At 37.8% G+C, this 279,202-nt stretch overlaps 33 protein-coding genes, 3 long non-coding RNA genes, 2 other non-coding genes and 1 pseudogene across 61 annotated transcripts in view; 18 read left to right on the top strand and 21 right to left on the bottom strand.

Annotated features, from left to right (window-relative positions):
- The window catches only part of LOC103400261 (glucan endo-1,3-beta-D-glucosidase-like), a 2,206-nt gene extending 58 nt beyond the window's left edge, over positions 1-2,148 (top strand). Inside the window, exon 1 of the mRNA XM_008338914.4 lies at positions 1-2,148. This exon is cut by the window's left edge and continues 58 nt beyond it. Coding sequence (XP_008337136.3) covers positions 1-2,016 — 2,016 coding nt within the window. The 3' untranslated portion in view covers positions 2,017-2,148.
- Positions 2,149-2,642: 494 nt separating this feature from the next.
- On the top strand, positions 2,643-6,232 carry LOC103456226 (cysteine--tRNA ligase, chloroplastic/mitochondrial). Of its 4 annotated transcripts, none has more exons than XM_008395901.4 (9): positions 2,643-3,043; positions 3,130-3,193; positions 3,503-3,664; positions 3,830-4,000; positions 4,233-4,514; positions 4,661-4,786; positions 5,105-5,308; positions 5,554-5,655; positions 5,820-6,232. In XM_008395901.4, the coding sequence occupies exons 1-9, from the start codon at positions 2,700-2,702 to the stop codon at positions 6,054-6,056; spliced, it is 1,692 nt and encodes a 563-aa protein (XP_008394123.3). In that variant the 5' UTR covers positions 2,643-2,699; the 3' UTR covers positions 6,057-6,232. The 4 variants fall into 4 exon arrangements, with proteins under 4 accessions (XP_008394123.3, XP_008394124.3, XP_028949660.2 ...); XM_008395902.4 differs by having other exon boundaries at positions 2,654-3,043; positions 3,126-3,193; XM_029093827.2 differs by having other exon boundaries at positions 2,655-3,043; positions 3,470-3,664.
- LOC103456225 (hydroxyproline O-galactosyltransferase HPGT3-like) lies at positions 6,166-10,804 on the bottom strand. Its single transcript, XM_008395900.4, has 12 exons — positions 10,362-10,804; positions 10,116-10,179; positions 9,825-9,874; positions 9,550-9,737; positions 8,972-9,032; positions 8,739-8,811; positions 8,075-8,198; positions 7,878-7,965; positions 7,722-7,772; positions 7,138-7,209; positions 6,871-6,983; positions 6,166-6,598 (listed from the first exon to the last, which is right to left on the bottom strand). Exons 1-12 carry the CDS (start codon positions 10,484-10,486, stop codon positions 6,576-6,578), a joined length of 1,032 nt encoding a protein of 343 aa, XP_008394122.1. The 5' UTR covers positions 10,487-10,804; the 3' UTR covers positions 6,166-6,575.
- An 807-nt stretch (positions 10,805-11,611) lies between these two features.
- On the bottom strand, positions 11,612-14,319 carry LOC103424763 (ER membrane protein complex subunit 7 homolog). The gene is made up of 7 exons (XM_008362859.4): positions 14,019-14,319; positions 13,871-13,917; positions 13,226-13,334; positions 12,882-12,945; positions 12,667-12,783; positions 12,463-12,571; positions 11,612-12,022 (listed from the first exon to the last, which is right to left on the bottom strand). Exons 1-7 carry the CDS (start codon positions 14,108-14,110, stop codon positions 11,931-11,933), a joined length of 630 nt encoding a protein of 209 aa, XP_008361081.3. The 5' UTR covers positions 14,111-14,319; the 3' UTR covers positions 11,612-11,930.
- An 819-nt stretch (positions 14,320-15,138) lies between these two features.
- Positions 15,139-20,772, bottom strand: LOC103424762 (uncharacterized vacuolar membrane protein YML018C-like). 2 transcript variants are annotated; one of them, XM_029094616.2, is made up of 9 exons: positions 20,148-20,550; positions 17,442-17,501; positions 17,100-17,356; positions 16,714-16,928; positions 16,465-16,535; positions 16,258-16,359; positions 15,877-15,994; positions 15,630-15,765; positions 15,139-15,420 (listed from the first exon to the last, which is right to left on the bottom strand). In XM_029094616.2, exons 3-9 carry the CDS (start codon positions 17,346-17,348, stop codon positions 15,358-15,360), a joined length of 954 nt encoding a protein of 317 aa, XP_028950449.1. In that variant the 5' UTR covers positions 17,349-17,356; positions 17,442-17,501; positions 20,148-20,550; the 3' UTR covers positions 15,139-15,357. The 2 variants fall into 2 exon arrangements, with proteins under 2 accessions (XP_028950449.1, XP_008361079.1); XM_008362857.4 differs by having other exon boundaries at positions 17,100-17,501; positions 20,148-20,772.
- Positions 20,773-39,838: 19,066 nt separating this feature from the next.
- Positions 39,839-44,605, bottom strand: LOC103456220 (synaptotagmin-5-like). The gene is made up of 13 exons (XM_070813774.1): positions 44,268-44,605; positions 44,030-44,132; positions 43,322-43,374; positions 43,104-43,224; positions 42,893-43,020; positions 42,529-42,630; positions 42,249-42,323; positions 42,029-42,108; positions 41,767-41,917; positions 41,457-41,687; positions 40,666-40,965; positions 40,347-40,460; positions 39,839-40,102 (listed from the first exon to the last, which is right to left on the bottom strand). Exons 1-13 carry the CDS (start codon positions 44,370-44,372, stop codon positions 39,956-39,958), a joined length of 1,710 nt encoding a protein of 569 aa, XP_070669875.1. The 5' UTR covers positions 44,373-44,605; the 3' UTR covers positions 39,839-39,955.
- Positions 44,606-46,509: 1,904 nt separating this feature from the next.
- SPS (probable sucrose-phosphate synthase 1) lies at positions 46,510-51,959 on the top strand. The gene is given in 13 exon segments (NM_001294100.1): positions 46,510-46,692; positions 46,811-46,903; positions 47,534-47,781; positions 47,853-47,916; positions 48,061-48,759; positions 48,893-49,009; positions 49,182-49,313; positions 49,468-49,644; positions 50,002-50,055; positions 50,138-50,200; positions 50,332-51,273; positions 51,426-51,553; positions 51,686-51,959. Coding segments are annotated over 13 exon segments (3,174 nt in total).
- Positions 51,960-56,391: 4,432 nt separating this feature from the next.
- Positions 56,392-57,725, top strand: LOC114821299 (probable glycosyltransferase At5g11130). Its single transcript, XM_029093338.2, has 2 exons — positions 56,392-56,741; positions 57,063-57,725. The coding sequence occupies exons 1-2, from the start codon at positions 56,397-56,399 to the stop codon at positions 57,723-57,725; spliced, it is 1,008 nt and encodes a 335-aa protein (XP_028949171.1). The 5' UTR covers positions 56,392-56,396.
- A 1,907-nt stretch (positions 57,726-59,632) lies between these two features.
- On the top strand, positions 59,633-60,169 carry LOC103400258 (uncharacterized). Its single transcript, XM_017322805.1, has 2 exons — positions 59,633-59,648; positions 59,841-60,169. Exons 1-2 carry the CDS (start codon positions 59,633-59,635, stop codon positions 60,167-60,169), a joined length of 345 nt encoding a protein of 114 aa, XP_017178294.1.
- Positions 60,170-62,951: 2,782 nt separating this feature from the next.
- LOC103400257 (uncharacterized) lies at positions 62,952-63,245 on the bottom strand. The gene is made up of 2 exons (XR_003769384.2): positions 63,126-63,245; positions 62,952-63,032 (listed from the first exon to the last, which is right to left on the bottom strand). It is a non-coding gene; the product is annotated as an uncharacterized lncRNA (long non-coding RNA).
- Positions 63,246-65,364: 2,119 nt separating this feature from the next.
- Positions 65,365-69,832, top strand: LOC103456218 (probable glycosyltransferase At5g25310). Its single transcript, XM_008395886.4, has 4 exons — positions 65,365-65,752; positions 65,955-66,133; positions 67,441-67,798; positions 69,085-69,832. The coding sequence occupies exons 1-4, from the start codon at positions 65,477-65,479 to the stop codon at positions 69,748-69,750; spliced, it is 1,479 nt and encodes a 492-aa protein (XP_008394108.3). The 5' UTR covers positions 65,365-65,476; the 3' UTR covers positions 69,751-69,832.
- Positions 69,833-73,119: 3,287 nt separating this feature from the next.
- Positions 73,120-81,094, bottom strand: LOC103424761 (uncharacterized). The gene is made up of 10 exons (XM_008362856.4): positions 79,437-81,094; positions 78,435-78,908; positions 78,041-78,342; positions 76,866-77,588; positions 76,510-76,788; positions 76,161-76,322; positions 75,084-76,022; positions 74,770-74,985; positions 74,027-74,287; positions 73,120-73,825 (listed from the first exon to the last, which is right to left on the bottom strand). Exons 1-10 carry the CDS (start codon positions 80,848-80,850, stop codon positions 73,475-73,477), a joined length of 5,121 nt encoding a protein of 1,706 aa, XP_008361078.3. The 5' UTR covers positions 80,851-81,094; the 3' UTR covers positions 73,120-73,474.
- A 2,114-nt stretch (positions 81,095-83,208) lies between these two features.
- Positions 83,209-86,265, top strand: LOC103415512 (protein FAR1-RELATED SEQUENCE 6-like). Of its 2 annotated transcripts, none has more exons than XM_008353838.4 (2): positions 83,209-83,362; positions 84,208-86,265. In XM_008353838.4, the coding sequence occupies exon 2, from the start codon at positions 84,208-84,210 to the stop codon at positions 86,212-86,214; it is 2,007 nt and encodes a 668-aa protein (XP_008352060.2). In that variant the 5' UTR covers positions 83,209-83,362; the 3' UTR covers positions 86,215-86,265. The 2 variants fall into 2 exon arrangements, with proteins under 2 accessions (XP_008352060.2, XP_070669874.1); XM_070813773.1 differs by having other exon boundaries at positions 83,230-83,352.
- A 229-nt stretch (positions 86,266-86,494) lies between these two features.
- LOC103415513 (vesicle-associated membrane protein 711) lies at positions 86,495-88,579 on the bottom strand. The gene is made up of 4 exons (XM_008353840.4): positions 88,109-88,579; positions 87,814-88,004; positions 87,529-87,692; positions 86,495-86,864 (listed from the first exon to the last, which is right to left on the bottom strand). Exons 1-4 carry the CDS (start codon positions 88,323-88,325, stop codon positions 86,774-86,776), a joined length of 663 nt encoding a protein of 220 aa, XP_008352062.1. The 5' UTR covers positions 88,326-88,579; the 3' UTR covers positions 86,495-86,773.
- A 6,420-nt stretch (positions 88,580-94,999) lies between these two features.
- On the bottom strand, positions 95,000-96,884 carry LOC103456213 (protein ECERIFERUM 16). Its single transcript, XM_008395879.3, has 2 exons — positions 96,654-96,884; positions 95,000-96,334 (listed from the first exon to the last, which is right to left on the bottom strand). The coding sequence occupies exon 2, from the start codon at positions 96,322-96,324 to the stop codon at positions 95,152-95,154; it is 1,173 nt and encodes a 390-aa protein (XP_008394101.3). The 5' UTR covers positions 96,325-96,334; positions 96,654-96,884; the 3' UTR covers positions 95,000-95,151.
- A 5,250-nt stretch (positions 96,885-102,134) lies between these two features.
- On the top strand, positions 102,135-103,292 carry LOC139192196 (uncharacterized). The gene is made up of 2 exons (XR_011576140.1): positions 102,135-102,631; positions 102,744-103,292. It is a non-coding gene; the product is annotated as an uncharacterized lncRNA (long non-coding RNA).
- On the top strand, positions 102,170-102,322 carry MIR396F (microRNA MIR396f). The gene has a single exon (NR_120950.1). It is a non-coding gene; the product is annotated as a microRNA MIR396f (primary transcript).
- Positions 103,293-106,897: 3,605 nt separating the features above from the next.
- LOC103456215 (PX domain-containing protein EREL1) lies at positions 106,898-112,955 on the top strand. 7 transcript variants are annotated; one of them, XM_008395881.4, is made up of 10 exons: positions 106,898-107,405; positions 108,026-108,136; positions 108,735-108,833; positions 109,017-109,103; positions 109,291-109,399; positions 109,521-110,305; positions 111,059-111,223; positions 111,342-111,584; positions 111,921-112,118; positions 112,483-112,955. In XM_008395881.4, the coding sequence occupies exons 1-10, from the start codon at positions 107,316-107,318 to the stop codon at positions 112,696-112,698; spliced, it is 2,103 nt and encodes a 700-aa protein (XP_008394103.3). In that variant the 5' UTR covers positions 106,898-107,315; the 3' UTR covers positions 112,699-112,955. The 7 variants fall into 7 exon arrangements, with proteins under 7 accessions (XP_008394103.3, XP_070669871.1, XP_017178740.3 ...); XM_070813770.1 differs by having other exon boundaries at positions 106,901-107,405; positions 109,602-110,305; XM_017323251.3 differs by having other exon boundaries at positions 106,901-107,405; positions 108,026-108,179; positions 108,743-108,833.
- A 602-nt stretch (positions 112,956-113,557) lies between these two features.
- LOC103456217 (adenine phosphoribosyltransferase 5-like) lies at positions 113,558-117,788 on the bottom strand. 3 transcript variants are annotated; one of them, XM_008395884.4, is made up of 7 exons: positions 117,192-117,788; positions 116,942-117,052; positions 115,506-115,598; positions 114,822-114,971; positions 114,650-114,708; positions 114,083-114,155; positions 113,558-113,803 (listed from the first exon to the last, which is right to left on the bottom strand). In XM_008395884.4, exons 1-6 carry the CDS (start codon positions 117,280-117,282, stop codon positions 114,084-114,086), a joined length of 576 nt encoding a protein of 191 aa, XP_008394106.1. In that variant the 5' UTR covers positions 117,283-117,788; the 3' UTR covers positions 113,558-113,803; position 114,083. The 3 variants fall into 3 exon arrangements, 2 of the variants coding, with proteins under 2 accessions (XP_008394106.1, XP_008394107.1); XR_001785653.3 differs by lacking the exon at positions 114,650-114,708; XM_008395885.4 differs by lacking the exon at positions 115,506-115,598 and having other exon boundaries at positions 117,192-117,568.
- Positions 117,789-126,382: 8,594 nt separating this feature from the next.
- On the top strand, positions 126,383-130,121 carry LOC103456211 (uncharacterized). Its single transcript, XM_008395877.4, has 2 exons — positions 126,383-127,147; positions 127,681-130,121. The coding sequence occupies exons 1-2, from the start codon at positions 127,082-127,084 to the stop codon at positions 129,934-129,936; spliced, it is 2,322 nt and encodes a 773-aa protein (XP_008394099.3). The 5' UTR covers positions 126,383-127,081; the 3' UTR covers positions 129,937-130,121.
- A 958-nt stretch (positions 130,122-131,079) lies between these two features.
- Positions 131,080-135,145, bottom strand: LOC103456212 (protein KINASE OF THE OUTER CHLOROPLAST MEMBRANE 1). The gene is made up of 5 exons (XM_008395878.4): positions 135,005-135,145; positions 133,809-134,182; positions 133,619-133,710; positions 133,050-133,523; positions 131,080-132,257 (listed from the first exon to the last, which is right to left on the bottom strand). Exons 2-5 carry the CDS (start codon positions 134,172-134,174, stop codon positions 131,294-131,296), a joined length of 1,896 nt encoding a protein of 631 aa, XP_008394100.3. The 5' UTR covers positions 134,175-134,182; positions 135,005-135,145; the 3' UTR covers positions 131,080-131,293.
- A 2,969-nt stretch (positions 135,146-138,114) lies between these two features.
- Positions 138,115-139,879, bottom strand: LOC108169624 (ATP synthase subunit b', chloroplastic). Its single transcript, XM_017323233.3, has one exon. It carries the CDS (start codon positions 138,900-138,902, stop codon positions 138,252-138,254), a length of 651 nt encoding a protein of 216 aa, XP_017178722.1. The 5' UTR covers positions 138,903-139,879; the 3' UTR covers positions 138,115-138,251.
- LOC103400255 (uncharacterized) lies at positions 138,115-141,896 on the bottom strand. Its single transcript, XM_017323232.3, has 5 exons — positions 141,396-141,896; positions 140,746-140,845; positions 140,452-140,551; positions 140,131-140,222; positions 138,115-139,943 (listed from the first exon to the last, which is right to left on the bottom strand). The coding sequence occupies exons 1-5, from the start codon at positions 141,598-141,600 to the stop codon at positions 139,583-139,585; spliced, it is 858 nt and encodes a 285-aa protein (XP_017178721.3). The 5' UTR covers positions 141,601-141,896; the 3' UTR covers positions 138,115-139,582.
- A 1,563-nt stretch (positions 141,897-143,459) lies between these two features.
- On the top strand, positions 143,460-144,460 carry LOC103400256 (probable pectate lyase 1; annotated as a pseudogene).
- Positions 144,461-146,854: 2,394 nt separating this feature from the next.
- LOC103456210 (UDP-N-acetylglucosamine transporter UGNT1) lies at positions 146,855-150,814 on the bottom strand. The gene is made up of 10 exons (XM_008395876.4): positions 150,469-150,814; positions 150,040-150,116; positions 149,625-149,789; positions 149,391-149,524; positions 148,974-149,104; positions 148,831-148,875; positions 148,611-148,708; positions 147,830-147,937; positions 147,439-147,495; positions 146,855-147,349 (listed from the first exon to the last, which is right to left on the bottom strand). The coding sequence occupies exons 1-10, from the start codon at positions 150,629-150,631 to the stop codon at positions 147,275-147,277; spliced, it is 1,053 nt and encodes a 350-aa protein (XP_008394098.1). The 5' UTR covers positions 150,632-150,814; the 3' UTR covers positions 146,855-147,274.
- Positions 150,815-158,893: 8,079 nt separating this feature from the next.
- TRNAR-CCG (transfer RNA arginine (anticodon CCG)) lies at positions 158,894-158,966 on the bottom strand. Its single transcript has one exon. It is a non-coding gene; the product is annotated as a tRNA-Arg (tRNA).
- A 5,749-nt stretch (positions 158,967-164,715) lies between these two features.
- Positions 164,716-167,263, top strand: LOC139192032 (uncharacterized). The gene is made up of 4 exons (XR_011575808.1): positions 164,716-165,071; positions 165,155-165,276; positions 166,039-166,097; positions 167,077-167,263. It is a non-coding gene; the product is annotated as an uncharacterized lncRNA (long non-coding RNA).
- A 1,159-nt stretch (positions 167,264-168,422) lies between these two features.
- On the top strand, positions 168,423-171,076 carry LOC103431347 (putative clathrin assembly protein At2g25430). The gene is made up of 2 exons (XM_008369494.4): positions 168,423-168,748; positions 168,837-171,076. The coding sequence occupies exon 2, from the start codon at positions 168,883-168,885 to the stop codon at positions 170,869-170,871; it is 1,989 nt and encodes a 662-aa protein (XP_008367716.3). The 5' UTR covers positions 168,423-168,748; positions 168,837-168,882; the 3' UTR covers positions 170,872-171,076.
- A 4,432-nt stretch (positions 171,077-175,508) lies between these two features.
- On the bottom strand, positions 175,509-180,757 carry LOC139192195 (UPF0481 protein At3g47200-like). 2 transcript variants are annotated; one of them, XM_070813769.1, is made up of 2 exons: positions 180,637-180,757; positions 175,509-177,213 (listed from the first exon to the last, which is right to left on the bottom strand). In XM_070813769.1, the coding sequence occupies exon 2, from the start codon at positions 177,207-177,209 to the stop codon at positions 175,803-175,805; it is 1,407 nt and encodes a 468-aa protein (XP_070669870.1). In that variant the 5' UTR covers positions 177,210-177,213; positions 180,637-180,757; the 3' UTR covers positions 175,509-175,802. The 2 variants fall into 2 exon arrangements, with proteins under 2 accessions (XP_070669870.1, XP_070669869.1); XM_070813768.1 differs by having other exon boundaries at positions 175,509-177,257; positions 180,637-180,752.
- A 3,392-nt stretch (positions 180,758-184,149) lies between these two features.
- On the bottom strand, positions 184,150-185,587 carry LOC139192194 (UPF0481 protein At3g47200-like). The gene has a single exon (XM_070813767.1). It carries the CDS (start codon positions 185,436-185,438, stop codon positions 184,326-184,328), a length of 1,113 nt encoding a protein of 370 aa, XP_070669868.1. The 5' UTR covers positions 185,439-185,587; the 3' UTR covers positions 184,150-184,325.
- Positions 185,588-198,017: 12,430 nt separating this feature from the next.
- On the bottom strand, positions 198,018-199,380 carry LOC103445651 (glycosyltransferase BC10). The gene has a single exon (XM_008384669.4). It carries the CDS (start codon positions 199,255-199,257, stop codon positions 198,133-198,135), a length of 1,125 nt encoding a protein of 374 aa, XP_008382891.3. The 5' UTR covers positions 199,258-199,380; the 3' UTR covers positions 198,018-198,132.
- A 14,603-nt stretch (positions 199,381-213,983) lies between these two features.
- Positions 213,984-216,238, top strand: LOC103456208 (uncharacterized). The gene is made up of 4 exons (XM_008395873.4): positions 213,984-214,428; positions 214,553-214,667; positions 214,858-214,972; positions 215,126-216,238. The coding sequence occupies exons 1-4, from the start codon at positions 214,328-214,330 to the stop codon at positions 216,022-216,024; spliced, it is 1,230 nt and encodes a 409-aa protein (XP_008394095.1). The 5' UTR covers positions 213,984-214,327; the 3' UTR covers positions 216,025-216,238.
- A 768-nt stretch (positions 216,239-217,006) lies between these two features.
- On the bottom strand, positions 217,007-220,246 carry LOC103456209 (uncharacterized). The gene is made up of 4 exons (XM_008395874.4): positions 219,638-220,246; positions 219,283-219,438; positions 218,311-218,757; positions 217,007-218,039 (listed from the first exon to the last, which is right to left on the bottom strand). Exons 1-4 carry the CDS (start codon positions 219,965-219,967, stop codon positions 217,110-217,112), a joined length of 1,863 nt encoding a protein of 620 aa, XP_008394096.1. The 5' UTR covers positions 219,968-220,246; the 3' UTR covers positions 217,007-217,109.
- An 8,866-nt stretch (positions 220,247-229,112) lies between these two features.
- LOC103456197 (G-type lectin S-receptor-like serine/threonine-protein kinase SD2-5) lies at positions 229,113-232,883 on the top strand. Its single transcript, XM_008395854.4, has one exon. The coding sequence runs from the start codon at positions 230,244-230,246 to the stop codon at positions 232,689-232,691; it is 2,448 nt and encodes an 815-aa protein (XP_008394076.3). The 5' UTR covers positions 229,113-230,243; the 3' UTR covers positions 232,692-232,883.
- Positions 232,878-236,600, top strand: LOC103456198 (putative L-ascorbate peroxidase 6). 3 transcript variants are annotated; one of them, XM_008395855.4, is made up of 10 exons: positions 232,878-233,399; positions 233,498-233,600; positions 233,679-233,806; positions 234,097-234,167; positions 234,328-234,370; positions 234,453-234,549; positions 234,783-234,866; positions 235,095-235,210; positions 235,663-235,720; positions 236,236-236,600. In XM_008395855.4, the coding sequence occupies exons 1-10, from the start codon at positions 233,231-233,233 to the stop codon at positions 236,336-236,338; spliced, it is 972 nt and encodes a 323-aa protein (XP_008394077.1). In that variant the 5' UTR covers positions 232,878-233,230; the 3' UTR covers positions 236,339-236,600. The 3 variants fall into 3 exon arrangements, with proteins under 3 accessions (XP_008394077.1, XP_008394079.1, XP_008394078.1); XM_008395857.4 differs by having other exon boundaries at positions 233,098-233,399; positions 236,185-236,600; XM_008395856.4 differs by having other exon boundaries at positions 233,107-233,399; positions 233,691-233,806.
- Positions 236,601-248,791: 12,191 nt separating this feature from the next.
- On the top strand, positions 248,792-253,194 carry LOC103456199 (protein WVD2-like 5). Of its 4 annotated transcripts, none has more exons than XM_008395858.4 (9): positions 248,792-249,395; positions 249,918-250,194; positions 250,277-250,522; positions 250,654-250,697; positions 250,886-250,957; positions 251,070-251,166; positions 251,266-251,337; positions 251,419-251,529; positions 252,289-253,194. In XM_008395858.4, the coding sequence occupies exons 2-9, from the start codon at positions 249,928-249,930 to the stop codon at positions 252,757-252,759; spliced, it is 1,380 nt and encodes a 459-aa protein (XP_008394080.2). In that variant the 5' UTR covers positions 248,792-249,395; positions 249,918-249,927; the 3' UTR covers positions 252,760-253,194. The 4 variants fall into 4 exon arrangements, with proteins under 4 accessions (XP_008394080.2, XP_008394082.2, XP_070669144.1 ...); XM_008395860.4 differs by having other exon boundaries at positions 248,931-249,395; positions 250,657-250,697; XM_070813043.1 differs by having other exon boundaries at positions 249,004-249,355; positions 250,657-250,697.
- A 2,360-nt stretch (positions 253,195-255,554) lies between these two features.
- LOC103456202 (EIN3-binding F-box protein 1-like) lies at positions 255,555-259,656 on the bottom strand. Its single transcript, XM_008395861.4, has 2 exons — positions 258,954-259,656; positions 255,555-258,298 (listed from the first exon to the last, which is right to left on the bottom strand). Exons 1-2 carry the CDS (start codon positions 258,976-258,978, stop codon positions 256,383-256,385), a joined length of 1,941 nt encoding a protein of 646 aa, XP_008394083.2. The 5' UTR covers positions 258,979-259,656; the 3' UTR covers positions 255,555-256,382.
- Positions 259,657-268,730: 9,074 nt separating this feature from the next.
- Positions 268,731-271,984, bottom strand: LOC103456203 (uncharacterized). Of its 4 annotated transcripts, none has more exons than XM_008395865.4 (5): positions 271,598-271,984; positions 269,807-270,060; positions 269,300-269,387; positions 268,952-269,018; positions 268,731-268,869 (listed from the first exon to the last, which is right to left on the bottom strand). In XM_008395865.4, exons 1-5 carry the CDS (start codon positions 271,651-271,653, stop codon positions 268,816-268,818), a joined length of 519 nt encoding a protein of 172 aa, XP_008394087.1. In that variant the 5' UTR covers positions 271,654-271,984; the 3' UTR covers positions 268,731-268,815. The 4 variants fall into 4 exon arrangements, with proteins under 4 accessions (XP_008394087.1, XP_008394089.1, XP_008394085.2 ...); XM_008395867.4 differs by having other exon boundaries at positions 269,807-270,065; positions 271,598-271,980; XM_008395863.4 differs by having other exon boundaries at positions 269,807-270,065; positions 271,718-271,960.
- Positions 271,985-273,603: 1,619 nt separating this feature from the next.
- Positions 273,604-278,053, bottom strand: LOC103456204 (phospholipase D alpha 1-like). 2 transcript variants are annotated; one of them, XM_008395868.4, is made up of 5 exons: positions 278,001-278,053; positions 277,432-277,568; positions 276,354-276,410; positions 274,387-276,241; positions 273,604-274,173 (listed from the first exon to the last, which is right to left on the bottom strand). In XM_008395868.4, the coding sequence occupies exons 2-5, from the start codon at positions 277,519-277,521 to the stop codon at positions 273,743-273,745; spliced, it is 2,433 nt and encodes an 810-aa protein (XP_008394090.2). In that variant the 5' UTR covers positions 277,522-277,568; positions 278,001-278,053; the 3' UTR covers positions 273,604-273,742. The 2 variants fall into 2 exon arrangements, with proteins under 2 accessions (XP_008394090.2, XP_028950871.1); XM_029095038.2 differs by having other exon boundaries at positions 274,054-274,190; positions 278,001-278,052.
- Positions 278,054-279,202: the final 1,149 nt, after the last annotated feature.

Below are 279,202 nucleotides of genomic sequence, written 5' to 3'. Positions count from 1 at the left end.
TTTTCCGCTTTGATTCCGCAGGCCTCCCCCGCCCCATTCCTCTTCCCGGAAGCTCAATCCACCGTCCTCCCCGACCCTTCAACCTTCTTCGCCCCAAAACTTCTCTCTACTCCACTCCCCACCAACTCTTTCTTCCAAAACTTTGTCCTCAACAATGGCGACCAACCCGAGTACATCCATCCCTACACCATCAAATCATCCAACTCCTCCCTATCTATCACATATCCGTCTTTCTCCTACACATCTACCGTCATATCCACAGCCCCATTCGAACCCGACCTCACCATATCTGCCTCGAAAACCACCACTGGAAAAGCTCCAAACAACGACCACCATGTAATCTCTGACTTCAATGATCTCAGTGTGACATTGGACTTTCCCTCATCCAACCTCCGCTTCTTCCTTGTCCGCGGCAGCCCCTTTCTTACCTGTTTTCTTTATCGCCCCTCTGCGCTTACTATATCAACTGCTCATACAATTGTCTCATCATCATCAGCTAGTAGCTCAAAAACAAAGTTCATCATCAAGCTCGACAACAATCAGACATGGCTAATATACACATCCATTCCAACTGATTTATCTGACAGCGGATCATCCACACTAAATTTTAAAGCTTTTTCCGGGATTATTCGATTTGCTGTAATACCGGATCCTGACCCAAAATCAGAGGCAATTCTCGATCACTTCAGTTCTTGTTACCCAGTTTCTGGTGCAGCTGTGCTCCAAAACACCAATACTTTGACATATAAATGGGAAAAGGAAGGTGGAGATTTGCTTATGCTTGCTCATCCTCTCCATATTAAGCTTCTGTCCAATGCTACTGTTTTGCAAGATTTTAGATATAAAAGCATTGACGGCGATTTAGTTGGTGTTGTTGGCGGTTCGTGGATGTTAGCATCGAAGCCTATTCCAGTCACTTGGAATTCTGTAAGGGGTGTCCAAAAAGATTCGTTCCCCGAAATCATATCTGCACTTCGTCGAGATGTTGACGCTCTTAGTTCAGCAGAAGCTTCTACTACATCTTCATATTTTTACGGGAAATTGGTTGCTAGAGCAGCAAGGCTGGCTGTGATAGCCGAGGAGGTAGCTTGTCCTGATGTGACCCCGGCGATCAGGACATTCTTGGCGGAGAAAATAGAGCCATGGTTGGATGGCAGCTTTAGTGGCAACGGATTTTTGCATGATAAAAAATGGGGTGGACTTGTTACCAAGCAAGGATTAACTGATCAGGGTGCCGATTTCGGGTTTGGCGTTTATGCTGATCACCATTACCATCTGGGGTACTTTATATATGGAATTTCCGTGTTAGCAAAGATTGATCCTCCATGGAGGCAGAAGTACAAGTCTCAAGCTTACTCGCTCGTGGAGGATTTTCTCAACAAGGATGAACGATCGAATCCAAATTACCCGCGTCTGAGATCCTTTGATCTCTATAAATTGCACTCGTGGGCAGGTGGGTTGACAGAATTCGCAGACGGGAGGAATCAAGAGAGCACGAGCGAGGCGGTCAATGCTTACTACGCAGCTGCTTTGATGGGAAAAGCCTATAAAGATGCGCAACTTGAGGCCACCGGATCGCTACTCACTGCCTTGGAAATACAGGCAGCTCAGATGTGGTGGCACGTAAGAGAGGGCGGAGAGAATCGAATTTACCAGGAAGCTTTCGCAAAGGAAAATCGAGTAGTGGGGGTTTTATGGGCGACCAAGAGAGACACCGGACTTTGGTTCGCTACCGCGGAGGCGAGAGAAATTAGACTCGGAATTCAAATGCTGCCCGTTTTGCCAATCACCGAGGTGTTGTTCTCCGATGCAGGGTATGCCAACGAGCTCGTGAGTTGGGCATTGCCAGCGCTCAATAAAACAGAAGTCACGGAAGGATGGAAGGGATTTGTGCATGCGTTACAAGGGATTTACGACACACAAGGCGCTTTGAAGAAGATTAGGAGCTTGAATAGTTTCGACGACGGAAACTCCCGGAGTAATCTTTTGTGGTGGATTTACAGTCAGTCACAGTAGGTGATCAGCTTTGCTGCATGACATTTTTTCCTGAGGTTAATTTTAGTATGTTTTTTGGGTTTTAGCTAGATTCAAGTTCTTTGTGTAACAAAATTGAATCAATTACAACTCATTGTTTATTTTCTTTTCGTACTTGCTGTCGTATTTTAACACGAGAATTGCAATGTTGTTCATTGTTGTTTCATCTGATTGCTGGAGATCATTTAAGAAGGCATACCAAATGGTATTAGACTAAAAGACAAATAAGTTAGCCATAATAATTAGATACGGAATCCAACTCGTCCATGAGTCGAATGTAAAAGCTTTCACTTGGAAGTATTAAAGTATAGGTAAACTGTAGTACTAGCTGCAAGTGATGTAAAGAAAAGACCATGTTACATGTATCAAAGATGTCAAACATACATATAAATAACCAGCTATTTGTCATTTGATACTAAGATTTAATAATATTTTTTATTCATATGTAAGTGAAAAATGTTAGACTTCGTCGTCGTCGTGAAAACAATAAATTAGCCTATTATTTGAGAAAATATAAAATGGAGGCAGAGCCATTGAAACGTGGAAGCCCAAAGACAGAAAACTCCAAGGGCCCAAACAAACTGGCCCGCTTTGTGTAGATAAAGCGCCAACACAGCGCCTCTCTCTCTCTCGCTCACGGGAACGTTCACTGACGGAGAGCAAAGATGAGCACTCTGCTCAGGTTCTACAGACCCTTGTTCCCATACTCGACTCGGAAGATTCAACTCGGAACGCAGCGTTTCCACAGCTTATTGAAGCCCAATAGGAGAATTCGCTGCGTGGCTACTTCCAGCCACTCTCAGCCGTCTATTGTAGGCGGCGGCGGCAGTAAACCGGAGAGTCCAGAATCGTCGGAGCTATGGCTTCACAACACAATGAGCAGGAAGAAGGAGCTTTTCAGGCCCAAAATTGAAGGGAAGGTGGGCATGTATGTGTGCGGAGTCACAGCCTATGATCTCAGCCACATCGGCCATGCGCGCGTCTACGTCACATTCGATGTTCTCTACAGGTCCATTTCTATATAATTAGTTCAATTTCTCGATTTGCGTCTATTTAAATGCTGATTTTAGTGACATTGTTTTGGGAAATAGGCAGATATCTTAGGCATTTGGGATATCAAGTCACATACGTTCGGAATTTCACAGATGTTGATGACAAAGTAAGTTTCTTTTCCCAAATTTGAATATTTCCAGTTACGAAAGATTCGGGCTTTGGTTATGGGTGTGAATTTTGAATAGTTTGTTTGGAATTTAAACTTTTCGACTGATACTACCTTTGGTATGTTTATGCATCCTGTTCAATTTGTTTGGTGTTCTTGGATGCCAATTGTGAGTTTGTTTGGTGTTTCTTAAATGTATTGACGCGGCGTGATTATTTTATGTTACGGAAGTTGGATGCCCAGTACCGATTACTTTCCACATTGGTATTATTACAGGATAGCTGAGAATGCACTTTTCAAATTCTGTAGATAATTGCTAGAGCAAATGAGTTGAGGGAGGATCCTATCAGCTTGAGCAGGCGCTACTGCGAGGAGTTCAATCAAGATATGACCTGTCTGCATTGCCTGCCTCCTTCGGTGGAACCACGAGTGTCCGATCACATGCCACAGATCCTTGATATGATAAAGCAGGTATTTTTTTCCACCTGTGCTTCAGAATCTATTAAAAGTGTCACGTTAGGCTTTTAGCACCTTGGTGGAGTTGTTATAAACTTATAATTGTATTTGTATGCGTTATTAATTTTCAAAACAGGGTTCTCTTTCTCTTACCCATTTCTTGATTTGCTTCCTGAGCAGATTATTGAAAATGGATATGGGTACAGTGTTGATGGGGATGTTTACTTTAGTGTTGACAAGTTCCCAGATTATGGGCGTCTATCTGGGCGAAAGTTAGAAGATAATCGAGCTGGTGAGCGGGTTGCTATTGATTCAAGGAAAAAACATCCTGGTGACTTTGCCATGTGGAAGGTAGTGTCTGTAAACTCACTGAAAATGATGATAATGTATGAGCTTGCCATATCAGAGATGGCATCTTTATCATTTTATTTACATCGACAAAGCTGCCTTGTTCTTAGAAGTTTCATGTTCTTACTATAAAGCATTCATTTGCTTGTTCACACATATACACATACTGTTGTAAAATATGTTAATATTACGACTGGGAAGGAATTAATCAGGTGAGGATTCTGAATGTTTGCAGTCTGCAAAGGAAGGAGAACCCTTCTGGGACAGTCCATGGGGCCCTGGTAGACCCGGCTGGCATATCGAGTGCAGTGCAATGAGTGCTGCTTATCTGGGTTACTCTTTCGACATACATGGTGGAGGGATGGACCTTGTGTTTCCCCACCATGAAAATGAAATTGCACAGAGTTGTGCTGCATGTAACCACAGTAACATAAGCTACTGGATACACAATGGTTTTGTCACCATTGACTCAGAGAAAATGTCCAAATCCCTTGGAAACTTCTTCACAATTCGGCAGGTAAAAGGCATTCCATACTGTTTACATTGGTCAGAACATTTTTTTTCTCTGAGAATTTTTGCCCCAACTTTTATACGGATCAGTACTCTAGCTTTACGAATCAGTCATTCTGATTACGTTTCTAATATATATTATTCTTCTTCCAGGTTATAGACCTCTACCATCCATTGGCTTTGCGACTTTTCTTGTTAGGGACCCACTATCAGTCTCCGATCAACTACTCTGATGCGCTGCTTGAAAGTGCTTCAGACCGGATTTTCTACATTTATCAGGTACCCTAGCATCCCACTTGTCTGGGTGAAGGATAGAAGAAACCTCTCTTTCTCTTTCCCTTTGTCCAACCCAAAATCGAATGCAGATTGAAACACCTGAACTTTGTAGATCACAGTTGATGTTTTGTCAGGTTCAATCTGCAGTGCTTCTTCAGATGTAGTTGCATATTTGCAATAATATGTTTTAGATGCCAACAGGATTTCGAAGGATGCTTAGAACTTTTTACCTATACAGATATTTTTAAATTTGATGTTTACTTATCATCGATTAATATGTTGATTTCATTTTGTTTTGATCAAATTTACTTTTCGTTGCAGGCATTACATGATTGTGAAAGTGCTCTGAGCCAGAATAATGGGGTAACCCTGAAAGATACCATCCCTCCTGATACACTGAACAGCATCAATAACTTCTATAACATTTTCGTAACGTCAATGTCAGATGATCTTCACACTCCTGTTGTTTTGGCTGCACTATCAGACCCATTAAAAACTATCAATGATCTGCTACATACTCGTAAGGTATGGATGATACACCCGTTAACTTGCGATTGAAATTGATTGAATGTGAAACTTTTTTATGTTTAGGATGCCGGTTTTGTTTTTGATACAAATAATTTAGGGTTAGTTTAGTACTACATACCAAATGAGGATTCAAAGCTTATTGAACCCGAGCTCCTATTTCTCACTAATGAGATAGATTTATACCCTGTTTTGCTACTTCTTTCTCAAATTTCTGGATCTTTGTAATTTATAAATTCATACAGGGGAAGAGGCAAGAACTGCGGATGGAGTCGCTGGCAGCTTTGGGAAAGATAATTAAGAATGTTTTGAGCATTTTAGGACTGATGCCTGCAAGCTACCCGGAGGTACAGAAGTCGTCGGTGCCACAAGAAATCTAGACAGGGTTCTGTGACAAGTCCTGTACTCCGATGCTTCTATGAGTTCCTTGGGCTTATCGCAGAACACCTATCTTTTCTTTTGAATACGGTTTTTTTCTTTCTACAACGCGTGAACTATTTTTATGCTACAGATTCTGCAGGAGCTGAAGGATAAAGCCTTGAAGCGTGCAAAGTTAACCGAAGATCAAGTATTGCAAAAAATCGAGGAAAGAAATGCAGCGAGGAAGAACAAAGAGTATGAAAGATCAGATACAATTAGAAAAGATTTAGCTGCCGTGGGGATTGCTCTTATGGACAGCCCAGATGGAACGACGTGGAGACCTGCCGTACCTCTTGCAATTCAAGAGCAGCAGGTTGCAACTACTTGAAACAGATCCTGCTGTCAGCACTGTCATAATTCTTTAGTATCATACCATGTAGAATTAGGGCATATACAATTTTCTCTCCTATGCAATTCTGAAAAAAATAGGCTTTCACTTTCCGAATGTGAATTGTACGATTGAGCATTCATTCAACAAAGTTTTCGCCGCGAGGCGGTTCCCAATTTTTATAGCTTTATCAACGTTGTGAATTTCAAGTACAAATTCAAGAACGGTGAAGCTATAATATTATTCACTGAGTAAAGAACGCATAAAGTTCATCCTACAAGGTGTCCATGCTATCACTCACATTCAACAGCTATTTCCCACTGCAGTGGGCAGTTTAAAAATTCCAGCCGATCTTCACACATAAAACGAATGATTCTGCACGTCCTCTGCGACCCTCGCAGCACCCTCAGTTGAACATAAGTATGAACATGATGATTCAAACACCCTTCTCATGGTCAAGTAAAAATTGCATGTCCAGATCAGGTTTGTCTTCTACCGAAAGATTTATATCCGCTTTGATCAAGCCAAAGAACACACCTTATCTGGAAAGTTGGAAGAGTTAAATGGCAATTGTCAACACGAGATGCATCCATCAAGTCAAGGGGACGATTTAAGCATATACTTTAATATCAATCTAAAGTGTCCTTTGCTTTATCTTTTAATATTTTCTTTCAAGCTAGTAGACTGAAAGCCATCCATACTTTTATTATTTCCCCACAATCTATTTAAAACTAAAACTGAGGCAAGTTCAGGCAAGATAGGTGATATTTTTGTACAAAAAATAAAAAGAAACCAGCGGATGGAGTAAATTTACCTTGTCTAATGCTACCGCAGCAAAGGCGGTTGTCATCTATATAAGTGGCTTGGATACCCATCATCCATGAACCCACTGATACATCATCATGAGCATAAGTCTTCAATGATGCACTGCATACGAAAGGAAACAGAAATAAATCGCAGGATAATGAAATGCATAAATAAGTCCAACAAACTCACTCTCCCAAGCCACGTTGCAATAGAACCTAAGCATACTTGATAACATTGAGAGCCCTTTCCCCCGGCTATAGCACTGAGAACAAACCTGTTTATGTTTATATACTGAGCTAAGTTCTTGGATAGTATAATGAGGGAACCACCTGCATGTCGGAAGTACCTGAAAGGGAGAGAAATGGTAAGAATGATAAACCAAATCTACCAGTACATAGAACTGTCAAATTTAAACGAAAATCTTCTTAGCCTGTCAGTATATTGTACACGTTTACCAGATAAATACAGAATTGTCAAACTTGTCAATGTCTTTTAATATTAAGCATAACTCGCTCTTGGACAGTTATATTTCTTTCACATGTCAGCATTAAAACAGTGAAACTGAGAATGTTTTATCCTGGACTAACAGTCCAGCCATGACATAATTCTACAAAAGATCACAGACAAAAACAATCTCTCTCTAGATATGCAGAGGCTCTAGTACGAAGTGAATCTTAGGCCATCGGATTTCTTTCCATTGTAACGATTAAAAAAAACTCAAATGACCTCCGTGTGTTGGCGCTTTACTAGAGCCAAATCGTGGGTGTGTGCGCACATATCTGGATCAAGTAATCAACACATAACCAAGTATTAAATACCCACTAGATGATGTTTTCTTCCATAGGTTCGTTCACTTACGATTTCTGATCCCCAAATTTCCACCAGTCAGGTTCATACCAAGACTTTCCCCTGCAGATCAAAACACTTGTATAACCTTACAGACCACAAGATCTACATATATAATTGGAATACAATATCAAGCTGCACGAAGGCATAGGATGGTAAAGTATATACTCTTCAGAAATCACATCTCCTGACTTCATGCATCCGATATAAGCACCATCTTGAGCACGACGATGTTCAAGAAGTCCAATTAGCCCCTCTGTGGTTGGTCAAGAAAAGATATTTTAAATGATGTATGAAAAGTTCTGATGAATAAGTTGATTCTAGTCTTGAATGTTCTCATAAGTTTATCAGAATAGAAGTTCTACCAAGATCAAGATTGATATTGTCATCAACTTTGACATAAAACTCAGCATCCCAATTCTGAACCGCAGTACTGAAGAAGAACTTTGCTTTCTTGGGCATCTCTTCCTGAGCCTCCTCATGACCTTCCTAATATGATAATGTTACAGTTTCAAACTATGCCTTTCTCTTGTCAATAAAATCCAAGTTATCAAATATATAAGAGGAATCCTACAATTATAATTAGATGCTGAACTTTTAGTTATTACGCATTAACAAACATTCAACGTAATAAGCCACTTAGTACTACAGTCTAGTGATATTCTTCTTCACTTATAAGTGAGAGGTGTTAGGTTCGATTCTCGCCAAAGGCGAATTTGAACCACATTATTGCTAGCCCATTGCGAGGCTAAGCCCACCCCCCTCCCCCTTAGTGTGGATAATATCGTTTGTTCAAAAAACAAAAATATTCAACGTAATACAATAAAAGCCTAATCACAACATATGGACATAACTTCCACTATGCATCCAATAAACTGACTTCCAAAAATTTAGCTAAAGAATTTCCCCGCATACATTTAATTGGCATCACAAGTTATGTACCATAATATCACAATTGTGTGGCTACTACAGTCTTGTTAAAAGATTGAACAGATATGTTTTTAGTAACCCTGAGATTGTATTGCTTACAAGAATTAAGAAATCCTTTGTCGAACCACTTTCCTTATCAATATTCCGATCTAAGCTATCACCCCGATTGGCACTGCAAGTTAAAAGCACAAAGATTATGTGAAGAGTGTGCCCATAACTACCACAGGTACAACACTTTAGTATAGTGACTCTACCAAGCAAATAAATGAACAATAAGAATCAGGAAAGCATAGTATTACTATTAACATTGAGATTAAAGTGAGAGGAAAAACCTCCGACCAATTACAAAGCGTATAACTACTCCTCTTTCTTCTAGCTTCCTCAAAGCATCACCTGCCAAGGCCAATAGGAATGTCCAATAGTTGTTAGTGAACAAGTTTAATTTTTCCTTAAAATGACCGCAGTAATCACGAATCCACATTATCCACCACCTCAGCTACATACACGCAGGTGTTGTTGAACACTGGGTGTTTACCATGGTAAATTCAATTCAGTTAACCTGCAATTGCTGCCTGATATAACCCAATAACTACACCAAAATGATTGTCTTAGTATGCATATCTAACAGCTTTAACTTGATTCGTACCGTACAACTTATTCTAGCCTCCGTTAGTCAAAACAGGCCATGGGAGTGCCTGAATGAGCACTATGGGATTATGACAAATACCTTGACTTTCACAAAGGGACTATTTTAATAGGATGAAACTTAAAACTCAAACCAGAGGAGTCTTAAGTAAAAAGATTGAGAATCAACACTTAATCTGAATTCAAGCGATGCCAGCATAAAGTTTAATCAGAGAAGGAACACATGGTAAATCTATATAAATTGCCATCAGAAATTCCAACTGACCTTTAGGCATCCAAGACCCTCTAAACATATTTCGGTTTAAATGACTACCAAATCCAGTATAAACTCCAACAACAGCAAGCAATCGGCCAGAAGAAGACGCCTTTTGTTGCAAGTGGTTCTTGAGGTACCCTTGACTCTTGGCCAGTGTCAAGTCCATCTCAGCTTCCACAATCCTCCTCTCCAGGTCCCTATAAATCAGTACCATTATTTCCGACACTAAAACTAGGCACAACTCAAATAAACCGAATAAAGAGAAATGAAAAGTAGGAGCATACTTGCATCCAAGCACTGCTAACTTGTCTTCTACCGTAAGAACCTTTGGTCTCTGAAATATTACAGAAGTAATATTGAATTAAAGACAAAATTCACCAATTTTCGCAATTTTTCATCTCGCCCGGTTGGATTAACTTGGGGATCAAAATTGAAAAATGCAAAACTTTTAGACTAAAGTTTGAAACAAAAGAGCAGCGTGCTCCACTCTACACCCAAGTTCGAATCCCGCTCCCATAGTTTATATCAAATAACTACAAAATATCGCTCGAATAAAAATATTTCTGAAATCAAACCTGGCCCAAGTTCTTCTTTAGAAGATTAGAAAGCACTGTTCTGTTCTCCGCATCCTGCCACAACCTGCATTTCCCAAACAACAAGTCATCAACTTTGATAATTAATTACCATTAACTCTTAACACGATATCGAACCACTAAATCGTATCAGATCAAACAGAAAGCTCAGGAATTTGAATTCGAATAGTAAATTTTGAAAAATCAAAGCTGAAAGAGTCCGTTTTTGGAAACAATTTTGAAACGCACCGGCCGGCGACGTAGAGCCAAGCGACGCAGGAGAAGAATGCCATGAGAATGGATGGCTTGGAGGTCTGCAGGGGCTTCGATCGCCATCGCCGATCTGATTTCGTCGTCGTCGGCAAACCCTCCATCTCCGATTCCGAATCAGCAGAGAGGAGACCGCGAAAAGACCAGAGCAATGATTTGGGCGAGATATTGGAGGTGCAGATTTATGAGAATGATTCGGACAGGGATTTATGAAAATGACGTATCAGATTATATGCAGAATTTGGAAGGCATCTAAATACTGAAATCTAAATTTTGAAATTTCGGAGAGATAGAGAGAGAGAGCTTTGGTTGGAAATTTGGAGCGGTTACTTTTTAGGGCCGACGACTTAGGTCTGGGCGTCTGAGTGGTCCAGTTCAGTTTAATGTTGGGCCTCCAAGTTTTATGAGTCTTCATTTTTTACAAGAAAATTCTAAATTTTTTTTAATGTATAATATATTCTACGCTTTATATTAAGTGGAGGAGGGAGGTTTAAACCCGAAACGCAACGGTTTGAAGAGAAAAGTTTTAACCACTAAGGCAATTCATCATTTGCTATATTCTAAATTATTTAATTTACATGGAAATTGATCCAGACTTTGGATGGCAGGTACAGTGACACTGTCTTGAATTCACATATCATATTGCGCTGGTGAAGTGCTCAACACATGCAAGCCGGACAATAAGCGGTGGTTTTTGTGGCAAAAAATAAGCAAAGCGTAAGAACCGAACCTACGGGAGGGAGGTGTAGTCAAACTAAGATTTTAAAGGATTTTGAAAGTGATAGATTTTATAGAATTTAAGAGGATTAAAGACTCATACAAAATTTATATGGATTTTAAAGAATTTAAATGGATTGTGGTGGAAGGATTTGAAATTGTGAGGTTGGATTCTTTTTAGTCTTGGTTATATATACTTTTTGCTCTCAAATCTCACAAAACCCACAACTTATTGAAATCCTCTAAAATCTTAATTTTTTTAATACACTTAGATTTGGATGGATTTTAAAATCCTTTAAAATCTTTTAATTGACTACATTAAGATTTTAAAATCTTCTAAAATCCGAGTTTCACCTCTATTTTGAGTAAACAAGCCCTGATATTTCAGGAATGAGAATAATGCGCAAGGATTTCTATTTTATTTATGGTAAGTAAACACGTCATAAAAGTAACGAGAATAATGTCTGGTAAGTAAACACGTCATAAAATTAAAAATAATGTGATACTGGACATCTGCCAAACATTATTCTCATTGAATTGCAAGTGGAGTAAGCAATAATTAATAACACCGTTAACTACGACCGGCTGGTTTGTCCGCAGCACAAGACTGAATCGTCAAAACGTTTTATAGAATCAAAGACGACGCTAAAGCATCAAATACAGAAACAAAAATGTCTTACGAACGATCATAGCCAAAAGAGAAAAAAAGTCGGACCAATTCGTAATATTTCTTGGAATTTCTTTCGTAACCATAAAGATAGTCTCCCAGCTTCTGAACAGGAAAATATAAGTCCTCCATTGCAGAGAGGGTTCCTACTTCTCCATCTTTCTCTAACTCCTCGCGGCACCAGGTAACAAACTTGCCAGCGATGGAACCCCTTGGTTTCTCATTTCTTCTTGTGTTCGCCTCATTTCTTCGGGATCTGTGGTCAATATAAAGGATACTTATGGAGGAACTCTTACAAACGTATACACTACCAAAGTATACTACCGTAAACAGGCATGATAAGACAAAAAAAGGGGATGAATATGAAGGGCATGTGTAATATCAACACAGATGGCATTCATTGGTATCATTGGACGAGATGAAACCACAAGCGATCCACATACAGAAGTAAACAATCAGAAGTTAAAAGGTAACAATCAAGTACTTTTTAATTATGTACAGTCATCTAACGAGTAATAAGTCAAAATTTGAGTAAGGTAAGAAAATATGTTTTAGCTATATGCCCTAGCTCTCAGAACAGAAGTCAGGCATGCGAGTCCCTATGGATTATATTGATGAAAGTAAACTCTAAAGAAAATCAGAGCCTTAATCCCGTGGACGGAATTTAAAAAGCTATACCAAGCATAGATCACTTACCCATGTTCTCCACTAATTTCGGCATAAGAAACACGACAATTAGCATAAATCCAACCATCAGTCCCATGGGACTCTTTACAAGAGTCATTATGGAGAAGGGTTCTCTTATCTGCAATGAAACAAACATGACATGAGGTGAAAAATTCATAACAATACAGAAATGTGGTGAAACATATAAAGAAGAATGAGAAAAATGAAACCAACCTCGTAATACTGTTCCTCTCTCAATGGCTCCAAAACAAACTCATTCAGTGGCCTCCTATTCTCAGTCAGTGCTGCCTGAACCTTGCCTGGGTTTCTAGCACTAACATCAACTCGGACCTTAACATTTTTACAAAAATGAAAACATGGGGATATCAGATTTGTGATACTTTCATTTCAAGAGGTATAAAAGAGGCACTTATATAGAAGAGTCTCACCGGAGAAAAGAAATAGCCTATCGCAGACACTTCAATCAAATGAGTCCCCGCAGGCACATTATGGCTTTAAGAACACATGTTAAGGAAAGATGGTATACATAATAATAAATATATCATGTCTTGATTTTCTCTTAGGGGATAAAATATCATACACATTTGGGAGCAGCCTCTCCATAAATGGGGATAAGGCTAGCCGACATTCACCTCTCCCAGACCCTGCGTAAAGCGGGAGCCTTGTGCACTGGGCAAATGAATGGAATGGATAAAATATCATACACATATACACAAGGCACATACAAAGACAGCATCAGAAATATACTTATCAAGATAACCAAATAGGATACAATGAAAAAAATCCATCAGGCCTCAGAAAGGTAACATTTTGACCACCATTTAGTATGACTTTGATATTTGATATCTTTCCATAAGGTGCAAACCCTTTCACCCCGAGACCTGCATACAAAATTTGTGAGTTATACACACCAGAATGAAACGTACAACAACTTTTTGCTTGGAAGAAATTAGAGTTCAATATCGGTAAGTTAAGTGTAGAGCGTAATTCAGACTACTAACCCTCCTAGAACTAACACAAATTTAGCTAGCAGTCCACACTGGAACCACTCATCCAAAATCAGGGTAAAAATCCTTAACCTCACAAACTACCTGAACCGATCAAATTAACACGAAACCAGTCCTATTCCACAAGCCCTAATCAGTTTACATCTATCTCCTCATCCCAATACAACAACAAAGCAATCAAATTTAAGACATTTCACAGCCTAACCCTTCCTTTCGAATTCGGAATCAAATTTAAGACTTTTCACAAACTACCCGAACCGATCAAATTAATTTAACTAACAATTTGTTTCAATTAACACGAAATTTTCACCAAAACTGCACGCTAAATCACAAGTTTTCAAACTTTTCTGTAAAACAAAAGGGTAAAGAAATACAATCAACAGGAAGGTAAATTCAATTGAAAGACTTACTGGGTGGGATCTTTACTCGGCCATGAATGGTGTATCCGTCGGCAGAGCTGCAACAGATAATTTAATTAGAAATTTGAAGAAAATTAATTTCGAAATCGTCGATGCATCGTATTTAGTTTGGGTAAAGAGAAGAACTTTTCAATCGTACTCGGTAGAAATTGCGAGTGACGAAGAGATGAGCGAAAAGCACAGTAGGAAAAGCACGAGAACCACCGGATTGGATCTCCAGCTCCGCGCCATAACGAAACACTGAGAGAGCGTTTGCGAGAGTTTCAGAGTGTTTGTGTGAAATGTGCGAGAGAGAGACAGAGAGAGAGTTGAGAGGGATCTGGTGTTACGGAATTTGCTAAATTGTTGTGCCGGCGAAATCAGGTCCGTACTTGTTTACTCTGATTGAATCCGTAGTGTGCAGTGCGTTCTTCTACATCGCAGCAATGACAACACGCCACGTGTTGATCATTCGAAATCCAACTTTTTTATTATTCTGTTTTTACTCAATGTAGGTGACATTGCAAAAAATTGTACACGAAATTTTTTTTTTTCGTAAGTACCCGAAATATTAAGCATAGTGTGAATTATTCACAAAAAATTGTGGCTCTGTCACTTAAAAATTTAACAATATCACTTAGTTGTACAAAATAAGACAGGAGAAAGACTTATACGTGACAAATGAGATGAGTAAAGATAATATCCAGCATCCAACAATTTACTCACTAATAAAGTTTTACTCGCCTAAGTCGCCTCATTATAGAAAACTAATGTTAGATACTATTGTCAAGTTTTCTTGTAATGTGCTTATCAATTTGGAGTTGATAGATCCATTATGATAATGATCGATTAATTCATGTAAAACTTTTTAGTAACTCAAACACAGAGTCAACAAACCTAGATTATGACCTTGGGCTTGTTTTTCAATTTTTCTTGCATTCAACTTGATATATTGAAGATGTAATTACTTGTTTTGTTCTTAAAAGAGTCAATCATGACCTTAGAAGAGCTTTAAAATCAAGCCTTTCGTTAACCGTTCACTTGTCAACAAGTGTTTCAAATTCGGATTGGCCATTCTTCACCCGTTAGCAAACGTTTTGTTAACGGGTCCACCCACTAGCAAACGCTTTGTTAACAGGTCCACCCGCTTACAAAATGATTTGTTGATGGTGACCCGTTAACAAAGCGATCTGTAGTCAACACAACACGAATACAGAAAGAAAGAAAGAAAGAAGGGGAAAATAAAAGAAAAAAAAAAAACCAACCAACCATTGGCAGAGTGCGTGAAATGAGATTTTACTTTGATGGTGAAAAAACAAGTATGATGAAAACAATTATATTCAGTGCCTTCTCTCCCTCTCCACAAACCAACCGACCCACATTGAAGACAAACTTTCCTACTCGTAAACTCAACAACTTGAAGTCCGATCAGAACGGAAGAGAGAAAAAGGCTCCATAAAAGAATCAGGATTCCCAACAAATCAGTCTTCGATAAAATGCTATAATCCCAACTTCTTCGAGCACCAATCCGAAAGGTTAGCTATTACAAATCCTGCAAATACCTGCAGAAGCAACAAAAAGGGTTCATAGATGCAACAGGACATAAGTTCGAATACGTATATTGCTAGTGAGAGATCATTGTCTCCAAAGGTGAGTGTGAAATGCTGAAACCAAGCGCCTTCCGGAAAGAAGTTTAACAAAGGTACTTCACTAGTAACTACGGATGCTAAATAATTCAAAAATATAATGCTTATTCATGAAAGCATCATACCTGAACAGAACCAAGTATGTAAACTGCTGAATAATGACGGCCATGGATGAACATGTCAGCAACCATAGCAAGGGGAATGGTGAGCGACATGCCCAAGGTGGCAACGAGTGGAGTTGTCCACACAACACATAGTGCCCTGTCAGAAGTTTTTACTTATTGGTCAAATAGAAAAGCGGAAGATTAAAACAAGAAGTCTGTGAAAACGCAAGTGTGAATCGCAGATTGAAAATTGATTGTTTAAACATACCAGAAGTAGTCAGAGAGTACACTTCCAATAAAGCCGTTGGCAATAACAACTTCTTCCAATTTAGCAGAGTGAGGAATCATAAACTTGGGCTCAATGCCCAATGCTGTCAACGGCCAAACTGGAAAATAAAAGAAAAATTAGAGAAAGTAATGATTCAATCAAAGAAGTGATGGATTGCCCGTCACTTTCATGTTTCCACCAAGCTAGCATTGTGCCTTGCTTGATTTCTGGAAATCAGAGTCTGATTCAATCAAAGAAGTGATGGATTGCCCGTCACTTTCATGTTTCCACCAAGCTAGCATTGTGCCTTGCTTGATTTCTGGAAATCAGAGTCCGAAGGAGAAAAACTGAAAGGAATCATTCATACTTAGCAACACTTACTAAGCCACCATAACAATACAAGTGTAAACAATCCAATATACCCAAACAACTTTTGCACGTCAACCCTTTCTCCTCCTTCACCCGCAAACTTTTTAAGAAGAACTGTAGCATTGAGAATAAAATGAATGTTAATATTATTGTCAAAAAAATCCATGAAAAATTTGTGCCAAGGAGTAAATGAAAAAATGAAAAAGGATATCTCCCAACCAGTGAATAGACCATATGACATGGCTGAGAGAAGACCAAACATATCTCCAACAAGAGAGCGTTTCCCGTTGCTGAACAAAAATATTAACTGTCAATCCCAAAACATGCATTACAAAGAGCAATTTGATATTATATAATGGCATTGTTATGTAAAAAGAGATCTTTTTTCTTCCATAAAAAAAGAGACAAATATAATGTAAGTTATGACAAATTTGACGTAGACAACAGAGATTGACTGATTATACGTACGCGGCACTCAGTTGTGACTCATCCGTAGCCCATGTTTTGCCCAGAGTTGTCATAGCTACACCAGCCATGCTAACAAAGACAGCGACCACCTTTGCTACATTTAAAGAATCTTCGCCCAAGAATGCACCTACAAAAAGAGTAAAGAGTCCTGACGTCGAGGATAATACTGTTGTACTTGCAACACTTGTACGCGCAAGAGCAGCATTTGAAAAATACTGAAACAACAAAAAATAATCAATAAGAATCTTCTTTACGTCCTTCACAATAATTTTGAATTATCAATTCAAAGAAACATATCTCATTTGTTAAACACGTCTCGGACTCAACAGCACCTAAAAATCAATGGAAAATATTCTTGAACAAAGTAGCTTTAGGAAGTTCCTTACCTCCGTAATAAACCAGAGAGGGGCAATGTAAAACCCATAAGTAGCAATTTGCCTCGTAGTAACCTCTTTATCATGTTTCAGCACATTTAAATCATCTTTGTATTTAGAAACCAAAGGCTGTTCTTCTGCATGAGGTGAAAGGTCTGCATCACTGTCTTTTCTGGTCAAGGACCCATGAATTTCCAATTCAAAGTCTTTCACTCCATTGAGTTTTAGAGTAGAACTAAATCCAGCAGAAAACTCATTCATGCTGCTTTCTGCATTTTTATCACTTTTAGAGGAGCGGCGTTTTAGAAAATTACACAACCAATCCTTAATGAATGCTATTGGGATGTAAACTACCATAAGAGAAGCTCCGAGATATGTTACTACAAATGGCTGCTTATAGTCCGTAAATATACCCTGCAGAAGTCACAATATTGGTCAGCTAGAACCAAACTGTGCACAGCATTATCAAATATATAGGTTAAGACAATGCGCCATATCAAAGAACTGAATCAAAGAATTTCTATAACGTGTGACAAATTTTCAGCTTAAAATCCGACCATTCAGGGGAAAGGTTTCAGTTGAAGCAATTAGATAACACTCACAATCATCTGCTAAAAGGGTTCAATTCAGCGTAGCTTTTCAGAAGCAGCCCGAATTTTGAGCTGCATTGATAGGTGCATTATTTCCTATATTTTTACGTCAATTATCCCTAGGTTTTGTTAAGAAATTGATTTTAAAAGAGCCTTATTACTTTGCTTAATTTCAGCTACTCTGCGCACTTGGAACGTTTTTGGGGATAATTTGACTTTCTGGAGGAATTTTGATGTAAGGCCAATTGGAGGAGAAAGCTAAGAAGCTGAAGATCGTTGTGTCCAGCTTTCATATTTTTCCATGGAGCCAAACACTCCAGTTTTGTAAATCATTCCCGCAGAAGTTGCATTCCTGTCAGAACTATGCAGCTGTGGGAGAATGAAAAATTGGAGGCTTTCCTGATTTTTCCTAGTGACGTGCAATTTATGCTTGGAAAGCTTAAGACATAGAGCTACAATTTTCCTATTTTTCCAGAATTTTCCAGAAGCGGAATCAACCCCAAATCTGGCATGCAACACAGGTTATGTGTTTCCCAGAAGGATAATTTCCTAGTTGGCGTCATTAATTTTTTAGGAATTTGTTTTGTTTTAGGAGAGTTTCTACCAGATCTTTTAGGGTTTTTTCTAGTATATATAAGGCGTCATAAGCTCTCTCTATATGACTGCAACCACATACCACACCATTCACCATCACCGCAATTCGCGAAGAAGAGTACGTGCCTTGCCATGGATTCCTGGTTCTATCTTTCTTTTATTTTTATTTATATGTGTAAGTTGTAACTAAGTTATTTTCTAAAGTTATGATGAAGCCATGACATGAATATTTGAGAAGTACTTTGTTAATTGCTAATTGATTCTATGTCATTGTATGTTCTTAATCTTTAGGCATATTTCATTCTAGATTCAGATTTCTAATGATTGATCACCCTTAGAAATTTTGCATCTAGATACTTAGACAAATCAATAAGGTTTACTGAAATTATGATTAAGAAGAGTAGATAAACTAGCGAGGATAACCAATATCAAGCTAGTCCTACTTGGTTGACATAGTTCTTCTATGGAATTTTTGTGTTTAATTGTATGTTTAACCAATAGGATTTAGTTATCATGTAGAGATACACAAGTTGATGGCTGACCACAGGTTACTTTAGAAAGAACAACCTTTAACATTGGCATGGTAATGGGATAGTAGTTTGCTGTAGGAAAAGTAAGTACGATTGTTGTTGGTGGATTCATAACTTTTTTTTTAGTACATCGATATTTTTACACTAAGGGGAGGGGGAGTTCGGCTAAGCCACACAATGGGCAACCTAATTTGGTATCGAATTCACCATCCACGAGATTCGAACCTAAAACCTCTCACTTCCAAGTGAAAATGAGTACCACCAAACCGTAGTACTAAGTGGTAGGTGGATTCATAACTTAGACTTCACTGTTTCTCAAATTATTTTTCTGTTGTGTGTTTATTTTAATTAATTTTCTTTTACTTTAATTGTTAATTTTAGTCTTAATCAATTATTCAATTCAATCTATCCTTTATTTATTTGATTAAGTCTAGCGTGATTAGTCAGCTGAATTAGTACTAAAGAAATCCCTATGGAATCGACCTCGTATTTGCATATCTTACTACAATTGATTCATGCGCTTGTGAGTTTAATTTGGTTTAAATTAATCTAGTATTTAGGTTAGTTTAAATGCACATCAAGCATCACTTATTTGGCCACCACATGAACACCAAGCTCAATTCAGTAACTAAAAAACAAACTTTGGCTTACTAACTAATCAATCAAAACTTTCATTACTAAGATAGAGATGAGGGCATGGAGACGCAAAAGCAGTTGAACATAGAATGTTCGGATTCAACTCAGTGTCAACCAACTAAGCCGAGGCACAACACTCAAAAAAGGTTCAATCTTGGTGTGCATTTCGCGTCCTTCAGTCCCTAAGGCACCACAGATAACTGCGCTTATGCACTTGAATGCTATTTCTATTCTGTTCCAGAATATGCTATATTTAACATTTCTAACGGCTGTCCTCCAACAAAACCTTTTCTTTTCGCTATGCTGGTTAAACCCAGAACCATTAGTTATACCCCATGGTTGCAAAGAATCAACAGGACGAAAACGAAGGAAAAGAACAACCTTTACTTACTAATGTTTTGATCCCTACTAACTCGTGAACAACAAATAAACTAATATCTTCACTACGTTTCCTCTATGGGTGAAGCACTACGACGTCGTCTTAAACAAGTTCAAGCTAACATTCAATCTTCTAATAAAGTTTATCACTTGGGTACAAATCCTTAACAAATTCCAATCATTTCCAACCCAAATAACTCACAAAACCCATCAGCAAAAGTCAAATCAGATGCAAAATGCATTACCATGAATCAAATTTGACCCAAAACTCTAAAATTAAATTACTAAATTGCATATTTTCAAATTTGGAAAGAGTAGAAGAAAGGACAAACCTGGGTAACTTCTGCAGAGGTGACCCAAATGACAACAACAGCAGCAATTAGGAACAACCCAGCTCTGTACCTCCACCCCATCATAAGCCCAGCAAAACCCAGATGGAAAAATCAGAGGAATTTCAAAGATCTGATTGGTTGGTTGGTCCTCCTCCTTAGATCTTTGATATTTTGGCCTGTCACCGACCTATAAGCATTGAGAATTTGAGATCTTGGGTGCTGGGTGACAGGGTGTCCCTAACTCCAATATCTGGCGTGCATTTAGGTGAGGAGGAGAGAGAAAGGCCCGGTTGGAGCGGGGCTGCTCGTTTTCTTGCAACAAAATGAAGAAATCCGGAAACTTTAGGAAGAAAGAGAAGGGAGATGGAAATTAACTAAAATAGAAATAAACTGAAAACGTTTCGGTTGTTATTATTTAAAACCCTCTCCGTTATATGTCCCGTTCTAAATTCAATTTTAATTAACTCCAATTTTTCATAATAATTAATTAAAACTTAATTGGGTATTTTTGATAACTAAAAGATTTATACTACGTTTGCAACATGTATGTTAAAAAATGAAATTAGAAAGCTATAAAAGAACATTTATAAAATAATAAGGTTTCTTTTCCAATAATATTAACGTTATTATAATTATTTTAAAGTTGTTCATTGGTTGAGAATTTCATGCTCTTTAACTCAATTTCCTTCTCTTTCTTTCTCATTTTCTCATGTCCAATCAAAAATAAACTTGAAAGCTATGGAGGACCCTCGTGCTTTTAGGGTCTGTACGGTAAACTGGTTGAATAGGTTATAATCAAGTACAATGGATTTAAGTCAAGTTCTTTATTTATTATGTCAAAATGTGAAATAAACATATCATATATGAGGGGTTATGAATCATTTGGGTTATCTAACATATCTTTGTACATAGATTACAAATTTTATCTCACGTGTCCCTACTAATCTAATATTATTCATAATGCCTTATCTCATTTAACCTATTAAACGGGCCTTATGGCATATTCCTAATTCCCATAGGATAGCTTCAACTAAAAGAATCTGATTTTTTCAACACAAATGGAAACAAATTAAATATATGGGCAGGACTCCATATAAAATGAAAACGAAAGATACTGAGCAACAAAATCATGTAAATAAAATAATAGCAACACTTTTTAAAATTTTGTAGGTAGAAAAGACAGGTTGCATGACAAAATAAAATGGCATTTAAAGAGAGAATGTTGGCATTTATAGAGAGAATGCGACATTTTTAATAATGTTGCAGGCAGGAGAGAATATGAATATAAAATAGTACACAAATATATTCTTCTTACCAATAATTTCAACGTGTACACAAATTTATCATGCATTTTTTACCTAGAAGATAAGTTACCAACTAAAGTAAATTCCTCTTCACTTATATTAGCAATAACAGTAAAACATCAACAAAATGTCATTCCTATATGGTCGTTGACCTTAAAAACTACAAAGCTTATGCAGCGCGCATGCCGAGTAACTAATGAGCTAACTACGTCCTTTAGTTGTATGAGGACGTGCCAACTCGTCGGCCGAGGAGTAAAATATGTTGATGTTGCGTTGGATGCGTTGATGACTTCTCGATCTTTCGATTGCGGCTGAGGAAGGAACACTCCCGGCCTTCGGATTCTAGAGCCTGAAGACAAGACTGCTAGTTCTGCGAAGTTCACAAATTGTCGCCGCCGAATTCGATCATATTGATTATATTCGTTAAAGTATAAGCACGTCAAATCGACACCAGACTATATGGGCACAAGTACTCAAAACAAATGTGCGTCTTGATAGTGAAAGTGGTTCGGCCATAAGAATGCTGAACTCTAAAGCTTACTTGTGAGTATCCAATCATAAAACAACTCGGCATTCAATGTGTCGAGCCCTAGTAAACTATAACAACTTGCCTCGTTGAACATGCTAATGAGATGACCTCTGCCAATAAAGACCCGAAAGTTTTTCTCAACCGAGACTTGGATAGATAACCAGTCGACCTCGACGCAATGTTGTTTATCCAAACTGAAGGTGTTTCGCAGTCGGCTGGTTCTACGGTGATATTGTTGTTTATCCAAACTAAAGGTATCACCGGTTGCCTTCACATTGATGTTTATCAAAACTGAAGATGTGTCGACGGAAAAGGAAATAAAAATCTCAAGATTGTTGAAAGGTTTCGCGAAAGTGAGGGTTTGCACATGGCAGTTTGTGTGTTGAATTGGATATACCTTAATGATGTCATCATCTCTCTATTTATACTAGTCAACCTACTTCCAATCAAATCACAACCATACTCGGATTAGAACTCATTCCCCCGATCCAACCTTATCTCGCCCAGTCCTACTCCTACTAGGACTTTGAACTCAACCCCCTTATTAGGCCGCATTCAATCCCAAACTCCAACATCCTTATCTTGTCGAAACTTTTTCTCGTATCAGGATTCAACTACCCATGGATTCCTAATGGGACACGGGCGACCTTGGCTATGTGGCCCATCAACCGGATGACCCCCATCGACTCCTAAGTACGGCCTCTGGGCCGAGAACAACTCTAAACTCGGCCCAAACCGATATTTTGGGTCCAAACAATGGTATGATATGAATTAACAGTAAAGGTAGTTGCTGTCAAATTTGACAACAATTTCAAATCTATTTTTAGTGATAAATAAATATTTTTGTCGTTATTATTTTTTTAATACATATTACAATATTAAAAGTTAAAATGTAATAATAATAATTCAAATTTGACATATGGCTTGGTGAACAAAATTAAAAAAAAATCAAAGTGTCACATAAGCATTCAAATTTAAATTTTATGTTTACAATTTGACATCTATTTTGGAGATGGTCTTATGTATTGTTGGCTATCAAAATGAAAACACAAGGTTATACGGTTTTGTTTCCCAATTATTCTAATTTGTTCCTACGGAACCAAGGTCGAAAAGCTTGAAAAAAATTAGTCATTCACAATCATTGGTGAAAATTTCCTCATTAAACTATAGTTCGTTTGGAATTTTTTTTAAAATGACTAAAAATGTTTTTGTAAAAGTATTGTTGGAACCAATCATTAGTAAAAAACGCAAGTGAATCCTTAAAAGCACTTGAAGTGCTTCCATGAAGCATATTAGGCCATCTCCAACCGATGGCTGGCCATATGACTCGTTTTAGCCCTCTGGTCCTCAAAGATCCTTCAAGATATTAATATTTTAATGAACAGTACATGACCATATTTGCCTCCATCTCCAACCGAGGGCTAAAGGGCTCATTTTAACCCTGTAAAAAAAAACCGTCTCCAACCGAGGGCCAAAAAGCCATAAGGTCAAACATAATTTATTTTTAAAAATGTTGTTTAAGTTTCATGTTGTATAATTTGTATGTTGATTAATGTTATTTACTGTTGTTTCATATTGTTTAATGTTGTTTCATGTTACTTAATTTAATTTAATGTTGTATAATGGCTTAGGAAGTTATAGGAAAAAAAATATAATTTAAAAAAATATGAAACAAATTTTGTGAAATAGAAGTTATAGGAAAAAAAAAGAATTTAAAATAAAATACAATAAATTTTGTGAAATAGAAGTTATAGGAAAAAATGGAATTTAAAAAAAAATATGAAACAAATTTTGTAAAATAAAAGTTATAGGAAAAAATAGAAGTTATATGAAAAATTTTGTATATAGAAAATAATAATAAAACTGTAAAAAAAAAATTCAAATGCAACAGCTAGTCAGCTAGCCGTTGCATTTGAATTTTTTCTTAAGAATTTATGTTGGTTATAACCAACAGTAATACATTTATACTAAGTAATAGAATGTATTCTTGTCGGTTATAATCGACAGAAAATCCGACACATTTAAAAAAAATCTAGCCAGCTGGAAGTGCCCAACCCTCTAGCCCTTTGGCCCTTTTCGATTCCGTGGGGCCCTCTTAGATTCCACAGCCCTCTGGCCTAGCCTTCGGTTGGAGACGGTTTTCGGGCTATTTTCGACCCTCTGGCCCTTTGGACCATTCGGTTGAAGATGGCCTTAAGTGCTTTTGAAACCCAAAAATATTTTCTTTAAAAGCATTTTCAGTTATTTTAAAAGTACTTTCAAACAATTCCTTACGAGTTAATAACCTTTTTTAGAAATCGAATAAATTCGATCTAATATACATAAAAGGATGAATACAATAGTAGTTACGGTAGCTTTTGCGGTAAGAAATGCCTTAAAAAATCAGTAACGTGTGGCACTTTGAGTTCCTTGCCTTCCAACCCATAGCAAGTCAACTTACCGAGCTTTTGAAATTTTGAAATCTATTTGAATCATTTCGTTACCTATATTCTAGCGAATTACAAGATTGAATGAATTGGGAATTAAGATACTAAAACATGAAGTGAAATGCAACAGAACAAAAGAAGATATCGAAAATTATTTCCCACGAATTCAATGTCTTAATAGTTTGCTCATCCTTAATTGGGCTGGAGTTAACACTTTAAATTTTTGGGCCTAAGCATCTTTAGCCAAGTTTGATTTAAATTGTCCTAAACCTTGAGGTTTTCTTTCCTTCTCGGTGGGATTCTAATTAAATGTGAGCACCCAAAGAATCGTCATGCACTCATTTCATATGAATTTTTTATTGACAAAAGTCAAAGAAAATTATTTCAATATTAGACCTTGAACATATAATAGTTCCGAATATAATTTCTTAAGAAAAAAAAAAATGAAAGATTTTTGTTGTCTGTAATACGTCATTCTAAAAAGTATATAATTTTTTAGAAAATTAATAAAAAGGCCCTTATAAAATATTTTTTTAATTAAAAACTCTTAGACAACTTTCTTTATGGACAACAACGCTTGCGCAGATTGGGATCGTATGAGATCAAAGCTAGCACAGGGGACTGGAAGGTGGAGAGCACCCAACATTGACGTATCGCTGGAAAAATAACGCAAAATTCGATGGCAGGTGGGAGACCGTGAGGTGAAATTTTTACAGAGAGAGATAGGACGGGTGGTTATGGGGCGATTCATAGTGGTTGGAGTGTTGGCTTTGGAAGTTGGATATTATACAGATAATGTAAATCAACTGAATCTTTTCCTAATGATGCAGAAACAGAACTACATCCATTATGTTTTGCATCACCATTACACACAACCTCTGGAAATCTTTTCAAACGAGAACTTGATACTTCAGGTGCTTCAGTAACCTTTCTGTCTACTAAGAATCCTTCTCCTTCATCATCAATGTATGCATCGGCAGGAAGTTCGAGATGAAAGTTCTTCTGAAATTTCTTGCATTTGGATTCCAACAAATCAGAGTCTCCTGAACGGCCTTCAGATTTTCGATCGTTAAATCGTTGACCAAGAATCCATGACTTGGGTTAGTACCTCACTAAAAATACACTTATACAACGAGATTTTCGATCGTTAAATCGTTGATCAAGAATCCACTATTAAATCTTTGATCAAGAATTCAATAACCGAGATCTGAACTCTATACAATGATTTTCTACTACGGTACAAAATCCAACTTCAAGGTGATGAACCCCACAAAACCTTTGCAACAACAGAGGCAGCCTCTGCATCAGAAACAGAGGCCTCCCTCACTCTCCTCAATATTTCCATCTTAAACCCTCTTCTCTCACTCTGCTCCTCCAACCCCTGCCCAACCTCCACCTGCACTGCGAACCCCGCTACGCACCTCGAAAAAGGAAACTTCCCCTCTCCTTCCTCCATTTTTGTCTCCAACCTCTGTAAATTCATGAGCTTCTCGATCAAGTCCTCCCCAAGCATCAATTCGATCACTTCCTCCCTCCCCAGAAACGCAATTTCAAGAACGCAGTTCATCGCCGCCGCTCGAATCGCCATGTCATCCGCCCCCAGGAGGCTGATAATTCTTGGGATTTCTCCATTGATGTCATCCACCAAAGGGGTTCTGATGATTTTCACCAGCCAAGTGAGAACTTGAATCGAACCGCTCGAACCCATTTGAATTAAAGCTCCAACGATCGGACCCATTAAAACCAATCCAACAAAAACATCTTTGTTGAATTGAACCAGAGCGAGAACAGCGAGAGCAGCCCGGTCTCGAACCCGATTTGAAAAACTTGAATCACAAGTAATAAATTCAAGAATTGAAAATACCTTTGCTCTCAGAATTAGTTCTTGGTAATCTTTATCGAATCCCTGGTTCAATCTGTTCTCTAAAATCACCAATGCCTTAACTTTCCAATCGTCCTCCGAATCCTCCTCCATCGTTTTCACGAAACCCCAGACGTTCTTCTGATCGATGTGCGCCTGAACCTCCGCTTCCACGGCGTACCCAATTTGGGAAATCTTGTAATTGGTGACTTGGCGGTGGAGGAGGGACCGGAGGCCGTAGCCCTGCAGCTTTTGGAGCTTTTCGAGAAGGGTTTTGAGGTTGCTGAGCAGCTGGTTGAGGGTGAAGAGACTTGGCTCGCTGGAGATGATGGGGTCGGCCTTGGTTCCGAGCTCGAGAAGTGCCTCAATGGCGGCGTTGATGTCGTAGTTGTTGTATATGATTGAAATAGGGTTGCTCTGTAGGTCTTTGGAAGCTTTCTTCAGAGATTCTAGTAGCGGATGAACGTGGTGGTTGTCTTGCTCCTCCGTGGCCTCGGCCATGGTTTGGTTTGCTTGGGTTTGAAGTTCTGTGAGCTACAGGTGTTTGTGAAAAAGCCTAAACTACCAGTCCATGAAGGGCAGGAGCCGACCAACCGTTCAAACCACACATACGGTACTTTCATTAAATGTTGAGTGGAATTAATTACTGCTTATTTCCGTGATTATTTTTCAGTAAAACCAATCTGGCGGTCCCCGGTGTAGGTTGTAATTAAAATGGAGTTTTAATTGAATGGAACTTAAAATATATAAATAAAAAATAAAAAGAGAAAAGTAGTATGCGGAAGAGAGTGAAGGAAAAATAAAAACAAAATTTTTTTTTTGCGAAATTAATTTAATGCTCATATTTTTAATTTATTGATATATTTCTTTCAATTATGCATGAAAGAATATAATAATATTTTTCTTGATTTTTTGGTTGATAAAAAAGTTCTATTAACATATAATATAAATTATATGAAAATGATTGAAACGTGAAGATAAAAGCTTTGTAAGGATTCTAGAGATCCTCTAATCATATCCGTTCATTGTACATCGTGCGATCATAAATCATTGTAAATTTTTTTATTTTAAATTGAATATAAACAATATCTGACAAAAACTAGTTACACGATGTACGATGAACGGATGTGACTAGAGGATCTTCGGGATTCTCACAAAGAGGATTCGACGAGGATCCTCTTTCTCAGCAAATTCAATCCACATGTGACAGCCCGTCCCTGATTTTAAGAGTTTTAAAGTTTTAATAAAGGATTTTACAAAAATGCCATTTGAGGCATGCGCATTATTCGAGGTTAATCATTATGTCGTGTCATCTAAGATTTGTTTTCTTGACATATCCTCATAGTACTCGTCGCTAAGGACACGTGGGCGCAGACGGTGCGTGATTTGGAGTTATATCGAAGAATTTATTAACGTTTGAAATTTGGGCATTTTAGGAATTATAATTTAGTAAAATCTGGAATTTCTTTTATGAAAGTGGACGGCCCAGATTTAATGAAGAAATAAATGGATGGCTGGGATGAGAAGAAAGAAGGTTTGTGTGTGTGTGCGCGTAAGAAGAAGAAGAAGAAGAGATTGGGCAAAACTGCCCAACCAGAGGAAGAGAGAGCAAGAGCTCCGGGAGAGAAAGGAGAGAGTGCTGGCGAATGGGGAAAAGAGAGAGAGGAGACCGGCCCATCGGAACAGAGAAAGGAGGAAAGGAGAGAGGGCGAGAAGCGGAGAAAAATGGGTCTTCACCCGCAACCAGTTTCGACCCGCGACACCCACACCCAAATTCCGACGATTTTCACCGGAATTCTCACAAATTGGATCAAGGTAGCACTTCCAATCAACACCTAGGCCTTCCCTCTTCATGTTTCACCCAAAAAATCATGAAATTTGATGGTGAATTGGTGAAGAACGCACCCGGGGGTGCCGCGACTTTCTTGTTCAAATTCTTCAAATCTTGAAATGTTTTCTTTCAATTACTAACACCTTTAGAATTCCCTTAGGACCTAGAACAAAGCCCAAGCATTGGTTGGGACGACGGAGTTGATTTGAAGACGAATTGGAACTCACCCAATTCTAGGGTTCCGCAAGGATTTTGGTGAAATTGAAGTGTTTCCAGGCCAAATTGGCCTTGGCCTCAGGTATAAAGTTTACTCTACTCATTGAGATCTTCAATTCTGTATTTGTTTGAGAATTTTTGGAAATAGTTGGATTTTCCGGCAAGCCGGGACGACCGACCACCACCCGCGGCGGCCCGTGCGGTGGCGCGTGGCCAATGTCATTCTTAGCATGTGTTTAAGGTTCTAGGTTCAGTTTTGATAATTGATGGACGTAAATTGAGTAATTGAACCTAAGTTCGTTACGATTCGTGGTTAGGCCAAAATGTGAATCGACGATCCAACCGTCGGATTGTCACCAAACTTTGATACGTTGTAATACGTAATATTTGAGGATTATAGGAACGTACGGATCGGGAATCCGATTTACGGATCTTTCGGAATTGGAGTTGTAAGTTCATAAAATAGAATGTTAACCGTCACTTGGTTCTGGAAATTGACGGAGATCTGACCGTTGGATGGTAATGAAATTTTAGGATGTTGTCCTAGAGGTATATTGTGGACTTCTGGAAGTTATGGATTTGAAATTTGTGTTGCAGATCTTCCGGATCAAACTACGTAGTGACGTGTTTTATATAAGTTATATATTCTATCGATATGATTTCTGAGGTTGGATTTGATTATTATTCTAGGCGCCGATCGTCATGACGCCTTGATGTGTTGTGCTAGGGAGTTGTTGGGTGAACTCCAGGTGAGTGGGCAGTATTTCTGTTTATACCTATATACTATTGATATTTTTTCCTGAAATTGAGTTTAAATGAAAGTACATTTTAAAATGTCATGCATGCATATTATGAGATATATGAATTGATAATTGATGCATATATATATATATATATATATATATATATATATATATATATATATATATATATATGTGTGTGTGTGAATTGGTTATGTGGATGCACATGTGAGTATCAGGTGAGTTTTATGTTATTCATGTGAATCATTGATGATATGAATTGTGTTGAGAGCTCATAACCTGCACCTCTGGTGTTAGTGCTTATATTATTCACCGCACCGCACGCTCACCTTGGATCCAAGTAGGTGCATGTTGTACAAACCATGAGAGGGTTCCGACATGCTAGTCGTACAGACCACTAGAGGTGGTTCCGACTGGTAGGTGACCTTAGATTATGTGCACAGATGATTGATGAGAGAAGCACTAGAGCGTATTATTACACCATTCTTGTCGTATAGACTACTTCAGGTAGTTCCGACTTATGTGCAGAGTAGCGCCGTACAGGTCACCGTGGTGACTCCAGTTGGATTGGATATTGAGCTATTGAATTAACCGTACAGGACCAATTGCATGGTCTCCGATTGATTCCTTATTTCACCTGTTATATTGATGCATCCATATTCTGTTTTTGACATTATGACATGGCATACTTTCTGGTTTTGATAAAGATTGATGATTTGAGATATTTGAACGTATATGCTATTATGTTATTTTCTGGGAAAGTATATAGGTTTTACAGCGAGGGGTTAGAAATGTTTTAAATAAAATGTTTTCGAAAAACTTTGTTTTACTGACCCACTCAATTTTGTTTTGCGCCCCTCCAGGTTTTAGATAGCAGAGCTTTGGTGGCCATGAGGAATCCAACGGTGTTCTGACAGAATTCACAAAAGTAGGACTCACCCTCGGGTGTTTCATCTTAGTAATTGTATTTTTTTTAAAGCTTCCAAACTGTGTAAATGGTTACGTCACTCTCACGTGACGGCCATCATGCTCTCCTTCTGGACGGGGTGTGTCAGTTGGTATCAGAGCCTAGGTTGCAATTCTGGACATCTTGAGAATTTCCTAGTGTCTTCTGTCAGAACTATACCGCCTCGTAGCGAGCCACGTAGTTCGGATGAGCCTAATTTCCCTGATATAGTAGTTTGGGGGGAAACTATTACCATTGTGATTCAGTCTATTATCTACATGAACCTTTTGAGACTGGTTATAAGTTAAATTTGAATCACTTTAGGGAAATGAAGAACCTAAGGGAGCAGATCGATGACTTAATCATTTGGGAAAAGGCGTTTCGGATTATGCAAAGTCAAGGGAATCTTCCTTCCGACAGGTGGGTCGAGATGACTACCTAGTTTCTGAGTGTTGAATCTGCATTCTGATGGAGATAGGAATGTTATTTGATGTTATCGGAAGAACAGCTGTTTGGAAGTCGTTTAAAGAATTGTTTAAGGAAAAGTTCATTCCTCCAGCATATTATTGTAGAGAGTTTATAGACTTGCCTTGTTTCAATTCGGATGTTGTTGCTAATCCGGTCGAGGTGTTATGTCGTTTTTGGCTGGATAATAAGAATAAGTGGCGTTCTTTGCTGACCACTATTCATTGTACTTTTTACCAGGAGTTTACGAGATGTTGTTGAGCATTGAGGACTCTGAGAACATGATCAGCGAGAGTAAAGAGGAATAAGAAAAGAATGAGAATCAGAAGAAAGACGATAAAGTTAAATATCCGTCATATCAAAGACCTCGGAAGACTCAGAGCTTCAAAAGAAGTGAAACTAGAGCTAATTTTCCCAGCTGAGGTTTTAGTGCCACTGGACAGAGGCGAAGTGATAGATTTACTAGTGATCCCAGATCTCAGAGACAAGGTGACTCTTGGTAGAGGAAATGTATCTTTGTACCGTAGGTACAATATTAGGCACTTTGGAAAGTGTGGGAAGTTATGAATGTGTTCATGTGGTTAGATGAGACATAGAGGTATGAATTGTCCCTAAGATCAGTTGTTACCCAGCAGTCTTCCTTGACATATTACTTGGAAAATTGATGAGTAAATCGTACAGGTCACTATAGGTGACTCCGACTTATGTGCTAACATGGATGGTCGAGCTGTAGACTCAGCCGTACAGGTCATTCTAGCTGACTTCGGCTGATATAATTCTTATTATTGACGATGTTGCCAAAGGAAGTAGTGAATGAGCACGATCGAGGCGTATATATGTATTTTCCCTGTGAGGAGTAAAATGATAATATTGCACCCTTAAGAATTGCTGCTTACTTATCGAGATGACAGTGAGTTATCGTTATTACGGGCTGCAGACCGTAATACCCATAACTTGTTTGTTGGATTCGTTAAGCAAGTAAACAGGTAGGTCATTCTATGTCGGTTATGACTATTCAGGGTGTCCAGTGATGGTGGAAGAAGTAGTTATGCCAGCGAATCGTATCTCGTTAGACATTGTGGATTTCGATGTGATTTTAAGCACAGATTGGTTACATTATAATCGTGCCAATATGGATTGCTACAGGAAATCAGTTACTTTCCATTGTATTGGATTATCAGAGGTTACTTTTGTGATTGAGCAAAGTGGAGCGAGGCATGCCGTTATTTCTGTTGTGAGAGCAAAGAGATTGTTATCAAAAGGTTGCCAAGGATACCTAGCTCATGTGGTGTTGTAGGATCGTACTCTTAGTATTGTGGATGACGTACGAGTGGTAGACATTTTCCTAATGTGTTTCCATAATGATTTACATGGATTGCCACCAGACAGAGATGTGGTGTTCACTATTGAATTGTCTCCAAGTACAGACTTTATGCTATAGATTGGTTCCTACAGAGTTAAAGGAATTGAAAATTCAGTCACAGGAATTGGTTGATAAAGGTTTCAGTCAACCTAGTACGTTACTTTGGAAAACCCTAACTTTGTTTATAAGGAAGAAAGACGGGACCTTAAGAATATGTATGGATATTAGTGAAGGAAATTTTGTGAAAAACATGTTCATTTAAGCAACATCTATAGCATGCAATTAACAATTAAAAGGCGGAATCATGCTTGTATGCACTTAAAAATAAAACATTAACCATGAAATTCAAAGCCTAGTAGATTGGTGAACCAAGACTCAACTCAAATCAAAGTGAGTTGAGAAATTTATACCTTTGTAGATTCCTCTTTGCATAAGCAAAGGCTAATCACGCAAGGAGAGGGCATTCATTCCTTACTTCTTAGATCCATGGATTTGGATGGAAGAATATGTTTCTCCAAGTTCTCAAAATAGAGAACCTCTAAGTATCCACACCAAGGTAAGATGTGAAAAAGAGATGAGTGACCTTGGAGGAGAAAGATTACTAGCTAATCCCTCTAAGGGTGGCCGGCCTCTTTAGAGAGAAAGGAGAGCTTGTGTTCTCTTCTTTTCTCCAAAAGAAATCCTAAATGAATTTTGGCTATAAAGTCATATTTATACCTTTATTCATTGGAGTGACAAACTTGTAATTAAGTCCAAAACCCACTCCTTTAACAAAGTGGCCGGCCATAGGGTTTCATTGGGCTTTTAAGGCCTTTGTGAATTATTTGTCATTAAGTTGTCATACAACTTAAGTCAATGAGCTTGACGTTCGAAGCCCATTGGGCCTTGAGGCCCAAAACTAACCCGTGGTCTTTTAACGAACTTTATTCGTTTGATTAATTAACATATTAATTAATCATTGCCATATATAATTAAATCATTTAATTATCATTACTCATCTTCGTTGTTTCTTCAATCTCTGCCTTACACGGTGTACGATCCATTAGGTTCCTTTTAGCGAGGCAGTGGGCGATTAGAACTCTTTCAAATCGATTGTGAATTGAAACTTACTTTCAATTCTCCCTTTAGTGATTATACACGTTTAGGGCTTCCACAAACCATGAGTGACACCTAGCAGTATGTCATGGTTACCCAAGCTAATCAGAAGAGGTGGAGAACTTATTCAGTTTAGGATTACAATGCAATACGGTCTTTCTCTAATACAATACTCTTGACCAAATTGTTTGGTTTGATAGTTTATTCATGTCGACTATCCAATGTGATTCGTTTACTTATATGATTACCTTGAATGTGATTTGGAACGATTTCCTAAATCTCATTCATACTCTGGCCAGAGATTCTTAATCATATCATAGAGTATTCTCCCTCAAACGGTTTGAAGGTTAGAGATCCCTTGTTGCGCATTTACTTGCCTCCATGGCTAAGTGGCTTAACCCCAACTATGCCGTGGACACCCTCGGACGGGGTGACTTTGACATAGTCAAAGATCAAGGACCTAACCACAAGACAACTATGATGCCTCAGGTCAAATGACTACTTTGCATTATCCCAACCATGAGTTCTCATATGACTTGAGTATGAGAACTCATCGTATCATGTTCAGTGGACTCATTCGTTATTGAGCACCTACATGCTTGTCTTGGTGTCAATCACACCAATGACTCGAGACTAGTCACTCTCCCTAAGAGAAGACATAGCATGTACTGATCTTAACGGATTGTCAATGCCCAATTGGCAATCCTATAATCAGGAACGTTTAGGATATGTATACGAAAGAGAATGGTCTCATGAATCTAACTTGTTTAAATTACATTCTCCTAATTACATATTCCTTGGACTTATCGTTTAAGCATATAACATTTATATGAGACGGCTTAAACAATAATCTTTGCCCTTGATATTAAACTAGATTAGTTTAACATGTGAAATGTCCGTAAAGTATCATCATATGATTGGTTTTAGGGCACATTTCCAACAATTAGGTAATTGAATCGGGTAAGGAGTAAGAACTGTTATCCATTGCCGCGCATTGATGATTGTTTGATCAGCTTAGAGGTGCCTATGTGTTTTCAAGGAAAGAGTTGAGGTCTGGTATACTCTTAAGTGAAAGTAAAGCATACTAGTCATTTTGAGTTGGTGTTAAAATGTTTGAGGGAACATTGGTTGTATGCTAAGTTTAGCAAATGTTAATTTTGGACGAATCAAGTGGCATTTTTGGGACATGTGATATCTACACAAGGTATTCAAGTAGATCCTTAATGAGTGACAACTGGGGAGAATTGGGAACAACCTCGAACTGTCACTGAGGTACTGAGTTTTCTTGGTCTAGCAGACTACTATAGACGTTTGTAAAGGATTTTTCAGTCATTGCTTTGCCATTGACGGGATCGACTAGAAAAGAGGTTAGGTTTGAGTGGATGAAAATTGTGAACAAAGTTTCAGCAACTGAAGCATTATCTCACTCATACACCTGTTTTAGCACTCCCAGATGATAAAGGTAATTATGAGGTCTACAGTGATGCATCCTTGAATGGGTTAGGATGTGTGTTGATGCAACATGATAGAGTGATTGCTACACTTCACGACAATTGAAACCTCATGAGATGAATTACCCTACTCATGATTTAGAATTAGCAACTATCATCTTTGCTTTGAAGATTTGAAGACATTGTCTTTATGGGAAGAAAAGTGCAAGATTTTTACGAATCAAAAGAGTATCCAATATCTGTTTATTCAGAGGTATCTTAATCTTAGGCAACGAAGGTGGATTGAGTTGCTTAGTGATTATGATTGCACGACCAGGGTGATCGTTCAAATGTTGTGGCCAATGCTTTTAGTAGGAAGACCCCAGCGAGAATTAATGCTTGGTACGATTGCCATGTTCATCTTCTTGTGGATTTGAGATCTACTGGAGTAAAGTTGGGAATGGAAGATCGAAAAGAAAACGTACTTGCTAATTTTCAAGTTAGGCCTATTTGGTAGGTCGTACTCGAGACTCAAGCGTTTGACGAAGAAATTCAAGAATTTATTTAAAGCAAGGAATAATGGGAAAAAGAAAGACCTCAGAGTTAGAGAATCAGATGGCAAGCTTATGCAAGAGAACAAGGTGTTTATACCTAATGTTATGGAATTAAAGGAAGCAATTTTGGAATTTGTGTACTGTTCAACTTATACAATGCATCCTGGAGGTACTAAGATGTATTATACCATTCGATCATTTTACTATTGGTCAGGTATGAAAAGAGAAATGTTTGTATATATAAATAGATGTAACATCTGTCAGCAGGTTAAAACGGAAAGAAAGAAGTCTTTTGGATTGATGTAGTTACTTCCCGTTCCGCAGCGGAAATGAGAAAATATTAATATAGATTATGTGTGCAAGTTTCCTCGTTCACGAGATGGTTATGATGAAATTGAGGTGATAATTGATTGGCTTACTAAATCAGCGCAGTATTCTTCAATGAAAGAGCAGTAACCTTTCCAGAAGTGCAACAATTATTTATCTGTCTTATGGAAAAGAGATTTGGGCTTACGGATCTGTTGAACTTCTTAGGTATGTTGGTCCTTTCAGTTTGTTCCCTAGAGCAACGTCATAAGGCCGTGGAAAGATGTGTCTTGTGTTTCGAAATTGTTAGAATTGTGGACGGATGGTATTCAAGGCCCTGAGTTAGTGGATGAGACTACTCGGAATATTCAGGTAATTAAGTCTAACCTGGAAGTGAGCCAGGATCGACTGAAGAGCTTAGCAGACAAACATGCCACTGACCGGACGTATAATGCAGGAGATTGGATGCTTTTGAAATTATCACCTTTGACTATTGAATGAATCGGTGACTATTGAAGGAATCGGTGAAACGAAATGGAAGACAAGTTAAATCCTAAGTACATCAGGCCGTCTTTGACTATTGAAGGAATCGGTGAAATACTTTCAAGTTTGAGTACCTTCGGGATTGGATAATGTGTATAGTGTAGTTCATGTTTTGATGCTCCATTACAAAGTAGCAGATTCGTTGTGTATGATTCCGGTTCAGCCCTTAGAGATTAATCCAGATTTGACTTATAATGATGAACCCATGATTATTTTGGAATAGAAAGAGGAAGTCCTGAGAAATAAAACAGTGTACTTGGTAAAAGTTTTATGGAGGAATCATTCAGCAGAAGAAACTACTTGGGAGACAAAAGATCGAATGAGAGGGATGTGTTCCAGGTTGTTTTATGGATATCGATGGATTGTAAAGATTGTGTAAATTTCGAGGACGAAATTTTTTAAGGTGGGTAGATTGTGACAGCCCGTCCCTGATTTTAAGAGTTTTAAAGTTTTAATAAAGGATTTTACAAAAATGCCCTTTGAGGCACTTGCATTATTCGAGGTTAATCATTATGTCGTGCCATCTAAGATTTATTTTCTTGACATATCCTCGTAGTAATCGTCGCTATGGACGCGTGGGCGCATACGGTACGTGATTTGGAGTTATATCGAAGAATTTATTAACGTTTGAAATTTGGGCATTTTAGGAATTATAATTTAGTAAAATTTGGAATTTCTTTTATGAAAGTGGACGGCCCAGATTTAATGAAGAAATAAATGGATGGCTGGGATGAGAAGAAAGAAGGTTTGTGTGTGTGTGTGTGTAAGAACAAGAAGAAGAATAAGAGATTGGGCAAAACTGCCCAACCAGAGGAAGAGAGAGCAGGAGCTCTGGGAGAGAAAGGAGAGAGTGCTGGCGAATAGGGAGAAGAGAGAGAGGAGACCGGCCAATCGGAACAGAGAAAGGAGGAAATGAGAGAGGGCGAGAAGCGGAGGAGAGAAGGAAGAAAAATGGGTCTTCACCCGCGACCCGTTTCGACCCGCGACACCCACACCCAAATTCGGACGATTTTCACGGGAATTCTCACAAATTGGATCAAGGTACCACTTCCAATCAACACCTAGGCCTTCCCTTTTCATGTTTCACCCTAAAAATCATGAAATTTGATGGTGAATTGGTGAAGAACGCACATGTGGATGCCGCGACTTTCTTGTTCAAATTCTTCAAATCTTGAAATATTTTCTTTCAATTACTAACACCTTTAGAATTCCCTTAGGACCTAGAACAAAGCCAAGCATTGGTTGGGACGACGGAGTTGATTTGAAGACGAATTGGAACTCACCCAATTCTAGGGTTCCGCACGGATTTTGGTGAAATTGAAGTGTTTCCAGGCCAAATTGGCCTTGGCCTCAGGTATAAAGTTTACTCTACTCATTGAGATCTTCAATTCTGTATTTTTTGAGAATTTTTGGAAATAGTTAGATTTTCCGGCGAGCCGGGACGGCCGACCGCCACCCGCGGCGGCGCGTGGCCAATGGCCCGCCAATGTCATTCTTAGCATGTGTTTAAGGTTCTAGGTTCAGTTTTGATAGTTGATGGACGTAAATTGAGTAATTGAACCTAAGTTGGTTAGGCCAAAAGGTGAATCGATGATCCAACCGTCGGATCATCACCAAACTTTGATATGTTGTAATACGTAATATTTGAGGATTATAGGAACTTACGGATTGGAAATCCGATTTACGGATCTTTCGGAATTGGAGTTGTAAGTTCATAAAATAGAATGTTAGCCGTCACTTGGTTCTGGAAATTGACGGAGATCCGACCGTTGGATGGTAATGAAATTTTAGGATGTTGTCCTAGAGGTATATTGTGGACCTCTGGAAGTTATGGATTTGAAATCTGAGTTGCAGATCTTCCGGATCAAACTACGTAGTGATGTGTTTTATATAAGTTATATATTCTATCGATATGATTTCTGAGGTTGGATTTGATTATTGTTCTAGGCGCCGATCATCATGACGCCTTGATGTGTTGTGCTAGGGAGTTGTTGGGTGAACTCCAGGTGAGTGGGCAGTATTTCTGTTTATACCTATATACTATTGATATTTTTCCTATAAATTGAGTTTAAATGAAAGTACGTTTTAAAATGTCATGCATGCATATTATGAGATATATGAATTGATAATTGACGCATATATATATATATGTGAATTGGTGTTGTGGACGCACATGTGAGTATCAGGTAAGTTTTATGTTATTTATGTGAATCATTGATGATATGAATTGTGTTGAGAGCTCATAACCTGCACCCCTGGTGTTAGTGCTTATATTATTCACCACACCGCACGCTCACCTTGGATCCAAGTAGGTGCATGTCGTACAGACCATGAGAGGGTTCCGACATGCTAGTCGTACAGACCACTAGAGGTGATTCCGACTAGTAGGTGACCTTAGATTATGTGCACAGATGATTGATGAGAGAAGCACTAGAGCGTATTATTACACCATTCTTGTCGTACAGACTACTTCAGGTAGTTCCGACTTATGTGCAGAGTAGCGCCGTACAGGTCACCGTGGTGACTCCGGTTGGATTGGATATTGAGCTATTGAATTAACCGTACAGGACCAACTGCAGGGTCTCCGATTGATTCCTTATTTCACCTGTTATATTGATGCATCCATATTCTGTTTTTGACATTATGACATGGCATACTTTCTGGTTTTGATAAAGATTGATGATTTGATATATTTGAAGGTATATGCTATTATGTTATTTTCTGGGAAAGTATAAAGGTTTTACAGCGAGGGGTTAGAAATGTTTTAAATGAAATGTTTTCAAAAAACTTTGTTTTACTGACCCACTCAATTTTGTTTTGCGCCCATCCAGGTTCTAGATAGCAGAGCTTTGGTGGCCACGAGGAATCCAACGGTATTCTGACAGAATTCACAAAAGTATGACTCACCCTCGGGTGTTTCATTTTAGTAATTGTATTTTTTAAAGCTTCCGAACTGTGTAAATGGTTACGTCACTCTCACGTGACTGCCAGCATGCCCTCCTTCGGAACGGGGTGTGTCACCACATGCCAGCAACTAGAGAGAGACTCTGGTGCAATAGGTGTATAATTGTATATGCTCCATGGGTCTCTCTCTTTTACATGGAATGACAATAATAGACACAGAGATGCACACTATGTTGCACATGAGGTTTTCCCCATCAACTATGCCTTACAAGAAAACCAAGTGCTTGACCCAAGGGTCAATGGTATGTGTTTGCTATGCGTTCATAATTTGTCTACTATCAATTATTTTGGTTATTTAGTGAAAAAAATTTAGAGTAAATTGTACAAATGGTCCCTCAACTTTAATCAAATTGGAGCAATGGTCCCTCAACTAAAAATCCATTATCATTGGTCCCTCAACTTATCAAAATGTGTAGCTATAGTCATTTTCATCAATTTTGTCAAAATTTTGTCAAAATAAGCTATGTTGGAATGACAATTTATATAATTAGGGTCCCTCAACTCATCAAAGTGTATAATTATGGTTCTTTTCGTCAACTATGTCAAAAAATTTGTCAAAACGAGTTATATTGTAAGGACCATTGCTACAATTGGATTAAAGTTAAAGGATCATTTCTCCACTTGAATTAAAGTTCAGGGACCAATGGTAATGGATTTTTAGTTGAGGGACCATAGCTGCACGTTTTGATAAGTTGAGGGACCAAAGGTAATGGATTTTTAGTTGAGGGACCATTGCTCCAATTGAGTTAAAGTTAAGGGACCATAACTACAATTTACTAAAAAATTTATTACCTAAGAACCAAAATAACAAAATTACCCTCAATTTAGTAAACAATTGGCCAAAATAATTGACAGAAATATGATTCTAACATTATTAATAAAAAATGTGGTGGATATAATATGATTGATAAATATGCTACAAGTAAAATGAATGCAATTTATATAGCTAACTAATTTTTCTGTGCATTTACAATAGAAAGAACAAAGCCATTAAGTTATTAACAATTCGACATGTTAACAAATTAAATTGTAAATAATCTGAACTACATGTGATTTGTAAGATTTTCTTTTAGGTTTGACAGATAACTTAAATCTAATTTATATGTTAAAATAATGAATAATTTATTTGCTTTTTCTTATACTTTTTTGTGTAATATTCATGTGAAAAATATCACAACTTCAACTCAATAAAAAACAATGTAGGATGATACAAATCACGTATCACGGACTTTATGTTGTGCAACCCACTTGAGGTTCAAATAAATCCTTCCAGATTTAGCAATGTCTAGCTGATAACAGTCTTGATATTCCCCTTCCATCAACACCCTGGTTAGTGTCATGATGACTCTTCCAATTCTATCCTGCAAAAATAGAAGTTTTTTTTTTCTTTTCAATGTGAGCTTTACCCTGCATCGTGTTATTATTACTAGTCTGCTCGTGTTTATGAGACTTGTATATTTATTGATATTATGCTCTAAAGTATGAAATCAGCGTCAACCATGCTATGATATATATATAGATGAGTAGCACTACATGACGATGTTACGATCATGTCTTATGCATCACACAGGTAAACACAATTAAACTAGTATGGAGAAACATCACCTTTCCAAAAGTGTCATGGTCCCAAACTTCAACCATTAACATTTCATGCAATGCATCCTCCACCATGAAATCAAATGTTTGATTCCAAACTGGATTCAAATTGTTAGTTATAACCTGAAAAAGCATAAGACAATGATAAATTGAAATTAAGAAACAATTTTGAATTAGAGGTTATTGACGGACTCTGTGGCGATTTCGGCACTTCTCTCTGCCCTCTAAATGAATATTTTCTAAGTTTTTTATACTCACATAAAAAGAAGTGTGAAAATCACGACCCAAATAATACAAAGTGAAATAAATTTGGGAACTGAAATCTCACCCTAGTTTTGGCTTTGGCTTCAGATTTCTTCATAATAAGAACAACAAAAGGGTCGGCCTTCCCCATAAAATCAACAACTGGTAAGTCTTCTGCAGATATCACTGTGACGGATAGCACTCCTCTCACAAACACATCCTTCTTCTTCTGGGCAGCTGCTTTTCTCATTTTTTCTAAGTTATCTGCTCCACTGGGTTCAATCTTAAGAGCCTTTTCCAAAGAGGTCAACGCAAAGTCGTGGTCGAACGGGCCTACGATGTTACCGTCTGTACCAAAAGGACAGTATAACAGCTCCAAGTGCACCTAAGGCAAAGAACATATGTGCATTTTAGATTTATAAACTCTACTAACCCTAAACCCTAAACTCTAAACTGAATGCCGGTTTCCACTAAGTCGAGTAATTGGCTGGTTCCAGACACCGATCTAAAATACTTTTCACATAGTCGATATTACCAAACTTTGACCAAATATCGAATATCAGATGATTACTGTAGATTGGTTATCGGTACCAACCAATCTCTTCATTTTTCGTATGCAGATTCACTAATTATCAGTGGTTTGGAATTGCTGAACACCCCTAAAATGTACATTTTTTTTTTTATAGGGGAGTCATTAGCTAATAGCCAATATCAGTTACTAATCCACAATATCTGCTACATTGTCGATTTGCCAAATTTTTGACCAAATATCAACTAAGTATTGACAATATTGTAACATGTGTTGGGGATGAGTACTCAGTACTGAACAATCTTTTTCCATTATTGTATGCGTTTGAAAGTAAATCCAATTCTAACCTGACCCCTGTATTTAGCATCTCTCTGGATCTCCAAATCCTTCACCAACTTTAACCACAGATCCTTCACTTTACCAGGCTCAAGCTGACTCAGTTGCACTTGAGCACAGCCAATGAGCTCTGCAGCCTGAAGTCCTTCGTCGTCAAAGACTCTTATTGTCAAGTTTTGAGTCGATGTATCTTCAACAATGAACTCAAAGTGCTCATTCCAGATTGGATTCAAATCGTTGTCCTGTAGTATATGATAAATATTTTTACATATTCAGATAAGGGAAAATCATACATACTTTAGAGAAACATGAGCTGCTTACAATGACTTTGCTGGTTTTCATTCTGTCACGAAGTGGACGTATGAATATCACAGCAAAAGGATCTGATTTTCCAACAAGGTCCTTGTTTGTCAACTCCTTAGCTTCCACAAGCTTCACATCTAACATTCCGACTGGCTTCAACTCCAAGGCACTGTCACATAAACAAAATTTTAGCCGAGGAATATAAACTAGCAGATGGAATCTGAAACTTTATGAATGAGAAATATGTTCAAGAAAAAATCTACAGTTTGAATTAATATACCTATAATCTCCGGGTATTATCGGTATAATATTACGTACTGGCCAAGTTATACAATCTTCAATAGCATCTCGTATCGTTTCCTGAAATAAAATGACAATTTCATTACATAGCAACGTCAGCATGCCACAATTTTTCATGCAGAATGTAGAAATCACGGGGGCCATTAAGGTTCTGATAGTAAGAGAAACTAGGATACACAAAGGAAAAAACTTGCTCAAACCTCAATAGCATCAGAAACGCCGGGAATAGATGATATATCACCACCAGAAATTTTAAACACAAAATCCAGCTTTTTCTGCAGGCATAGGCACAAGAAATATGATATCAAACGATAATACATGAACATAATGTTATAATAAAACTTATAAATTGTCAGTATATGCTTTTCAGTTCTAAATATGCATGACATCAAACTATAGTACAGAAACTTCGGTTCCTAAAAGTAAAAGTATGCCGCCTCAAGAAATTTTACAAAGCAATAGCAGTAACTTATCACACACCTTTTCTCTTAAGGAATAACAAACAGCTCCAAAACAAGGGAAGTCGCCGACTAGGGGTTTGAAGATTAACCTGAAAACCCCAGTGAATCCAATATTTTTCACCTATATGAACAGTTCGAAAAAAAAAAAGATGATAAGGCATACTTCAACTTCTAAGACATGTCATGAAACCTTCAACTTCTCAAACATGTCATGAAACCCTATGTTTCATTTACCGAACAAACAAACCTAGATTTCACTAAAGAAAACTACACAAGAAACATTACTATATTCTATTATACAAGCAATATTAGGGAGGGGAGATATCAGGAACAGGGTGAATACTCTTAATTACTTCTTGAGCTATAAATTTGATGAGCATTACCTGTACAGGTAGTGCAAGACCAACCCTGGTTTTAATATCAAGCACAATGTTTGGATTACCATCCCACTGAACCTCCAACTCCATAGTGATTCCTCCCGCCTCACTTTCACCTTCAACGATTGAAACTCCTAAAGGGTACCAACTACATGTATAAGCATCAACAGCAAAATCTAGTCGGCGAATAAGACCATCTTGTAAGCATGAACCCTACCTGTGAATTGTGGAGCCACTGTGCCAAGGGTGAGTTTAGAGAATTTGAGTGAAGACAAGACCATTGGCCTGTATTGTTCGAGTATCGGTTCTACATTGCTCCTTATCAGCTCTGATGCTGCCTACTCCATCAAAGTGCACCCAAACGAAGGAAGATTTTGACTATTAAAGAGGTGAAACAAAAAGTGTGCGTAAAAAAGAGCAGAAAAGAAAAATTACTTCATCAACGTATGGCCAAATCTTCTCAAGATGGTGGTTAAGCCAATTCAACTGTAATTCACAAGGATATTCTTGTTAGCATATTAAAATCTCATGATAGTTTGAGTTCTAATGATCATTTAATATGATATTAGAACTTAGGTTACAAGAGGTCCTTGTTCAAAATCTTTTTTTTTTCTTCGTGAAATTGCGATATATATTCTCGATTGCTCTAATTTATAACTTAAAAAGAGGTGGATTCAACTTTGATGCAAGAGAACATGCACAGAACCCTAGCTAACTGATCTAATCTACATCTGCTTCGAAGTCTTGTTTCTCGTTAATTTGTAGGACATAGAGTAAAAATGCACCTATGTCTTTTCGTGCCCAACCCTGTCTTTCACCCACCTACCACCCATTCGTATTGAAGGACATACCATACCACTGAATATATAGCAATTTCTTTCATACAAGCGATACCGAAAGAGGAGAACTGAACACCCAACCTAGACTGGATGAGTAAATGAACCAATTAAGCTTGCACATTGAAACTAATATGCTCGAAAGAAACTTACCTTACAAAAACCAACTTAGAATTATTACCGAAGGATTAACCTATTTTAAATTTTGGAAATATGAGACATGTGGTTCATGAGTCAGGACATGCAAACCCAAAAGGCAAACATGAAGAGAAACACAGAAGTTAGGGTTTGCGAAATAAACTCAACTTCTGGCGCTTTGTGAAGACAAGCCAAGATGGATAATACTGAGGTGGAAGAAGCTTTCTGGAATCTTGCACTGTCATCCTTGCAAACGCAGCCACTGTCTTGGCCTAATAAAATAATAATCCACATTAACAAAAAAATTAACATATAAACAAAAATTAAAACCAAACAAACATGCATAAATAACAAAGACATTTTATCAAAAACAATAATAACAACGATTTGATTGTGATTTAGTTTACCAAATCAGAACGAAATTTGGATCGAATTCTCTCTGCCCGAGCGAAAGCCACGATCAACCCAATGCCGATGGCAATGCCGATTATCAATCCAAAGAAGAACTCCATGATTTTCCTTTCTATTTCAGAGATTATGACGATGGAGCTTCTTCGGATTCAGAGAAGGGCCTTCTAAGAACGGAGTGATTAATTTGGTCCAACATGATTGGATTGGATTGGAAGTTGAATGATCAGAATTTTAATAATTGAGTGATTAGTTTGATCTGGAAAGAAGGGAGTGATATGGTGTTTTCAATTTTTTTTTCCACTTCTATTTTTTTTTTTTTGGCCCCAAAAAATGAACACTCGTCTAATAACCGCATCTTTTGCATTAACATCAATTAAGGTGTCAATTCATTTTCTAAATTTCGGAGCAAAAAAACAGATAAATTCATTTCCCAAATTCTCAATTCAAATTCTTTTTAGTATTGAAAAACAACTATATATTCGTACTACTTAAATAAAGATTTTGGTTAAGTCACACAATAAGTATGCACTAATAAATTCCTATCAAACTCTTCAACTGCATGAGTCTAAACAAAGAGACATTTTTCAGTGTACCCGAAACATGAGACGAAACACAACATATCATTATACTGTATGATAACATGTGGTGTTCCGTCTCATGTATTGGGTACACCGAAAAATCTCTCATAAGTTCTTAACTAAGGACCTCCCACTTACACGTGGGAAATAATCTTAATAAATTCCTATCAAACTCTTCAACTGCATGAGTCTAAACAATGAGAGATTTTTCAGTGTGCCTGAAAAATCTCTTATAAGTTCCTAAATAAGAACCTCCCACTTACACGTGGGAAATAATCTAAATTTTAAAGTCAAATGGTATTATTCACTTCTAAATGAGATATCTTAAATCTAATTTTTAACAAAAATGAATTTGAACCATATTATTTACTCCTAAATGAAGTGCAGCGCCATGCTATCAAGAACGATGTGAAAAAGTCATTTTAATTGCCAGCACAGGCTACCGGCCAAGGACGAATAATCTTTTTGTTGAAACTTTTGGAACGTCAATCTCCTTTTTGTTATTCGTCCTAAACGTGTAATATTAATCAGGACACTTGGCGTAACATGCATGCATGCACGTACGTTACACAACAGGCAGCACCCTACTTTTTTGTTTTCCTTTTCAAAGGAACTCGTATCAAATCTTCCTGACCATCTTGCGACTGATCTTAATTTAGTCATAGAATTTATTCCTGTTTTCTTGTTTACATATTTATATATGCACCGTCCTGATGTCGAAGTGAATTCCAGAATTATATACTCTTAATATTTAAGAAATATTAATTAGTAAGTACTATACTTTAATAATATTTATCTTTATTTTTTAATAATAAATCTTATATTTAATTCTCATTAAAAACAAATTCAAACCAAATTATATTCTTGTATTAGAAAAAAACGCTTCTAAACAAGGTCGTCTTAGTACAAAGCAAGGTGTGAAGTGAACTAATTATAGGTACAAGTACCTAAAAAACACCAATCGATTAATTTATTCACTAATTAAAGTTACAAGTTCTATTAATAATAATTGGACACGTGTTATAGCTCTACGTTAACCTCTTCACACAAATTCAATTTAGTTTAACTCTAATCGATTCGAAATCAGGTGAACATCTTGAATTAGGATGTGTCACATATGTAGCTATGACAGGTGTCAGGTTAATTGTTTAATTTGTAGTATAGTGATGAGTGTATATCAAACAAGCTCTAATACGAGATGAGGTCACATAAGTAAATTCACTTACAAATTTTCAAGAGAAATGTTAAGAAAGATTTCTCAAAAATCGATATTTTATGGACTTTATGTCGCTTTATATTTTTAACATAATATTTTATAAAATTATGAGATTTAATATATATATATAGAGGGATAGCCTAGTAAATTCATGAAGTGTCCTGCTGGAGAAAAGTCAGGTACCAAATTTCAAAAAGAAGTTATAAATAAAAACCTTTTCTCTTTCCGTCCAGAGAAATCGCGTACTCGCGTAAAAATTCTCCGTTCTCTCTCTAAAATTCTCTCTGCTCCGTCATTGTCTGCAAATCACCATAACCGTCTCTCTCACACACACACACACTCTCTCTCTCTCTCTCTCGCTCTATAATCTCCATATCTGTATATATAAAGCTGTGAGCAGAGCACTCTGTTTCAGGCTCTGTGTAGCCGATCAAGACCGTTGCAATGGCGGGAAACGACTGGGTGAACAGTTACTTGGAGGCGATCCTTGACGTCGGTCCGGGCCTTGACGACGCCAAATCGTCGCTTCTCCTCCGTGAACGCGGCCGTTTCAGTCCGACTCGTTACTTCGTCGAAGAGGTGATCACTCGCTACGATGAGACCGATCTCCACCGCTCCTGGGTTCGGGTACGATTTCTATTCACAACGCCATTTCGATTGTTGATTCGATTCGGATTTTTTGAAAGTCTCGATTTTCCGTAATTTTATTGATTAATTTTTGCTAATTCGGTGGTTTTGATTTCAGGCTGCGGCGACGGCGAGGAGTCCGGAGGAGAGGAATACCAGGTTGGAGAATATGTGCTGGCGGATTTGGAATTTGGCTCGCAAAAAGAAGCAGGTTCTTTTATATAATTTTTTTTCTTTGAAAATAATTTGACTTTTTCTGTTGTTGATTTCATTGTATTCAGCTGCTAAATGCTTCAATTGTGTGTTTGTTTGTTTGTTTTTTCATTCGTAACTGAGCAAATGAAAATAAAAATGGTTAAAAATATTAAAAGTAGGACGAAAATCGGATTTTGCTGATTACATTGAATGAATTTTGTTCACAGTTAGGATTTTGCCTTATTGGAACGAGAAGATTTCGACCCTCATCCCTTTGTTTTTGTTTCTTAATTCTCCCTTGATTCATTTATTTTTTTAATACAAGCGATATTACTTTTAATTACACAAGGGGAGTGGGGAGGGTTTGAAACCAAGACACGAGTTTGAGGATGAAGGCCCTAACCACTAGGGCAATCGACCGGTTTGCCTCCTTTGATTCATGTTAGAAAAGAAAATAGGAGTGGAAGTCATTTCCTGTTGCTAATTATTGTTCCATTTATTGAAGGGAAGACTTGTGTTTGTGAAAAAGAATAAGTGATTACTAACAGGAAGTGATTTTATTTTATTATTTACTTTGAGGAGGGAGGTGGTTTAAGTTTTTGGCTTTAAAATGTTCGTGTTTTCTTTGCTAATTGTAATTGATCAGATTGAGGGAGAAGAAGCTCAGCGTATGGCCAGACATCGTCTTGAAAGGGAACGAGGCAGGAGAGAAGCGACTGAGGATATGTCAGAAGACTTGTCTGAGGGAGAGAAAGGAGACACGGTCGGTGACATTTCAGCTCATGGTGGTGATAGCACTAGAGGAGGAAGAATGAAAAGAATCAATTCTACTGATGCAGTGGAGAACTGGACTAGTCAACAAAAAGAACAGAAATTCTACATGGTGTTAATAAGGCATGAGCAGAACTTTTTTATGCATTTAAACTTTTAAACGTTGATTTCATCAACAAGAATTCTTCATGCAGCCTTCATGGCCTGATCCGTGGCGAGAACATGGAGCTTGGTCGTGATTCTGATACTGGTGGCCAGGTAACTTTTGGGAATATAAATTGTTATTTACAATATTGATCTTGACTTGGATCCAGTCGATGACTATTGAAATCATTTATAAACTGGAATTAAAAAGCTTCCTTATTACTTGCTTTGGAGTATAAAGGTTTTCATCATTATCAGGTCAAGTATGTAGTAGAACTTGCCAGGGCCTTAGGTTCAATGCCTGGAGTTTATCGGGTTGATTTGCTAACAAGACAAGTGGCAGCTCCAGATGTGGATTGGAGTTATGGGGAACCAACTGAAATGCTGAATCCATTAAACACTGAGAATTCAAAGGAGGAGCTTGGGGAGAGTAGTGGAGCTTATATAGTCCGGATACCATTTGGCCCAAGGGATAAATATGTTCCAAAAGAACTCCTTTGGCCTCACATACCTGAGTTTGTTGATGGTGCACTTACCCACATTCTACAGATGTCTAAAGCTCTGGGAGAGCAAATTGGAGGTGGGCAACCAGTTTGGCCCGTTGCAATTCATGGACATTATGCAGATGCAGGTGATTCTGCTGCTCTTTTATCTGGTGCCTTGAATGTCCCAATGGTATTTACTGGTCACTCACTTGGACGAGATAAGCTTGAACAACTTTTGAAACAAGGACGTCAATCAAGAGAAGAAATAAATACAACGTACAAAATAATGAGACGGATAGAAGCAGAGGAGTTAACCCTAGATGCCTCTGAGATTGTTATCACAAGCACTAGACAGGAGATAGAATCACAATGGCGCTTGTATGATGGCTTTGATCCAATACTAGAACGCAAACTAAGAGCAAGAATCAAAAGGGGTGTAAGCTGTTACGGCAGGTTTATGCCTCGCATGGTTGTAAGTATCTCATATTTTTCTCTTCATAGTATTTTTATCAAACTTTTGGCCTTTTTTCCTCTAAAAGGACAAATATTAAGTGATAGAAATGTTATTCTTACTAACTATCAGTTCCCCCCTGTTTTTTTGTTAGGTAATACCTCCAGGAATGGAGTTTCATCATATCATTCCACATGATGGCGACGGGGATGGTGAAGGGGAAAGACATGATGATAGTTCTACTTCTCCTGACCCTCCAATTTGGTCGGAGGTTATAACTTTTCTTTCTTCTCATATCCTCCTTGCTTGGATTTTAAAAATTATAGATTTATGATGCTCCTTTTCTGTATGGTTGTTCATAACAAATAATCGATTGAGATACTTGTTTTTCTTGCAGTATATATTTGGTTATAATGTTAAAACTAATGATTTTGTATCGGCAGATCATGCGTTTCTTTACCAATCCGCGGAAGCCTATGATACTTGCCCTTGCCAGGGCAGACCCTAAAAAGAATATTACGACCTTAGTCAAAGCATTTGGAGAGTGTCGCCCACTGAGGGAACTTGCTAACCTTGTATGTTCAAATTCCTTAACTGCACCTTCTTACCGGTTATTTCATAAGTCTGCTGACAACAAGTATATGAGGCTTCCTTTGTTCACGTTTTGTAAATAAAAAATTGTGCTTTATATATGTATTATTCAGATACTTATATATTCTGTCATTACAGACATTGATAATGGGAAACCGTGATGACATTGATGAAATGTCCAGCACAAATGCATCTGTGCTTCTTTCCATTCTTAAGCTGATTGACAGATACGATCTTTACGGTCATGTGGCATATCCGAAACACCACAAGCAGTCTGATGTTCCTGACATTTACCGTCTGGCAGCAAAGACAAAGGTACTTTTATCTTTTATTAGCAGTGTTACAACTAGATTAACCACCTAAAAGGTGCATGCAGTTTACTTGTAGGTATATAATTTTCCCTGAGCTTCTGGATATTTATGCATAGTCAGGATCACAGTTGTACAAAATTTGGCTAGGCATGCTTCTAGAGATCACTTCTTTGAGTTATAAACTAATAAATTATACTGAGTGCATAAGAGGGAGGGGAATGCATTGCATACTGAAAATCTTGGTTATAAACTTATAAATTATAATGAGTTTTTGTTGTATGGCATAAATGTCACAGGATAAGGACTTTGCGGTTTCAATAATTTTACATGATATACAGTAATGTTGTTGATTTCTTGGCAGGGTGTTTTCATCAATCCAGCTTTCATCGAGCCATTTGGACTTACTTTAATTGAGGTACATGTCTCTACATTATCAAAGGAATACATTTCAGATGTTAATTTATATAAAACCCAACAGAAGATTCTTTGTTGAATAGGCAGCAGCTCATGGCTTACCTATTGTTGCCACACAAAATGGGGGTCCTGTTGATATTCATCGGGTATGTCTACCTGGAAAACATTCCTATTCCATTGAAAGATTTTCTAATTTTCTTTTGGAGCTGTGTTGAGTTAAGTTATCGATACTTTTATCAATACTAAATACCGAGTTTGGACAACTGAATTGTGACAGGTTCTTGACAATGGTCTACTAGTTGACCCCCATGATCAGCAGTCAATAGCGGATGCCCTTCTGAAGCTTGTTTCGGACAAGCAACTTTGGGCAAGATGCAGGCAGAATGGACTGAAAAACATTCACCTTTTCTCATGGCCAGAGCATTGTAAGACATACTTAACTCGCATAACCAGTTGCAAACCAAGGCAGCCACAGTGGCAAAGAAATGAAGCTGACTTTGACAATTCACAACCCGATTCACCTAGTGATTCTTTGAGGGATATACAAGATATATCTTTGAACTTGAAACTCTCACTGGATGGCGACAAAACTGAAGGGAGTGCTGCTCTTGATAATGCTTTAGAGACTGAAGACCATGCTGCTGGAGGGAAGATTAAGGAGCAAAATGCGGTTTTGACATTGTCAAAAGGTGTTTGTGAAAAGGCTGGTTCCACAGAGAAAGCAGACAACAGTTCTGGGGCTGGTAAATTTCCAGCATTCAGGAAAAGGAAGTATGTTTATGTAATTGCTGTGGATTGTGATACAACCTCAGAGTTTACTGAAATCATTGAGAAGGTTACTGAGGCAACAGAGAAGGACAAAGATGCAGGACCTATCGGATTTATACTATCAACAGCATTGGGCATATCTGAGATACATACTCTTTTGGTCTCAGGAGGTTTGAGTCCTTCACAGTTTGATGCTTTTATCTGTAACAGCGGTGGTGAGCTCTACTATCCATCTTCAAGTTCTGAGGATAGTCCTTCTGGGCTTCCCTTTGTTGTGGACATAGATTACCGTTCACACATTGAATACCGCTGGGGAGCAGAAGGTTTGAGAAAGACGTTGGTTCGTTGGGTCGCTAATTTCAACGAAAAGAAAGGAAGCGAAACTGTTACAGAAGATGTATCAGCGTCAACTAACCATTGCTATGCGTATAAAGTGAAAGATCCAGCACTGGTAATATCTCTTGTGTGTGTCTCTGTAATGAAATTCATTTTTATACTTTTTTGGTATTTGGTGTTGCAAATTGCATATGACTACATTAATACTTTTGGAGGTCACTGCTTCAGAAGAACTGCTTTATTTTTGGCGTTTTTATGTCATGACAGATTCCCCCTGTTAAGGAACTCCGGAGACTCATGAGAATTCAGGCTCTCCGTTGCCACGTTATATATTCCCAAAATGGCACCAGGCTAAATGTTATCCCTGTGTTGGCTTCTAGATCACAAGCTCTCAGGTATAAATGCATCCCTGAGAACCCGTGAGATCCTATTTTTCTTTTGTATTGTACACTGCCAAGTCTTTTTAAGGATTAAATAGCATCTATAGTGTCTTCGTCTTCTTCGTATGACTGACATTTAGTCTCCAGGTACCTGTATGTCCGTTGGGGCTTGAACTTGTCAACTGCTGTTGTCTTCGTGGGAGAAAGTGGTGACACGGATTATGAAGGCTTGCTTGGTGGGCTACACAAAACTGTGATACTGAAGGGAGTTAGCAGTGGCGCTCGTAAGCTTCATGCCAACAGAAACTATCCTTTAGAACATATCTTTCCAGACGACAGTCCCAATATGGCTCAAAGTGAAGGATGCTCCCAAAATGACATAAGAGCATCATTGGTGAAACTAGGGATTCTTAAGCGGTAGAAAACCCCGAATCATGCACTCTTGTGTCCGATTCCATCTTCTCTATAGCTTTCCTTTTTGAACTGCAAATCAAACATCCCTCGAAAATTCTTATCGATGGTACTTGTATTGTCGTTGGCATTTTTACTCTAGCAATTCGGATGCTGGTTTTCAGCGCAAACCTTCCTTTGCTACAATGTGAACCGCTTATTCAATTTTCTAGTTTTGTTCAACATAAGAGGAAGTTGTGCTGTTATCTGGCTTTGTTAAGCATATATAAACATGTTGATGTTGGATTTCCTTGGTTACTAAAATGTTTGTGTGTAGACGTCTCTGCATATCTTTTGAATATATGTTCCCACAATTCATCTCTTGTTGGTTTCTTTGCACAGAGATGTCATGTTGGCTTGACGGTATTTCAAATCATTTCTTGCATTGCGCTACGTGATTTTATAAATACGTAATTGGCTTGAAATAATATGGTATTGTAAGTGCATGTGAGTTTTCTCATCATGAATGCCTAGTGTGCAGAGCAATTCAGCCGTTTGATTATTCTAGTACAGGCTCTATTTTTAGGCTTGGGCCAGCAAACTATGTTTCCTTTTATTCCCTTAATCCCTATTGATCTTGTCGAGTTCGTTGCAGATATGGCCACGCGGTTTGGCTGTTCGCATGGTCATATCTTGGATTTCAATCACTCCATTTTTTTTTCTTTTCTTTTTTGGGAAAGCTCTATCACTCCATTCTTTGACATTACTTTAAAAAAGATAATACTTGTTCAAAATCTCAACAAAGATAAAAATCGATGTATCTAGAACACAGTCATATAATTTTTATATTTTTTGTCAAACAATAGATTTTGTTAGATTAATTGTTAGATTAGCTTACAATGGGTTGAATCCAAACCGTCATGCAGGAGCTTAACTCATTTCTACCACTGTAGTAAAGGGTCATTTGCCAGTCACATAATATTATTGTTTCACCTAAATTATAACATGCGTATTTGTTTTTTTATATAACGATATATTGACACTAAGAAGTATGAGAAATACATTGATGTCGAACTCGCCATTTACGATATTCGAACTTTAATACATATACTAAAATGAAACATATCAATCCCGTCAACCACTCATATTATAATGTATACAGAAACATATCAACAAAAGGGAATCATTCTTCTATTAATAATTATCCCAAGTTGAGGAAAAATATGTAGAAAAAATCATATTAATTATCCTACATGTGAAACCAAGCTAATTACCAAGATTTTAGTCATTGCCTATAGGACTCACTGTCTTTCACTCAACTTCCACTTCTTTCTTCTCCTCCTCATTCCACCATTGCTGTCCTACCAAAACCTAATGACTTAACTCAAATTTTCCTTCTCTTTTCTCATTTTCTTTCAAAAGAGAACATTATTTAAGGGCGGGCAGTGTGTACGGCCAGATTGTTTGGCCATGGCTGGCTCTGGTTACACCAGCACTTGTTTGCTATACCCTTCTCTTTTTCTCATCATCTTCTTCTCTTTCATGAACCACCATTTCCACTATTTCCCAATTCCTCACAACTCCACAGTTTCAAACCACAAACGGGTCTCCGGCAGGTACTGCAACAATGATCTCCAAAATGCCAGCAGAAATAGTACTGCTCTTGATCATGCGCCTACTGTAAGTTGGACAACCTATATATATATATTCAGAAAGCTAGCCAGTGATCACATTCCTTGTGTGTGTGTCTGTCGGTTTTTCTCTAATACGGGATAAATCTTCCGATATGTAAGTAGCAGGTCGTTCGCTGTGTGATTCTGCTATTCCGCAATTATCCAGCAAGATATTTATATGCATTGAGAGAATTTCTGAAACATATATATATGTGTGATTCTATTCCACTGGTCTAACAAAAAAATAAAGATCTACGGAAAGTATATAAGATCAATATACATTGATAATTTTGTTTTTCACTTAGAAAATGTAGTGAGATCGTTTATATGACATGGTTTTAGTCTTTGTTGAGTCTCTTGGCCAAAAAATGAAAGGAAACAAATAAAGGAAAATGGTGGGTTTTGCAATTTTGTTTTGTGTTTACATACAGATGCAAGTGAAGAAGAACCAGTTTGAGAAAATAGAAGATGGGATGGCAAGAGCAAGAGACGCGATACGAGAAGCTGCTCGATCAAGAAGCTATACGTCATACAAGAAGGAGAATTTTGTTCCAAGAGGATCGGTTTACATCAACCCTTATTCCTTTCATCAGTTAAGATTTTCTCCTTCTCTTTTGTTAGACTTGGTCTTTGGGTTTAACCACTTTGGGTAAAATTATAGCCTCCTAATCAGTTGCTATAAAAATGCTTCATTTGTTTTTTTTCCCCCCTAAAATGTTCCACTAGCCAAGGAACTACGGAAAATTGAACGAAAACCCTAAGTAAGAATCTACTAGCAATCTGAAAATCCATTAGGAATTGAGAAAATTTCAAAGTTTGATGTTTGAATGATAATAAAATAAAAAACCTAGCACCATGAAGTTAAGGATGTTTTTATAATAATGTATTACAACTCTACTTGCTAGGAAACCTAACATAACGCGGAAATAACAAAATACCAAAAGTATCCTTGAATCTTTGAATGTTGGCAGGTATAGTAAACGAAGGAATTCAATTGGCTAAAAATGCCCTTATGTCACTGCTATGTGGTGAGTTCAACTCGTAATACCGTTCCCTCTGAAGCGATTGGTCACATGCCTAACTCAGTCAGTTGAGCCTATAAATTGCAATGCATAAGCCTTGCCCTCGGTTTTATACATATTAGCCGTTCCTTTGATCCGTTAACCATCTGTTCTAAATTCAAAAACATTAAGCTTGTTCCCATTTAATTCATAAAAATTGAAAATACCCATTCTGGGCTTATAAATTGCAGATGCACCGGTTACTTGGTTAATTTTGGAGTTTATGTTCTATAAATTAATAGGTTAAAAAAGTAAGATGAGAGTCATCACTTTTCGGGTTTTCCCTAGGTGTGCCATTGTTAGGGTGTGCAGAAACGTAGCATGGGTGATGTAGTGGTGCACCATAGGCATTAACTGAATGAGCTTTGCCTCTTTTGTGCTTACACAGTTCTGGCGCAATTTCTCACAGACTGAAATCTTGACCTATTTTGTATAAGGAATAAATGTTTTGGATTTACAAATGTTGTACTTAGATGTGGACTTATGAGCTGCAATTTTTCATCTGTCACAACCTTAAATTCTTCGGCCTAGTTCTGATCGACTTGTGTACTGTATAGGATTCTGATTTACAGAGGTCCCCCATTCTGCTAGGCCTTTAAGAATAGTCTTTTGCAGTGCATGCCTGCATGTGACATTGCATGCAGAAACATAAGCATGCATAATTTGCAGTTGCAGACTCTCCATGGATTCTAGGGCACGGGCACCAAAGTGGCAAAATGCTTTTCTAAATTTGCCTTGTTTTCGAATTGTTAATTACGTAGTAGGTCGATCCTTCTTCAAGGATAGTTGGCATTACATTCTGAAATTCCAAAGAATAATCGAACCACTTTTTAAATGTAAGATTCCATATCATTCAGGGGAGTGGATCTTGTAAGCCTTATATGTATATTCTTATCTCTATAACACGAGGTTTTTTGGGAGCTCACTGGCTTCGGGTTTCATCGGAACTCTGAAGTTAAGCGAGTTCGCATAAGAGCAATCCCATGATGAGTGATCCACTGGGAAGTTCTCGTGTGAGTTCCCAGAAACAAAACCGTGAGGGCGTGGTCGGGGCCCAAAACGGACAATATCGTGCTACAGTAGAATCGAGTTCAGGATGTGGTGGGGGCCCGGACTAGGATGCGACATTAAACTCATAAGTTAAATAACATAATTTTTTTTTCTTTCTATAATGTGGTTAACCACATTTTTTTTTTTTAAATATGGGCATGTCATTGATATTTTTGAAACCAAACACTTGTTGATATGTCACCAATAAACTTGACTGCAAGTGCTGTTCACTTCAAGTCACCGCACTGTAGAATGATTGAAATTATAAATATCTACAATTGATTCAAATCCATGCGTGTACGTTCACAATTACAAAAGTTTATTGAAATTCAAGCAGTAAACTAACTACATCGGTTTTTCACTTAGAATGAGTTTAAAATCTAGGATCTTGGGCGTAGCCAAAAACCCTAGGCACCAAAAGGTGATCTTACACCATAAGGTAATCAATTTTGTTAAATGGGATTAGAAATGATATTATTCACCATATATATGGACAAGCCTAGGGTTTGTGTGTGCAATATTGAAGCTTTTTTCGAATTGATGCGTATAGTTTTTCTTGCAGTTATATCAGGTGCTACATATAGTGTAATGTTTATTATTTACTTAGACTCTTAAGCATATATCATCAATTAATATCTATAATTGATTCGTTATCGTTTTGTGTATGTTAGGAGCCACATAGAGATGGAGAAAAGATTTCGAATTTGGTCGTACAAGGAAGGAGAGCCACCACTCTTCCACCAAGGGCCAATGAACGACATTTACTCCATTGAAGGCCAGTTCATGGATGAATTTGAGTTGAGTGGGAATAGCCCATTTGTGGCGAAAGACCCTGACGAGGCCATCGCGTTTTTTCTTCCCATCAGTGTTGTCAACATTGTGAGATACGTCTACAGGCCTTACACCAGCTACTCTCGTGTCCGGCTCCAGAACATTGTCGAGGACTACATCAGAATCATATCGAAGATATATCCATACTGGAATAGAAGCAATGGAGCTGACCATTTTCTGGTCTCTTGTCATGATTGGGTATGCCACTCTTTCTTTCCACCTTTTCATTTTGATTTAATAGTGATACCACCAAAACTTTAATTGTGATTCAGATTTCATCTCATATCTCTTAACCCTAATCAATAAAACTATTTGTACCATATTTACTGATGATTGCATCTACCCAAAAGGAAAAACTCAATTATGTACGTGAGTTTCACATGATTCTTGTACATGTACCGCTGTGATTAATGATCAGTAAATTTGGTAAATGTAATATCACTCAAACGTGAATACTAACACATTTGAATTTGAAGACTTTGTTAGTTAACGATACTCATAATTCGATTGCATTTTCAGGCACCTGATATTTCGGCTGGACACCCTAAAATTTTGAAGAACTTAATTAGAGTACTCTGCAATGCGAATTGTTCAGAAGGTTTCCAACCAGTCCGAGATGTCCCCCTCCCCGAAATCAAAATCCCGTTTGGAAAGTTAGGTTCTCCCCTCCTTACCCATCCCCCTAAGAACCGTTCAATCTTTGCTTTCTTTGCCGGTGGTGATCATGGAGACGTAAGAAGGGTACTATTCAAGCACTGGAAAAACAAAGACAAGGAAATCCAAGTCCATGACTACCTCCCCAAAACCTCAAACTACACACATCTAATGGCGCAGACCAAGTTTTGCATGTGCCCTAGCGGGTATGAAGTTGCAAGCCCTAGAGTGGTTGAGGCCATATATGCAGGCTGTGTCCCAGTGATCATTTCTGATTCCTATGCGTTGCCGTTCAGTGATGTGCTTGATTGGTCTAAGTTTTCGGTTCATGTTCCGGTGGCAAGGATACCAGAACTGAAGGCAATTTTGCAATCAGTTTCTGAGCATGAATATGTGAGAAAGCAAAAGAGGGTCATGCAAGTGCAGCGCCATTTTGTGATCAATAGACCTGCTAAGCCATTTGATATGTTGCATATGGTGATGCATTCAGTGTGGCTCCGGAGGCTTAATCTGAGGCTGGTGAAGTGATGCCAATTAAGTTGGGGTTTTGTACAATTATGCTAGAATTTGTACAATTGTGTTTTTGAGTAAATAAAATTTTTACTATCTCACAAACAACTGCGCTGTATTAGTTATTTAATTTTTTTTAGAGAATATTAGTTATTTAATTAGCAACGTGGAAAAAATTGAAAAGTTATTGCAACACGGTATGTGCAGTTGTACGTTTTAGGTCATGTACCTTCAATTGATTACTATACTTTCGATGATTATATTTCACTATGGGCTCTCATATTATGGGCTCTCATATTTTGTAGGTAAAGTGTGACCTAGATATAAGTTTAATCTCGTCGAAGTTAAAAGTTATAAAATTATATATTTGACTTGAAATTTGTCGGTGAACTCCATGCATGTTCATATTTCTCATATTTTTAGAGAGGGTAATCAAGTTGTTGATTGTTTGGCCAATTATGGTGTTGATCAACCCGGTGTCCATTGGTGGGATTCATGCCCACATTGTGCTGCAGCTACTTATTCTCACAACCTTTCTAAGCTTCCTTGTTATAGGTTTTGTTAAAAGAGGTTTTGAATTGTTGTTATGAATTCTTTAATGGTTTGGGTTTGGTCTCATGTCTCCCCTGACATATTGTATTTTTCTTGTTTATCAATAAATTCTCCTCAAAGTCTCTTCCCATGGTAGCAATGCTGGAGTGGGACGGACTTTGTGGCCAAATTAAAAAAAAAAAAATTATGGAAGGATTGAATAAATGAGGTTTTTTTTTTCCCACGTAAGCCCTTCATCATAAGGTTAGACTTTAGAAAAAAAACTTAATACTCTAGAAATTCAATGACTTAATTTGTAATGAATAAAGGGCACCAAAAACAAAAACAAAAAAAACAAAAAAAAAAACTTGCATGAAATATGGCCCAAACGGAAAACCCAGGACCAAATCCTATTATCAAGCTATCTGTAAACAATGAGGAATCCTATTCAATTAGGTTGTCCCTAAACAAAGAGGAATCCCGTACTCTTTCCTACACTATAAAATCGAACCATTCATCAAGTAGGTTGAATAAAAGCAACCCTTTTGCTCGTCCTTTGTATCAATAAATCAGAGTTCTCTAATCTGAAACGTTATACTACAAAGTTTCTTGCCTTTTCGTCAGCCTTCAGCCATATACATACTATGTCCTCTGGAAACTATGCACCGGAGAAACGACCCACACTAATAGAATAGCTACTCATCTCATTCTTCGCCGTCTTCATATGTTTTTTAATCTTGACCATACCCCTTGAATTTTTAGCTTCGGTGGAAGATCCCAAATTTAGCGTCACGGATGCCTCTCTGACCGAGTTCAACTACACAACTGCCACCCACAACACTGTACTACAACCTTAACCTCGGCATCATAATCATAAACCCTGACAAACGGGCTACCGTAGACTACCTTGGCATCCAAGTAACTGCACAGTACCAAGAGCAATGGCGTAGCCACCAACAAGGCTAAGGTGGGTTGTGGTCCAGGGAGGTTTTTTGTAAGAGTAGTACTATCCATGCACTCATTTTTAATACTCACACACCCCTCTCAATTTTCTGTTGTTCGACAAAAAATTAATAAAGCTATGTTGGAGGTAAAAATGGGTTTGTGAATAGAATTATTCTTTTGTAAACTTATGCTTATAGCCTACTCAATTTTAATACGTATTATTATTTAATGTATATTTAGAGGATAGGTAGTAAATAATACGTTTTATGCTAAAAATTATAAATTAGTTCCATCTCGAGTCTCCCTTTATCCTATTCTCTAAAGAAAAAGATCATTTACTCTACGTAATTTAGCTTTTATGCTTCTTACTCAAGAAAATAATTTTTTTTTTTAAATCCACAATTAAATCTCTATCTCCACAATTCCTTACTTTCTATTGCGATTTTCCAATGAATGTTACATTTGGTATGTTCTTAATGACTTTATTGACTTATTCTTCATTTAATTAGTAGGTTAATTATTTATATAGTCCTTGAATTTATCGGTTAGGGTTATGATTTTAAGAATAGTTTATATTATATTGTTGTTTTTTTATAATGATTATTATATAATTTTATGCAAAAAATAAATATTATGATTTTATATTACTATTTTCAGCTAGTCCACCTAAGAAAAAAAATCCTAGCTCCGCCCTTGACCAAGAGACGACATTTTCTGTTTCGACTTTGAGCAGCTCGATAGTACCGTTTCATCAGGGCCACAAGAACACCACCATCTTACAGAATACAGTCATTCGGGGGCAGCAATATTTGGTGGGGTTCGGGGAACGTGATCGGCTTTCCAAGTTTAAATCCGAGACTGCTGCCGGCGTGTTTAGTATTCACTTGCAGCTTGCTATTCAGGCCAAATTATTTAAGTTCTTCCTTGGTGAGAGACCCTACACTACAAATTTGGACTGCACGTTGATGGTTCCTTTGATGACATGATCTTCTTCAATGGAAACATCTGTTGGTCGTGGTAATTTCAACGCTATAAAATGCTTCGATTTGTCCTCTTGATAGCCCATACAAATGTAATTTTTATTCTATTTCTTCTTGTTTAATTTTTTCGTGGATAAGGAGAGTTTTATTTTCTGATGCATGGATGATCAGGGTTTTGTCATATATTGTGGGGTAATGCTAATATTACCATATTATTATGTTTAGACTCTCTTTGAGATTTTGGGGCTTTGTGTGAAATATATAAATGGGGCCTTCTTAAGATTGTCTTTCAAAATATTTTAACAATATATTGATGCTAGAAATCAATAACTAAAACAAACTTTAAAACTCACGCTAATTATTAGTTTCAAATATTATTATATACATAAGAAAGCTACAAAAATAAGTACCATTGCTAAATGATCAACAATTAGTTCAATCTTAAAAAATCAAATGAATAAAACCTTAAAAAGGTACAATATTGAAGTTTCACTTAAAATGGTTCTTCATGCATTCTTTGCTGCAAAATCATAAATTAAATTGTAGTTGTAGATGTCACATCCCGGTTTGGGCCCCCACCACATCCCGGGCTCGATTCCGCAGTAGCACGATATTGTCCGCTTTGGGCCCTGACCACGTCCTCACGGTTTTGTTTCTGGGAACTCACACGAGAACTTCCTAATGGGTCACCTATCATGGGATTGCTCTCGCGCGAACTCGCTTAACTTCAGAGTTCCGATGGAACACGAAGCCAGTGAGCTCCCAAAAAACCTCGTGCTAGGTAGAGATGAGAATATACATATAAGGCTTACAGGATCCTCACTCATGTGCGATATGGGATCTTACAATCCACCCCCCTTAGGGGCCCGACGTCCTCATCAACACACTCACACCAAATGGCAAAGTGGCTCTGATATCAAATTGTCACATCCTGGCCCAGAATCCACCCCCCTTAGGCGTTCGACGTCTTTGTCGGCACACTCGCACCGAACGACAAAGTGGCTCTGATACCAAATTGTCACATCCCAGCTTAGGATTCACCCCCTTAGGGGCCCGACGTCCTCGTCGGCACACTCACACCAAACGGCAGAGTGGCCCAACTCACACCGAACGGCAGAGTGGCTCTGATACCAAATTGTCACATCCCGGCCCGGGCCCCCACCACATCCCAGGCTCGACTCCGCCGTAGCACGATATTGTCCGCTTTGAGCCCCGACCACGTCCTCACGGTTTTGTTTCTGGGACCTCACACGAGAATTTCTCAGTGGGTCACCCATCATGATATTGCTCTCGCACGAACTCGTTTAACTTCGGAGTTCCGATGAAACCCGAAGCCAGTGAGCTCCCAAAAGGCCTCGTGCTAGGTAGAGATAAGAATATACATATAAGGCTTACATGATCCTCACCCCTAGACGATGTGAGATTTTACAGTAGATCCCACATAAGTTTTTTTTTTCGTGTTCAACTATGTAATTTTTTTCCGATCATATTCAAATACAATGTTGCTATATATATTTTAGATAACAAAATTTGTTTAGAGACCCCTTAAAATATTTTAGGGAAAACTTGATATAAGTCCCCTTTTTTTAGCCAATTGTATCAATAGTCAAATTTATTAAAATAAGTCCAATTCCTTAAATTTAATTATTTAATTATCAATAATTATCTATTCAATGATAATATTTATTATAAAAATCAAATTTCTTCATAATTATCTCTTTGATTTCTTTTTATTTTTATTTTTTGTTCTTCCTCTTGCTTTAAATCTCATTTATAGATTTTATTTTTAATTTTTATAATCACCCTATATCATATGTTAATTATTTTTATCTATCTATATAATAGATTCTTTTTTATAATCAACGTGTCACAAATTAATGTGTCTTGCTTGTAGGTATATTATGTTTTTCCCTACCTTTTAGTTAGGTTTCATATCTCGCTTACATGTATAATATATATTCATATATTTGTTGCTTGAGTTAAGGTAGAATGTTGTAGATAATTTATGTTAGTATATTAGTTTTTTTTTTTTGTAAGATATTAATTAGATTTTTTGGAGTTGAAAAATGCATAATATTAAAAGATTTTAATTGATTTTTAATATTTAAAAAAAATATAAAATGAGTATAACTCGGCTTTTTATATTAGCACCCTACAAAATATTGAATGCACCCCATATTAAAATTTAATATTAAATGACTTATTTACCCCACTATGCAATTACAATTTTGACTTTATTAGGTTAAGAAAAAATTCTAAGTACATCACAAATCACTTTTAGCGTATTATTTATCTTCTCAACTATCAAAACTCTCCCACCCTCTATTGTTGAACAAAATTACAAACATGTTGATTGAGAAAAAAAAATTTTGACGAATGGAACATGAAATGTTTCGGAAGCTTCACATGAGGTAAGACTTCATATTTTTTATGTTGATTGAAAAAAAGTTGTCTAAAATGTTTTTCGATAAAACAAGTTTTGTGGGGAACTTTTTAGGAGTTCTTCCTAGATTTATGTTGCAATTGATTTACTCTGAAGGATTACAAATTAACATGACAAAAAGTGAGTATTTGTATTACGACATAGATCACTAAGTATGTATCAAAGCGGTACAAGCAGAGCAAACATATGATATTTCTCGGAAAAACACCGGCACCAAAATCTCAATGTCAGGAGGGTGGTTGGCTTCCCATCCAGCAATAAATTGGTAATAACAATAGAGATAGAGCCTAAAACTTGAAGTCCCTCTTCTTGTTTTTCCCTTCCTTGTCTTGCTTACGTTTCCTCTTCTTCTCGTTCTCTGCGACCATGTCACTGAAATCTTCCTTCTGACTTCGCATCTTCTCCTCCTCCCTTGCTTCTTCGTACCTGTTAAATGCGACACACTAGTTATAAGCTATCTGCTGCTGCTAAGGTACATTGTTAAAGTAAAATTCAATTTTTTTCATGTCTCGGACTTACTTTGCAGGCAAAACGGTCTCTATATCATCCAATTCTTCAGGTTGTATAGTGACCTCCACTTTATCTGCTTTCTGACCTCTAAGCAGCTCAACCTAAGAGAACAATGACAAATCGATCAATAATACACAATGAAGCCATTGCTGATGTTACCCTACTTAACAAAGGTAGACTTCTATTGATGCAAACTATACTAAGATGATTTCAAAATATAAGGTGTATATTGAGAATGTGGGATGTGGGGGTATTATGGGAAAGTATGTGGGGGTATATTCAGATAATTTTTAAGTGAAAAAGCAAATGTGAGGTGTATTAACTATGTAGGGTTTAGTCAACAATTTGGGATGTTAATATAATAAGCCTAAAAGAAATAAAAACATGTAATTAGATAACTTGACTCATTCTTAAAAGTCATTTATGGTTTTGGACCTATATCTAAAAGCCCCTAAATTTTAGACCCTGTTAGGCTGATCGCTCCCCACCAAAATCGCTCCGGATTATGCCATGATTTTTATACCATACTTATTCTTTCACGCTCCGTTCTCCACTCCATCTCCTTTCTCCTCCCTTTCACACACAATCCCCTCCCTCCTTCCACTCTGCAATCTCCAATTTTTTGAAATTTTATTTGGTTTTTTGTTGACCGTATTTTTTCCCTTTTCACTGTTATAAAATGAAAGTTCTAGGAAGGTAATAGGTTGACTGAGAGGGAGGGGAAATAGGTTCCAACTTAAAAAATTCAATGTAAATCCAAATTCAATTTTGAAATTAAACTCGATTAATGCACTTAAATAGATAAATAAACTATGCACAACGGATGTAAGATTTAACGACTAGGCAAAGTCCACAACTGAGAAAATTATCGAGCTTCCAATTCAGGAAAAACACTAAGAGAATCAAATACAAAAAAGATTTACAAAACTCGTCAACTAGACATACATACTAGTAGGCATTATTGTGCACGCTTTGACGCTCAATCTCTCTTCAGTCTTGAGTGGAAGTGACGTGACAATAACGTGATTGTCAATCACCTTCTTCCCGAACTTGGCAAGATACTAACACGATCATACATAATGTATGTATGATGAAATAATATTTGAAATCAACCAATTACGAAAATCACAAGATACATTTTAATTGATTTCAAATGAAAGTGAATGAAAAATCAGTAAATAAAAAAAATAAAAATTTCTCAATGAAACACAAGAATAACAAACTGATTTTTCTGGGAAAAAAAAAAGGCTCTCTCTTCACTCAGGGCTGCTAAAAACGTTTGCTCTCAAATGATGTTTGATGCAGAAAAAACAACCAAAACCCTTATCCAATGCATGCGGCTCATGGGCAACAAAAACAATGAAGCAAGATATGATTTGTTTCCTTCTAATGCGCTGCTAGTTTTGCCGACTAATATCACTCGTGCATGCAAGCGCGGTATGCGGCAGCATCCCCAGAAAGATCTCTAAAAACCTTATTTATAATTTTATATACAACAACTAGAAGACTTCAAACTAACCTTAAATTCCAAAGAATTTAGATGGCTTGAATAGAAAACAAACGATTTGAATTTTAATTAAGTAAAACGTGCAAACTTGCATGATTCATGCCAAAGCCTAGCTGCATGACCCCAACTTTTATTTTCTAACTAAATATTTGGCATTGTTTACATCTTATAGTATTCTATGTGTAAATATGTTAAGTGAATTAACAAATGAAAAACAAGTTACCATATAAGAAAGTACTAATTACAAAATCTCACTAGACTAAATTATACTTACACTAGCAGAGCAATTTAGATAAAACAGGTTCATCGATCATCATCACTGTTGTTATTTAGAGAAAAATTGACACGTGACAACATATTATTGCACCACAAAATAATATCATGTGATAGTAAAACCGTTCTATATACGTTGTTCTCCATCCTTTTCTCAGAGGGAACCATTGATCTAGTGGGTCCCACAATGTAGGCTCAATCCATCAACGGTCTTTTCTCACACTTGCTGATTTGGGAAGGAAAGTAGAAGCAAAATCATTAACTGCACAAAGTTGGAAATTTGGAGGGAAAAATTAGTTGTGAAGCGCTCGAACCATCCATAACTTGTAGACTTCTAGTCAAGTGCACGGTCAACCCGCCAGCACATGATCGGCTTCTCTCTCTTTACCGTCGAGGGCTAAATCCGTAAAATTCCACGCTCGTACACTTCACGTTCTTTCACTTCCTCTCCTTCAAATATTCAAAGAGCCACAAACAGAAAGAGAGAAAGAAAGCGCGAGAAAATATCAATATTTTCCCGGAAAAAAAAAATCTTGGCAACCAAACAGTCCATTCAATTCCTGTAGAGAGAGAAATTGAGATGGGGAGCTTCCATGCGAAGTACTCCTCTGCGTCCGTACTGCTTTGTTTCTGCATTTCGTCGATCATCACCGTCGTGGTGATCTGCGGCCACCATTTCGATTCTCCGGTGATAATATCCGACTCCAAACAAGATCGGTACAGTCCTGTATGGATTCCGGTGGTTCAGCTCCGAAGCAAGCTCAAGGGAGCGTATCATCGCCTCGCCATCTCGGATGATCCATCCAGTACTATTCAACGATTTCACAGCAACGACTTCGTAAATCAGACGTCACTAGTAAGTTTCGTCAATTTATCGTCCAGTCAAGAATTTGAAACGCCATTGAATCAGATTTTTCTCCTAACTTTTGCATTTTAATTTTCTGTAGTTTTTAGCTAGCTCATTTTTCTGCTTCTGACATTAAAACTGTTATTTCTGAAACTTTGAAATCGGTAATTTAATTTAATTTTTTGTTACTTTCTGAAACGATCGATCACAGAGACACAAAATCCCCAAACGGAAAGCGAGCGGAGAGCAAAAGCTGGAGCAGGGACTCGCCCGAGCGCGAGCTTCAATTCGCAGAGCAGCTTCGAGTCCGAACAGTTCGTCAACACCAAACGACGACGTACTATTTCCCGGTGGATCAGTCGTGTATCGTAATCCCGGCGCGTTTTATCAGTAAGCTAGCCTAAGCCGCCTTCTTAATTCGTTTCATAATTTCCTTTTCCGATCAAATTAGTAATTAAAATAAAAAGAAAAAACTGAACATCTCTGGAAAATTGATCGTCGTATTAATTAAATATAAAGCTGTTAAACTGCATGCTTTGCTTGAAAGGCACCGTTTGGGTAGCTATAGGGTGCGGCATAGGGGTGTGGAGTGCGCACTCATTTGTGTTCTGCATCGTCACATACTCACTCGCCCGTATACTCGATTGCTGCTGAAAAAGAGGGGAGTCATGAACCGGACAGAAATTTTTCTGGGTTCCGTGTTCCCCACAAATAAAGGATTAACACTTGTTAATCCTTTATTTGTTCTGCGAAGCCGAAACGTATTAACGAAGGTAATTTTTTGCCAGGTGTTGGATGATGATTAGTTATGATCACGTGTTAATCCTTTATTTGTGGGGAACACCAGCTCACCTAGTGTTCTCGGAACCTAGAAAAATTTCTCCAGGACTAGGCGAGTATACATGCGAGCCCTCCTTTAAAATTTATTCATTTGCTAATGGGTAATGTTAGGAAAACTAAATTTAGAAACTAAATTTGAAAACCAAATGATGTGTCACCAATAGAAATAAGTACGTTTATCAATGTTTGAGTAATAAATCAATCATCAATTTCTATATTATTTAGTTTTCAAAACTTTATTTACAAACTTAGTCTCCCTAGTCTCTTTGCTAATTCATTTGGAGAAATTTAACTCTTCCATCCAATCAAATTTGGTTGACTTTATCTTCATATATGTAATTTATAGTTGGTGTACTATTTTTAGTACAAGTTAGTGTACTATTAGAGAAATCAACTTATTCAATTTTGGTTACAAAGTGTTGCGGAATTTAGTATATTATGTGAATAAATATAGTCTAAAGCGTGATGTACACGTTCACATCAGTTAGTAACTTAGTATCTTGAAAGTTGATCTAAAAAGTTCGTGTCTCTAACATTAATTTACTCGTAAAAATTATTAACATCTATAAGTTATAATTTGTGTAATCGATAAAAGCATTTATGATTATGCCATGATTCATAATTAGGAGTAGGATTTAAATAATTTTGATGTTACATGTGCCGTCAATGATTCCGCAATACATGTAGCATTATGACTTCTAAACTATGGTTTAATTAAGTACCCAATTTAAATTACGGAAGTTAATAGCTTAAGCTACCTTCACATCATGTGCATTCATGGAATCATGGAAGAATGTGAATTGACGCATCTACCCTTCAAAGTTTTTTGTATTTCAACGCATGCATTTGGACTGCAGGAGCTACACTGAAATGGAGAAAAAATTCAAAGTGTACGTGTACTCGGAGGGGGACCCACCGATGACCCACGACGGCCCATGCAAGGACATATATTCCATCGAAGGGCGGTTCATACACGAAATGGAGAATGGGGCAGCGGGCAGGAGGTTCAAGACCGAGAACCCGCAGAGGGCGCATGTTTACTTCATGCCCTTTAGCGTGACTTGGATGGTGAAATACCTATACAAGCCCTTAACCTACGACCTCACCCCTCTGAGGAACTTTGTGTCCGATTATGTAAGGATGGTTTCTGTGAGGCACCCCTTTTGGAATAGGACTCTTGGGGCGGACCACTTCATGCTCGCCTGTCATGATTGGGTTAGTCTCTCTCTCTCTCTCTCTCTCTCTCTCTCTCTCTCTCTCTCTCTCTCTCTCTCTCTCTCTCTCTCTCTCATGCCTTTAATTGATTTGTTTTGCTTCTGTGATATGCTTTGGCGATGAGAACTTTCTTGGCATGCTTGGATATATAGTTATGGGGTAGGAAGGATGTAAATGACGTTTTGGTTTGAAGTTTCTGTGGCTGCAACTTGAGGCATGGGGAAGTATAAAAGTGGAATGGTCATCTAATTAGTAGTGTCTGCAATGGGGCTGAAAAGTCTTGGGACCTTAAGGAAGTTTCTAAATTTGAGCAATATAGATATCATCACACAAAGGAGAAAAAGAAGCAAAAAAGGTCCTATTTGGCATGGGCCCTTCCATATTATCTTTAAACTTACTGAAAATAAATTAACCAAAATTGTTTGAAACTAAGAAAAAAGAAATCGGTATACCGCTCTCATATTATCATAAATAATTTTTTTGAGAAAGACCATAATTAGTAATTACGTAGTGAAGAATATTATATTTATAGATTCAACGCCATTGCTTAATTTTTTTCTCAATATTGCTTTTATAAAAAAAAGAATTGTTGGTAAATTTTCTAGTTGATAATAAGGGTGATGCTAGGAAAGCATCTTTTTAATTTATATTTTGTAAAGCATATAAAGTGGCTGTTGATGGGTGTATTTCAATTTTAATGATTTAAAGAATTTTTAAAAAGTTGACCAACCATCAACAATCACATCTTGTGGTTTACAAAGTGTGGTTTAAAATGATAGTATCTCTAACATTACTCAATTAAAAATTGTCAATTGATATCTAAAATAGTCCTTATCATTATTAGAAATTGCGCCAATGAGAAGACAAAGTGCATGAGGACTACCTTAGGAGGACAATTTACATATAACGGGTTCACAGACAACTGTGGTGTCTTGGTCTAATAATGAATTTTTATGTGGAGTGAAACTTACACATAGTAATGCATTATTGGACCAAAACATCATGTTGCTGGTGAAATGGCTTCATATAAGTCTATCTCTTATCTTAGAGTCATAGTTTTTTCCATTTTGATTTTGATGTTGATGATTGATATGCAAAGTTATGTAACAAATAAAAACTGAAACATTTTATTAATTGGGTCAAGATAAAAAATGAAATCAAACCAAAGATAAAAAAACTTGGAGGGGGAAGGGAGGCATAAAGTATTTGCTAGTTTTCATGATAAAGTGAATTGCTTTTTATTTTACAAGAGATTAAATGAAAATTTTCCCACTAAATATTCTCAGGCACCCCGTGCGTCAGAAGGAAACCCACTTCTCTTCAACACATCAATCCGAGTCCTCTGCAACGCCAACACCTCCGAAGGCTTCAACCCTCAAAAGGACGTTTCCCTCCCTGAAATCCACCTCTACGGCGGCACAGTCTCCTCCAAGCTCATCTCACCGCCACCGCCCAACACCCTGCGTCCCTACCTTGCCTTCTTCGCCGGCGGCCTGCACGGCCCGATAAGGCCCATCCTCCTGGCTCACTGGAAAAACCGCGACAAAGACCTTCAAATTCATGAATACCTCCCCAAAGGCCTAGACTACGACTCTATGGTGCTCAAGTCCAAGTTTTGCCTGTGCCCTAGCGGGTATGAAGTGGCCAGCCCTAGAATTGTTGAGGCCATTTATGCCGAGTGCGTGCCGGTGATTCTATCGGAGCACTATGCGCTTCCGTTTAGCGACGTGCTGAGGTGGGAGGCGTTTTCGGTTAAGGTTGAGGTTTCGGAGATTTCGCGGCTGAAGGAGGTGCTGATGGGTGTTCCGGAGGAGAAGTATAGGAGGCTGGTGGAGAATTTGAGGGTTGTGAGGAAACATTTTGAGTTGAACCAACCGGCTAAGAGGTTTGATGTATTTCATATGATACTGCACTCCATTTGGCTTAGGAGAATTAACCTTAGAATTGCCTAGATAATTATCTTCTTTTGTTTGTAGTTAATTTATACATACAGAAATGAGTGCAACTTTTAATCAGTATTACTAGCTACCATCACATCGTACATCTCATCTGATCTCGTAAAATTGAGCTTCGTACTCACCTCACAAACCCGACGCTCTATATATCAGCCTCTAAGCATTTTATTACTCTTTCCTTCTCACTCTCAGTACACAATGCATCCCCGTCGATGTGTCGAATAAAATACTTGGATATATGGAAACAACATTCCTTAGTTAATTAGTCTCCATTAACAATTACAACGTGATAAGTTTACAAATAAAAGACAGAATTCAAGTGCACAGGGCATACGAAACTATGGAACTACATTTATCAACCACAATATTGCGGATTACTTTTCTAGTTGAAGTCAGTCTCAACCACTTTTAGCAAACCAGTTGTCGGTAAAGACGGTTAGTAAATGTGGTACAAATAGCAGCACTTGCTTGTCATTCAAGAATAGTGCTGGTATGCATTTACTGAAAGGCATAACCTTCTTGGGCACTAGCAGAAGCATGGAAACTTACATATACTGGATGTCAGTGAAAGTGCACACAGTATCAAACATGAGCCTCGGGCCAATCCTTGCACTCTATAGTCACGATTGAATACCCTTTTTCCTTACAACTCTCAGTCCAAACCACTGTCTTCCTACTCTCCTCCTCACATTATCTAACCCCAACAGTGTCCTTTGCCAGCTTGCCGGCCCCAAAGTAAGGTCCATTAAAGTCCCTCACAGAAAGCAGGAGCTGGTGCAACCTGCGCTCCACATTAGTACGCATGGTGCCTTGATGAATATTGTAATTATTATCTCCTCCTCCCATAAGCCCAGAGGTCTTCACTTCTTGTTGAAATTTGGGTTCTTTTCCGAACGGGCTGAGGGCAGTGGTGGCACGGAGGACGGCGATGAGGTGGACTTCAGTGGTGGCAAGGTGGTGGGGGCCATCGATTGTGGTGTCAGTTGATTGATCAGAGACTTGAGCAACACATGCCAGGCGGGCATTGTGGCTCCAGGCATGGCCTTTTACTATGTTGCACTGGAGATCCGCCAGTGCGAGGTCTCCGATAACAGACCCGGCGGTCTGCATGTCCCGGTCATTTCAATGGTGGTGCGCTCGCTAGGGTTTACAATGGTGTGTTCAATGTTGGAATCCCATATCGATGGGTGCAAAAGAAAATAATGGGTTTAAATATGATTGCTCCACTCTAACTAATATCAAAACTTTTTGTGATAAAACCCCACATAACGGATTAGGCAGATAATAAAGTTGGAAACAATATCGGTCTTGTTAAAGTGTGGCCCGCCAATCCAAAAAACCAACTTTCAATAGCTAGGGTTTGCGGGTTCGAACAAATTAGGGCTGTTGTTGGCATATCGCTTGGCCGACACGTTGCGAAGTCAAATGAGATTTATCAAGTTATCTTTGTTTTCCTTATTTCTTCTTCCAAGTTCATGCATATAGACTTAGTTAATTTCGACGTAGTTTCCTACGGTCTTCGATCCCTTTTTGCACATGGGAACCCTCAAACAACTGACTCACGTCAAAAAAATCATGTTGCAAAAATAACTCATTTTTTTCTTTTGATAAATCATTAGCGCATGTATAACTAGTATTATCCAGGAATAAGCTAGTTTAAAGTTTATCAATAACTAGCTTATTCCTGGATAATACTAGTTATACATGCGCTAATGATTTATCTCAACTAGATGTAACACGTAATTTGACAGTTATTTATAAGTCTTTGAATATATGATGTTTACATGCAGTCGGCGCAAATATAGTTGACACACGTAACCAAATTATGTGGCAAGAATCTCTCATTTCCGTTTTTGATAAACTCCAAGCTACCTCTTTTTCGGATAATATCACATTTGCCATCTATTATCCCAACTATTATCCGTCGTTTGTTTAATATGTATTTCTTTTCATCTAGCATCAACCCTAAGGCCTATGGTTTAAACATAATACTATACATTTGCGAATATGATATCCATAAATCAAATTTGCAGAAAATGTAGAATTGTAGATAGTTGTAAAATGTGGTGAAGAATATTTGCATTTGTGCCGTAATTACTAATTATATAGTTAATAACCCCTATAACTAAAGCACTTTTAACCAAAGTTTGGCTCGTTTGGTATAGTACTTTTAAAATGATTGAAAAAGCTTTTAAAAAAAATATTTTTGAGTTTCAAAAGTACTTAAAGTGATTCTTAGAAGAAGCATCGTTATGTTTTGCTTCCAGAAGCAAAGTGTTTTTTTTTTTTTTTTTTTTTTCAGGATTCACTTCCATTTTTACTAAGAATGGGTTCTAAAAATATTTTCACCAAATACGTTCAGTCATTTTAAAAACACTTCAAAACGAGTAATTAAACAGCTGTAATTAACCAAATTTTGCAATTAAGGTAACCTAATTTTCCAATTAAGGTAACCTAATTTATCTACCTTTTGATCATTGTGGCAAACTTGTCTTACTATTTGTCTATCTTTCAAACCTGTTTCCTAACCCTCACAGTACGCTAGCAATTTAGTCAAAATAATGCAATTCGAAACCATAGCCGCTGATTACTGACGTTTAGATGGAATACTAAGTCTCAAAGAATTTAAGATATAAATTAGTTACGAATAAACTACAATATATGAGAGAGAGAAAGAGACTTGTTGAGTGACTTCATTCGAAAATAGCCTAAAAGCGCTTCTAGATCATAAAAGAAATTACTTCAGAAGCATTGAAACACTTTTGACAATTTCTGGAAGAGTAATAATATTTGGATCAGTTCATCCTATTCGGTCATCGGTTATCTTGCGGTCAGAAATTAGTTTGAATTTTTTTATTTAAAATTGAAACACAAACAATATCTAATGAAAACTGACTGCATGATGTACGATAAATGGCTAAGATGAATTGATCCCTAAGATCCTCACAAAGGATTTAACTTCAAGTTCCATCAGTTTTGTTCAACTCCGAAAAGAGAAAGAAACTAATAAGAGGAATGTTTACCCAAAAAAATGAAAAAGGGAAACTAAGAGGAAAAAATAAACAAGGAAGAGGTGAAAGGGAAGAAATGAAAATAAGAGGTAGGAAGGGAGAACATAGGAAGAGATCAACAACGTATAAATCCACATGCATTAGAAAATGATCGCCAATGTAATTAGTAAATGTATCAGAAAGTGATCAACAACGTAATCAGTAAATGTGTTTGTCACTATTCTAGCAAAAACGCTTGCAAAGAGATCGATAAACCAGTTGATTTGCCTAAACAGAACTGCACCACATCCATACAGAGAGAGAGAGAGAGAGAGAGAGAGAGAGAGAGAGAGAGAGAGAGAGAGAGAGAGAGAAAGAGCTTGGGAAAATAAATTGAACACCGGAATATCAAAAAAATTAAGGTAAATAAAAAGCCTATAATTGACTTCAAAGGGAGCAAAATGGGGGTAAATGAGGGAGTATTGGCATTTGCAACTGTATTGGATTCTCTTCCTCACTTTTACTTACTTAAACCCTAAACCTAACCTTTATCATCTTATTCCTTCTTTTTTTTTTCCCTTTTTCTTTCTCTTTTCAACTCGGTTCCAACAGTTCAAACAGCCTAAATGTCATAAAACCGACTCCAAAAATAGCAGTTTCACCCGATCCCACTGGGCCAACCAATGCCAACATTGGCACAAAAGAGAGCTACGAGTCTAGAACCCAGGCATCTACGAATGGTTGAACCAGGGTCCAACATTACCATTCACATGCCCATTGCTGTGGATTCCGACACCATTTGGGATGAGCGAAGGAGGCATTCCAACGGCCATCTGGGGTGGCGTCGAAGGATACAAGCCATGATTGTGTTGGAGGGCGTGAGGGCTCACAAGAGGACTGCTGGATGGACTGCCTTTACGCTGCTGCTGCTGAAGGGTATGGATCTGCCTGAGGCCTTCTTCATGGATGCCTGAAAGTGTTTCCAACTCCTTCATTGATAGAGCTTCCAAACCCGCCCCATACAAAGGAGCATGTCGGGACATTTCTTCCTTAAGTGAAGCATAGAGGGTGTGAATATCTTGCTGCATGAGATAAGGAGACGCATTAATCAAACAAGTCTGGTATTATCCCGAACAGAAGATAAACCAAATATGAAACTTAATAAGCACCGAAGCTAGCTGCTTCTGGTGATCTACAAATAATTAGGAGAAGGGAATATTACGGTGATCATGAAAAAGTAAAAGAAAGGAAACAGAAAGCATTGGCTATTTTGAGGCAAAAACCTGGCAGGCCTGCAATTTTGATTCCATCTCATAAATATACGCCTCATACCGAGCAACCTGCTCTTCTTTCTCCCGTTTCTCTCCTTCTGTTTGCCCCACTGTTTGTGTCAATCGCCGTACTTCATCTTCGAGAGACTGTCGAATTTCCTCTCGGGTTACATTCTCTGTGGCATACCGTTTAAGTTCTTCATCAAATCTTTTACGTGCACCTTCAGCGTTCTTCAACCTTTCAGCAAGAGCATTTTTCTCTTTCACCAATTTCTGTCACATTCATCCATTGCAGTTAGAAAAGGGTATGTCTTGGTAGAAAAGCAAAGACAAAAACATCAAACAAAGAAATTATCATAAACAATGGTCAATCCAAACATCATCAAATAATTACGCCTCCTAATATTTTCTGTGAGTTCAAAATGAATGAATACTCGCAAGACTTTGGCATGAAAATCATTTAAACATGCAGCTTCCATAGACGAAATCCCTATTGCACAATCCAAAATCACAATTCATAACAAGATGTCAACTCAAATGACATGCAGACTAAAAATGAGCCCATAACATAATAAAAACAAATATATGTTAAAAATTAAAAGCTAAACCCAACTTCTGAAGCATCAAATAACCTGACATGAGAAAGAGAAAGCCTTTTGAGAAACTATTAATTATTAAATACAGAAGAACACCAGCTTGGATAAAAGGCTGTGAGGTCATTTGAGATGACAATACAAAAAAAGCAAATTTGATACCTTCAATTCATCACGTTTTCGGGACTTCAATTGAGAGAGTTGTGTCTCTGCATCATGAAGGCGATCCTGAAGCACTTTCCTCTCTGTAGCGAGCCTTCTGATTTCATCATCTCGCTCAGAGCGGTGCCACTCAAGCTGACTCTCAACTTCTTGTATTTGTTCGGATAGTTCCTTCTTTTCTCGAGCAAAGCAATCAATCTCAGCCTTCATTTCAGACTGCCACATCATGACATGCATCAATTCTAATATTCTCCGGAAAAGAATAAACAAGATGCAATAATCATAGCCATACCACCAGTTAAGACAACAAGTACCTTAAGACGAGTATTAGTGGCCTCAGATTCACTCAGTTTTTGCAATATAACAGCTTTTTCTTTAACCATAGTAGCATTTTCGGCTTTCTTTTCTTCACGCATGCGAATTATTTCATCTTCACTAGCACATAACTGGTGCCACAGAGCAGCACGATCAACATTTGCAAGTTCAGCAACCTCCCGCATCATACTCAAAACTGGTCTGATAATTTCTTGTTCTTCAGAAGCCAGCGTCACCAAGATATCCAAATCTAGATCAACTTCATGGTTACTATCTGTAGTGCTAGTGGCTAGATCTACAAGTCTCTTTAGCATTCTCCCTCGATAAGTCTCATCAGCATACCATTTAAATAATAATGTATACAGCATCTTCACAAATCCCTTAACACAAGGATCTCTAGAGAGGGCCAATGTCTCAGCAAGACCAAGAACTGAAGTAAAATCGTCTCGTTGGATTCTCAGCTGTTCATTGGCATCTCCCTCTGCTGCAACATCGGTCTGCTGAAAATTATCCCCAATAAATTTAGCATCAAGATTCAATCTTTGAGCAAGGCGCCTTTCCAAAACCATGGCCACAGAATGAGCCACAATGGCACCACGAGCTACAGCTCTCTCAAATGTTTGAGAGGCTTCAACTGCCAAACAAGGTATGGATAACATCTCGATCAAGATGTAAATGTCAGAAAAGAGACGACTCGAGCGGAAAGCCTGCTCATCCACCGGATGAAACCGTTCAGAAATCGGTCCATGTTCACCAAACAAGAAAAGACCAGAATTCAATGTCGAGCAAGTGTCACCAAATTCATCATCACAATCAATATCTCTAAGTATGGTTTCAGCAACATCTCCCCAGCTATTTACAGTTCTACTCAAAAATTCAAGAACACAAGGAGAAATGTCGACACCCAAATTCTTTAGCCTAACACGGACAGATCTGACCTACAACAGAGAACAAAGAAGGTTACGCATCCAAAGAGAAGGGAATGCAAAAGTAAATACAATAATATAAGTGGATTTTTTTTTCCTTAGAATATGTAATTAATTAATTATTCAATCAAGAATACGTTATACACATACGGCTTCGGGGAGGTGTTGGCACTGGGATGCAGCTTTAAATATAAAATCTATGGTTGCAACAAGAGGCTCATCATTTGAATCCCGCAAAAACTCAAAAGATTGAGATAAAACTCGTTCCCACACTTCACTGCCACAGTCCAGTTGACTCAGAGCACCAAAAACCTGAGAATTACGACAAAGATAACTTAAAAGAAGAACAATGTAGCAATAGACTTGTGCAAAGCTGCACATGCTAGCTAGATCGCTTTCCATAATATATGTAAGATGCTTTGTATTAAATAGATGAAAAAAAAAACACATCTGGGGAAAGCAAAATATCTTTGAACGACAATAAGTAAATAAATCTTACAGGTGTCCGCAAAGCAGGTTCTGCATCTGGCTTTTGAAGTCGTTCTATAAGTGCAAAAGCAGCAAGTGGATGCTCTGAGTGCTCAACCAACTTGGGCACCAAAGCAACAAGATCGGACTGCAAATGCTTTGGCGCTTTATCCAGTACAAGAGCGATCTTTTGTGCAGACTGAGGCCGACGTCTTGGTTCAGGACAGCATTGTGGAACAGCTCCATCTAGAGCTCTCAACGAGTTTACAATCAATCCTAAGAGCTCCTCTGATTGCTCTGGCCACTTGGTCTGAAATTCAATTTGTTAAAACAGGTCAGTACTATCACTTAAGCTGCATATCAAATACTAGGAACAATGTAATGTACCTTTGAGCGAAGGGTGACATTTTCTGACACCCCGGCAGATGTTTCTGGAGGACAAATTGGTTTTCCAGGAAGAGTTTTTCTAGGTACACCAATCCCAGTCACATCAGAGCTTTGAACAGCCGAAGTGCTGCTGCTAGTTTCATCAGAGCCAGTATCCAATCTTTCACATGCAGGACAATCCGAAGATTCTGTAGCTCCATTTTCTCTATCAGGTTGCAACGGACAAGCAGCTCCGCTTCCATCTGGAGACTTTGAGTTTGCATCAGACAAGTCGCCATATGAAGTCCCTTCTGTAGGTTGGCAACACTCAACCATAATGTCCAAAAGTAAATCAATGATAGCCTGCTGTAGAACTTTGACTCCCATCAGCAAATTCATCAAACTAGGGGAAGATTCATCATTCTTTATGACCTTCATCCCATCACTGCTACCAGAAAGCTTGGTCGGAAGAAGCAGCCGTTTTACTTTAGCAGGGTCATCAAGATAAACACGGAGCCCAGTCAGAAAACCAGCAATAGCACCAGCATCCATCAGAAGTTTTTCTCGTAAAGTGACCTGTGGCTGTGAAGGATTATCTCCGTATGTGAGGTGAAATCCAGCTCTAGAAAGTAGGTTTCTAAAGATATCTTCTTCATCACCACCAATTCCTTCACTGTCTTCAGAATCAACAAGCTCATCAGGATCTGTTGTCAAAGCATCCTGATCATCCTCCGAAGCAAAAACCTGACAGGCAAAATGCATAACAATAGGCAACCACCATAAAAGAGTAGAAGGGGAAGACCATTCTTAGTCAAATTGCATTGCTACAGTAGCGAGCTAAAAGATAGTGAGACGTATAAACTGACTGCTTAAGTTAAATGAAAATTTTATTGCTCAAGGCAGAGACATTAACAAGGTTAAAACAAATGTACCCCTGTTCTAAATTAAATGTTACACCGACAGATGAAGCAGGCAAACTAACATCAACCATCCCATGATAACAACATAAATATCTCTCAAACCATTTTAGAGAAGAAGTGTAAAAATTAAAGAACCACAAAAACCTTCCCAGAAAATTTAAAAAATGGGTATCAGCAGCACTTAAGAATCAACAAACTTGAACATCAGACAGACAGTATAAATACAACCATGATTAGCAGGCTGTGTATAACTGAAATACGCGTGTAAACACTAACCTCTAGATCTGAAAACTCAAACCAAGGACAGCAGTCCAATATTTCGCAGACAAAAACAACAGTATCACGAACAAGAAACCCTGCATCTGCTTCCAACATATCCGACACCTTCATGAATTGCAAAACAGAATTGTTCCAAGTCTTTGTACATATAGATGACTCCTTCCACACAGTTTTAGCAGGGTTCTTTTGATTCACAACAGCCATCCTGTATCTAACCCAAAAGTTTTTATCCAGATCACAACCAACAGACTGGTCACTCTCCAAATAAATACATATGGTGTCAAAGGACTCATATACACCTGCATCAAGGAAAACAAATGTCGGTAAAATTAAGAAATGCAAACAAATGAGACCACCTTTTTAGTGGAGAATATGTGTGACTGCTGCTTACCAATTCGAAGTTCACATCCACCAGCTTGGAAGAATTTGCTAAAGATTTTTCGGGTCTCCATTATTTCCTTAAAAGACAGGAAATTCTCCACCTTCCATGTGAAGGAACTTCTTTTTCCGTTCTTATCAATCTGTGAACCAGCATTGCTTGACTCAGTATCCTGATCAGTAAACTCTTGCATTATTGATGTCTCTTTCAATATAAGGACCTCCGCTGAGAATACAACAGTGTCCTGAACAAGAAACCCTGAATCTTGATCAAAGAGACTAGTAAGCGTCACAAATTCACGCCAGCCCCAATCCTTTGCTGCTTTGGAGTAGCGATTCTGAGACTCCTTCGTGACAGACTTCTCCTCCATCCTCTGGTTAACAACAGACAAACGATGGCTCACAAAACAACTCCAGTCACTAGAAGTGTTCCGTGCATCAGTAACTTCCAGAAACACTGAAAGGTGGCATGGTGGTTGAGACTGCCCTGATACCACCAAAAATATGGAAAAATTTCATCAGTTCACTCTCTGACGCACAAGCTGGATAGGTTTTATGTTGTCTAACACATTAACAAAATTTTATCATTCCACCATATGGCATTTCAAACCTTTCATGACATACACAATCCTAAGAACAAAATAAGTATGCCTCAGCATAGCTCAAGTAACATCGAACATAACGATCAGAGTAGCAGAGTATAAACAATATATGCTGGCTTATGCTATCTTAGATAGCATTAATACATACCATATTTGCAGTGGCCCATGATGCCATTTAACTACAGATGCAGCTCCATACGTTCAAGTGGTGGGATAATAGGGAAGGACATGTAAAATCATTTTCAAATAGGATGATAAAGGTACTACTAGTCCTCAAATATCTGTATGAGAATGTATCACATGGTTTCATAGCTTTGCAACACATTAATCCACAAAAAGAAAGAGTTATTGATTGTTACAACCAATTATTGAGAATAAAACAAAGAATTCTCTTGTGCAATAACGAAGCATACCTCGGGGATAAACAATGAGCCGACAGTCCCGATTTCCAATCTGAAACCTCCTGCTCTTGATGCAAAGACCCGTTATCTTCCTCTTCTTTAAAAGATCCTTCAACCTAGTGAAGTTTTCAATCCTCCAATTGAATTTCCCCATGTGACCATCCAACTTCCTTGCCCCACTACCACTCCTCCCCGTAATTAATCCTCCATTCTTCGAAAAGCTACTAAATTCCTTTATCACATGAAACGATGTACTAAACACCGCAGTATCATCCAATAAAAACCCCGACTCAGTCCCAACAAAATCCGACATCTTCATATAATCATTCCACCCCAAACTAGTGTTATCCCCACTTTTATTATCAGCAGCAAACCTCCCATACGAGTCCCTATGCATGTGATTAGTCCCAGGCTTCTGGTTCAACACCGACATTCGAAACAAACACCAACAACTCCTATCAGACAACACAACCGTCTTGTCCGTGTCCTTGCTCTCCAAACACATTGACAAATACTCCACGCCGTTCACCGAGCTCTGATACACACTAATCCTCAAATTACACTCTCCAGCAGGAAACACCGGGCTCATTATCTTCTGAGTCTTAATCATCTCCTTAAACAAACTAAAGTTTTGAACTTTCCAAGTGAACTTGCCACTCAACACATCGGAAACCGGTCCGGCCACCGCAGAACCCGACATCATCGAGCCGGCGGACGATTGGAGCTCATTGTTATTGTTATTACTATCTCGCGTAAAATTAACGGACTCATTCAATATCAAGATATCGGCGGTAATCAAAACGGAGTCGGTATTGAACAAATAACCTAATTTCGAATCAAAGACAGTAGAAGAAGGCGTAAAATCGCACCAACCGTGAGATTTCTTCTTGCTCGAGAACCGATGCCAAGAATCGCGATGAATGGTCTTAGAATCGTCGGCGAGGTTGACGATGGCGAGCCGATAACTCGCGAAGCAGTCCCATTTGGACGACGAGGTGCCCCGCGGGTCCATGATTTGGAGGTATATCGAGATGTACCCCGGCAGCGCCTGTGAGTCACCCTTAGGGTATATTAGCAACCGGCAATCGTATCCCCCTACCTCGAAGTACTTGCTCCACAGTGCCCTAGCCTTGATTCTCGGAAAATTCTGGACCGTCCATCGGCAGACCGTCGAGTACTCGCCCCGCCGATCGACGGTCACGCTCTCCTGTGCCCCGCCGCCGTCCCTGGACGGCGTGGACGCCACGGAAAGGTCCTCCGGCGCCGCCGCCGGTATCGACGGAAGCTTTTCGGAGGCTCCCGAATTCAGCGATGAGGTGGCGGGCTGCGAATGGTCCGCCGAAATGGATGCGACGGAGGAGGACGACGACGACGACGACGAAGATACCGCCTCGGACGATGATGAGCTCTGCTGCTGCTGCTTCATTAGGGGTTTCCTTTCGTTTCGTTCGCGTTTCTCTCTCTCGAGCCTCTCCTCACTCTCTGGTTTTCGTATTTAATTTTTGTATTTATTTATTTTTATTTTTGATCAATTTTAGGGAGGAGGAGAGGATGTTGTTTGTGGTTAAGCCTCGAGAGGGTAAACAAAGAAGAGGAAGAAGAGAGGGCACTTTGGACACTAAGCGGCGCATCGTAGTTAACCTGCGCCGTCCCTCTGCTTCCCCTTTCGTTTTGAGAATTTTAACGCAAATTTTTTGATATTGTTCATTTTAACGAAAAATTATATTTTAATTTTAAAAAATTAATCATGATATTATTCATTTTATTTTTTATTTTATTATTATTATTGTTAAATTTAAAATTTTCAAATCTTGTTTATCAGTTTGTTTTTTTATATTTTTTTTTTCCTAATTTTTTGCGTCCCTGAGGTTTGTCTAGTTGTGATCTGACGTCCAGGTTTTATTTCGCTACGTTGGAAGGCCGTTGATCTGGTGGCTATTTGCACGTGCGATGGGGCCCACGTGGGTCATGGGGCCAATCGGGGGATATGACTGCACGTGCTTCGGGAAGATCCGCCGGTGCCCAGGGCTGTGTTTTCTTTTCCAGCTAGGGCCACGTCATAGTTCGAATACTTTTGGACCAGTAACATACTATTACTCATGGATTTTGCCTTTTTTTTTGAGCTTTTTTTTCACTACTTGAGAATTTGGTATGACGACCTTTTATGTTTATTTATTATCGAAAATGTTATTTTCAATCCAAATAAATATCATGAAAAACTCAGCCCTAAAAAGATTCTTGCAAACCATATCTAAAAATAGTATTATAAAGTATCACTAATTGTAAATTAATGAGTAGAGATTAAAGCACTCATAATTCACCGAGAACCACGCGACTATATAAATCAATAAAATTGTTAAAATTTGTGTTACAAGAGACAAAAAATAAAATTTGTTAACAAAACTAAAAACAAATCCTCGTATGTACTTTTTTGTTTGATTATATTGAACTAAAATGTTAAGCATAAAAAGGTTAAAAAGACCTTCCATATTTTTTTAGTCAAATAAAAAATGACCTTCCATCGTCCCATGTCTTTCGTCACACACTGATGTCTGTTGTCTACTCTCCTCATCTCCGACCAGTGCATATGGTGAAAGTGTTGGACAGGCGTAAAAAGAAATTTTCCCCTTCATAATTTGTATTGTATTTATGAATTTTGTTACGTTCTAATCTCGATATATTATACACTAAGGATCAATACTTGACCATCATATGAACCGATTGAAAATCAAACCAAAACTAAAATGACTTAATCAAGCAAAACTATTTGTTCAATTTCGATTTTGATGGTTTAAAAACATAACCAAATAAGATATAAATTAATATTTTTATTTATTTATGTTGGGTATATTCAAAGCCCAATTATAAGTCAACTATTAACCTAAAGGCTAAGTAAACCCAACTTTAGGCCCAAATATGTTGAAAGTCTTATTCCTTATATTTTTTTTTCACCTTTTCTCCAATTTATAGGTTAAAAAATATATATTAACAAAAAATAAAACCAAACAGAACCGAATTGAACCAAATCAAATAATAATTTTAATTTAGATTTCAGTTTTAGCAAAAAACCGAATCGAATCGAATGAAAAGCTAAAAATTGACAAATTTCAAGTGGGAAAATGAAAATATACAAAAGCATACAAATTTTGAAATGAATAAAAAAGCCCTAGTTGCGTTAAAAAAGGACATGGATCCTCTCCGGATCCATGCATCTTAATCCTAGGGATCCACCAATTCGGGTCATTGAAATTTGATCCAATGACTACAAACATAGAGCCACTTTAAAAGTTATAATGATTTTAGCCGTTTGATCAAATTTCAATGATTCAGATTAGTGGATCCCTACGATTAGAATGCATGGATCCATAGAGGATCCATAGAGGATCCATGTCCTTAAAAAAAGCCCTAGGGAGAGATAAATAATATAAAATAATACTAGGTAGATTAAATTTTAGATCAAATATGCTAATTATGTGATATGTCACCAATATGAATTGATTTCTTTAGTATTACTCAATAGTATAAGAGAATATTTTTGCTCATCATTATAAATTATCGTGTATGCTCACCAAATCTATACCTAATCATCTGCCACATGTTCTTTCACTTAACATTGATTTTTTTTTTTAAATTGAAAAAATAACATTTAATACGAAAGTTAATTAGAGGTACGTAAAATGACATGTAACAAATTATTAGGTGTATAATAAGCATAAACCATAAATATGTGGTGAGCAAAAATGCCCTCACAGTATAATAGTATTTCAGCCACGTGTCAGCGCACAGGGTCGATAGATTTGTGAAAGCTCTGTAATCCCAAGTGTGACTCGCACATTTCCTTCACCAGCATCTAACTCGGAGCCCTGACTCAGCCCCAATTCCTCCGAGTCTCTGACAGTTGATTTCCCGCCTCGCCGAGTCCGACCCGGTAAACCACTGTAAGATCGCCTAAATTCTCACTCTATTACTCTAATTTTCTGTGTGTTTAGCATTTAGCCATGATATTAAGTGGATCGTTTAGACCTTGGACTTGGATTATTATAACTGTTTGGATGCCGAGAAAAGTTGGGAACGTGAAAGAAAGTTAAATTGTGTGTTTAATCTGTATGTTAGGGTTAGATTAGGCAAATTCAACGGCAAAGAGCGGCTTTCAAGTTCTTTAGTTCTTAATTTTGGGGTTGTCGATTGTGCATTTGTCTGTGAAATTGTGAGTTTGTAAAGATTTTTGTTTTTTTATAGGAAAACTATAATTTGCTCGAAGTGTGATATTTCAGCACTGCCTACAAAAAATTACACGTTTTGATACAATCACCGTCTCGATGGTTAGATGGTGAGTGTATATGTATTCACATAATTACATCTGGCCGTCGAGATGGTGATTGCATTAAATAGTCAAATCTGATATTTTCACTCTTTTACAGTTTTGATTTTACTACTGAGTTTACAAAAATGGATGTTTTAAGATTTTTGTGTTGTATGCAAATATATTATAGTTTCTATGGTGGCCTTTTGGCAACTGGGTAGTGTTACTTTTCAATGATTCCGTCGTGCCTTAGCTTGAAAAGGGAGGAGGGTTGTGTTAGGCACGACCCGATCCTAACAGAACCCTCCTCCCTTTTGTTATTGTATCACATTTGTGTTAGACATGGATCCCGAAAACAAAAAATTTATCACATTTTTGTTGTTGTATAGGCAGCTGGGCGCTCTGCCGGTATTTGACGAAGATTTTTCTTTTGGTTTAATGGTGCCTAAAAAGGTTATGCTTTTATGATTGTGATTTCAGATGGAAGAAGTTTCTCTCAACACCGAGCCAGTCTTTGACGAAGGGGATGACTATGAATTGGAGGGAGATTTTACCGAGCATGATCATGGAACTGGGGAAACAAACAGAAAAAGGGACCCCCGAGAACCTACGGTGGGTTTGGAGTTCGATTCATTTGATGAAGCATATGATTTTTACAACCTCTATGGTAAAGAACAGGGCTTTGGCATCAGAGTAAGCAATTCATGGTTCAGATCAAAGAAAAAAGAGCGGTATCGAGCAAAGCTAAGCTGCAGCAGTGCAGGTTTCAAGAAAAAGAGTGAAGCCAATAATCCAAGACCCGAAACAAGAACTGGTTGTCCTGCAATGGTCGTTATCAGGCTGGTGGACTCCAAAAGGTGGAGAATAGTCGAATTAGAGCTTGAACACAATCATCAGGTGAGTCCACAAATCAAAAGGTTTTACAAGTCGCATAAGAAAATGATTCTTGCTGCCAAAAGTGCTCAACCGCCCCCAGAGCCCGTTACAGAAGTTCATACTATCAAGCTGTATCGAACACCTGTTTTGGACGTTGGGTGCAGTGGATACTCAAATTTTAGTGAAACTGAAGGTTTGAATTCGATCGATCCCTCTAAACACTTGGAACTTAAAGAAGGAGACACTCATGCAGTTTATAACTACTTTTGTCGAATGAAACTGACGAACCCTAATTTCTATTATTTAATGGATCTTGACGACGATGGACGCCTGAGGAATGTGTTTTGGGCTGATGCCAGGTCCAGGGCCGCATATGGCTACTTCTGCGACACGGTTGCAATAGATACAACGTGCTTGGTAAACAAATACGAAATCCCCCTGATTTCATTTGTTGGCGTAAATCACCATGGACAGTCGGTTTTGTTGGGCTGCGGCTTCCTTGGGCAAGAGTTGGAGGAAAATTTTGTTTGGATGCTCAGGGCATGGCTCAAATGCATGCTAGGGCGCCCTCCACAAGTTTTCATTACTGATCAATGCAAGCCCTTGCAAAGTGCAGTGTCTGAGGTTATCCCTAACGCTCGCCACTGCTATTGTTTGTGGTATATCATGCAGAGAGTTCCAGAGAAATTGGGAGGACTGAGGGGATACGACGAAATCAAGAGACAATTGCACAAAGCAGTCTATAATTCCTTGAAGATAGCTGAGTTTGAAACTTCGTGGGCAGAAATGATCAAGCGGCACGAACTAGGGGATAATAGATGGCTTCAGATATTGTACGATGATCGGCAGATGTGGGTTCCGGTGTACTTGAAAGACACATTTCTTGCAGGAATGATCCCTATCCGAGAACAGGAGAGCTCGACTGCATTTTTTGATGGTTATGTGCATAAGCATACGTCTTTCAAGGAATTTGTCGATAAGTACGATCTAGCTCTACATCGGAAGCGCATGAAAGAGGTGGCGGCGGATGTGGAGTCGAGAAGTTCAAGCTTTGAACTAAGAACGAGATGTAATTTCGAGGAACAGCTACGTAATGTGTATACGAAGGAAATTTTCAGGAGGTTCCAGTTGGAGGTTGAGGGCATGTACGCCTGCTTCAACACAAGACAGGTGAATGTGACTGGGTCTATACTAACGTACATAGTCAAGGAACGGGTTGAAGTAGAAGGAAACGAAAAGGAAGTCCGATGCTACGAGGTTTTGTACGAATCAACACAAGTTGATATACGATGCATCTGCAGTTTGTTCAACTACAAAGGTTATCTATGCAGGCATGCATTGAACGTTCTTAACTACAACGGCGTGGAAGAAGTCCCGTCGCGCTATATTCTGCCACGGTGGAGTAAAGATTTCAAGTGCAGGTATCTTCTCCATCACAGCTCGAGTGATATTGACGTGTATGACCCAGTGTACTGGCATAATCATCTATATAAACTTGCCCTTCCCGTTGCGGAAGAAGGGGCACAATCGGAAGAAAATTATAAGACCACCTTACTAGCATTGGAGGAGTTATTGAACAAGTTTCATATTGTGGAGGATAACCAAGTGTAACAAAGAACGGTATATAATAGTACTGTATACAAATATCCTCTTGAAAGATGACTCTGCTGCTTCTTTTGAACCGCATTCATACTCACTCCTACACACACAAACTTGGGCAATAACCAGAGCAGTTAGGGAGTCTTTCTAGTGCCTGCGGGAATCGACATTTTGTAGTGTATATAATGTGCAAAATAGGGAAAACCCATGAGTCTCACAAAGTTATGTTTTGCTGATGAACGCGAACTAAGCTCTTCGGTCTATTAATCAAATTCACAGTACAAGAAACAACTAGATAATATACGACCAGCCATAAATATAATAAACTCATCACGCTATGTTTTCAAGAAACATACAACCTAGAGGCCAAAAGATAAAAAAAGAAAATACAACCTGAACCAGTTCAAAACTCCCACAGGCTACACACACAAATGAGCGATTTGAAATCACATAAACACAAGAATCTGACAACTTACGTCCGTGGAAGTTTAAATAGAAGAATCCCATGCACCCAGCAGAGGAAGAAAACAAAGCAAAAGCACGTTCCAATCTCACTTGTTTGTCATGCTCACTACTTCAAACAGGAGGGTAGTGCGAGGCCATGGCAAACGAAAGCCAGCACAACATAAATTACTACTAGCACAAGGAATATCAATGCAACCCTGCAAGATTCAAAGCACTTGGTAAGTGGGGGTAGACAAATAATGCATGTACATGATTAAAATTACATGAATGAAAAATACTCTTGCCATAAAATTTACGATAAACTGAGGTTTGAATATGTAGTCAAATTGACTTGACAGTCAAGCAATCTAATATGCCAGGGTATCTGATATAAAACATTACCATTACACAAAAGTATAAAACGCTCTTGCCACACAATATAACACAAGCTGTGGTATCTATACATAGCTGAATTGACAGTCTAGTCTAGCAACATAACATTCCATACTGACAGACATAAAAACATCACTGTTGCATAAAACACTCGTGCCAGACAATCTAGCACAAACTGTGGGTTGAATACGTAGTTGAATTGACGGCTATGTAGTTGAATTGACAGTCTAGCAACGTAACATGCCGGACACACTAGCTTTGTAACTTTACCATTACATAAAACACTCTTGCCAGATAATCAAACACAAACTGTGGTTTGAATACGTAGATGAATTGACAGTTTAGTAATGTGACCGTCTGACATGAAAACATAACCCATTGCATAAAGTACATACAACTCTTTAAATCATAAGATGAAAAGAACAGAAAAATTGATAATTTCGACGTTTCTGTAGCTATTGAATTGAGCTTTGAGTTTAGAAAACATACGTGAGCTTAACATTTTTCCACCACACACTGGTTCTGAAACGGCGAGCTTGCTTTCTGAACCGGAAGGTATTGTCTTGCATATTAGCAGTTTTATCAACCAGCAACTCCAAGCGATCCCCTCTATCCAAAACTTTGTCAATGTTCTCAATCATCACATTTCGCACCTACAAATCCGAAAACTCAATAAGAAATCAAACCACAATCGATAAGAAAAAGAATGAACAACTGGATCCACATTCCACGATTAAACTTGGTCAATTGGTGACAAAATTGACATCCTTCTACCTGGCTCATTTCGCCTTTGAGTCGATTGATCCTATCGGCATTAGGATCATTGGAGTAATACTCCATCTGCTGGCTCAAAACCCTAGAAAACTCATCGTTCATGCCGTAAGCCTGAGCCGAATGAACAGCGCGGCCGTAGGTCCTCACGAATCTCTGATGGATGTCCTCCAGAAAAGCGAAGGGCATTCTCCCTGCACCAATAATCGAACACAATAAAAATAAAAAATAAAATTGAAAATTGGGGGAGGGAAAGTGTGCGAAATTATGAATTGGGTCAAACAAAACGACGACGTACGGGCGGCGGTCTCGTCGGCCATACAGAGGACGGTGAGGCCATCGGTGCGCTTGACGTGGAAGATGTAGCGATCTTGAGAGTAGGAGACGTGGGTGTCGCTGTCGCCGGGGATCTTCTCGAGGATTTGTCTGGAGATTGTGCTCGCGTTCGTCGCCGTGCCGCTGAACTCCGCTAGCACAACCGATCCCCGTGCTACCAGCGCGTACAGTATCGCCATCTCCCCGCCACCACAACCACCGCCAAGGTCAGCTCAAATCTTTCTCTCTCTCTCTCTAAGAAATTACGGTAAGCTACCGACGGCGACCGACTCTCTCTTTCTTCTTTCTTCTCAGTAAGATAACCTCAAATCAGCCATTTTTGGTGTTCAAAAATGGAAAATTGAAAGGTTTCACTCTCTCGCTTTCTCTCTCTATCGCTCTGTTAACTCGCTTTTATTTTTTATTTTTTATTTTTTGGCTGAATTTGCTGAAATTGTGGACTATTGAATTCGGAATAATAAAAGGAAAATACAGCCAATGACATGTGGACTATTGATTGATTGAAGTATAAATCAACGGTATAAAGTCATCCGAAAAATATTTGCTAAACATAGTAGTTGTAGTTTCCATTCTTACGTGGATAATAGAGTACCGTTGATTGCAGTGAGTTGTACAATATATAGAAGGTTCTCGCACGACCTCACGATGAGGAAAAAAACTTTTGTAATGTCACTCAGCACAATTGAGTGGGAAAACAAACTCCGCACAAGTTTTTTTTTTTTTTTTTTTTTCACAATGAGATAAAAAATGTGTATTTGCTCAAATTTCACATTATTGATTATCGCTAAGTGAGTGATTTTAATCAACATAATTTTTAAAGTTCATACTCATTTAATGATAATTAATGGAGCGAGCACAAATTCTCATACTATATAAGATTTCGTGTGATAATCATGACTCATGCTAATAACACTTTCCAATGACCAAATCACTTATGAAAACAGTTAACATAAAAATTAAAGTTCTTATTTGTTAGAAAAAGTAGTTTTTATGCATTACCGAGTGATTTTCCACAAAACAAATCGAACTTTTTTATTTAACATTTTGATTTCTTTATACTAAAAACACTTATATCCAAAATGACAATGTTGCTTCCAAATTAGGATTGAGAGCCTCGTATGAATCAATAGTGGTTCAGTTAAGATGGAGATCAGTCTAGTCCAAAATTTAAGTGAATAAATTCTTATTGTTAATTCTTGTGAAGTTCATCCATTTAGTGAAAATTAGCTCATTCGCTCAACAAAAAATTGAGGCACACCACATTAACGACTCTTAAGATAAAGTTTGCCACTTGGTTACACATAATACAAGAAAAAATGAAAATTGTATCCCAAAATTCATGCTTGCCCTATAAGAGATGTTGGTCTTTATTTAGAAAATGATTGTTTCCCACTCTCAACCAATGTACTATTTATCCTTTAAACAACAAAGCAAAACAAATTAATCATATTCATTAAACAACAACAAAAAAAAATATTTATATTGATATATTTTTAGTATAATATCCCAAAATGGGAAAATATGTGAGAAAAGTTAAGTTTGAAGGCGTATGGGCGGCCAGCTCATGGAATGGACGGCCTCAATTCAAGCAGAAAGGCGGGTTTTTGGATGGTCCCATGCTTTTGGTGGTGTGATGTGCCGGCCTTTATATTTCAGATTTGCTTCTCAACTTACCAGTGCATGCCCCATCCAAAAGGTCCTTAGATATATTTATGGAAGATGATTTTTTTTTTTTTTTCTGTTTGAAATTGGGTTTGGTAGCTTTTATGTGTTATCTGTCTTATGATCGACATGTATATAAAAAAGTAAATAAATAGTTGATTAAACCCCCATCGGAGGCACTGGCGGATGCATTATGACCCCAAACTTTAGTGAACATCTATGGACATCTTAGGTGCTGACCCTTCGAACTTTGGTAAATGTCTATGAATGACTTGGGTGTTGCCCCTTTAAAGATTGAAGTTGTCATTCATATATGCTCTTCAACTGCTTGATAAAATGAATTAGAGAGGTGTTGCCCCTTTACATTATAGTCCTAATATTATTTACCTCTGACTTGTTTGTTGGTTGTGATTACAATTGTCGGCAAAAAAAAAAGGAACCAAGTAAAAAACTATCCAAAAATGCAAAGTAAATGAAATGGTGATCTCAGAGAATAACAAAGCATCATCATTCTTGGACAAACATATTATTGGATGCAATGATATCAAACATTGTTAGTGTGTTCAAGATAAGTGTGTTTCTTTGTTAAACATTCATATAGAAGCAACCTTGGAACATGTTAGTTACCCATGCAAATGAGGCATTAACAGGTGTGCAGTATGCTTTTCCAAATGACTTCAGGTCTACCAAGACTCGATAAAATGACGATATGCATACTATTTATGTTTTAAAAATTTTGAACCGTAAATGTAACAACCCAACCCCGAAATATCTATTTTCGGGAGATAATATTGTTGATAGGCCCAAAATAAAATCATAGTAAAATTATTTTCATTAATTACATTCCATGATGTCAATAATGTAAATTTTTACAAGCTATCCATATTTTCTTAAATGTCAAAACAAATCTTTAAATTAACAATTTAATTCAGTATTCTCAATCACAAATCTCCAAAATAATTACCTTCACCTCACATGTGAACCATAACCCTTATTCAAAAACAATTTCATATTCTATTCAATGCCATTTCCATCTTTTAGATTAAAACTCCATCTAACATCAACCTTTCAAATTATTAGGCTCATTCATTTTTATGGCTGCATCTAACGTCTCGTTAGACTGCCTACGTACCCTAAACAGGGATCAAGTCATTCATAGTTCACATCTCAAATCCTATTTCATAATCTTCACAATTTAAAGTGACTAACACTTCATGAATTAAGTCCAAACAATGGATCCACAACAAACGTATTATAAATATGGACTCAGAACATTGTAATTAGCTTAAAAAGAGCAATATCGTCGTCTTAGCCACGCACCGCCAACTCGCCGCCCCGACTCGCCGAAAAATTCAACTATTTTTAAAAATTCTCAAAAATTACAGAAATGAAGATCTCAAAGAGTAGAGCAAACTTTATACCTGTGGCCAAATCCAATTAGGCCTAAAAAGTCTCCAATTTACCTCAAATCCGCTGGAAACCCTAAAACTTGGGTGTTCTCGATTCGACTCCATAGCAGCTCCAACGCCCCCAAACTTGTTTGGGCTTTGTTCCTGGGTTCTAAAGGAGTATATTAGTGGTGATAATTACACCAATTCGTTTCAAGTTTGATAGATTTCGAACAAGAAGGGTCGGGGCACCCATGGGTGTGTTCTTCCAATTTCAAGGCCAAATTTCATTATTTTTGGGGTGTAATAGGGAGAGGTAAGGATGTGGAGGGGTTTCCAAGGGGTTGTTTGACCCAATTTGCTGGAAAAATGGTTGAAATCCCGTCGAAAAACATGTGTGGCGCCAAACCAGGTCGGGTCACCCACGTCCGGGTCCCGATCCCCCGCGTCTCCCTTCCCTCATTTTTTCCTCCCCCCATCCCCCTCTCTATTGGTCACCTCCTCCTTTATCTTCTTTCCTTTCAATCTCAGCCATCCAATAGTTATTTTACATTCATCACAGCCACACACGTGGCACAACATATTGCTCCAGATTTCTAGAGTCTTCTTAATAAAATTGAATTTACCAAAATATCCTTGACTTTAAACGTCAATAACTTCTTCATTATAACTTCGTTTCACGAATGGTTTGCGCCTACGCGTTCGTGAGATCGAGCTCTATTCAATAATATAAATTGTGACCTCGAAAGTTCTACGAATTTTAAATAATTACTTTTCAAACTTCAAACTTCGTAACTAGTTTAATTTAATGTTAAACTCAAATAACTTAATATAAATTCTCAAAGACTAAGATAAAAATTTCAATCATGAAATACTTAAAATTTCCAGAAACAAAATTATAAAATTTCCCAATTTTATTTCCATTGCCATAAATTGATTTATTTTCGATTTCTCCACATATCCATAATTATGAATGTATAATTCATATATTTAAAATTTCAGGGTATTACAGTAAAATTGCTTCCAAATTCCTTAAAAAGTTTAACTTAATGCTCAGGAAAAATATTTTGTGAAAATAAAAAATTTGCATTTTTGTCAAAAAACATAGGTGTTAGGCGGGCTCGATGCAAGCAAACGAGGCGAACTCAGCTCATGCGGAACAAGGCAAACCATGGCACACAAAACAAGGCTGGCTTCGTTCACATAAAACACGACGAGCTTCTGGCATGCAAAATAAGACGAGCTCCCTGCACGAAAAACAAGACGAGCTTCATCGCACAAATCGATTATAATTCGTATTTAAACCTTATAATCAACAATTTAAAACGTAAATTTAAAGATATTTGAACCATTTTTTGGGTAATTTTTCTTTTATCTAAATCTAAACTATATATTAATAAAACCATTTTTGTCAACCAAAAGAGGGTGAAAGACTATTTGATAAAATAAAATTTTGTCATTTTTTGTTTAATCCTCATCTACAGGTGATTTTAATATCTCTAAAATTAAAAAATATACACTAAATATACATTTTAGCATCTCTATTATTTTCCCTTATTTTTTTTACTTTTCAGCTTTAAATATTCTACTAAATATACACTTGTTGCTCAATAAATCGAAAATCCGCTTCAAAATACATTACACAGATTTCCTTAATCCTCAAGGAAAATATTTCGAGAAAATAAAAAACTTGCATTTTTTACAAAAAAAGTGGATTAACACTTACAGTTTTCAATCAGTTTTGCAAATTCGTACATAAATCACCATTCAATCTATTTATTTTCACCTTCGGCTCACTGTGAAGTTTTAAAAATTAAGGTGAAACTTTACATTTGAGATTATTGAGTGTAAAGTCCCATTTGACTATGTTCTGGGCCTCACTAAATATACTTTTGTTGCTCAATAAATCGTAAAACTGCTTCTAAATTCCTTAAAAAGTTTAACTTAATGCTTAGGAAAAATATTTTGCGCAAATTAAAAATTTGCATTTTTGTCAAAAAAACATAGATGTTAGGGGGGCTCAATGCAAGCAAATGAGGCGAACTCACCTTACGCGGAACGAGGTGAACCATGGCACGCAAAACAAGGTTGGCTTCGTTCACATAAAACAGGATGAGATTCTGGCATGCAAAACGAGGTGAGCTCCCTGCATGAAAAACGAGATGAACTTTGTCGCATAAATCGATGTCAGCCTTGTGCACAGAAAACGAGACTGGCTTCGTGCATGTAAAACGATGCGAGCTCCATGAAGGGAAAAAGGTGCGGGCTTCTGGCATGCAAAACAATGTAGACACCTCACGTGCAGAACGAGGTGAACAGGGGCAAACAAGACGAGGCAGGCTCCGCACACGTAAAACGAGGTGAACTCTCTAGTGCTTAGAAAACGAGTTGAGCTCCACACATGGAAAAATATATTTTAAAGAACATGAATACGATAGTTTGTTGTTGTGGTAAAAGAAATAAAAGAAAAATGTACAAATATTATTCAAATTCTTGACGGTGCATGCATAACTTTCTGGCACCCCAAGAATTTGAATCATTTTTGTTAATTTTTCTTTTATTTATCTTACCACCACAAACTATCATATCCATATTCTTCAAAATATATTTTTCCATGCAAAATCTATTGTAATTCGTATTTAAACACTTGTAATCAACGATTTAAAATCTAAATTTAAAGATATTTGAACCCTTTTTTTTGGTAATTTTTCTTTTATCTAAATCTAAACTACATATTAATAAAACCCTTTTTGTCAACCAAAAAGAAGGTGAAAGACTATTTGACAAAATAAAATTGTGTCATTTTTAGTTTAAGCCTCATCCACATGTGATTTTAACATCTCTAATTTTTAGAAAGAAATTTTTTTAAAATATACACTAAATATACATTTTAGCATCTCTATTATTTTCCCTTATTTTTTTACTTTTCAGCCTAAATATTCTACTAAATATACACTTGTCGCTCAATAAATCGTAAATCCGCTTCAAAATACATTATACATATTTCCTTAATGCTCAAGGAAAATATTTTGAGAAAATAAAAAATTTATTTTTTTACAAAAAGGTGGATTAACACTCATGGTTTTCAATCGGTTTTGCAAATTAGTACATAAATCACCGTTCAATCTATTTGTTTTCACCTTCGGATCAGTGTGAAGTTTTGAAATTAAGGTGAGACTTTACGTTTGAGATTATTGAGTGTAGAGTCCCATTTGACCATGTTCTGAGCCTCACTACTATATTTTTTCACTTATTTTTTTTTAGTTTTCGGCTTAAATATTCTATTAAATGTAAATTTGTTGCTCAATAAACCGTAAAATGAGACGGGATACGTAGCACAAAAATATACAAAATACAAAAATGATTCAAATTATTGCAAGTGCCACAAAGTCACGCTGGACTTTCTAGCTGCCACAAAGTGAGCGTGACTTTCCAAGTGGCAATAACTGTTGTTTCTTATATGTCTACGTTTTTCATTCTTAGCTCATTCTTTTCATTTACACAAGAAAAAACTACCCTAGAAGTATTGACTCGGGAAATCATGGGGAGAAGTACGTTTTAATGATACAAGTGAAAGTCTAAACTTCTTTAAGCTACAAGGAGGGGATTCAAACTCGAGCGCAAGAGGAGGCGTACTGACGTGTCAATTGGGCTAAGTTACGTCTGCTATGTTAATGTCGCAGCTAAATAAAGGTTAAACGAATAGTTTTTTCTGAAAAAGGAAAGCATCTTTCTTGTGGTGCAAGCCTGCAAGGGTAGTAACCGTACGGTATGGTAGTAAGAAGAAGGCTCAACCAGCCAGATTTTGAAAGTTCATATGGTATGGTAACCGAACCAATACCTATAAATTGAAAAATTGGAACAAAACAGGAGTTTTGAAACAAAAGGATAATGTAAAACGATTGGAACAACCATGTATAAGGTTACATACTGTGTATTTCTAGGTGAAAAGAAATCAAATTGTATCCAACCAAGAATCAAAATCATCCACTTCTTTAGACTTTGTTCCGGAAATAGACGATGATTGAGAATCATGGACAGCCCTTTGTTCTTGAGGTTGAGACAGACCGCCTTGGTTAATCAGTATCGATGTTTCATTTATCAACTCATCAAGCTCATCATCAATGGTAGCAGATGAATCCGGGACTTTTCTTCGAGGTTGAATCGGCATCAGGGAAGCGTCTACTTGTACAGAAAAAGTAGTACGAGACTCGAAAGCAGTTGAATCATTTATCTTGGTCTCACCAAATGAATCAAGAAGCAGATCCAGTTCCAGTTCCGCCTCTGCAGTTGATGGCTCAAATGATTTTACGCTGATTTGTGTTTCTGACTCTGGTAATTTGTGTTCATACTCCGATTTGCCAAGTTTAGGATCAGTAGGAGAATCAGATATCCTAATCTCAATATCATGGTCAGGAACCTGGACCTCCTCCGAAAAATCACTGCAGGGTGATTCTTCAGGCAATCTTCGGGCTGCTTCCTCACCACATGTTGCTTGCTCCGCATACAGCTCCGGTGGCAATAGATCCGCTTCAATGAAAAGCCTCTGCGGTAAGTCTATCTTTTCCAATTGTTCTGCAAGAGAATGCAAATTCAAGGAGAGAAATGACACCTCATGAGGTGCAGCAGTATTCTTATCCTCCACAACAAAATTATCATCTCCAATCCGTGATAGAACGCTCTCCCCCCTGACCGAAAGCATAGTTTCTATCCCCTTATTCCATTCCCCGAGCAGATCATTCTCCAAACCAGGAAATGTATCTGAATACGCGAATGACTGAGACTGAGACCGCGCCTCATCTATCAGATGACAAAAGTCTGCACCCTTACTCTTCGGAATAACTACATCAGGGGCTCGATTCGAACCATCAGCTGCTGGAACTGGATCTTCTGAACCTAAATCTAACTCTTCCTCGTAACGATCCCAATTTGATGGGAGGGCAGACGCACCCTTAGTAGGGTGAGTTTTCTCTTGAACTTGCTTTCCCAACGGATTCTTGGCGGTTCCAGCCTCATTTCCCTTGCCGCCCCCAACGGCTGCGGATTTTGCTTTCGGATTTGGATGATACTTTTTACTATGGTGCTCGGAGTGTGCCCTCTTTGATTTTGCTAAAGCCTTGGCGTCCATTGCCAGATAACTGATTTACATTTACCAGAGCCAAAAATATGAACTAATGTGAGGTTGTATTGCTATCATCTAACATATCACGTCCGCAATTTCGACGCGAACACTAACGGAATTGGCTAAAAGGACCGATGCTCCACATTAAATCGAATTCAGATAACAAGTGTCGCGGATTTTTAATTTAAGGACCAAAGCTCCAATTCGGTCTTAGTTTAGGACTATTTCTCCAATTCTTGCATGATAAATTCTTAATAAATTAGGAAAGATAATAACAAATTCTTATTTTTAAATGCGTGAAATTGGATGTTATGGAATCTGGAAAGTTTAAATACCTGGAGAGTAGACGAGCCGCAGTCGACAGAGCACGTAAAGGAGCGGTTTGTAGGTTTTGGGCCGCCGGAAGAGGTTGTACTGACACGGAGGGGGAGCCTAAAGTGAGAAGGTCAAGGCGGAGAACCGCGAGATCGTTGGTAGGTTCTACCCACAGAGAGCTTTCGCAGAGAGAGAGAGAGAGAGCGATGAGGAAGACGTAAGAGAAGGGCTTTTTCCTTTCTTTCTGATTTGATGCCACATGGGCTTTTGGGTAACAAGTAGAAAAAGGGTTTGCACATCGCGTGGGCTTCAAAAAACAGAAGGTAGTGGGCTTGTTCAATATTTGGGAAGAGAACAATATAAGATACTCTAGTCGGTCCGATTCAGTTTGGACCGGATCTAAAAGCCATGAACCGGATTTTTTTTTTTGTTGTTAAACGATAGATTTTGTTAGATTATATGTTAGATTGGCCACCGATGAAATTCGAACTCACGATGTCGTGCAAGGGCTCAACACGTTTCCACTACTGTGATAAAAGGTCACTTGCGCATGAGCCGGAATTTGATTTGGTATTTTCCGTTTGATTTTTTTTGTTTTTAAAGACTTGGCTCTTCAATGATTGAGAAGGAACTCCTCTTTAAAAACGTCGTGATTTTTTTTTTCAAAATTTCATGTTTATGATCGAAATCGTTCATATTATAAATCACTATATAAAGATTATCTCTACAAAAAATCAATTAAAATTAAGATTGTATAGTCATCGAACTGTATAAGAACATATGAACGGATTCGGCAAAAGAATTACGAATCATCTATCTATTTGTTATAATTGGTTTGCTAAACGATCTTAGTTTTAATTGCTTTTTTGCAAAGATGATATTCACAAAGTGATTTATAATATGAACGATTCGGTCATAAACACGAAGTTCTGTAAATAGGCACATATGTATAATAGGATTTCAATTTTGGTCACGTATTATATAATGACATATGATGTATGGTCTTGTGTTGTGATGTTGCCTTTGAGCTTGATGCGAAAGGGGTGCGGATATGAACAACTGACCTGAGCAATTGTCAAGGAATCTTTCTTTTCATGTTATATACCTTTCAATATGCATTTCTTCCTCCTCCCTAATAAAGACTTCCGCGGTTCTACTTTATTTTTAACCCAAAACAAACATCACTTGGCCCAGAAGGTACAGAGGTTGGGCAGGCTTACCTCACAAACATTGGATTGGGATAATAAAAATACTAATCCTTGCTAAATTCATGCAAATTACATACAACACCCACCACAATCCCCAAACGCATTTCAACTTTTACCGCATTTGCTGGGATTACTTGCCGCGCTGCAAAAAGTGACGTTAAATTTACCTATTTGTTGGGAATCAAACTCAAAGCAGTAGTCCCCAGCCCCCGACAATTTTTTCCAATCCCATGTGAACCGAACGATCCAAATCGCAGCAAGACCACATTACTGTCAATTATTGGCATAAGAATATCCCGATCCCAAACAAAATACAAGGAAATCAAACGCCAAATTCCAAAAGTCCTTTCCCATATCTTTATCACCCCACAAGCTGGAACCCATTTCATTGATGATGATGATGTATCCCACTCCAGTGGCTTTCAAATACCATAACTTGGAGTAATTTTTCTGCAGCACCCCAAAATAGTTCTTGCTTATACTTGTTTCATAACCCGAAAGCTTTTGTTCGTAGTCTCTTGTTCGAGGATCTGTGTCAGGCCTTGAGATCCATACTAGTGCGATTGTATTGCTTTTTTTTCGTTTAGGGTTCGGTCTTGTTTTCGTTGCCAATTGCTTTTTGGTTGAATGCTCTAATTCTGACATAATATCAGGATGAGCTATTCACGTGTTGGGCTAAGCGGTCACGCTCGTTCCAACGTCAGTCAATGTACATTGTTCGTATTGGGTTTTTTACACTAACACATAAGCACGTTGAAATTGCCAGAATGGAGCTTATGGAGTTAGAGTACTTTGTTGAGCTTCAAACCTTTAAAATAGACCTTTTCCGGGGAAGATTTTGCAGAGGTCATATGATTTGTTACCAGAAAAGCATTGTACATGTAACATGCATCACTGATTCATGTAATGTCATTGCCATGAAAAATTGTCGTGTTAAAAGTGATTGCGGTGAAAATAGGCACAAGAAATCAGTTATCGGCCTTGGCATTTTCATTTCATGCAAATCAATCATCTCAGAGACGATACTAGTGGATTAACGAAGAAACAAATTATTTGACTTCTCAGCCCTCCACCCCCCACAAACATACAAAATATCTCCGCTGTATATTATCATCCATTTTCACTTCTCTTCCACTCATCCATTTTCACTCTCTTCCACTCAATCAGTTTCTCAAACAGCAACCTTGCAATCTGCCTTTAAATAGAGTGCAATCCCTCCCCTTCAATGAGGCACCCCAAGTTCCCATAACCCTAAAAAAACCACTCCAACCATGCCTTCTACCAAGCAGCTCTCAGCAACCCTCCTCATCTTCTCAATCCTTTTCTACTCATCCACATTCTCCATTGCTTGCGGCACATGCAAGCCTGCTCTAGCGCCCGCGCCTATGGCTGAAACCTGTCCTAAAGACACACTGAAGCTAGGGGCTTGTGTGGACCTTCTAGGACTTGTCAACCTCCAAATCGGAAGCCCGCCTACAAGTGGTTGCTGTGCGTTGCTTGAAGGGTTGTCCGATTTGGAGGCTGCTATTTGCCTCTGCACTGTGATCAAGGCCAATGCGCTAGGGCTCAACATGGAAGTGCCAGTAGCTTTGAGCTTGCTTGTTAGTGCCTGCCAGAAAACAGTCCCTCCTGGCTTCAAATGTGAATGAGATTTGGGAGCTAATCACAAGCTCTTTGATGTGTGGAGTACAATATTGTTCATGTGTGATGATAATGTTGCTAGTGTTGGTTTTTTATACTCTTTCTTTTGCCATGGTTGTTCCTATTTGCAGGCAAGCATGTTTGCCTGTATGAATAATTATGAAAAGTTGTTGTTGATGTAATTTGGTGCTATGAATTAATGTATTTAGCTCATGATTTAAATCTCATGGCATGTTATTTTATAAACTAATTAGTTTATATTTTTTACGGTTTAGATTAATTAGTTCAGTAGCTGAGCATTACTTACATTGGGAAGCTACTTTTATTGTTGATTTTAGAGCATTACTTACATCGGGAAGCTACTTTTATTGTCAATGTCTTAGTTTCTAACTTTTTATGGGCATCCATTTTCCAAATTTAGTTGGGAGCTAAGATTTCAAGTTAGGAGTGGCCTCTCACAACTGTACAGAATACACTGCAACGCTGCCAATAATGGCAGCTCTACAACACGATCGCGAATCCCGCTCACAAGCTTGCGAATCCATCTCTCAGCCATCGTCTCATCCATCATCTGAAATCCAACTATTGATCCTTCTTCTTCTCTCTGCTTGTCTCTCTCACAGTCGTGCTCTCTCTCTCTCTCTCTCTCCCTCCCTCTCTCCCTCCCCCCATCTCTATGGTTCTTTCCCTCTGTCAATTGTTCTTGCAAATTTAAATTTAATTCATTGCATCAATTTTGTGATTTAATGGCCTTTGATTGCACGTTTTAGTTTTTAATTGGAGGCTTGTTCTGGACATTGGGGTAGACATCTATCTATTTTAGCCACTACTTTGATACTCTAGATTTTTGGTCTTATTTTGATGTTTCTTTGCTAGGTGACGATGGTGGTGATTTTTCAGTTCCACTCCATTTCATTGGTACGTTTCGATCAGTTGGGAGCCGTGTTAATTGACAAGGAAAACAACCTAATAGAAAGGCTAACGAGAATGAAAATTGCACATGGATTGAAGCAAAATTCAAGCTTGTCAACGACCACTAGCACCATGTGAAAAAAAATTAAACTCCGGGAGAATCAGCTCTCTCGCCTACTCTCTCTCTCTCCCTCTAGTTGGTGCCTGATACCCTGAAAAAAAATTTGGAAATCAGAAGGATAACTCTAGTTTTTTCTCGTGAAAAAAAAAATGTCAGGATAAGGCCCGAACCATTCTAATCCCTTCATGATTCTGCCCCTGTTTGCCCTATAGGCTTCTCTTTATAGTTACTGTTTTCTTATAAGAAAAAAATAACTATTATAAATTACGGGTCGAATTAGAATGCAAAGAGAAGAACACAATATGTGAGGTACTGAAAATTTGATTAGAAAGAAAGCTCAACACAATATCTTTCCCAGATCTCAACAAAATAATTGGCGTGAAAAAAAAAATGTCAGGATAAGGCCCGAACCATTATGGTCCCTTCATGACTCTGCCCTTGTTTGCCCCATAGGCTTCTCTTTATAGTTACTGTTTTCTTATAAATAAAAAATTATTATAAATTACGGGTCGAATTAGAATGCAAAGAGAAGAACACAATATGTGAGGTACTGAAAATTTGATTAGAAAGAAATCTCAACACAATATCTTTCCCAGATCTCAACAAAATAATTGGACATCAAGATTGATTCCAATACTATTTGTAACCAATATAAAAAAAAAAAAATCTAATTTGGCTACAAATGACTCAACACATATATCTTTCCTCAGAAGCTTTTCTTCTCGGATTTCTTTTTTGTAAAATTTTCTTTTCAGGATTTTAAATTACTCCCTTGAGCCTGTTAAAAAAGAAAAACATTCACAATGTTAATCACACTCCACAGCCACAAATCATATATATGATTAATCATGTTTAAAATGATTATTCTTTATGATAATTATTCCTTTTTAGTACATAAATGCATGAATAACATGTTTATATTATCTAGCATAATTTTGTCGATGATGATTTTTGGCACTCCTAAATCACATTCAAATAGCCTCATGGTATCTCATGTATACTGGGTGAAATTGCCACAATCGGCCCCGGTTGTAGTTCTTGTTTACCTTAATTTGTTTTAAACTTTCAGGTTTTAGACAAACCAGTAATATGCTACATGACGAGATCCATGGGAAGCATTCTCGAAAGAACTCTTAAGATGTATCGTGATTCATGTGGAATGCATGATCAAACCATGCACCTATCCATATCTTCATGAATTTATGAACTAATCGGTGTGAATAATGAGTTTGTTACCAAATTGATCAACCAAAAGCGAAATCCACCTTTTGTGGAAATTTTGCATGAAATGAGGAAAAAATGGATATTGCATTGCTAAAGTTTTAGGTATGCCACTTTCGTGCATCCTTTTCTAGCTGATGGCACATAGAAATAGAGTTATGGAGAGAGATCTGGTATTGAAAACTCAGCCTGCAAAACTGATCTCAAAAACTTCATCCAAAAGCGCTTTCACCCTAACCCCTGCTTTTGATTTAAGCAATGGGTAAAATGGCAATGCCAAGTGGTGGGTCCAAATTGTGTGCTGGTGCTGATGTGCTGAAATTTGATTGGTTGATCATCAGAAGATGCTGACCATCTTGTTCTATAAATAACCTCCCAATTCATCAAATCTCCTACAAGCCTCATCAGTTTCTTTCCCCTTTTAAAATAATCAGTGCACATACAGATGATCCTCCCTGTAATTTTCCACGGCTTTCTTGAACTGTGCAGTTTCCAGAAGAATTAAACTGGCAGAAATTTTTCATGCAGATACAAAAACAGTTCAAGAAAGCTGTGAAAAACCACCGGCAGGATCTGAGTTGTTCATAAAAAGATTCTGATTGTCTCCTTCAAGCTTCTATGCCCTCCCATGGCTACTGGTTTTCTTCTGCAGTACTTTTGCAGGAATATCCTCATTCCAGCTCTATATAACACATACGCTTTTGTGTTTATGATGTGTTTTAGCCTTTTTCTCTCTTTATGTATCTTTATAGGGTTGTGATTTCCGCACTCACTTTTTCTCCTATTGTACTCTTTCATGTTTTTATTATAGGGTTTGGATTGAATAAGTCCACGGAGAATCAAGGAAAAGAATGAAGGTGTACCGAAGGAGAAAACGCGAGTGTGAAATTGCAAGGTTGTCAAAAGTTCTCTACAAAGTTTATGTCTTTTTCTTCTTCTTAGGGTTGGTAATAAATTTCATGAAGATTCATGACTAAAAGCTTGCAATTCTTGTATTTTTTCTACAGATTAAACCCGCAAATTCTTGACAAGAAAGACTTGCACATGAATCGTAGGCTGATCGACAACACAATTAAAGGTCAACAGTCTTGAATTCGATGGCCGTACACTCATATTAATCAGTGTATTATAGTACCAAAATAGGCGGTTGAGTCATTTACAAAGTGTATTTCCCTAGCTTGATTCCTCTTGAAGAAACAAGGCACCTATGTCTATGTGATTGCAATATTCATCAAGGCAGACTATAGGCACTGAATGATCAGCTTCAAGCTTGTCATGTTCTCCTATAGGGGCTATGGGAAAAATATAAGTCCTTTTCCATATAAGAAGGTCAATATTATTAATAGGCCGGTTTAGGGCAGATACTAGGCCTGGTTTTAGGCTGTTAGGTCTGTAGCTCTACCCAGGCATCCACTTTTTGTCATGTTTGAATTTCTTTTCTGAACGCAGGTTCATGCTCTTTACGGATTCTTGTCTGTGATGCATCATTGTAAAACATTGAAAGTTAAAGTATAAATGAATGAGAATAATAACACCTTCCTTTTTTGTCTAGATAATTTACTTTTGCGAATAACACTTTTGATTTAAACTATAAATCCTGACATTCAAGAGTGAAGTTTGCTAGTCGTAACTTGATTTTATATAAATTATGTCTAAAGAGAAGTGTTATCCATTTGGGTCTAAAACCAAGTTACGACTCAAAAACTTCCCACTCGGGCATTAGGGTTTAGAATTTAGAGTTTAGGGTAAAACAATAAAGGCTACGGAACCATGATTCCTGGATGTCAATCCCAAGCACACTTCTCTCACGGTGCAAGGAATGCGTGTGAGTTAGGTTTTGCATAGACAGCCGAACACACTGCATAAGGGTGTGAAGTCCTTTTGCTGAAGCTCAGGAGACATGGGGTCTTTTCTTGCCTCCTCTTCTTTTTAGAGATTAGTAATGAGTCTATCATGACTCAAGCCACCTCATATTTACTTTTGATTTATACGAGTACGAAGAATTGTGCAAGATCAGTCTGTTTAGTGATATTTGATCTCTACTTAGTTGAAAATTGTATCATTTTTGACAATTACTTTTTATTAGAATGAGTATGAAATTTTTTGCTTGACTAGTCTGTTAGTAACACTAAATTAATCTCCGCTTAGTTGAAAATTTTCTCATATTCGACAATTACTTTGGAATAACATGTGTATGAAATTTTTTCGATGACTGGTCTACCTAGTGACATTAGATCTCTACCTTGTTAAAGAATATTGTCACAGATTCGACTCACATGATGGTAAACGATGTGAAAAATTCAAAATTTCCATCAAAACCATTCAATTCATTATTGATCTACCCAAAATAGCCAAACCTCTGAGATTTTTTTTGGATCTTGTGTAAAAATCTTATTTTGGGAAAGAAAGGTGAGCCACATGATAAAGACTTAAAGAGTGAAAGGGCGGTCTCTTTTTGCCATCTATAGTTGACAAGAAAGGGTAAGCATGCACAATATTTTGGGATTTTTTATTTGTCACTTTGACAACGTTATTTTCACTTGTATTGTTGTACTTTAAAATTTGTTCTTTCATAAAAAATAGAAATTTTGATTAGGGCATTAATACTAATTATCTCACAATTATTTGCATAATAAAATGTTCTAAACAAAACAACTCTTACCTTACAAGAGATTGGTTCAACTAATGGTTAACAAGAGAGACTTGGCATGCTTAAGGGAACCCACTTAATTATTTAGGAAACTTTAAGAGATTTGGAAATGCAACAAACAAGAGATTAATTAATAGCTCACAAAAACTTTATGAGATTTGGTGATGCAAAAATCATATTAAGTGGTTTGCTTTTTCGTCGTTTAGTGCCTCATACTGGATTGGATAATTACTATACTTCGTGTATATTAAAAGAATAAATGAAGAAATTTTGTTCAACTTGAAGGTAAAAGACGGATAGCACATTAAGAAAACGTATCCTTTCTAATCTCCACAAAATGGTATGGTAATAAGAGCTAAGTTTCCTTCATGTCTAATCCCTTCTCATCTCCTAGAAAAAAAATCATTCATCTCTATCACATATACTTTGAGGACGTGCTTACTTATTGTATAAGTAATGAGAATGTCATCCCTGATTGTTCAAGTATGAGATAAACGAGCCTCTTAGTGAACATAATATTCAAGTTTGAGAATGATATCGATACATGAACAATTAGGTATGATTCTCATTCACGGCTTCTCCTATTTTACATAAGTAATGTCTTCCATGTTAAGTCAATTTCTTTTAATCTGTTGCTAATGAAAACCATGGACTTCTAATTTGTTGTTTAATAGAGCCATTTTCTTCACCAAACTATACCGCAAGAATGGACAAGCCTATGGCAACTATTTAAGCCCATTTCAATATAAAACTAGCCAAACCACAAAAACCAAAAACCTGTATATTGGATTTTGTTGGTTCGAAACACTATCAACTCCGGTCGGTTGGGTTGATGAGTTGAACTCCAACCCAAAGGTCCAAACTAGTTTTAATCTTAAACGATTCACAAAAGAGCAATTTGCAAATATGTACGCTTATAAGAAGATAATTGCTACATAAGAAACCGTAGTTTCGTGATCTAAAACAAGTCACCCCTAATATCAACTACTTAGGGGTGAAAATACGGGTCTTTGGGCCCGTGGATCCAGAACTTATTAATCGGCTTTATGTAAAAGCATCCAGTTTTTATTTTTGATTTTTAAAATGGTCCAAGTTGGACCCGGCTTGTTAAAAACAAGTCCATATTTTTTATGCGTGGGCAACCCGACCAGATCGTTAAGGGTTGTCATGACACTTGTTATTTTATTAGTAGTCCACAATGAAACCCATGATCCATAATTCCATATCTATCAAACGCTAAGAAATAAAACAACGATCAAACTTCTTCAAACAAAGAGTCATAAGAGTCCCTTAAGAACATTTGGTGCTATTGATTTTGTTAGATGTAATTTTTTCGTAACAAAAATATTTAGAGATTATTTTATACTTTGTTTTGTTATACGACATATGATTGAAAACAGATATGTTCCACTAATAAAAGTACATAAAATCGAACCGACTCAGACTCATTTAAAAAGAAAAAATTTGTGTGTATCCAACCAAAATGAACCCGGCTCAACTCGCGCCCACCCCTAGAACTGCTTGTTGGTTTTAGCAATATTAATATTCTTAATGCCGAAAGCTTCAAGTTCAGAATCTCCCCTTAATCAAAATAATACTCCGCAAAACTCTAGGCTTTAGCTAGACCTAGCAATGCGGTCGTGGTTTTACAGGTGCATATTCTGTCGTTTTGGTCCAAAGTGAAAATTAGCTCAATTTAAACACGAAACAACACGACTCGCAAATTTTAACTATTAACACAACACGACTTGTTTCCTTCCTTTTTAAACGCAATAATAATGGGTTGAACTTGTTATCAACACGATCATCAATGCTCATTCCCAAACACTAGACTTTTTGTGCATGTGTTCGACCTAGTTTGGGAGTGAGGTGCTTAAAAAAAAAGCACCTATGAAAAAAAGCTGTGAGGGTTTTAGGTGTTTGGTAAACTAAAAAAAAAGGGCTTATTTTGGAAGCTGCTGTGAGAATAAGCTGAAATCAAAGGAAAAAGCTGAAGCTACTATTTGCAGCTTTGGAAAAATGGCTTTTTTTCAAAGCACACGGAGCTACAGTGCTCCTTTAACGAAAAGACCCACTATCAGACTGCTTTTTTTTTCCAAAAGCACTTTTACAAAAAAGTTTACCAAACGCTCTGCTGATTTATTTCACAGCCGCTTATTCTCACAGCACAGCCACTTATTCTCACAGCAGCTTTTTTTCAAAGCACAGCAATACCAAACCAGCCATTCGTTTCGTGTTATCAAGGTGTGCAGAATTTCGCCAACTCTAGCGTAACGATCCAAATGGGCCACTAGCAATTATGGGCCATGAGGCCCATGATGACAAACCTTTATGCCGAAGCAAATGGTCCAAAATAGGCATCCGATGCTTTCTCTGTCCCCGCCGTGAAGCTCAATGCAACTGCAAACGGAGACAGTTAGGTAAGACTGTTAATATTACCCCAAAAAAAGCAATTAATTTTTTTTTTTCCAGAAAATAATTAAAATTAAATTAAATTAAAAGAAAAAAGGAGGAGTGCGTGGGATCGGTGGAAACGAATACTGACAGACTCGGAGAAAAGAGAGAGAAGACTTGGCGATTGAGAATTTTTGCTACACAGCTGCAAAGGCGACACGCAACGCAACGGCCGCCCTCCGCCGGCTCTGGTTAGCCACATAGTCCATTCACCTGCTAACGTGCGCCATCGCTTTTGGAGTGACGACGAAGCAGAACAATGGAGGCTCTGCGGACGCCACCTGTCCGTTGTGTTTTGTGAATGAGTATTGACTCTCCTCGGCTGGTTCGTCTGATCCGATAGCCAAAACGCTAGCTTCCTCTCTCTGGCCGTTCGCCATTTGTTGAGGGAGAGTGGGCGATGATCGATTTCGATTCTTAGAGAGAGAAACAGATAGGGAGTTTTAGAGAGAGAGAATTATAGGAAGATCGGAAAATGCAGAGACGGAGTCCTCCGAGGCACAGACACGATGGGACTTCGCCGCTGCCGCTTGGGATGGATTGGAGTCCTGCTCCTCGGAAATGGGTTCGTCTGCTTCCGCTCTTTCTCTCAATTCCAATTATTTCAAGTTACTAACTTTGGAAATTGTGTAATTGAAGATCGTTACTTTCTCATTTAAGCTTGTATTTATTATTAGTTCGATTGTGATTTTCGTATAATCCATCAGATAATCAGTTATGGAGTTTAGATTCACTTCCTAGGGTTTAGCTCAGTTTCAGCATGCACTCACATTAACTGTTTTTACTCTTTAATTATCTCTTGTTAATTGCAACTTGTACCTTATAAAATCACGATTTTACTTCGTCAGCAAGTAATTTCATTTTTTTCGCGATTGGCTTAAGATGATCGTATAACCACTAGGAATGATAACAATATAATCTGCAAACAGAAGTTGAGACGGATCTACTCTTCAATCACCATGTTACCGAAAGAAGAAAATGCGTTTTCGTATTAGCAACCTCTTCAATGAAATGAACAAATTTGACCTTTTTTATCAACAATTTGCATTTTTGTTCTCATTTGCGGATAAGCTCGTTGCATTGTTCTTTCCTGCCACAGTGGCTTATATAAATATATTGCCAATCATTGTTACAAATACTCACTGGGTATCTGTCTAATCCAAAAGGCTGACATTCCTATTGCAGAATGGACGGGACACAGTTTGGCCACATGATCCTCGCACAGGATGGAGTTATTGTGTCACTATTCCTTCGTGGGTTGTCCTTCCAAAGTCAAGAAATTCCGATCCCGTAGTGGTACTCAAATTGAACGACTCTCCAGTGTTTATCTATTCCCTGGGTTAGATGTCGTTTTATATTATCTTTTAGGACTAAGTACAATTAGGAAATCTGTATCCATGGTTGAACTTTTCATGTGTGAATCTTTCAGTATCTCCTATCAAATAGGTTATTGGAGCGTTATGGTCTTTAGGGTTCTGCAATGTTATTGGTTGCTATTATGGTCAGTTTGGTGAAAAGAATGTTAAAGGTGATCCTGTAGGTGCCTTGTCGTTTCTTGTGGGATATAGCAAGTCTTCCTTATATTACAGTAAAATGTTTCCGACTATGCAATTTAATCACGTGGTAATCTATGATTGTGACAAACTTGATGTCATTCGATTATAATATAGATATTCTGTGTGGCAGTCAAGATTAAGATTTCTATTTGGATAAATCCAACATTTTTTTCTGTTGGATTTGTGTAACATATAGATAATAGATTGATCATAGCTTTTGGTGAAATAAACATTTATACTACCTACATGCGCAATGGTTATTTCAAGCTCAATTGTATTTCGCATTTGTTCACTACCAGTCTTTTGCATGGGTTCTATTATAACATTTTAAGGGACAGTTCTACAGGGTTGAGGTTGGTGTACAATCACCAGAAGGTATTACAACTACAAATGGAGTGTTAAGAAGATTTAATGATTTTCTGAAGTTATTTAGTGATGTAAGTACTGACTTTGGATTGTCTGTAAAATAGGTATTTACTTTATGTTAGTATGGTAATTCATATGAAACGACAACCTGGTTGTTTTCTAAGCACTACTTTAGGAAACGCACTGTTGATTTTCCCTTTGTTAAACTAATCAAAGGACATTCTTAATATTTGTTTATTGGCTGTTACTTGTAGCTTAAAAAGGCATTTCCCAAGAAAAATCTCCCACCAACTCCACCCAAGGGACTTTTGCGGATGAAGAGCCGGGAACTGTTGGAAGAGGTAGGTAACATGAGTGTCGTTCAATGGAGGACAACAAACTCACACTAGTGTAGTTCATATTCTTAACAAGGGGGGATTACTCTTAACTGGAAAGTGTAATATACAATTTCAACCTTCAAATGTGCGTGTACTCGTACACATCTAAAGGGGTGATTAATATTCTTAAGAAGTTTCAGTTTTGTTGCAGAGAAGGTGTTCGTTGGAGGCTTGGATGACAAAGCTGCTATCGGATATTGATATATCAAGAAGCGTTGCAGTGGCGTCCTTTCTTGAACTAGAGTCTGCAGCTAGGTCTTGTATGTGACTATCTTGTGCATGAGTGCTGTGACACATCCCCTTTTTTTTTTTATTCTGTGTTAACACAGATTCCTTTTATAGAGTTTTAATGTATTCGTTCCTTGTCATAATACATTTCAGCGTTCCAAGATGCAAGCCAAAACACTTCAGACGCGAGTTCGCTTCAATCACCTTCCTATTCTACCTTACCTGCCATTGTAGGGAGTTCATCAATCACACCAGATTACGGAAGTGATACTGCTTATGAGACATCTGAGCTAGGAACACCAAGGCTAGGAAGGAATGACAGTTCTGACATTGGTCTCGAAGATCTGGTATTGGATGAAGATTTAACAAGCCCAATAGAAAAGCTTGTGAAGTATGGCATGACCAATATTGATGAGGGACTATTCATGGGACACACAATACTAGAGGAGTTGGAAGGCCTTCCTAAGCATAAAGTGAATGCTAGACATGTCAATAATGTTGTAGGGAAGGATACATATAATGGAAATGCTTCTAAATCTTCAATTCTAGCTCGTAATGGAATGGAACTTTTCTCTGAGCCAGAGCGTAGTAAAGTATTCAACCATGCTCGCAAGCTCTCAAATGAAAGTGTGGGAAGTGATGCCAGTTCTCTAAGAGGTAGTGAAATGTCCAACTCTGGTGTTCCAAACTCATCTGGTGATGGATCTCTTGACCATCTTGGAGGTGCTGAGGTTTCAAGCATTATGGAAATGCTGGGCAACACAGAGTTACAACCTTCAGTTGGCACTCAAATAGTTCTCCCATTAGATCCGCGAAACAAATTGAACAGGGTTCTCTTGACCATGCAGCGAAGACTAGTCACAGCAAAAACAGACATGGAAGATCTTATATCTAGACTCAATCAAGAAATAGCAGTGAAAGATTACCTTGCAACAAAGGTATGTCAAATTAAGTTGATCATGCTCTTCATGATTTCAATTGCTAGAATTATATTTGTTTGGGATGGAGAACTTCTTGATTGTATCAAATTGGGTTATTTGTAACATGACATTTTTAAAGGACACAAATAAGTACATTTTCAATTTAAGGATATCTAATAGGAGAAATAAGCCATTATAAATAACCTGGAAGAAATGTTTGTCCCGTGCCAAGACCACTTGGAAGCTTGTCATAAATTCTTGTCCCAAACTTTTCACTATGAAATAAATATCCAGTAATTTTGCAGTGACATAGTGTCTAACATATTTCATATATAGATTACCTCGCCTCCAGGGCCAAACCCTTACAGTTGCATTTCCGAGGCTTAATTGACAAAAATATTTGTTTTCCCCCTCAATGAAAAAGAAAATCCATGAAATTTAAATTGTATACTTAGTTTTTATGCTTGCTTTACATAGACCTAATTATGAATTGCTGCACAAATAAATTGTTGATAAAAACTACTTTACAAAGACCCAATTATAAACTGTTAAAAAAAATTATTGCTCAAATAGTTTGAGAAGATTAATTGGGATATATTATGCATTGTAAATCCAATTGATTTCGATGGAAGAAGGATGAACACAATAGCTGTGACACTTACGAAGTTATAGATTTTGATAAAATCCAGTTACAGTCTGTCGGCTGAAAGAATTGGTACACCATTTGATTTCACAGAGGGAGTTCATAGACTAATTGATTGGGTCCTACAGGTCAAGGATTTGGAAGTTGAACTTGAAACTACTAGACAGAAGAGTAAAGAGAACCTGCAGCAAGCTATTTTAACTGAGAGGGAAAGGTTTACCAAAATGCAGTGGGACATGGAGGAACTCCGGCGGAAGTCATTGGAGATGGAGTTGAAGTTGAAGTCGGAACAGGTTATTGTTCTGGAAGTTTGTCTTTTCTACTTTTATGTCTTTTCATTTTTTTGGGGTCAGTCTGTGGCCATCTTTTTTATGATCTGGATAGTTATACGATATATTCAAATGCTACCAGGACAAGAAGTCATGTGCAGAGTCAACAAAAGATTCATCTGGTCGAGAGAAAGAGATATTGCCGCAGGAGGTGGATCCTTACAAGGAGCAGCTTGAGAATTTATCAAAGCGATATGAAGAGCTAGAAGCAAAATCTAAAGCAGATATTAAAGTTCTTGTTAAAGAAGTTAAATCCTTGCGCAATTCTCAAGCAGGACTGAAGCATGAACTTAGTAAATCACAGACGGAGAAATCTGAAGCTGAGGTATTTTGTCACTCGTCCAATAGTATTGTTGCATTCTAACTTTTTCAAACTAGTTCTTCTTAGGTTGTTGGGTTAAATTGGTTCTGCTTTCTGTTATTGATCCACATAATTGGCGTCCGTCCTTTTGATTATTACTTCACTTATATTCCGCAATACCCTGGAAGCTTTATGTTTTGGTCCTAAGACAGATGCATTGATAGAACAATATGGCACATTTTCATCTTGCTTTCAGAAACAAATTAAAAATTGAATTGATATGTAGCTGACGAGCCAGAGAGTAATCTATTAGTTAGGTTTGATGTTTTTCTTGTTTTCATTTATTTTTCTATTTTTCAGAAGCTCCGCCAACAGGAAAAACAAATGAGCAAGCTTGCAGAGACTGCTAGAAAAAAATTGTTGCATGAATGCAACGTTCTTCATCAGCAGCTTCAAGAATGCAATATCAATTTTCCTGTTGATGATTCTTCAATTCTACCAGAGGCTTCAGAATTGTTGGATGCTTCAGACAACCGTATCAGTCTCTTACTTTCAGAGGTACTTTCTACTTATTTCCCAAGTTTCTTTTGTTTGCCGACTTTTATTTTCTGGCATATGGTCACATTACAACACTTCCAAATTTGGCGCATCTTCAATATTAAAATTAAATTTGTTTGTATGAGAAACATAATGTGCTGCACGTTTATATGTTTCTTGCTTCAACGATCAGTTGTAAACATTTGTTACGTATGGATGGCAGCATATTAACCGTTAAATTATACTTTTCCTAAATGGTTCTATATTTGACGTAGTGAAATTCCATTTGAGTTTGAAGTAACTTTAAAGCATACTGATTTTTGGCTTAAGCATTGTTCCCATTCTCATAAACCATGTCTGAAGTAACTTTGCAATAATTGATCAGGCACAACTCTTAGCTCAAGACAGTGTAGCTACTAGTGAAGTTGACAACCTCGATGATGATACGAGGACAACAGACAATGAGTTAAGGAAGATTCTGGCAGAAATTTTTTCAGAAAATGCTAGATTACGGAAACAGGTGAACTGTCTCATACGTCGTGCTCACAAAACGGATGTCCAATCTATGAAAGACGAAGTCCCTGAAGACGAACTTCACTGACGAGTAAGTAGGAAGGTGTAAGGATGAATATTGTAAATTTTGTCCTTCAAAAGAAAAAAAAAGAAGGAATAATTTGGCCACTCGCATCGTCTGTTGTTTCATGTATTTCTTGTTACACGACAATTCAAGCTTGTGGTTACACATATACGAGTCTCAAGAAAGTTTGTGCAATCTCTGGTTTACAGGAATGTTGTATTATTTTTTTCTGCGATGGCACCAATAAACGAAAGAGATGAATGGAAATTATTAGTGACAAACGTGTTTCTCTTCTGTTTTGGCTTAGAAATTTGAAAGTAGCTCTGCTCTTTTCCATTGTATGCACGTATAAGCGAATCATAATTTTGTCAAACTTTTCGGACGCCAGTCTGCTGGCCGTTTCAGCTATAAACATTAACCCTACGATGTTGCTGCTTGTCCTTCGGTACTGCTGCCTTTTGCAATCGTAGTTGCAGCTTTCCTTTCATTTTCCTTGGTTAAAAATTGACATTCTAGGTTGTGACGTAAATTCTTCATTGATTTGTTTAAATATCCGACTTTAGGTATTTCATGACACAAGTGAACGAATTAGGGAGATGATTTCGACGCTCCAAAGATCACTTCCCGCACTCACTCTCAAGCGTGAGGAGTGCGGAAATGAAGTGCAAGCATGTACAACCAGCCTGCAGTAATGAGCTTTCCTTTTTCTAATACAACGGAAAGAGGATTTTGAACACAAGCTCAGGTGCATGGATAAATGCTCTTAACCACATGAGCAAAGCTGCTTTCGATTTCTTTGGTTGGCATGCATTCGAGCAAGAGAAACCAAAATATGTCTTGGAGCCTCTTGCTTGGCAAAATAAATGAGCATTAGAGATTTAAATTGAATAATTTGCCATAATGCAGCAACGAAGTTTCCATTTTAAGAATAAATCAATCTCTCGAAAACAACATTCGTCCATGAATTTTGTTCGAAATGGCTAATGTTACATAGTAATCTACACGAGACGGAGACAAGGGAATGGCGAGCATTGTGCAGCGGAACTCGGTCACCCTAAACATTCACGGCCATTTGCCCAAGTGAAGCGTCATTGTTTCTGCAGTCAGCCCAAGCAGAACTCCAACAGAACTGCATGAATGAAAAGAATTTAATATCTAACTTGGGAGAACTTGTAGGAGACCAGCACACTTGATGACCTAGCGAATACTTGTCTGAACCGTTAGACCAACATATCGCTCTTGATCTAACAGTTCAGACAGTGTTTTGCGGTCAAATTTCCCACGTCAAAAGGGCTTGCTTCAGATCACAATCGAAGGCGAGACTCATTATATGCCACAGACGGGAAAACACAGGGACAACGAAATTTGAATCGAAATAAAGGAGAATGGTGGGAAGTATTAGTACTACCTCAACAGCAGTTATCTAACTGGCGTGGCTCCACAAGGATGTAGAGTGGCTTTCCATTAAGCCTGCACTGTCCCTGAAATGTCACAATCATCATTCATCAAGAGCAGCTCAACTGCATTGCACTTGAGATATCAAAAGACTTACGAGTAGCATGCACTCAATACACAACAATGCTTTCGAATTTGAATATCCCTGAAGTTTTAGGTCAAATTATGATGCCCGTCCCTAGAGTTTGGTACCCGTAGGTTCATCTTTCGCAATTTTAGATTTTAGTCTGAATTTTTAGGTCAAATTATGATGTTGGTCCCTAGAGTTTGGTACCTGTAGTTTCGTCTTTCGCAATTTTAGTACCCTATTTATCAATGGTTGCAACCCAAGGACGATAATCTACCTTGACATTAGCCACTCACGTAGGTCACTCGTTGAAAAATTGCAGCAATGACAAATGACTGGCCTAAAATCGCGAAAATTGAAACCAGAGGTACCAAAGTGGAACTTCCGCCAAACTACACGGACTAGAATCGTAGTTTAGCCCAACTTTTAAGTTAATAAATGCTTAAACATTACCTTAACCTCAGGCAACCCAATAACGCATCCACATTCGACCACTTCCGCCCCAACACGTTCTAGAAACACAGAAATTTGTTTTGGGATGATGTGAATTTCAAGTAGGGTACTCAAGCAGTATAAGGAAGAAGATGAACAAGAAATAACAAACGCCTCAACAGCAACCACTCACCTAAAAGTCTTATTGCTGCTGATAAGGTCCCACCGGTAGCTATTAGATCATCAATTACCAATGCACGTTCACCGGGCTGAGCAGCACCAACGTGCATTTCTAAGCAGTCGGTTCCATACTCGAGCTCATACGCTTCTGAAATTACTTCTCCTGGATAAGCAGCATTGTTAAGTGAAGATTAGCGTACAGCGAAAATGAAAAATGCAAGGCACAAAATAGACGCTACATCAACAACCAAGACCTCACTTCCAAACATCCCAATGTTGGAGTAAATTTTGCCTAAAACCGGTTATCTATCACGTGACGAGAGAGAGAGAGACAGGTTGTATATTGTGGTAAAAAAGAAAAAGAGCCAACAGCAACGTCGCCCTAGTAAAAAAGGCCTTATCCTAAATGAAACTAAGCACTAAACAATAGATAAAAAGCATTTTACCAGACATTAAAACTAGGGCTAATTGTAAAAATTAGCGCGCTGACTGCTTAAACGATGGGGGGCAATACTTTAACAGCCAAATCCAGTAGACCTTTCAAAGGCTCAAGGGACACTAGCTTTATATTATAACTACTTCAAAAGTTGATTAAGGAGGACTGAGTGCATGATTAAAAAGGTAATTAGCTCCTGGACATTAAAAAAAAAAAAAAAAAAAAACCTAAGCAAATCGAGCTAATTAAAGTTGAGCGTACCGGGCAACTTTCTAGGTTTACGTAAAGGGACAAACTTGGCACCAATTGCTAGAGCAACTGAAGGACCAAACATGAACCCTCTGGCTTCCACTCCTGCAGATTAGTCATAAAGACAAGAAGTATGAAAAGCAGACCACGTAAGAATTAATTATATAATAAAATTTATAATTAGGGTTGTCGTTATCATGCTACTATTTGGTAAACTATATCACCAACTTGAAGAAAACAGTGATTGATTAAGGCCAATAATTGGGACGGTCCAACGTTCAAAACACCCTTCTTTTTAGCAATGACTGTTCATCTGTCATGAGGACAGCAAAATGTTGATGAACATCCACTCGGAGTTAACCATCCACATCAATAGCTAGCTTTCTTCACTTACGTAAAGTGCCGACAGGAAAGCAAAGGTCTCAAGGAGCAAAAAGATTGATCTGTGAGAAATTAGTGCTTATCCTTTAACTCGGGAAACTTTCTCTTGCAGTAATGACCGATACAAGAATGCTATCCTTACCACATTTGGACCGCCTCTCAAATAGAGGTGGGACCTACCTCTATTGGAGAGGCGGTAGGAACGTGGTAAGTGTAGCATTAATCGAAACCAAAATGATGATATCCGAAAGATTAACTTTTTGTGGAATAGTAATGGTATCAGGTTGGTAATTAACATGATGGTCACACAATCAGCAGCAACAGAAATTTCTCAATTGTTTGAGAATGCAGTTGAGGTTAATAGTTTTATTAATCAAAATATACGAACAAAATCGTAGAATTTCACAAAAAAAAAAAAAAAAAAATCCTTAAAAATCATAAAGAATGCATCGACAAAATTGTTCGTGAATTGGTCAATGAATCTTCTATGTGTCCAAGCAACCCGAAAAATGCAGCCGTGTAGAAGAATGCAATCAGCTTAAGCAAATTATACAGAAAAATGAAGAAATCTGCTCTGTTTTGAGCTTGTGATCCCACTGCATTAGCCGTAGATATAATTATTGAGGGGAATAAATTCGGAAAACCATTCCACATTAACAAAAGTGGTCAAATTAGAAAATCATTAATCTGTAAAAGTGCATAAAAACAAAATAGGAAAAATTATAAACTAATTTGGCTAAGATTAATGATGTATGAAACCAAAAAACAAGCCTCTCAAAGATATGGAAAATCTTCAAAGGCATCAGCAAGGATTGCAAATCCAGAAATTTATTTCTCAAAACAATCGAAGTGGGGAAAAACCAGTAAAACCCAAGAGCCAAAAGACAAAGTTGCAGACAGCAACTCATAAATTAACTAATTAAGCCCACATTTTAATATTCACAACATTAACAAACCTTAAAAAATACTTCAAAAATTTGTACATATATACAGATGTATTATATATATATATTGAGAGAGAGAGAGAGAGAGAGAGAGAGAGAGAAGGAGTGAGAGGGGGAGAGTACCGGCGACAACAGAGATGTCCATGTCTCTGTAGCGATCAACAAAAATGTCGACAACATGCTTGAAGGCCTTGTGATCAAGCAACAATGTTGTTATGTCTTGAAACATTATCCCTGCATACATACATAATAAATAATAAACAAATAACCACACAAATCATCAAACTTCACAAAAAAACACTGACAATCTAATTAAAAAAAACAACAAATTAAAAAAATAACCCAACAAAATAAACAACTAAAAAAATGGAACCTGGTTTCGGAAAGTGAGGCACAACCCTGATGGCTTCTGATATGGCTTGGAGCCTTGGGTCTCCTTTCAGTCCATTTTCTGCTGCAAACATTCTCTCTCTCTCTCTCTCTCTCTCTCTCTCTCCCTCTGGTTTTTCTCTCTTTCTCTCTCTACAAATACTCGAAAGGAATGGATTCTGCTCTCTGGGTTATGAAAATTTATGGGTTGAAATATATGTCAAATGGGTTTTGGGTTTTTGGGTTTTGGGATTTTCCCTCCTAAAATCTGAACAGCAAAGCTCAAATCTTTGTTCTTTCTTCTCTCTCTCTCTCTCTCTCTCTCGGTGCGTGTTTGGAGTAATTGCTGGCTAGTGGTTCTTTGTTTTCTTCATTTATTATGCTGGCCAAACCACAGCACTTTGGAAGATACGTAGGGGAAGTTTGATGGTGACGCGGTTTAATTGCACGTGTACTGCACGCTGCACGCTGCACGCCTTTTGCTGTACCGATGCACCCTCCAATCCGACGGCCACGATCCTCCTCAAATCCCACCCTCCTCGATCAATCCAGCGTAACAGTAAAATAACACCACCGGCAACGCACACTGTAACTTTGCCCCGTTTTTCCCTGCATGCACTTTTGTGTATAACGAGGTAGAGGGCATCATCGTCATTCCACATTAATTGACGGCTAACTATTGGCAGAGAATCCAGCCGCAGGAGATTTTGCAGATTTTGGAGGTGGTCCCTAGGTGGTCCTGCACGCCCATCCCCTTTAACACATGCTTACCTGGCTTGGCCCAATCTTATTCCGCCCTACACGTGGCATGATCATCCGAGATACACACTAGATCAGCGACGCATTAGTTTGTCGTTTCCTTCTATTGACCATATATTGTTACTTTATTTCCGTGGGCCCTGGTAGTGGATACGATGAGGTCACGGCTCTCAACTAGTGGAAACCATGCCCAACGCTCCATAGGGCGCGTGCTAGACAAACTCCCGTGAAAAACTGTTGTTCTAACATGTGACTGTTGTTCTAACTTGTGAAAGAAACGCATTAGGGACGCAAGTGGGGAGCAACACATGGAAGGAGATTGACCCCACGAATTCAAATCAACGGACAGGATCGCTGTTCATGTGCACGCGAGTGTACCTTCTATACAACATGATAACATGATCATTTAGATCTCCCATTTTCATCCACGGACCACTCTATATAGCCTACACAAACTCTCTCCCTCCCAAAGTGTCTCAAAACTCAAATCTCTCCTTTTTTTTCTTTTTTTTTTTTAATTTCCTTGCATTGACTTCATAATTTTACATTTTATAATGACTAGACATTTTTTTAATATATCTCTCCTATAAGATGTATTGAGAATATAAATGTTAAGAACATCTCCAAGTAAGGAATACAAAAGTTTCCACCAACAATAATAGTTAAAAAAAAAAGGCAACATTAGTGTTTTTAAACCTAAATATTAGTGGCATAATGCGATTGACAGCAAAAGCGGTTGCTATCTAATTTGACATCAACTTTAAATCTAGTTAAAGTGATTATTTTTTTTTTGTTTTAAAAATACTTATTATTATTATGAAAAGTAATTAGTGCAATCTCTGAAATAATAGCTTACATTTGTCATATCGGGTGAAGACAAAATTTTTTTTTTTTATTTTTAAAAGTGCTATATAAGCGTTCAAATTTAAATTTTATATTTAAAATTTAACATCTCATTTAGAGATGCTCTAAGGAAACTCTCCATGAACTCTCTGTCATCTCAAGTTTTTGTCACAATGTTTTATAATGTTGACACGAGAATTGACGTTAAATTGTGAGATAGCAGAGAGTCCACAAAAAGTTCCACTTTGAGAAGTCTTCTTAGCATTTCTCTTAATGAGAAAATAAATACACATGTTATAATTTTTTTTTAAACAAACGATATTATCTACACTAAAAAGAAGATGATGAACTTAGCTTCACAATGGACTAGTAATAATATGATTTAAATTATAATTGAATTGAATAATTACATTACATAACAATGGTATGGATACACTTTTAAGTTCATTCCCATTTCAGACCAATTTCACATGTTTTCCTCCCTCATTACATCTTTATGTTGTCTCCTCGTACGGTGCTTTTGGATGGTGGAGATCCACCGCCGTAGTCTGAGATCACATCATGGCCGTCAAAATCAAATATCGGCCTAGGGTATGATGCAAGATCTTAGGCTTTTCTGGTTTACACGTAAAGTCAAATGCAAGGGTAAAAGAGTAAAGTGAAGAAGAAGGTCCACACACTCCTAACCTATGGACTTGACGACTCTAATTTCCCCATGCACCAATCGTTTATGTTTTGGTGTTCAATTGCACCCGGTCTTCCACAAACATGACGTGGATCATGTTAAATGTGAGTTCCAGATGCATACAACTTTGATATATATTGTTGGCAAATCGTCTACCAATGAAGTTTTATAATCTGTTGTTATGTAACATCGTATCGTATCTGCTTTTTTTCTTCGTTTCAAATAACTACGAGTTTGATCTGGTTCCATATTTCTTTGTTGGTTTTGCAAGGTATACTTGTTTCAATTCTAACTCTTGAACTAGAGGAAGGACCTACCCACCGATTTTGAGAGCGGTTTACAATTCTAAATTGCCAGTTGACAAAGGAAGACCACACTTGTTGGAGAGTTTTTCCTGATTTAAAGAAATTAAGATCGATTCTCCCCTCCTCATTTGAAGCTACAAAAATCCTTAGTCCAAGAGTTTTTTAAAACATTATTGATGTAAAAAAATGTGAATTAAAGATCTCACTAAATTTAACATTTTCATGGCTCGATGGATTATTTGATAAGCCAAGGATTTTTGTTTTTTTTTTTTGTATTTCAGAATAAGATTAACCAACATGTTAATTAATCGATTACGATAAATTGAATCATAAATGATATGCATGGCTACTTTTTTGTGATATACATAATTACTCACTCTGTAATAATGATTGTTAACAACATAGTCCTCACTTGAAGCTACGAAAATCCTTAGTCCAAGAGTTTTATAAAACGTTATTGATGGAAAAAAAATGTGAATTAAAGATCCTCTATATTAAACTTTTAAATTTCTAGATAGATAATTTAATAAGTCAATGATAAATTTTTCACGTGTTTTAGAATACGGTTAATCAACATATTAACTAATCGATTATCATAACTGAATTAGAAATGATATGCACAACTACTTTTTTAGTGATATAAATAGGGGTAAATTACACAGTAGCCCCTCAGGTATTGAGGTTATTACAACCTCATACAACAACTTTAAAACATTTCACTTTCATACCTCATGTACTATTTTATTTCAAAACAACACCTCCGTTAGATTTTCCATCCAATTGACTGTTAAATGCTGACGTGGCTGCCACATTTGTGCTGATGTGGCTGCCACATGGCAAAAAAATAAATTTGTATACATTAACAATATTATAATATTAACCCTAAAAAAAAAAAAAAAAAAAAAAAACCAGAAAACCCGAACCCAGATCCCCTTCCCCACAACCCCACATCTCACCCCCACCCCCTTACCCATCTCTTCCTTCCCGTCAGTCTGTCCCCACCCCCTTACCCATCTCTCCCACTCTTCTTCTTCCTCCACACCAACCCCAACACACTCCCTGACACCCTTTTTTCAATTCCTTCATTCCCTCTCCTTCTCTAGGGTTTGAACTTCGAATTCCACCCATCTCCCCACCTCTTCCCCCGCCACCCTCTGCCTCCATGCGTCTCCTTCCCCCAAAATCCATATCCCCCTCCACCTCTCCCGCCTCAAAGCCCCCACCTTTAATCACTTATCTGCTTTTTTTCCACTATTTTTCTTAGAAACCCCTGCAACCCAAATACCTGCAACCCACTACCTGCAAAACCACAACCCGCAACCCACTACCTGCAAAACCACAACCCACAACCCACAACCTGCAACCGTCGCCCGGGGGGGGGTCGCGAGCTTATCATCGACGGGAAGGGCAGAGGTGCCTAGATGGGTCGTCGCGGGGGGGGGGTGTTCACAGCAGGTGGGTCATCGTGGGGGGGGGGGGTCACAGCAGGTGGGTCATCGTGGGGGGGGGTCACGGCAGGTGGGTCGTTGCGCCGGGGGGGGGGTGGGTCACGGCAGATGGGTCGTCGCGCGGGGGGGGGGGGGTTTTCATAGCAAGTGGGTCGTCGCGAGGGGGGAAAGGCAAGTGGGTCTTCGGCGGGAGGGGGAGGGGTTTGGTTTCTTCTTCTTCTGGGGGAGTTACAGATAGGTGGGGGAAATGAAGGGGATTGGGTTCGGGTTTTTCTTTTTTTTTATTTTTTTATTTTTTTAAATATGGTTAATATTATAATATTATTAATGTATAAAAAATTATTATTTAGGCCATGTGGCAGCCACATCAATACAAATGTGGCAGCCACGTCAGCATTTAACAGTCCATTGGATGGAAAATCTAACGGAGGTGTTGTTTTGAAATAAAATAGTACATGAAGTATGAAAGTGAAATGTTTTAAAGTTGTTGTATGAGGTTGTAATAACCTCAATACCTGAGGGGCTACTGTGTAATTTACCCTATAAATAGTTACACACTCCGTAAGAACTAACACATTTAAGAGTACTTATTAACAAACCACAACATAATCATTTACATATCTTTTCTTTAAAAAACAAAGAATTGAGTAAGTAGCAAAATCTTTCTTTGGATTTCAAGAATCATAGTTCTCGGACCTCTATTCCAAATTTTGTGGCTGAGAATCTTCACATTAAATGAGATCCTTTTTGGATTGGGGACCTACAAACGTTGCGCATGATTTAGTTTATAATTAATTAATTAACAACTCGTGGACAAAGAACCATGAGGTTATAATGATGAAGCTTATCTCATGGCGTCACATCGTCTGAATACCTAACCGCAACCAAATCTTCAACCTTAATTATAGTAAATAATCTAGTAGATCAAGATCCTCACCAGCTGCGTGTTTCACTTCTAGGGATATAATAATTCAACAAATCACATAATCCGTACTATTAAAAATTGATCAAACGGTTGAAGTTATTATAATTTTTAAAGTAGACCCATGTTTGTAATCACTTGATCAATTTTCAACGTCACGGATTCCTGATTTAGTGAATTACGAGGAAGGGATCCGGAGAAAATCTCTTTCCTATAAAACACATTACTTGTTTGTTTGTTTGTTTGTATGAAATTAAAGCCTCTTTTGGTGTTTATGATTGAACTAGAATGAATACTTAAAAGGAAAATTATAATTAAACACTCGTGTTGAGCCATTATTTTCGTTTGATTTATTTAATTTGATAGTCAGTAATCAAGAGGCGTGTGTTAAAAAAACACCTCTCTACGTTAAAATGATAAATAAAAAAAATTGTGTCCAGCTACATATGGTAAAGGATGAATTACTTACGAAAAATTTGTGTCCAACTGTATTCCTTCATGTGTTTCTTTTTGGCTTTTTGAAAGTTTAGAGGAGATTAGTTATTCTAGGCCATACCCATAATATTGAGGTGGATGAACTTACGCATAACATCTAACTGACATCTGCCACTAATATGGATTTACGTAAAATTTACAGATTGCGCACTAATAAGGATTGCTGACAACGAGACTCAAACTTTAAAGGACCGACACACAAAATAGGAACCTTACCAACTAAACCAACCCTTGTTGCCATTCATGTGTTTCGTCCCCTCCTAATTCCTTCAATATGCAAAAAGCATTCACTTTTAACTTGAGTATATCCTCGAACACAATAAATTATCGAATCTAATTTAATCCTAGATACGAAATGAGACCTATATGATCATCCACTAAGCAGATTCAAAAATTAATAATCAGCTACTTGAGTAAGTCACATCACACACCTAGTCCTAGACTCATAGCTAACAAAAAACAATGATCGTTTCTTGTTTAGATATCACATCAAACAAATCCCTTTTCGTTTGTTTATAATTATCCTTTCCTTCTGCGGCAACGAAATATATGGGTTTGTCCACAGCATCTTAATATATTCTTTTTTACTTTTTTCGCTACATCTTTGAGTACGTTTTAGGAAAAGGTGTCTATTTTATTAGGGAATAGTTTAATCTTTATTAACTATTGAGGACTGAGGACAAAAAAGGGAGATTAGCTCGTGGATTTGTTAATTATTAGTGTGATTTATCCATTTAGCTCGATCTCCATGTACGAAGTGGAAGATTTGTGGGTTTGGGTTTGTTGATACATGTGATCACCCTTCACCAATCAAGTGTGTTTTGGAGCTTCTACTTGCCTCCTAAATTATTAGCCATCTTGATTACGACAATGAGAGATTAAGAAAGTCATTTGCCCTTGGAAAAGTTGAGGACATGAAGTTTGGACAAGTCTCCTATCAAATTAAATGAGTCTTTAATGCTTTGCTCTAATATTATTCTTCAAGAGATTTTTGGGGTCTACGAATTGTCCAACGTAATTCTAGACTTATTATTGGTGATGGTTTTCATTTTTAATAGTAAATTATTATCCTCTTTGTACTTGATTTTGGATAAACAAATCTCTAGTTTCAAGCAAAAATAGCCCTTAAACTAATGAGCTCCTAACTAAAATTAAGAAAAGGATTAAAAATAAATAAATAAACTCCAGTCATGTTCTGTATCCACAGAGATTCATCTTAAGAGATCCTAAATACAGGGAGTGAGAAATGAGCTTCTAGTGGCTCTCTATAACTGATGCTTACTGTTTCAATATTATTTTAAATAATTAATTAATTTCTATTGGCTAATTATTGTCTCATGGTCATTATGGCTCTAAAGTAGGGTGGTATGGTTGGAGTACAACTTACAGAGGTCATAGAATAACTTTTTGATAGATTAATTAAAACTTTGATGTATAAAATAGAGGGCATAACTGGAGATTTTCTAACTATCTCACCTACAAGATATTCAAAGTTTTGAGGAGTTTATAATATATTTTTTATCCGAACAACAAAAACATATTAAATACATATATAAATGTGGGTTCAAACCGCCACCACATTTGTCGAAGTTATTGTAGACATCGAAATTTCGGTAAATAAATGTTGACCGATAAATCAAAGTTTCAACGCTCATGTATTACATAAATTTTAGTGTCTAAACAAAAAGTCGAAATAAGTTGGAAAAATCATCAAACAGGACACGTGTCAACGCCTAGCAGAAACGACTTATTTCATCTAGGATATTATATTCAAAATTAGGCTTTGGAAAATTCTATAAATAGAAGTCAATTTCATTCATTTGAGGGGACCAAAATCATTAGGCAAAATTCTTGAAGCTCTGAAGCTCTCAAGCATCCAGGTTCCCGAAGAATCAAGAAAGCTCTCTTCGTTCTTCGTTCATCGTTCATCATCCGTTCATCTTAAGATCAAGCCCCAACGGCCCTTTGGATCAACAACGTCGACAAATCCACACATCCAACCGTTATTTAAGATCAAGCCTCAACGGCCCTTGAAGAAACACTCATCCTCAAGATCAAGCCCCAACGGCTCCTTGAATATTCGCTCAAATCCACCTTCAAAGATCAAGCCCACGGCCCTTGAAGAAACTTCCAACAGTTCATTCAAAATCAAGCTTCGACGGCCCTTGGATCAATGAAATATCCACAAATCAACACCTTACGGAGATCGAATCAGAGGATCAAATTTGAGAGAGATTGTAACCCAAAACCATCAAATACAAATATTATTTTGTACACGTTGTTCTTGTCTCTTTCGTTTTAGGAAATTTTCGTGTTCACAGTTATCCCTTCATAGACATTCTCGTAAATAAAATACATATTTGATATATATATAAAGAACAAATCTTACACACATGAGTGAGTGCATGTAGAGAGTCTAGTATAACATAGGTAGGTTTAAAACAAAAAATGATTTCAGCAAATGGCCCAATGGTAAGGGCGTGGCCTGCGGCTCCCAAATAAACAAAAAAATGTGGGACTCAGGTTTGATGCTTCGAGCTAGTGAGTGTGCTTGACAGTGGCAGGGTGAAATTCCTCATAGCCTCTTTGGGGCCAGAAGATTGGATAATTATGACTTGACACCAACTGTCCTCTTTATATATATATATATATATATATATATATATATATAAACTTTTGGCCTAATCGGATAAATGGTCATCGTGGTCATAAGGTATTCGGATGATAGCCCCTGTGGTAAAAAAATTTGGATTTAAACCTATGTGGTCACAGTCTGTTAGGATTTAAACCATTGTGGTCTAAGTCTGTTAGGATTTATGCCCTTCTGTCATTCCTCCATTAGGTTTAGGTTGGCAAAATTGGATAAATGGTCCACGTGGTCATAACGTATTCGAAAGATAGTCTTTGTGGTAAAAAAAAAATTAGATTTAAACCTTTGTGGTCTAAGTTTGTTAGGATTTATACCCGAAACTAGAAGTTCTGTCATTTCTCCGCTAAGCTTATAGGTGGAGCAGAGTTTCTCTGAGGAGACGCGACAGAACGAGGTGGAACTAATAAATCACATTATTCATTAAAATTCAAGATCTAATAAATCAAATAATTCAAAATGCCTTTATAAAATTAACGAGTTTTTGATTTCCGAATATCCAACAAATTAATTAATTCTTTACTAGCCTCTTGCCACACGCATACACGTGTGACAATTGACATTTTTATATATCTTTTATTTAAATAATTAATTTACATATTTTAAAAAAATTATTTAAAAAAAGAAGAAGAAGAAATGAATTTAAAACGTGAAACCACCCACTAATGTGGGAGGTTTTGTTTTTTTTTTTTTTATAATTTTAAATATTAAATTCATTCAAAATAAAAATATGGTTAAATACTTTAGCTTCTTTTGGTTCAATTGTAATTTATGAAATTCTTAAAGGACAATTTATGGTATTTTGAATGTTTCACCATTTTAGGGTGCTAACTTTATATATATAGATATATATCTTTTATTTAAATAATTAATTTACATATTTTTTTTAAAAAAGAAGAAATGAATTAAAAATTATTTAAATCCGATTTTTTTCTACCACAGGGGCTATCTTCCAAATTCTTTATGACCACGGGGACCATTTATCCGATTTGGCCAACCTAAACCTAATGGAGGAATGACAGAAGGGTTTAAATCCTAACAGACTGTGACCATAGGGGTTTAAATCAGATTTTTTTTACCACAGGAACTATCATCCGAATACCTTATGACCACATGGACCATTTATCCGATTAGGCCTAAACTTTTTAGTGACCCTTGAATCAATAGCATAGATTAGGGGAGCATTAGACAAGCCGGGCCAAATCGGGCTGAGGCTTTGAACCTTAACTCAAGCCTTACCCATCAACCTAACAGGCCCAATGGATTAGACCTAGATTAAAGGTTGGGCCGGGATTTGACTCTTCAAGCCTCTTTATCCAATCTTTTAATTAAGTCGGTATTCCATCCAAAACCTTTTCGCTTTATATGTCATGCGACTCGTGCACATCACTCATGGTTCCAATTCATCACACGCGTCACGCCGTCGCGCTTCCACGACCTATCCATTTGGGGGGACCACACACGGACTACCGCTCCTATTGCCAAATGGCGGGCAACCACAGGGTCCAACACGACGTCGCTTACACGTAAGATTGACTCTATCTATCCAAAAGCCCCCCAAGAGTCGGCGATGCTAAAGTAGAAGGATGGTGACCTTGGTCTCATATGCTATCGTGCGCCCATGGCCTTCTGTTTCGCTCTGCAGAAGCTTCACCCCCATCTTCTTCTTCCTTCTTAGATTCTCCGATCGATTTTTTTGTCTGAAATTTTGAATTATCGAGTTCTGAGGAGATCGGAAATGGTTCCAACGGTGATGGCGGAGCCCTGATGTGCTCGGCAGTTGAATATCCATGGCCTTCTCTGCCGCCGCCGCTCGCTCCAATCTCCGGACCTCCTCTTCTCAACCCTACTGCAAGGTACTTTCTCTCTCTCTCTCTCTCTCTCTCTCTCTCTCTCTCTAGGTTTGAATAACTGCTGCATCTTGTGTTTGGTTTCCGAGAAAATAGAAGAAGGTAGGGAAATTAGGGGGAGAATACTGTGTAAGCTGACTAGTCGTATGCTGTTAATTAGATACAAATACAATGAATGTGATAATATAGGGTTTATAAGTTGTGTTTCAGATATTATTTTTAGGGCATTGAGGTGAAATATGTTGAAATCTGGTAGCATTTTGCAGAATTGTAAGATTGCAGGGATTGATGTTAATGTGGATAAAGTCGAATTATTTAGGATTTTATGTGATTTTGTCGCTTGGGTCTAATTTTGCTTTGGGATTTGTTGCATTGCCATGCTGTTTGATTTCGATTTTGGCCATTTCATTGTACATGATTTTTCGTCCAACCGATAATAACAATCATTTACGAATTTTGATTGTAAATGATGCTTGTAATTTTGGCTTTGGTTTCTAATCGAACAAGTATTTACATATATGGGTACAACATTTCTGCAGTTGTGCTCGCTTAGATTTAGCACAAAGCAGAACAAAGTAGCTTTTAGAGCTACCACGGAAGGGAAAGGCTCTTCCTTGAGGGTTGTTCGATCAGTCTTGAATAACAGGAAGTCGAGCATTAGTGACAATGGAGCTTCTGAACCTGCAAGGATTCTTCTCGAGAGGTTGTTTGCACAGACACAGAAACTGGAAGAGCAGATGAACAGAAATTCTCGTCATCCTCAGGATGTCCAGCTAGGATTTAACCTTGAAATCCTTGAGTCTGATCTTCACGCTGCATTGGCAGCACTGAAGAAGAAGGAAGAAGATTTGCAGGATGCCGAAAGAAAAGTTTTCTTTGAGCACTGTGCATTGCACCGCACAAAGGAGGAGCTGGAGCAACGGGAGAAAGAAATTGCTGCAGCTTCTTGCAGGTATGAAAAAATAGGGGAGGAATTGAAGCAGGCTAATCTTCGCCTATCTTCTCAGGCCTGGCATATAGAGGACCTAAAGCTTCGGCTTAGAGAGAGAGATCAGGAAAATGCGGCTGCACAGTCGGCACTTTCTTTGAAAGAAGAGGAATTGGAACAAATGAGAAATGAATTGCTGAAAAAGAGTGAAGAAGCTGCTAAGTCCAAGTCTGAACTTGAATCCAAGGCTCACCTGCTGAATGAAGCCAATGAAGTTGTCAAAAAACAAGAAGTTGAGATTCAAGGACTCCGGAAATCTCTGCAGGAGAAAGAAGCAGAATTGGAAGTTTTTCAAATGCAGAGGAAGAATGAAGCGGAGAAACTAAAAGTTGCGGAGGACAAATTGGAGAAGCGGACAATGGAGTGGTTATTGGCACAGGAAGAACTTAATAAATTATCAGAGGAAGCATCCAGACACGCACGAGAAACTAATGAAACTTTAGAGGATTTCAGAAGAGTGAAGAAGGTTCTTGCTGACGTGAGGTCAGAGTTGGTTTCATCTCAGAAATCTCTGGCATCTTCTAGACAGAAAATGGAAGATCAAGGGAAGCTTTTGGAAAACCAATGGGAAGAACTTGAAGAACAGAAGGGAAGCATTACGTCTTACTTAACAACTCTGAAAGATGCCCAAATAGAATTACAGAGTGAAAGATCAAAGCTTAGGGTTGCAGAGGCTCAAAAGAATGCACTTGAACGTGACTTATCCATGGAAAAGGAGCTTATGGAAGATTTACAGGAGCTGTTGAAGAAAGAGAGGTACTCTTTGCATCAGGCTATCAATGGGATTTCTTCTCTCCAAAATAAGCTAGACAAGAAAAACGCTGAATTTGGGAAAATGCGCAATCTTCTGCAGGATAAGGAGTCGGAAATGGTGCAGGCTAAGATCGCAATTCAGCATTTGAAATCTGAGCGGGATACCTTACAGGTTATTTTGGATGAGAAGGATTCGGAACTTTTGAATGCAAGGAATAAGCTTGAGGAAGTAAATAATGAAGTTGCAGAGCTCAAGATGCTACTGAACAGTAAAGAGGACCAGCTTATTCAAGCAACTACTCTGCTCAAGGAGAAAGACGAACATGTAAACATGATGCAAAATGAGTTGAACGATACGAAGCTCAAATATTCAGAAGCTGAAACTGTGGTAGAACGGATTGTGGAACTCACTAACAAGTTGGTTATATCCATCAAGGATGATGAGTCGCTTGATGACATGAGCCACGAGTTACTGCCGCAACTATGGGAGAAACCAGCTGATGGTTTCGGGTTGCAAATAAAACATCTTCAAACTGAGCTTGAATCAGCAAGGGACAGCTTAAGAATAAAAGAAATGGAAGTTCTAGCTTCTCAGAGGGACCTCACGCTCAAAGACGAGGAGCTTAAGATGGTTATCGGGAGACTCGAAACAAAAGAAAAAGAAGTAAAGCAATTGAAAGAAGAGGCAGAAGACGCTAATGATCTGAGAAAGCTATATGCATTGGCGCAAGAGAGACTGGGGGAGAAGACCATTGGAGACTTGGCAATCGAGAAGCTTCAACTTGAGGCAGCCCAACTAGAAGTTGAAGCTGCGACCGGTGCACTCCACAAACTTACAGAAATGAGTGGGGAACTTTTACGAAATGCCAGCCTGAGCATTGAGGCCGATGGAAGTATATTCTTTCCAAATGGTTACGATCCTAGCATAAGCATGGTGGAGAACAATGAATGTTTAACTGAGGTGACAGCGGAAGTTGCCCGGATTTCGGCTTTGACTGATAAGCTTGTGAAAGAGGCTGGTGTTGTAAGTGCAGGGCCTGCTGCAGGTCAGTAGGGGTAATTTATGAGCTGGTGAGCTTATATCGTGTACAGATATGCCACTGATCTATTTTCCTAGATTTGGTGCAGTAATCGTCTGCAGCACTCACCATAAGGCATCTAATATGCAGATGCCAAACCAATATAAACGTTGTACAATGTGTGATTCATAAATGATTAATGGTGTTTTTAGTTCGTTAATGTTGTGTACTTTAATCTTTTTATCTGTTTTCACATCCTTTCGTTGGACACCGCTTGGCTTCTTTCAACTGCAGTTTGACATATGCAGGAGAACAACCTACAAAACATGGCTACACTGTCACGTTATGTCCCATGCCAAAGAAACAAGGATATATGGCAAAGAATCTTACAAATGTCGCAGGAACGATATCGTGGCGGTATATATGTGCCATGTAAGTCCTTTCTCCTCGTTAGACCAGGGTGTAACTAAGTTTGGATAAAAATAATGTACTTATAAGATAAAAGATCAACAGATATTCCTATTTTCTTTGTTTATATTCGATTCCGTTGTGCCACAACTTGATTTTCTTGTACTTGAAGTTAGTTTCACATGGAAATTTCGTGGAGAACATTAAAAGAGTGAGACCTAAGATAATTGAAAGTCTCATGGTTACATGTGCTTTATGTTTTGTTTCTCAATTAATGAGTGAAGAGAACAAAGAGTGACATGCGTGTTAAAGTAAAACTCTCATTGCAAGCAAAAACCACATGCCAAGCATCTATTAGATAGGCAATGCACTTTTGGACACATAACAAACGGAATTGGATTCTCTCTTGAGCACAAGCTCAGGAGCCTCATGCCCAGCGCACGTGGACCGTTGGATTTTGATACAGCGGCTACAAACAGGAGCAGAAGGTTCCTTTAAAAGTTATAATAATTGTAGCCGTTAGATCAAACTCCAATAACCCACGTGCGCTAGTCAGCAGGTTCCTGAGCTTGTGCTCAGGAGAGGATCCAATTCCCATAACAAACACCTTGAGACGGTGATGCCACTAAAGCCACCCAAAGCTACGTCCCAATTGCAAGAAAGAATCTCTCAGGCGCGATTGTCAGGTTGTCCTTCACCAGTTTCCCGGAAATAATCTCCATAAAATTATGGATATAAGCTTCCAAGATAATATTAAAATACAGTAGAGATGATCAACACAAATTAGTTTAACATATATACATTTATATATACATAGAGAGCGAATATGTTTGCCCCTAAATTCGACAGTGGTCCGGTTTGTAACGCTGTTCTCCAGCTTAAGTTAAACAGTAAAATGCCCTAGTGATACCCAACAAACTAGTTGCAGCATATATGTATGGTTGAACTTAAAATTAGTTCTGGGCAGATGAACTGTGCATGAAACTACCGAGCAGGACCGGTGGTAACACCTTCTCTGAAAAGGATATTTTTCATATTAGGAGGAATCCACGCCGGGTTTCCAGAATTCTGACCATCGGTATGCTGAATCTCATTCGGAGTAGCACCGCTCTGTTGCTTCTTCACCCTGGACCCCCCCGCCTTTGTTCCAACAAAAATGCCTAGCTTCATGGCTGTAAATATGCCCAATGCAACCAGAAGTGGCCTCACTGCCCAATGAAAATCCTCAAGATGTTGGTACTTCTTCACTATTCCTGGACATGTATCAAACGTAACCAATTCCACTTCAGCAGGATCAGCTACAAAGGTTGAGTTCTCTTCCCCAAAGGTCAGCATTCCCGGGAACTTGACAACAAGGCACCCATTTGGTAGGATCCACGTTATTTTCCCGGTGGCCCATGTCCCTTTCCTCTTACGGGGCCATTCAAATCGAGGGCTCAATACATTAGCTTTCAGCTTGACAAACTGACCCACACAGTAGGACTCTGCCATCTGAAACTCTGAAGAATTTCCCTTCCAGAGAGTTTCCAACCCTATAAATCCAACAGCTACATTACCATCACGATTGATGGAATGAAGAATACCTACTGGTGAGTGTTTCTTGTCTTCTTTCTTCAAGCGTACCCAATCACCAGCTGCCAAGCCAAAAGTGACCCGCTCCAGAGTCGAAACATGAACCCTCAGTGGGTCATGGATGCCATGGACTCTCACCAAATCAAACCCATGTTGATCTGCATCATGTTCGACACCCACTACTGTGCCTTCTGGAATATGCATGTTTTCAGGCTTGCAGCAGTTTGGTGGCTTTCTGGAACGCACCGTGTCACCCACTTGCAGTTGATCCTTTGAAAGGAACCACTCAGTGTAGCCAATGCTACTCGATTTTTCCTTGATTGTTCTTATCCCAAGACCCGTCCAGTCTCCATCACTGGAGATTGTACTCTGCAAGCTGCTAGTGTGGTAGCAGTTAATATCAAATATGTAAAAGTGGCGAACAGAACTTTTCTTTATGCAATGGTTTCTTCAAAACACAACTAAGCAGAGATAACCCGACATGCAACTTCTCATATCAATTATGGAAAATGAAATGTTGACTTCAGTCGGAAAATATCATTGTAAAATGTTTTTATTTTCTATCCAATTTTTACTTCCTATACAACTACAGTAAGTAGTTCATAAGGTAAAATTGCTTCCACAACCACGTAATAATCACATGATAATTACTTAAATTAAGCAATAATATCTATCGGAGAATAGGATTCCAGATCAGGCATATGACCAAAAAAAAAATGCAATTAATATATTGGAGATTTCACCCCTAATATCACCGAGGCCATTTGATAAAACCCCACACCTGACGCTAGATGATTAAGTGGGGACAATATCGGTGATATTGGTGGTGGACCATGCTGGGCTTATAAAGTTTTCAATATCAAAAAGCTTGCATAGTTTAATCTGACTTGCCACAAGAACCATCAAGATTTTGTTTGTACTTTGTAAAATGCAAGCGTATTCTCTAGATGACGATGCTGTTTATGGTGGACCTAAAAGATTGCTTATACTGAGAAAAGGGGTCTAAGTTTACAGAAGTATTGATCCTACACTAGACATAATGAAGTGACCTGCTTCCTATGCATTAATTCTTATTTGGGTTAGTAAGAAGAATGACATTATTATATGAAAAGAACTCCTCTTCTCAAAGACTCAGAACAAAATTATAAACATAGTAGAGGAACCATACCTTTTGAATAAAGTCAATATGTTCGTTATTAAAGGGCGACTCCTCAAATCGTACTCAAAGCAACCAAGAAGAATATTCTCTATTGCAGGAGGAAGGCCACTTGGTATGTCTGGTTTTTCTTGCTTTCCAACAACTAAATAAGATATTTCATCAACAGATTTTCCGCCCCAAGGACGGACACCGGTCAACATTTCCACAATGCTGCACCCAAAACCCCACGAGTCGGTCTCAAAAGATATTGGACCTCTTACTTCTGGTTGCCATTGTTCAGGTGCCATGTAGTTTGGGGTTCCAATCCTCCGAGTCATATCTGAGCTTATCAATGGTACGCCAAGCAATAGATAAGGAATACCAAAATCACCAAGAATTGCTTGGTCCTTTTCATTCAGAAGAACATTAGAAGGTTTAAGATTAAGAACCAAGATGCCTTTGGAGTGTAGTTCAAGAATCCCCGCAGCCAAACCAATCCCATACCTGTAACCAATAGCACAAGTAAAAATCGAGCACCAAAATCTTTGGGAAATAATAAACTTAAGCATTGCTAATGGTCTAATCAGGACCCAACTAACCTCAAAACATCAGGAAGTGAGAGCTTCCCTCCTCTGAGTTGTGCCATTTTGTCACCAACGGATCCCTCATATAATCTCATGATGATGCATATCTGAGTGCACAAACCCAAATTGCTTTTAGCAAGCTAGAAATCATACAGGCAGGACCGAAATCTCCTTATAGTGCATGAAATACATAAAAGTGTCTCACCTTTCCACTGATGATTGAAGTTCCATATAGCCAACAAACACCGCCAACTCCTTGACATTTGTGAAAAATATCAGCCAGTTTATCCAACACAGCCCTCATGTTGTCTTCTTTGATTGAATGGAACATCTTGATAGCCACCTCATGATACTCATCATAATCTTCTGTTGACTGATGATGGGTTGCTAACCAAACATCACCAAAGGGTCCCCTCCCAATTCTGTGTCTAAGTTTCAATTTTACAGGTTCAATCCAAGGACTTGTCTGTTCTGAAAAGGCTCCAATAGTTCTCAGGCCATCAGAATCACGATCTAAAAGCTCGTACTCAAATGAAGCTGACGGTTGGTTAGCAACAACTTGTTTAGCCATTTCTCGACCTGAAGACAATGCAAAATATTGCATGGACGCCACCATCACAAAAAAAAATTAACACAAAATCATATAAATACATAAATACACAAAAACTCCTATGATCTTCTCATCGCAAGACAGCAGATAGTTTTTGTAAACAGAGCTATGCCACTGATTCACTGAACCAAGGGCGAAGTAGCACACTCAGATATTGCAAACTAAAAGCGTATGTTAATCAAATTATTTGGGACTATATCAGGTCCCCTTCCTTCTTTCTTCATCTAGCCTACATCGATAGAGGACTCATGCTCAAAGGGACTACAAGTGAACCGACTGCGAACGAAAATACACGCAATAGTTGCACATACAAAGCAATTCAAACGCTGAAGAAATCAATGGAAATGGGATGCATAAAAAATATGATCACAGACGTTGTATTTAGGATTTTCTTAACCAGAAAACCCAGAGAGCTAAAATCCTCACACTTCATAACTAAGCATTAATCAGTTGTCTTCCTTCATCTGTTCTTTTGACCCAAAAAAGCATCAAACTTTATCTCCCTTCAGATTCTTCAATTTTCCCAGAAACCAGACCGACTCTGTTTGGTTACTGGGAAAATTTAACTCCACCGATTCACCTTTCACAATTTTTTGGTAACCCATTAACGCAAAAGTTAATTGGGTTCCACCGATTTGATCATTCCCATGACAAACTAATCAAACAAGAGCCATATAGCACAATGAAAAAATTTCAACGGAACAAACAGAGACTAAAAGCTAAAAAGAATACCATAAATCCAAAAAAGGAAAAAGAAAAAGAAGAATTAATGGAGATTAATAAATACTCACTGAAACTTGGTGATGAGCTCCGATGAGTTTGATATTTCGACGAATTTAGAGTGAACTTTACATACGTAACACACCACTCAGTCTGAGAGAGAGAGGTCTGGAATCTGAGAGAGCTTCAGAGAGAATGAAAGAGAGAGGGAGGAGAGAGAGAGAGAGAGAGAGAGAGTAATAATAGTATATACAACAAACGAAATGAGAACTAGTTCAAGTCCTAGTTGGGCTAGAATCGGTGAAGCTGCTGGGCCCCCTCTTAATTCTCTTTCATTATCCTTTTCCTTTTTCTTTGCCTTTTTCTTTTCCCGTTCGATTATAAGTAATATTCCAAACAAACGATATAAAGAGCAATGCATCGTTGCTCACGAAATCAATTTACATATAACGAGTTTATTGTCAGATGATATTTTAATTTAGAGTAAAAAAAATTTACACGTAAAACTAAATTATTAAACTAAAATAATAAAGTAGCAGGAAACCAATTCCATGTAAGTACTTTGCTCAAAGATTTGTCTTTAATAATCCAAACTATTATATAACCTGATTTATATGAATTAGATTGATAAGTAAGTAAAAAACTATATTTTCACAATTAAATTTTAACAATTGCGATTGTGCCTTTTGCTGCACGCAAAAGAAGTTTTGACCAATCTTGTTATTCAATCAATCAATCTTGAGCTTGCGGGAAAGAAGCTGAGGAGGAGTTTAAGAAGCAACTAATCACGTTCAATTATTGGATGTTGAATTCAAAAACAAGATGACGGCAAGAAAATAAAAGATACAAAATATAAAAAACGAGGAAGAATTGTTGTTAGTTGGATTGTTTCGTTTGGACACACCTGTCCCGCTTGTATTTTAATAAACGGTGGTGATGACTGATGGGTAAGTTAGTTGTGAGACAAGGGTAAAACCTTTGGAAGTGACAATAATGGTGAAAATGTTACTTTCATTTCCTTCTTCCATGCCTTAATATAATTTGATTAAATAAATACGAAAATATTTTATATTTTTGTAAATGTAATTTACCCATTTGTCTATTTGACTAGCAACCATACATATGTATACATGTGGCATACGTGTAACTGTATTATTGTTTAGGGTTTACGTGCAAAACAAGATGGTTAAAACTTGTTGGTGTTGTGATTGAACACAACTGTGTGATGTTGTTGGGTAAATCTGTCACATTACACATGCGTGATTCCAAGGGTATTTATTTTTTTTAATTTTTTTAAAAAGAAGACAATTGGTAGCAATTCAAGGTTATTCACCTATTACATGGGTCGGGAAGACTCACAGAGGTATTTCAGCCTTCTCCTGGTCACAAGTCTGGCTTCCACACCAGCAGCGGAATAATTAATGTTTGTCACTTGATGCAACTCGGGTTCAATATTACTACTTTAATCTAAGTCTACATTAAAGGAATAGATGAAATTTGTATCACGACTAGTGACCTGAGGAAGAATACTATATCTATCAGAGCAATTCATCGCTTGTCATGGCAATAAATATATTTCTAGGCTCATTGTGAGCCTTATTTATGTTCAATAAATAAGATTTTGACATGTGCACAGCCGCACATTGGTGAATAGATAAAGGGAAAGCTGATTCTGCAAGTCTGCAAATCACATGCAGCAATATAATCCAAAGGTACATATTGCTCTTGTACGAGATCTCCTCTTGTACCGAAGCCCTGTTCCTTTGGGCCCAGAAAATGTTGAAACCTACAGTGATGCATCTTTGCTTTATTTTGGGCCGAACGAATAACATTTTTTTCATGTTGAAACCTATGGTATTCACAGGCATCGGGATACCAAAAATTTTATGATGGTCCAATGTAAAGGATATTCCGAATCTTTTTAAAAAAATTTAGGGCTTGTTTGGTATCTTATTTGAAATTTTTTATAATTTCTTAAAACATTTTTTAAGAATTTTTCTTGAAAACAATTTTCTTTAAAACTCAAAAACTTGTTTGGTATGCGATTTAAAATTTTTAAATCTTACAACTTAAATTGGACAAAAAGATCCATAAAAAGGGGGTTGAGAGAGAGAGAGAGGAGAGAGGAGGAAAGAAAGTGAGAGATGATTGGAGGAAGGAGAAAGAAGTGGGAAGATCGGAGGAGATAGAGAGGAAGAGGAGTGAGAAAAAGAACAAGAGAATGAAGAAAGTGGATTAGAGGAGAGACGAAAAATGTAAAAAACAAAAAAAAAAAAAAAAGAGAAGGGGGAGAGAGAAAGAAGAAAAGAGAGATATATTTGGAGTGAGATGGGAGGAGAAAGAGAAAAGAAATGGGTGAGTAAAACTTTAAAAACTCATTTTTTGTGTTTTTAGATAATAAACTATATTTTTTAGTTAGTCTTGAGTTCAGTTTTTGAAAATAGTCTTACCAAACAAGTTTTTAATGCTTAAAACTTGAAAATTGTTTTTGAGTTTAAAAAGTTGAATTTAAGTAGAATACCAAACAGACTCTTAGATTCTTAAATTTTTGTTTTTATCAATGGTTTAATGATAAAATGCCCTAAGTGCCCGGTCTTCTAGAGCATCATAAAAAATCACTTTGAAACAATTTCAATTAGCGTATAGGTAAACAAAACTACCACTAATTTCTTGAAAGCCCATTTTACTTCTTACATATCTTTCTAATTTTCGACCGTCATATCGGAATGAATTGAAGAAGATCAACGGATAGAAATTAACAAATGATGTGTGATAAATAATTTAGGGTGTGTAGATAGCACACCCCTTTCTTGAAATGGACAATGGGAAAGGTGCAAGGAGTAGAGCTGACGGGTGAGTAACGTGTAAGAACATGCCCTTGGGAGGGAAACAACAGGCTACTAATATCCGGCAGGCTGAGGAGCAAAAGGAGGAATCCGCCCGATAAAAAAAATTTCAGGTAGCAAAACATTCTCTAGAATTTCTCTTTGATTCGAACACACAGCTGACAGTTCTATCACTCACCGCTCTATTCTGCTCACCTAACACATCCAACCCGATCTACTTACATGAATCGGGTTCACGGCCACCGAAAATCCTCTCCAACACTGTACAAATCCCATGAATCCTTTCTTCCCTCGGTTATTCAAATTACACATCCACAAAATATTAAACCAGAACAAGAAAAAACACAGTAATTTCATTCAATTAACATACAAATATTATTATTACAATTATATAATCATAGACACAGCAATCCGATTTCCCATTTGCCCCCATTCCAATTCACACCTTACGCGAAAAACAAACCCAAGAAACTCAGAGAGGAAGGACCTTCTTTACAATCTGGTCACTGAGATTGGCAATCTGTGAGTCAAGCGCCTTCATGGTCTCCTCCTTCTGCTCCTCCAACTTCGCCAACGCCTCCTGCAGCTCCGCCTCCACCTTTTTCCTCCCCTCCGCCAACTTCTGCTCCACCTCCCCCTGCGTCTCCTTCTTCATCTTCGTCAGCGCCGCCGATATCTCCGCCCTCGCCGCCCTCATGATGGCGATGCCTTGCTCCTCAAGCTGCTTCACCTCCTCCGACGTGTCCTTCACGCTCCCCAGCTTCTCCCTGATGGCCGCGTCCCTCTCGTCCATGAAGTTCCCCAGTGGGCTGTAGTAGAGCTTGTCCAGCGCCACCATCAGCAGCAGGAACTGCACCATCTGGATGGGGAGGGTCAGGTCGAAGTCGAACAGGGCCGCCTTCTCGAATTCCTCCGCCAGGGAAGGTGGCGCCAATGCGAGCGAGGCGGCGGCGATGGCGGAGAGGGAGGAGGATAGGGATACCAATTGGGGCTTTGTGAGCTTTGGGAGGTTTGCTGGCATTTTGGGGATGGAGATTTGGAGTGGGATTCTGGGTTTTGGGTTTGGGGTAGAAGGGGAGGAGGAGATGGGGACTTTGGAGGAAGCCATGATCATGTTGGCCATGGCGGAGGACTTTGCTGGTTCCTGTGCTGTTCTCTGGATTTTGGGATTTTGAGAATTCTTTGGGATTTTTGGATTTGGGGATTTGAGGGGTTGTGAATTTGTGAGGGTAAATCTTTGGGGAGGGCTATCTCAATTCCTTGCCACACATTTACGAGGATTTTATGGATTCAAAAGGGGGAAGGAGTTTGTGGTGAGTGATGAGTGGCACTGTGACAGTCCTACATGAGGACCCAAAAAGTTGGCACCTTGGACACAAATATGAAATAGCCCATCATCCAAACCTGGTCCAGGCCCAAGTAGGTTTTGAATCCCAAGTATGGAGAAATTGGAGTCAGTGTGGAATTCAACAGTGGCGTCATTGTAAGTCAAATCACACTTATATATGGGAAAGCAAAAACACATAGCAATGCGTGATTGATTTTAAGTTGTGTAACTACGGCATCCCTGGTGCAGGTAAGTTTCTCTCGTCACGAAGCTTTGAAAAGAAAATCCCTCCTATATGTACATTGACTTGGCTCCAAAACCTTTACAGCTACACTTTTCAGGTGATGAGAATGGGAGCAGTAGAAAATGAAATTTATATAAGCGGGCAAATGACTGTAGAGTGTAAGGCCTAATGTAATTTTAATCATACTATCTAATCAATTTAGGCCCGTAGGGATAGAAACCATACTGTAGCGCTAATCTGTTCTCCAAGTATCCCTTCGACTAGACCGTTTATCGCGTTTCTCGAAACAAAGCACAAATATCTTCCTAAACCCAAGCAACAACCCACTGGCTATGCTTGGCGCCCAAGTTCTTTTAGATGTTGTTCCTACAGCTGACAGTTTGGAGTATGGAAACCATTCTCCCAATAAGAAGGGCAGCCTGCTCTCATTGTGTTCGATAGAAACTTCGTCATCGCAATGCGGGTACTTTGGATTCTTGATGTGATCAGAATCATAACATACCTCGTCATTCTGTTCTACGTCTTTGCCATTCTCTTCTTTCTCAATGTCAGTCGGGTCTTCCTCTTGAAAGCTCAATGATCGCAACATTGACCTGCACATATTGAATTGACAAGTACACAACACGATTGAAAAATAAAAGACCAGCAGAGAAACGCGGTTAAGAAGCAGGGCCTGGCAACGATGGTTCCTATTATCTGTGTAGGGAACTGCGGTATTTTCTTTTTTTTTTTGTGCTAAAAATTCTTATAAAAGAGAAATGGCAATAGGGAGAGCCTCACGTTGTGTTTTGTTTTAAAGCAAGGAACCCTTTCTTTGACGATTGGCTCTTTGTCATGCTGTAGTTGATTGAAACATGCCGGACAAAATGCAGCTGCACATACCAAACAACACCAGTTGACATACATGAAGACAACACAATGTTATCAGACTCTTAAGTAAAAGACATGCAGACATGGGGGAGGACGCGGGATAGAGGAAGTGAACTTGGAGTGGCAAAATCCAATTAAACAACCCAAATTACCAACGATCAATTTCAAGGACACCAAACCAAGCATAATAGTAGCCAACTGGATAAACGATAAATTTGATCTGCCGCATACCTGATCACCGTCTTTGATGCCATAAAGTTTGATATGATCAGTTTCAACAAGTAGCTTCTGATTATCGTAGCACAAGCAGAAATGACCCCACACATGTGGCCTCCATGAACCATATTTAAACAAGGAACATCGTTAATGATACGAATACGGTTGTGTAATGAAATTACCAACTCAAAAGTATAAAAACTGCTAAGCTTCACATCTGAATGCTAACAAAGATAAATTTCTGTGATTATATGGTTTTGCAGCTTTTGCTTCTCATCCAAAATATTTAAATGGATAAAGTGAACATACCATGAAATTTTTCCTGGTCCCTTCTGTGGCATGTGACTGAAAACGGCCTCGACTGCCTGCTTTAATTCCAAAATAGTGGCTGTCATGGAAACTTGAATATCTGTGAAAGGGAAGATCTTAGTTCATGCAACTCGCCGGAAAAAAAAAACAAGGAAAGAAAGAAAAACATCTCGATTCATGCAATTCTCAACCAGAAAAACAAATAAAGGAACCTTAAGAACAATGTACATATAATGAATTAGATATGAAGAAATCAAATCAAATCAAATGAAATCAATCATATATTGGCCCTGAAATTTTGTGGGGCGCAAATTTGTCTTTCAAAACCAAAGGAACCTTAAGAACAATGTACATAAAATGACCTCCTACATTCTTAAAATTTTCTCAGCAACCAAGCAGGCAGCAACGGGATTAACCATCGTGACAGAGAATTACAGACGTGCCTAGAAAATGAAATTAGAAATTAATAGGCGCAATGCACAACAGCAACGGGAAAATTTCAAATTCCTTCCCAGGATTAGAATCAAATTGTAATTCATAAGAGAAAATACAAAAAAATTAGTCAGTTTTCCAAAACTTTCTCAGCAACCGAACAAGCCACCAACAATGCACCATAGATTTTCAGAAACGAGAAGAGAGAGAGAGAGTACCGAAGCAAGAGCCATCCAATTTGAGAACGGAGAGCCGGAGAGGCTCCTGAGGAAGCGCGGAGTACGACAAGCTCTTGCGGGAGAAGCCATCGACGAGTAGCAACGGCACAAACGGCAGAGAATTGGAGCGGCGAGGCCGTTCGATCGACGACCGCCCAACTGGGATAAAATCATCATCGTCAATTCTCAGCGTGCTATACGACATAATAGCTCTACGAATTTCTCCCGGACAAACCCCTCAACCATCGCCTTATACACACAAAAAAAAGGAGCTCCAAATTCACCAAAAAATGACTCAAAAGTTATAAGAAAAATAAAGAGGGATTAGATTCTTAGGGAAGAAGAACACGCATTGTAAGATTAGGGTTTCGGAGCTTTTGTCGGAGGCAATTCCAGACAGAGAGAGAGAGAGAGGAAGGAGAGGGAAAGTGAGCGAGAGGGAAAGGGAGAGGGAGATATTTCCCCCTTTATTTTTTCTTTTTGTTTTCCCTTTTTTTTTGTAACAACCAATACAGCTTAGACAACCAATACCTACAGTTTGGTATGTGGGACGGGACGGGACGGGACGGAATGGGACGAGCCGTTCCGTCCCACATTTGGTGCACCTAAAAACTGTGGAACGGGTTGTCCCATGGGACGAAATTTGACTGATTTTTCGTTCCACCTCTTCCCCCTGGAACGACTCGTTCCACATCCGTGGAACACGAATTTATAACATTTTATGACAAAATTTCTCCTTATCTTTTTCAATATTTACATCATCTGTTCCGTCCCGTCCCATCCTGTTATGTCTCGTCCCGTCCCGTTCCGTCCCGTCTGCGTACCAAACGGTACCTAAATGATCAAAAGATAATCCAACGGTCATTCTCTGCTACTAGAATTTGAGGTACACGAGTTTGGTTCCGTAACAACTTTTGTTAAGAGTAAGAATTACATGGAAAAAACCATACTTTTTCTCAGAATTGGTATTATGTGTTGTGCCTTAACAGAAACACGAGCTCCAGCCATTCAATACTATGGTCTGGTGGTATTTCTTTTCATTTAGAAGTAAGAGACGTTAGGTTCGAATTTTATGAATGTTGAATTCGATACCAAATTAGGCTGGCCATTGTGTGCCTTTGCCAAACTCCCCCTCCCTTAGTGTAACAATATCGATATACTAATGTTTGTACCATACTTAGGGTCTCCGCATTTATATCTTGTATAAATACTCGGGTAACTCAAATGTAATTATGCAATAAATGAAGGGGTAAATATGTAATAAGTGAGGAGCCCTTGTTCTATAAAATGACCCATCACTCTCCTTATTGGAGGAGGCCAATTTTTAGGCCAATTGCTAGGCCAATTGCTAGTCCATAAGCCTCACATCCCCTCTCATATTCAGAGCAAAGCTCTCACCCTCTCAATCCTCTCACAAATAGAGAAATACAATATCAGTGTGGACATAGCCCAAACATTGGGGTGAACCACAATACATCTTGTGTTATTTACATTTCTTGCAGATTTACGGTCAGATTTACGTTGTTCCAAGACCTCCGGTTTTGTGCATCAACATTTGACGCCGTTTGTGGGAATCGATACAAAAAGTTGTGTCGGTTCTCTTTCATTTTTTCACCTCCACCGTGAATCTACAAAAACCCCCACCAAAACACAGCAGATCTCAGCAGGCTGTTCCCATAGCTGCTCCAAAATCATAGACAAAAAATCAAAATAACAAAAATCTTCAAATATGGTTCTGCTTCACCTCCCAAGAACCCATATATCCCTCTCCACCCATCTCTCTCTTTTCCTCGAAGCCCGCCACCGGTACTGTTCCGAAGCTAAAGAGAAAGGCAAATGCGAAGGCTAAGCCCAAGGAAGTAGGTGTTTCGACCAAGCCCAAACCCACCATCGGGATTATGAAGCTGATTCCGATCTCTCCAGCTCGCATAACCACCTCTCCCTCCCCCCCCTCTCTCTCTCTATACCTTCATTTGTGTGTGCGTCTTTAATTTCTCTCTACTCCCACATTCCTTCATCCTTACAGAGAGAGTCAAAGAGAGAGAGAGAGAGAGAGGAATTGCAATGGTAGTGTTTGACAGTAAGAAGAAATGGGTCGGTGCGTTCGTGACGGTGCTTCTCGTGTGTTGCTTCGCAGCTGCCATGGTCTCCATGGTCTCCGAGATCTTTCGCAACAGCAATGAAGGAACAAAGGAGTTGCAGAGCTCGAGCAACTCGTCAATGGCGGCCATAGTGGCTGAGGATGATGAAGGATTCAATAAACATGCAGTTGAAGACCTAGAAGAGATTGCTTCCATGGTTGACATGAGTATCCGTAACAGCACGGAGAAGAGGAAACTGGGCTACTTCTCATGTGGACCTGGCAATCCAATCGATGACTGTTGGCGCTGTGATCCCAACTGGCATAAAAACCGCAAGCGTCTTGCAGACTGTGGCATTCGTTTTGGGAGAAATGCCATTAGTGGCCGCGATGGATATGCTTCTATGTTGTCACCGACCCTAATGATGATGATCTTGTTAACCCCAAACCTGGTACTCTTCGCCATGCTGTCATCCAGACCAAGCCTCTCTGGATTGTGTTCAAGCAAGACATGGTGATACAGTTGAAGCATGAGCTCATCATGAACAGCTTTAAGACCATTGATGGTCGCGGAGTCAATGTTCACATTGCTAATGGAGGATGCATCACAATCCAATTTGTTATAAATATTATCATCCACGGCTTGCACATCTATGATTGCAAGCCCACTGGCAATGCTTTGGTGAAGAGCTCGCCTATTCACTTTGGGTGGCGGACAATGGCTGATTGAGATGTTGTCTCCATCTTCAGGTCAAGCCATATTTGGGTTTTCGAATGCCTTGCTGTGATTCTTCTTTACATCAAGTATAGGAAGGACCATGAACAGTGCTCTTACTTCAAAGTTGTAGGGCGTGGCCTGCAAGGACTTCCTGCTGAAGCATGTATAGGCTCAAAAACGGTTATCCAGACGAAAAGAGAAAAGAGAAAAGAGAAAAAAAGATGTCTGCCACCTGCTAAAAAAAAGAAAAATGAGGAAGAGTCATAGCTTATTATATATGCTCAAAAAATGGAGCAGGGCCAGGGAGGAGGGATGAGTCAGAGAGGGGTGAATTTTATTGAAGCGGGGAGATCAAGAAAAGCAAGTGCTGTCACTTTAGAGAAAAGGAATACAAAAAGCAAAAGCAAGGAGCGGGGAGATTAAGAAAAGCAAAAGATAAGCTTCCTATTAATTCTATCACGATTCCTTTTGTCTGCCAGGTGGAGAGGCAGAAAGAAAAGCAGAAAGTAAAAGCAGAAAGCAAAAGAAGATAAAATGAAGCAGACATAATTGCAGTGGTGATGACATGCAGAAAAGGGAATTATGGACGTGATCCATTGAGCAGAGGATCGGATTTATTTTTGAATGATGTAATTTATTTTTTGTATCTTTTGGAGATATCTGTATAACCCCATCAGAGGGTAATAAAAAAAATTAAAAAAAGGCAAGCCCAAAATAATGGGCTGGAATGTTATGTGGAAGGCGAAGGCCCATATGCCCAAAAAAGTCAGACCCTCTATTATCATTAATCAGGTGATCAAAAGTACGTTCAGTACTACAAAAAATTATTCGGCAGCCTGCCTTTATTATCACCAACCAGGTGATCAAAAGTACGCCCAGTACTAAAAAATTATTCGGCAGCCTGCCCTTATTATCACCAACCAGGTGATCAAAAGTACGCCCAGTACTCCAAAATTATTCGGCAGCCTGCCGTTATTATCACCAACCAGGTGATCAAAAGTACGTCCAGTACTTCAAAATTATACATGAGCATTACTCATATCAATCGTACATAAACATTCATGAGCATCACTCTTTTCAAATTATACATAAACATTCATGAGCATCATTCATGTCAACATTCATGAGCATCACTCATGTCAACATCCATGAGCATCCCTCTTGTCAATCAGCTTCAAAAGCTTCATTTACAGAGCTCTAGCGTCAAAAACTTCATTTACAGAGCTTTAACTTCAAAAGCTTCATTTACAAAAGCTCTAGCTTCAAAAGCTTCATTTATAAAAACTCCAGCTTCGAAAGCTTCATTTACAGAGCTCTAGCTTCAAAGTTTCACTTGCAAAGCTTCACCTACAAAGCTTCAGTGCAGAGTATACAAATACCGCCTCCGAACAACCGCCACTTCGGCCCATACATGGATTCAATTTGAAGTCTCCAGCCAATAGACTCTATTGACTGAAGACTTGGGGGACTACACTATGTACCATATATTGGGCCTCATAAAAAAATACTTGAGGGACTTAGCCCATTATTTTTTGTATTGAGAAGCGAGCCCTTATTTTATAAAATGGACTCCCTCACCATTATTATAGAGCATCGCCGCCTGCTGAGCAATTGCCTCGCCGCGAGCATCAACTCTTAGCCTATCACTTATGTATTGAGGAACGAGCCTTTATTTTATAAAAGGGACTCCCTCACCATCATTAGAGAGCATCGCCGCCTACTGAGCAACCGCCTCGCCGTGAGCATCAACTTTTAGCCCAACACTTATGTATTGAGGAGCAAGCCCTTATTCTATAAAAAGGACTCCCTGACCATCATTAGAGAGCATCACCGCATGCTGAGCAACCGCCTCGCCGCGAGTATCAACTCTTAGCCCATCACTTATGTATTGAGGAGCAAACCCTTATTCTATAAAATGAACTCCCTCACAATCATTAGAGAGCATTGCCGCCTATTGAGCAACCGCCTTGCCGCGAGCATCAACTCTTACCCCATCACTTATGTATTGAAGAGCGAGCCATTGTTCTATAAAAGGGACTTCCTCACCTTCAATGCCACAAGTCGAGCCAACCAAGGCAACATAAGCCACAAGCCGAGCAACCTTGCAACATGTGCTACTTCTAGTTGAGCATCATTTCAGATTGGGCACTGCCTCATATCGAGCATCAGTTCAAGACGACATCTAATTACTTCGGCCCACACATGGACTGAATTTCAAGTCTCCAGCCAAAAAACTCTTGACTGAAGACTTGAGGGACCACTGTTTGTACCATACTTAAGACTTTCGTATTTAGATCTCGTATAAATACTCGGATGACTCAAATGTAATTATACAATAAATGAATGGGCAAATATGTAATAAGTGAGGAGCTCTTGTTCTATAAAAAGACCTCTCACTCTCCTCATTAGGAGATGCCAATTCTTAGGCCAATTGCTAGGCCATAAGCCACACATCCCCTCTCATATTCAGAGCAAAGCTCTCACCCTCTCAATCATCTCACAAATAGAGAAATACAATATCAGTGTAAACGTAGCCCAAACATTGGGGTGAACCACGATATATCTTGTGTTATTTACATTTCTTGCATATTCACGGTTGGATTTACGTTGTCCAAAACCTCAAGTTTTGCGCATCAACAACTAAAAAAAAAAAACACGAGCTTGCATACACGCACAACTAATATAGTTCCAACAAAAAACCTACGATCAACAGTATATATGAAACTACATTTTGCGTTTACCGTCGCTTCAAAATTTGAGCATATGTGACCGAAATATTGGAAGAAGGGAAAATATTCATGGTATACAATGACAAAGCCCAAACAAACTAAATCAGCAAGCAGCTGCCAATGCCAAATTGTGCAGGCGTTGTTTCCAACACCTGCTGGTTGGTATGGAAGAATACGTACACTCCGTTTCCAGTTAACAGTTAAATCCACCACTGAGCGGATGTCTCCGGTCTTAATACTGCACATCTCACTCCAAGAGCCTCGTAATCGCAAATTCAAATTTGGTGGTGGTGTAAACAAGGGCAGCAACTAATCGTCTTCAGGTGAGAGAACTAGACATTTGTTGAATATGTTACTTCCCTATGAGCTTATAGTAGGCATACAACCCAGAGCCAAGGAAACCGAGAGATTGACCGATAACATTCAACTGCCAAATAAAAAAGTTAAAACGCGTCAATTTCTAAATCAAATAGTGAAAGAGTGATTTTATTAGAGCAGAGAATAGTTTGCACTTACAATATCAAATGGAAGGCCGCCGAATAGCATCCAGCCAAGTCCAACAGTAAAAAAATCCTATAGCAGTTTAGTGACCAGAAAATGTAAGAGATGTGAAATGTTATGTTAATGAAGATATCTGTTCAATATCAGAGTCGCATATATAAACAATGTACCTTTATTCATTTATTTTCTGAATTAAAGTAACTTTCATATCCATTTGATCCATTTACGACATTAAGAAAGCTCAATCAAATGAGCCATAACATAGCTACCTCAATCGCTTTACGTTTTCAAATTTCAAATTATTCACACGCATAAAAGTATGGCCACACCACCTGGAGAAATTCATAGAGGCTGCTAACTTATGTTGTCAATACATCTAAGAGACAGAACTATAGGCTACACAAACCTTCAAGTTACCGCAAATTGTCTGCGTAAGAGCTGAATTCAGAGTTGTGTTAAGGAATATGCTGTAATTCAAGAAGAAGGCTAGTATACAGGAACAAAGCAAGACCGCCTGCCAAAAGGAGGAAGAAAAATAGGAAACAACAGTGGATCTCAATCAAAACCACAGGAGTTACTTGGAAGTTGTATTTAAGTAATGCAAGAAGAATAGGCTTATTATACTTGAGTAATTGATGTCAATTGAATTCTATGAAATGCCAAAAAACCCATAGGGAAGATGTAAAATGCTACATGGAGAAAACTTTGAAACTCATTCCGGATGTTCTCAAAACTTAAACTAACATGACGCAACAATTGCAAGTCCAAACACGTCACTTCCACCATATATCAACCATATAACACTAATTCATGTAGGCCACACAGACAGCTGGTGGCGAAAACAAATCAATGAAGTTCTACATGAAACATGGAAGATTTGTCTTGAGTTATCAAATAACAACATGAAATCAAAAATCGCATTAGAACAATATCATAATCATGAAACCCACGAACCAAACTGCAGGTAAAATTACTTTAAAGAAAAATGGAAAATATCAATAAACTAAACCACCTTTCGACAACGATGCAATAAAAGGGAATAACTGTACCAATCAATAACATATTTAAATAAGTATAACTTATAGCTTATAAGCTACCAAGACACAAAGCCATGCAAAAAAAATATTTTGGACTATTAAGTGTGTATATGCATTAGCAGAGAAGAGTGGCATTGGTAAAGAATTTACCATAAAACCAGGTGAAAGAAGATAAGGAAACTCGATTGTTGCCTTCAAGTCACCACTAATAAAAGTCAAAAACAGCAAAATCGGTCCGCATGTGAATCCTATCATAGAGAAACAATACCATATGTGTCACAGCTTGATTCAATTAAATGAAAATATTTTTTTTTCCACAAGTTAAAAAAACCCGAAAGGGCACAAGTTGAGTCGGGATGTTTTAGCATACCGTTACACCACATGAGGCCAAAACTATTAAGGCCACTGGATTTCCCTGACAAAAAGAAACCAACCGTCAATATCTTAGAAACCTGTCAACCAGCAAAGTGGAATCCACTGGTTTTCTCCAAAGATAAAATGTTAAAGTATTACCAATACGGGCTATGGTTGCAAGATATACTGCTGTTGTGATGTTGGATAAGAAAACAACACCATAGCCATAGGCATCAAATGACAAATCCCGAGATCCAGCAACAAATGCACCAAGAACAATCAGGCCGACACTGATAACAACCTTAAAATATTCAGTTAAATGAGAAAATCAGGTAGATGGCCAACAAAGTAAACACATAATGTAGAACCATTCTTCATCACATTCGCTCATGGGATAATACAAAACTCTCTCACTTGACCAATTCATGAACACAAACAAAAGTGCCAACAGGTCTGCGTTCAGAACTTTCATCCAATCAAAATGTATATAATTCTTTACATATATTTAGAAGAGCAGATTCTATACATATTATCATCAGCATATACAGAATAAGTTACATACAAGGGGTCACTTACCTTCGAACAATGGGAGCTGTATATCTCTGCCCAGCCAAAACATACTCCATAACCATTGTAAATACCACGGTAGTTCTTCTGAGGGTGGTGTACATGGGAACATTTACTCCACGGACAGACTCCATGGTGGCTAGCTTTCAAGGAGAAATAAATGAATGCGCAAACATTAATCACAAATACAAGAAAGCTACTGATCAATAGTTACCGATCAACACTAGATTACAAAATGCGTACCATGTACAGCAAATAAGCTCCTGCAAGAGGAAGGGTTTTCTTCAATGTTTTTAATGGTACAAGTGTTGTGGTGCTGTCGTCAGAAATAATCAAAGATTCACCTACTGTGAAAGAAATCATCTTCCAGCGTCTCAAGGTGTAGAGAAAACCACATGAACATATCATCTGCAGTAGAAACCATAAAAAAGGAAAATGTCTTATTTTTTATCATTAGATATTCAATATGCAGGGCAAACCATGAAGTTATGCACGAAAAGCATTCAAAACAAAGCCAACAACACCATGAGGTTAGACTGTGTCTTAATTTTGATTAAAGAAATGAACTTTACACAAGAACAGCACAAGAAAGCAGGCAGCATACTTAAATTCCGACCAAAAGACGAAAGATTAATGTAGGATACGTTTGGGAAAATACCTGAAAAAGTGTGATAACGTTTGCACTTGGAAATTTATAAGACGAGAGAGCTGCCTTGTTGAACATCACCAACATCACTACAAACAAAATGCGAACAATTAACTAAGTTCACATTCTTTAAAAATTTCACACCATTTGGGATTGCAAATAACTTGTAACCATAAGTGCTTCTGCTAGAAGTGCTTTTATTATAAACACTTTAAAAAAATTTATTTAAGTTTTTCTACCGAACGCTTTTAGCCAATCCCAACTAGGAATGCAAAAAACCCAAATTCATATCAAAACATTCTCGCCCATTAAAGCTTCCAATCTCCTTCAAATATTTTGATATCCAATTTCAATTTCTTTGAAAGTTTGAAACTTTAATTTATGGGAATCAAAAGCTTTGAAAATTGCAGCATAACAGGATTAAAGGGGCGTATAATTTACCTGCACAAGCCATGTACGAGATTGCAGCGTAGGCTCCACGTCTGGTCATGGCGGATCCTCTGAAGAGTTTCTCATCGTCGCCAGCTCCGATGAGTCTCTCTCTCTCCTGGTCCCTCGGAGGATCCGACACCGGCAATATCGAATTCTTGACCGAACCCGACATCTCTAATCTCCCTGTCGGAGTCTGTGTCTGTGATCAGAGAGAGTTCAACGTTAGGGAAAGGAATGGGACAAGAATTCAATTCAAATGGGAGAGTTGAGCCTCGTCTGGGGCGGGTTCGAATTGGGCAGGTCAATTGGTCCCTACACAGCGGGTCAATTGGGCTTAGCGTTTTTTAATTTATTTGGTCAAGGGAGTTTTGCTAACGGATAAATATCAACGATCAATGATAATTTTATATATATTAATAAATAACAAATGCTAATAAATAAATAACAGAGTATTAACAATGTGAAATAATATTGAACAGAAAAATTAAAGATCGATGTTTGTGTACCACAATATCCTTAAAACATATATTTTGTCTCTACTCTGTACTTGTACTTGTAGTTCTACAGACATCCGCCTCACCAAAATTCAACGATCTAAGTTAGAATTCCAGCACCAGAAAACTGACTTCTGGCGAATTTCTATGTGGTTCTCTAAGTAACAAGGTTTAGGATTGTAGAAGAAGAATTTGATGTTTCTGTATTCTAAATGTCATGCAGATGAATGTATATATAATTGGTTTATACCTGTTCGCAACAGGTATAAAAATGGGGTGCGTCTGTTGGAAGTCATCTTTCACAGTGGGGTGCTTTGCTTTGTGTTCTTTCATCTCAACATACTTCATATGAAAAGATGAGTATGTTGATGAAAAAATTAATTACTTAATTAAATTCAAAATTAATTAAAAATAATTAATTAAATCCGAAAATAACTAATTAAATAATTTAATTATTAGAGCTCAACCCCATCTTATAAAGTGAAGAACCCTTTTGTAATAACTAATGTTAAATAATGAAATTCCTAATTAAAATTTCTAACAACAAGGTTGACCTGGCAAATGCTGCTTTCTACAACAGCTACTATTCAATTTTCATGGGAAGTTTCTTGAAGTCGTCACCTGACTTACGACGGTGCCGTCCTAGTGAAATGTTCATATCATTGGGAAAATCAATATTCAGTAATTTGGATGGGCATAGTACCTATAATTTTTTCGACAAAAAAAAAGGAGCACCTATAATTTAGTGAATTTTTTCTTTAATTTATAAGTTCAATTTTTTAAAGTCGACTTCACAGAGAGTAAATACAGTATTAATTCATGATGCTGGTTCATTGTGTGACTTAGCTCATATCTTATATTATTGTTGATTTTGAAATTTTAATTTTCTTGTGATGAATAATTTTTAGCTATACACAATTGTGACTCACTTGTGTTTATTTTTTTCGCTGTGCAATACAATTAGTATATAACTTTTTTTTCAAATTTTTTTTATTATTAAGGAGAGGGAGAGTTCGAAAATATGACAATAATCTAGGAAAAGGAATTATGAACCCGAGACGTATGGGTGAACCAAACATTCTATTTACTATGATCTAAAATATCGATATTATCCTTATATTTCCATCGAAATTTCCGTGTTTTTGGACTACCGATATTTCCGATATCATCGATATGTTGGACTTTGATAGGAACTCTATGTGGTACTAAGTCACTCATGTATCTTACCATGCAATGTATAAACTATAAAATATTGTACTAATTCATTATATATAAATGATTATGGTGTGTTTAAACTTCTTTCATTAATTATTACATATTTTCTATACTCATAATGTTTGCCTGCTCGCTATATAATCAACTTAAATCAGTTAAATCCATCATGCAATGCATTTCCTTCCAATTTTTTGTGATAAACTAATAGATAATTGACTAAATAAACATCATGCAAAGTTTCAATAAAAATTTCCAAGTTTTTCTTATAATTTCCATGGTTTTTATTCAATTTTTATCGATATTGATAATATCCCGATATTTCCATCGAAATTTCCGTGTTTTTGGACTACCGATATTTCCGATATCATCGATATTTTAGACCTTGACTATGATATTGGCTTACATGCTAGACATATTCTCTGTCACGCAACTCTAATTGCAATATAAACAACAATGAAGTTTAAGCATCTTTAGGGGCAACTTCAAACCTCTAAGGGTGTGTTTGTTTCACCTTAAGTGAGAGTGGACTAGCTAGGACTATTATCTCATGTTTGTTATGTTTGGGGACTAAGTTAAATGAGACTAGCCTTCACTCGCTTGGACTCAGGGCTTCGTTAGGTTGTCAAATTAGTCCCCTGCTGAACCATGGGATTTCTAAGGACCTCACTAAGCGCCTCCTTCTTCGCTTCCTTGACTGAGCTTTGTTTCCTTCATTCTCTTCATAATCCCAGTCAGTATGTAAATCTCGCCACAAATTCAAACCCCAAAACCTTGATTTCACCGATTTCCCCCAAAAAATCATCTTCTTATTTTCCACCGAATCCCCATCAAACCCGCCCAAATTCACATCAATCCATAAGCTTCAGTTTCCCTCTAGGGTTTTCAGAGCTCTGTAATTGCAGAGATAGAAAGTGGGTAGTCGTCAAAATGCTAGGTGGGTTGTACGGAGACCTTACTCTGCCCTCTTCGACGAAGAAATAGAAGTCATACAATAGCACGGTGTGGTTGAGCAACACAAAAATGGCACCGCAGCCCCTCTGGAAGCCGCGTCGATTTTGCCCTGCCGCAAACGATTTAATTGCAGAGCACTATTTCGTATAGAAAAGGGCTATGCCCTTTTATTTTTGTTTTCGATATTTCCAAGATGGAGAAGGATCTGGATATTTTCAAGATGGATATTAAAGACTCTTTATTTTTATTTTTTTAGTTTGATATTAAAAGACTTGGAATCAACAAGATTAATTTTCATAAAAATATGGAATCAATAATATTAATCTTCATAACAGTTTTAATTAGAAAGAAATTAAAATAAACATTAATTTAGTCATTCTCAGAGCAAACACCAAATTGAGAATAATATTTTTTTCATTATCCTACTTTTAGTTCGATACTGCACCAAACGCTTCACTAATTTAGTCCAACTTAGTCTAGTCTAAGCCAATCCAGCTTCGTCCCTAAAGCTAGTCCAGTCCGAGATAGTCCGGTACAACAAACGCACCCTAATAGTATTGTTGAACACAATACTTCAAAGAAAGATAAGGTTTAAACCCTTTTCACAAGTCTTGAAAAGTTTTAAGTGTAAGGATAACTAAGATTATGCGTAAGTTACTTAACCCCAAATGATGTCTAAAAGAAAAACAAGGTTTTTTTCTTAGTGCCCCAACTTCCCCTCATTGAAATGACATTTTTTTGACTCTTTGCAAGATATAATTAAACTTGATCATTAGCAAACGAATCTAATTACAAAGTACAAGTTCAAACGACAAAACTAATTATTAATCGATGGGCTTCAACTTAAAGTTAAAGAGAAAAATCAAACAAAATTCCAAGCAATTATCTCATAGATTCTATGTGTTGAGTTCTAATAAACAGATAATGTCGTTATTTGAAAATTAATTTTATGCAACTGTAACAAAAAATTTGTTGATATTTTCATATTTTGAGTTCAGCTATCATGGTTTTATGTTCTAGTAAAAGAGAAATGTTTATTTATCCAACTATCAATAGTAAACATTAATTACATTAATTTTGTATATAAATGTGCGACCAAATTCACTGGCAATACAATCTGACACATAATTCATTGAGGAATCATAGGAGTAGGAACCTTGGACTCTTGACAGTTTGATTGAAATGAACAGAGTTAGTTGGCTTGTTTGCTACTACACGAATCTTCGAGGAAACCAAGTTGGTGGTAGCGATCCTTATGTCCTCATCCTACATAGATCTTTGATTAGTTAGATTGAACGTCATGAAAAGGACATGATCAAAATATAAGTACTTTGAACAGAGAGTTATGGGTCTCTATAATTGAGAAGAGTGGCAGATTTAGAGAGGAAATATATGGGGGCGGCTGCCCCCACTCAACAAATTGTGGTTCCATTGTTCTTCCCAAATGCTAAGGTGGGGGCAAAATGTTCGTTAAATTTTCTCCACAAAACAAGCAATTGTTAGTTGAGTAATGTGTGTTTGCATCTTGTCTTAGCAAGAAAAACAAATTATGGGGACATATTTAGAATATCAAACTGCGTTAGGCTAAATTTATTTTACGTATAAATCTATCAGAAAACTCGATGATGACTTTCACATTCTCATTCTTTCATACTTAGTAACTTTCACGTTCTTACTCAATAGTAGTCTCTGTCCCTAAATTTTTTGAATCTTCTGCTACTTCAAGGACATTTTTGTCCACAATGGAAGCACCTTGGATGTCCCTTAATTAGGTGATATTGTTGTGTGCGATAGTTTTTGGTGCCTATATATGAGGGGACCTCCAAAAAAGATAAGAACATGAATAATAGTGAAAACTGCTCCCACTTTTACTTGCCTTCAAAGTTCAAACTTCAAAGGCATATATGAATGTGATGTGCATGTGGGTTCTTAACATTATTTTTGTAAGGGTTGAACCAGACAGACTTTGCAAATAACATGCGATCGAGGTAAGTGACTGCTTTCTGGTTGTTTGATTAAGCAACCCTAAACTCACGTTTAGCATACTAAAGCACGTTTGGCTTCTTCGGGGTAAGCTAAGGTTCGTGAATATTTGAATATCTAGGTCTTCAAATCCATAATTTTTGGTCCCCTGTTCTGGTGGAGTATGTTGGCCCCGTCTAGGTGTAGGAAATCTAGGTCAAATTAATTAAACTTTGGCCTAATTAGTAATTACGAAACAAAGTCCGGCCATCTGGGGTGTGGCACTCCACCGCTTCGCCTAGCAGCACGACACTTGCATTGCTCTCTGGGATGTTGTACATATAGTCTATTACTAATACTACAATTTAGTGGTATTTCTAACTACTTATAAGCAGTAGTGAAATATCTAAAATTCGACTCTTATGAAACTATGAATAGTGAGTTTGTTATCTAATTAATGAATTAATCATTATCTGATTTCTATATCTTCTACGTATATATATGCCTTAGGTTCTTTTAGATGAGATTTTGGTCCAATTAAATAAAGGTTAGGATGGACTTGCATAAAAAGTTAACCTGTAATTAACAAGACGTGTCTTGTTAAGAAGTGTTCTTGAAAAAAACCTTTGTTTATCAAACGCCATTTGTATTAGAACGTATACAAATTATCATGGACTTTTATAATCCATTAACACTTTTTAGTAAAACGTCGCTTTAGAAAATCAGAATAACTGACTATTTGGAGACAGATTAAACGAGACCATGCATAGAGGTTCAATCCAGTTAGCTAGTGGATGCGCTTTTGATCACCTTCATCATGCAGTAATATAAATTCATCTATTGATCACACTAATTGAGTAGGTCGAATTTGCATGCAAAGGCAGTAGTATCACTACTACTGATCCATTGGCCAGCAGCTGCAAAAGAAACATGAACTAAACAGCTCAGTTCACATGATTTGCGTTCCACCAAGAGCACATGGGCGCAATCCAGACAAGACCGACACGACTCGTCGTTTAGGTTGGCTTCAAAATGTGTGGGTCGAACCGACGAACCACACGAGCCATGCCGGCCTGCACTGCCCCATGCTTCCCCTCGCGTGAACTTCATAAGGGCTATGTACCTTTAGTTCCAAGCAAACAAACCACTACCACCACGTACGTACGTCATTGCCTCCTGCAATGCAAAACCCTACATTTCACTTGTGTTATTGGATTTTGGAGCCAACATATACCAAAAATCTGTTGATCTCGATTAATATTCTTTCAGTTCCCACATTATTATATCATTTATATTTAAGGTTTACATGTAAAACTCCGACAAAGAGAATCCTTATTTTTTTAATAGATGAAGCTATATACAGCTAGAGGATCTTTGTACTTAGTAGTTAATAAAATAATTTGAATGATTAACAAGGTCAAGGGGATTGTTTGAATCATTCACGCATGCATCAACATGTGTTTGATGGTTTTTTTCCCGACATGCATATGTATAAGTTATCAAAAAGTATTAACTAATTAAACTCATGTGCATGAACTATTTAAAAAGAGTTTTTGTTGTTGTTGTTGTTGTTGTTGTTGTTGTTGTCAAATGTAGATTTGGTTAGATTAGCCACCAATGGGGTTTGAACCTACGCCGTCATATAATGATTCAACTCATTTCCACCACTGTGGTAAAAGACTACTTGCGAACTATTTAAAAAGAGTTGCCACTGGCCAATGTTTGTTCGTCTGTTGGACTTGAGTGCCCAAAAGGGTTCACTTGCTTGGTGAATTGCCATAACTCGCATATGTTTTACTGTCATCTTTTATGTTACGAGTCACTTTTTTAATCACTTGATATGTTTGATGTTTATAGATGACTTATGATATTTTTATGAAAATTACTATTGATCTGTAATATGATTAAAATTTTGTAAATATGTCTTGAATAATATTTTAGAAAATTAGCTGTTTAATCATGACATTTGTACATTATAATTACGTTAATCAAATATGGGTTCACAATGAGGTATACAATGTACCCATGGCACAGACACACAAGTTTTGTTGATTTTGTAATATTGAAAAACGTCTCAAGTTCGAATTCATCATTGCCAAAGTTTAAACCTTGAAAAAAAAAAAGGAAATTAAGTTTGGATTTTTGGGACTAGCCCATCAACCAAAAATCCATTTCATAAAGTTGTGGCCCGTTATCACAGCCCTCGTGAACCAACTGATGATTAATAAGCCCATCTCCAAATCCAAAGCCACGCGAAAGCTTCTTCCATGGAGATTTTCTCAAGCAACACAAACGTCCTTAACCAACTATAGTGTCTACAAAGTCATCAGCCTAAATTCCTAATACTAATTTTACCATTCCAACATCATCAAATATAATTTGTGAAGATAAAGACCAAATAAACATTGGTAGTTTGCAGTTGCGTTCACATTACAAATTCAATTCTCTCTTCTAACTTATTTTTAGATTGTAGACGCATAAGTAATCAAATTGGTTAGAACCTAGAGCGGATACTCTTATGCATATGAGTTTATATCTCATCCTGCAATTTAGATTAGTTTAAGTAGAACATCACTCGGATAAAAGAGAGCATTGGTTAAACCTTTCAAGACAAACGTGTAGAACACAATCATGGACATCCATTTCTTGTAGGAGGAAGGCACTTGCTGCATTCCATCATCATCAAGGTTCTCATAATCTTCTGCATTTTCAACAACAGAAAAAGTTTTACATACAACGGCTTTTTTACACAACACTCCTGATCCCGCGTTCAAATTAAAAGAGCACTCTGTATACTCGTTGCATGCAAAGATTTATCAAGTTGTGCTTAATCTGTTCATTGTTTTGTTAAACATATTGTTGAAGTCTCCAGTGTTGGCTACTCTGAGGAACGTAACAGGAAGCGTGTTAGGATGATCGAGGGAATCTCACTTGGAAGTGCAGCTGCTGTGATGATACATAACATTGTCCAACTCCGTGCATTATAAAAGTCTCGAGACGTGTCGCAAAACAAAATACTTACAGCAACATGTGATACCAAGACCAGAACAAACTATATTGACTAAGCAGGTCAGATCGTTGAGTCGAAGCTCCGATAGCTTACATTTTCTTGCTATTCATTGGATCCACAGGCTCCTTCCTCTCTTCTCGATCCGCTGTATGGGATGTGAACAAAATCATCTTCGTCCCTATTTTCCTCATCTATTGCAGACATCAAGGTTTCTAAAAACAATTCAAGAATTATTACAACCACAACTTTGGGAGCAACATATGATTAGATTAGGGCCTACAACAATAAAGAAATGAGCTGAGGGAGGCTCACCAGTGGAAGGTTTAGTTTTCTTGAAAAAGACATATATTGGCCTTTTTCTGCCGAGCCTAATCCTTGGCCTCATATAATCAACGATTTCTCCGAGAGAATTATCAAAATGGAACAAGTATCTGCGGTCAAGGGAACCCGTTCATAAGAGACAAGCGATGAACACAAATGAAATCGAGTGTGTTTTTCTTGATGTATGTAAATCTCATACAATGATATTGAGCGTATGAAAATCACTTAGAAGGTAAAAATGTTTGCTTTCTGTGCATGTATCTTCTTCTTGTTTTTCATTTTTTTCCCCCATAATTTCAAAACATATATCAAAGCACAATAAAAAAATGAGGAATTTATTACACGGTAACAATAAAAATAAATCGAGTGTTTTGAGCATAGTAAAAACAAACATTCAAATCCGGAAGTGATACTACGTAATGTCTGTACTCTGTACCAATAAAAAACATCCAAAAAAGTAAGAAGAAATAAAAAAAACAAACGATCACGGTGGGACTCGAACCCACAATCTCCCGCTCCGGAGGCGAGCGCCTTATCCATTAGGCCACGCGACCTTCTTATCAATCGTTCCACTTCTGTATTTATATAGAAACAACAACCAAAAGTAAAATGCTGAATAAAGAACTCGTTTTGATTTTGGAGTTTAAGAAATAAAATCCCTGTATAATATTCCTTTTCTTCCACCTTTTGGTTGGTATATTTGGATTTGGATCCTCTCCTCAGGGTCCGAATCCTCTTGAGGATCATTGTATTTTGATCTAATGACTACAAACAAGAAGCTCTTTTAAAATTTATAATAATTGTAGTCGTTATATCAAAATCCAACAACCTGTGTATTGGATTATGATGATTTAGACCCCTACTCATGAGAGGATCCAAATCTGGTATTTAAGCTAAAGCCTTTCCTTTTGAATGGAACCTTTAATTGGACGTTTGTCATAGCTTTATAAAATAAATAAAAAAGTACTTAAAATAAAACTCTAATTGTTAGACGTCTAGTAATTTTCAAGAAAAAGAAAGACCACTAAATTTGCTTTTATTATTTTTCTTATTATAACAAAAGCACAATCAAGATTTCGAGAATAAAAAACATTTAACTAACCAGAAAAGAAAGTTAGTTGTCCACCAATATCAACTTTTATTTATTAATTAACCGAGACGCCACATTTGCGATTAACTCAATATATTTAATATTACCCTATAATTCTCATTTTAATACTTTAATTATCAGCAAAACATAAACATAACTTTTGTTTTTAAGAAACATAAAAGCAACATTTTTTTTTTTAACATATGATATTATTTACACAAAAGAATAGAGGGTGATAATTCTCTTTACTTATAAATGAGAAGTCTTAGATTCGAGTTTCACCAAAATCGAATTTGAATATAAAAGCAATTTAAACCTTAAGTCATAACAAAATCGTAAACGAAATATTAATTTGGATTAGTGAGTAAAAAATGGAAATATAAGGTAAATGAGGGAATATATTTAGAGGAAACTTGATATAGATCCAATTTTGTGGGCCACAATTGGAAACAATCCACTTATGTGAAATAGGTCCGGTGACTAGGATTACACATTTGCATTGTTACATTTTCACACCAACATACCCTTAAGATTATAAATTATTATATATGTAAATGCACATAATCACTTATGTTTATACTATATTTAGGACCTCGTATTTAGATTTTTTACAAATACTTGAGAGACTTAAATGTAATTATGTGATAAAGGAATTGGCAAATATGTAATAAGTGAAGAGTCCTTATTCTATAAAAGGACCCATCACCCTCACAATTAGGGGAGGCCATTTCCTAGGCCAATTCCTAGGCCCTCTCACCCCCTCTCAAAGCTCTCACTCTCAGAGCTCTCTCTCCCTCATATAAATACATAATCAGTGTGGACGTAGCCTAAACTTGGGGTGAACCACGATACATCTTGTGTCATTTACTTTCATGCACATTCACAGTCGGATTTACATTGTTCCAAGACCTCCCGTTTTGTGCATCAACATTTGGCGCCGTCTGTGGGAATTGACATGAAAAGTTAAGTCGGTTTTCTCTCAATTTTTCACCTCTGCCATGAATCTACAAAACCCACACAGAGACACAGACACAGAACCCCCTCTCTCTCTCTCCACTTTCTCGCTCCTAGGATTTTGTTTCTTGCTTTAGTCAAACAAAGATGCAGGACCCTCTAAGCATGTCCCTGGACGACCTCATCAAGACCAGCAAGAAATCCAGATCTGGTAACACCCGAGGTCGCGGCGGCCGGGGCCCTCTGGACCCGGACCCGCCCGCAGCTTGCCCAATCGCCCTGCGCTATACGTGGCTGCGCCCAAGGCGCCGGAGACTGCGTGGCAACACGACATGTATAAGAATCTTGGGGCGGCGGCTTACGCGGTTCCAGCTAGAAGAGCCTCGGCTATCGAAACTAGAACCAAGCTCTACATCTCCAATCTTGATTATGGCATTTCCAACGAGGACATTAAGGAATTGGAACCAAGCTCTACATCTTCAAATTTTGGTCTCCACTCTCCAGCAACCGAGCCAGTGAGCGACAGAGATGGCTGCGGTGCTGGCCTGCTGCAGGACGAATTTCTTGAGCTTTCGCCAAAGTGAAAATGGACCCAAAGCCGAACCGGATATTCATCGCCGGAATGGATTTCGTCGGCCAGCGCCTGGGGCGAAAGCTCAAGAACCACGGATGAGAGGTATCTCAAATTCGAGATTTGGGGAATTGGGAATTAGGGATTTGAATTTATAATGCGATGTTCTCCAGCTCCTGCTCTCCTTGCGTTTTGAGCGTAGAGGCACCGGTCCACAAGTACGCCGCTCAGAGATCCACCACCAAAGGCAACGCCTTCGTTATCCATGGTGGCAGCGAAGGAATCTTCCACCCCCGGACTACGCCTACGCCCACGTCAGCAGGCTGACCCACCGTCACCAGACTGACCCACCTTGACCAAAGCCCACGTCAGCAGCTCTCTGCTCTTCGAGTACAGCTTCACCCCCACCACAACTGAGCGGCCGTCGCAGCTCTCCACCTCTGCATGTCCTCCGCCACAGCCTTTTTGCACCATTTTCAAGCAGTGCAATGTCCGTTTGCCCAAACGGGGTCGTTTTGTTCTTGTCGGTCAGTTTCCAGCAGCTTTATGGTTCCGTTGCCGGTGCTAGGAATATGGAAATGATGATGTGGGTTTTGGTTGTGGTGGCTATGTTGTGTGTTTGCAATGGTGTGGAAGGTCTTGGTGTGAATTGGGGAACGATGGCAACCCACAAGTTGCCGCCGGAGATGGTGGTTCAGATGCTAAGAGACAGTGAGATTCAGAAGGTGAAGCTTTTAGATACAGAGGAGTCAATCATAAGTGCCTTGGCTGGCAGTGGTCTTGAGGTTATGATTGCTCAGACCGACACCGACGGCTAGGAAAGCCATGGGGAAATAGAGAACTTGAGTGCCATCTGCACTCTGTAAAGTAAAAGCAAAAGCTAAAAGAGAAAGATTATACTTTTGCTTTTGTCGACGGATGCATTTTCCTTTTTTTTTTTTAAATCCAGAGAAAAGCAAATGAGCGATGTCAGAAAGGCTGTCCAAAGCAGCTGTCATTTTAGAGAAAAGAGAAAGCAAAAGCAAGGAATAAACACCCCACCATAATGATGTAATTTATTTTATCTTTCGGAGATATCTGTATAAACCCCATCAGAGGGTAATATGTATAAACCCCATCAGATGGTAAAAAAAAATCAGCAAGCCCAAAATAAATGGGCTGGAATATTGTGTGGAGGGCAAAGACCTATAAGCCCAAAATAGCACCAACCAGGTGACCAAAAGTACGCCCAGTACTCCAAAATTATTCGGCAACCTCCCTCTATTATCATCAACCAGGTGACCAAAAGTACGCCCAGTACTCCAAAATTATTCGGCAACCTGCCGCTATTACCACCAACCAGGTGATGAAATGTACAACCCGTACTCTAATATCATTTGGCAACTAGCCATTCATGCCACCGACCAGGTGATGAAATGTACAACCCGTACTCTCCTTCATGCCACCAACCAGGTGATCAAAAGTACGCCCAGTACTCCAAATTATATATGAGCATTACTCATGTCATTTATACATAAACATTCATGAGCATCACTCATGACAATCACACATAAACATTCATGACCATCATTCATGTCAACATTCATGAGCATCACTTATGTTAACATTCATGAGCATCACTCATGACAACATCTATGAGCATTACTCATGTCAATCAACATAAACATTCATGAGCATCACTCATATCAATTAGCTTCAAAAGCTTCATTTACAAAGCTCTAGCTTCAAAGTTTCACCTGCAAAGCTTCACCTACAAAGCTTCAGTGCAGGGTATACAAATACCTCTTCGGAACAACCGTCACTTCGGCTCATACATGGATTCAATTTGAAGTCTCCAGCCAACAGACTCTATTGACCGAAAACTTGGGGGACTACACTATACACCATATATTGGGCCTCAACTGGGTCTCATGAAAAATACTTGGGGAACTTAGCCCATTATTTATGTAATGAGGAACGAGCCATTATTCTATAAAAGGGACTCCCTCACTTTCATTAGAAAGCACCCATCACTTATGTATTGAGGAGCGAGCCCTTATTATATAAAATGGACTCCTTCACTACCATTAGAGAGCATCACCGCTTACTGAGCAACGCCTATCCGCGAGCATCAACTCTAGCCCATCATTTATGTATTGAGGAGCGAGCCATTATTCTATAAAAGGGACTCATTCATCTTCATTAGAGAGCAACGCCGCCTGAGCAACCGCCTCGCCGCGAGCATCACTCATAACCCATCACTTATGTATTGAGGAGCGAGCCCTTATTCTATAAAAGGGGCTCCCTCACCACCATTAGAGAGCATCGCCACCTACTGAGCAACCGCCTCGCCGTGAGCATCAACTCTAGCCCATCATTTATGTATTGAGGAGCAAACCCTTATTATATAAAAGGGACTCTCTCACCTTCAACGCCACAAGCCGAGCCAACCAAGGCAACATAAGCCACAAGCCGAGCAGTCTCGCAACATGTGATAGTCGAGCATCATTTCAGATTGAGCACCGCCTTACATCGAACATCAGTTCAAGACAACATCTAGTTACTTCGGCCCACACATGGACTGAATTTCAAGTCTTCAGCCAAAATACTTTCTTGACTGAAGATTTGGGGGACTACTGTTTATACCATATTTAAGGCCTCGTATTTAGATCTCGTACAAATACTCGAGGGACTTAAATGTAATTATGTGATAAAGGAAGTGGTAAATATGTAATAAATGATGAGTCCTTATTCTATAAAATGACCCCTCACCCTCACAATTAGAGGAGACCATTTCCTAGGCCCTCTCACCCCCTCTCAAAACTCTCACTCTCAGAGCTCTCTCTCCCTCAGATAAATACATAATCAGTGTGGACGTAGCCCAAACCTTGGGATGAACAACGATACATCTTGTGTGCATTTACTTTCATGCAGATTCACAGTTGGATTTACGTTGTTCCAATGCCTCCGGTTTTGTGTATCAACAACTTAACTTTAGGATTAATAGTTGGACTGATTCCTTAATTATAGTATTTGAACTAATCCGTTAATAACTTAAAACTCTTTCATAAGAATTATAGGTTGGGTGATTTTGGGGTGATTATGAGGGATGAGAAAATGATCCGAATGCCACACTTGGTTTCATTGGTGTTTATCTACCTGCATTATAGGATTTTTTTTTATATAGGAAACTTCATTTTAATTCTTAGCAAAGATGACTATAGACTAAAAACATAGTAAGATCAAAATCTTATTTTAGTCAATTAACACATTAATCACCTCATTTATTAATTATATTTTGATGTTTTAATTATTTATCTTTTTTCTTTCTAATTTTAATGTATTAATTATATTTCATTATAATTCTAATTTTTATTTCATTTATCATAATATATTTTGTTGTAAACATTAGATAAACTAAATTTTGTTATACAATATATTTCAATGTACTTTGTCTTCTTCATTAGGTACATTAAATTCATAATAGTACATTTTGATGCATACATTTAGGTGCACACATTTAGTTACACACATTTTGGTACATACATTTTAATACAAACATTTAGGTACATTAATTAAATATAATACATTTCGGTATTAAATTTTGGTACATTAATTCAATATAATACATTTTGATACTAACATTTCGATATTAATGTCACAGCCCGTTCCAAAATATTACATTCGTGGCTGTGAATGGACGAAATTGCCCTTAAGAAATACTAAGTATGTGAAGCTCAAGTTGATAATTATCTAGGTTCCTAAGTTTTGAAAATAAAATGGAATTTAATAAGGATGGAACTTAGATTTTTAGGTTAAAATTTTGTGGTTTAGAGTTGGGGATTGGAAAAGGACCACGTGGGATCCCCATTCCTTATTTCCCTCCCCATTTCCCGTATACTGTCCTTCATACTCTCTTTCTCTTCCTCAGACCTCACTCTCTCTCTCTCACCCTCTCGAACACACGGGCAACCATCAAAACCACCTAAAACTATTACCAACGCCGGATTTAAAACCACCATTGCACTCCTGAGGACTCCACGATCACGTAGGTACCAGTTTAAGGTAAGTTTCACTTCGAAAACCCTAGTTTCTAAAGTTGCCGTGAATGTGTACTGTTCATGAGCTTTGAATTGGTTGATTTTTAGGACAATCCAAGCTCATAGTGAGCTTAGTGAGGTCCCAAGGAAGCTCGGAGTGCTTCGTTGGAAGGATTTGGACGTCGGGATCACGAGGGTTAAGTTTGGCCGGTTTTGCTTGGATTTTTCCGGTGAGATTTAGTTGTTTTTGAAGCTTAAAAGTAGTATATTGTGATTCTACATGTTGAGGGCTTTAAATTGATATATTATACGAAGAAAATGGTTGAGAAACGAAGGAGAACGAAGCATTTGAAAATTCCCCAGTTTTCCGGCCACCGGAAAAACCAGTCCGGCGAACCCGCGAGGAAGAAGGTGCGCGTGGGCGCGCGTGGACCCGTGCCTTCCTTGGCGCGTGGGGGCGCGTGCTACAGTAAAAAATTATTTTAAAAATATGTCGACGTCCGTGACGTCGAGTAGATCACTGTGGTATATTCATATACCCAAATTGAGCACCTTATGAGAAAGTTATTAAGGATTGTTGGTTAGGTGTTCGAATAACGTTTTATAGTTTTCGCATTAGGTGAAAATGTGAATTGATGATCCGACCGTTGGATCGTTACCAAACTTTAATACGTTGCAATACGTAATGTTTGAGGATTATTGGAACTTACGGATTGGGAATCCGAGTTACGGATCTTCCGGAATTGGAGTTGTAAGTTCATAAAATAAAATGTTAACCGTCACTTAGTTTTGGAAATTGACGGAGATCCGACCGTTGGATGGTAATGAAATTTTAGGATGTTATCCTAGAGATATATTGTGGACCTCTGGAAGTTATGGATTTAAAATCTGAGTGGTGGATCTTCCGGATTGAACTACGTAGTGACGTATTTTATATAAGTTATATATTCTATCGATATGAATTCTGAGGTTGGAATTGATTATTGTTTTAGGCGCCGATCGTCATGACGCCTTGGCGTATTGTGCTAGGGAGTTGTAGGGCGAACTCCAGGTGAGTGGGCAGTTTTGTTTTCCGTATATATATATACTTGACGTTTTCCCAGAAATTGAAATTGAATGAAAAGTATATTGAAATGTGAATTGAGATGCCATGCATAAAAGTATATGAAAAGTATATAGAAATGTGAGAGTGGGCAGTTTTGTTTTCCGTATATATATATACTTGACGTTTTCCCAGAAATTGAAATTGAATGAAAAGTATATTGAAATGTGAATTGAGATGCCATGCATAAAAGTATATGAAAAGTATATAGAAATGTGAATCGAATTGCCATGCATGAAATGATATGAAAAGTATGAAATTGAGATATGATGCATATGAATGAATGGTGCGGCGGACGCACAGGTGAGTATCAGGTGAGTATTTAAATACTGATATGATGATGTTAATGTATATTGAGCTCAAATCCTGCACCATGGTTTAGTGCTTATAGTATTCACCGCATCGCACGCTCGCCTTGGATCCAAGTAGATGCTGGTCACACAGTCCACGCGGAGTGGGTGCGACGGGCCAGTCGAAGAGTGTTAGTGAGATTTCGACTGGTGGGTGACCTTAGATTATGTGCACAGATGATTGATGAGAAAGCACTAGAGCGTAACTTGTGTGCAGAAGGCCGGACAGGTCACAGAGGTGACTCCGGCAGAGTGAGAGTGATAGATTTTGAGCTCTAGGTTCAACCGTACATGGCTATTAGAGGGCCTCCGGTTGATTACTTTCTTGCACCTGATATGATTATTGTTGATGCATCCATACTTAACTGTTGAATTAGACATGGCATGGCATGATTGATAAAGAAAAATGTTGAGATAGTAAAAATGAAGTTTGAGAATATATATGTATATTTATATTTTACATTTCTGGGAAAGTATACAGGTTTTACGGAGAGGGGTTACAACGTTTTGAGAAATGTTTGGATTTGGAAAAGAATTGTTTTACTGACCCACTCAATTTTGGTTTTGCGCCCCTCCAGGTTCAGGAATCACAAAGGTGTGGTGACTACGAGGAATTCGACGGTGTTCTGACAGATTGGACAAAATTAGGACTCACCTTCGGGTGTATCAACTTATAAATTGTATCTTAAAGCTTACGTACTGTGCAAATGGTCACGTCACTCTCACGTGACGGCCAGCATGCCCTCCTTCGGGACGGGGTGTGTCAATTAACATTTAGGTACCCTAATTGAGCCTTTCAAGTTTGAAGAATGCAAAATAAAACTAATAAATTTAAAAAATAAATTGGTCAAAAAATAAATTTAAATATGTATATTAATGAATTTAAATATTTAATGGGAGACATTGAATAAAAAACACATTAATTATTTTGAATTAAGGATACATCAATGGACTATAATCAATATGTAATCTAACATCAGGTTTTTATCAAATTTCAATCTTCTTGAAGGACTAAAGTTAAAAACCCCTCCTTTACTTATTTATTTATTTTTATCAATCTACCATATTATATACTCTATGTATTATAGATTAATAGTAATTTATCTACCTATATCACATGTTTATGATAATTTATCTCAAATTAAATGTTTATTAACTTGTACCAGAGGTTTTTGCTCATAGTTTGTAGAGTATATATACTTTCTAGCTATAAAGTATTTGCCTTCCTCCATCATAGGTATACATGAAGGTAGACAATACTTTAATTTATTTACCTATATAATAGGTTTTTGTTTATAATCTACCTCACATGTTTTTCTTCTTTATAATATACCTATATTATAGATCCTTAATTATATCAATATCACAGGTTCCTTACCTCCCACAATTTTTAATTTTTGATAAACTTATCATATTTGTAGTATATGAATTTTTAAAATATTTGTTATTAGGAAGTGGGTAGATAAAGCCTTATAAAAATTTAAATCGATTTTTATTTTTACTTTAAAGGACAAAATGGGTATAATACCAAATTCAATAAAACTGGACTTGATTTGAAACAGTCGATTTTTTTGGACTGGAATACAAGTTTACGGAAAGGGATCAGGATCCCCTCCATCAAATTCACCCAATCAATGAATTTGATTCCTTAAAATTTGATCTAAATGCTACAAATAAAGAACCTCTTTAAAAATTATAATAACATAAACTGTTAGATCAAATTTCAAAAATTCAAATTAGATGACTGAATGAATTTGGTGAAGAGATCCGGAGAGAATTATTTTCCTAATTTTACGTATTTTTTAAGGTAAATATTTATTAGTTTACTTTAGGACGTCTCTATCAAGTAGGTATCTCCGTAACCCGTACGCTCAGTCGCGCCTCCTTTTACTAAAATAGGTCGTGCTCCACCCCGTCCGAACCCATTCATACAAACACGCTCACACGTGTCATAATTCTTTCAGACACGCCGCCCGACACTACCGCCAGTCTCTCCCAGGTTCCCATCTAGATCCCAGATCTCAGATATAATCGACGGCTTCCCGCCCTCCACGTCATTGACTCCAATCCACTATTTAAATTCAACTTTTTATCCTTCTCTCCGTTGTTCCAGACACACAGAGAGCAAACAAATCCAACCAAAAAAACACGAGAAATTTGATTGGTCGTCGGCTGCTCCGAGATCTGACTCGCCGGACTGTCCACGCCGCAGATCTAGAGACTCCGACGTCGACGGTAAATAACCAAAATGTACGCCCCTTTCTATTTTTAGAAACTCAACCTTCCTCCAGATTAATTCAACCAAGTGAACCGTTTCGTCATTTCCATTGAATCTCAGCCCGCGTGGTATATTAAATCGGAAGCGAATCAGATCGACGGCGGGGATGGCGCCGAGCACGATCCGGAAAGCAATCGGAGCCGTCAAGGATCAGACGAGCATCGGCATCGCCAAGGTCGCCAGCAACCTGGCCCCGGACCTCGAGGTCGCGATCGTCAAAGCGACGTCGCACGAGGACGAGCCGGCCAGCGAGAAGCACGTCCGCGAGATACTGATGCTGACGTCATCGTCCAGGGGTTACGTCCTCGCGTGCGTGTCGGCGGTGTCGAAGCGTCTGGGGAAGACGCGCGACTGGATCGTGGCGCTCAAGGCGTTGATGCTGGTCCACCGCCTCCTGAACGACGGCGACCCGGTGCTTGGGGACGAGATCGTGTACGCGACTCGGAGGGGGACCCGCCTCCTGAACCTATCGGATTTCAGGGACGAGGCGCACTCGAGCTCGTGGGACCACTCTGCCTTTGTGAGGACTTATGCTCTGTACTTGGATCAGAGGCTCGAGCTGATGCTGTTCGAGAGGAAGAGCGGCGGCGGCGGCGGCGGCGGCGGTCTTGGTGCGGGAGATCGACAGAGCTCTGGTGGTTCGTATGGCGGGTCTTCGAATTTCAGGTCTCCGCCGCCGAGAAATTACGAGTATGAGTACGGAGGAGAGCGAGATCGCGATTATGAAAATGGAGGAGGGATGAGGAGGTCGAGGTCGTACGGCGATATGAATGACTCGGTGAGTCGAAACGGGCGAGATGAAAAGAGAATTGTGAGCGTGACCCCATTGAGGGATATGAAGCCGGAGCGAATTTTCGTGAAAATGGGTCATTTGCAGAGGCTGTTGGATCGGTTCTTGGCGACCCGGCCCACCGGGTTGGCTAAGAACAGTCGGTTGGTTCTGGTGGCGGTTTACCCGGTGGTGAAGGAGAGCTTTCAGCTGTATGCTGACGTTTGTGAGGTTTTGGCGGTTTTGCTTGATAAGTTTTTTGATATGGAGTATCCGGATTGCGTTAAGGCTTTTGATGCTTATGCAAGTACGGCGAAGCAGATTGATGAGCTGGTTGGGTTCTATGGTTGGTGTAAGGATTTGGGTTTGGCGCGGTCGTCGGAGTATCCGGAGGTGCAAAGGATTGGGAGCAAGTTGCTGGAGACATTGGAGGAGTTTGTGAGGGACAGGTCCAAGGGAACCAAGAGTCCAGAGAGGAAGGTGGAGCCTGCTCCTGTGGCTCCAGTTGAGGAGGAGCTCCAACCCAATATGAATGAGATTAAGGCTCTGCCCGCGCCGGAGAGTTTCACTCCACCACCGCCACCTGAGGCTGTGGTGAAGGCGGAGGTGAAGCAGGAAGTGGTAGGGGATTTGGTGGATTTGAGGGATAATGGGGTTTCAGCCGATGCACAGGGTAATCAGTTGGCTTTGGCCCTGTTTGCCGGTCCTGGTGGTGGTGGAAGTGCTAATGGATCCTGGGAAGCTTTCCCATCAGACGGGCAGCCCCAAGTCACCTCGGCTTGGCAGACTCCAGCTGCAGAACCCGGGAAGGCGGATTGGGAACTGGCGTTGGTGGAAACAGCAAGTAATTTATCTAGGCAGAAGCAAAATCTTGGTGGTGGGATGGATCCATTGTTGTTGGACGGCATGTATGATCAGGGCATTGTGAGGCAGCATGTGAGTGCTGCCCAATTGACTGGTGGTAGTGCCAGTAGTGTAGCATTGCCTGGGCCGGGCAAGAGCGCAACGCAGGTGTTAGCTCTTCCCGCCCCAGACGGGACAGTCCAGGCGGTGAATGAGGACCCATTCGCTGCATCATTAACCGTTCCGCCACCATCCTATGTGCAAATGGCAGATCTGGAGAAGAAGCAGCATTTGCTTATGCAGGAGCAGCAACTGTGGAATCAGTATGCCAAGGAAGGAATGCAGGGGCAAGGCAGCTTACAGAAAATCAGCGGGACCGGATACTACGGAGCAGCTCCTATGGCAATGCAACCCTACGGAATGCCTCCGGTGAATGGAATGGGGATGCCCCCACCGGCCGGGTACTACTACGCTCCTTACTGAATTTTGTGATCCTCATTTGCCTGCCTATAAAATGACTCCTCTTTGTTAATTCCGTATGCTATTTTCTAGCTTTCTTTAATATCTTGCTTGAATGTACTAAACCTGTTGTGCATTGATGGTGGGGGAAGAGTGGGACTGAAATTATGAGATCATTTGTTGGCGGGGACTTTGAATGCTCGGATATACATAAAATCGATTTGTGATCTTTTTTTTGTTTTGTAATATTAGATTTTCTGGACTTTTTTTAGTTTATTTTATTTTATTTATTTTTTTACCATGAACAAGATATCTTTGATATTTGTTTTGATAACAAAATTTAATTCAATCGATTTGATAACTGTATGTATATGATGCAAGGCATGTTTGGTCATCTATTTAATATCACAAGGCTATAGTTAGTTGTTTGATTCTTAAGTTGCTTGGATCGGTGGCATGTTACGGTCCTTTTTAGGGTTGCGAGTTATGTTTTCTCGGACAGACAAATCACAGTTTGACAGGTGTGCGTAAGCGTTTCCTTGTGATTATGATAGGTTAGTTTTGCCTATGTGTCGGTTTATAATTAGCTTGTAAGGAGCAAAGAAATACTCGTATGTATATAGATGAACAAAACACAAAATATGTGTACTTAATAGTCGCTTGTTTTCCTGGAGCGACACCGCTCCTCCAAACTGAACCGTGTCCACTCCTACTTAGGTTGATTACAGTTTTGGTTTGTATGCTTTTTCATGTTATTTCCAACTATTTTTAACGCGGATCCAAATTTGGACATAGTTGGACTTATAATCTAAAGACAAAAGAGAGTTCCAGATTATAAGGATGATTAAGTCGTGGATAAGCAAGACCTGCGACATATACGATAGACGGAAGTCCAAACAAGCTTGGAGGTTAACAAAAGAAAGCAACGAGAATTAACTGAAAACGACCTCCCATGCCACTTTTGACGACTCTTTTATTCAAGTACGTACTAAGAGACAGAAATACAAAAATGTCATAAACCCATGGCTTAAATTTTCTTTTGTTAAGTGACCCCATAAAATATATTGAAATTGAATTTTACGTTGGAAAAATAAAAGGTGAACTTTGCATATACTTATAAGCAGTTGGGTTATTCACCAAATTGTCTATTAATTTTACGGTGAATTCTTAACTTCAAAACAAGCAACCAAGGGCAGAGGTACAATATGGCTAGGGTGGGCTATATGGCCTAGGGTGAGTTCCGCCATTGTAAATGCCCATTCTTTGCTGTTAAATTGACTGTTTCATGCCATTGACATTACGTAATGTTTGTAATATTCTCTCTACTTGTAAGTATAAAATTTCAAGTTAGACTTAAATTTACAAATTTATTATGTGGTTCAATCCAAATCTTGTTACGTAATTAAAAGAATGTTGAGAAAAATAAGGATGTGACATGCATTAACACAATTAATCATACTTATCAAGCGTTGCATGCTTTGCTTTTTATTCTTCTAGTTGTAGACAATGGTGAGTAAAAAGAACAATATTGTCTTCTTTAGGATTGTGGACAACAACTGTCAATTGGAAGGGAGCCCACTGGTTCCCTTCCTCCTCTATGATATGAGGATCCACCACCATCACCGCCAATTCTTCGTGAATCAGGCACCAAGTAATATGTGACTCATGACCCACCTCCCACACATACACATACAGTCTCTTTCAAAAAGTTTGTGCTTTTTCGACTTTTAACCTTTCACTTTTGTTTTTGTTTGATAAACGCTACTCTCCAACTTTTTATGCCTAATTGACATTTGGTATACTCTTATTGATTGGATTCTACCTGAACCTTCTAGCCAATCCCACTATGCAAAGTTGGCATGGTTTATCAAAGCAAATGTTATTCTCACTCTCAGTTTGCCACTATAGTACTTGTAGATTATAAATAGGGGATCAGAGCGTAATTGTATGACATGGATATTGGGACTCAATAGACGAGTTTGATCGCAAAAACGGCGCATGTGGTGTGATTGAATTGAACACGAACCTTCTAGCTAATCCTACCATGCAAACCAATTATTCGCCCTCTTTGTTCGTCATTATGCGTTACAAAATAAAAGTATTTGAGAATTAAAGTGTAAAATGAAAATCTCATCTCATCGATAAAGTATCTCTTCTGGAAGCAGAAGACAAAAGAGTCCGTATCGTATTGGTAGTGTCGGTGGGGAGAAATTTGACCATTGACAACTGGCTTTGGTCATTCCTTTGACATTTCACGAAGTTGGCACCCATTAATTCTTCAATGAAGGTGGTGTGATTAAACATAAAGGAAAACTAATAAAAAAGCTTGAAAACTTTGAGTTTTAATGATAAGGACAAAATAAAGGGTAAAGTGAATAGTACTAGGATTGACTTTTTCGTGTAAAAATGTGGTTTTTCGTTAAAGTGAACAGTACCAGATGCTTTTCGTTAAAGTTCTCTAAACATAAACAACCAATGGGTCGGTGGGTGGGTCCAACAAGCTGCGCTTGCATAATTGCATGTGTGTATTGCTTATTAGTTTTATATACAATTGTAGGGGCTTATTAGGAAATAAGTACAAATTAGTTGAACTAATTAATTAACTAACTCAATTTTCATTAATTACAAACCCAACTGCAACCTAAAAAATAATTAGTTTTACCTAAAATGGTTGGCCAATCCAAATCAACACCGAGAGGTCAACTGCAGGAGAGCTCTAGAGAGTCCTACTGTCTAACAATGTATATTTGTGTATTACTTATACACAACGATATGGATTGGAGTAAATCACACAATAACTCAGCTTGATCAATTAGTATCGGATTTGTAATTTATGAGAATTAAAAACTTCATATTTCTCACTTATACAAGTAAATTGGAAGACCATAAACTATAGAACTAATGAAATACATTGCCTTCCAAGTAAATCATATCGACCTGTTAATTTTTTTTCAAAATTTTCAGCGTAGATTTATCAGTTAAATTCAACAATATATGTTTTGCATGTTTTAGTAGAGCGAGAACGTTAGTTGGTTAAATAGTTATTTGTTATGAGTGAGGAAATCGAAAAGGATCGAATCCGCGCTAATGTGCATAAGCATAATTGTTTTGTCACTGCAGTAAAACACCATCTGCATATGTTATGCATCTATGCATTCTAGAATTTTCACTTTCTGCATCTTGGGCGGCTGAAGATGAAGATAGGTCATTAAACTCTTGGCAGTAGGGAGTGGAGGACCACATGAATGATATAAACCCTAATTTCTGATCTCTGCAGTATTATTTGAACCATTATTTCTGCAGTTGAACCAACTCTGCCCGTGATCTGATAGCTTAGCTGATTGTGATTTTGCAGTTTGGCATTGTTCAACTCTGGGGTCCAAATGGGCCCAAATTTCTCTATGAGGCTCATAAGTATCATTGTTTGGATAATTGGAGTTTCACTCTTAATTTACTTGACAACGAAAAGTAATCAAAATTTTATGTTTATGCACGGTTTCTAAATTTTTTAATGTAAGGCAACTCTTTACATTGCCATATGTTTCTCTCACGTGATGTGAGAGAGACAATAAAAAGATATATATGCGGTTACAAGGACAAATTTTGTCTGCATAGAGTTGGCTTCCAACCCGAAATGCATGTGAAATCCATAGTACAGTATAGTTGGGAGTTACTCATGTAAGATAAATATGATCTATAGAAGCCGATGAAAAAGCCATGAAGCCATGATCTTCAAAGTTGACCTTCTCATCTCTCTGCCAGATTCCCAATGCTCAAGCAACAATATATTTTAGTTCAATAATGAGCGGTCAAATTCTATGAGAGCATATGTCATTTTCATATAGACAAATAATTCTTACGATTCTCCTATTTGAATCATTGTACGAAACTAACATTATTTCCAAATTATGTGGGCTACAAATAATGTGGTTCAAATTCGCAGTCGATGAGAATGAAACTTTAGACTTCTCACTTAACGTTACATGTAAAGAGAAATATCACTAGATCGTATTACTAAGTGGCATAAAGTTTGTAATTCAAGAGAGAACATAGACATTAGAAACAAAATAAATATTACGGGCCCTTATATTTTGAAGACCTTTAAAGAGACTTTGCTTTGGGCCTAGCTAGTGGATCTCCTATGAATTTTCTATAGTATAAATCAAAAGTTCAAATTTAAGTTACATATTTGAATAAGACCCGTTAGGTCTAATTAGGTTAAATGATTTAATTGCTCTCTAAATGTATAACTTTTGATGTGCACTAGAGAAAGCATCTCCACTTCTATAATCGTGTACATACTTTACAACGATGAACAAATTTAGATCCACACGCTTGCGGATCCACTACTCCTAAAAGAATTTGGATCCAACGTACCAAAACAAATTTAGATCCATTGCTCTCTATATTTACATTTCTTTTCTTAGTTCATGTGGTTGGATGACAAATAACACTTTACCGTAATGATAAAAAAACAATTATGCTCATAGACTCTAGTACGGGTTCGATCTCCACTGACTTTTTTCTTTACAACTGATTGTCTAACCCGCCAACGTTATCTTTATACTAAAGTAGAAAATGATTAGCATTATTTTCAAGAAAAAAAGGAAAATCTTTGTAAGAGAACATACGGTACATACGAAAGCTTTCGTATTACATACTGATGAGAAAGGTTGTCTATATATATAGTTGTGTCTTTTACAATGGGCCTAGCTACATGCATATGAAATTCTAACAACTCTTTCGACATAGTACTTTATAGATGAGAAATTAGGCACAAATCATAAAACAAACCGTACAGCTCTTATTAGCAAGAGGCCTTACAAATGTCTACAACACAAACATGCATGAATCTCACTATGGAACAACGAGACGAAAAAATAAAACAAGCAAATACTACGTAAAGGATAAGGAGAAAACTGCGAATTAATGAGACTTATTGTTGATATACTTAACTAATTAATGACAGAGATGATAGTACACACTGTTTGTATGATAGTGAGTACGATGAGAAAACCAGCTGCAAAGACAGAAATCATTGCCCAAGGTGTGTTGAAATACTTTTGTTTCAAGCTTGCCTTCGATTTGTTCCACGGCTTTCGACAGTAGTCGTTCAGGTCCTTAGAAAGAGCAGCAAAGTAGTAGTCTTTGTGGTTCCAAGAAACCCCAGTGCAAAGCTTGTTAATCAGACAAGAAACCTTATTGTTGTCGCCAAGCGTATTCACTACAATTCCATCCTCAACAAGGAGATCAACATCCGTTGGGGTGTTTACAAAACCATCCATGATGCAAAGATAATCACTTATGTGATTCTCCATGCAATGGCATTGTTCAAATGCAAGGAGATTTCTGAGTGTAAGCTCTGTGTAATCGTTTATTTCTACTTGTGGAATTTCCAGAATACCTTGATTATTGAATTGTATATCAAACAAATTTTTGCTTGATCTTCTGACCTGAAACTTGACTCCAGCCTGGTGTAGTTTCTTAGCGCATGGTGTATTTAGAGGCCTCTCCGTTTGTGGCTTCTTAGTTGATAGAAATCCTCTTATACGATCACAGAAGTGTTTAACCTTTGTTTGTGAGCTCTTCAAAGGTTGTTGCGTTGGTAGATGTAAAGTTCTTATCAAATCAACAAAGTGTTTTACTTCCAAACTACCTTTCATCAAACTAGAAGAAATTATATCCTCCAATCGGCCTTCATTCCCCTGTAAACGCACCGTCTCGTGGAAGAAGTCGAAAGAGAGCTTTATTATTGAAGGCAGCGGCTCATCTTTTTCCCATTTTGATTTGACATGTGCGAAAAGATCTTCAAGAATGAAAAATGGCACCTGATTTTCAAGTAAAATCATGTCAGGCGCTATATTTTGCAACATCCATGGTTTTTTGAATATCCAGTCATTATCATCCCGCAAATCTTTGAAAGAGTACCTCAATAAGAGCTCAATGATGAAGGCGGCATCAACTAAAATGATACTTACAAATACATCACTCTTAAACTCACTGGCTTCTCCTTCATAACAACCACGCAGTCTTTCTTCTTGGGCCATTATTTTCTTCACATAAACCTCCAAGTCTACCCTAGTCTGATATAGAAAATGTTGTAGGTACCTCTGTTTGTGTTCTTCCATGTATAACAAGTCTTTGTTTTCATGGTGGAGTGGGCCTATTGAGACTACTTGCGGTGTGTAGGCCTTCTTCATCACGCACCGTAGTCGCGCAGGAACTTTGTTGATACAACAGTGACGGGACAGGGGTGACAGGCTATTCAAGTGATTTACCATCGAATTCACTGCTGAGCTGATGGCCTTTTCTATGTCATCTGGAGCTCGAGTGCTGCTATATTTCACTTTCTTCAAGGCCATTGTTCTGATTTTAATAGATGAGGATGAATTGATGAGGACTATAGATCACTGGCACATAATCAAAAAAATATTTCATTCAATATGTTGACGTGAGTCTCTATTCGAATAGGAATGTAATTATTGATTGGAGATTTTATTGTATTTCCTAATCAGTAGTTAGTCTAGGATTCGATTACTCTTCTTGTACCGCAAGAGATGCGGCTTCGATATCTATGTTTCCTCCGAGAGGGAGATGAATAACAAGACAGAAGTTAAAATTCTAATACACATGTCACATAATATTACGATTTAATAGTATTTTTTTCACTGATAAGTGACATGTATTAGGTTCAATTTTCGCCAAAAGAAAATTTGAACCACATTATTGCTAGTATATTGTGAAGTTTCTCGCTTTCCCAACCCCTTAGTGTAGATAATATTATTCGTTAAAAAACTAAAAAATAAAAACAAAGAAACCCTAACGTGTGTGTGTGTGTGTATATGTATGTATGTATATTTATTTATTTATTTTTATAAAAAACCACAAAATCAATCTCATGGAAAGTGACTAACCCAAACAATATGAAGGGTTGATAATACTTTCAATTTTTTGATGACTGGCCAAAGCCCAACCACGGTAGGCAAAGTCTATATACCCTTAGGGTGCGTTTGTTGCACAGGACTATCTCGGACTGGACTAACTTCAGGGACTAAGCTTGACTGGCTTGGCTTAGACTAAGCAGGACTAAAAATAGTGAAGTGTTTGGTATGGCGCCGGACTAATAAGGCAGACATGAAAAAATTTTAAATTTTATATTATAAAATGTTATTTTGTAGTTATTTTAAATTTAAAAAACCTAATTAAATTGCTTCTCTATTCCCTATCCAAGAAGGACCCAGATGCTACGTCTACCAATTCAATTACCAGCAATTTTTTTTAATTTCCTATCGCAGCAACTCTCCAACACCAACAATAAAGAAATACCCAGATGTTCTATCCCAATTCAATTGTTTATCTATTAAAGCGATTCAATTGCTTCCCTACCGCAGCAACTCACTAGTATGCGACAACAGATTTTTGAAGACCCAATCGACCTAGAAATAACCAGGCCCGAAAGAGAGAGACCCAGAAATACCCAGTTTTGTAAGCTGCCACACACCCAGCACCATCAACAACGCTTCCCAGAAGAAAAAAAATGGCATTGTAACCGCCGTTTCCCACCAGCGGAGGAAAGGCTGCACCGCAAGAGTGGTGGGAATCAATTTTGGGGGCTGCAGAGGAATGGCTGCATCACATGGATTTGTGATGAGAGAGAGAGACGCATGCGGAGAAAGGGTGGGCTGAGGTCGTCGGTTCGTTTCTTTGTTAGTCCTGCTTAATACCAAGTGAAACGGTGGGACTAGATATTGAGGTTTAGTGAAGTGCGGGGCGCCTCGTAGTCGAGGCGAGTCCCATTAACTCTAATCCAAGACCATGTCAAACATGGGACTGTAGTCCAGTCCAGTCCAGTCCCTCCTAAGGAGGTGAAACAAACGCCCCCTTAGTACGCTATTGTGGCATCCTGATCTATCATGAGCCACTACGTGTTTTAATTTTTTTACATGATGATGCATGACCTATTATGAGCCACTACGTAATTGGAAAGAGTATGGTTTTTTGATATTTTGGCAACAACAAAAAGAAATAAGACAACCCAATAAAACTAACAATTTTCAACAATGAAAAAAAAAAACTAACAATCATTAAGTTGTCCCTCTATACAATTATTAGAAATTATTTAAAATCCTTGCATAATAGCGAAGGTTCAAACTCCTTCATTGACAAACTAATTTTTAACTTAACGATAGTATCGCTCAACTAAAAAAATTAAAAAATCATGTCTCCACCGGCAAAACTTTTATGTCTCTACGGGCAAAACTTTTATATCTTACGTCTCAACACAAGTCTCAAAATAATAATAATAATAATTGATTTAACAAACCAAGCTGACGTGACAGTCGCCGTGGGATTGTGACTTAACCCTTTAATTCATCACCGACTGCTCAATTGAATATGAATTCTACATGTGGAAGTACATCAATATATCTAATGACAAACTTCTAAAACACGCTAGGTATTAGTTGGACGGCTAGCTAGGATTTAACGTTTAGGCTGCTAAGCAAGGTTTAGATGGGCGCCTCGACAGCCGAAGCAGATTTAAATATATGTGTTAAATTTTAAGACTTTTTATGTTGATTTTGTAACATTTAGTCAGCCAATTTATTTTAATCATTGTTGCCTTTATTTTTCATTAAAATGAATTGGGCCTTGTTTTTTATTAATAAAAAAAAGAGTTTATTCCCTAGTTTTTAAGGAAACGCCACCTAAGTTACTAACCAGAAGGGGTATGATATCCACACACCTTATTTTACTTTTCACACACCTTTTTAATTTTCGACCGTCGGATAGGATGAATTGAAGAAAATCAATGGACATAAATCATCAAGGGGTGTGTGAGAAGTAAAATGGGGTGTGGATAGCACACCCCAACCAGAAAACCCTAACTCCAATTATCCAAGCTAAGCCGCCCCCATTTGGTTCTATGCAATTTCAAATCCATCTCTCTCTCTCTCCCCAGCCAAGTCGTCCCTCTTATTTACCTTGCAATTGCAGATCCACTCTCTCGTCCCACATCCTTACTCTTTAATTGCAGATCGATGTCTATTTCTCTCATCCCAGCCAAATCGTCCCACTTCGTTTTCTTTGCAATTGCAGATTGACATTGTTGGGATGGTCACCCAGTTGTCCAACCTCATTACCATAGTGGAAGAATGACATTGCTATCGACTTACCATCAAAGCTGCCTAGCCTGCCAAGCGCTCGTCTAGGCACCGCCTAATACACTTTTCGATTTCTTCAACAATTTTGGTTTAATTGCAGCGGTGAACCACCGTCCAATCCCTAGACAGCCGTGTAAGCCGCTTTTTAGAACACGGTCTAAATATAAGTAGTTCATTCCTATATATATGCGGAGTCTTTTGGTAACAATATCCAATTGTTAAGGTTCATCAAGCACGATACAATTCATATAGTAGACGTAAGTGATTAATTGAAAACAATATCAGTGCATTGTTATACTTAATATTGGACTCTTATAAAACTTAAACACATGCGTAGTCAAACAATTCAACTAAAAGACATTAAGAAGAAAGCTGCAACATTCCCTTAACCGGTAAATGTGAAACTAAAAGCTTCAAAATAATGGATATGTGCAAACATAGCAATGGAGAAGAAACAAGCCAGATGAAAGATTATAAATTGAAAAGTAAGTTGATATTGGTACTAAAAATAAGTCTAACTCGTTCTTAAGTAAAAAAATTTCTTTGATAATAAGTGCGTGATAATTTTTTAAAATATCAATAACAATACTTTTCATCAACAATGAAAATAAATGAAGTGAATTCGCACCTGCTTTGTAAACAAGGAGACAAGCAAGTTTGTACGGTCAATCTGTCTCTTGTAGGTCACTAAGAAATCTCAAGACATATTACTTGCTCTCTTCTGGTAGATGAAAATAAATTTCTGTTAACAAACAGAGTGATGGGCTGGCTATATATAAGCATTTTTATTCAATATGTTTTTAAATTGGCCAAATAAAATTAATGTCATGACCCCACGTAGTTACCTATCCTTATCTTTCCTTGACTATAAACACACAAGGGGTATATTATATACTAGTGCTCCAATAATGTAGTGACGGGGACAGTTTGACAAAACGTGGATTTGGAAGAGTCTCGATATTGTGCTAGCCAAATTTGTCCCACTTACTGCGAGAAGTGTTTAAACGACTCAAAGATGGAAGAAGAAAAGCAATTCCTTCACTTATAGCGCAATACTAATGAGAGAAGTGTTTAACGTACTACCGATAGTGTCGGATTAATTTAATCAAACCATAAACAGTCAACCAGTTCTCAAATTGTGTTCAAATTGAAGGAATGTGATATTCATTACAAGTAACCAATCCGTGAGGTTTTTTAGTGGTTGGAAAACTATACGCGTGTTGGAAGATCCTTGGTTTTGGGTTGTGAACAATTCATAACAAAGTGACATCACCAATGTTACGTCACCTGGCAATAATGATCTCTTCACGTGGAGATAGAGGAACTGAGGGACAGGAGGCCAATAATTGTAGAACGGAGGCATACTATTCAAAGATTAGAATTAACAAACATGAGTATTCAAGGAAAGAAAAAGTATATGTAGAAATCACTTCATAGAAGGTATGAAAAGTACTGAGCTTCTATTCAAAATGAGGTGAAATCCGCATCTCCTCCTATGGTAGATGAAAAATAGATTAACTTTTTTTAAAAGTTGTGCTACATTTACTATCTATTTATACTATTATTTATATCATCTCTCTAATAGATGTAAGGTCTACCAACACATGTGCATGTCCACCCGTTTAAGACGCAGATAAGGATGATTACTATTTACAATTTATTTTTTTATTTATATTTTTAACCTTATTATTCATGTGTCATTATCGCTTTATATTTTCAATGAGATTTACAACCACTTTCATCGCGCCACGTGTCATTATCCATAAATAATATACACTCATATTTTTGTTAAGATTCTCAATCATTCATGTAGACTACGTGTCCATATCCAATATTTTGATTTTCTCATATTTCTCAATTTTGAGTTTGCATGACCAATTGTGCATAAATTTTCTCCCACGTGTTGCACCCTCATCTCATGTCATGTGACAAGGTCACGAGTAACAAACACCCAAGCCTGAAGTAAAGCAATATCTTTCCCCATAGACCAATTTGACTTCTAACTCATATTTTTGTGCTAACAAAAGGATATGGGAAGCAGAAAACCAATATAGGAGATTGTATTAAAACTAAATATTGTATTGTGTGGAATGAAAAAGATAGCTGTGTTATAAATATGCAAAAGTTAGAGGGATAACCTTTGCTAGGGACATAAGCGAAAGATGATGCAAAATATCACACTGTTTAGTTTCGTAACTATGACACAAAAGAAATGCAGGTAAAAGGAGGAAGGTGTTATAAATAGGCAAAAGTTAGAGAGATAACCTTTGTTAGGGATATGAGCGAAGCGAGTGCAAAATATCACATTGTTTAGTCTCGTAACTATAACACAAAAGAATTGCAGGTAAAAGGAGGAATAAAGAGATACTGATATTATTGCTTTCAGTTATTTTATTTCCTTTGGTTGTATGTATTGTGATCACACAGAATGCTCTTTATATAGAGCAACATCCGTGATAACCAAACAAGCATAATGATTACACTTTTGAAAAGCACAACACAATTACTATTATCATACTATTCTCAATTCTACCTTACTGTGGGCATTCTTCCCAAGTCTACACTTTTTGACAAGCATAATGTTTTCTGCCACTGTACTAAAGCGTCATCTACATATGTTATACAACTATGCATTATAGAATTTTCACTTTCTGCATCCTGGGCGGCTGAAGATGAAGATAGGTCATTAAACTCTTGGCAATGAGGGAGTGGAGGACCACATGAATGATATAAACCCTAATTTCTGCACTTTGCAGTATTATTTGTACCATTATTTCTGCAGTTGAACCAACTCTGCCCGTGATCTGATAGCTTAGCTGATTGTGATTTTGCAGTTTGGCATTGTTCAACTCTGGGGGCCAAATGGGCCCAAATTTCTCTATGAGGCTCATAAGTATCATTGTTTGGATAAGTTGAGTTTCACTCTTAAATTAATTGACAACGAAAAGTAATCAAAATTTTATAAGTTTACGTACGATTTCTAATTTTTTTAATGTGAGGCAACTCTTTACATTGCCATATGTTTCTCTCACGTGATGTGAGAGAGACAATAAAAAGATATATATGCGGTTACAAGGACAAATTTTCTATGCATAGATTTGGCTTCCAACCTGTAATGCATGTGAAATCCCAATGCTCATGCAACTATAGATTTTAGTTCAATAATGAGCGGTCAAATTATGTGAGAGCATATGTCACTTTCCTATAGACAAATAATTCCTACGATTCTTCTATTTGAATCATTGTACAAAACCAACATTGTCTCCAAATTATGTGGGCTATTAATAATGTGGTTCAAATTCGCATTTGGTGAGAATGAAATTTTAGACTTCTCACTTAAAGTTACAGGTAAAGAAAAATATCAATAGATCATATTACGAAGTGGCACAAAGTTTGGAATTCAAGAGAGAACATAGACATTAGAAACAAAATAAATATTACGAGCCCTTATATTCTGAAGACCTTTAAAGAGACTTTGGTTTGGGCCTAGTGGATCTCCTATGAATTTTCTCTAGTGTACATCAAAAGTTCACATTTAAATTACAAATCTAAATCAGATCTCTTGGGTTTAATTAGGCTAAATGATTTAACTACTCTTCAGATGTATAACTTTTGATGTGCATTAGAGAAAGCATCTCCACTTCTATAATCTTGTACATACTTTACGTCGATGAACAAATTTAGATCCACACGCTTGCGGATCCACTAGTCCTAAAAGAATTTGGATCCAACGTACCAAAACAAATTTAGATCCACTACTCCCTATATTTATCTTTCTTTATTAGTTCTTGTGGTTGGATGACAAATAACACTTTACTGTAATGATGAAAAATAATTATACTGATAGACTGGTACAAGTTCGATGTCCATCGACTTTTTTCTCTTAACAACTAATTGTCTAACCCGTCAACGTTATCTTTATACTAAAGTAGAAAATGATAGCATTATTTTCAAGAAAAAGAGGAAAATCTTCCTAAGAGAACATCCGGTACAAACAAAAGCTTTCGTATTACATACTGATGAGAAAGTTTGTCTATATATATATATAGTTGTGTCTTTTGCAAAGGGCGTAGCTACCTGCATGTGACATTCCAACTCTTTTGACATAATACTTTATAGATGAGAAATTAAGCACAAATCATAAAACAAACCGTACAGCTCTTATTAGCAAGAGGTTTTACAAATGTCTACAACACAAACATGCATGAATCTCACTATGGAACAACGAGACGAAAAAATAAAACAAGCAAATTAAATACTACGTAAAGGATGAGGAGAAAACGGCGAATTAAGGAGACTTATTGTTTATATACTTAACTAATTAATGACAGAGATGATAGTACACACTGTTTGTATGACAATGAGTACGATGAGAAAACCAGCTGCAAAGACAGAAATCATTGCCCAGGGTGTGTTGAAATACTTTTGTTTCAAGCTTGCCTTGGATTTGTTCCACGGCTTTCCACAGTAGTTGTTCAGCTCCTTGGAAAGATCAGCAAAGTAGCAGTTTTCGTTGTTCCAAGAAACCCCAACGCAAAGTTTGTTAATCAGAATAGAAACCTTATTGTTGTCGCCGAGCGTATTCACGAAAATTCCATTCTCAACAAGGAAATCTACATCCATTGGGGTGTTTACAAAACCATCCATGATGCGAAGATAATCACTTATGTGATTGTCCATGCAATGGCATTGTTCGAATACAAGGAGATTTCTGAGTGTAAGCTCCGAGTAATCGTGTATTTCTACTTGTGGAATTTCCAGAATACCTTTATTAATATTGAATGATATATCAAACAAATTTTTGCTTGAACTGACCTGAAACTTGACTCCAGCCTGGTGTAGTTTCTTAGCGCATGGTGTATTTAGAGTACTTTCGAGTGGCTTTTCAGTTTGTGACCTCGTCAAAGACGGTAGATGTAAAGCTCTTATCAAATCAACAAAGTGTTTTACTTCCAATCTAGAAGAAATTATGTTCTTCAAGTTGTCTTCATTCCCCTGTAAATGCACCGTCTTCTGGAAGAACATGTAAGAAAGCTCTACTAGTGAAGGCAGTTCCTCAGCATTATCCCAGTTAGAACTGACATCGGCGAACAGATATTCAAGAATGAAAAATGGCAGCTGATTTTCAAGTAAAATCATGTCAGGCGCTATATTTTGCAACATCCATGGTTTTGTGAATATCCAGTCATTATCATCCTCCAAACGCTGGGAAAAGTTCCTCAATAAGAGCTCAATGATGAAGGCGGCATCAACTAAAATGATACTTACAAATACATCACTCTTAAACTCACCGGCTTCTCCATCATAACAACCACGCAGTCTTGGTTCTTGAACCATTATTTTCTTCACATAAACCTCCAAGTCTTCCTTGGTCTCTACCCTAATCCGATGTAGAAAATGTTGTAGGTACCTCTGTTTGTGTTCTTCCATGTATAACAAGTCTTTGTCTTCATGGTGGAGTGGGCCTATTGAGACTGCTTGCGGTGTGTAGGCCTTCTTCCTCACGCACCGTAGTCGCTCAGGAACTTTGCTGATACAACAGTGACGGGACAGGGGTGACAGGCCATTCAACCGCTTTGTCGTCGAATTCACTACTGAGATGCAGGCCTTTTCTATGTCATCTGGAGCTTGACTGCTGCTATATTTCACTTTCTTCTTGACCATTGTTCTGATTTTAATAGATGAGGATTATAGATCACTGGCACCAGAATAAAAAAATATTTCATTCAATATGTTGACGTGAGTCCCTATCCGAATGGGAATGTAAAATATAAAATATTGATTGGAGATTTGTTGTGCAACGAAAGCGGATTGACTGCGGTACCGTCGGTAAAGATGATACGGGAAAATTAAAGCAAAGATAAACAGAGAAAATAACAACACAAGAAATTTAACATGGTTCGGCAACTTGCCTATGTATACAAGAAATTTTTAGTTGTGACAGGAATATAAATGGTATATCACGTGTTCTAATAGGAGTTGTGAGAAATTTTATTTTTTAAGTTATTAACTTTTTAGCACATATATCCCATCATTTGTATAGTGACACATGGTGTACCACCTAGTATACTAGTCAAATTGAAAAATCTCTCTAACTATGATGAGTAGATTTTATATTATATATTTTACCCTATTCTTAGTATATTTTGGTTAATATTTTGGAAGAATTTTGATATTTTGAATTGCATTTTTAATATAGGACTTTCGACTTTCTCTGGAGTAAAACAGGACCAAATGGATGAATTTTGGAGTAATTCTAGTTGGAGGAGTACGTGTGTCTCTTGGCGTATTTGTATCAAAATTTGGGATTTTCTACCAAGTGGTTATTTTATGGCGATAAAATAAAGGAACAATGTGCAGTTCTGGAAAATAACGTTTTTGGGCTTAAATTGCATTTTTGGAGCCCAAGATGACTTCAGATGGTTTCGTGGCCTTCTGGAGATGTGTTCGGAACGTCATGATCTTTAAAACAAGCGTCTTGGGCCGGATTTGGAGGAGATCTGAGGCTAAAATGTGGCTGGACAAGTACTTGGCAGATTCTCCTAGTTTAATTAGGGTCTTATTTTCTAAGATATTTTATTATTTTTCTTAGTTTCCTAATTGGAATAAGAGACCTATGTTTTAGGGTTTGTGGATGGCTCAGCAAATATATTGCTTTGCCATTCTCACTTTTTTTCTACGCTATCTTTTATGCAACTTTGGAGACAGAGAGAATTGTTAGAGTTCTTGAAGATTTTCTACTTTACGGTGTTTTCAATCCTTTTCTTACTAATATTTTATATGATTTCAATTATGAATATGCATAACTAATTTCTTTTGCTAGGGTGAAGCCTTGAGCCCATGAATATGTGATTTTTATTTAATTGCTTATGATTGATTGCATGCATACTTTGAATTATTAATCACCGGGATTAAAACTATCTAATTGTCTTAATGCTTGATCACCATTAGGATCTTTAGAAAAGTAATTTGATGCAATTTTGGTCGGAAGGCTCCCTGAAATTGACGCTGGCTTCTTGTGATAAATAATTGTAATTTCACTTAGGATGAACACCACGTCTTAAGGATTGCATGGTTTTTCAAAGGGTTTTCATAAAGCATAATGAGTCTTTCATGTTCATATTTGATCCGAACGTCCGGACAGGTTGTATGTTAGATATACGTTCTATGTTGGAGGTTCCAAGTAGAATATAAATTAGAAAAACATAACCTTCAAAGTGTCATGTGTAGATCATAAGTAATTGGTAAAAGTTCATAGGTTGCTATGTGATGGTGGAACCCTAGTGCTTTCTTAATTTGATTTCTCCAAGACTGTGTCCTTCTCTTTCATCTTTAATATTGCAAATTAGTTTACTTTTATTAATTAAATTCGTTTTTAATTTAAGTAGGTTATAAAATCAATCATCTCAATTTATCCTTTGCAATAGTTAATTGGAATTTGGTTTGTTTCGAATTATTTAATAATACATGTGGAGAACGATCTTGCAAGATCCATTTATACTACAATAACCTTATAATTCTTGCAAGTATTATATAAGTTTTTAGCTCGTTCATATGTGTAGTAAAATCCCTATCAATGTACTCGGGAGGGAGATCTCACTTTCTACTAACAAGGTAACAAGTGGAATACAAGAGGAACACTTTTTAACTCTCAACCTCACTTCCCATTAAAATCCCAAATACACCCTTGTTGGTTTTGCTCACAAATTAGAGTACAAAACCAAACCCTCACTTACTCAAGTAAAACCTTATTTCTTGAAACAAACCAAAAAAACTAGAGAAGCCAAAAAAATGCTTTGCTTCTTTATTATTGCTTTGCTTTGAATATGATTATGGGATATTAGGTACTATGATGGAGGAGCATATTTATAGGCTTTAAGAATGAATCACCACTACAATTTTTTCTCAACCAAGCACCATTATTTGTGGCCTAACTTATGGCCTAATTTTCCCACTTAATACAATATTAAAAATTGAAGTGTGCTTGCCTCATCATTGTGAGAGATTTTTCAGTGTGACCAATATATGGTGTGATACACGACGTGTCATTATACAAATTGTGAGATATGTATTTAAAAAGTTAATAACTTAAAAAATAAAAGCAAAGATAAACAAAGAAAATAACAACACAAGAAATTTAGCGTGGTTCGGCAATTTGCCTACATCCACAGGGGAGGGAGATCTCACTTTTCACTAACAAGGTAACAAGTGGAATACAAGAGGAACACTCTTTAACTCTCAACCTCACTTCCCAATAAAATCCCAAATACACCCTTGTTGATTTTACTCACAAATTAGAGTACAAAACCAAACCACTCACTTACTCAAGTAAAACCTTATTTCTTGAAACAAACCAAGAAAACTAGAAAAGCCAAAAAAATGCTTTGCTTCTTTATTGTTGCTTTGCTTCGAATATGATTTTGGGATATTAGGTACTTTGATGGATGAGCCTATTTATAGGCTTTAAGGAGGAAACACCACCACAATTTTTTTCCCAGCCAAGCACCATTATTTGTGGCCTAACTTATGGCCTAATTTTCCCACTTAATACAATATTAAAAATTGAAGTGTGCTTGCCTCGTCATTGCGAGAGATTTTTCAGTGTGACCAGTATATGGAGTGATACATGACGTATCATTATATAAATGGTGAAATATGTATTTAAAAAGTTAATAACTTAAAAAATAAAAGCAAAGATAAAATCACAAAGCATAATGAGTCTTTGATGTTCAGATTTGATACGAACGTCCAGATAGGTTGTATGTTAGATATACGTTCTATGTTTGAGGTTCCAAGTAGAATATAAATTAGGAAAACCTAACCTTCAAAGTATCATGTGTAGATCATAAGTAATTGGTAAAAGTTCATAGGATTGCTATGTGATGGTGGAACCCTAGTGCTTTCTTAATTTGATTTCTCCAAGACTGCGTCCTTCTCTTTCATCTTTAATATTGCAGATTAGTTTACTTTTATTAATTAAATTCGTTTTTAATTTAAGTAGGTTATAAAATCAATCATCTCAATTTATACTTTGCAATAGTTAATTGGAATTTGGTTTGTTTCGAATTATTTAATAATCCATGTGGAGAACGACATTGCGAGATCCGTTTATACTACAATAACCTTGTAATTCTTGCAAGTATTATAGAAGTTTTTAGCCCGTTCATATGTGTAGTAAAATCTCTATCAACGTACACAGGAGGGAGATCTCACTTTCTACTAACAAGGTAACAAGTGGAATACAAGAGGAACACTTTTTAACTCTCAACCTCACTTCCCAATAAAATCCCAAATACACCCTTGTTGGTTTTGCTCACAAATTAGAGTACAAAACCAAACCACTCACTTAGTCAAGTAAAACCTTATTTCTTGAAACAAACCAAGAAAACTAGAGAAGCCAAAAAAATGCTTTGCTTCTTTATTATTGCTTTGCTTCGAATATGATTTTGGGATATTAGGTACTACGGTGGAGGAGCATATTTATAGGTTTTAAGAATGAATCACCATCACAATTTTTTCCCAGCCAAGCACCATTATTTGTGGCCTAACTTATGGCCTAATTTTTCCACTTAATACAATACTAAAAATTGAAGTGTGCTTGCCTCATCATTGTGAGAGATTTTTCAGTGTGACCAATATATGGTGTGATACACGACGTGTCATTACACAAATGGTAAGATATGTATTTAAAAAGTTAATAACTTAAAAAATAAAAGCAAAGATAAACAAAGAAAATAACAACACAAGAAATTTAGTGTGGTTCGGCAATTTGCCTACGTCCACCGGAGGGAGATCACACTTTTCACTAACAAGTTAACAAGTGGAATACAAGAGGAACACTCTTTAACTCTCAACCTCACTTCCCAATAAAATCCCAAATACACCCTTGTTGATTTTACTCACAAATTAGAGTACAAAACCAAACCACTCACTTACTCAAGTAAAACCTTATTTCTTGAAACAAACCAAGAAAACTAGAAAAGCCAAAAAAATGCTTTGCTTCTTTATTGTTGCTTTGCTTCGAATATGATTTTGGGATATTAGGTACTTTGATGGATGAGCCTATTTATAGGCTTTAAGAAGGAATTGCCACCACAATTTTTTCCCAGCCAAGCACCATTATTTGTGGCCTAACTTATTATGGCCTAATTTTCCCACTTAATACAATATTAAAAATTGAAGTGTGATTGCCTCATCATTGCGAGAGATTTTTCAGTGTGACCAGTATATGAAGTGATACACGATGTGTGACACACCCCGATCCTGAAATCAGGGAGTGCTGGCCGCCACGTGAGCGTGACGTAACCATAAGTGCGATACGAAAGCAAAGAAAATAAGAAATACGAAGGAATAAAGCCAACTACTAGCAGTAAAAAAATAACTAGCGTGCTAGAGCGAGTTATAAAGTAAAACACATAATTCAGAGCAGGTGCAGTCAAGTAGGACTATAAGTAAATTACAACACCAGCAGGTGAGTCCTACATGCAGGGTGTCTGTCAGAATGCCGAAGAGAACCTCGTGAGCCGCCAACTGCTATCTAGCACCTGGAGGGGCGCAAAAACAAAATTGAGTGGGTCAGTAAAACCAAAGCTTTCCAAAACATTTATTTAAAACATTTCTAACCACTCACTGTAAAACCTGTATACTTTCCCAGAAAAATAGTATATACACATATATATATCATCAAAAGCTCACTCACAATCCTTCACTGCTTTTCAGAAAGAATATGCCATTCCATGCCAAAATATAATATGAATGCATCAATATAAATCAGGTGAAATAATAAATCAACCGGAGACCCTACAATGGTCCTGTACGGCTGATTCTAAAGCTCGAAATCCCATCCAGCCGGAGTCACCAACTGTGACATGTACGGCCCTACAGGAGTCATCAACAGTGACCTGTACGGCACTGCACTGCACATAAGTCGGAACTACCTATAGTAGTCTGTACGACTAAGATGGTGAAATAATACACTCTAGTGCTTCTCTCATCAATGATCTGTGCATATAATCGAAAGTTACCCACTAGTCGGAACCACCTATAGTGGTCTGTACGACTAGCATGTCGAAACTCTCACATGGTCTGTACGACGTGCACCTACTTGGATCCAACGTGAGCGTGCGGTGTGGTGAATAATATGAGCACTAACATCAAGGGTGCAGATTATGAGTTCTCAACACAATTCACATTATCGATGATTCACATGATTACCATAACACTCACCTGATACTCACTTGTGCGTCCACAGCACCGATTCACACATATATATGCATTAACATCAATTCATAATATTCATAATATGCATGCATGGCAATTGAAACGTACTTTCATATAAATTCAATTTCTGGGAGAATTAATAGTATATAGGTAATACGAAAAACAAAACTGCCCACTCATTGGTAAGTCGATGGGTAGTAACCCCCGTGACGTCCCTGGATGCGCTCATCTTCGGGATAGGTGTCACCTATATGCAAAACAACTATAAAAACGTTAATTAATGTACATAACTGATAATTCGGAATAACTTCTCATACGGTGCTCAATTTGGGTATATGAATATACCACATCGACCTACTCGACGTCATGGACATCGAGAAATTTTTAGAAATTTTTTTTGATGTGGCACACGCCCCCACGCGCCGGGAAGGGCACGGGTTCACGCGCCCCCCACACGCGTCTCCTACCTTGGGCTCGCCGGACTGGTTTTTCCGGCGGCTAGAATCTGGAAATTTTTTAAACGCCTTGTTCTCCTTCGTTTCTCAACCGTTTTCTTCGTATTTTATATCAATTTGAAGCCCTCAACATGTAGAATCACGATAGACTAGTTTCAAGGTCTAAAATCCACTAGATTTTACCTGAGGAAGCACGATAATCCGGCCAAATTTGAAAGACTCCGTTCTCTTTCCTCCGACGTCCAAATGTTACCAACGAAGTACCCCGAAGCTCGTGAGGATATCCTTAAGCTCACTGTGAGCTTGAAATTCCCTGAAATGTAAGATTTCACGTGTGCAGGAACAGTGCACATTTTCGGGGTTAGGGTTTCACGACGATTCTGAGGGTTTTAGGTTCTAAAAATCACATATACGAACTCACAAGCTTCCTAGGAGTTCAAATCTTACCTTAGAGCCTTCGATCCATGAAGAAATGGGAGGTTCTTAGCTTGTCCGTACGTGCACAGTGCACGTGAAGCAGGAAAATCGAGAGGAGAGAGAGGGAGAGACATGGGGAAGGGAGAATGAAGGATGGACTGTGTGTGTGTGGTCCAACATACCCCATCACCATCCATTTTCTTTTTTCCTAATTCCCTAACCACACAAAACAATCCAACATTTTAATCCCACTTAATAATTTTATAAAAACTTCAGAAATAAATGTAATTAGTCCCAAAAGATATGTCACACACACATACCTTAATACCCGTCAGGGTAATTCCGTCATTTCACGTCCCCGATATAAAAATCCAGGGACGGGCTATGACAACGTGTCATTATACAAATGGTGAGATATATATTTTAAAAGTTAATAACTTAAAAATAAAAACAAAGATAAACAGAGAAAATAACAACACAAGAAATTTATTGAGCTTTTATTCAAAATAAAGTGAAATTCGTATTTGCTCTTATGGTAGATGAAAAGTAGATCAATTTTTTTTTTTTTAAAGTAGTGCTACACTTATCATTTATTTCTATTATTATTTATATCATCTCTTGAACAGATGTAGGATCCACCAACATATATGCATGTCCACCCGTTTAAGACGAAGGTAAGGGTGATTATTATTAACAATTTTATTTTATTTTATATATTTTTTACCTTATCATTCACGTGTCATTATTGCTTTATATTTTCAATGAGATTTACAACTATTATCGTCGCGCTACGTGTCATTATCCATAATAATATATGCTCAAATTTTTGTTAAGATTCTCGACCATTTATGTAGGCTACGTGTCCTTATCCAATCTTTTGATTTTCTCATATTTCTCAATTGTGAGTTTGGTTGACCAATTGTGCATAAATGTTTTCCCACATGTTGCACCCTCATCTCATGTCATGTGACAAGGTCACGAGTAACAAGCACCCAAGCCTGAAGTAAAGTAATGTCTTTCCCAATCAACCAATTTGATTTCTAACCTTTTTTTTTTTTTTTTATGCGCTAACAAATGGATATGGGAAGCAGAAAACCAATATAGGAGATTGTATTAATGGCGCGTTTACTAATCTGTAATCAAATTGGGAGGAATTGAATTGAGGAGGAATTGGATTAAGGAGGAAATGAAATGAGGCGGAATCAGAATTGGATTCCTGTTGAAGTTGTTTACTAAAACTGTCTGGAATCGGAATAGAATTTCATAAAGCTGTTTACTAATTCAGCAGAATCGAAATATAAACCAGTACGATTACTAAAATGCCCTTGTTCCAAGTAATGTAAATACTAAATTGTCATTGTTGAAAATAAATGATTTTTATGCTATAATTATTGAAAATTAAGTTTATTTATATAAAATTAAATTTATCTTTACAAACTTGACTTTTCTTCCTCCCATCCTCTTATCCCCATCTTTCCTGCACCTTATTCCAGAACACCCCCAGGCGACCTCATATGCCTCTCCGTTTCCTCTCATCCCCATCTTTTCTTCACATTCTTCCAGAGCACCCCTAGTCGATCTCCCATGCCTCTCCGTTTCCTCTCATCCCCATCTTTTCTTCGACTTCTAGAGCACCCCCAGTCTCCCACACCTCTTCGTTTCATCCTTGCTGCCTTCTTCTTTCCCAGCCCGCACAGCCCTTCCCACCACCCATCATACTCACAGGTCCTCCACGCTCCCCAATCCTCCATATCCTCTTCTTCCCCAGCCCCCACAACCTCCCATATTCACAGATCCTCCCACTGCCTCCCATGTTCACATGTCCGCCCACCACCCATGCGACCTCCCAATTTGGGTGGATTTGCAGAAGACGAATTGAGAGGGTAATTTAGGAACAAAAGTTTGATTCCTGGAGGACAGCAATACAAGGAATTCAATTACCACTTGTTGCTAGAGAATCCGACTCCGGGAAATTCCGGACTGTGATTCCGGAATTCAACTGGGTCCCACACGATTTTTTATTCCTCTCACGTTAGTAAACACCGGTGTAAGCCGTAATCGGAATTCAATTCCATTTCTTGATTCCCATTATCCTTACGTAAACGCGCCCTAAAACTAATATTGGATTGTATTGTGCAGAATGAAAAAGTTGGTTGGGTATTTTTAGGAATTTTATTTGATTATTTTTTGGATTTTTAAGACTTTTTACTTCTAGATTAATCCTGGCTGAAAATGAAACGATTGTCAGCCTAGGAAAGCGAGAGGGTGGCTCAGGTGGGTGCCAGTGGGGTGGGGTTCGGCCTTCTGCTGCGTGACGTCATACTGCCACCAGGCACAGGGCTCGGCAGTTTTTGTCTGGCAACCCAACGGGTTGCTGCTCTTGGCCCAACAGCCTTCCACTTTTTGGTTCGGTGGAGTTGAATTTGTTGCGTTGATGGCAATTCAACCCAAATGCCCAAGCACAAAAAGGCCTTGTTGACCTGCGCTAAAGAAGATATATACATGTGGTTACATGGCCAATTTCTCATGCTTAGGGTTGGCTGGGTAAAATCGGACCCATAAAAGCTGATGAAGAAGCTATAGAGCCATCATCTTCAAAGTTGACTTTTTACTCTCTGCCAGATTCTAAGTGCTTAACTAACCATAATTTTAGTTCACTAATGAGTGATCAATTCTCTGAGAGCATATGCCACCTTTTATAGACAAATAATCCCTATGATTCTCCTATTAGAATCAAATTATGAAACCAACATTGTCTTCAAATTTTAATACAAGTGAGTAATTTAGAATCAATTCTCAGTTTCAGCCATATAAATCTAGGACGTCCAAACATTTTTCAATAAGATTTTTATAAACCAATTTGGACTCAAACATTGAGCCAAAATACACCCTCACTTATGCTCATATTCTAACAACCTATGCATGCCTAGGCGATTGTTTCTAGCATTTGTGTCCTTTTTTATACAAGCCACATTGGAAGAGGGAGATATTGAACCTAGAACATCAAGTACATCAATACTGCTCTTAACTACTTCAGTTAAAGGCCCTCTACATCATTCTTCTTGACTGTATGCATGAGATGAGATAAAGGCAAATCTTTGTGATTCAACCAATTAATAAATTGGACACTTTTTGCAAATGGTGGATTGCCCCGGTGAATAGGGCATTCTCTTCAATCCACCTCGGGTTCAAATCCTCCCCATCCCTTTTGTCTAGCTTAGAGTAGTAACATCTCTTGTAAAATAGATAAATAAATAAATTGGACACTCCTTATCCCCAATAGAAAGAAAGAGGACACATTGGGGGTTAGATTTGGGTCTAATCACAAAGCCCAATATACGAAAAGGTTTCCATTTATGCATTGTTGGGTTGGGCTAAACTTCCTTGGTTAGATAGTCAAAAGTGATGATTATTCAACATTGAATGGTGGGCCGCTGGCACAAATTTGAAGCAGCAAATCGAAGCCCGAGACTTGTATTCAAATTAATTTCCCTCACAAGAAAAAAAAAAAAGAAGAAGAAAAAAGGTGACAAAACGAACATCAATGTACTAGTGTATATAGGCTCGTAACATTTCTGTATCTTCAGCACTTATGAAAGCAGCTTATGCTACATACTGGAATTGCTATCATTTTGTTTGTGGTCCCACGCTGACTGTGGGGTTGACCCATCAAATGATTAAGAGTATCTATCTTCTTAGATTTTCTGTATGTAATTTTCATATTTTTATTATCGTTTGTATAAAAAGAGAATGAGTTGTAGATCCTAAATAAGATGTCAAATTTAAAAGGTGTTTTTGAATGAGCAGGATTGTCTCGTCTTTGAGCTTTAGTTTGTTATATTGGGTCTCGTCTTTGTAAATCTATTGAAAACAAATGTGGGTATAGTTTATGAAGTGTTCTTAAGTTAAGATTGTGTTTAACTTTCTTACAGTAATGACATAATTCCTAAGGCAATAAAGCTATTCTATAATGCATTTCAACGATTAAAATTGCTGAGTCATCATTTGAAGATCATTTGTTGAAAATCATCCACATTCAAAGTATTTGGTCATCTAAATTGTGGAAATTTTAATTAATTCAATAAAGTTAAGCAAAAAAATTGGCAAATATGGCAGGTGGATATTTCATAATCTAAGGGGGGTGTATTCAATTGGGATTTTGAGCGATTTTAATTCTTTTAATGAATCTAGAGGTATTCAATCAGAATTTTAAGTGATTCTCTGAAATTCAAGGTGTATTCAATTAGAATTTTAAGATAGTTTATTAAAATCCTTAGAAATCCGGGTGTATTCAATTAGGATTTTAAAGAAGTTTATAACATTCTAGGTGTATTCAATTAGAAATTGATTTTAAAGAATTTGAGAAAGTTGAGGAATTAGAGGGAATTGGAGAGATTTTGTAGTGTATTTTAAGCATCCACAAATCTTACCTCTTCTCATGAGATTTCGAGGGAATTGAATCAAAATTTTATATGGAATCTCTACAAATCAATTAAACTCCATAAAAATCCATGGATTTATAAATTCATTAAAATCTCTCAAATTCTCAATTGAATACACCCCTATAATTTATGGGTTTGTTGATGGAATGTTCTCTTCTTCGTCAATATTAAAAATTTGAGTGTTTCCACGTTTTGTATCAATATATTGACACAATGCATTTTTTTTTCTCAAATATGAATTACCCCATTAGATTAGTGTACTGAAAAATTGTTAATCGCGCATAACGCGTTGTGGTTAAAAAAGAATTTTTCTCACTCGCGAAAGCGTGTGTTAGCAACGAAGCAATCAATGCCGCTATATAGCATTCAAAATTCTACAGGTGTTTTCTGCTGCAAATTGCATTTACATTTTTACAACAATCGCATTTGTGAGTGTACGAGGAGGATCCCACAATTGACAATTCCTTACCTTAGCCAAATATTTAATTAAAAGTTGATTATTCTTCTGAACAGCCAATTAATTGTTAGACACTTTTGGTAGAAAATCCCACCCTTTAGTAAATCCAGGTAATTCCCCTCTTAATTTACTAGCTACCTGTCCCTAACTACCCCAATTCATTTTCTAGCTGACAACGTGACACATCGCTTTTTATTGGGCTATCAAATGAATCGTGTTTATCAAAAAATAATCATTTTCGGATTCTTTTCCATGTTTATAATATCCTGTCAATTATCTTATTGAATTGTATTGTGTCAAACACGTTATTTATTAATTTATTAAATTATGTTGTGTGAAACGCATTATCTTAATAAGTTCTTATATATTGATCCGATAACTGTTATGCAATAAATTTGGCATGCCTAACTTTCCGTTTTGGTCATATCCTATAGCAAATGGCACGCATGCACAATCGAAAAAGTTGGCCAAGAATTATCCGACAGCGTGGCTGGCAGAACGGGGCGTTCAAACACATTCTAAATCTCCTCGTTCTGTCACACACACACGTGGCATGTTGCAACAAAGTAGTGTATGTCACCTATCTTGTCACGATTCACGAAAGCAAAACCGAGCCAAAATTTGAGTAATTTCACTAAAGGACAAAGGATATTTTGGGACTTAAAGGGCAATACCTTGATTGTTTATCCACCATGCCAAACAAAACTCACTGAAGATGCTTGTAAGGAATCTATAAAGTTTAAAAAGCTAAAAAAAAAGGTGAAGGTATCCCTTTGATTTCACGAAACACATTATTTCACTTTGAAAAATCAATTAAAACAGAAAAGTTTTAACGAATGTCACTGTTTATTTTAATAAAAAATTATATTTTTATATTAAAAAATTATATCTAATACTATTTACTTTATCTTTAATTTTATTATTATCGTTAAAATTCAAAATTTCTAAATACTTAATTTTCCTTTAAAACAACCCAAAATAAATTATAAAAATACTTAAAAAGGAAAATTATATAGAATTACTCCTCAAACAACCCACCGGGTTTGTCCCGATTTCGTTTTCTTAATAATTTATCTGTAAATTACAAAAAAAAAAAAAAAAAAAGGAAAATATCACAACGGATGACATTCATCCTAATCTTTGAAGATGACGTCACTGGCCATACTCATCAACGACCCGATCGCATCCGGCGGGAACTTCCTCGCGAACAGAAACGGGTCCCGCCGTTCCCTCACCGTCAAAACAGTGTCGTTCCAGCTCTCCTCCTCGTCGCCGTACCTCGGCCTGTCGTTCCTCAGCGATTGTATCAACTCGGGCCCCACCTCGGAGGCGTTGTACGTGCGGGGGTGGCCGTCGAACCTCCCCCGCCAGTCCACGTGCGTCAGCGTGGCAGGCACTAGCCCGCCGGGGTCTCGCATGTTGAGGAGGGTAGGAAAGTAATTTTCCTCGGGGTAACACGTGTACCAACGCTCGCACGGTAGCTTGAACTTGGACCAAAGCCGGTGGTCGCCCACCACCATCCTCGCGTGCTTCCGCTTTAGAATCCAAAACTGGGACCCGATCCGAAACTCCTCCAGCTTCACCTGCGGCAACATCGCGTCCGCCCCACGCGCTGCCCATCTATCGTACGCCCCGATCTCGTTATCCAGAACCTCGATGAAACTCTTCTTCGATCGGGCGAGCGTCCGGTACGTGAAGTTGAAGGAGTGGAGGGGGATGCACGAGGGAGAAATGAGCGCAAACATGGCGTTCGTTTTGTCGCCGAGAAGCGCGTGGGCGAGCAAGCGGCGCGCGGCCGAAATGAGCGTGGAGGTGAACCGCTGGGCAGGTTTGGAGGGGATAACGCGGTGCGCGAACACGCCGGAGAACGGCGGGTCGTAGGGGAATCGCGGGTCGGCGTGGACGTAAATGGAGAAATGGGTTTTGGGGATTTTGTTGAAGAAGAGCTCCCAGAGAGGGGAGAAGGGGAGAGGGGTGGTGGTGAGGAAGAGGAAGGCGATTTTGGGGCGGGCGGATCGTGGGGGGCGCGAGTTGACCCGAGCGGCGAGGCGGAAGAGAGCGTCTTCATCTAAAGGGAGGGACTTTGGCGGTGAAATTGGGTTAAAGTCTGTTAGGGGTTTGGAGGGTTTTGTGATTTGGGAGGGGGAAATGGTGGCGGTGGTTTTTGTGGCCGTTGGGCTGTTGATGGTGAAGATTACGGTGAGAGGGAGACACAGAAGAACGGCGCAGATGAGAGATAAAGGCGTTGGGGAGAGCATGGTGAATGGTTTTCGTTTAGAGAGAGAAAGAGAGAGGAAAGAGGACAGAGAGACAGTGACTGGTGGGATTTTTAGTAAAATGGAGAGTGAGATTCGGTGGAAGAAGAAGAAGAAGAAACGGCGGAGATGAGATTGATGACAACCCAAAAGCGTTAATTTATTTTATTTTCTTAATAATTTATTTTATTAATTTTTTGTTTGGAGGGAATTAAGGGGATTTAATACTAAATGACGCGATTTATGTGTGAAACCTGATTACACTCGAATTAAACCTGAAGAGATTCCTTACAATCCTTAATCCTCGATATTTTTTTTATTAATTTGAAAGCGTGCATGACATAGTAATCATAATAAAGTATGCATGGTGGGGGTATTTGTGTTTCGGTGATGAAGAATGGATAATACACATAAATAAAAATTATTTATATTAAAACATATAGTGGAACAGGTCGTATTTTACTACATTAAAAATAAAGGAAAACTAATGAAAAGGGTTTGAGAACTTTGAGTTTTAACGATAAGGACAAAATAAAGGGTAAAGTGAATAGTACCATGATTGACTTTTTAGTGTAAAAATGTGGTTTTTCATTAAAGTGAACAGTACCAGAAGCTTTTCGTTAAAGTTCCCTAAAAATAATTCATAGTGATTTAGGATGAATTTGAAACCAATTTTTTATCAAGCGAATCACATTGTGGCTGTCAGAAAAAAACTGAATTACTCTACGAGTTATTTTAGGGAAATTTTATTTGAACTCATTAAACTTTTTTCTACATCCAACTTAAATTTTGAATGTGAATTGTTATTTTTATTCTACTGTATAATTACTACTAACTACAAAATAAAATTAACAATAAACTAAAATGTATCAATAAACCCACATCTAAAAATCAAATCCTACCATCATGGAATCTTTATCCTACGTTCATTCCAACTAAAACCTAAGACGCTTTCCTAGAGAAAAACAATCTCTTTTTGAACGATGGATGGTGATTTAGAAGTTTTGAATCCTCCAACTAAAGTATGAATCAATTTTTGCAAGTTTTTTTTTTTCCTCGTTTGATTTCAATTTTTATTAGGATTTAGGAACAAAATCAGCACATTTTCTAAAGCATAATTACTAGCAGAAACATATACATACGTTTAAAATTTTAAAGTCTAGCAACTTGTGCGAATGTCACGCTTTATTCTCCTTTCATTTGTGAAGGGTGGAGGCTATACTTTGCTTGTAGTTTTGATGGCAATGCATAGCAGCACTATAGCTATTGTTCTTGAATTTAAAGTTGTTGAGATGCTTCTATCCGGTGAAACAAATGTATGTAGTCTCCAAAATCGTCCCCTTCTTTCTCTTGTTTCAATCAATATTGGTTTTCATAATTTAATTCGGTTGTTTGGATGTCGAAAATATTTTGATTTCATTAAAATATAGAAACGTGAGGTTCAAGTAGGTTCATAGCATGGAAAAATATGCCTTCAAATTTAGAGTTTATTTTTTTATCTTGATTATGATAATTAAAACATAATCTTGTTTTGATTATGAAATTATTAGGTACCCTTATCATCATTTAATGGGAAGAAACTGTGCCTCTACTTCTCTGCAAATTGGTGTAGGCCTTGCAATTACCCCTCAGCATTGCAAGAACATGACTTTATGAAATGCTTAGAGTGGAAGGCAAAAAGTTTAAGACAATCTTTGTCTCTTTTCGGTTGTGATCAGGTAAAAAATGAACACTTCAAGTGCATGCCATGGCTGGCATTGAACGGATGCTATTTTTCATAAAAGATTGAGTAACATCTACCGCATAGAATGAGTTGTAGAATGTTGATTTTGGGTCTTTATTTTTTAAATGGTTGTAAAGATAAATTTATATATTGAATTTGGTTTGTGATGGTAGTTTAGGTAGTAAGTTGGGTTTAAAGAGATATTGAAAATTTAATTAAAAGTAATGTTGGTTTAGAAAGTTAGTTAGATGTATAAAGAACCTATATGGGTTCAAATAAAATTTTTCGTCTTTTTTTCTCCGAAAGGAAGTTGTTTGTACCATACTCGACCAATCCCGAAACTACTGAGCACCAATCAACGTCATACCGTCAAGGACCCAACCTCAAACCAGGAGGCCAATCACAGCGTGACACGTGTCGACATCAGAAGCCAATCATAGCGCGACACGTGTCAACATCATAAGCCAATCACAACACGACACGTGTTAATGTCAGAATGAAACTAGAAACTCTCTTCTATAAATAGAGATCATTCTCTCACAATATTTCCTAATGTCATTAGTACTAAATCATTCACTAGTACTCACTAAAGGAGAGTTTGAACCTATGTACTTGTGTAAACTCTTCACAATTAATGAGAACTCATCTACTATGTGGACGTAACCAATCTGGGTGAACCACGTACATCTTGTGTTTGCTTCCCTATCTCTATCCATTTACTTACTTATCCACACTAGTGACCGGAGCAATCTAGCGAAGGTCACAAACTTAACACTTATTGTGGTACCAAAGTCCTCGCTGATTTTGTGCATCAACATTTGGTGTCGTCTGTGGGAACGACACTTATTCCCACTCTCTTCAGCTTTGTCAAACTGGTTTCCACCATTCGTACACTCTCTTTTGACCAGGCTTCCCTTTCCAACATGGGGAGCGAAGGAAGCCACAACACACAGAATGACACCCCTCTTGCACTTAGTGCGAAGCAACGAAAGAAGGAATGAAAGAGGGTTGCTCTTCAAGCTAAAGTCGATGAGCTAGAAGCTCAGAACAACAAGATAACAATAAAGAATGAGGTCCTCCATGAGCAGTATGAGAAGCTCTTTGAGATGCTCCACGAAACTAGGCGTACTCAAACACGCTAGTTTGTTACCCCTATGGACATCAACCATCATCTGGGTGCCCTCCAACACGAAGGGTCACCACCCTTCGACATGGGTATCCCTGATGAGGAGCGAGCTAATCATCAAAACATTGATCAACATGAGACTTCTCTCAACCCAGATGCTTTGACCCGAAGTAGAAGAACTGGAGGAAGACACATCCTTGCAGAAGGGTTGGAATGATCGAAAGTCGTTTATCGTGACTACCAAGACTTCCTAAAGCAACGTCGAGAGAATGCCCTCCACATATGCTCGAAGATCAATGACTCAAGGGTTTCTGAAAGACTCGGTCCCCTCCCACAACCTAGGCCAGCTGCCAATTTAGGGAAGGAACAACAGGTCCTAGAGGAATATGAAGGTACGGGGGACTCTAAGGTATTCCGACAAACTCGCCCTAGAAGTCAGTATGGCGAGTCCAAGAAAAAACCACACGCCCATACTCAAACTTTGCTACTTCCAAGAGGCGATGAAGACTGACGAAAGAAAATTCCAGTGGTACATAACTCTACTCATGACCCCCTTGTCCTACAGCTCCTTGAGGAAGTAAACAAGTTGAAGGCCGAACGTCAGGCCGAGATACCTGACTGGAACTAACCCAGGCCTGACCCCTCTCACAAGAAGGATAATCGACACCTCCCTTTAAGCGAAGACAAAACAAAAGCTTGGTTTACAACTCTATACTGGAATGGAGGACCCAATTGAACACCTTAACCTCTTTGAGTCCACCATGGTATATCAGATGCACACCGACGAAGAGCGATGTCTTTTCTTCCCCTCCATCCTCTCTGGCGGAGCTTTAAACTGGTATTGTCATCTTCCACCTGAGACAGTAGACTCATTTGAGGAATTGAGGAAACTGTTTGTTTCTCTACACATCTTACAGACCGATCACTTGCATTCTGCAGATAACTTGTACACTATTCACCAGAAGCCAGACGAGTCACTACGAGAGTATGCCGGTCGCTTCAGCCATGAGTATTCTCGCTGCATTGAGGCATATGACAAGACCGCCCTCAAGGCCTTCACGGCAGGCCTACATGATTGTTTCTTCAAGTACATGATCAATGCTAACACTTGGAAGACTTACTCTGAGGTGATGGCACAGACTTACAACCACGCATCCGTCGAAGCAAGGACATACCAATGGAACCCCCATATGGTTAACCCTTATCAACAAATGGGAAGTGGAAGTCAAGTTTTACCAAGTGAGGAGATATTGGCCATTCAGACACCCATTGTATCATCTCCTGCCTCATTTAGCTATTCGCTAAGTCACCAAACGTATCTGTCTCTTGGTAAGAGGAAGGATTTTTACTCTCAGCAAGCCCATTACAACAAGAGGGATAAAAGTTCGTATCAAGACAACTAGGGTAAACATATGGTCGACTATTATGACTATGGGGCCAAGCCTTACTCTTTCAAAGTGGGGGATTAGGTACTAAAGGAAATGCTATTATAAGAAGACATACACAAGCCATTCGACAAATATTTAAAGAAGAGGGAATTCAGATAACTTCTTCTGAGTCTTTTGCGTTCATAGCACTGGAACACTTGGGCTACGCTGACCTACCCTTATACTCTAACTCAAAGCTTCAACATGCGTACTTTGACACAAAGTATGTGATACTAAGTGTTACAACCAACATGGTTCATATATCAAAAGCATGGATCCCTTCATGCATAGTAAAACATTCATAAGCATCACTCATATCAATCAACATAAACATTATACATTCCAACACATTCATATATAAACATCATACATTCCAACACATTCATACATAAGCATCATACATTCCAACACATCCATACATAAGCCAACTATGCTTCGAAAAGGTTCAACGTACTTTGTGTCTTCGACACTTGCTACAATGTACCTCGACACCTTACCTTTATTCTCACCAACCAGGTGATGAAATGTGAAGAAAGAACGCATCTTTATGCCACCAACCAGGTGATGAAATGTACAACCAGTACTCTAATATCATTTGACAACTTGCCATTCATGCTACCAACCAAGTGAAGAAGGAACTCATCTTCATGCCACCAACTAGGTGATGAAATGTACAACCCGTACTCTAATATCATTTGGTAACTTGCCACTCATGCCACCAACCAGGTGAATAAGGAACTCATCTTCATGCCACCAACCAGGTGATGAAATGTACAACACGTACTCTAATATCATTTGACAACTTGCCACTCATGCCACCAATCAGGTGAAGAAGGAACTCATCTTCATGCCACAAACCAAGTGATGAAATGTACAACCCATACTTTCCTTCATGCCACCAACCAGGTGATGAAATGTACAACCAGTACTCTAATATCATTTGACAACTTGCCACTCATGCCACCAACCAGGTGAAGAAGGAACTCATCTTCATGCCACAAACCAGGTGATGAAATGTACAACCCGTACTCTCATTCATGCCACCAACCAGGTGATGAAATGTACAACCCGTACTTTAATATCATTTGGCAACTTGCCATTCATGCCACCAACCAGGTGAAAAAGGAACTCATCCTCGTGCCACCAACCAGGTGATGAAAGGTGATGAAGGAACTCACTTTTGTACCACCAACCAAGTGATGATAGCAACCCGCCATTCATTCCACCTACCAGAAAACGAGTGGTACAACTTGTACATATGAACTCCTAGCATTCAGAAATCATCAAAAACCCTCAAGCTTGACAACTCAACTAGGGGAGCACTTATGCCCAACAAGAGTTATAGTCACCAACAAAGTCTTATTGCAAGCCAACAACAACTTCAGTGCATGGCATACGAAGATCAAGCTATTCATCCATTTTACATCTGCTTCAGACATTTCCCCTTTGTAACAGTGCAAAAACTACAACTCGTAGAAAGCTTCACACTCTTGATCAAGACAATGTGAATCAAAACCAATTTATGATGTCAACAAAAGCTTCATCAAAGGAGTTCAACCACAATTTTCAAAAGCTTCACACACTCTTGATCAAGACAGTGTGAAGCAAAACCAATTTATGGTGCCAACAAGAGCTTCATCAATGGAGGACAACCACAATTCTTAAAAGCTTCACACTCTTGATCAAGACAGTGTGAAGCAAAACCAATTTATGGTGCCAACAAGAGCTTCATCAAATGAGTTCAACCACAATTCTCAAAAGCTTCACACACTCTTGATCAAGACAATGTGAAGTAAAACCAATTTATAGTGCCAACAAGAGCTTCATCAATGGAGGGCAACCACAATTCTCAAAAGCTTCACACACACTCTTGATCAAGACAGTGTGAAGCAAAACCAATTTATGATGCCAATAAGAACTTCATCAATGGAGGGCAACCACAATTCTCAAAAGCTTCACACACTCTTGATCAAGACAGTGTGAATCAAAACCAATTTATGGTGCCAACAAAAGCTTCATCAAAGGAGTTCAACCACAATTCTCAAAAGCTTCACACACTCTTAATCAAGATAGTGTTAAGCAAAACCAATTTATGGTGCAAACAAGAGCTTTACCAATTATTCAACTTGGCAGGTTCGAGCAAATAGGCGTTGGGCCATATTAGACATAGAACCTGCACACTAAACACTGAGAGCCAGAGAATCTTTAACAGCAAACTCATCTGACTGTTTGGAAAATAGTCTGTTATCTTTGGGAGTGAGAATGTTCCTGGCCACCACTGCAGCGATCATATCATTCTTCATTACAGAGTCTTTAACAGTAAGAGGACCAATAGGGGATAAGAAGGATGAGCGCCATATGTTGTCTTGAGAAGGCATGACTGCCTCTTCATCAAAGTTCAAGTCAAAACGACTGTCGGATGGGCCAAACATTCTTAGAAATGATAAAGGAGAAATAAAGTGTAATAAATCTCTGAAGTAAGGGGAAAATTCCTACAAGCAATAACTCTCTGAATGTACTTCTTGAACACAATTGGTGCCTTTATAAAAGAAAGGGCAACATGGTCGTTGGTTTAAAAATCGAAGAGGCATCACTCTCCAGATTCCGAAGAGGCACCACTTTCCACACACAACATCAGCTCATCGGGTACCACATATAACTTTGCCAAAGATCTCTGACAAAGTTTAGACACATAAATTTTGAAGGTCCAGCTACCATACTATTACCCACAAGGGTAAAGGAACAGCACCACTGCTTGATAACTAGAAAGTCCCAATGTGTGTCAACCTCCGTGCTCCGTGGCAAGGCAGATTGTTTACTCAAAAATCGAAAAGGTACCACCTTCCGAATCTCGAGAGCTAGACTCCCAACATGATTGCTTTCTCAAAAATTGAAGAGACACTGCTCTTCGATTCTCGAGAGCCAGACTCCCAACAAGATTACGTGTTCAAAAATCGAAGAGGCACCGCCCTTCGAATCTCGAGAGCTAGACTCCCAACATGATTACTTTCTAAAAAATTAAAGAGACACTGCTCTTCGAATCTCAAGAGTCATACTCCCAACAAGATTGCTTTCTCAAAAATCGAAGAGGCACCGTTCTCTAAATCTCCAGAGCCAGATCCCTGGCAGGATTGCTTGTTCGAAAACCGAAGAGGCACCACTCTCCGAACTTCGAGCCAGATTTCCTTGGATAAAGTTTGTCTGCAATCTTCACACGCAACATTAGATTTCCAGATACTACAGTCCACTTTTTTAAAGTGCTATGACAAAGTTAAAATACGTGAAGCTTGCAGCTCCCACTACATTACTATGACAAAGAAGGGTAAAGGAATAACATTACTACTTGTTGTTAGGGAGACTCCTATATGTGTCGACCTCCATCCTCTACAGCCAGGCAGACCTGCAAATAAAAAAAAATGCTCAACTTTTCTTCACATCCGAGAGGGCACTATCAGTAGAGTCTCTCGAAATACTCAGCTTCTTTCCTTCTGATAATACCTCTGCAAACAAGCCACACCAGAGCAAGAGTATCTCATATCATCAAGGTTAAAAGCAAGAGTATCCCATATCATGATTTTTCCATGTCTTTTCCTTTGGCCTTGTTCTTACCTACAAGACAAGGAGAAAGAGAGCAATAAGTCAGCACTTGGAATCAAGCTTCCAGTCAGGAACTGACTGCCTGGAACCCTTTGCCTGATTACTTACCTGGCATTGCTCTCGAGTACTCATCTTCAACATTTTATGCTTCCAGAGAAGATACCACATCTGCCTGAGAAACAGATAGGGCAAGTGAGAATGATACAATAAAGCATGTTGAGACAAGCGTAACAGAACACGTGTCGATACATCCACTACTTTGTCAACAGCAAAAGTATCCCATATCATCAGGGTCGAACGTACTCTAGATTTGATGGACTTGTTTTGACCTTCAAATTCTTGAGTCGGCCTTATACTCTAGAAGGAAACCAGAAAACCCTCCAGCCCAGTTCAAGAATAAGCATGTGGAAAGTTACTTCTTCAAAAGCAAAAGTATCTCATATCATATCTTCTCCATTTGCTTCTCCTTATCCTTGTTGTTATTTACGACACAAGGGTAATGAGAACAATCAACCGGCAGTCGAAGTCGAACCTCCGATCCAGGTTGCTTGCTTGGAAGTCTGATTGCTTACCTTGTTTGTTACCTCATTCGGCAAATCTCCTAGCTTGGCGATTTGGGAGACTCCTACTATAGGGTTTGTATCGCACTTGACCCAGCCCGAAACTACAAGTAAGCTTCAAGTGAAATTGATACATTACCTTGTGCATCTTTACAGGTTAAAGATACCACCCCTGGATGGAAGAAAAGTACTTCCAGAGAAGATGCCACATCTACATATGAGACAGATAAGGTAAGTGAAAATGATACCACACTTCAGTACTTAGAAGTTTCGTGATTACTCAATAGCTTGGATCTTGCAAGTCCCCAACCGAATAGCTTCCCTCACTTGGGAACTTAGGGAAGCACTGTTTTACCATACTTGACCAATCCTGAAACTAATGAGCACCGATCAACGTTATACTGTCAAGCACCCAGAAGAGTTTCCCTCCAACCAGGAGGCCAATCACAGCACGACATGTGTTGACATCAGAAGCCAATCATAGCGCGACACGTGTCAACATCATAAGCCAATCACAACACGACACGTGTCAATGTCAGAATGAAACTAGAAACTATCTTCTATAAATAGAGATTATTCTCTCACAATATTTCCTAATGTCATTTGTACTAAATCATTCACCAGTACTCATTAAAAGGAGAGCTTGAATCTATGTACTTGTGTAAACCCTTCACAATTAATGAGAACTCCTCTACTTCGTGGACGTAACCAATCTGGGTGAACCACGTACATCTTGTAGTTGCTTCCCTGTCCCTGTCCATTTACTTACTTATCCACACTAGTGACTAGAGCAATCTAGTGAAGGTCACAAATTTAACACTTTATGTTTTACCAAAGTCCTCACTGATTTTGCGTATCAACAGAAGTAAATTGCCATAACGAAGTGAACAAGTAGTCATTTTAATGCCAAAAGTTTGTCTAAAAAACCAGAGCCGTTGGATTGGGACGATGACGGAGGGTGTTCGAAGGCTTGGATCACAGAAGTGGTCAGTTTTAATGGAGGGATATTTCTTGGATGAAGGCAGATTGTCTGCCCTCTCATTACCATGCCCTTCCCATCCTCTTATACATTGTGCGGTCACGGTTAAGCTACGTCAACATTTTATATTGATTTTTTATAGAGATAATAAACATCTTGATGTAGCTTAACCGCACAAATAAGAGGGGATGTGAAATGCATGGTTAAGGGAGGGTAGACAATCTGCCTCCGTCTAGGATATGTGGTAGATGCACACATGGGCAGCATGCAAGTGATGTGGACCCCCTCTTGTAAGTGGGAGAGGTTATGATCACTTGGCCCCCATATTGATTTTCGGTGGTGGGGACTTGGATGACAAAAAAAACACACAAATATCAAAGTTTTGATATTTTTTTAAGGAAAACTAATGAAAATAATTTGAAAACTTTGAGTTTTAACGATAAGGACAAAATAAAGGGTAAAGTGAATAGTATCATGATTGACTTTTTAGTATAAAAATATAATTTTTCGTTAAAGTAAATAGTACCAGAAACTTTTTGTTAAAATCCTTTTTTTTCTAAGCATTGAAGCCACACTCAAACCTGTAAGAAGCTCTTTGAAAGAACAACTTTATATTTGACGCACACCAAAAGTTATATATATATTTTTTAAATAAAAATAATTGGTAACAAGTTAGGTTATTTATTATTTTTTGTCATAGCCCGTCCCGGAGATGTACATTATTTTATTCTCGATGATGTGAAAAGATGGAATTACCCTTGAGCGTTGATGGCATGGTGTGACTAAGTTTTGGTTTAAGGACCAATTTGATGAATCCCTAGTATGTTGGACCCAATTGCAAGTAAGGAAAATATTGGTTTGATTGGTGGATATGCAAATAGGACCACACACACATCCACATCACCTTCTCTCTCTCACTCCCGCACTCTCTCTCGGTTTCACTCTCTCTCTCTCATTCGAACTCGTACGGACAAACACCCAAAACCCTTGAAACTTCACGGATCGTGGTCAAAGTTGGCACCATTGTGTTCGTGAAGCTCATACGAGTCGATTGGTACTCATTTCAGGTAATGATACCTTCGAAAACCCTAGTTTTTCCTAACCCCCGATTTGTGCACTATTCATGCACATGTAATTATGGATGTTTTTGGGAATTTGAAGCTTGTAAGAAGCTTAGTGAGGTCCCAAGGAAGCTCAGAGTGCTTTGTTTGAAGGTTATGGACGTTGGGATCGTGTGGACGAAGTTTGGCTGGTTTTTCTTGGAATTCTCCGGTGAGATCCCGTGACTTTTATAACTTTAAATTAGTATGATTGTGTTCTACAAGTTAAGAGCTTCATTTTGATATAAATTGCATGAAAAATGGTGCAAAAACAAGTGAGAAATAGGCAGTTGCAAGTCTGCCCAGAATCCGGCGCCGGTGACACTGTTTCGGCGTCTGGAGGTTAAAGATGATGCGCGTGAGACCGTGCTCTCCTCGGCGCGTGAGGGCGCGTGAGCCACAAAAAAATTTATCTAAAAATATCACGATGTTCGTGAGGTTGTGTAGGTTACGTTGGTATATTCAAATACCAAAATTGAGCTTTGTATGAGAAGTTATTAGCTAGTTTTGTCTATGTGCTTAAAATAACATTTTTATAGTTAATTCGCATATAGGTGAGACTTATCCCGAAGACGAGCGTATCCATGGGCGACTTGAGGGCTACGACCTTTCGACATATCAGTGAGTCGACTTTTGTTTTCAGTATATATTTATATACTTGATATATTTCCCAGGGATGCATTTTATGGAAAATATGCTTTGAAATAATATTCCAAATGCTTTTATATTCTGTATATACATTTCATGATTGCATATATATAAATGTGGTGCTGTGGAGGCACAGGTAAGTTTAGGTAGTTTATGTTTGGTATGTGAATCATCGATGATATGATATGTGATTGAGTAATGTTGAGCTCATAAAACTGCACCTAAGGTGATTGTGATTTATCCAGAGATATGAAGTACATGCCTGTTTATTTACGTCACCTCCCGCACTATATGCTCATATTGGATCCAACTTAAGTGCACAGTCTTGTTGTACATACCTTATTTATGGTTCCGACTCGTAGGTGACTAGCGATTTATTGCCCGGCTATTATGAGAGAGTAAAATTGAGCATAATTATATTACACGAAATCTTGTCGTACAGACCTCTTTTTAGTGGTTCCGACTTATGTGCAGTATATTGCCGTATATGTCATTGTAGCGACTCCGGCTAGATTGACTTTTGAGCTATGAATTCAGCCGTACAGACTACCACAAGGGTTCCGGCTAACATACCATATTTATGTGAATTTATTCTTACCTGAATTGCTTACTCTGTTGTATCTTGGCATGGCATACATTTTAATAATTAAGTGAAGCATGAATTGAATTGATATGATTTTATATCTATATATTATGCATATTATATATTGATTATAGGAAAAATTATACATGTTTTATAGCGAGGGGTTAGTATATTGATAAATGAAATGGTTTTGTAAACATTTGTTTTTGCCCACTCACGTTTTCTGTTTTGCGCCCTTCCATGTTTTAAGTAAGCTTGCTGTTGGTGGCTTGAGGACGTCGGCAGTTCTGACTTATCTAAATAATAGTAGGACATTCCTGGTATTGTATAACTAGTACTTGTCCTACTGTACTGCACCTAAACTTTTATGCTCTCAATAGGAGTGTTTACGTTTGTAACTAACTTTTATCACTCTCTGTTTAGTAGTGCACTCTAGTAATTTGGTTTTTGATTATTTGTATAATTCTTATCATTATTGCTTCCGCACTGTGCACATGGCTACGTCAGTCTCACGTGATGGCCATCATGCCTTGATCTCGGTCGGGGTGTGTCATTTTTAGGCTCGTAGGGTTTATAAAGAATTTGACCTAACATGTGGCGTACACCAAAATATATATTTGTATGTGTGTGTGTATATATATATATATATATATATTTTTTTTTTTTTTTAAATAACAACTGGTTGCAAGCTACGGATATCCATTTCTTCCGTATCCGAAAAAATGATGGAGAACTTCACTCTGCCCGTGATTGCAATTGTAAGAAGAATTGAATTTCACACCAAAGCTTGGTTTTGTGTCAACAATTTGATTTTGATATTGAGATGATATGATATTCGAGCTCAAAACTTTTGGTTTTAAGTAAAATATTATTAATTCACGCGACAAGTTATGCTAATATTAAGTTTATAACTCCTATAAAAACATGGTTATAATTAGTATAAATACTTTTGTCCGTACGCAATTATTATGCATATTATTTTAGTCTTGTTTTCTAGAAATAATATAATTTATATTAAATATATCTAAACTACAAAGATTCGAATACAGAATCTTAAATATAAAGACGAATCCTTTTAACCAACTGAGCTATAAAATATTTGCTGAATCCAGTATTCTTCTAAGCCTTGCAAGATTGTATTACACATTTACAACTATTTTTTGAGTTATTTTTCTTTTCCTACTACGTTGGCCCTCCCGAGTGGCCATATTGAGGAGGCTTTGGTGAGAAGGTAGGTTCTTTAGTAGGCGTTTGGATGCATCAAACGACTTATATTCACGTTTTTTTTTATATAACAATCGGTTGTAATAACACTTTTTTTTTTAACAACCGTAATTGTCTACACAAAAGGAGCGGAGAATGGGCTAAACCTCATGGATTATCAATAATGTAGTTCAAATTTTCTTTTGATGGGAATCGAATCTAAGACCTTTACTTACCAGTGAAGAGAAATATCATTAGACAATTGAGTGACATAATAACCCTTTCTTAAAAACCTATAAAATCAACCTCATTTGCAAACAGAAAAAATTGTATAAAACTAAGTGCGGTGCTGTGATTGTCCTAGCAGTTAAGCCAATTTTTTTTTAAGGAAAACTAATGAAAAGGGCTTGAAAACTTTGAGTTTTAATGATAAGGACAAAATAAAGGGTAAAGTGAATAGTACCATGATTGACTTTTTAGTGTAAAAATGTGATTTTTCGTTAAAGTTGAGAGTATCAGATGCTTTTAAATTAAAGTTCCATTTTTTTTAAGGAAAACTAATGAAAATGGCTTGAAAACTTTGAGTTTTAATGATAAGGACAAAATAAAGGGTAAAGTGAATAGTACCATGATTGACTTTTTAGTGTAAAAATGTGGTTTTTCGTTAAAGTGAACAGTACTGGATGCTTTTCGTTAAAGTTCCTTTTTTTTTAATCTTATTACGTCATAAAACCCGATAATATATAAAAGTTTCACTGGCCCATGTTGTGTGGGATTTGGGTCTCCCGTTGTTTTTCCCTGGGCAGCTTTGCGGTTGTTCTGTTGCGGGCCATTTTGTTTTTGGGCTCGTTGGTCATCTAATTTGTTCGGTCCTTATGCTTTTTTTTTTTCGTTATTTTGTTTGATTAGATTTTCGATTAGTTACCGATAGGTTTGAACTCACACAGTCATGTAAAGGTACAATTCTTTTTCACTACTATGATAAATGGCCACTTGATGTTCGGTCCTTTGCTTTAGGTGGTGATTGTTGGAAGCAAAGTGCAATTACAATTGAAGAAAGAAAAAAATAATAATAATGACCCTATAATGCTCAAGTCGTTGGACTCGTTACGTGCAGTGAGAGACATGAAGCGGTATACTAAGGTGATAGTGTGTCGAAATTTATTTTCCATTTTCACTTAGGTGGTCGTGTCTCATAACACATCATACGTTGTCATTTATTTTGTCTGATATACCAAATAGAAGAAATGGATGCAAAACACATGTACCACTCTTACTAATTAGTCTAATCTCTATCAACACACGTTATAACATGTTTTAATATTTTTTCACAAAGTATCGAGGACATAATCACGTCACAATGTAAGTTGACTGTCTTTTCTATTTTCTTGTTCCACCTTGAAAGATTGAACTTTTTAATTTTGTTTCAATTCATTTTTATTGGGTAAAGTAACAAGATTTAAATTCATGATGAGTTGTTAGCGACTAGAGAGAGTAGAGTAGAGTAGGTTTTTCGGAATTGGATTGGAAAGGAAGGAAGCAACAGTGTGAGGTTGGGGTTGCTTAATTAAAGGTGACGACCGACACTGACAAATACTTATCAGAAACTCTCAACTCATGAATGGATACACCCAGGCACAGACACAGACATGAGAGAGAGAGAGAGAGAGAGAGAGAGGGAGAGGGACACCTGGGGTGAGGGGAAGCAGGCATGTGGATGAGTGGGGGACACACGCAAAACCCCCCACCTCCTTCAATTCAATTTCAAACCCCAAGCCTACCCCCCCTTTGAAATTATTGAGTCTACAGAAAAACCCCAACCAAAAATAATAAAAAAAGCAATACAAACAAAACTCTCTCACCTCTCTCTCTCTCTCTCTCTCTCTCTCTCTCTCACACTCTTCTTTCGCTCTCCTCTACTTGAAGTCTTGGTGGAACTGCATTTTGGGTCAGTCAGTGTCCTTGAAAAGGAGAAGTCTTTGAGGGAAAGTTCAGAGTCTAGCAAGAAAAGTCACAACCAGAAGCTGCCTCAAGTTCCCAACTTCCCACAGAAGCTGCTTGACTTTTGCTTCTCTCTTAAGTCTAAACCCAACTCTTTCCTTCTCTCTCTAGAATTGGTTAGAGAGGATGCCAAGATCAGGGCTAAGACCATATGAATGTGTGAGAAGAGCTTGGCACAGTGAGAGGCACCAACCCATGAGAGGTTCTCTTATCAAAGAAATCTTCAGGTTCCCCCAACTCTCAATTTGTGCATGTCTGATTTTTTGGAATTTTTTTTTATTTTCTTTTCTGTGGGGGTTTGAAATGTTTAACTTAACCAGTAATCACTTATAAGTGCTTGTGCTTAAGTAGGGTTGTGAACGAGATCCATAGCTTAGCTACTAAGAAGAACAAAGAATGGCAAGAGAAGCTCCCAATTGTTGTTCTCAAAGCTGAAGAAATTATGTATTCCAAAGCCAATTCTGAGGTAATCTTTTTCGCTTTTTACTTTTTAATCTAAATACTAATTAGGTTGAGATTAAAAGTTAAATTTTTTCTTTATTTCTACTTTCTGCATTTTCTGAGTAGGAGAAACAGAGCTGTGATGTATACTACTGGATTTTTACTTATTTGGTTCCTTTAAAGTGTTGTGCTTTGCAATTTATGTTGTTTTATAGGCAGAATACATGGACCTTAAAACCCTTTGGGACAGAACAAATGATGCCATTAACACGATAATTCGGCGTGATGAGACTACTGAAACTGGAGAGTTTCTTCAGCCTTGTATTGAAGGTATCTACAACAAATTTGGATTGCATAATTTCTTGATATTGTTTAGTATTTGTTTCCGGATGTGCATATGTAGTTCTCCACTTAATATACTGTTAGTTTCCATTGTGCATAAACATGTGTGTTGACCTCTCAATTTTTTGTAAAACAACCCAGCTGCTCTCAATTTGGGGTGCATACCGAGAAGAGCTACGAGGAGTCAACGGAATACTAACCCAAGGTGTTATCTGATGCCCATGACTTCGCATGTCCCTAGCATTTCTCCTAGTGTGGTAGAGGATGCTAATATAAAAGATTACACGTCCAATTCGCAGTATAGGCCACATTGTTCAAATTTTGTGAACCCCAAAACTACTAATTCAACCCCTCTTGTTTTTGAACCTAGATGCCCTGTTGCCCAATATAATGACTGCAATACTATGAAGTTCACGGTTGCCTCCGAAAATGTTCCTCCTTCGGGTTATGACCAATGCTTCTCTAGGGAAAATCTGGCAACATCTAATTTTCCTAAATACCCTCTGTACTATGGAAATCTTCCTCAGTTCAAAGAACTGAAACCAGGTTTTGTTGTCCTTCCCAAACCAGTTTCCGACCCTTTAGAACCTGCCAAGATAGGAGTTATCCCAAACCTGCTCTGTAATGGAGATAAATCAAATAATAACACACAAACAGAAAGAAGGGACTACCATGAGAACCCATGTTTGATTGGCTGTGATTTGTCTCTGCGGTTAGGCCCGCTCTCTAGTCAACTCCCAAGTGGTGTGAACAGTCGGCCCCAGGAGGGCAAAGATGTTGGCGTTGAGCAGCGGTCGAAGTGTAGTGATCAGTCACTGCAATTTGATAAACAGTTTTCTCTCATTCCTAAGGGTAGTGAGTATGGACCAACAGACGCATGGGGTAGGTTGAGTTTTGAGGGCGAAGATATATACGTCCAAGCAGCAATGAGAAAGCGGAAGGCAGCTTTCAATCACCCAACAGAGGATTCAAAATTTTGTAGGCAGCCGGAGCTTCCTTTCAGCCACTTTAATGGAAGCATGAGGAATGGAGGTTCGTAGACTAACTGTTGCTTTAGTAAAGTTAGTTTTTCATTATATTGACATTGGCTTAGCGAATATGTTTTGCCAAAAGCTTCGTTATGCAATCTCGATGTACTTCCTAGTTCCTAGATTGGTAATGAACTGACTACATGAGTGAATGGACTTCTGATCTGCAATGTACAATTACTGGTATGCCATACATGTTGCTTTTGAGAATATAGAACTTTATGTACCGTACGGTGTTATAACATCACGAAGCTCTGGTGTTGTGAGTTAGAGATCCATTGGAATGTTCTGGATATGCACTTGTTGCATGAAACAGTTGTCTCACATTTAGTAGTTTAGACAGACATTCCATTGGTCCTTAGTTTTGGGGCTGAAAAGCTCGTCAATCCAAATTAGTTTTGGGGCTGAAAAGCTCGTCAATCCAAATGAATCTTTCTTCTTTGTTATGTGCCGCTTACATGATGTAGCAAATGTGAGACCCATGCAACCGGTGCAAGGACGTTTTTCCCGTTCGGGTTGTGTTTGGGGATGAGGTATGGGATCTATGTGAAAGGGAGGACACTCCCCCTCAAACCTTAACTTTTAATCTTTGATTCATTAGTCATTACAGATAAGGGTATGGACCCACCTTCTGATTTTGAGTAAGAAAAAATAAGGGATGGGGATCTTGTTTGTGTGCGTGAGTGGGGGACAAGAAATTTGTCTCTTTAATACTTGTATTATTTCAAGTAATTATTCTTTGTTTGCAATTGTCACTTTGTACAAGTGGTGGCTAATCTTTGTGTCCCCTCCCCCCCCCCCCCCCTCTCCTCTTCAGTCATTCGGTGGGGTCAACATATGCAGTTCTTTCTTTGTTTCAGCATATTGGCATATTCTCTAAGGACGCGAGGGTGACAGTATCTTAAGTTTATCACGTCCTATCATGTGTTTTAAATGAATTAGTTTATAATACCGTCATCTTGGCTTCCCAATTGTATGTAAGTTCTTCTCAAGGTTATGCCACAAAGTGGAATCTCATTGAAATTTCTACCTAGTCACAATAGTATCACAAAATGCTAAGGAATCAAACCCTTCTATACAATTCAGCTACTTGATTTCTAGTCTTCACCTGATGAGAGAGAGTAAGTGGAAGAAGTAGCAGAGGTCGACAAAGAAGAGGAGGAGGAGGAGGGGCAGGAGGTGTAGTGGAACTCGATCTGCAAACGCCGGTGAAGAGGTAAAATAGGAACTGCACTCTTTTCCTCTTCCTCCTCAAGCTCCTTAAGTGGTATGGCAGCAAGAAATCTTTTAATGAACTGTCTACAACACTCTTTTCCACTGCATATTACTTCTAATCTTTCCTCTGAATCATCCTCTGCTTTCTCTGTTTTCCCATGCATGATGCTCGAATCGTCGAATTTTAGTATGTATGCCTGGTTACACCCCTCAAAGAGCCTCTCACCCAAAGAGTCAATGATATAGTATGCATCAGCTTCAACCTTCAGCACGAAAAAATGGTCGTTCCAACTTACTATGTATATCCTCGGTTCGTAAAACTCTCTGTTTTTATCTATCTCATTCCATATGTCGTCGAACGACATGAGTCCCTTCAAGCTCTCGAACTTCTCCGGGCTGAAGAATCCGATAAAGGATTTCTCAGGCGAGACACCAACAGGTCTAAGATCAGCTTCCAAAACCGTTTCAAGGTCGAAGTGTTTGTTGGGAAATAGGTTTATGTAGGTCTCGTTGCTGCAGAGTTTTTGCCACTCTGAGGAACCTTGTGTGATGAGGCTGTCGAATTTGGATCTTGTAGGCATTGAGTGTTGGTGCGAATGCAGCCAGTGCGCAATGACCGCAACAAGGGCTGTGCAGGCACTCTCTCCGGCGGCCTTTTCACTCCGTTGATCAAAGGACGCAAAGAACGCATTGGTTTTGAGCTTTGCTTGCCCATCTCTGCTTTCTACTTCCCTTTCTTCCCAGCAATTTGTGGTGCATTTTCCATGCTCATGATCTGATTGTGAAGAATATTCAGCAGTACAATTTGATATCTGTATAAAAGTAAACCCAAATGAGCCTTTTGTCTTATTAGTAATAATCATTGAAAAGGCTGGAAGTGTATTCTGAAAACCATAAGTGCTTTTCAGGACGTTAGGCGAAAAAAATCTAGAAGTGCTTATGAGTCGTAGACGTGATTTTTTGAGAAGTGCACTGGTCTTTTGAGCAAAAGAACTTGACGTTCTTCTAATAAAAACACTTATAACAAAAGTGTTTATGAGCAAAAACGCCTCCTACAAAAACAATTCGAAATGGACTTAATACCTTTATAGAATCACTGAGATTGTTGTCAACGGAAATTGGCACTGCATTGTCCCTACTAGTCTTCTCAACAAAGGGCTCCACTTTTCTCCTAGGTGGTCTTCCATTCAACCACTTCCTCTTCCTCGAGAGCCAACTCTTCTGCCCCGAGTCAGACTGAGTCTCATGACTCGGGAACGACCCCGACTCTCCCTTTGAACTCAAATCTGCATTGACACCACCGTTAACGAGTCCATTCCCCAGTGACCCTTCTGAGTCAGACAAGAATGACTCGTCCCGGTCACTCATGCCCCGGTCCTCACGACTCTTCCTCTCATCGCTTGACTTCCTAAAGCTCCTGAAGTAGCTTACTCTTCGAACCAACTTGCCCTTGTCTGACTTGGTCGAGTCTTGACCGAGTGCTTCCGAGTCATACAAGTTTCTCACCTCAGCAAAGCTTATTAGACAAACCTGCGGGCACCATCAAACATTGAAAGTCCATAAGCTTACATTATTTGTTTGTAAGGATAATACTTGCATTCTTCCGAATACGTATTTTAGCTGTATAATTTAAAATCGAAACCTTCCGTCAATATACGTTTTTCCGCAAGTAAGTGGATATGTGCATCCCCTATGTGTTATCCTCATATGCCGTTTATCTGGTGTTATGTGATGTTACCAATAGTGAAACGGAAAGATGAAGAAAAAAATAATAATTCTGGTTATTAATATTACCCAATTAAGAGCAGATGATGTAATAAACTGGCCTTGCCTTAAATGGGATTTAAAACAGCTAATTAAGCATAGCTTTTATGTTCCAATAAAAGCGGCTGATCCCATTCATTTACGCTTAAGAAATGCAACTTTGTTTGTCTTGGTAAAATTAGACATGACTAAATAACTGAAGACACCATTAATCGTGTCTGTAAATTTGCAATTAATTAACTTTGAGTACCAAAAAAAAATAACTGAGAAAACAAAAAAAAGTTAATTTACCAAAAGGGTAGCTTCGCTGGGAGTCGTCCCCTCCATTTTCAAAGCAACAGAGAGCTTCCTCGGAATCTGAGACTCCATTGTCGATGCCAATTCTGCTAGGTTCAACGAAACGGTCCCGAAAACCGCCATATTACTCTTTTGCTCCGCACTCTCTCCCTGAAAATCACAAACGCAAAAGAATAATCAATTTCAAATATTCAACAACCAGAAGCAGAACCAAATCCGCTTGAGCGGATGTGCTCAACCTGTACACCCTGTACAGCCGAATTCGAATAGTTTAAAGTAGAACATCGCTTATATAAAGAAAACAAACACAAACCCATTAATGCTACATGATCAAAGATTAGAAACTTACGTGTAACAGGGTAAAAGTCAAATCCCAGGGACTAAAGTTCCCACCTTGCTTCGACCCAAAATTACAGAGGCTCTGGAATTCATCATCCCATTCAATGACTTGACGAGTCAAAAATCTCTGGCTGGTGTAGTTTTTCGGCTGCCTGGAAGATCTTCTTCCATAGAATGGAACCAAAACTCCAGGCCCTCCAGGCTTAGACCCTTTCCATTTCACCTCAATCACACCAACACTCTCTTTCTCCTTCTCAAAATTAAACCCTTGCAGCTTCAGCTGGCTCACCTTCACGTGAAACCTCTTTGTTCCGCCTGACGGCCACGGCGACCACTTCATCTTGTGCCGGTAATTATGATACGCTGATTCAACCAGACGTCAATCGAATCCACAACCTGATGACCTTTGGTCGTATGCCTTAGAAAGCCAACAAGTTACAAGGCGACCGGCGACCGATTCAGCTTCTTCAATGAATTCATGTGATGAAAGGTACGAATATTTATGAATTGAGTTGTAAAGGAAATTAAAGAAATGGGAGTCTTTCTTTATAGGGTCACAACGACAGCTGTGGTTTTCTATAAGCCTTCTGCATGGCCGAGTCTCTCAAGAGATCCCCATACGACTCCCAACCCCCCGCGTTTTAAACGACTCCGTGTGAGCGACCCAATTGGCCCACTTCACACGTTTTCGGATCCCACGTGAGTGTCACGTGAATATACGACTTGGATTATCTGGCATGTCATTGTTGTGACAGGTGTGCGGTGGGAGGCAGGGGATCGGAGCTTTGGGATTGGGGAGGGGTTTTGTCGTCATCCGGGGTGCTCGGGTGGTGACACGTCAACAAAGGACAGGTAATACCGCACGTGGGATTTGTTGTTGGGATTAAGTTACATGGAGGGAGGGATTTGGACGAATGAACAAGGCGTGTGTAAATGGGGGCCAATCGCATTGCGTAGTGGATGATCTTCCAATAAGAAACGTTGTTAATTTCTTCATATATTGCCACGTTTACTTGGATCTACGATGCTGTAGATCATTTTGAGGAGAAAATTACGTGCAATTTTATAAAAATTATAAGGCGATAATCGGACAATTGTAGTCTAAAATTCGCAATTACATTGCGTAGGAAAGATTAAGATAAGTTTTGAGTTATATTTCGTCTAACACAAAAGATGTAATTTATGTACTATGGTATGGAAATCTGAGTCTATAATATTACTTAAAAAAACATGACTATTTTCTTTTTTTTGATAAAATGATGTATAATGCTATATACGGAGGAGAAGATATGAACTTGATTGTAAGAAACTAGACCATTATCTTGACCAACTAGCGTAACTTTTGCAATTACATCACGATCTTTTATTCATGTAGATTATTTCTTATATTCATTTGAAATCTTGACCATTTTCGTGATCAGCTAATGTAACCTTTGAAATACTAGATCATTTCTTGGACCTATTCTTTCCTTTCTTGTCATCTATTTCAAATTATTTGAGCTTTTAGATCGGATGTCATGCACTGAGTGTATGATAATCTAAGCATAGAACTAGAAAAACATAAACAAATTAGAGAAAGGTTAGCTCCAGCCTCCAATTTTGTTGTTGTAGTACACATCATTTTGCACGAGAGTTTGTCTTGTTCGGGGGATTTGGTTAATTAGAGGTTAGCTGTCCTAAAACATTGGGAAGCCTCCAAGAGATAAAAGTTAAGCTTCCTATATAATCCTGTTAAGTACTTAATATTAGTGCACGAGTAGCTTTCGGTCCTTTAGTTTAATTAATATTAGATGTCTACATGCCACCTATGTGAGATTAACTTCTTAATTTGGCCTAATTGAATACGACAGACAAGGTTTTAGGACTTTTTGGGGTGGAAGTAGAAAGAATGAGAGGGAGTCGATCGCATCATATACAATATCATACCTAAATTTATACAGGTGTTGTGTTATAGTCATAATCTATCTGATTTTTATTGGTTGTATCACAATTTACATATGTAACTGATTGTATCGATTTTTTGTACTTTTCTTTTCAATATAGTTCGATTATCCTATCTCTCGTTTTAAGGAAAACCCGCAAAATATTGAACAAAGAAGATGTAAGAAAAATCCTAAAACTAATGTTGGGCCGTCATAAGGCCTTACCTATATAGAAAGTAGGCTTAGGATTGGCTTGATGGGAAATATGGCCCTCCCATATCTTTTGTGCTATAGAAATGGAGGGCTTGGATTTAATTGTGACCGGGTCATGCGCACACGATCCGCACAATCCATATGTGCAGCAGAGAAAATCTACAGATTCATTTCGGTTGCTTTGCCTTGCTTCCCCAAGTCCATATCTTTTTGAAGGACATTGGTAATCCACATTTGGAAATAAGAAAGTGTTATTCGCACATTTATTTATTTTTATTTTACATATATTTTTGTTAATTTTTTACCATTAGTTTTCTTTAATTTATTCAATCCGACAATAAGAAAAAAGGGTCTGAGAAGTAAAAATGGGTGTGCAAGGCAACACACCGTTGAAAATATTATAAGATGGATTCAAATTTCACTTGGGGCAATTCTTGAGTCATGTAAAGTCTCACATTGTAAATCAGACGAAATTCAGTCCCGCTTATATTTAACGGTTTAACTACTAATTGCAATGATGTCTATTACATAAAATTACATACTTATTGAACTGTACACATAGTTAAGCATAAGATAATTTGAATGTTGATCAACAAGTGAGTCGATGGACCAACTATGAAACCTTTCCATTTAGTTCACCCATATTCTACAAATGAGAAGAGTAGCAAAATATGGCCACTAGAGAGGAGAAAGCTTTAGATGTAACCGTCTAATTGATTGCATAGTTCCTTATATGATGAACGTTGTATAAATTAAAGAAACATGAACCGACAATAAGTATTTTTTAAGTAACATACTTTAGATGTAACATCTAAAGTATGTTACTCAAATGCGCATTGTCTTTCTAAAATATATATATGCAATTGAGTGTATATAAAATTTATCGACTAAGTGGGTAAGCAACATGAACCAAGGCAAGCGAAGGTTCAACTACACATTTTTCTGCTTAGTTGAAATTAAAAAGGCTTTCATATTATTAATGGTATCTAATTCATATTTTATTTGCAAAGAATTTGAAAGTATCCATGCATGTTTTTCAAAATTTGCAAGTTACCTTTAACTTTAAGACAGTGGTTGAATAAGGTACATATTTCTTCGCAACTGGTAGTGAAAACCCCTTTTCGTGCCTAACACCACGATCTAGGTTCATATATTATCAATATCACTTTAAAAAATCATCTGTATTTTCTCCTTAAACTTTTTCTTACCTATAAATTAATAACAATTTGCTTGACTTCCTTCTCTTAATTATGAGTTTTATAATTATATTTTTACACGACTAGGACTAATGCGCATATGGTGTTTAATTAATTAATATGTTACAATATGAATAGACAATAAGTATTTTTTAAGTACAATATTAATAGTTAAATCATGTGTTACAACATAAATAAAATGATGCGTTTCGTTGATATGTAATGTTTTTTTCTCCTTTCCATATGACAGACGCTTTTTAGAGTTCTTGCACGATCACTGTGTATCCTATTATTAAAAGGCAATGAAGTATAATTCATGACTCATTAAGCTTCTATAAGAATTCGATCATTCCAAAATATACTATTCAGATGTTGAGATCTTCAAGCTCGAGAAAATAAAGATATGCAAAAGCCATAGTTGCTGCACCAAGATTTGTGGTTGGTAGTTGTGTTCAAGTACTATTGGTTGATACATATCATTTATTGATTAATTCATTATAATATATATGATATATGATTTAGCATGTTTGTAGTGTTTATTAAGATCTGGAAAATGCTGAGACATGAATTTAAATAATTTAAATTTTGAATGAATCGAGATTATTTTCGTTTGAATGAATGTAACGCGAGGTCATAATTAACTTTAACAATATTAACAATAACAATCAAGTCTTATCTCACTAAGTAGAGTTGACTATATAAATCTTAGAACACAACTGTATTTGGTTTTGCGTGAATTCCAAGTAGTACTCTATATATTTTCTTATAGTCTTTTTCAAAGTCTTCCTAAGCCTTATTCTACCCCTTTTGCCCTAAGCCTCCGTTACATAGTCACATTTTCTAACTAGAGCATTTGTAGGTATTCAGTTTACGTGTCCAAACCATCTTAACCGATTTTATACTTTATCTCATATATACTTGTTCTTAATCATATCATTTCTCGTTAACCCACACATCGCATAGCTCTAAATTGATCAAATTAGTTTCCAACCAAAAGGCTAAAGGAATCGGGCTAAAACAATCATGCTAAATTTAGCCTAAAAGTAATAATGTGAAGGATAATAAAATATAAATCTGCATAATTAGAAAAATTAACCCTAAAATAGTCTTTAAAATAGGCTTATTATATTAACATCCCATAAATTGTTGAATAAACTCCACATACTTAATACACCCCACATTTAGTTTTTCAATGAAAAATTATCTTAATACACCTCATATACTTCCCCATAATACTCTCACACCTCACATTCTCAATATACACCTTACATTTTCTACATGCACCCCATATTTTCTATACACTCTACATTTGTCAAAGATTATAAAACTTTTAATGTGGACAAAAAATGCCAATTGGAATTTTGACAAAAGATGCCGCCTAAGATTTAAAGTATATGTGGGTTGTTTTCAATTCCACCATTAAAACCCATGTCGTCTGTTTTTAATATTTGGTGGTAATTTTAGGTGTTTAATTCTTCATGTAATCTCTGTGATCTCTAAAAGATGAATACGAACATAGAAACTTGAATAACACAGCAAAAACAAGATTAAATAATTATCGATGTCGTCAAAATCACTAAAACAATAAAAAATATGAAGTCTTAATTACCTCATGTAAAGCTTCCGAAACATTGATTTCGTGTTTCATTCGTCAAAAATATTTTTTCTCAATCAACATATTTGTAGTTTCATTGGTTAGGATTTTGTTCAACAATAGAGGGTCGGAGGGATTTTGATAGTTGAAGAAGATAAATAATACGTTAAAATTGATTTGTGGTGTATTTAGAAATTTTTTATTTTTTTTTAACCTAATAAGGTCAAAATTGTCATTACATAGTAGGGTAAATAAGTCATTCAATATGAGGTGTATTCAATATTTTATGAGGTGTTAATATAAAAGCTCTTAAAATATTAGTTTTAGAAATCTTAAACATATTAAAGGATTACGTTTCCATGACTGGAGATGGCCTGAGACTACCTTAGCAAATGGGAATCGGTGACAACTGACAACTCGGAGCTGTATGTGATATGAGTCCATGTGATAATTCCATCATATGGTGATTGTTGTCCCTCTCATTAAATGTTGTAAAATCTTATCCAAATATTTGGTCCTGAGGATAAATGTTTAGAAACAAAAAGAAAAAAAAAAAAACTCGTGGGTTAATCTTTAATTATTTTTATTATTATTTTGTGTTCAGTTTGGGAGTAAATAAAATAATTAGGCTAACGATCTATCTCAACGCTCAATTTTTAGCCTTGTATACTCTTTTTGTGTTGAAAGAAGAAAAATTGTAAAATATTGAGTTGAAAGTGCTGAAATCGTTGTTCGAAATTTTATTATGTAAATTGTTTTGACCGTGATAGTTGTATAATAGTGAGATATCAAAAGAAGGAACATAAAATCCCAATGCGAGTACCTTTTCAAAGAATGCCTCGATGGAATGAATAGTCATGAGTTTAATTACCAAGAAAGTTCTTGGAATAGGGTTTCGTTCCTTAGTATCTGTGGTTTAACTTTTATCAATTACCAAGAAAGGTCTTGGAATGGGTTTCGTTCCTTAAGGGTGCGTTTGGTATGCGAGATGGGATGGGACGGAACGGAACGGGACGAGACGTTCCATCCCACGTTTGATGCGCCTAAAACGAGTGAAACACGTTGTTCCACGGGACAAGTTTTGGATGATTTTTCATTCCGCCTCCCTCCCCCGGAACAAACTCGTTTCACATTCATGGAACACAAAATTATAATGTTTATGTCTCCTTCTTCCTCCTCACTTCCATCTGAGGGCATGGGGAGCTAACAGAAATTGCGGCCGTGACGGGGACCAAAGCGGCACCAGCAATGGCCACGCTGGCGGCGCCCCGGTGGACAAAGACGTCGACTTTGCCAACTACTTATGCACCTACGCCTTCCTCTACCACCAGAAGGAGAAGCTCTCCGATCGACTTCGCCAACTACTTCTGCACCTACGACTTCGCCAATTTACTGAAAAAATTTCGAAATTGAGAGGTACCCACTTGGCTGATCAAGGGCTGCGATCGGAGGGATGAGAAGTCAAAGTCGACAATCTGGGTTTTGTTTATTGATCAATATTTGCGATAAGATCTGTTGGTTTTTGTTGAAATGGCATGTGGATTCGTGGGTTTTAGGGGGTTTTCGTTTTTGATGAAAATGTTCGAGGATTTATGAACTGGGTTCTTGAATTTACATGCAGACACTTTAGATTCTTGAATTAGATGCAGGAAGATCCAATCTGAATTGGGTTCTGCAATTAAGTTTATTATGCTTCATTATTTGGTTTGTGGATTTATCAGTTCCATGTGACTCGTTCCCGCAGTCTCTACACCTCTGGTTGTGGCTCCGCAATCATTTGCGTTCCGTCCAACGCGTATCAAACGCAGAACGGAACAACCAACATGTTCCATCTTGCGCGTACCAAACATACACGGAACCTTCGTCCCGTCCCGTCTGCGTACCAAATGCTACCTAACATCTGTTGTTTAACTTTTCTTAATAACCAACTTTTTGTATGACGAACTTAAGTTTTCTGTGAAATTTGAGGAACAATGCCAACCATAAAATAAAATAAAAATCAAGATTTAACCTAATAAACTTGGAATATTAACTGACCATCAGATCCAGATATATATACCCAGAAAACTTAATAATATAATGCACAAGCAAATGGTAGCAGTTTCATGATCATTTAAACAACCTTCACAACTTACAAATAAAACGGTTTCACAATAGTGAAACTATTTATGCACATTCTTTCCTTCTTTTGCATACTCATGTTTATTTTGATGTTTCCATCGAATAAAACGAGGAGAACAATCAATCAGGGATAGAATTAATGGATTGGAGGCCCTTTAATTATTTTCTTGATTTCTGTAGAACAAATATATGTGTGTATGTGTGTGTGTGTGTGTGAATCAGAATTTGAGGATCTTGTCATGCTGTCGAACTGCTTAATTCTTATACCTGTTTCCCTATGTCTTATATTTTCGATATATGAGCTAGCTAGCTGCTTCTGCATGGCGGTATTTCTTAGTCCAAAATAAGTTTTAGGGTTTCACAGCACATGGTTTTGTTGTTCCCACCATCACCACTCCAGCCTGTACAGCTTTGCTGAAATTAAGGTTTCCTGTAGCAACATTATAGGCACCATGTCTTTGTCGATTAGTTCTAATTGCATTCCATCCATCAAGTCTAGATCATTTATCCTTAATCATATTAGGGTTTTGGCTATTTTCCCAATTTTACCCCTATGAGTGAAAGAAACTGATCAATTATTTCTTTTGAAAAAAAGAAAACTTCTAACTTCTTATTAACTCTCTGAATGCTCATGTTGAAGTAACGATCAATTTAAATTTGTTAATTTCGTGTTAAATTTTAATCATATTGTCATATCGTGTAAAAAAATATACACAAACTCTGCACCATGTATTATAAAATTGGGTAAAGATCAGATCGCGATTCAAGTTAAGGAAAAATTAGAAAGGAAATTATACATTTTCCATTGGTTACAACTTACTAGCTACCACTAGGCATCTAATAGCACGTTGGTCATTTGAGAGTATAGTTTATGATCAAAACTTTGAAAATAAAACTGGAACCTTGAGTCGTGACGTTCCACTTGTAGTAAAATAATGCTGCCACTTGGATTATTAAAAGAGCTTGGTTGTGACCCACCCTGAAATTGCAAGAACATCCTGCCTGCCCCCTCTATCTCCTCTCAGTCCAACCAAACCAATGAGCTGTCCCATTTTTTGCATTCAAGTTGAAATGTTGGGAATTGATCCGCTATGGAGCTTAGTGTCTGGAGCATAATGATCAATTCATTTGGGTTGCACAAATTGAATTTAATGGTTCTTATTAACTTATTTTTCTGGCCCAACACACAAAAAAAGAACCTGATTTCTTTTACATATCAATTTGCAATCCAGATGAATTAATTCTTAAGCTTCGACCACTAAGGTCTAGAGTGGATCCAATTTCAAAATGTTGAACCATTGGGGACCCATCTACCATCCTCCACGTCACATATGCAAAACCAAAAAGATCCCAACCCTCCGATTCAACCACCATTATTTTCATAATTTCATGCCAATCTAGGAAAAACAAATTCAAATTAAATCAAATAAAGGTTAGCAGAGAAAGAATTGGACATGCTTGAAGGTTGAACCACAAAACCTCCCACTTTGATCATGTCGTTTTCTTGCCACCAATGACTAAGCAAAATATAATTTGCTTAGAAGTTGAACAACACTCAACCAAAAATAAATAAATCCAACTCTATCTCTTTGTAATTTAAAACCACTTTTTGTCATCTATTTATACTCTTAATTAACTCTCTGTTTAACTCGCTTGTGAGATTTGAACACAATATCCTATTTAGAAGAGTGACAGATTAATTTCATTAAATTAGTGATAATCTATTGTGTCGTCATTATATAACTCATTGTATCTACAACACTCATCATGTATCTTATGATGAGTGTTGTAAACAATATTTTAGAGGCGTGACAATTGTGCGCCTTGAGGCGAGGCTTGAAAGGCTTATGCTTCGCCTTGTGAGACTTTCATCGCTCTAATTTTACGCTTTCAACCTTGAAAACATTGGCTGTAAACATAATATATGTGGAGATTGAGTGCTTAATAATTTTTTTTTTCCTTTTTTAAAAAGATAAGCAAAAATTCGTCCAAACCACTGAACTACCCCATGGTAATTAATAGTCTTTTCTTGATCTTATGTTTTTTTAACACATTGAAAAAATCTCATAGTACTCAATTTTCTTTAACCTAGATTAAATTTAGTACTTAATCAAACATCTTAATGAATTCGAAGAAGGGAGTCGAACTTAAGGAATTCGAAACTCTTACAACAGGTGAGGTTTTGAGAAAAAAAAAAGAACAGCATGGGGAGATATTTATGTTCATGTTAGCAGGCAACTATTTACAAATCAAATCCTTTATTTCATTTGTTTACCTTTTGCGAGTCAAATGTTATGCCTGCAGTAAAACCTCGGAAAATAGCAGAGCACTGTAGTTGTAGTTGTCAAATGAACATAAGTAGTCGGCATCGGCGGTTGAAAATTTGAAAAGAAAAATGAATAAAATAGTCATCTCATCAATAAATTAAAGGTAATAAAAAATTGGGATCTGTCATCTGTTTCAATACAAAAGACCTTTTCTTTTGACGGTTTCTCAACCACAATTTAAAAAAGAAATGATAAGCCTTTACCTCAGATCTCTCAAACTTCGTGACAGAAGCACCCAAAGTTCCAAACGGATTTAGGAAAATGTGTGACACCCCCATCCCATGCCGCAATTTCACTTCTCGTTTCTGACTGCTCCCTATGCTTCTCTCCAACTAAGTGAAGAAGGTGAGAGCTCCCTCCCTCCCTTCCTCTCTCTCTCTCTCTCTCTCTCTCTCTCTCTCTCTCTTCTGGATTTATCCTTTTCCCTTCTGTAGTTTTTTAATTGATGCTCTGTATCTGATTCCCTTCACTCCCTCCCTCCCTCTCTCTCTCTCTCTCTCTCTCTCTCTCTCTCTCTCTTCTGGATTTATCCTTTTCCCTTCCATAGTTTTTTAATTGATGCTCTGTATCTGATTCTCTTCACATAAATCTTAGTTTCTCTGTATTTGACATTGAAAAAGTCTCTTGATTTCACATCTTTAAGTTCACACGTGAACTGGGTTTTTGTCAAATTTGGTGCTTTTGAACTCTGAAAGTTAGAATTGTCTGAGATTGCTGCCACCCAGCTTACCATGGTACTCTATTTGGGTTTTTTTAGCTGTAGTCAATGCATTAAATTAAGGATTCAGGGGGTAGTTGGTGGGTAAGAAAAAGTTAAGCGGTTGAATGCTTTTCGCCAATTCACATAAGTGCTTTCATCTTGATCCTTTTCTGGGTCAAAGTTGTCTGCGTTTCTCCTGCTGGCCAGCTATCTGGTACTTCTCCTGGTACTTCTCGGTACTTCTCTCTCTCTCAATTCAGCTTGACATGTGAAGTTCTATGCCTCCTTTGGTGTTGTAAATCAGTTTTTGTTCTGCCTTGACTTTTGATCATATTTTGGGATTATGCTTACAAGGCTAATTCCGTAGATTCTGCGATTGGTTACCTCATAGTTGAAAGTGTTTTTTTTTTTCTAGGCATCCTCCTTTCCTCTAGGGTCCTTTGTATTGAAAAGATGTTTTGCGTCTTCTCTGGTTAGTTCTATTGTTCTTCTGCAGTCTTCCATTTTTTGAAATCTTAGTGAAGTACCGGTTTTCATTTGGCCATGGGGGATATGAATTTCATTCATTTCATGGGGTTCATATTTCTGTCTGTTCTTATCTCTTCTGAAACCTGCCTGGCTAGTGTTCGAAATTTTGGTTCGATTAATTCGTCGTTTCAATGGGCTCAAATGGACTGGATTGACAACAATGGGTTGTTTCTGTTATCTAACAAGTCCGAGTTTGGTTTTGGCTTCCAGACTACTCCCAATGATGTCACATTGTTTCTGCTGGTTGTTGTCCACAAGGACAGTTCTACGGTGGTCTGGACTGCGAATAGGGGTTCCCCGGTTTCAAATTCTGATAAAATTGTGTTTGATGCTAAGAGTGGTGTGTCTTTGCAAAAAGGTGGAAGGGTGGTTTGGTCTGCGGATACTGGTGGTAAAAGCGTATCTACAGTAGAATTGCAGGACTCGGGAAATTTAGTTTTGAATGGAGATGACAAAGGAGTAGTTTGGCAGAGTTTTAGCCATCCAACTGATACCCTATTATGGAATCAGGAATTTTCGGAAGGAATGAAGCTTGTAAGCAATCCTAGCTCTAACAACTTGAGTTATATTCTTCAAATCAAGTCCGGGGACTTGGTTCTTTCCGCAGGTTTCCAAACACCACAGCCGTATTGGTCTATGGCGAAAGAAAGCCGTAAAACAATCAACATAGACGGTGGTGTAGTCACTTCAGCAACTATCAGTGAAAATTCATGGAAGTTCTTTGATCGATCCAAAGCGTTGCTATGGCAATTTATTTTCTCGAGCAATATTGATGCAAATGCCACATGGATTGCAGTTTTAGGAAGTGATGGATTTATCTCTTTCGACAATCTTCAGAATGGAGGGTCAAGTGGTCCTTCAGAAACAAAAATACCAAGCGATTCGTGCAGCACACCAGAACCTTGTGATTCATACTTCGAATGTTATAGTAACAACAAGTGCCAGTGCCCTTCAGGTCTCAGCTCGCGTACTAATTGCAAGGCGGGGGTTGTCTCCTCATGTAATCCTTCGGAGGGTTCTACAGAGCTTGTAAATGCTGGGGATGGGCTCTATTATTTTGCATTGGGATATATTCCACCTTCTTCGAAAACTAATTTGAATGGTTGCCAAACGTCTTGCCTTGGCAACTGTTCGTGTGTTGCTATGTTCTTCCAAAACAGTACAAGAAATTGTTTTCTGTTTGACAGATTAGGTAGCTTCCAAAATTCTGACAAGGGCTCTGGCTTTGTTTCTTACATTAAGGTCTTGAGGGATGGAAGCAGTGGGAAGAGCGGAAACAGCAAGAAACACTTCCCTTATGTTGTGATCATAGCCATCTCGACAGTACTTGTTATTTGTGGCCTACTTTTTATGGGATACCGATACTACAGGAGGAAGGCAAGATCACCAGAATCTCCTACAGGGACCTCAGACGAGGAAAATTTCTTTGAAAATATGACTGGCATGCCCATTCGTTTCAGTTACAGAGATCTCCAAACTGCAACAAATAACTACTCGGTGAAGCTAGGGCAAGGAGGTTTTGGCTCGGTTTACCAAGGGAGTCTCCCAGATGGGACTCAACTGGCTGTGAAGAAGTTGGAAGGCATTGGTCAGGGAAAGAAAGAGTTTCGAGCTGAAGTTAGCATCATTGGCAGTATCCATCATCTGCACTTGGTCCGGCTCAGGGGCTTCTGTGCAGAAGGAAGTCATCGACTTCTGGTTTACGATTACATGGCAAATGGGTCTCTTGATAAATGGATTTTCAAGAAAAACAACGGAAAATTCCTATTGGATTGGGAGACAAGATTCAATATAGCATTGGGTACGGCTAAAGGGCTAGCATATCTCCATGAAGATTGTGATGTGAAGATTGTTCACTGTGACATAAAACCTGAAAATGTTCTCCTCGACACTAATTACCTTGCCAAAGTCTCAGATTTTGGTTTGGCAAAGCTAATGACCAGGGAACAGAGCCATGTTTTCACAACGCTAAGAGGAACCCGAGGGTACCTTGCACCGGAGTGGATCACCAACTACGCAATATCAGAGAAGAGTGATGTGTACAGCTATGGAATGCTCTTGCTAGAGATCATTGGTGGGAGAAAGAATTACGACCCGACAGAAACTTCAGAAAAATCCCATCTTCCATCTTATGCCTTCAAGATGTTGGAAGAAGGCAAAATGAGGGACATCCTGGACACAATGCTAGGGAAGGATGAAGCCGACGAGAGGGTACACACAGCCATTATGGTTGCACTGTGGTGCATACAGGAAGACATGTCTGTGAGACCATCAATGACGAAGGTTGTCCAAATGCTTGAAGGCCTGTATCCCGTTCCCCAGCCTCCAACCTCCAACTCAATGGGGTCTCGCCTTTATTCGAATTTCTTCAAATCAGTCAGCGATGAGGGGACTTCCTCAGGACCATCAGACTACAACAGCGATGCCTACCTTTCTGCAGTGCGCCTCTCCGGCCCAAGATAACATTTGCTGAAGATGAGAGAGATGTACACATTGTTTACTACCATATTTCTGTATATTTTTCTCCGTTTACGCAAATTTTGTAACCCTAGCCGTTACTTTTCTTTTAGCTCAAGTTATTTATATTTTCCTATTTTTCTCGGCATTGCTTGTTCAATAAATAATGAGGTTCAATATTTGAACCGCTTTGATTCCCGCCCCGTTGCCATCTCCGATGCGAGATAAGGATTCTCCATTACGTTTTGTCGGTCCAGCACGGGCCAGTAACGGACCTATTAGCTAACTCTTCGTCTGATGATACTTTTCTTGTTAATGTTAAAAGGAGATACCGGCGTTGAATTTCCTTACTTCTCGTTGGATGATACATCCCTTATTAATGTTAAAAAAATTTTTAAGTTTGACTTGCGCCACTCGTTAATTTAATTGCGTGTAGGATTTCCTCTGGACTTGGACCCCATAGGATGCGGTCCTTTTCCTGCACAAACATCTCATCTTGAAATGCCCACAAACTCATTTCTCATTATCTCATCCGTCCGTTAGAAATGGCGCCAATTACCTCCACCGTCGCCCTCCTCTGCTCCTCAACCCCGTCCATCTTTACCCCCTCTTACTCCACCACATTCCCGTTCAACTTCAACTTTCCGGCCAAATCCCTCTCAACGGTCAATTTTCACGCCAATCCTCTTCCCGCCGTCAAAGCCGCCACTTCAGGTAAAAGCTAACAAAGCCCTAAATTCTCTGTTTGGTTGCTTGGAGGTAAAAGGAAACGCAATTCTATAAATTGATGCACCAAATGTTGAAAATCTCAGGTAAAGATCACGTCTTGGGCAGAAGAGGACTGGTGCTTACACTTACTGCCACACTGCCATGGCTGCTTCCTTTCTCTGAATGCACGGCGGCGAAGGCGGCTGAGTGAGTTGAACAAAATCTCCGATCTTTTCGTTTATTAAGAAATTTAAATATGTGCATAGTAATTACCGCATTTGGAAGGTCGGATGGAAGTGAATATGAGCTTATGAAGGAGGAGATTAGGAAGGTGGTGACCAAGGGAAAGGCGGCCGGCGTGCTTCGTTTGGTGTTTCATGATGCCGGGACTTATCAAATTGATGACAATTCAGGTACCGATATCTATATGCATTGACCATGCTCCTTACTCATTTCCACTACTCCATTGAATTTTTGAAGTTGGAGTAATTTCAATTGGAGTTAATATTCCTACACTTCCTGTAATACCGGGTATTGTGGGTCGAGGATGTGCGAGTGGTTGACGTATGTTGCATTGTACAGTCAATTTTCTACGGATATGTTTCGGGTTGAATTGGATCTATTGTCTGTATTTCTTTCAAACTGGGACAAGTGCTCTACTATTACTACAATGCATCTTCATTGCTGTTGTTAACTATTGCAGGTGGTATGGATGGTTCTATCGTTTATGAACTTGATAGACCGGAAAACAAAGGTCTTAAAACTCCTTTCAAGGCATGCCCCTTCTAAACTCTCTATATAGATGTGTGTCGATTCAATCTTTTGGTTTCCATCGGGTTCCCAATTCTTAATCTTTTGCATAATGATTGAGTAAAGAAATTATTCATATGATCTTTTATCAGCTAACTCTTCGGTGGATTGAATTGTTGGTTAGATTCTAGAGAAAGCAAAGAGTGAGGTGGAAGCAGTACACCCAGGTTTTCTATCTAGTGAGATACAGTTGACTAGGTTTTAGTAGTGCCGAGTGCTGTGCTAACATGTGGGTGTTTCCAAAACTAGTGTCCTGGGCAGACATGATTGCTGTGGCTGGAGCAGAAGCAGTTTCAATATGTGGAGGTCCTACAATCCAAGTTCCGTTAGGCAGACTAGATTCAAAGTAAGATGCATCAAGGTGGAAAAAACCAACATCATGCTTGAACCTTTCAATAATTCAGTTGCCAAGTATTGCTAGCGTTAATGCAAACCCTAAAAATAGAAAAAATAGTTTCCAATTCTTGTAGGAGCATCTATCTAGTGCTACCAAAAGCTATAATTCCTATTTTTAGAAATGATGCTGTGAATAGCTATATCTCTCTATCTCTCATCTTTTCTTCTTTTTTCATTTATTAGGGAGCCTGATCCCGAAGGAAAACTTCCTGAAGAAACTCTGGATGCTTCTGGTCTGAAGCAAAGCTTCCAAACAAAAGGCTTCTCGTAAGTTCATATATGCTAAACGTTTGCAATATTTGGTGGCCGAGGGTGTGGTTGTTGTTTATATCTAAAATAAACCGGATATGCATGAAGATTAAAGTCCTTGAGATATCAATGGACATTTTATTGATAGATTTACTTAGTTTCTGCATTTAATTGATTTCTGTTCTAGTTATATGTTTATAGTGACTTGACTTGCTATGGGTTTGAACCATGTATATTTTTTTTCAGAACTCAGGAACTTGTTGCTCTGTCAGGAGCCCATACTATTGGAAATAAAGGTTTCGGGAACCCAACGGTTTTTGACAATACATACTTCAAAATTCTTCTTGAGAAACCATCTTCAGGTAAATAACAGCAACATGGATATAAGGTGCTTAATAAAATAGGCTTAAAAAAAAACTCGGGATCTCCCTCAAGCTCCTGCTATTGGGGAATTTGTGTTACAGCTTGATAACTGAGCAACAATAGAAAAATAGGAATGCAATGGAGTAATGATGCTCTATTTTTAGAGTGAGTCAACTTTCACATTTCTGTTTGATCTTCAATGAATGTATACATATATATATTTTATTTTGATGTACACGTATGCTTTGATCAATTTGCTTGGGCAACATAGACATTTTTTTTGTTCAATGAATGCATCTGTCATGATATTCACGATATAGTCGAAACAAAGTATTGTGACTTATCTATGTAGCATCTAAAATGAATGACTTGATAGAAAATTATTTTCTCGTCTTGTCAAAATATCAATTTTTTTTGTTTTGCAATTTCTGATTCTATTCTTTGCATTCAGGTAGCATGATTGGCCTTCCCTCAGACCGTGCACTTGCCAAGGATGATGAATGCTTAAGGTCCATTTCCTTGTAGAAACTTTAATCTGTGTACTTTTCTCTGTTCTGTCATGTGTTGCTGGGCATTTAAGCCAGTCGACTACTCTACTCAGTTATTCATAGAATATTAAAATGAATATAATCTGGTCAGAAGACTTGAAAAAAAAAAAGAGCCAACAATTTAAACAGGAGTTATGCTAGAAAAATCTAAATTTGATGAAAATCAATCCACAAATTCCTCAAAGCGGTTGAGATAATTGTGATCATTCACAATTTCTTTTATGCAAGGGTTCATGTTAGGAAATGAATTAAAGATTTTGTCACGGTGAGTTGACGCTACAGTTATGAACATTTTAGAACGATGGCCTCCTTCTTTAATTACTTTGATCTTACACATTTCTCATAAATGCCTGATATGTCATGCGCTAGCGATCAGAATTTAGAAAAATGACAGCATCTAATGTTCCATTTTTATGTACGTGTAGTATTTGTTCCTTATTCATATCCAACTGAAGAGAAGCTTGTTTCCTGCACAGCTGGATCACAAAGTATGCCGCGGACCAGAATATGTTCTTCAACGATTTCAAGACGGCTTATCTCAAACTAGTGAATTCGGGAGCCAGGTGGAAGAGCTTGTGAAATAATTGCAGAAGCGAGCAAACTTGACGTTTATCACGCAAAGAGATGAAGAAGTGAAGCGTTGGCAATAACAACCGAGTCTTGCTAGAATGAAGAATTAATTAGGTATATGTCATGAATTCATGGATTAGCTGAAAGCTTTAATTGAATGATTAGCTGACAGATAAGGTGAGACCCCAAGCAAGACTTATCTTGTACAATGAACATTATATCAAATCATTCAGCCCATTCAGATATGAAATAATGAAGTTTTGGACTACAAGTATATTGCTATAGCCTATATGATGTGAGAAAGTCTAGGCTATTAGAGCAATCATAATTTTTCCGGGACATAATTCAACCCATCAAGGGCTTCTAACTTTACATTCTCTCTTTACATTCTCTCTAATGGTGGGGTGGGGGATTTCCCATCCTCAGCTGTCACTGAGTTAGAACCTTCCAAATTCCAATTAATAGGATGGATGTGGATTGAAAGTTGAAACTATGGGCCTAAGCAACTGCAGATATTTGTTTTGGGTACAAAGAAAACATGGCCCACTCCCATACTTCCACGTGGAGGCCGCGATGTATTTCGTGGTCGAATACATGACTCATTTCCTTTTGAATGAGTGTTGTTATTTGTACTGCATTTACTTATCGGTTTTTTATCTTAACAAAACCTTGAGTGTAGCTGAAGATATATCGCCTTATCTCTTTCTCAACATGTGACTTGGATAAATATTGGGTGGTGTTATCCGCACACCTCTTGTTACCTCTCACACATCCCTTATTAATTTTTTCCTTTGATCTTTTTTTAATTCATTTCATCCAATGACAAAAAATTGAGAGGAGTGTATAGAAGGTAAAAGAGGTGTGTTAGTAGCATCATCCTAAATATTTCGATTACAAGATAGAATCGCTCTTCTCTATTCTATCAGAGGTGGAACCAACACATGTAAGACTCATGCGCGGCATTCAAATCTAGTTGAATGTCGTACGCGAGGTTGCTCTATTCAGTTCATGCACACTAAACTGGGGCCTACATGTGAGACCCACATTCAATTTCCATCCAATGTGAGATAGCTACCATATGTAATAGTCAATGCATTTTAACTTTCCTACATGACAACACGTAAAAGGTCATACCCAGTGCACAAGGCTCCCGCTTTACGCAGGGTCTGGGAGAGGTGAATGTCGGCTAGCCTTACCCCCATTTATGGAGAGGCTGCTCCCAAGTCTCGAATCCGAGACCTACCGCTCATGGGCGAAGACACTTGATAACACGTGATTGAATTAAAAAGTTGAAATATCCATGGTGCACATAAGTCCTCCTACACGGCTACACAAGACTCTGCAGCATGATTTCTCAACCAACACCAAAACAAAGAAACTAAAGAGTGATTATATTAAGCGGAGTTCTTATCCAAGAAAATATGTCCAAAAGTATGCTTGTCTGCTTGTGGGTCAAGCAACTCTTAAGGGTCATAATACAAGAATTCATGGATAATAAAAGGACATCTCAACTCCACGTTCTTCTTTTATTTGATTTTGTTAATTTGACTAGCTCTTATCTTTGTGGTCGCCAGTGGTTCTTGTTGCTGGGAACCAATGGAAGCATCTGCCAAGAAAAAATATTATTGAAAATAATATAATATTTATTGAATTGTGTATCTAAAAAAAATTCCATTATGCATTTTTTATTTATAAAAATATGTATAAAATAGTGCAGTATAATATTTTTAGAGTGTTAATAACAATTTTAATAAAAAAACATGTTAAGCATAATGATCAACGTTTAGACCATTGATGTGAAATTTTACGCATCAACCCATTTTTGAACTTAGAAGATAGACATATAAAGAAATAACTTATTAATAACACACATAAAAAAAAAAATTACGTCTCTAACTATAATTTACATATAAGAAAGAATGACTCGTTCTAAAAAAAGAGCACATATTTTGATACTTTTTTTTTTCTCTTCTTTCCTGTCCAAGACTACACAAGAACAGTGCAGAGGAACAGAGGGTCCCCCTGCTGCCCGACTGGACTGTATGTAGTGTATTGCTCGGTGTATGTATGTATGTATCTGTCTGTAATTAAAATAATCAAACCTTAATCCCTTAATTTAATCAATTACTTAAAAAAAACTAGGTATGTTATAAATGGGTTCTCTAATTTGAATCTTCATCACATGTCTCTGCAAGTGCAACCAGCTTATCTTAAGTAATACAAATATATGTACTTAAGAATCTATATTATTTTATCTGATTAAACCAAATATATCACAGTAAACAGGCTTTCACAATATTAATGTATGTATTAGTATTTATGTATTTATCCAAAAAAGAAATGTGTGTATAAAGATCTATACATGTACATGCCAGATTAGTATATTTCACCCATTTGAGGTCACACAGGATTATATATTAAACTGTGTTTCATTTTCTTAAATTAATCGACTTGTATGTTACTGTTAGTTATTTATTCAACGCATGTTATGCATGCATCAAATTTGAACTCATAAGATTGACTTCAACCTAGTTCGTTATAAGTTGTAACGATAATTTTTATAGGTAGTTAAAACACAAGTCATGTAGTTTTTCATTCTACGTAGTATATATTACAATAAGAGTCGATGACATAGTTGATTCTTGGGCTGGGCACAGGCCGGGCTCAAATTTAGAGGAATCGGACCTACCCCGTTTTAAAATGTAACGGGCCAGGCTGGGCTGGGTAGAGAGATTTTAAATTTGGGAGCCGGACCTAACCCGGCCCGTTTGAAACGGGCTGGTTCGGGATGGGTCCACTGGTCCAATTACTTTTTTTTTTTTTTTTTTGGGTCTGACATTGGGCTACTTTTTTATTACCAACAACACACATATTTACATTTACAAAAGAGAGGCCCACATACAATACAAACACAACAACAAAAGTGTGGACCTGACAACAAAACCAAGCCCAACAGAAAAAACCCTAATAACGCGTTTACTAATCCGTAATCAAATTGAGAGGAATTGAATTGAAGAGGAATTGGATTGATGAGGAATTGAAATGAGGTGGAATCAGAATCAGATTCCTGTCGAAGTTGTTTACTAAAACTGTCCAAAATTGGAATACAATTCTATAAAGTTGTTTACTAATTCAGCAGAATCGGAATATAAACCAATATGATTACTAAAATGCCCTTGTCTCAAATCAAATATTTTATATACTTTTTTTTATAAAATTTGATATAGTATATAATAGTAAGAAAAAATTAAATTGCTTTTTTATTTCATAGACATACTAAAGTGATTTTGTTTATTTTTTTTATAAATTTAATTACTGACTTTAATATCTAAATTTTCTCGCTCAAGTTGTAGTTTTTTCTCTTCGACATATGTATGGAGTTGTGCATAATGTGAATGAGCATAAAATTATGCTTAATGAGCTAGAAGGATATGGAAAGAAATTGTTAGGAGTTGGGTGAAAAGAAAAATAAGTCTAGGGTTAAAAGGATAATCTTGGAAATAATGAAAGTAAGTGAGGGCATAAAGGGAAAAAATTTATCATTCCGATTGCTTGGGCAATCCGGAATCCAAATACCTTGTATATGTTGGGAATCCAAATCCTCCAATTTCAGGAATTGGATTCTATTTTTTGTGTGGGCCCCATGCGCTTTTGATTCTTCCCAATTTTAGTAAACACAAGTATAATCCGTAATTGGAATCAGATTCCTTATTTTCATTCCGATTACGGGTTAGTAAACGCGCTATAAGAGCATCCCTAATGGGGGCTCTATCCTCCATGAGGCTACTACATTTCAAGCCTTAGCAAGAAATTTCATCCCCAATGAGCCGGAAAATGGGGCTAGATCCATCACTGGGGCTAGCAACTTCTTTTCTTGGGTAGCATAAAATCGGGCTACATCTAACCCCAAAAAACAGTGGGTCCCACAAAAAAGTAGCAGCCCATATGAGGAAAATTATATCACTCTTCATCCACTTGCGAATACACTTATACTTTCCTTTTATTATTAATTATTAATTCTTTTTTCTTACTTATTTTCTTGCAATTTGGCTAATTAATGATTGTTTTAAATTCCATAAAAATTAAATTTTCAAATTGATTTGATGTTCATGGGCATTGGTGGATGAAATTGTGGATGAAAATTTCAAATAATTTTTTTTCAAAATTGTAAGATACTAATTTACCAATTGGTGTTAGGTAAGTTGTTGTGTTATACGTGAAAAATCAAATTATTTCAGGGGGTGAAGTGGGGGTTTATTTCTTTCAACGGATGAGATTGAGATAAGAGAATCTAATCCAATGAACAATTCATAAGCGATTAAATCTAACTTTGTCACATTTTGAACTTTTTAGGTTGAAAGGTCCATAAAAAAATTAAGATAGCACGTCCAAAAATCAACTTAAGAAAAGCTAACGCAAAAAAAAAATAAAAATCATCGCTTAATCAAATTACTACATAAATAAATATATAGAGCCCAAAATATATAGTCACCTATTGGGAGAGATTCTTTTATAAAGCCTCAAAGATTCCTCGGAGCTCTAAAATGGGCTATATCCACCACTTTTCCAGCCCCATATAGAGCCCCTTACTGGGGATGCTCTAACAACCTGCATCCTCCGCCACTGCTGCCATCAGAAGGACCACCAAACTCGAACTAGTCGCCTGAAATCAAGCCAAATCGAGCCCCCAAAGTGGATAAAAAGAAGACTTCAACAAGTCTAGCAAGATCCCTTACAACATGATTTTCCAAAGCTAAACTAAAATCAAAACCAAAACCAATTAAATCCATGAAATTAAGAAATTATATCCCTAAATTCAGTAACCTATAAATTAAAAAAATCCTAATTCAAAAGTCCTAAATCCCTGTACTCAGAAACCCAGATAATTCAAAAACCCTAATTTAGAAATTACCTTAATTTGTGAGAAGATGACATGATATTTCGAATCGCATGATGATGGTGGTGTTTTCAACAGCGGTGATGGGCGGTTACGTTTGGGAGGAGAGTCAGGAGACGATGGTGATGGTGGTGTTCACAAGAGGACTCGACTTGAGTGGGGGAGGGGACTGAGAATCGAGAGGGATGACTCTGGGAGAGAGATTGAAAGGGAGGACTCGGGAGAGTCTTCGAGAAAGATGTGATGTGTGTGAGATTTGAGTGTGTGTGTGTGTGTGATACGGTTCGGGCCGGGGGCCTGTGACTTTAGAAAATTGGATCCGGTCCGCCCCTTTGTTTACTTGGACCCACCCTGTTTTGTATATAAAATAATACGGACCCACCCAGAACCACTAATATCCGCCCCTACCCACGGGCCCAGGGCCCGTTTGCCCACCTCTAGTTGATTCCACTTCTAAGGTATATATAACAATTAAAAATATAAATCCATGTATAATAACGTTGAATGACTATATTTCAAGTATACCGAGAAATTGCTTAATTTGAACCTCTAAGTTACAATACTCTGAATTATTCTTTTTTTTTTCTTTTCAATTTATGTTTATATATCTTTTATATTAATATATATGTTGTTCAAATATCAAGGGTAGTGCTCAAGTCAAGTATTATTCCTGAAGTCGGCCTAAGATTTTCTTTTGTTTTATTTAGAAAAATATAGTTTCCATTGTCATATTCACGTCTTTTTCAATCATAACCCAAGAAAAAAAAATCTTTAACGTGAATGATGATGAATGAGAAATTTGATTTTGCAGTACTATAACAAGTTTCATATCAGATATTTATTAGCTCCTTGTAAGTTGTACAGAAATTCTATCATCAAGTAACCTTATCCGAAGCTCTCTAGTAAAAAGAGACGACCAAAGAAATTCCCTCGTTGAAATTTAGCTAATTAGTAATTATTTTGTAGCTTTGATATACATCAGTGGCTCATTTTCTGATTACTTAAGCTTTTGAGGCAAGTTGTTGTCTAATATAGTCACAAGGAATTTTTTTTTTTCATATTGTTTGGAATGCAGTTTTCATTTCTCATTCCTTTGTTGGTTCATATGGTCGGGGTTACACTTATATTATATGTTTGTTCCTATCTACTCTATTGTTATGTAGTCTCTCTCTTTCCTATCGATATGCCTATCCACCACATGCAAGAATAAACATGCATGTACGACGTGGGAGAAGACATAAACTTAGTATACATTGTTGGTTATACTATCCTTATGCTCTCTCTCTCCTATTATGCTTTCCACCACATGCAAGAATAGGCATGCATGCACATACGTGAGACAATACATAAACCTAGTATACATCGTTAGTTCATTCTCTAATGCGCATCTAATAATATGAATGTAGAAAATATGTCTTGAATGGCTTGTAAACAATGCCATGATCATATATCTTGTTCTTTGTTGACTACTGCATGATTCAAACATAATACAAAACTAGGAGGAAAAAAAAAGGAAAAAAGGGTAGTGGGGTGGGCAAGATAAGCACAAAGAAAATGTGGGTTTTCTGTATTCCGAGTCAATTAATCATGCAAATATATACCTTTTTTGAATACAATTGCAAGGTGAAGAGAAGAGAAGAGAAGAAAAGAGTGACATATCTGATGACCTCTGTGCGCAAGAAATAAGAAATTAGTGGGACATACAGCACAGGTGGAAATGATATAGAATGTCGTGGAGGGTTAGAAATCGGAGGGGGCATGCATTGGCAGCTCCCGTGTACCGCCACTCTACTCTCTCTCGATCGCTACATGTATAAGCCACAAACATCCTCCACCTATACAGTGCCATTTAATTTATCTGAAGTTTTTCACGTATCCCACATTCTGAAAAAATATTTTTTTGGTCAAAAATTCTGAAAACATATGAACATACGTGAACATAGGAATCTAAATTTACATGAATTTGAACTTATAAATTATTACCACGAATAATAAAACTCGAAATTATGGTCGTTTCAACATGAATCGATCACAATACAATACTCTAATAATTTTTTCGCCCCTGGATTACATCTGATGGTGGTTGACCAAGAATTTCCTGGTCACCATGGATCAGAAAAACGGTACTGATATTTTATGTATATTATGGGACATCGATCGAGACTATCTCACTTATACTTAATTTTATTCAATTTTGATCTGTTATTCATTGATAAAGGTAATTATTTTAGGTGGATACAATGACATCGTTGGAGCTTCATTTAGGTTTGAAGTATTGATTTTGAGCTTAAAACTTAAAACCTAAGCGATTAACAAATTCGAGATGAAAAACCTAAAGTCTAACTCCTAAATGGTAACTAGAAAATAAAATAAAAAATCACTGAACAAAAATAGAAGATAAGTGCAACAATTTTCATGTTAGAAATTGATTGATTTAATTTTCTTGAGGGCAATGGAAAATGAATTTAAATCTCAGATGCATGGTTGTTGACAAGTAAATGATAAGATCACAAAACTGCATGACATCATCCTAATTTTATTTTTGGTAATGGACATCGACCCATCCTCAGAGTTAGTATATATGCACAAAGGTGTCCAGAGCTTGACAAAAAACACCACCATTTGGAACAAATCTTATCTTTCAAGCCAACTTGGCTTAAAAGCAAAACAGCCGATTAAGCAAAAGCAAAAGCAAGTTATTACATGAACAAAGGGTTCCATCAGTCTCATCACAATGCTTTGTTAAAACAAGTGGTTGATTTGAATTGTAGGCCCGAGTTTGTTTGCCTAATTCTCCTTTTTTCCTTTTTTATAACCTCATTATAAACTTAATTAAATCGTGTTTATATTTCAGTGTTAGTTGTTTGTATGTAAAGCCAATTTGACTTGTTATATATGTCTTTGCTCGGTCTGAATTGTTTTATGCGTTATGTATCAGTGTTAGTTGTTTGTACGTAAAACCAATTTGACCTGTTATATATGTCTTTGCTCGGGTCTGATTTGACAAGAGAACGTTACAACTCTACATATATTTTCTCCTAAATTTTTTTCCTTCTCAGTTAAACAATCAGACTAGGTTTGTTTCTAGTGTTGTTTGATGGAATCAAAATATTGTTCATCATAAATAGAAAGATCCTCTGACCTAGGACTCAAAAAATAAAATAAGCCCAGACCTATTTCTTCTTTTTTATTCTTTGGCATTAAATTAAATTAGAAAATATAGGTTTTGATTTAGCAAAAATGATAGAGATCGCCATATCCATGCATGTGCATGGTTTATATTTAAGTCGGAAAACACAGAAGTAGCATATATAAATTAGTAACCCTAAAAAAGGCTAAACAGTAACATAGAGAGAGAGAGTAGTTGAGTTACGATCATGGAAGAAAATATCCAAAATATCGCCGATATATCGCGATATTTTAATGAGTATCCAATGAGTTTTCGTCAAAATATCGCGATATTAGCTATAATATTGCGATATTAATCCAAAAATTCCTGAAAATTTTGAAAAGTCTCAAGTTTGAGACTGTCCCACTTAACTCCTTAAGGCCTTAACCACTATACCACTTGTGTTGTTGTGATAATATGCTACAATATTAATATATATGCTTTTGTTTTGAATTCTTTTTACAAGAAACAAATTTGCACATTTTCCAAATTTTTTGTGGTATTATATTTTAAATTGTGTTAATTAATTACTTAGTCAATGGCATGTGGTTTTTAATTTTTCTATTTTTTATTTGGTCACTTACATGGTAGGGCTGGAAAAAATTCCGGAAAATCCCAAACCAAACCGAAAAAGTCTCAAACCCAAATCGAAAAATCCCAAACCAAAACCATCCTGAAGTTCAGGAATCCCATCCCGAAAAATACCGAAATTTTCGATATGGGATTGGTTTCCAAATCCCATTTGTTTGGTAATCCCGAAAAATACCGAAGTATTCAGTTTCCTATTGACTTTTGGGTTTTGGTTCTTGAAAACCATTGCCATGGTTGCTAACTACTCTTCAAAATACACTCACTCTACACATAGAGATGATGAAGATAGTGAAAATTTTGAACCTCATAGGAACTCTATGTGGTACTAAGTCACTCATGTATCTTACCATACAATGTATAAAGTGTAAAATATTGTACTAATTCATTATATATAAATGATTATGGTGTGTTTAGACTTCTTTCATTAATTTCTACATATTTTCTACACTCACAATGTTTGTCAGCTCGCTATATAATCAACTTGATAATGTTAAATTCATCATGCAATGCATTTCCTTCCAATTTTTTTGTGATAAACTAATAGATAATTGACTAAATAAACATCCTGCAAAGTTTCAATAAAAATTTCCAAGTTTTTCTTACAATTTCCGTGGTTTCCATGTAATTTTTATCGATATCGATATTATCCCGATATTTCCATCGATATTTCCGTGTTTTCGGACTACCGATATTTCCGATATTACTGATATTTTCTTCCTTGGTTACGATCGAGTGGTGGCCCGAGAAGAATAGTGTTGGTTGCATGCAGCTCTTTACACACCCGACAACTTAGCTGAAATTGGTCGGTTTGTCACGATGTCATCTCTCTCTTACTATATCTTCGCCCATGAAAATTCAAGAAAAAATTAGGGTTCCAGACAACCGCGGATATAGGTAAATTTAAGAAGAATTCGGGTTTGGACTGCGGGGGCCAACAAGACAACTCAAACATGTCAGACTGATATTAAGGTCTTGAGGTCATTTTAGACAGTTTATCAATTTGTAATTCTTATGCGATTAATGTATTGAAGCAAGTTTTGAAGTAAAGATTTTCCAAAGGTCTTGAACTTGGAGTCAAACTAAGCTGGTAATTCGATTATCGTAGTGGAGATCTTTATAATGTTGAGTTTAGGAGATAACATTTCTGACTTCAATGTTATCAAAGGGGTTTATAACTCTATCTTGGGCTTAAGCTTACTTAACTCCGAGTTTGTTTACTCCAAAATGATTGTCAGATTAAACCACATTCTATGCTAAGGAGTAAATGATGAATTTTTTTTAAATATTTACCCTAACAGGCTTAACGACTTGAGTAAGATAAATTTGGCAAGATATCTCCTAAGGCATTTAAATCCTTCTAGGATGAAGCAACATAGGTGCATTCTGCCTTGCATCCAGCTTTTCAACTATGCATTTGGAACTTTGACCACGATCTACAATATGGTTTAGAACTTAAAAAATCTGATATTTGAGAAACAAACAAGCAGGGTTAGCCGGACTTGGCTAGCTCCGAATAAACAAGTTCATTTTACAATAATTCAGTCATCGTCCGTTGGTAACTATCCATCTTCAAGCGGAGTGCACTCTCAGAAGCATAATTAAGGGTAATTGTGGGATTATGATTTTTTGAACCACCGACACGTGACACTCAGGATGGCAAGAAAAACCGGAATACCCGTAGCTCACAACTAATTCAGATTACTCTTCCTACAACAATTGTCGCTCTAAAAGTTGATATTGAACAAACTACGATACGATGACAATCAAGAAAGCTATTATTGACAAAGCGAAAGAGCGACTATAATCATAAACCAAAGACTCTTCTCAAACGACCACAATTAAAAGCAAAGAGGTAAAAAAAAAGATTAGAAAAAGGATGCTGGCGACCCCTGCCTTGGGTGTTGGGTTCGGCGGCTAGGGTTTTGTTTTCTTGATTTTCTCTAGCGGTAGAAATTATACATTACTAATTCTAGTTAGTTACAGGCCTACTACTTTCAAAATTTTAATTTATTGTTTGATTCAAACATGACTTGTATTTAAAAAAATAATTGAATCGTATTAAAAAAATAAAATAAATTATAATCACCTTAAGTATGCGTTTTTTTCATTATTAATGATATTACAGAGTGTGTATTCTATTAGGAGTTTAAAGGGTTTAAATTATTTTTATAAATCCATATATATTCAATCAAATTTTTTAATAAATTCATGGCTATCCAATGAAGATGTAAAAGAGTCTATAAAACTTCATAGAACTTTGAGTGTATTCATTTTGTATTTTAGCGGGGTGTATTCAATTAGGATTTTGAGGGATTTTAATTCTTTTAATGAATCTAGGGGTATTCAATCAGGAATTTAAGTGATTCTCTGAAATTCAATGTGTATTCAATCAGGATTTTAAGATAGTTTATGAAAATCCTTAGAAATCCGGGTGTATTCAATTAGAATTTTAAAGAAGTTTATAACATTCCAGGTGTATTCAATTAGAATTTGATTTTAAAGAATTTGAGAAAGTTGAGGAATTAGAGGGAATTGGAGAGATTTCGTAGTGTATTTTGAGCATTCACAAATCTCACCTCCCCCAAGAGATTTCGAGGGAATTGAATCAAAATTTTACATGGAATCTCTACAAATCAATTAAACTCCATAAAAATCCATGGATTTATAAATCCATTAAAATCTCTCAAATTCTCAATTGAATACACCCTCCTTAAAGTAGTTCACAAAATTTCATATGTATTCATTAGAATTTAATTTTAACGTATTTTAAAAACAAAGGATTTTAATAGACTTCAAGAGATTTTATAGTGTTTTTTAGGCATTAGGAAATTAGGCGGCTCCCCTAATATTTCAAATTATTTCACTCAAAATTCACATGGAGTCTATAAAACTCCTTTAAATTAAACTCCATAGATTATAACTCTTTCAAAATCTTTTAAATTCCTAATTGAATACACCCTCAACTTCTGTAAACTAATGTAACATTCTAATAGGATCATAAATTGTGTTTTGGTTACAAAACATACCAAGGAGTGGAGGTGGCATCATTAGGATTATCAACTAGTGTTTTTAGATGACAAAAAAAGGACGAACTGTCTGTATCATTAAAGTGTGGATAAAGTGTCGGTATCGATATAACATTTACGATATCCACATTTTATCGATACCGACAATCCGTTCTTTTAAAAACAGCGAACATCTTGTCTCCGAAAGAAATGTTCAAGTAGTTAAGTACATTTATTATTGGTTATCATATCCCACGTTTGATTCCTCATTTCGTAAATCGCTCTTGTCATATATTAATAGTGAGGTGGTGCCATTACGATTGCCAAACGTGTCTAGGTTACAAAATAAATTTGGCTGTCTACATTTACGGTATCCACACTTTATCATTACCAACAATTCGTCCTTTAAAAATAACAAACATTTTGTCTAAAAAGAAATTTCCAATTAATTAAGTGCATTTACTCTTGCACCAAAGATCTTGCGTCCAATATCTCATTCCGTACATCGCTTGTGTTAGACATTAAGGGCTGAGGTGGTGCCATTGGATCGTCAATCGTGTATCGGATATAGATTGTCTTTTGCCTAATCAACACTATCAATAGAATTCATACGATATCTACACTTTATCGATAACGACAATTCATCCTTCAATGAACAACAAACATCTTGCCTGGAAAAAAATTATTATATCGTGCATTCTATATTCGATTCCTCCTCCTCCCATCATATCGGTCAAATAAAACTAGAAAAAAGATATCTTTTTCACATTGTGCAAGAAAAACCGAAAGAAGTAACTGTAAAATACTTGGTGGGGAGGGTTGGTGGTTATTACTTTGTTAGTAGGTAGTTAATGGATGCCCGAAAACCGTAAAACCGTATATGTTGAAAGTATAATGACCGTATATACGGCGTATTTGGTTCGGGCAGGGAGAGAGAGACCTGACCTGACCTGACCTGACCTGACCTGACCTGGATTTGGTGTTTTAAAATCCGAAATCGTATAAACAAAAAGGCCTCCTCCTCCGAGTCATAACCGAGTCAGCCCGGCGTCTCCACTCACTCACTCCGACTCGCTTTCATTATTTGCTCACATTTCATACGCTTCATTCTCTCACTCCCTCAATTTTCAAATCCACAACAGTTATTATTTAATATTATATTATTATTATTGTTGTTTCCAGATTTCATTTTCTTTAAACCCGAAAAAATGAAAAGGAAAAATCAAAACTCCAACTTTTGAATCCGAAAAGATCCTTCCTTTTGGGTCCGGATCCTCCGATCCGCTTCCGCCGTCGTCGCTGCCGTACTCTCCCCCCTCTCCGGCGCTCAGATCCTTCAAGCCGTCTCTGCGGTTGGGCCGGAGGTAATGGAGTTTTGATTGTTGTTGTTGCGCGGTTATCGAGGTTAGTGGAAACTCTTTGAGCTTGTTTTACAGTGGCAGTCCGTTTGGCTGCTGAGAAAATGTGATGAAATGCCGGGAAAATGCTGAATCTTGTGGTCTTTTTGTATTGATTTCAGCTTGAAGGCTGAGTTCTGAGCTCTAGGGATAGCCGAATGTTGTGCCTTTTGTATTGATCGTTGATTTGTCTTACTGGTTAATTTGTTGCATGTTTGTGTTAGATCACTGTAAAATTTGCAGATTTTTGTTCTGGAAAATCTGGCTTGTGTTTTGTGCTTGATGTGGATTTTATTATATAATTTATTTTATTTTATTTTTCACTTTTAAATCTTGGTGTATTTTGATCGAACTAATTTCGGAATTTAATCCGAAGCGAGTATATATCTATACTCTGTTTGTTTGCTGAGAAACTGGAGGAAAATTAATCTAATTACTGTTTTTATTGGGCAATACCTTAATTCGAGTCTGTATTCAATAGATAATAGTTTTGATGGGAATAATGATAATATTGTTCTTATTTTTGTAGTTAGTGTGTCATGGATTCGGATAATTTGGCAGCCACCTACGGGCTTGAGGTGGCTCATCAAAACGGTGTTCACGGGCAAGCTGGTGTTGTTTCAGACGACATGAATGGGACCTTCAGCGAGAATACTATGACCGATACTGCAGCATCAAACGGGAAAATTGAAAATGTTGATAAGTTGGATGATGGTGTTACTAATAGCTCATCTATTTGGAAAGCCAAAGAGGCCAATGTCAACCCTGAAAGCAATGGTTTGACTGTTGCTTTGACTATTGCTAAGGTAGGAAGTGCTGGAGCCTGGATTTCAGCTGGTTGGTTTGAGTAATTATATGCATCGACCTGATTGCATATCTGTGTTGCAGGAAGACGAAGTGAAAGGTTCTACTCACCCAAAGCCCGCCAAAGTGCATAAAGGTCAAGGGAAGAGCAAGAATGAGAAGGCCCCTGGTGCCAAGAGCATCTCCCCAATTTCGATGAAGAAAAGCAAAGATGGAAATGGCGCAGAGGCAAAAGCTTCTGTTTCAAATGGTTCAGCTGCTCCAAATTCACGCCCCAAACAGCCTAACAAGAGTAGATCATTTAATGGGCGACAGGTTCAGTCATCCAATGTAAACATCAATTTCAACTTCGGTTTCCTTTTTTTTACAGTTTTCCCTATCTTTGCAACAAATTTTGTGTTTTTGGTTTTTGATATCTTTGTTCTTGTTGATTAGTTTATCTAATCTCTATTTGATTCCAGCAGCAACCTGAAAAACCTGATGCAGAATTGTCTGAAAGCAGCGTGTGAGTTATGTTTGTGCTTATATTCTATTTCTTTGTCCCTTTATTATGAACTAGGGGTTTATATCTCTTATATTTTATTTTCTCTCCTAATCCTTGGTGACCATCTTGATTTGAGATGTTTATTTCGGAAACCATCTGTATTGAATTGTTAGCTCAGCTATTTGTTAATAATGATTTACCTTTTACAGGGAGAAGGCAAAGCTGAAGCCTTTGAAAAAGGGATCCCAGAATCAAGCTGAAGGAGAATCTCAATCCTCTTTGTATCCTCAACTCTTTGAGCATTTGTTGCATTCCAAATGTGCTGGTCTTCTTACATTATTTTTCGGTTGAGTTTTATTGTTGTTTTATCATTTATCCTTAACAGCTGCTTAGAAGTCCTACAGAAGGAGATAAACATCCTAGGGTTGGTACACTTCCGAACTATGGTTTCAGTTTTAGGTGCGATGAACGAGCTGAGAAAAGGAGAGAGGTTAGTTTTCTGCATTTGCACCTTTCTGATTCTTTCTTATGCTCAGTCCTCCAACACTATTTCTGTTATCGAAGTAACATTTACAATTACCTTGGGCAGTTCTATACGAAACTGGAGGAAAAGATACATGCAAAGGAGATGGAAAAGAATAATTTGCAAGCCAAGTCTAAGGTGGTATTCAATCAATGGTGGTCAAGGGAAACCTCTGTGTGAATCCTGTTCTTATTATTGATGTTGGCCGTTCTTCTACAGGAAACTCTAGAAGCTGAGATTAGGATGCTCAGGAAGAAACTGACTTTCAAAGCAACTCCAATGCCAAGCTTCTATCAGGAGCCTCCACCTCCTAAGGTGGAGCTGAAGAAGGTATTGCTTTTTCTTTCAAAATGACAAATGGCATGATGCATGTTGGTAAAGGACATGCATGCCTCCACCTCCTTTGCTCATGCTGGTTGCATTGCCAGTTTTCTTATATTACAATTGTCGTATGTACATTGGCATGTTTGCCTTTGTTAGATCTTCCTATGTAGTCTCGCTTAAATTTCTTCTTCCCATGTGCAACTGTTAACAATTGTTTACTGGTAAAGTCTTGGCCCTAAGGTTTTTATCACATTCTTCAATCCCGACAGGAAGAGAGTGCATCTTTTACCACTTATTGAATTTGTGCTGCACCTTTTTCATTCTTGGCCAATTGAACATGTTATTCATGCCAATCCTTCAAGTTATCAGTCGCTTAATCATATTCTCATGAACTTAGCCCATCCAGTCTGTTGATTGGAACAATGGTAGCATCTGAGTTAGTGTTGACTAGTCTAGTACAGCTACCATGCTCCGTTTGATTGGAAAGGAGGCACCACAGACGTAATATTTTGAAGCTACCAACAACAGTTTTACCCAAAATTGCACTGCACATTACAGTTCATACTTTGTTAGTCCAGCGAAAGCTTATAAAAAAAAATCGGTGTCAAGTTTCTTGACTAATATGTACTCTAAACATGCCTTTCTATTACCATTAGTTAAGCTAGCATGGCATTGTGATAATCCTGCTTCACTGTACTTGGCTGTTATTTGACAGCATTGTGTTGCTTTATTTTCGCCTTGATGTCTTTAGTGCAATTGATGCAGATACCAACAACAAGAGCCAAGTCTCCCAAGCTCGGACGTAGGAACAGCTTACCTCCTGCAGTTTCTGAAGCAAAGGGTAATACAAATGGTCAATCTAGCAGGCTTAGTCTGGATCAGAAAGTCCCTCAGAACACTTCTAAAGGGCCCTCCCCTGTGCATCCAAAGAAGCCACAACGGAAATCTCTTCCTAGACTCCCATCTGAGAAGACCACTTTACCTAATGCAGTGAATGAACGAAAAATGACTTTGAAGGCAGTAAACGAGGAAAAGACCAACTTAATTGCTGCAATGAATGAGAATGCCACCGTGCCCACTGCAGAAAGTGAAACTGGATCTCACACCCAAGATCAGGAGGCAGCAGTTCCCAAGGCCAAGGTAAGCGAAGAGCAGTCCCATACAGATGACGAAACAGCCGATGAAGAGCAACATCAGCCCACCTACATGCAAGAACCTATAGCCTCGGAGCATTGAGCACAAAGCATGGACAAAACTGGACGCACAGAGAGAGCTCCATCAAAAGGACACTGTTTACGAAAATAAGAAAGGTAATAGATCTATATCAATTCGACGAAGAAGGCATGAAGAGTTTTGCATTATGGTTTGTGATGTCTGTCATGTCCGTAGTCAGCAGCATGGTTGTTTTGTGTGCTTGCTTTCAAGGTTGCTGGTCATTGTCATTGGAATTCTGAATTCCAGTTTTCCACACCGTATGTAACTATTTGTCAGGTTGTTTTTCTAAGTTATATGTTTAAGCATATGCATTAGTTGCCAGATAATTGGGAAGACTCGGGGAAAATTTTGGAAAAACTTTTGTTAGATATTAGTTCGTGCTTGGAAAATATATTTAAGCTGGTTCTGTTGAACAATTGGGAATTGTGAATCAATCAAGGCTGATTTTGTGTTGTAGATTTTCTCAGTCGCTTCGATGTCTTAAATTGTATTGCTTTCTGTATGTTACTTGAACTGCAAACAGGGTAAAATTGGCGTTCGAGGACTTTGAACCGTGGTTTCTTCGCACGATAAGAAACCAAGATGTCTTGCTAGTTTAACATTTTTCTTGGTTGAGACGTGCATGGAAAGGTGGAGAGATTGAATGAAGTGGGTGTGATTAGGGGTGGGCAAACGGGTCCTTAGCCTGTGGGTAGGGGTGGGTATTAGCAGTTCAGGACGGGTCCTAATTTAAAAAAAAAAAAGAAGAGAAAAGGGGCGGGGTGGGGCAGGCCTTTGAAATTTTAGGTTTGGGCCGGTTTCAAAAGTAAAGAAAAACGGGTACCCGTACCAACTCGTTTGCAAAAATACCCCTGTGTTGGGTACTGTTATTGTCTCCTAGGCCCACTTCTTTTTGTACCTCCCCGTGACAGTTCTCACTCTCGAGAACACTCCACACACACACAACCCACTTCCCTGTGTTTCCCCCTCCCCCAATCTCTCGAACATTCTCCCTCATTCCTCTTCTTTGTTTCTTCTCCCCCCATCTCTACAACTCTCCTTCTCGGAGCACAGACACACCACACCCACACCACACACCCCACCGAGAAATGATATGTTGCCGCCGCCCTTCCTCCCCCACCAACTCCTCTGTCTCCTCATCCGATCTCAACATCGAGGTAACTCATTTCCCTCATTTCTTCCATTTTCGTCAATTTCTTAATTTTGATTTACAAAATTTGTGAAAAGTTGTGAAATTTTCAATCACAGGTCTGGCTTCTGGCACTCCTTGTCCGGGATGAAGATGGTCTTGGTTGGCGGGTACGAGTGCTTGAAGGACAGGCTGGGGTTTGACCGGATCTCCCCGTTTGAGTCGTCCAACTGCAGTGGGGAGTGGTGGAGAGAAGGTGCACAACGTGGTCAACTCAAGCTTTCTCTCTCCGGCGAGGAAGTTGGATCTGTGCAGCCTGTGCTCCGGCAGCGCCCTTTTCCTATCCTGATTCGATTTCGAACTCGATAGAGTGCAAATTCGACTGGGAATCTAGGTTCTGGGATATTGAAAATTAGAAGGAAAAAAAAAAAAAGGGTACCCATTGGACCCATAGGAACCGACCCGTTTTATATAGGCCGGGTTAGGTCCAGTCCGGTCCCTTCAATTTTGGGCCAGGCCCTAGGTGTGATCATGTAGCGTCTTCACTTCGTTAAAGGAGGTTATGAGAAAAACTAGTGAACTGAACTCCTTAATTGTGTAGTTTTGAGTAAGATAAACCAAGCCCTCTTGTTTTTCCTGCATCTTTAGCGACCTTCAAACAACGCTCAAACGATTTCGGTTTAGCTACCTACTGCGAAAGTGATTTCCGCATATTTTTGAACTGGATAAAGCAAATGAGAATCAAGAGATATAAATAAGAAAAATGTTAGCAACTTTTGCATAAACTTTTACATTTGAACTTTTTCACTTTAACAAATGGGTGCAGAAAATGAGTTTTTGGCTTGTGTGAACAAGACAAAACATCATCATAGAGACGAAGTAATTGTGGCAACCACCATAACAGAGGCAAATGTGGAACTTCAATATATGATATTATTAGGTCAAGCCTACCATCATTCCGCATAAAAATCTTGTTCAAAGATCTTGTTCAAACTGCCGACCCTAACAAGGCTTTACCTTTAACTAAGTTTCACACTTTCATTCTCTCTTCTGCACTCTTAAAAGGATTGTGATTTTCACACTTTCGTTTTCTCTTTTGCACTCCTCAAAGGAGAATTAAAGGGAGGAGCACCGAAAGAGAAAACAGGGTTTTTAAATAAACTATTGCCATCATTTTTGAAATATCCATTGAGATTCAGTTCTGCATCTTGATTCATTCCTTAAAAGAGAAAAAAAAAATGAACATGCCAAGGAAGGGAAAGAGATCATCTTCGGATCTCTTCCACCAAGACCACCGGATCAAGTGACCCAGCCCTTTAAAATTTCATCCAACGGTCCACCTGTTTTGATTCCTTAAAAACTATAATAATTTTGGACTGTTTGATGAAATTCAAAAACCCGAATCACTTGATCCGATGACCTTGGTGAAAGATACGGAGAGAATCTCTTTCCCTAAGGTAGCTTCAAAGCAAGCGAGACGACACGGTTTGGCACATGGGAAAGGAAAGAGCTTCCACAATTGCTTACATCCCCATAACATAAATTCACCTAAACGTACAACATACCAATTCGCATAGATGTACTTTACGGGACATTTATAATCTCAACATTTGATATCAAATCCGACAGACAGCTAGATGTTTTAATCTCAACCTTCGATCTTTGCGTAAATGATATGGAAAACACATTTTAAAACACAACTGAATTTTATTTAATATCATTAGAAGCATACATCGCAAAGGGCAGAGAGATACAGAGACCACTACATATTATGAAGAAGTTGCCGAGCACATTCCATGAACAAATGGTGCCTGAAAAACAGGGGCTTGGAAGAAAAACAAATCCCTCCCCAAAAGGAAAAGGATTGTCGAGGCAGACGCATAACAATGCCGCCACGCCAAAGCCCCCAAACACAAGGACACCACAGATTCGGAACTGCCGAAAGCAACCGGATTACATGACTACAGACAAATCGATGACCTCGCAACTCTGATCCCACCCTTTGAGGAAAACATACGACCCAACCATCACGTACGGCATACAAGTGAAAAAAACGTGAGCGACTCGGTAAAACCAACAACGGACTGACTTAGAAACTAGAACTAGGTATAGGATGCCTAAAAGAGCTTGGCCTAAGCATTGAACATAGCCAAGCAAAAAAGACAGACCTCCTGCACCTAGCAATACAAACCAGAACTACTCGAAACTGGAAGCGCAACCTAGATCAAGCACCCGGAAGCAGTTTTGCTCAGGGATATACACGGCACAAGTACCTGGAACAGATCTCCAATGATAGGAAACCTGCAAAAAATGGTAAATGGCCATTTTTCCCTGGTAAAAAGGGAACCGGGGCACTTGACGACTAAAGACCCATGGCTGATGGGTCCAAAAACTAAACAAACTGTGGCTACTCACAAAAGCTGACTAAGATTTGTGGACTTCCTGACTACTTCAATCCTGATCACTGGTTGACGATTCTGATTCTGAAATGAACAATTACCAGTTTCTTCCCAACCTAGGAAAGTATGTCACAACGCCATAGCTGCTCCACGAGCCGGTCAACAGTGCTGCTGCTGATTGCGTTGCAATGCTGAAGATTCAAACCAAGAAGGGTCTGACCAATTTTCACCAAGGCAGGCAAGCTCTTGTCTGATACTAAAGGGCACCCAGACACGGAGAGGATCTGGAGATTTAGCTGGTCTGCATGCGCTAGAGATGCAATTCCAAAATCGGTGATTGCACACTTTGAGACGTCAAGATCACTAAGCAATGTGCAGTTCCCTGCAATAGCTGCCAAACCTGCATCGCTGACCCTTCTACAGCCTTCAAGGTTTACGGCTTTCAGAGTCCAACCATGTAGGTCAGCCAAGGATGAAACCACTTTGTCTGTTAGATTCACACAACCGCTGAGATTAACCTTTACCAGGCCAGCCTCACAGTTCTCAACCAGTGGGAGAAACCCAGCATCTGTTATAGCTTCAAGACCACTGAAGTCTACATGCTCCAGTTGAGGGCAAAGCTTACCCAAAAGAGCCAGGCCAACGTTCCCAAATCCAGGACACCTCCGAATGGACAATGATCGCAGAGATTGGCATGGAGACACAGCAGGCGATCCAAAGTTTACATCTTTCAATCCCAAGCAGGAAGCAAAAGCTACAGACTTCAATTTTGAACCACCAGTGGAAAGAGCACCAAAAAACCCAAATTGGGTGATCCTGTGGCACTCCTCCAAATGAAGGCTCTCAAGAGATCTTGCTGCTTTGCAAAATGACACCAACCCACTGTCAGATACGAATAGACATTTGCGAAGGCAAAACTGTTTCAAGTTTGGGCAACCTTTTCCTAGTGCTTCAAGACCTGTATCTGTAACACCTTGACAGGATGCAACAGTGAAGGACTTCAACTTCTGCAGTCCCTGACCATTGCCCATGACCAAGAAACCCCTCTGAGTCACGTTCCGGAGGCTGGTAAGGACAAGATCAGTTACAGCCAAGCCGTAGTGTCCAATAACAGCAAGAGACACATCAGAGATGGTCAAAGCCTGAAGCTTCACCTTTGTCAGGACATAAGAGGTGGAAGATAGCAAACCAGCAATTCCCTGATCCCCAACAAGACGGCAATTCTTGATTGAAATGGATCGGAGATTGGGGCAGCACTGGCCAATAGCTTGAAGACCTTCGTTTCCAATGTTGGAACAAAACTCAAGTGATACGTCAGTCAAATTAGGGCACTTCTTGGCAATTGCAATCAAACCCTTATCAGATATTGCAGGACACTGGGTGAGGTCAAGCTTCTCTAACAGATGACAGCGCTTAGCAATCTCACACAAGCCCTCATCTCCAACAGAGGACACGTTCCACAAAGAAAGAACCCTCAGGGAAGGACAGCCATGGGATATTGCCTTAAGGCCAAGGTTTGTCACCCCACAAACAGAATTGCTTGCTCGGATCATAAGCTTTCCCAATCCGCCACGACTAGCAGTTCCAACAGCAATAGCAGCAAGTCTAACATCTGTTGCCTTTTTTCCTTCCAAGCTCCTGGAAAGATATCCACAATTCTCAACTTCCTGATCCTCAGAATTATTTCCAGAGACCTCATCCTGAGACTTGAAAGATAGGTTGGTTGGGTTGCTGCTGAATTCGTCCGTATTGATATTACTTAAAACATTAAGCCACCGCCTGGAAACACATGCACAAGCACTCCTTTCCTCACCTCCAGGTATCCGTTTAAAGATTTCAAAGAGGCACTCATCTGGTAGAACATCTATCGACACCTCCTTCTCAAAACGTCCTCCGCTAAAAACGAAGGGGGCACTGATGCGAGACCTCTTGCGAGGAGGAAATAGGACATCCGCATGGTGTCCAAGAGACAAGAAGAGGCCAGCTTCTTTAGGGTTTGTGTATATTCCCCCAGGGCAAAAATCATCTTTACCTGTTAACCAAGAACACAATATTAACATCCACAAAATGTTACAAATCCCTATCTAAGTTAACTTAACAAATTAATGAAGATCTAATCTAATAAACATGGTCAGCTGAAATAAAACATTCATCCAGAAACATAACAAGAAAAAAATTGAAATTTGAATTCAAAATTAGACTTTCAATCAAGATCTAAGATTAATTTTGATCAGAACAGGTCCCTAACTATTTGAAGACAGAGAATAATCAACCCATATTAATAAAATTTCACATCAGATCCATGATCAGTAAATTAATCCTCATCTAATTTCAGAAAGCAATAAATTCACCCAAAAAGAAGAAATTAAAAACAATAACCCCCAAATTAAATACATGAAACAGAAGGCTGATCCATCCTTAGGGTTTCAAATCCAAAACTATCTCAGCTAAGCACCCAAATTATTATTCCAAAAATGAAACTAAAATATAAAAGAATCACCAAAACAAGAAAACCGAACAGACAAAACAGGCTAGATAGTCAAAATTCCCAATATATCATCTCTGATCTACAAATTAACAGCTAAACATCGTTCAAATAAAAAATTTCAAACAAACCCACAACTATTTAAGCCAAAAGATAATAAATTTAACAAAAAAAAAAGAAAAAGAAAAATCTCGAGACTTACCGGAGAAACCGAGTAGCTTCGACATGGGTACAGCTCAAAAACCTCCTGACGGTCGAAAATGCAAAGCTTTTGGCCGAAAAACTCTCGAAAGAGAGCAAAAAAGAGAAACCCAGAAACGATTAAGGCTGCAACAACGATCAGTAAAGCTTGAAGGGACTTATGCATGAGAGGTTGAAGCTACACGGACCTGGAAACCCTATCAGATAGGGAAAAAAGGAGAGATGGAGAGGAGAGGGAGAGGGAGAGGGAGCTGAGAGAATTGAAGGGTGGGACTCGGTCTGATAGGAGTTTTATTGTGAATGATGGGGTTTCAGTACGTGACAATACACGCAAGATAAACTCACATGCAATGTATTTGGATATGAGGTGGGTTTCTTTGTTATATTCTGCCACCCACCCAATGAATACCACAAACCGTAACCTGCCTTTTTTATTACGGTTGGTTTTGGTATTGAGGGGGTTTGGCCTAGTAGTAGTGGGGGTGTTTGGACACAAGGATGGATATGGGGGGTGTTTGGTTTGGATTTGATGTAGAAAGGGTATATAAATTATCCCCTCCCTATGGTAATGGTGACTTGGTGGTTGGTTGAAATCTTGAAGAGGATGGACAAGGTTTCTTATTGGAAAAAGCTTAATGGAACAACACTCTTTGGATTGCTTCTTGGTGAGTAAGAAGATTGCTAAGAATGCTATTGCAATGTGTGGAGGAAAATGGAGAATGAGGGAGTTCTTATATAAGATGAAATTGGGTTTACCAATTTATTTGATTGCCTATTATGTTAGATTTAATTCAGGTTGCGAGATTTCTTATTGATTACGAGAAGCATTGTATGTGGTCCGGTTTTGTACGGGTTGACATCCTATTATGTTATATTTATCCTATTTTTATTTATTGGGGCTGAGGTGGATGCAGTCTGATATTTTTGCAATTTGGTTTTCTATTTATGTGAGATTTCAAATTTCTACTTATTTTGATAAAGACCGTTACGGTCTATTTATTTACGTATTGATTACCTATTATGTAATATTTATCCAATTAATTCGGATTTTTTTACTTGTTTTGAGTAGAGGTTGGTGCGTTTTGATTTCGTAGGGCTTATCCAAAGTTTGCATCAAGCAGTGTAACTTTCTCGTTTGTTTTTACCTTAAACTAGTAGCACAACTGAACTATACCAATTCATTTAGTAATTCGCTTTGTAGAGGTGGTGTTGCCTATTCGATGCATTTTAATTTCCTACCATGTTACGTTTAATCACAAATGCATATGTTTTTACTTGTTTTAGGTAAAGGCGGACAAATGGGTAGTAAAGTTAGACCTGTTATGTCACATAGGAAAGACGTATTTTCAAAGGAAGTAACAACCCAATTAGCAAATTGAAAAGATGACAACTTACCTTGCATACTTACAAAGATATAAGGTCATTTGCTACTTCTTCAAGTTAGCAAATTGAGTCTTGCAACATATTTTATTTAAAAATACTATTTAGTAAAAAGTTTGAAAATAAAGTTTGGGCCCGTGACAAGTTTATGGTATTAATATATTCTAAAGTAAAATTTAAAATTTTGAGAGGACTGGAGTGACAAATTGAACCCTCACACAAGAGTCCAAATTCTTGGTCATCGCTCTACATATCCTATGGTAGAAACGACAATTCATATTAAACTTTTAAATTGGATGTAGAGTAACAAAAGATAGGTGAAAATAAAATCTTCCTTCTCATTTTTCAAAAAATGTGCTGCCCCGCTTTTAGCGAATTTTCCTTCTCGATATTATTCGCAATTTGATGGCTAGATGTTGACACTTAAACTGGTGAATCAAATAACTCGGCCGAAGATGGTGACTGAAAAAATAATTTCGGCTCAAAATTAAAGAAAATTGAGTAAAAGGGCAAGGGCATTATATGCCTTATACAATTAACTGTGCTTATAAATGCGTCAAAATTGATAAAATTTAAGTAAATATTAGATTTCTCAATGCATTTTATTTTTAAGAAAGACATGGCTTCATGTACAAATAAATTAAGTCGGAGAATTACCCAACTTTTAGGGCTAATTTCGAATTGGTTCTAACATTTTGAAACATTCCACATAACTACCAAGTATTTTGGAAAGTGGACATTTGTTTGGTTCACTAGTGCTAAGTGGCGATGTGCAGGGACGAATGCATTGAGGGGCATGGGGTCAGCTGACCCCCTGAACTTCGATGAACGTCCATGGATATCTTGGGTGCTAATTCCCCGAATTTTGGTGAATGTCTATGGATACCTTGGGTGCTGCCCTTTTGAAGATTAGAGTTGGTTTCATACATGCCCTCCAACTAACTTCAGGCCTACCAAGACTCGGTGAATGTCCATGGATACATTGGGTGTTGCCCCTGCATACATTAACAGGTGTGCATTATATCTTTACAAATAACTTCAAGCCTACCAAGACTTGATGAAATAATGATATGCATGCTATTTTTGATAAAAAAAAAAAATAATAATAATAATTGCGCATTGCGCAAGCTATTCTTACTGACTCCCATAATATTATTTTCTGGATCCGCCACTGGCGATATGGACAATCATTAATGCAAGTTTTTACTCTCAAGTCGTCTATAGAGCTTTGAATCTCTAAATCGATGTAGTTTAGCTAAGCAAATTTACAACTTAACTTGGCTAAACGAAGTCGATTTGGGGGAATTAAAGCTCTAAAGGCAATTAGTAGAGACCAACTTTAATATTTGTCCATCTCATCCTTTAATGCTAAAAACTTCATCGCTTAATATTGGTCAAGTCATCACTTAACGTTGATGACCTAAAATATTTCTAATTTTTTAACACGTTAAGTAATTATTTGAAATGTTTTAAAAAGTTAAAACTAATTTAAAATCATCCCAGAAGATTAGATAGTTATCCCCACTTTAACTCCTAAAAATAGGTCATTTACACTAGAGGGTTGAAAAAACGTAAAGAGAAAGGAAGAAAAAAGTGGTACTTAAGAGTCAACCCATTTTGTACCCTTTTGCATCATACCAAGGGAACAATGAATTTGAATTTTGTGTGTTTCCTGAAAATGACATTTGGTATGTTTAATTTGACAATCATATTAAATATGTTAAATATCTTGTACCACATTGCGTACTTGAGACGGTTTATTCATGTTACTTTCATCTCCTATCTCACATTACTATGCATTCTATTTTAAGAGGAATGTTAGTAGCCTTTTTATTTCAATCAATTTTTACGTTCTCATTATTTGATGATAAAAAATATCTATTTTTTAAGTTCCCCGTCAAAAATAAATTATGTGAAGAATCCATCTAATAAAAAACTGTTTAATCATCAGGTTTAGTGCTTAGCTGTCAGCATGTTCATTTATTGGATAAAAGTTAGATGACTAAACGATTTCTTATTTGGTGATTGTTTTTTTCATAATTGATTTTTTTCAAACCATTGTAGCTTGTAATAGATTCTTATACTCCTTCCTTGAACCATCAAAATAGAATCTCAGCTTATTTTCAAGTGTTTAATCACCCATTTCTCAACACTATACTCTCAGTTGGTGTTTTTCAAATAATTCAATTGAATTTTGCAAACTCTTTGCAAATTGTAAACCTCCCAGAGCTGAATCCCAAGTTGGAAATAATTAACTTGAACAACCAAGTTGCACCATTATTCTATTCCCGAATGGGGATCCAGCTGTGTGTATCTAATCATCCAAGCCAGCCACCCAATGTGGATACCATGGTTGGCAAAAAAGAGCAAGAGGGTTGGTTAAATTTGGTTCAATGCCAGCTCCAAGTTCAATGGTTCTTGGGTTGGGGGCCAACCTAAGTTACCCAACCTAATGGTGAATCGCCTTACTTTAAGGTTTGAAATCTTGACTTACAAGGTACTTTAAATTGCCCAAAAGAGAAGAAAACAAACCCCACCATCGTCGTTTTATCGAGATGTAACGGTTGAAATTGAAAGGTCTGCCAAGGATTTTTATAGATCGGACAAGGATTGTCTCCCCTTCCATTTTCGGTGTCCTCTTGTGCCCTTTTCTTTGTGTGGTCATGGTTAAGCTACGTCAACATTTTATATTACCATTCATTTTTGTCTTATTATCTCTATAAAAAAAAAATATATATATATATATATAATGTCGACGTGGCTTAACCGTGACCACATAAAACAAGAGGGCACGGAAGGGCAAAAAAAATTAGAGGGCAAACAATCCTTGTCCTTGTAAATCTAACACTGCATAAAAATGTAAATTTGACGAGTAGTTTAGTTAACAATGGCAACATAACATGTCATGTCATGTCAGACTTTTTCAAGATATTTTCTCATAGAGTTTCATTTGTTTTGTGAGGAGCTTAAATATTGAGCATTTAGGGGGTATTATCCTCACACAATCACATGTTTAATTTCCGACTGCCTCCAATTTTCGTATCATACACATTATAGTTTGACAAATGTTAGAATAGATAATAATTAACTGTTGATGTGTTAGTTTAAAATCAATGTATGAACAATCTTACAACGAGCTTTAAGCACGACACGTTCAATATAAGTAGTGCAGAATACTTTGATTATTCCTGCACTCTCTTCTCTACTCCAACGAGTAATTAACCAGCACATTTTGGGAACCCAAATCCTCAACTTGAAAAGAAAAGTCTGAACATTCTTAATAATATCACAACACTTGGCTTAAGCCATCTCATATATCATGGAATCCAGATCCAAGAGTGAATTAACTTATTAGAAGAATGATAACTGTGACGATAATTACGCAAAGCCTATCTTAATCTTTTACTTTTAGGATACTTATACTGCAAGTGGGACGGACTGTGCTCCCCCTAGTTGTTCAATGTACAATGAAAGATTGCAGCCTGCATCGGGAGAGAAAGAGACAGAAATGACGCGTACGGATTACCTCTCACCTTTCTAGGTTCGCTGTTTCTTTCTTCTGCTCTACTTTTCTTTTTCCTATAGGATTCTTTTTTTGACCAACTTGCACTCGCTGCTTCCCAAGTCAATTGTTTTTAGTCTTATAAATAGGCAGAAAAGAGAGGGAGTGAGATTTTCTTCATAATTTCCTCCATTTTCCTTACTTCCTCTCATATTTTCCTCTTTGTTTTTCTCTTTTTATAAAGAAATCAACACAAAATATTGACGTTACTTAGTTTTAACCGGTCAAATAGAAGGGGCGAGGAGAGAAAATAAGAGAGGAAATGGGGTAAGAGAGAATCCAGATACTATTGCAAGAGTACGCATTTTTTTATACAAATAGTTTGTTGAGATGGTAGAGAATGAGGTGGTCTTTACACTTACAAGGGGAATTACAAGAAGATTATTGGAATCATTTTTCATAGCATGTTTTAGGGGTGGGCAAACGGGTCCAGGACCCGCGAGTCGGGGCAGGTACTCGCAGTTTGGGGCGGGTCCAAAATTTCAAAACACACAACGGGGCGGGGCGTGGCGGGTATATGAATTTAGCGGGGCGGGCCGGTTCTTAAAATAGGAGTGAACAGGCCCCCAGCCCGGCCTGTATCTAACATGTCCTAATCTAAGTCATTCGAAAATATTTCCTACCCTAATCATTTATTCAATTTCCCTTTCCATCAATCTTTCCTCTTGGTTCCTCTCCTCTCACTCAAACGTCGATCTCTCCTATGTCCGCCACCATCATCATCAGATGTCGATCTCTCCTCCTGACTCGCTCCCACCGTCCTAGTTCTGTCTGCTGCCATCATCATCAGCTCTGTCCGCCGCCATCATTATCAAATCTCGATCCATGGTCACTGAAATCCTCTCGTCCGCCGCCATCATCATCAGCTCCGTCCGCTGGCATCATCATCAGGGAATTCCTTCATTTTTTTTTTTTTTTTTTGCTTTAATTTTTGAATGCATGCAAGAAATCAGTCTCTCTTTATGTCAAACTCGAATGGATTTTGTTAGGTTCTTGAATCTTGACCTCTGTTCAATTTCAGTTTCAGATCTATTGTTGAATCTTGACCTCTGTCTTGTGATAGTTCATGTTTCTGTTTAGCACATCAAAAACACATGTTTGATGGATTTTCTGTTGTGGGTTGTTCGTTTTATTGCTTTTGCATGTCCATGGATTTTCAAAAAATCTTTGGTTTTTAACTGAAAGTGAATGTATAAATGTATGTTGGCCACTTTGAAAGACATGAAATTTTCGACATGTTTGAATTTGGTGTGGGTAGATGTGTGTTTGAATTAAATTTTCGACTTGAAATTGAAGGGATTTATTTCTGTTTCTGTTCCTGGGGCTTGGCTGGGATTTGTCTTCAGCAATTGCAGAGGGATTTGTCTTCAGCAATTATAGGGGGCTTGACAAAAAAAATGTTGCTGGACTCGTGGACTTGAGCTGGACCGGCCCGTTTCAAACGGATCAGGTTAGGTCCGGTTCTAGATTCTGAAATTTCATTATCCGGCCCGGCCCGGCTCGTTCTCTTTAAACTCAGGTCCGGTCCGATCCCTTCAAAAATGGGCCCGGCCTGGCCCGTGCCCAGCCCTAGCATGTTTTACTAATCAGTGATTAAAGTGAACACGAATTCGAGCAAGCATGAATGATGAATAAGAGTGACTACGAATCCCAGTCAATATCTTCTCAAAAAAAAAAAAAAAGGACTTGCGATTGCCATTTCTCCATGAATCCCAATACCACATGCCCCAAGGAGTCATATTCCTTAAAAAAATATTAGGAGTGTGAGTCTCATGTATGCTGTTGAGATGCTTTCTGAAGCTCTATGTTTGGTGTGAATGATTGAGAAATCTAGACCACATATTTTAACTTATATGGTTTTCATTAGCTCATCTCGTATAAATTAAGAATTTGAATCTCTTTCTTTTCAACGGCATAGATTTCTGAGTCCGTTAGCAGAGAATTTCGATTCCATGTATGCAGTCCCATGATACCTACAATAAACACTTTAATATTAATCATTTCTCTCTCTCTCCTCTCTCGATTTTTAAGCAATTTGAAATTGGGGCATCATATGCATGTGTACGTGCTATGTTTGACCGTATTCCTATTCACCCAAGAACATCTTTCATTCTTTGAATCCTTGCTCTGAGGCTAATTAATCACTATTCTTTAATCTCAATTAACTGTATAATTAAGCAACTAAATCTAGCAACTTGATTTACAATAATCAGTCCCACGCGGAGCCAGAGGCACAAGCACTAACTATTATTTCAGATCATCAGCCAGCTAAAGCTAATTAATTAGCATGCAACCTCCCTGGATTAGTGGGTCTATCAATATATAATTAAGAAATATGATTTGCATTTGCTAAGAAGATGGACTTTGGATCATCTTCGTCAGGAGCATCCGTATTCCAAGATTCTCTGAAATATGTTTTCCCAGCCAAATATTAGTTTAAGTTGTAGGTTAAGGATTTCTCATGGAAAAACAAGAAAGAATATCTCAATGCATCCCCTGATTAACCTAAAAGATTTCTTCTTGAAGGATCATGCTGGCCAACCCACTCTCTCTTTTCTATTTTTGGCAAATAACGAATATATCCATGATCACCATATAATTTAAGGTAAAACTTCCCACGTCCAACTACATGCATATTCTCAAGTGTACGTTGAAGGGCTTGTTTAGTACTTAGAATTGAATTAGATTGAATAACTCATAAGATTTAATATTTGTTAAACTGGAAAATAAAGGTAGAGGTGAATAATTATTCATTTTGCATGGATTTGGGAAGATCGTAAATTTCATTTGAGATTAGTTCATTTTTTTACTTGAACAAAATTTCTTAATTTCTTGCTTCAAGATGGCTTGAAGCTAATGACTTACCCAATTTAATCGATTTCTAAACATCAAATGAGCCAAATATACTTACACCCATCAAAATTTGAACCTAAATCGTCTTACCTCTTTGCTCTTCCTTTTCCAACTTGGCCACCTACACGTTTAGGCCTTATTACAACATTTAATAAGTTAATGTTTTTAACCTTAAAATTACCATGCATGTAAACAACTCATTTCACATTTCCTTACCTAAAATATTATGTAACAAGAACATTTTGTCAGCTAATGGTGCGACTGTATCCCTAGTGTCAATGGGTGCCCATATATCACTGTCATCACCATCACAAGCACAAAAACCACCATTCACCACCACAAGTAACGAACTACACTCACATGGACCTTCATTTAACTAAATGGATGCTCATTAAACATCCCTATATCTAGGATCGTTGGTATACAGATCAAACACAATTTGACGACTTTACTATAAAGAAGCGCTGTTTTATTCATGCACCTCAAATCTTAGAAAAAAGTTAGAACATGTATTATTGGGCTGACCAATCCTTCTGTTTAAAAATCTCACATGAAGATGGCCCACATCCTCTTTCAATGTTTGAATTTTGCACTAGTGTTTGAAGGAGTGTAACTGTGTAACAAAACATGGTGCTTAAATGTCATTGTCTTCTGTGTGTTGAAGAGAAGCAAGAGTGAATAAATGTGGGGTCAGGAAATAATTTACATAGAACAAGTTTACTATTACGTTACTTTTCTCCTCACTAAAGCATATCATGTGTAAAAGGTTTTTCATATTATATTGTTTTAAAAATCGAGACGCTACAATAGCAGTGAACTTGTTTTATATCAATCGTTGTCGTGGGTTGGACTTTGTTTTATAACAGAACACCATTGCATAATTTACATTGCGTGGAAGCATACCACAGAATTTTAAAGGAGAAATTAGCAACAGGTTCACACTTCACACATCCATTTTATTATTTTATTTATTCTGATTACAATTATTAAACGTGAAACATGGAACATGCATGACATAAAACATTGTATTTGGATTGATACTCAAACACATTAGTCCACAGTCCTCAAATTTTTTTTTGACTTGGGTCCATTTAAGTTGGCTCACGCAATTTATTTCCTCCTTTTAGGCATCATCTAAAGTGTCATCTGTGGTTATGATTAATTTCGGTTTCGTTCGATTTGGTTCAACTATAAAAAAATTACCAATAAAAAAATAATGGTTTTATAGATTTTAAAGTTTTCCATATCCAAGTTTGACAATGTCCATTTGTTTGGTTTTAGTTGGATTGTCTAATTAATGCACTTTTATATGGATCCAAATCAAAGTTTTTTTTACTCACTTCGTTTTGAATTTAAATTATGTCTGCTCGTCTTAGTTTTACTTAAAATGATATTGTCGCTTATATTAAAAATAAAAATAAATAGGAAATGGGACTCCGCATTTTTCGTTTGGCAAAGTGATGGCTTTCAAAATTGTTGATATTATGGACAAATTGCATTTAAGGTGGGACGAAATGTTGAAGAACGTGATGCCACCAAGGAAGCACTAGTGATACGTGGATGGACCAACCGTACATTGTTTTGACAAATAAATAAGGGCAAAAGTCTTAAAATTGGCCCTTGTGACTTTAGGCAGTGTAACTTCAATTTTGTTAATTCTACCCATGCAATTTACTTACACCATCTACTTAAGTAAATGTTCAATTTTTCGGATTTGACTACAACACATATATTCACATGAATTAGTTGACCGTAAGATGGTGATTGTATTAAATACATGTAAGTCTTGTAGACAATCCCTCAATTTTTATCAATTAGTTTTTACTGCTAATCGCATTTAACCACATGTAATAACGCTAGTGTCAGTCTTCGTGTTTTGTTTTTTTCCAAAAAAACAAGAAAATGATTATTAGCGCTCCAAAATAGGGAAGGAGTTGAAGACAACTATTTCAAATGCTAATAACAACTTCCAAAAACAATAGCTGAGAAATGGTGTAAGGTCGCTATTGATAATTAAGCAAACCATGCAAAAAAGCAACAGAGTTTTTTTTTTACAGTGTTTTCTTGGTCAATCATACAAACCCTCTTGCTCCCAAATATTGACGAGAAAATCGACCATTTCCTGTCATTTAAATTACAGAAATGGTCAGAATCAAAGAGGTTTGCTGAAGCATTGGCATAGGTGTAGAGCCAAGTCAACTTACAGGAAGTGGGATCGGCTGGGGAAAAGGCTTGTTGGTACTGAGTAAGCTCTCGTAAGTGGCGTTCCAACTACAAAAAACACAGTAATCCAATCATCAGCGTAAAATTGATAATTGAACTGCCAGGAATAAATACTTGCACAAGCAGCAACTGCGTGCCGATCCAATGTGCAAACAAGAGAGAGCTAAAATCAAGTGAAGACGAGTACGCGGTGAAGTTGGTAATCAGGGTACCTATTTCTACATGCTTGGTAGTGTCCGTTCATACTTTAAGCGTTTAGGTTGACCAGTTCGGAGATGATTTAATGAATATCAGCAAGAGCCAAGAGGTGCAAGTAATAAAAATTTCACCTTATTCTAGGTTCTCGAAGTTGCTTCTGGCGTTGAGGCCGTTTATTTGCAAGCCACTGATTCCTTGTCTGGTTCCAGAGTAAAAGACCTGAATCCATTTAAATTTTGAACATTAAAAATTTAGTTTGACAGAACAATTTGATTTAGAGGCATGGTAAAACAATAATATGATTCCGGACAATAGTAAAGCCACAGTTTCAGAAAAGCACTGCAAAACCTATCATCCATTGCTCTCACTTTGCTAGTCTAAAATATTGCAGCTTGATAATATGGCAACAGCAACACCAGGCCAAACTTCTATTTTTCTCAAAGATAGCACTAAGATCAATCAAAGAATGATGACATAAAAAATAAAATAAAATGGTTATGCGGATCAAACTTTCGTGAATATCCACCAGTGTCTTCTCTTTTGTTGTTGAAGATAAATAAAACGTGCATGGATATCAGTCAGACATGGCATGCCCACAAAAAGTACATTGAAGAGAAAGAGACACAGAGAGAACTTGCCATGATTTACAAATGCAGTTGTATTGCTTGTGCTGGCAGAAGTACTGTGGGAATCAAGGGGATTTGAAGTGCTAACAGATGAGATGCTTTTCTGAGACTGAACTCCGCTGTTCTCCATTTCAGTAGTGCTAGTACTCCAGAAATCCTCTGATATGCTATTTTTTCTCACTGATCGACCTTGAATTCTCAGTCTGTTTGATTGCTCATCAACCGGAATATGTTCACGGGGTTGGCTACAGCATCCAAGACAGCCTCTGCTCTGTTACAAATTAGGTTGAAGTAACCACAAAAAATGATTAGTGCCACAACTATCAATTTGATTTAAGATACAAAATTTTATGCCAAACTGTAACAAGTAAAAGGAAATTGAAAATTAATACTACATGGGCATATAATCGGCATACAAAAATCTTCGGAATCTCTCCAAGCCTCCACACCCCAGAAACAAAGAAATAAGGAAACAGTTGAAGTGCGGATGCATACATATCAACATGATTTAAAACTGTAGAATTTTCCAATTAATGAAACTTCCACCCATAATCAAATCTGGCTTTCTTTTTCAGGTAAACAAGACAGAACCTTACAAAAGAAAATGATGCAAGCTCCTAAGCATGCACTCTCACAGAAAAAAGGTTTGCATTGCTGTCAAAGGCAATTCATAGTCTGCCTAAGAAAAAATATAAAGCGAGCATTCAACAATAATGGAGATATACGGCCATGCATGAATTTAGACCCATCATTATCCATAAAGCGAAAATATCACTGCAATGGTACCGAATTCAACCATTGCTACAATGAAGCCTTGTAACTAAAGTTATTAAACTCAAACATGAGAAAATAACTTAGCCACTCAAACTCACGCCACCAGATCCAAGTTCAACAAACAGTGCACTCCAGACAGTACTGACAATCCAATTGTGAAAAACTCTTATAACAAGACAAGGCATTATCATTCCCTGGAGTAGAAATTCATTACAAATAAATTGTTTACATATGAAAAAGAACGAACATGCATCCCTTACTCTGAAAAGAGCCTTGCATTTCGTATTGATTTTCTCCATAACTACAACCACAAAAGATCTAAAACAAGCACCGGAAAACACAAAAAATGAACAGCACAGTTTCTTCTCAAAGCATCTCTCTATCTGAGACCAAAAACAACACCCAGAATACATATTTCCTATAGAAATCCATGCGAAGGGAAACCCCTAAGAATATAATTACCAAATGCCTAAGGCTTGAAGCAAAGAATGTGAAATAAAAAAGCTGGAAACACATTTCCATGTTCACTCACTCTCAGGATCACTTAGCGAACAAGTAAACCAAAGTACAAAGATTCTAAAACAAAGTTAAAGGAACAAGCTTGAGCTACAGAAGAAACATAAAGTCCCTGTTTGGTCATCCAGAAAACTAAGGGGGAAAACAAAGTAAAAACAGCAAATTTTCACTTTAAAATCTTCTTCTTTTTTCCTGTGATGTCAGCATCCCAGAAAGAGCAAAATCAATTTTACAACACCAAGGAGTTGCATATCTCAGATTTCAATTTCAAGAGTCAATACTTGGAAAAACAAATCTCATCTGACATGTGAAGTCTCACTTTAATGATTCTTCCCTCATTCTCTCAATAACCAGACAATTAGAGCAGGATGCCTATGTTTGGTTGCTGAGAAAATCAACATAAACAATCCAAAGTTTTCAACTTTTCTTCATTTTCCTTAATTTTCTCAGGAAACAAACAGAACCCACAACCTTTTTTCTCTCAAAAAATAACAGAAAGAAAGAGAAACTCACCCCACGCATGTGAAAATGGCAGAGACCCAAGAGGGGAAATATCTACAGCTTTTCATCTAGAAGCGGCCAAGCTCAAACTTGTCCACCAAAATCCTGAATCCACAAAGGAGAGAAACAAACCTCACGATCCTGCATAATCCCATACAGATACGGCGTTTGACAGATGGATACGGGTATCTGACGGTCTGGATACGTGGAAGAAAACCTCGCGACGGAGATGACGCAATGTGGTAGACGGAGGCCTCGCGAAGAAGACGACCCGATCTGGTGGAAGAAGGTGTCGCACGGAGACGACCCGATCTGGTGGAAGGAGGCTTCGTGAAGAAGATGAATGCAATAGGTCGACATGCCGTTTGTTTGTTTCAGTAGAGAAAAACGACACCACATATTTTTATTAATTATTTTTCGGGTTTAAATGAGACTATAGCCCGAAATTACTAATTACAGAGCCCAGCGGCTCTATACCACCACCCTTTCTTTTTTAGAGTTTGAATTGTATAAATTTATATTTGGGTAATTAATATTTTTTAAGGAAAACTAATGAAAAAGTTTGAAAACTTTGAGTTTTAATTATAAGGGCAAAATAAATGGTAAAGTGAATAGTATCAGGTTTGACTTTTTAGTGTAAAAATATGGTTTTTCGTTAAAATGAACAGCATCGCGGGATTTTCTTTAAAACTCCATATTTTTTATTGTTATCCATGTTGTATCATGTCTTCATTTTTAAAAATTCAACGTATCACCGTTTGAGATTGTGTTGTATCCTCGTGTCCGTGTCTATGCATCAGAGTCCACAATTTTCCAACAAAAAAAAAATGATTAACCCACAATTTAATGTTAGCAAAATTCATATGCAACCTAAGATCCATGTTTCTATTTGATTCCCAAGGAAGAAAAATACATTAAAATCATAAAAAAGAAAAATGATTTTATTTAATTTAATTATAATGAACCTGAAAGATGGCATAGTTGGATTGGAAATTGGGTATATCATACGTGTTAGGTCCTTCTCTCCTTCATGGAACAGATGGCCCTCTGGTTGGCTTCTGATTCAACCAAGGGGCACCCTCTGTTCTTCTTCAACCTTTTCCCCTTCTCTTTTATTTATTTCTTTCTTTTTATTTTCTTAATATTTTTATGTGTCCTGTGATTGTACTATTAGTTTGTCAAATGTGAGTAGGGAGACAGAACCAAAGGTTACAAGTTACAACAACTTCTGTGAAATTCTAGGATTGTGTTGGTAATGGGGTTTGTGATGGATTCCATCAATCATGTTATCATCATCCAATTAGTGTTCTTTGGAAAGAGATTCTCTCTAGATATCTTCCACCAGGACTACCGAATCAAGTAATTCGGGTTTTTGAAATTTCATCGAACAATAAAAAATTATTTCATCTTTTCCCAAGAATCAAAATAGGTAGGCCGTTGGATAAAATTTCAAAGGTCCGGATCACTTAATCCAGTAGCCTTGGTGTAAAGAGATCCGAAGCTGTGTACTTTTACATCATTTTTCTTGTTGCCGTATTTTTTTAGATGACATTAGTTATTGGATTTGGGGTAAAAGAACTCAATTATTTGATTGTTGTGGGTATATGAAGTGTATTCTGAAGTTCTGATCTGATTTGGGTGAATCAGAATATTAACATAAAAATTGAAATGTATAAGGCAAAAAAAGATGTCAACTAATTTACAATTTTGTATGCATGAAAACCACCTCTCAAATGTATCACTTTTAACACTAAACCAAGAGAAAAGTTAAATTTTCACTCTATTATTTTGTGTGCCCTTTTTTTGGTTTTAATCTTTAATCTCCTTTGATTTGTTTAATCCAATACTATAAAAAAATTATAGTGCAGAAGGGATGTGCAAAAGTAATTTCCCTACAACAAATAGCTTCTGCCAGTTATGTCTTTCTTGGTGAGGTCATATCGGGAAATTCCATTGCATTATGGGGCAGAGGAACTAAAAGAAAAAAAAAAAAAAAAAAAGCAAATGCAACATCACAGTTGGTGGACATTAAACTTTTATTTGGATATTATTTGCATATGTTTTTGTACACATCAGGAACCAACATTGCTAGTGACTAGTAGGAATTTACATTTGAATTATTCAACTGGAACTACACTTTTAGAGGAAGCACAACAGCTAAGTGGTGAGGATTGGAGGAAGGTAGTCAGATTTGGCGCCGAAAACACGAGCCTTGGTATCGGGAAAATATTCGAAGCCAGGCAGTGTTGTTAGAGCTCCATTATTGCTTACCGCAATGGGGTAGTGGAGAAGGTGACCTGGAATGTCATCAATCGTGTCGCTCGAGTAAAATTCCCAGTTTCTTTCGGCAATCTGGTTCACTCTTCGGATGCATTCCAAAGATTCTGGATGCACGAAGGAGTCGTCAGGCACTTTGAGGTGCTCATACCATAGTGCTAGCCTGAAAGCATGGATCTGGCCCTTGGCTGGGATTTTCGAAGCTAAATGGTTAGGTTGGAATGCTCCTATAGCAATCTCAGAGTCCCTTGCCCCATCCATGGACCTTTGGTTTATGTTGGCAGATCCAATGATTATGTATTCATCATCAACTAAAACAAGACACATGCTAGAAAAATTACTTTAATCAATATTGGAACATAATGACTAGTAATCTGTACGAGGTATCTAACATGTTACGTTGCTAAGCCGTGATTCAAGACCATAAATTCTGACGTGCTATAACATGTTACTAGACTACGAATTAGGACTCTTCATTCTAACATGCTAGTTCTAATGGAAATATGCGGTTATGAGTCACTTACCTATCATCATTTTTGAATGCACGTAAATCATGAAACGCCGGGCCTTCTGAGCTCTTTTGTAATCGGTGTCTGGCTCTGGAGTCTCGGGAGGTTTATATTCTCCATCCATCTCCCGCTCCCGGTTGCCGAGGCAGAAGAATGTGAGATAATCCCTAGGGTTTGCATTTGAGCCCTTTTTCTGAAGGGCTTCTGAGATATCAGTGTACATCATCTCCATTGTCCTTCTTTGCCAATCCAATATAGCCTGAACAGAAGCACTCTCAGGCATACCTTCTGGCCACATTGGGACAACAATGTAGACGCTGAACCTCTCTCCGACTTCAATTTTGCTAACAATCTTTAGCGAAAGCTCCTTCGGTATAAGGTGTAAAGCATTGATATCCGCATCTCTAATGTCTTTTGATCTCCATCCAAATGAACTTCCAAGAAAATACTGATTCTCAATGTAAATGAAGTTTTTGGCTCGGCGAATGGCATGGATATACGCGTCTTGAATGCTTCGGTCGATGATGTTATTCTTCCCACTCACAAGTCCTATTTGTGTTGCTTCAGAAGGCTTTTCAGGGAAGCCAAAAGCAGCCCCATTGTCAATGGACCTGAATAGCTGAACGTTCCATGATTCGTCGTCGTTCGAAAACATATCTTGTAAAGGGTGAACTGTGATTTCTTCAAGTTTGCCTAGTGGAATTAAGAACTTCTCTCCAACCTGTTTTTTCCACCTCTGCTCAAAGTTGTATAAGACATCCCAAGCAACCGGCCCTTCCAGTTTGCAATGAATGTCATGCCAGGGCTCCCTTGGACCACCTTTCCTAATTGAAGAGCCTGCAAAGTTGGGCTGATGGAAATCATTCTGGTGGGTTGTGCCTAGGGTTGCAAACAAGGGATGTTCTTGAGTATCATATCTTCCATCACAAAGATCAATGCCTCCGACAAAGCTCACAATCCTCCTCTTTTGTGATCCTCTGCCTGATATCTCACTGTCCAACACAATCGTTTTCTGATGGTGAGTAAACATCGTGGCAGTCTGAAAACCCTGAATTATGCTTTTCCCTACATCAGGGTTCCGAGGGCATAAGAAGCAATGCACTTTTGTGTTTCGAAAATATTCTTCGGTTTCTTGATCATGAGTTGTCATCAAACCATCCTTCTTCAACTCCTCAATAGAAGTCCTATCATCCCAAACAAGCAAAAGAACCAAAACGCCCTCATCAGCCTTCCTCTTAAGAAGCTGCCCTAGTGTGATGTCATCTTTTCGCCTTCTTGGGTCCCTTAACAAGGTTATTTTAGTGTACACAGACCATCCAGTTATGTAAATAAAGTGCCTTGCATTAGTGATTGCATCAAAGATGTCCTCCCAACATCTCTGCGGCTCATATAATCCGCCTAGGGGCGTAGGAATATGAGGATTAAATTCATCTGCAACATGCGAATCTTGGTATAGAGTAACCCTACAACCCTCCCTTTGATTGAAAAACGTCCGAGGAACACCTTCATACTTAGGGTTTCTAATCCCAAGTGACCAATGAAAATCTTCTGCAACACTGGAAAATTGTAACTTGACATGAATTCTAGAATTACCATGGATGGGATTGTGATCTTCATCCAAAATTTCAACCCATCTTTCCTCCACATAACCCTTGATTATGTCCCCAACTGGTATATATGCTCTTCCAATTAGGGTTGCCCCAATGAGATCATCATCTTTGACAGTGAATATAATTTGTGAGATGTTGTGGGCACAGTAGATGTAAAATTCTTCCCTCCATTTCGGATTGTTTGGATCATTTACCATTCGCGTCCGGCCGACCCTCGCCTTGTCTAGATCAATTGTTGCATAGAGTTTGGATCCAACAATCTATATACAAAATGTATATGGTAAATGTCAGAGTGAATTATGCAGAAAAATATTAGTTTTGGAGGAAAATGAACTTGATATAAATATATTTGGCAAAGGAAGTATAATATACCTGCTGGGGTCGGCAAAGCACCAACTTCTTGATTTGAGTTGCAAACCTTTTAGGTGACTTTGGGGCATCCACAATGTCAAAAGTAAAGGAAGAAAAAATATCAGGTAAGAACACTTGAGCAAAAGAGAAATTAAGCATTCAAATACGGTCAAAAGTTTGAAATATGAGACGTTATGCATGGTATTCCAGTACAATTTGGGGAAACAAAAGTTACAGTTCACCAGATTAATTTGCATGGCTATTTTACTCATAAAAGATGATGCACCGATTTTGTAGCAGAGGATTTGCAGGTAACCAAAAAAAAAAAAAAAATAGCATAAGAAAGTATAAGAAAGATTTATTAAGGCAAAGTCACGGACTTGCAGGACATCTCTTTATCTTGTATGAGCTGAAGAGGATTTAAAGTTAAGAAAGTTATGAAGGAGAAACAAAATTTGACACATTCTTGGAGGCATTAGAATATGTTTGGTACAACCTGGGGATAATGACTTTATAGTTTAGTCAAGGATCAAAAGCTTTTCTCAACAAATATTTCATATATATTATGTTGAAAGTACAAATCTCAAATTGGAGAAAGAATAGTTTTTGCATGTGCTTATAAGATAAGGTTGTTTATGTGTAACACCCATCGGCTACACGTACTCTATGTCACCCGATTTATGTTGTCCACATAAGAGGACGTGTTAATAATAAATCTCACATGGGGAAAAAGAAAAAACTTGAAATCATCAAATTTGCATAATATTGTTTTAAAGAAGTGCTTTGAAAAGTCATTTGGGTTTTATTGTGCCACCTCGTTCTACAACTTTGCAACCATATCATACCAACAAAAAAAAAATATTTACAACCATATCAATTTTTACCCCTTTACATGATTTTGAGGGAAAAAAAAAAAAAAAAAAAGTAGAAAAGAGGCAATTTTCCTTGGTCGGTTTATACTTTGTTTCCCGCATAACCACTTCTTATGCATTATAATAACATCATAAAACAAAAAAGTGACATCCAAATTAACTAGCTCAAATAAATGATGCACAGAATTAAAAGGTTTCGGTTCAATCGTACTGAAAAAACAAGGTACCTTGCACAATAAGTTGAACCCGCATCCAGTGTCCAGCCTATCAACTTCATATATTGTTGCATAAAGCATCCCATGAAGCAAACGTGACATTGTATTTATTAACTTCCGTGACTAAAACTCTTTTGGGAATTGCTCGACTGCAACAAAACATAGAGGTGAAGCATATGCATGTATATACACATACATATATAAAAGAATACTATATAGCTTCACGGAAGAGTTAAAGCAACATAAATTGAACAAACTTCTAAGGATTCTAGGAAAACTAATAAAAATGGCTTGAAAACTTTGAGTTTTAATGATAAGGACAAAATAAAGGGTAAAGTGAATAGTATCAGGATTGAGTTTTTAGTGTAAAAATGTGGTTTTTCGTTAAAGTGAACAGTACCGGATGCTTTTCGTTAAAGTTCCCTTTATTATATGGGGCAAAACTTTAACAAATGTATATAATATATATATATATATAGGAATCCTTTAACAAAAGGGATCCTCATTTTTCTAAAAAAATAAGGACACCCTCTTGACTGTTGGATATAAACTATAATGAAATTGTGTGTACAAAGACTTACGTGAGAGGTCTGTATGGTATTGTACAAAAGCTACTTTGTTGGGGAGAGATTTGAAGAGGTTTTGGAATAAATCATATACATATAGAAAGAGAGAGGTAGGGGGAGAATCTCAGTGAGTTTGTCTATGAAGGAAGGGATATATCTGCATAAAATTCAAGCTAGAATAAGTTCCTTCTTTGCTTCCAAGATGCCTATTGTGCACCTTCCAAGTCATTTGGTGAAGATTATGTAAACCAATGTGCTTTATGTACAAATCAATTTAATGTATTAATTTATTATGGAATATGCCAATGTAACACATTATTTTAAGCCTATACTAGTGGTTAACGTCATTTTAATTTACTTTACAAAAGAAAATAAAGCAAAAAATGTTTTGGGCTAAAAGTTAGATTCGAGCCCAGAAATATAGCAGAATACCAAATTGGTACAATACCATTATTATATCTTGCCAATCTAAATTCTATGGTATACCAAAATTTTGGTATTGCCATATCAAAAATTTGATATGGTAATTTGTATAAAGATTTGGGTACAATAACCATACCAAACTCACTACTAAATTTACTAACTACTTGGTGCTTGAGTGCTAAGTCTCTACCAATTTATAAATTTTAATCGATTGGTTTTATGAGACAGCAATTTATTCTGTGCTGGAAAGAGTAAAAAGAAAGTCAATGGGAGTTAGTCAATGGCGAAGAAAAGTGATGTAATGTGGTTGGATTATATTAAGTTCATGGTTCTATTTTTTTTAACGCAATAATAAAAAAGATTTTAAAAAATATATATTAAAAAAGTAGTTATAACAACGAGCACGGAAACAAGATATTTTTTTTTTCAATGGACTCTAATAACTCACACAACCAACCAAACCCGGAAGAGGATCTGGTCTGGATCTATCTCATTAAGGGTCCATGATCAAGTGATTAGAGACGTTGAAATTTGATCTAACGGCTACAATTATTATAACTTTTAGAGAGTCCCTATGTTTGTAGCCGTTGGATCAAATTTTAACAGCTCATATCATTTGATCCTGGACCTTTGATGGGAGAGATCCGGACTAGATCCTCTTCCACCAAACCCTAGTTCTTGGTATCTCACAACTCTCACAATGTCTCAAAGTGTTTCTCTTGTATTTCTTTTACAAAAAAAGAAAACCCTGAAGTCCTATCTACAGTACAGGTTTTAGGGTACAATAGGCATCC

The sequence above is a fragment of the Malus domestica genome, chromosome 15 (genome assembly GCF_042453785.1).
Source record: "Malus domestica chromosome 15, GDT2T_hap1".
NCBI classification, from domain to species: domain Eukaryota; kingdom Viridiplantae; phylum Streptophyta; class Magnoliopsida; order Rosales; family Rosaceae; genus Malus; species Malus domestica.
This window is presented reverse-complemented; position numbering and strand designations above follow the sequence as displayed.

What these genes read in the sequence shown, in the direction of transcription:
- LOC103400255 (XM_017323232.3), bottom strand. Translation starts at nt 141,600, where the DNA reads ATGTCGTATAGCACGCTGAGAATTGACGATGATGATTTTATCCCAGTT. An exon ending in GCATCAAAGACGGTGATCAG is followed by an intron (nt 140,223 to 140,451) that starts GTATGCGGCAGA and finishes TGGTATGTGCAG; the next exon opens with CTGCATTTTGTCCGGCATGT. An exon ending in GCTTTAAAACAAAACACAAC is followed by an intron (nt 139,944 to 140,130) that starts GTGAGGCTCTCC and finishes CAATATGTGCAG; the next exon opens with GTCAATGTTGCGATCATTGA.
- LOC103424763 (XM_008362859.4), bottom strand. Translation starts at nt 14,110, where the DNA reads ATGGCGCGGAGCTGGAGATCCAATCCGGTGGTTCTCGTGCTTTTCCTA. An exon ending in TAGGCTATTTCTTTTCTCCG is followed by an intron (nt 12,784 to 12,881) that starts GTGAGACTCTTC and finishes AAAAATGTTAAG; the next exon opens with GTCCGAGTTGATGTTAGTGC. An exon ending in GAGAGGAACAGTATTACGAG is followed by an intron (nt 12,572 to 12,666) that starts GTTGGTTTCATT and finishes GTTTCATTGCAG; the next exon opens with ATAAGAGAACCCTTCTCCAT.
- LOC103456210 (XM_008395876.4), bottom strand. Translation starts at nt 150,631, where the DNA reads ATGTCGGGTTCGGTCAAGAATTCGATATTGCCGGTGTCGGATCCTCCG. An exon ending in TGCAACCATAGCCCGTATTG is followed by an intron (nt 148,876 to 148,973) that starts GTAATACTTTAA and finishes TCTTTTTGTCAG; the next exon opens with GGAAATCCAGTGGCCTTAAT. An exon ending in TGGCCTCATGTGGTGTAACG is followed by an intron (nt 148,709 to 148,830) that starts GTATGCTAAAAC and finishes TCTCTATGATAG; the next exon opens with GATTCACATGCGGACCGATT.
- LOC114821299 (XM_029093338.2), top strand. Translation starts at nt 56,397, where the DNA reads ATGGAGAAAAGATTTCGAATTTGGTCGTACAAGGAAGGAGAGCCACCA. An exon ending in TGGTCTCTTGTCATGATTGG is followed by an intron (nt 56,742 to 57,062) that starts GTATGCCACTCT and finishes TTGCATTTTCAG; the next exon opens with GCACCTGATATTTCGGCTGG.
- LOC103456213 (XM_008395879.3), bottom strand. Translation starts at nt 96,324, where the DNA reads ATGGACGCCAAGGCTTTAGCAAAATCAAAGAGGGCACACTCCGAGCAC.
- LOC108169624 (XM_017323233.3), bottom strand. Translation starts at nt 138,902, where the DNA reads ATGGCCAACATGATCATGGCTTCCTCCAAAGTCCCCATCTCCTCCTCC.
- LOC103456215 (XM_008395881.4), top strand. Translation starts at nt 107,316, where the DNA reads ATGCAGAGACGGAGTCCTCCGAGGCACAGACACGATGGGACTTCGCCG. An exon ending in AGAGTCTGCAGCTAGGTCTT is followed by an intron (nt 109,400 to 109,520) that starts GTATGTGACTAT and finishes AATACATTTCAG; the next exon opens with CGTTCCAAGATGCAAGCCAA. An exon ending in TGAAGTTGAAGTCGGAACAG is followed by an intron (nt 111,224 to 111,341) that starts GTTATTGTTCTG and finishes AAATGCTACCAG; the next exon opens with GACAAGAAGTCATGTGCAGA.
- LOC103456211 (XM_008395877.4), top strand. Translation starts at nt 127,082, where the DNA reads ATGGCCTTCTCTGCCGCCGCCGCTCGCTCCAATCTCCGGACCTCCTCT. An exon ending in CTTCTCAACCCTACTGCAAG is followed by an intron (nt 127,148 to 127,680) that starts GTACTTTCTCTC and finishes ACATTTCTGCAG; the next exon opens with TTGTGCTCGCTTAGATTTAG.
- LOC103456203 (XM_008395863.4), bottom strand. Translation starts at nt 271,945, where the DNA reads ATGTCGACCTATTGCATTCATCTTCTTCACGAAGCCTCCTTCCACCAG. An exon ending in AACTGCATTTGTAAATCATG is followed by an intron (nt 269,388 to 269,806) that starts GCAAGTTCTCTC and finishes AAATGGATTCAG; the next exon opens with GTCTTTTACTCTGGAACCAG. An exon ending in CTTCGAGAACCTAGAATAAG is followed by an intron (nt 269,019 to 269,299) that starts GTGAAATTTTTA and finishes TGTTTTTTGTAG; the next exon opens with TTGGAACGCCACTTACGAGA.
- LOC103456225 (XM_008395900.4), bottom strand. Translation starts at nt 10,486, where the DNA reads ATGGAGGGTTTGCCGACGACGACGAAATCAGATCGGCGATGGCGATCG. An exon ending in CGCTTTGTAATTGGTCGGAG is followed by an intron (nt 8,812 to 8,971) that starts GTTTTTCCTCTC and finishes TTTAACTTGCAG; the next exon opens with TGCCAATCGGGGTGATAGCT. An exon ending in AAATTTGGGGATCAGAAATC is followed by an intron (nt 7,210 to 7,721) that starts GTAAGTGAACGA and finishes TCTCCCTTTCAG; the next exon opens with GTACTTCCGACATGCAGGTG.
- LOC103456209 (XM_008395874.4), bottom strand. Translation starts at nt 219,967, where the DNA reads ATGAAGTGGTCGCCGTGGCCGTCAGGCGGAACAAAGAGGTTTCACGTG. An exon ending in TGACTTTTACCCTGTTACAC is followed by an intron (nt 219,439 to 219,637) that starts GTAAGTTTCTAA and finishes TGTGATTTTCAG; the next exon opens with GGAGAGAGTGCGGAGCAAAA. An exon ending in ATCTCAGTGATTCTATAAAG is followed by an intron (nt 218,040 to 218,310) that starts GTATTAAGTCCA and finishes ACTTTTATACAG; the next exon opens with ATATCAAATTGTACTGCTGA.
- LOC103456226 (XM_008395901.4), top strand. Translation starts at nt 2,700, where the DNA reads ATGAGCACTCTGCTCAGGTTCTACAGACCCTTGTTCCCATACTCGACT. An exon ending in TCACAGATGTTGATGACAAA is followed by an intron (nt 3,194 to 3,502) that starts GTAAGTTTCTTT and finishes CAAATTCTGTAG; the next exon opens with ATAATTGCTAGAGCAAATGA. An exon ending in GGATTTTCTACATTTATCAG is followed by an intron (nt 4,787 to 5,104) that starts GTACCCTAGCAT and finishes TTTTCGTTGCAG; the next exon opens with GCATTACATGATTGTGAAAG.
- LOC103445651 (XM_008384669.4), bottom strand. Translation starts at nt 199,257, where the DNA reads ATGCTCTCCCCAACGCCTTTATCTCTCATCTGCGCCGTTCTTCTGTGT.
- LOC103456220 (XM_070813774.1), bottom strand. Translation starts at nt 44,372, where the DNA reads ATGGAGTTCTTCTTTGGATTGATAATCGGCATTGCCATCGGCATTGGG. An exon ending in CCAAATTTCGTTCTGATTTG is followed by an intron (nt 44,133 to 44,267) that starts GTAAACTAAATC and finishes TTATTTTATTAG; the next exon opens with GCCAAGACAGTGGCTGCGTT. An exon ending in TTTGGCCATACGTTGATGAA is followed by an intron (nt 43,225 to 43,321) that starts GTAATTTTTCTT and finishes TTGATGGAGTAG; the next exon opens with GCAGCATCAGAGCTGATAAG.
- LOC103424762 (XM_008362857.4), bottom strand. Translation starts at nt 20,231, where the DNA reads ATGATGGGGTGGAGGTACAGAGCTGGGTTGTTCCTAATTGCTGCTGTT. An exon ending in CTCTCTGGTTTATTACGGAG is followed by an intron (nt 16,929 to 17,099) that starts GTAAGGAACTTC and finishes TTGTTGTTTCAG; the next exon opens with TATTTTTCAAATGCTGCTCT. An exon ending in GTACTCTCTGACTACTTCTG is followed by an intron (nt 15,766 to 15,876) that starts GTATGTTTAAAC and finishes AACTTCTGACAG; the next exon opens with GGCACTATGTGTTGTGTGGA.
- LOC103456218 (XM_008395886.4), top strand. Translation starts at nt 65,477, where the DNA reads ATGGGGAGCTTCCATGCGAAGTACTCCTCTGCGTCCGTACTGCTTTGT. An exon ending in TCGTAAATCAGACGTCACTA is followed by an intron (nt 65,753 to 65,954) that starts GTAAGTTTCGTC and finishes GATCGATCACAG; the next exon opens with AGACACAAAATCCCCAAACG. An exon ending in TGCTCGCCTGTCATGATTGG is followed by an intron (nt 67,799 to 69,084) that starts GTTAGTCTCTCT and finishes AAATATTCTCAG; the next exon opens with GCACCCCGTGCGTCAGAAGG.
- LOC103456212 (XM_008395878.4), bottom strand. Translation starts at nt 134,174, where the DNA reads ATGGCTAAACAAGTTGTTGCTAACCAACCGTCAGCTTCATTTGAGTAC. An exon ending in CTTCAATCATCAGTGGAAAG is followed by an intron (nt 133,711 to 133,808) that starts GTGAGACACTTT and finishes TTGTGCACTCAG; the next exon opens with ATATGCATCATCATGAGATT. An exon ending in TCACTTCCTGATGTTTTGAG is followed by an intron (nt 133,524 to 133,618) that starts GTTAGTTGGGTC and finishes TATTGGTTACAG; the next exon opens with GTATGGGATTGGTTTGGCTG.
- LOC103456198 (XM_008395855.4), top strand. Translation starts at nt 233,231, where the DNA reads ATGGCGCCAATTACCTCCACCGTCGCCCTCCTCTGCTCCTCAACCCCG. An exon ending in ACGGCGGCGAAGGCGGCTGA is followed by an intron (nt 233,601 to 233,678) that starts GTGAGTTGAACA and finishes CGCATTTGGAAG; the next exon opens with GTCGGATGGAAGTGAATATG. An exon ending in AAGGATGATGAATGCTTAAG is followed by an intron (nt 235,721 to 236,235) that starts GTCCATTTCCTT and finishes TTTCCTGCACAG; the next exon opens with CTGGATCACAAAGTATGCCG.
- LOC103415513 (XM_008353840.4), bottom strand. Translation starts at nt 88,325, where the DNA reads ATGGCGATACTGTACGCGCTGGTAGCACGGGGATCGGTTGTGCTAGCG. An exon ending in GGCCGACGAGACCGCCGCCC is followed by an intron (nt 88,005 to 88,108) that starts GTACGTCGTCGT and finishes TTATTGGTGCAG; the next exon opens with GGAGAATGCCCTTCGCTTTT. An exon ending in TCAAAGGCGAAATGAGCCAG is followed by an intron (nt 87,693 to 87,813) that starts GTAGAAGGATGT and finishes TCGGATTTGTAG; the next exon opens with GTGCGAAATGTGATGATTGA.
- LOC103456217 (XM_008395884.4), bottom strand. Translation starts at nt 117,282, where the DNA reads ATGTTTGCAGCAGAAAATGGACTGAAAGGAGACCCAAGGCTCCAAGCC. An exon ending in TAAACCTAGAAAGTTGCCCG is followed by an intron (nt 114,972 to 115,505) that starts GTACGCTCAACT and finishes CTGCTTATCCAG; the next exon opens with GAGAAGTAATTTCAGAAGCG. An exon ending in AGCAGCAATAAGACTTTTAG is followed by an intron (nt 114,709 to 114,821) that starts GTGAGTGGTTGC and finishes CTGTGTTTCTAG; the next exon opens with AACGTGTTGGGGCGGAAGTG.
- LOC103456202 (XM_008395861.4), bottom strand. Translation starts at nt 258,978, where the DNA reads ATGTCGAAGCTACTCGGTTTCTCCG. An exon ending in GAAGCTACTCGGTTTCTCCG is followed by an intron (nt 258,299 to 258,953) that starts GTAAGTCTCGAG and finishes CTTGGTTAACAG; the next exon opens with GTAAAGATGATTTTTGCCCT.
- LOC103456204 (XM_008395868.4), bottom strand. Translation starts at nt 277,521, where the DNA reads ATGTCACGTTTGCTTCATGGGATGCTTTATGCAACAATATATGAAGTT. An exon ending in GGTTCAACTTATTGTGCAAG is followed by an intron (nt 276,411 to 277,431) that starts GTACCTTGTTTT and finishes GATGCCCCAAAG; the next exon opens with TCACCTAAAAGGTTTGCAAC. An exon ending in TGCTTTGCCGACCCCAGCAG is followed by an intron (nt 276,242 to 276,353) that starts GTATATTATACT and finishes TTTTGTATATAG; the next exon opens with ATTGTTGGATCCAAACTCTA.
- LOC103456197 (XM_008395854.4), top strand. Translation starts at nt 230,244, where the DNA reads ATGGGGGATATGAATTTCATTCATTTCATGGGGTTCATATTTCTGTCT.
- LOC103456199 (XM_008395858.4), top strand. Translation starts at nt 249,928, where the DNA reads ATGGATTCGGATAATTTGGCAGCCACCTACGGGCTTGAGGTGGCTCAT. An exon ending in GACAGGTTCAGTCATCCAAT is followed by an intron (nt 250,523 to 250,653) that starts GTAAACATCAAT and finishes ATTTGATTCCAG; the next exon opens with CAGCAACCTGAAAAACCTGA. An exon ending in CTAAGGTGGAGCTGAAGAAG is followed by an intron (nt 251,530 to 252,288) that starts GTATTGCTTTTT and finishes CAATTGATGCAG; the next exon opens with ATACCAACAACAAGAGCCAA.
- LOC103431347 (XM_008369494.4), top strand. Translation starts at nt 168,883, where the DNA reads ATGGCGCCGAGCACGATCCGGAAAGCAATCGGAGCCGTCAAGGATCAG.
- LOC139192194 (XM_070813767.1), bottom strand. Translation starts at nt 185,438, where the DNA reads ATGGAAGAACACAAACAGAGGTACCTACAACATTTTCTACATCGGATT.
- LOC103415512 (XM_008353838.4), top strand. Translation starts at nt 84,208, where the DNA reads ATGGAAGAAGTTTCTCTCAACACCGAGCCAGTCTTTGACGAAGGGGAT.
- LOC103424761 (XM_008362856.4), bottom strand. Translation starts at nt 80,850, where the DNA reads ATGAAGCAGCAGCAGCAGAGCTCATCATCGTCCGAGGCGGTATCTTCG. An exon ending in GCTCATTGTTTATCCCCGAG is followed by an intron (nt 78,909 to 79,436) that starts GTATGCTTCGTT and finishes TGGTGGTATCAG; the next exon opens with GGCAGTCTCAACCACCATGC. An exon ending in CCACTAATACTCGTCTTAAG is followed by an intron (nt 74,986 to 75,083) that starts GTACTTGTTGTC and finishes ATGATGTGGCAG; the next exon opens with TCTGAAATGAAGGCTGAGAT.
- LOC139192195 (XM_070813769.1), bottom strand. Translation starts at nt 177,209, where the DNA reads ATGGCCTTGAAGAAAGTGAAATATAGCAGCACTCGAGCTCCAGATGAC.
- LOC103456208 (XM_008395873.4), top strand. Translation starts at nt 214,328, where the DNA reads ATGCCAAGATCAGGGCTAAGACCATATGAATGTGTGAGAAGAGCTTGG. An exon ending in CTTATCAAAGAAATCTTCAG is followed by an intron (nt 214,429 to 214,552) that starts GTTCCCCCAACT and finishes GTGCTTAAGTAG; the next exon opens with GGTTGTGAACGAGATCCATA. An exon ending in ATTCCAAAGCCAATTCTGAG is followed by an intron (nt 214,668 to 214,857) that starts GTAATCTTTTTC and finishes GTTGTTTTATAG; the next exon opens with GCAGAATACATGGACCTTAA.